This window comes from Carcharhinus amblyrhynchos, chromosome 7 (assembly GCF_965287045.1).
Source record: "Carcharhinus amblyrhynchos chromosome 7, sCarAmb.v2.hapA, whole genome shotgun sequence".
Classification (NCBI taxonomy): Eukaryota; Metazoa; Chordata; class Chondrichthyes; order Carcharhiniformes; family Carcharhinidae; genus Carcharhinus; species Carcharhinus amblyrhynchos.
Window position 1 is genome coordinate 86362138 of NC_137330.1, and position 288358 is coordinate 86650495.

The 288358-nt window shown below is 42.7% G+C and overlaps 1 protein-coding gene across 1 annotated transcript; it reads right to left on the reverse strand.

Moving 5' to 3' along the window:
- Window positions 1–22278: 22278 nt before the first annotated feature.
- LOC145345104 (3',5'-cyclic-AMP phosphodiesterase 7B-like) lies at window positions 22279–158330 on the reverse strand. Its single transcript, XM_080192717.1, has 13 exons — window positions 157919–158330; window positions 126610–126670; window positions 77351–77434; window positions 68177–68328; window positions 62505–62568; window positions 53259–53354; window positions 48012–48112; window positions 42837–42968; window positions 41354–41445; window positions 39837–39981; window positions 35708–35804; window positions 28312–28392; window positions 22279–24588 (listed from the first exon to the last, which is right to left on the reverse strand). The coding sequence occupies exons 1-13, from the start codon at window positions 157937–157939 to the stop codon at window positions 24386–24388; spliced, it is 1329 nt and encodes a 442-aa protein (XP_080048843.1). The 5' UTR covers window positions 157940–158330; the 3' UTR covers window positions 22279–24385.
- Between the last annotated feature and the right edge of the window lie 130028 nt (window positions 158331–288358).

Genomic DNA, 288358 nt, shown 5'->3' on the forward strand with positions numbered 1-288358 from the left:
TATTACTCCACAAGGGAACCCAGCAAGTGAGACTGCAAACCAGCAGGTTGTCCCTCTAACCAGGAGAACAGGACCCTGCCTAACGTCCAATCAACTCATGTAGTATAAGGAGGACTAATATAAGGGAACCAGCAAGTGAGACTGCAAACGAACAGGTTAATCCTCCAACCACAAAAATAAGACTCTGCCTAACACCCGTCAACTCAGGTAGTGTGAGGAGAACTACTTTGTTTTCACGTGGAAAGATTCACATTACAAAAACCTTGCCATAACCTCAATTGGAAATCCAGACACTTCCAATTTATATTTATTGACAAAGAAACATGAGAGAACCTATCCAGTTCTACAAGGTTGCTTCCTAAAGGAGTGTTCGCTGCGATTAACTTTTATTTCTTTGCTAATGACCTCAACACATGCTTTGTTTCTAGAATCCATTGTGTGTGCCTGTGTGCATAATGGGATGTTTTTTTTGCATCAATATTTCAGGATGTTGTGTGAATAAGCATTACTCATAAACTTACTTGAATGCCCGTTTCATGTTTATTACTGAAAATCATTCCTTCTAAAGTACATCTTGGGGCCAACTGAGAGATGAGAACGAAGGAGAGAAGTTATCTCACTATTTCTCTCCTCTTCCCTAACATGGACATAGTCTCAATGCCAGATTTCCATTGCCTTTTTGGGATGTGGACCTACCCTTGACACATGGAATAAGCTGTAAACCCATGTCCTATGCCACCTAAAATAGATGGGGGTGAAGCTTTACATATAGACTTGGTAGCGAATACTGGTACTAAGGACTGTTGCACTTGGATATATATCTATCATTCCACTATGGCTGTTTCATCTCACCCAGCAACATTTTTAAATTGCTTTGAGTTCACCTATCCTATCTTAGTTGTACCCACTGAAAATGATCTGGGCCAATCTCCATTACTGTGCATTGAACTTGAGGGATGGGATTGGCAGCTCAGCCTGCACCTTAAGCCATGTCCAACAGACTTTTAAGTACAAAACTAGAAACTCACATGAACATTCAATATAAATTGCCTTTATTCTGAAAGGTGTTTTGATTTTTTGTGTAATGTGTGCCAAACCACAACATACCATTAAATTTAGCTCTTATATTAAAGAAGCACTCAAAAATGTTGAATATATACATATGAATATAGCAAAAACAATATATTGTGCACAAGTGATAAATAATTTTAAGGAAATATCCATGCCACCTTTGTGTTCATGTTTTAAGTTTTTTCTATCACTATGTATTGGTGCAACTTCACAATCAACAACTAAGGTGGAGGCCGTCAGTTCAGTTCACTACAATATCTTTTGTCTTGGATGACCATGGCAAGTCTCCTGTGTTGGTGTAGGGACATTGCTCTTGACCTCACCTGTCTGTCTGGAACTATTGGAATCAATGGTGGAGGGGATGAGATCATCTTCACCTAAGAAGGCCCCAAGGCAGCTGGCATGGACTCCTCCTCCATCTTGGTGTGCCTGTCTCCCAGAGACGAAAGATTCCTTGCGCAAGGTCCAGGTGTGTTGTCTATCCATCTTGCCTAGCCACTTCTGTAGTGAGCCCATGGCAAAGGTGATGGTGTACGGATGGAGCTCACATGGAAGGAATGTCCAGCCTGGTTTTCCATGGATGAAGCCATGCACTCATGCCTAAGACATGACAGAACTCAGGGTTTGCATGCACTCCTCCATACTCTGTGCTAAACCCCTGAAATTTCTGCTGTATGTTCCCCTAACTTCTGCTGCATGTCCAATAACCTATCTTCAAACTCACCTTCAGGGCATCATAAAAACCAGCCAGTGAACTTAGCTTAATTTTGTTTCCTATCTTTTGTTATCCTTAGTTTAAAGGTGATGTGCTCAGGGTTGTGAATTTCCTCCATGGGCCTTGATGTGATTGAGCTGGCTGATTCTCAACCTGCAGATCTTTGGTTACAGAGGGCAGGATGTCCCACGAGATAGTGGGATCCAAAATGCAGGATTTCCTTTTCTGCCTCCACTCTAGCTCATGATTAAGGTACTGGGATGCAAAATGTGATGACAGAATTTGGTCGACAAGTTGTCACCATTCTGAACAATTGGTAGCTAACTTCTCCCAGTCATTAAGGTCAATGCTGCCAATCTTCAGGGAGAACTTTAAATAATTGTTGAAACATTTTCTGAAGCATTGGCCAGTTGAGAGTTGAGAACAGAATCTGGCAGGGAGGCAGCCTTTGGTCATCCAGACACAGTGGGCAGTCCATTGAAGTTGATTTTGCAGCAGTTTTGCTGGATTGCTCATGGACCTGCCTTTAAGAAGGACAGTAACTTGTTTGGTGGTCTACTCATTGAAATCAGAGGATGAGCCCTTTTCCTTATAATGTGCTATTGGAAGGGTGAGGTTCTACAGGTACTTCCCAGAATTGGTGGGGCAGTGAGGGGAAGGATCAAAAGGAATCAAAGGTAAAACAGGGAGATACTCCCTGTTAATTTTGAAATTGTGCTGCAATAGAATACATGCTTTAAATTGATAATTAAGCACAGCTGTCACCAATTGAGGAAGGCATTGCAAGAGTATTTAAACCAGTTCACTCTAGCTATTGGAAGAAACTGGAAGTCTTTGACTTTACATTGCTGTCTTGGAAATGAATCTGCTTTAAGATCCAGACTGGCTTCAGACTTATTTGTTTTCATGTACAATTATTGGAATTAACATGGTAGCAGAGGATGAACATTAAGCTTTGGTGATTGGCTACTAACTAAATTGTTTTGACACAATTCTTATAGAGAAAAGGAACATACTGTTGCTGATAAACTCAGTTACAGAATGAGTGAAGGATACTGCACATTTTTAGGCTTTGACTATCCACTGACTTTTTTTGAAGGTGGAACAATAGTAGAAATGGAGAAATGAAGTTGAGATGTGGACACGGGTTACTTTGTAATGTTGTCGTGGATTTCAGGAAAGGAGCCATGCTCCCTGACTGGATTGAGAGTTGTGATGTGGAGATGCCAATGTTGGACTGGGGTAAACACAGTAAGAAGTCTCAACACCAGGTTAAGTTCCAATAAATTTATGTGGTAGCACAAGCCATTAGCTTTAGGAGCCTGGTGATTGTCGAGCAGTATTCATTGTCCTAGTGTCTGCATAGTCTCCCCAATGTACTATGTCTCAGGACATCCTTTTCTGCAACATATCAGGTAGACAACGTTGACTGAGTTGCAAGTGTATATACCGTGTATCTGTTGGATGGTGTTCACAAGTGAGATGATGGCATCAATGACATAAATGGACTCCCGAGGAGAGAAGCTGACACAAAGACACAGCTGCAAGCTGATACTTCATGATGGTCTACTCATTGAAAGGGTTCATCCCCTGATTTCAATGAGTAGACCATCATGGAGCATCAGCTTCTCCTCGGGAGTCCATTTATCACAAACTTGGCTGGAGGGACATTCAGATGTTACTTTCAAGTTGTATGTTTACCATATGTATTTTAGGGTGGCATAGAGGGGCAGTGGTTAACATTATGCCTCAGAGCCTTCAACACGTCAGTAATGAAGACGAACATATCCGAGGCCATCCCCACACCCCTACTTCTTGCCTTCAAACAACTGCACAACCTTAAACACACCATTGTCTGCAGCAAACTACCCAGTCTTCAGGAGAACAGTGACTGTGACCCCATACAACCCTGCCTCAGCCCCCTCTGCAAGATGTGCCAGATCATCAACACGGATGCCATCATCTCATGTGAGAACACCATCCACCAAATACATGGTACATACACTTGCAACTCGGCTAATGTTGTCTATCTGATATGCTGCAGGAAGGGATGTCCCCAATGATACACTGGGGAGACCATGCAAACACTACGACAATGGACGAACACCACTCAACATCACCAGGCAAGAGTGTTCTCTTCCTGTTGGGGAACATTTCAGCGGTCATGGGCATTTGGCCTCTTATCTTCAGGTAAGCGTTCTCCAAGGAGGCCTTCATGACACACGACAACACAGAATCGCTGAGCAGAAACTGATAGCCAAATTCCAAACACGTGAGGTCAGCCTCAACCGGGTACTTGGGTTCATGTCATACTATCTGTAACCCCCACGAATTGCCTGGGCTTGCAAAATCTCACTATCTGTCCTGGCAGGAGACACTACACATCTCTTTAACATGTGCTTAACCCTCTCTCCACTCTGTGTACCTTTGTCTGCACTTTTAAAACTTGGTTACCTGTAAAGACTTGCATTCCAACCATTATTTTGTAAATTGAATTTGTGTCTTTATATGCCCTTGTTGAAATGTTTAAAATCTCTGATTCTTTTGACCAGTTTGCTTATTCCAATGTTTTACCCCGGTGCCCTTACTTGCAAGGTGGACAAAGGACAAACTCAAGCAAAGGTTCAACAAGTTCATTAACAATAACACTACTAATCCTTAAATTACCCACATAAAACAAGAGGATACCCCAAAATCAGATATACTACCCACAAAGATGGTTTGGTTAAAACTGCAGGCTCGATTCTGAATCCCCCTGGTCTGTCGTCACGAAGGTGTGTCTCATTGGCAGCTTCGTCCTTCCTTCCTTCCTTCTCTGGCCAGTCTTCCGAATGGTCAAGGGTCACCTCCTTCATCGAGTCTTCCCTGTTGGTGTCTGCAAGTGTGTTCCTTTATCCCCTGCCTGCTTGCCTTTCCAGAAACTTCTCTGGCTTCCGGACAGTGAGGTCCCAGGAGGGGGTTCCAATACCCAGTGGGTTTCTTGATGTCTGCCTGACAGGACACCAGGATCTGCCCCCAGGTGTCCATCTCCATGCTGCTGCTTACATATAACCTGTTATCAGATTAAGCCAACTGGAGGAGCTTGTGGTGACAGAAAGTCTGGCCCAATCTGGGCTTCTAACAATAGGCTGGTGCATTTCAATGGGGTGCAATGATCTCCTGCTAAGTATCAGTAGGGTGCAACGATCTTTGATAGGAGGTTGATGAGTCCGGCCCAGATAGGTTTGTGTATTGAACAACTACCCTGCCTGAGGTTTGACTGTGTTTCATTTTAATATGCCCAATTCTTTAATTTAGGATATCCAATTTTATCAGCCATAAAACTAGGCCCAGTTTATGTTACACCTTGTTTATGAACAGATCTCCCACTGACCTGATGAAGGGGTAGCGCTCCAAAAGCTAGTGGTTTGTGCCACCACATAAACATGTTGGGCTTTAACCTGGTGTTGTGAGACTTCTTACTGGATAGGGACTTCACAGACATAGCAGAATTAATAGGAATAAATATCTTGGTGCTGAAACCTGGGACCCCTTGCGGAGAGAGATTGAACTTGGAGGTGTTGAAACAAGGACTGAGGGTTGGACTGATTTAAAATACAACAGGCATGTAACAAGAGAAGTGAAATAAGCATCTGTGCATTTGAACACAATTAGAACTGTCTTGAAACTTGGCATGCTGAGAGGGCTGCAAAGTGTCTGGAAATCGAAAATGAATGTACATTAATCTTTAGTGATCTCATCTCTGTGCGTTAACAAGTAATTGGCAGCTATTTTGAGCTTTCTGCCCACCTAAGTGCTTTGCATGCAGGCAGGAAAGCTTTCACCAAAGTGGAGGTTTCCAAAATAATTAGAGCATTGCAATACAGATAAAACCATCTGAGGTATAATTTAGTTCATTCAGATAATCTGGTTTATTATATAAGAGAGGGCAAAGGGAATGATAAAGCTTGGGAAAGTTATAGGATGTGAAAAGGAAACTGTGATGACTCAACATGAGAGTCAAACAAGAAAAGCCCATTTTTCAAAGCTCATCAGAATGAATAATGAATTTGTAAATACTGACGGACGTGTTAAAGGATAACAAAGCACCAAGTACAGCGAATATTCATTTTGTGCAGAAGAGCCAGAGAGACAAGATATAATTGATCAGTAGAAAATTGGATTGAGACAAAAAGGAAGGGGCTATTTTGTCCAGAGGTCTGCTGCCTGAAGTAGATTCCCGAGTATTGTATCATCCAGCAGGATTGGATAACTGGAGGAATGCAACAATAGTGGAAGAAGCTGGAAAATATAAGAATTGGCTGAATGTCCAGGATGACGCGAATAATTTGCCAAGTGTTAACAATGGAAAGATGATAGGAGTGGAGGGCCTGAATGAGATCATTGTTACTAGAGAGGCAGTGCTCAACAGACTAGAGGGACTGATGGTGGACAAGTCCCTAGGACCGGATGGAATGCATCCCATGGTTCTGAAGGAAATGGCAGAGGTGATAGTGGATGCCTTGGTGATTATTTTCCAAACCTCACTGGATCCCGGGGAAGTGCCGGAAGATTGGAAAGCGGCTAATGCTACGCCACTGTTTAAAAAGGGTAGCAGGCAAAAGGCAGAGAATTATAGGCCGGTTAGTTTAACGTCTGTTGTTGGAAAAATGCTTGAATCAGTAATCAAAGAGGAAATAGCGAGGCATCTTGAGAAGAATTGTTTGATAGAGCAGACGCAGCATGGATTCATTAAGGGGAAGTCGTGTCTGACGAATTTATTGGAATTCTATGAGGATGTGTCTAGTGCGGTGGATAGAGGGGAACCGGTGGATGTGGTGTTTCTCGATTTTCAGAAGGCGTTTGGTAAGGTGCCGCACAAAAGGTTGTTACAGAAGGTTAAGGGGCATTGAGTTGGGGGTAAGGTGTTAGCGTGGATAGGGGATTGGCTGTCAAATAGGAGGTAGAGAGTGGGTGTCAATGGGTGCTATTCGGATTGGCGGTTGGTGACTAGTGGAGTGCCCCAGGGATCGGTGCTGGGGCCTTAGCTATTTACCACTTATATAGATGATCTGGAGAAGGGAGCCGAGTGTAAGGTGTCGAAATTTGCTGATGACACAAAGATTGGTGGAACGGCAAATTGTGTGGAGGGTGTGGAAAGTCTGCAGAGGGATCTAGATAGGCTGAGCGAGTGGGCGAGGACCTGGCAGATGGAAAACAATGTTGGCAAGTGTGAGGTTATCCACTTTGGCAGGAATAATAGTAGGAAGGACTACTACTTACAGGGCGAAAAGCTGCAGCATGCTACGGTGCAGAGGGACCTGGGGGTCCTTGTGCGTGAGTCGCAAAAACCCAGCCTACAGGTGCAGCAGGTGGTCAGGAAGGCAAATGGGATGCTGGCCTTCATAGCGAGGGGGATTGAATATAAAGTAGGGAGGTCTTGCTGCAACTGTACAGGGCACTGGTAAAGCCGCAGCTGGAGTACTGTGTGCAGTTTTGGTCACTGCACTTGCGCAAGGATATTTTGGCCTTGGAGGAAGTGCAGAGGAGGTTCACTAGGCTGATACCGGAGTTGAGGGGGTTGAGCTATGAGAAGAGGCTGAATAGACTGGGCTTGTACTCGTTAGAGTTTAGAAGGATGAGGGGGGATCTTATTGAGACGTATAAGATGATGAAAAGGATGGATAGGGTAGAGGTGGAGAGGTTCTTCCCGCTCAGAAAGGACAGCAGGACTAGAGGGCACAGCCTCAAGATAAGGGGGGGGCAGTTTAGAACAGAGTTGTGGAGGAACTTCTTCACTCAAAGGGTGGTGAATTCTCTGCCCATTGAAGTGGTGGAGGCTACCTCGCTAAATATATTTAAGAAGCGGATAGATAGGTTTTTGGTAGGCAAGGGGATTAAGGGTTATGGGGAGAAAGCAGGAAAGTGGAACTGAGCCACTTCAGATCAGCCATGATCTTATTGAATGGTGGGGCAGGCTCAAAGGGCTAGATGGCCTACTCCTGCTCCTATTTCTTATGTTCTTATGATGGACATGCAGTGGGGACCATGGATTGCGAAAATGGAATACAAAAGTAGAAAATAAGGAGGTGTAGCTCAAGTTGCAGCAATGAACTGGGTGATGAATCCCAGGTGATGAAGCATTTATATACATTGGATAGGGTCTCTGATGGAGGGGTTCTGACAGTAGGAGCCTGGAAAGACATATAAACAAGTAAATTGGGGTTGCAGTATGTCTAGGCAACATAGTATTTTGGAGAATAGAGGAGTCCCCACGATCAAGAATTTTTTGTAATGGCTGGCAAAGTAAGAGATAAAGCTGTATGGAGGCTAAACAGAAGACTTTGGACAGCTGGAGGTAAAGGCAGTTCTGACAGATTCATGCTATCACAATCATTGAGAACTGAGAAGGTTCTGGAAAGAAGTGTGCTATTTTATGGAAGATTGCATGGGCATAATCCCAGCTTGGGCAGAAGCTGTTGCCTACAGAGAATTTGAAGGAGCGGACTGAAATTTTGTCCAAGGAAAATGAGTTTGGAAGAACTGTGTGGCTGAAATTGGTGCCATAAAGGCAGAGTAGATTGCCTACAAGTCTGTTCTTTTGTCATATCTGCTAATGCATGTATAAATTTTAGTTTGTACTGACCATGATATGCCTGTTAAGTTTTGATTAATTTACATGGGTACTGATCCATGTTTAATTAAAAGTCACAAAAAGTGAAACTTGTTTGGTAATTTCTTCCATTTGATGGATATTTGTTTTATGGATACCTATGGGGGATTGTAACAGAACATTCTCATCACCAACTTCCCACCTTGCATCCTCCCTAAACTTAACTAATCAAAGCTTTGCTGCCATATGCCAACTTGCACCAAGTAATGTTCAGAAATAAGCCATATGACAGACCACATGCTCATTCTATTAGTATGTGGTCTGTCATGTGAAGATATATACATACAAATTAGAAGCAGAAATAGAATACTCAGCCCCCAAGCCTGCTGCACCATTCAATAAGATCATGGCTGATCTGATTGTGGCCTCAATTCCACATTCCCACTGCTCCAAAATCCTTTCACCCCTTAGTTTATCAAGAACCTATCTAGCTCTGTCTTAAAAATATTCGAGGACACTGCTTCCACTGCCTTTTGAGGGAAAGAGTTCTAAAGGCAGTGGTGGGGAAGCTACTAGAAAAGTTTTCAATGGACTGGTCATCTCATGTGAGTAGAGCAGTGGCAAATGGAATTCAACCTAGAAAAGTGATAGGCAATGCACCTGGGGAGGGTTAACAAGGCAAACAATTACATTATACCTGATAGAACCCCGGAAAGTACTGAAGATCAGAGGAACCTTGAAGTGCAAATCTACAGATCCCCAAGGGTGGCAGTACAGGTAGTTAAGATGGTTAAGAAGACATATGACTTTTAAATCCTCAAAAGTAACATTGTGTTTTTGTTATAGAAGTGTTTGCATCAAAAGTGGACATTTTTATAGTTTAACAGTAAGACTGAAGAATACCTTTTTGCATTTTCTTAAAATCAGTTTCAAGGAACAATTTAAATTCCCCGTTGTTCGTTTTGTCTGTAGGAACAAATTCTGGACAACACTACCTGTAGGGATGCACTTTCAGAGATTCATTAGAAACGAAAAAGTATTTATTAATAAGAAGAATTGTGCAGCTGCCAACAGCCGCATGGCAGCAGCAAGCCCCCTGCGCATCTCCTGGTTAAGAGGATTCCACTCCGAGCTGATTACCCACTTTGAGTTCCAATTGGTTACCCACGCCAGGTGACTCTTTCCTGCTGTGCTGCCCTTAAAGGGGCAATCACCACAAGTTCCCAGTTTGTTATCCTTCTGTGGGAACACTATTGGTACAATGAAACACCAGTTTGGTTCAAAACCTTAGCAAGTATCCTAATTTGTTATGACCACCCCCAGGTGAGGTTTCTCAATTTTGTTGATGCAGGTGAGACCCCTTTATTTATTGCTTCCAGCTAGGATGCTCCCGAAATTCAACTGCCATCTCCTTACTCTCCATTTTTAATGCTCCAGATTAACTTTCTATAGAACCAACTCTCACTTCGTTAACTCATTTCTCCTTTAAATATCAATGGAAACTCTTAGAAACATAGAAAATAGGAGTAGGAGGAGGCCATTTGGCTCTTCGAGCCTGCCCTGCCATTCATTTACAATCATGGCTGATCATCCAACTCAATAGCCGAACCTTGCTTTTTCCTCATAACCTTTGATCTGATTTGCCCCATGTGCTATATCCACTCTTGAATACATTCAATGTTTTGGCATCATCTACTTCCTGTGATAATGAATTCCACAGGCTCACCACTCTTTGGGTGAAGAAATATCTCCTCACCTCTATCCTCAATGGTCTACCCTGAATCCTCAGACTCGATGTCAGTCTTTATATTCTAATTTTTCCCACGTTAATCTTTTTGTCATTCTTTGTTGTTTTTTAAAACATGTCCAATTTTCTGACCTGTACAACTATGTAATTTCTGTAAATTTGATACCATCTTTAACCCTTTCAGTTAACCACAAATGGGAGGTCTTCATCATGCAATGCTTGGATTTTAAATTGCAATTTTTATTTCAAGTCACTCCATGGCCTTATTTCTCCCTACCCGCACTCCACCCCCCCAAATTCCTCATTAAATATCAACTAAATATTACTTTGGTTTCTTATTTACATGTCAGTGACCTTCAGAATAATTTTTACCTCTATTTATTTGAAACCAAATCTTGACAATGTAAACAATAGGATTCCTGGATGGGATAATTTAGCTTGCTGCCTGTAAATACAGCATAGCTTTTGATATTTTTCAGAAAAATATTTGGTGAAAATCAGCATCCATAAATATTTTGGTAGCCAACCTCTACGGACGTTCAATCTTGCCCTGAAACTTGCTGCCAAGGCAAAGAGGAATTGCCTGTCCTTTCCAACTTTGAACTCAGGAGACCTGAGATGATGGACTAAATTTTGGGAAAGAGGCTCTCCCTCATGAAAGTGGCAGCAGAAGTCCAAATCTTGAAATCTGGCCCCAAATGTGGCACCTATCATTCATGCATGGGATGTGGGGTGGGATAGGGGGAGAGGACGGAGACAGGCTCTATCATGCATATCCATGGTTCATGGAGACAGCTTCACATGTTCAAGTGCATCTGTCTCAGACTAATCTGATTTTTGCTCATGCCTTTGTCTAAAATGTGACTTGTGCACTTTAGATGTGGTAGGAGAGTTCTTTGGAATAGTATGGTACTCTTTTGGAAATGGACCCAGGACACCTATAAGGGAGGATAGGTGGCCTTTGGGAGAGAACAAATGTCCTTAAGGAGAGATAAAGTGCTTTTGTCAAGATAAATTGTCAAAAGTAGACATGAATGTACTTAAGCTATTGGAACAGGCAAAAGGAGCTGTCAAACTGTTGAGACTTTTAAAACTTCTGCTGTTTAAAGATTTGAGCAAAATATTGATTTGATTTATTGCCGCATGCATTAGTATACAGTGAAAAGATTGTTTTTCACATGCTAAAGTGGCAAAATATACCATAGGGAAGGAAAGGAGAGAGTGCAGAATGTACTGTTATAGGCATAGCTGGGGTACAGAGAAAGATCAACTTGATGCAAGCTAGGTCCATTCAGAAGTCTGATGGCAGTAGGGAAGAAGCTTTTTTTGAGTCAGTTGGTATGTGTTCTCAGACTTTTCTATCTTTTTCTTGAAGGAAGAAGGTGAAAGAGAGTATGTCCAAGGTGTGTGGGGTCTTTGATTATGCTGGCTGTGTAGTGTAGACAGTATTAATGGATGGGAGGCTGGTTGGAGTGATGAACTGGGCTTCATTCAAGACCCTTTGTAGTTTATTGTAATCTTGGGCAAAGCAGGAGCCATACCAAACCATGATACAACCAGAAAGAATGCTTTCTAGGGTGCATCTGTAAAAGTTGGTGAGAGTTATAGTGGACATGCCAAATTTCCTTGGTCTTCTGAGAAAATAGAAACATTGGTGGGCTTTCACAACAATAGCATCTGCATGGAGGGACCAGGACATTTGTTGGTGATCTGGACAGCTGAAGCTTGAAGCTCTCGACTGTTTCTACTTCATCCCCATTGATGTAGATGGGGGCATGGCCTGTACTATGCTTTCCGAAGTTGATGACTCCTATTATCTGTAGTGTAAAAAAAATCTGCTTGATGTTTCACTTTACTGATATAAGCTTCTTGGTTATCAAATGGGATTAGTGTCATTTGGCTGATTTAACTATCTTTCATCATCAGTTGGGTGCCTGTCATTATACAGTTTGATAGGACCAAGTGATGGTGTACTCTTTGAATTAGCGTGTTGGATCCCATTGCTTGTTTCATAAGGGATTAAAAGTTAAATTTTATGAATGGGTTTTCATCAATGAGAGTATTTTTTTAAATAGTGATTTTTTTCAACTGACACTTAAGAACTATATTTTATGTCACCTCAGCTCGGGTCTCGCGATATGCCAGTTTCTGCCGGAATGGTTGAGGACTCTGGATCTGTACTTGTTGCAGTTTAGAAGGATGAGGGGGACCTTATTGAAACTTACAGGATTCTGCAAGGCCTGGATAGAGTGGACGTGGAGAGAATGTTTCCACTAGAAAGAAAAGCTAGGACCAGAGGGCACAACCTCAGGCTAAAGGGACAATCCTTTAAAACAGAGATGAGGAAGAATTTCTTCAGCCAGAGAGTGGTGAATCTGTGGAACTCTTTGCCGCAGAAGGCTGTGGAAGCAAGGTCATTGAGTTTTTTAAGACAGAGATAGATGGGTTCTTGATTAATAAGGGGATCAGGATTATGGGGAAATGGCAGGAGAATGGGAATGAAAAAATATTAGCCATGATTGAATGGTGGAGCAGACTTGATGGGCCAAGTGGCCTAATTCTGCTCCTATGTCTTATGGTCTAATGCCAATGGTGGATACTGGGTGAGTTTCTATTGTAGATATAAGAGCAGAGGGTGGTTGGTGGGAGGACATGGGTTGGCACTAAATTGACATGGGTGCAATAATGGGCCAGAGGTGGATGGCATAGGCTAGTATGGGGGTATTAGGAACCATGGGGGCATAGATTGGCATGGGTATGAGAGGCCATATGTGGAGTGTGTGAGGATTGAGGACTGGAAGGCTGTTGTGTTCTATTGTTTTTTAAAAAAACTTTGACAAAATGCCAGTGCGTTGAGACTGACCTTTCACCCAGCCCGCTCCTACCTCTTTCCAGGGTCACCTGCCATGACTCCCATTTTCATCTGCATCACTAGTCAACCATGCAACCGACAGGAAATTTGACCTTTCATGGCATTTTCTTCTGGATCAAGTTTGTGGAGCTGAGAATTGTCCTAACATGATGTGGGAGACAAAATTCAAGCCTATCATTGTGTTGGTGAGAGGTAGGAGTATAGGATTCTGGTCCACTTCCAATTGAAGTAATTGCCTATCCACCCAGTTGAATATCTTTTCTGTGAATATATGTGATTTTTCTACTTGAATTCTTGGTATTAGGCATTCATCCTCAGATAGAAAATCATCTGTCGGCAGCATGCAAGTTTGCACCCTTTAGGATTTGTTAGGATCTTTTAATATAAATTAAAAGTTTTTATAAATATATAAAGAGGAGGAGGCTGACTACAGTGAATGTTGGACCCTTAGAGGATGAGGGGGGGGATTTAGTGGTGGGAGATGAGGAAATGGCTGAGGCCTTAAATAAGTTTTTTGCCTCGGTCTTCACGGAGGAGGACGCGAATAGTTTGTCGGATATTAAAGATAGAAGGATGGTAGGAGTTGAGGGCCTGAATGCGATTACTGTCACTAGAGAGGTAGTGCTTGATCGACTAGCAGGACTGATGGTGGACAAGTCCCCAGGACCGGATGGAATGCATCCCATGGTTCTGAAGGAAATGGCAGAGGTGATAGTAGATGCCTTAGTGATTATTTACCAAACTTCGCTGGATTCCAGGGAAGTGCCGGAAGATTGGAAAACAGCTAATGTTACGCCGCTGTTTAAAAAAGGCAGCAGGCAAAAGGCAGGGAATTATAGGCCGGTTAGTTTAACGTCTGTTGTTGGAAAAATGCTTGAATCCGTCATCAAAGAAGAAATAGCGAGGCACCTTGAGAAGAATTGTTTGATAGAGCAGACGCAGCATGGATTCGTTAAGGGGAAGTCATGTTTGACAAATTTATTGGAATTCTATGAGGATGTGACTAGTGCGGTAGACAGAGGGGAACCGGTGGATGTGGCGTTTCTCGATTTTCAAAAGGCGTTTGATAAGGTGCCGCACAAAAGGTTGCTTCAGAAGGTTAGGGGGCATGGAGTTGGGGGTAAGGTGTTAGCGTGGATAGAGGATTGGTTGTCTAATAGGAGGCAGAGAGTTGGTATCAATGGGTGCTATTCTGATTGGCTGTTGGTAACTAGTGGAGTGCTGCAGGGATCGGTGCTGGGGCCTCAGCTATTTACCATTTATATAGATGATCTGGAGGAGGGGGCTGAGTGTAGGGTGTCAAAATTTGCTGATGACACAGTGGAAAAGCAAATTGTGCAGAGGGTGTGGAAAGTCTGCAGAGGGATCTAGATAGGCTGAGTGAGTGGGCGAGGACCTGGCAGATGGAGTACAATGTTAGCAAGTGTGAGGTTATCCACTTTGGCAGAAATAATAGTAGGAGGGATTACTATTTAAAGGGCGAAAAGCTGCAACATGCTACGGTGCAGTGGGACCTGGGGGTCCTTGTGCATGAGTTGCAAAAACCCAGTCTGCAGGTGCAGCAGATGATCAAGAAGGCGAATGGGATGCTGGCCTTTATAGCGAGGCAAATAGAATATAAAAGCAGGGAGGTCTTGCTGCAACTGTAAAGGGCACTGGTGAGGCCGCAGCTGGAGTACTGTGTGCAGTTTTGGTTGCTGCACTTGCACAAGGATATTTTGGCCTTGGAGGGAGTGCAGAGGAGGTTCACTAGGCTGATACCGGAGATGAGGGGGTTGGACAATGAAGAGAGACTAAATAGACTGGGTCTGTACTCGTTGGAGTTTAGAAGGATGAGGGGGGATCTTATAGAGACGTATAAGATAATGAAGGGGATGGATAGGGTAGAGGTAGAGAGATTCTTCCCGCTCAGAAAGGACAACAGGTCTAGAGGGCAGAGCCTCAAGATAAGGGGGGTGCAGTTTAGAACGGAGTTGAGGAGGAACGTCTTCACTCAAACGATGGTGAATCTCTGCCCATTGAAGTGGTGGAGGCTACCTCGCTAAATATATTTAAGACACGGGTAGATAAGTTTTTGGTAGGCAAGGGAATTAAGGGTTATGGGGAGAAAGCGGGAAAGTGGAACTGAGCCACTTCAGATCAGCCATAATCTTATTGAATGGCGGGGCAGGCTCGAAGGGCTAGATGGCCTACTCCTGTTCCTATTTCTTATGTTCTTATGTTCTTACCTGTAATACCAATGAGTAAGAAAATTTGGTCTGTCACATTTTGGTTCCCAGCATAAAATTTGGCGAGGGTGGGGGAGGTACTCCAAGGATGTGCTGGGGAATCCCCCTTGGAGGATACCAGGTAAAAGTTTACCTGGTAATTGTCCAGAAGTGCTAACTTCTTCTGGACAATTGTGCCGCCCTGAGAACCATCTGACAAAGCAACTTAAATCGCCAACTTCAGAATGTTATGCAAATAGTTACTCTGAAAAGGTTATGTGAATTAAAATCTCTTATAATTCCTGGGTAACTGTTTTAAACACCCAGATTGATGCCTGCACAGGATAGCCCTACACCTGATTCCCCAGGGGACACCCCTACCTGATCTCCCAGGGGACACCTCCACCTCCTGACTAATCACCCCCGAAGATATTTCCCACCCCTGACCCGTCATAGGATTTTCCTCACCCCGACCCCTCAGGGTACCCCCCACTCCCCACCCTCCCCCACCCTGCCCCTCTCCTCCAACCCAAGCACCCAACTCCCATCCACTTACCTGGACACTCATCTTCTCCATGGCCTGTCAATTTCACTGGTCTCTTTAAACTTATCTGCTTTACGGCAGCAATTGCAGTGAAAAAAAGGGCTGAAGTCTCCCTAAATCCAGTGGTGCTTAACTAGGTTGGGGCTTGTGGAAACTCTTTCAATACAGGCCCCAAGCAGCTCTGGCCATTGGAGGTTTCAGCTGTTTTCCAAAACAGGCAAGTGTGCATTAAAGCTTTGTCGTTATAGCAGGCCATCTCTTTCTGTCATTAGTTGGAAGTCATGGCCCACTATCCCCCTTAAGCAAATTTCAAGTTTAAAGAAACTGTAATTTGATCTGCTACCACTAGAGTGTGCTCATTGATTGTATTAAAATAATATACTCGCGAGAGAAGGCTTGCAGAATTTTTTATCCCAACGCTTCCAAGCTTAGATGAAGTAAACCAATGTACATTTTCTGTGCCTTTCATTTTCATCTTATGGATCACAAACTACCATACTGCCTAGCACTGTTAAATGTTTAACATGATTGCCTGTTGGGTGGTGAATATATGTCAGTATGATTTATTGTGGCTCAGCTATTGGTTTGATGCTGAGATTGATATATGTTCACCATTTCTGACTGCTAAAAGCCAGCCCAGGAACTGATTTATGTTTCACAAGTCTCAGTATAGTCAATTGTGAATAAAACTGGGTATTGTTTTTGTGTATCAATGGCACTGTCCTTGTCTGCTTAAAATGGTAATTAAAGGCGTTAAATGCTCTACCACTAAATATTTTAGAAATCCTACTATCAGTGGATTTAAATTCATAATTAGTATTATAATTTAGATAGGAAGGAACTGATTAACCAATTTGTAAAGGAGTCCTTCAAGCAAAGAAATTTAAGAAATGCCGTGTTATGCAGTGATTTGTAAACTGGAGGCTGTAAAGACTTTCTAGGGAGACTGTGAAATACTGTAGTATGCACCAGAAAAAAAGTAAGGTGAATGAAAGAAAAAAAATGATGAGCTTCCCACTTTGTATCAATTAAAGATAGTTTTTGGAACAATCGATCAAAATAGAATATTCACCAGAAATCAGCTCCAACTCCACAAACCAGATATGCGAGGTTGGTAAACATATCCCTTTTTTTTACTTAGAGACAGAATGCACATCTGGTAAAAGTTTTTTTAATTGTAAAGCATTTTCAGTAAATAAGATGCAGTAATGTAGTTCTTGTAAAGAGCCCTGACCTGCTAAAAAAAAACCATTCATGAAATTTATTAAGTACTTTCAATCTATTATTGATTTATGTTTGAAAAAAAAGCAACTTATTTTTACACCAAATCTTGTTTTTAAGAGTTTGTCTCCTAATGTATGAGGCGGTGGGGTTGACATTACTGATGTCTCCAGAATTTTCATCAATCTTTTAAATTTACTGGAGGTGCTCAAAGAGCCCCAAGCAGGTTAATGTTGCAATTACACAGAATACATATCACAGAAACAAACCTTTCAGTCCAAAGAGTCTGTGCTGGTGTTTATACGTCATGGGAATCGCCTTTCATTTCAACTAACTCATCTCAGCCTTTCACTGTGTCTTTCTCTTTCCTTTCTCTCAAACACTTGTTTAGTCTTTAAAAAAAAACAAAGTTATTTACCTCAACCACTTGTTCTGGTAGCGAGTTCCACATTCCAACTTTTCTCTGAATAAAGAAACTTCCTTGTTAGAACTATCAATAATTATTGTCCAAAACATTTTTTCCACAGTTATTATTTTCTACCAATTTATTAAAGACCTCTATCAGCTCGCCTTGATGTTTTCTTCTAAAAGAAATGTATTTCATCCAGATAATTAATCTCTAAATTATGATAACATCCTTGTAAGCCTTTTTGTTTGGACTTTCTTTAATGGTTCTAAGATCTTTTTTATACAATGATGATCAGAACTAATACTCCAACTGCAGCTTGGATCAGTACAATGTAACTTTACTTCTGAATTCTGTAACTCTAGATATAAATCCCAGTACTTAACATTTTTAATTGCTTTGCTGGCTTGTGATGCTGCTTTAAATGATTTTTTCACCTGCTCCACTGATCCCTTTCTGAACCATACATTCCAGATTAATATCATCTGCAAGTTTTTATATTAATCTTGTTCCAAGTCCAAATCATTGATGTAAATTATGAAGAGGTTGCAGCACTGCTCCTTGTGGAATACAGCTTTCTACCTTCCCCAATCTGAATAACTCTTCACCTCTACTCTGCTTTTGATTTTAGCTATTTTTTAAAATCTATTCAGTCATTCTTGTTTACTAAATCAGCACATTAAATAGGCCAGTTCTACATCACTAACAATGGGCCCGATTTTACCATTTTCATGCTAAGTGCCGAATCTGGATGTAATGCAGACTTGACTTAGAAATCCACTTTCAGGTGCCCCCGTATGCTCTCAGCCATTTCCAGTCCAATTTGCGTTGTGGGATGGGCTTAGTGTTGCTAGAATGATCAGAGCTCTGAACTGCGCATGCGTAGTTAGAAAAATATTGAAAAAGTGTGCCCGTGTCAGATCGTTCCCGAGCTGCAGAAAGTGGAGAAAGCGGCCCAGGAGCGAAAGCGGGAATAAGGGTGTATCTCGGAGAGTTGGGGGGGGGGGGGGTCGGGGGGGTGGGAAGGTGGGTAAAATGTATCTCGGGGGGTGGGTGGGCAGATGGATCTCTGGGGGGGGGTGCAGATGGATCTCTGGTAGGGGAGGCAGGGGGATCTGCTGCCACTCTGTGGGCAATAAGTGGAAGGGGAGGGGTCAGGGGTGGCAATCGGTCTGGGTAGTGGGGAGGTGGATAAGGGGCACACACGTACACACATACACACACACACACACACACACACACATCACTACCCCCCTTATCCACTACCCACTAACCAGACTGATCGCCACCCCTGCCCCCTTGCCCCCCACCAATCACCCGCAGAGTGGCAGTGGACTCCTTTGACCCCCCCACCAGAGATCCATCTGACCCGCCTCCCTCCTCCCAAGACAACAAAATGGCCTCACCTCCCTCACCCCCGACAATGAACTTGCCTCACTCCCTCCCCCCACAGAGAATGGTCTGGCCTCACTCCCCCTCCCCTCCAGAAGAACATCTGACCTGCCTCCTCCCCCCCACCACCAGACTATGATCAGTCCTCCCACCCACCACCAGACAACGATCAGCCCTCCCCCCCGCCACCAGACAATGATCAGTCCTCCCACCCACCACCAGACAATGATCAGCCCCCCCATCACCAGACAACGACCAGCCCTCTCCCTCCCCCACCCCCACCCCCACCCCCACCAGAGATACATCTGACCTGCCTCCTCCTCCTACTCCCCCACCAGACAATAATCTAATCTCACTCCCCTCTTCCCCCCTCCAACAGAGAATGATCTGACCCACCTCCACCCGCACCCCCACCACTGATCTGAGTCAGAGAAACACTGAACGTGCTCTTCAGAGGCTGGAGCACCCGACTCAGACTTTTATTCAGCAGGTCCCTAAAAGTGTGGTTCTGAATTGGTAAACATGGTGGTAAAGGGGGCAATGCTGATGGAGTTGGGCGGGCAGTTCATTAATTCAATTTAAATGCATGTGATTTGGGCGCGGAACAGATCCCCGCCATTTGAGTGTCTCAGTAAACTGGCGATCTATGTGGACTCAGGTGCAGATCGCGATAAAGGCCTCACACCCGACTTTACCACAATTTCGCGCCTGAAAACGGTGCAAAATGTTGATAAAATTGGGCCCAAGCTGTCATGTCATAGACTCTTAGAGGTTCACAGCGTGGAAACAGGCCCTTTGGCCCAACTTGTCCATGTCCCTAGCTTAAACTCCTAAGCTAGTCCCAATGCCTGCACTTGGCCCGTATCCCTTTATACCCATCTTACCCATGTAATTTTCTAAATGCATTTTAAAAGACAAAATTGTATCCGCCTCTACTACTACCCCTGGCAGCTTGTTCCAGACACTCACCACCCTCTGTGTGAAAAAATTGCCCCTCTGGACTTTTTTGTATCTCTCCCCTCTCACCTTGAACCTATGTCCTCTAGTGTTTGACTCCCCCACCTTTGGGAAAAGATATTGACTATCTAGCTGATCTGTGCCCCTCATTATTTTATAGACCTCTATAAGATCATGCCTCAGCTCCAGGGAAAAAAGCCCCCATCTATCCAGCCTCTCCTTATAACTCAAACCATCAAGTCCCGGTAGCATCTTAGTAAATCTCTTCTTAGTTTAATAATATCCTTTCCATAATAGGATGACCAGAACTATACACACTATTCCAAGTGTAGCCTTACCAATGTCTTGTACAACTTTAACATGACGTCCCAACTCCTGTATTCAATGTTCTGACCAATGAAACCAAGCATGTTGAATGCCTTCTTCACCACTCTGTCCACCTGTGACTCCATTTTCAAGGAGCTAGGAACTGTATCCCTAGGTCTCTTTGTTCTGGAACTCTCCCCAACACCCTACCATTAACTGAGTAAGCCCTGGTTCAATCTACCAAAATGCATCACCTTGCAATTATCTAAATTAAACTCACATCTGACATTCGTCAGCCCACCGGCCAATTGATCAAGATGTACACAGACAGAGGTGGTTAACCCAAGCTAAGGTATTCTATAGCCAGCAACACTTCCTCACCCAGTTAACCATACTTTCCTGAATCTTGACAGGCTCAGTGGAATAATTAATTGATGATGGGAGAGACTATAATTTCATCTGTTTTTAACTCATGGTAGTAGTCACTGGATAGAAATTAGAGAGTGACCTTGGTTGTTCCTCCCCTACTTCTTCCACCCTCTTCAACTAACTTCAAATTACTAAATCTAAGTTTAGAGTTACTACGACTTTCCTGGTTAATGTTAGTTACATCAGAATTGATCAAGGGTCTATCTATCTGGCACTACCATGGTTGATCAGCTAGTGCTGCAGGAAGAAATGCACTTTTCCTCAGTGTCACATTATTGGTTCATCTCCTGCCATCTCTGCAGGCAACACATTACCATCTATTCTTCGTAGTTGACCTATCAGCAGTAATATCCCATCCATATTCTCATCCTTTAGCTTATATACCTATTTCTTTCACTTGTGTTAGTCATTCCTCTTGATAATGGGCGGAGTATGCTACCTGAATACCATGCCTGACCTGGAATGTACATTGTAAATACCAAAAGTATTGATTTTCTTTTGAGGCACTTCAGAGAGGAAGAAGAGGGAGACAAATTGAATGCTTGTGCACTTTCTGTAAGTTTTCAATTTGAAAAGTTTTTGCCCTTAGATTATATGCTTGACATGAAATGTTCACTTAGCCATGTTGCAAGTCACACTCCAAGGAAGGTGTGTTCATAACATAGCTAACAGATTGAGTATCAATCTGCAAAATCCTTCCAACACATGCAAAGGCAGGCATTAAGAATGGGAGAGATTCCTAATACTTGGCAGGGAGTGGCTATAAGCCTCTGGTGACAGGCAAGTGACCTGTTCCAGCAAACTGTAGCTATGGAAACAGATGAAAGTCTGCTCCATGCGGGAAGAAGAACAACAACCTAAGTGTGGTACATATTATATGGAGGTAAGCTGAATTTTATTATGCTTTCTATGATTTTCAGGTTGGAATGATTTATAATGTACTTTTATAAATTTTATGAATAAGGTATATTTTTGGAAAAAAACAAGGTCTTCTGAGGAACTCTAAGGAAACAACAGGACTTTTCAGAGCACTTTTACAATGCGTAACCATAAAACTGTCTTACTCAAAGTCATTCTTATCATGAAAACCTTCAAGGAACTTTTAAATTGAAATATGGCATCACTAGTTGACAAAAATGGGATGCTGATTGTTTAGCCTATTTACAATTCAAATATGACCAAATGTTAAATCAAAATGGATTTGTTAACCAGTTTTAAATGAGTTAACAAGGTTAGTAACAACTAATTCTGTGCAATACCTGTTAAAACTTCCATTAGTAACAGTAGTCACTACGTTTGCAATCTTCAATTTTCTGACTGATTTCTTTCAAATTAACCCTTTAAATTGCTGCAGGCCTTTAATTCCTGCAATAGGATACAACTCGTAAACAAAACAGGCAAGCTTCAAATCAAATGCATTTCTAATGCACACAACTCACCCAAATTATCTTAATGACCTAAAAGCTATGGCAGGTCAAGCCAGCTCTCAGTATATTCTGGCTTGAAGAGAGGCAAATTCACTGCAGCATTTGCATGAATGTTATATGTATACAGTAGGGCTCCATTGTACGTACCAAAGTAAAAACTTAGACAATCTCAAACAGCAGTGAAAAGTTTGAACAACTCCGTCATCTGATACTGCAATACCATCAACTAACTTTTTGCCTAATGCTTGAATATACCTGCATAACACAACTTTAGATGCTGCAGTGTTAAAACTAACCAATGGTGAACGATGATGATACCTTTGTGTATGTTGCCCTTCTGAAAATTGGAAATCAAAGTCAGCCAGTCCAGTTAGATTGATATACCATTTTGTTTGCATATTTATGTTTTTCATAAATGGAAAACACAAGTGACATTTACAAAAGTCTTCTAATTATGATTAGTTGCAGTCCAAAATCTTGAGAACTGAAAGTACAGCACTCTATCTTTGATTAAAATTTAGTTTTAGAAATAACAATAATAATTCTTGGCAACACTGCATAGCAGTCACAGCAAATTTCACAATATATTCATCACAAATTTTCAGCATTAGACAAAGTTTACATTAAAATGGTGCTATCATACAGATGTAAGGCTTGTTTACATAGGTTATAGGAATGTACTGTAAGAACCTAAGCTCTAAATCAAAATATTGTCTTTTGTATATTGATTAAAGTTTAGGTGTACATAAGTCTGTCAGGTAATCATTTTAAAGTTACTTACACGTAATGCAAGGGTCATTCTTGCAGTGTAAATTAAACCCAAGGCTATATAGAAACAGGAATAGGCTATTCAGTTCCTTGAATATGTTCCACCATTTAATTAGATCTTTGATGATCTATACCTCAACTTCATTTACCCACCTTTCAACAGAAAGGCAAACAAAGATGAATAAAAGTCTTTTTTGTTTTCGTTATTAGAATAACAGCCTGTATCACAAAGCATTTCTGAAGGTGTGTGTGTGTATGATTTTCTTTTGCAGTCAGTAGAATAATAAATACATTTTCAACCTCTGGAGTATAACAGCATGGCATTCAGGCTGATCTGTTCATTTATAATTTTTTAAGCAGAAAGTACATTTATTTAAAAAAAAGCTTTTACTTTTTCAGACCTTAGTTAATGATCTGGGATTTCAGTAAAATGCCAAATCTGTACAAACTCTCAGATGGTTTTAGATTTGATCGCATTGTTATGCACTAATGGCATTGAAAAGGAAATAATCTCTATAGTTGCCTCAATGAACAATTAAAAATAAATGTAAATTGTGCAAGAAAGAAATGGAATGTTTGTGAAGTTTGTATGCTCTTGTTAAATACATAACCAGAACAATAGAACTGAATCAGCTTGCTGTAATTAGTAATGACAAATAGTTTAATACAAAGGATGTTTGTGCTTATTTATCAGAACTGTGTAAGTATAGCAATGGGTGCAATGTTAAGGCTTTATAGGAACATACCAGTGTACTACAACTAAAATAGCTATTTACATTTGTTCTGTGGTTCTAATTTTTGGCTTTTTTCAATACCAATGGTATTTATTTTTCACAGTGTAGCATTTTTTCAACACAGAATTCTAAAGGTACCGATCTTTTGTTGTTTGTTATCAGTAGTAAGTGTCTGAGAGAAAGAGGGACTGAGACAGAGACAGAATGAAACATGGAACTGTGTGACATCTAATAGATCATATTTACATCTCTACATCTTAATTTTATTTATAACTATACATGAAAAAATCTATATTTGTCCTCAGTAGGTTTGCAATCCAGTTCTGAATGCCACATCTGCTTTCTGATGCAAAAGGTACAAAAATGAAAAAGGTTTGGTTGTCATTCCAAAAAAAGTATTCTCAGTGCACACTCAAAATCCAAAGGATCCTGAGCTCAGTTGAAGCTGGTTTTAGCAATGGTTTATCATGGTGCAGTCCAGCTGCAGAGCAGTCACATATTACGTTCTTCAGCATTTGTCAGTTATAGCCAAAGCCACATTGCTGAATCAGTTTTGTCACTGCACCATAATGATGTAAAGCTGTCTTTCTTTCCGTGGCTCTTCCATCCTTTTCAGCTCACACTGTTTTCTACCCAGCAGTGTAACCTTCGGTAAATGCCTTTGATCCCAATGCTTGAAAATTTGGGATTTCAATCTTGCTTCGAGTGTAACTCAAATATCACATATTTTCCTTTATTAATCAAACATAGTTGGAGGGTTGCTGAGGTAATATGCAGAACACATTTTCAAAATTTGAAGACAGATCAAAGAACTCAGGAAAGACATTTCACTTTTAATCGTATCAAATGGTTCTCTTCTCTCATCTATTCTCTGAAGAAAATTCTCCCAGTCCCTTTAAAATTTTTTCATCTCACTTAGAAAAGCAACTTTTGAAGAAGGGAGGTGTGTGTGAAGAATACATGGCATTATTTGACTGGACCATCTAACTGAATTAGATTATTGGTGTTCAACTTCCTGAGAAGTTCTTTTGTCTTCATTCATTTGGGCTGAATTGTCCTCACTGTTATGTTTGAGAAGCAGTCCTCGCCACCTTGCCTTGTTCTTTCGCAGATGACTCATCATTGTTACGGTCAAAGGAGTGTTTTCAGTAAAACGAGACCATTCCACAAATAGAGGTTCAACAATGTAACTCATAAAACCTAAAATGAGGAGTAATAAGATTAAAGTATTATTTTCTGAAATGAAAAAGTAGCTATTGAAAACTTAGATAAATATTTAAAAAGTGCTTGCAGTTTCTCCCACCATATATAATGAACCATTATAATGAACCATTGACATGGCATGCTAATTAGTGAAAAAGTTACAAAAGTCAATCAATAGCAGATCAGACCTCGAGTTGTCACTCACTGACAAAACACCAGCTCATCATTCTCCTCAAACTGCTTCTCCCTCCCAATCACCATCCTACCACATAACGCTTAATATGTACACTATGCTTCATCAAGACAGTAGCTAGCTACTGTCTTGATGAAGCATAGTGTACATATTAAGTTAGAGGCATGCAAAACTACTTAACTGCTCACATCTTCTCCATGCTCTTGAATGTTTTACAGTGAAATAATGATTTAAGTTCTCGATTTCTCTATAAGTTCCAACGTCTTGTAAACTGGTGAAACACTCAGAATCCCTTTCCGTCTTACAGAAGAGGAATGAAACAATGTTGTTCAGTCTCCAATTGCAGTTATGTTTCTTAAAAATTCTATGCTGGAAGGCGTTGTAAAAAATGTCTAATCAAGAAATTTAAGGAAGAAATATGATACCCCTTTTTGCAGATTATGTTGAGTTATTGATGGGAATTTTGTGCATCTTATTCACCAACTTGAACAAAGGATTTTGCAGTGTGATATATAAGGTAACTAAAGCAAAGTATTATTGCTTTGTATGATTAAAAAGAGTACCAAAAATATTGTTTGGAAAATACAGGAGGTATCAATTCCAATTGTTTATTGATACCAGTACCTGGATGGCTTGCTGCATATCAATTATGGCCTTGAAACAGTCCTTCAGGATTGTTATGAACAGGAAGCAGAGAAGAAGACTTCAGTCTTTCTTATCTCTCTATAGTCATGGAAAATTCTCAGGCAGATTAAGGCATAGTGCCAAATTACTCTCTTTTACGATTCATAAATCCTTACTTGCAAGATTGAGGTCCAAGTTTTGGAGTAGATTTATGCCAAAAAGGGAAAATGCTTCCAAGGAGAGGATGACCGATTGCTGAAATGCTCTCACCTCTTTGCCAAAACCAGGATCAAACATTTATTAAGCAGAATAAGCCTTTTATGTGACTTTGGACTTCGGTGTTTGAATGGAAAGCTGGCTGGCAAATTGTCCTAAATGGGTTCTTCTTTTACATTCAAGATAGATTTCTGTCATTTAAGTGATGACAAAACATGAATTTAGGATGTATTTCATTTCTACTGTCCTGGTCCCAAACCTATTTGCCACCTTGTTTAGTTTTGCTACAGAACTACATTTCACATTTCTTGTAATTGCAAAATGTTACCATCCCATGTATTTCTGTTAAGAACATAAGAACATAAGAAATAGGAGCAGGAGTAGGCCATCTAGCCCTTCGAGCCTGCCCCGCCATTCAATAAGATCATGGCTGATCTGTCGTGGCTCAGTTCCACTTTCCTGCCCTCTCCCCATAACCCTTAATCCCCTTGCCTTTCAAAAACCTATCAACCCGCGTTTTAAATATATTTAGCGAGGCAGCCTCCACCACTTCAACGGGCAGAGAATTCCAGAGATTCACCACCCTTTGAGTGAAGAAGTTCCTCCTCAACTCCGTTCTAAACTGCCCCCCACTTTATCTTGAGGCTGTGCCCCCTAGTCCTACTGTCCTTTCTGAGCGGGAAGAGCCTCTCCACCTCTATCCTATCCATCCCATTCATCATCTTATACGTCTCAATGAGATCTCCCCTCATTCTTCTAAACTCTAACGAGTACAAGCCTAGTTTATTCAGCCTCTCCTCATAGTTCAACCCCCTCAACTCCGGTATCAGCCTAGTAAACCTCCTCTGCACTCCCTCCAAGGCCAAAATATCCTTGCGTAAGTGCGGCGACCAAAACTGCACACAGTACTCCAGCTGCGGCCTCACCAGTGCCCTGTACAGTTGCAGCAAGACCTCCCTACTTTTATATTCAATCCCCCTCGCTATGAAGGCCAGCATCCCATTTGCCTCCCTGACCACCTGCTGCACCTGCAGGCTGGGTTTTTGCGACTCATGCACAAGGACCCCGAGGCCCCTCTGCACCGTTGCATGCTGCAGTTTTTCGCCATGTAAGTAATAGTCCTTCCTACCATTATTCCTACCAAAGTGGACAACTTCACACTTGCTAACATTAAATTCCATTTGCCAGTTCCTGGCCCATTCGCCCAGCCTATCTAGATCCTTCTGCAGACTCTCCACACCCTCCGCGCAATTTGCCGTTCCACCAATCTTGGTGTCATCAGCAAATTTCGACACCATACACTCGGTTCCCTCCTCCAGATCATCTGTATAAATGGTAAATAGCTGAGGCCCCAGCACCGACCCCTGGGGCACTCCACTAGTCACCAACCGCCAATCCGAATAGCACCCATTGACCCCCACTCTCTGCCTCCTATTTGACAGCCAATCCCCTATCCACGCTAACACCCAACCCCAACTCCATGCCCCCTAACCTTCTGTAATAACCTCTTGTGCGGCACCTTATCAAATGCCTTCTGAAAATCAAGAAACACCACATCCACCGGCTCTCCTGCATCCACCGCCCTAGACACATCCTCATAGAACTCCAATAAATTCATCAGACATGACTTCCCCTTAAAGAAACCATGCTGCGTCTGCTCTATCAAACAATTCTCCTCAAGATGCCTCGCTATTTTCTCCTTGATCACGGATTCTAACATTTTACCTACAACAGACGTTAAACTAACTGGCCTATAATTCCCTGCCTTTTGCCTGCCACCCTTCTTAAACAACGGTGTAACATTAGCCATTTTCCAATCTTCCGGCACTTGCCCGGAATCCAGCGAGGTTTGGAAAATAATCATCAAGGCATCCACTATCACCTCCGCCATTTCTTTCAGACCCTTGGATGCATTCCATCCGGTCCTGGGGACTTGTCCACAATCAGTCCCTCCAGTCTGTTGAGCGCTGCCTCTCTAGTAACAATAATGTCATTCAGGCCCTCCAATCCTACCATCTTTCCATCGCTAACACCCAGCAAACTATTCACGTCCTCCTCCGTGAAGACCGAAACAAAAAAGTTATTCAAGGCCTCAGCCATTTCCCCATCCCCTACCACTAAGTCCCCCCTCTCAACCTCTAAGGGTCCAACGTTCACCCTAGTCAGCCTCTTCCTTTTTATATATTTATAAAAACTCTTACTATCCTTTTTTATATTTACAGCTAGCCCAGCTTCATAGTTTAAACTATGTTCTCAACTATGTTCTCAACTAAACTCCCATTCTTCCTCTGGCTTAGACTTTAAACTTGCTTTCACAAGTATATGGCCTTCATTTACATCAAGCTAGATACCCACTGCCACCCTACAATAGATCATACTGCCTTTCCCATTTAAACAGTCATTAGTTACCCCATCTTCATTTTCAGGGTCTTAATTATCTTTGGTTTTAAAGAGTCAATAACCCATTATCAACCTAAACATTGAAATTATTTTGAATAGAAACAGAAAGTACTAAAAAAGAAAGCTCAGCAGGTCTACAGTATCTGTGAGGAGAGAAGCAGAGTTAACATATCAAGTCCAATGTGACTCTTCTTCGGAACTTGGAGCTTGTCTTCTAATCTGTCCTTCTTCTTCAAGGTCAAACACAAATAGAAATTTGTCTGCAGCATTACTGCATTTTTTTTTACCTATTTGTATGCTGGGAATGGTGTCTTTTTGTTGATTGCACAGTGGACTAACTTCAAAGTGAAACCGTTGCTCTAGGTCACCTGCAAACCAAATAAATAATAGCAGTTTTGAGAGAGACAATGAATTTTACCGACTTGAAAATTTCAAGAATGAGCACATTTTTGAAGATACAATTACAGTGACTTGGGAATGGGAATCTGGAAATGAATACCATTCTGAAATCATCCTAAGGTCCATACTTGGTTACTGAGGGAAGAGTTATTAGGGAAAATGGAGAGAAATAAAGTTTAAAGGTTGATTTCTTGACAGCATTCATCACCCATCCAATACCACCAACTGCCCAATCCCTAACAACCTGATAACTGGAATAGAGTCCATCCCCAACTGACCACCCACTTCCCCCCCCTCCCACACCCGCACCACTGCCACTCCCCCTCCGGACTGATCATGTCCTAAGTAACCACCCAATTTCATCACCCTCTGGCTGACTACCATCCACCACCCTCCTGGCCACCTACCTGACCCCAAAATGACCACACAAATTCCTCTCTCCCACCTGATTCTACCCGTACCTCACAAATTTACCTTCTCCCTAGCTTCTCAAAGTGTTTGGGACTTTTAAACTTACTGGAGGTGATCTTACCAAAAAATTGTAAGTACTGAATGAGTGAGAAAGCGGGAGTTTTTAGGCTCATTTTTTGGGTGGGTTTGAAAAAAGTAATCTTACGGCATTTGTCAAAAAAAGTGCCAGGATGTGACTCTCGCCAGTAGAGGGCAAGGTAGAGCTGGCTGTTGAGCTCTAGGGGCACCATGGTGCAGGTGCCCTGATCTCCCAGCGTGCTGGGAGATTTGTTGTCACTTCACAGGCATAAGGACATGTGATCACTCCCTGTGCTGCCAGTCCGGTCATCGCCCCTCGCTGCCCAAACTGATCAACTATCAAAGTGGCATGTAGCTATTTGAGTCTGTTAATGCTCACTTAAACCAATTGCTGGAGGCTAACTAGGATCTTCCAGTCAACCTCCAGCTCCGTGCGAGAAACGGCAAAGTGCAGTCATTTGGAGGACAATCCAGTACTCCAGGCAGGATTAGAGAACAGCACCACCACCCCCCACCCCCCCCACCACCCCTTCAGCCCTCCACCTCTATCCACATCCCATTCCCCTGGCTACCCTGTGGACTGCAAAGGCCTTTTTATTTTAAATTTGAGAAGTTAGGGAGAAGGTTCTCAGTTATCAGTAAAGGCATCCTGCTGCTGTTTTCAAGTTGGAGAGCTATCAGTCTTCCCAGCTTCAGAAGCCCACCTTCTGTCCTTAATTGGATGGTGAGCCTACCTCTGGCCATTAATTAAGCCAGTTCACAGATAAACACAGATGGGCAACTGTTTCCCACACAGTGCATGCTTTTGACCTCCATTTAGACTTGATGACGAGGTTCCGAAGTCTGCAGGAAATCCTGTCTCATGTCTTTATAATGGCAAATAGATCTAAAACATTTATCTCCTATTGTCACGAAGTCATCTATCTTGTGACGAATGCTTTGTGTATTCAGATAAGGAGTGTTTAATTTTCTATTCTTTTACTATTCTTTCAGTTCACATGCCAAAAGATTAGTGATTTTATGACCAAATGGCCTAGAAAAATAATTTGCAGTGCTTTACCGGGAATTCATAGTCAGTATGTAGATGAAACAGAAGTGACATTATCAAGATGCCTCAAATTTCACTCATCTGGCGCAAAAGTTGTGAGCCTTTTTGAGCAATAGACTGAAATACAAGGACAATTTAGTTCAATTAAACAAATAATAGGAAAGATACATTTAATTTCCCAAGGCAGTGAACCAGGCCCAGAACTCATTATTCACTATCAGGTTTTCCAGTTTTTTTGTGACTTTAAATATTTGCCACCCCAGTTCTGGTGGTACTGATGTACAAGTGGGAGATGATAAATTAATATTCCCACTGAGCTCACCCAAGTCTACATTTGCTCTCCATCTTTACTGATGATGTTCTAAATCAAAACTAAGGAGGTGCTTAACTAAGCCTGGGAAGGACCATCTACCTGTCTCTTGTAGTCTCTGATCAATATCCATACATTCCATATCACAATGGCAGAGATTCAACAACTTCTGAGTTGAGGGCGAGAGGGAAAGAAACTTGAACCTAAAATAACTAAACAACAGAATGTTCTTGGAATAATAGGCTTACAAAAGAAAAAGATATGGCAGCATTACAAGGTGATGATACCCAGAGTGTGACAGGAAGGGACAGAATGTACAAACATAAAAAAATGCAACAAATAAGGTCAGGAGGGAAAAATGATAATGAGACAAAAATGATGGCTGAATACACATGGTATTCAACACAAAATAAATGAATTAACAGCACATATTGAGGTTAATGGGTATGATATTGCCATAACAGAGACATGGTTAGGAGATCAGAACTGGGAACTAAATAGTCAGAATAAACAGGAAGGGTGGTGAGGTGATTTTGTTAGATGGAATAAGTATAATATGGCACCAGAGTGTGGCAATTTATTGCAAGCTGTGCTCAGCATACCCTCTATTTCTATATTTTACTCTCATTCAATACTTCGAAAACTCTGGGGGCAATTCTCCCTAAACAATTAGTACAGCGGACTGGGATATTCTCCCATCGGGTCTGCTGGCTTCATGCGTGTGTTCCTTCCCGATAGCATCTCCCAGTGCCGGATTTCTGGAGGCATCAGCTCTGCAACGGACATCGGCAATTCTAACAATGTTCTAATTCAACATTCTGTACTCTCTCCTTTCCTTCTCTATGTACGATATGCTTTGTTTGTATAGTGTGCAAGAAACCATACTTTTCACTGTATCCTAATATATGTGACAATAAATCAAATTTAAAAATCAATAGCAATAAATGATCTTGGATCGGAAGATGTAGAATCCAAAAAATAACAAGGGGAATCCTTTATGGAAGGAAATTTGCCATCCTTACCTGGTCTGGCCTACATGTGACCTTACCTGCTCTTCAAGGGCAACTAGGGATTGGCAATAAATGCTGACTAGCCAGTGATGCCCATGTCCCATGAATGAATAATATTGATCAATTGGGCCAGTGGGCTGATGAATGGCAAATGGAGTTCAATTTAGATAAATGCAAAGTGATGCATTTTGGTAGATTGAACCAGGGCAGGACTTACTCAGTTAATGGTAGGGTGTTGGGAAGAATTACAGAACAAAGAGATCTAGGGGCACAAGTTCATAGCTCCTTGAAAACAGAGTCACAGGTGGACAGATGGTGAAGAAGGCATTCAGCATGCTTTGTTTCACTGATCAGAACATTGAATACAGGAGTTGGGATGTCTTGTTGAAGTTGTACAAGACATTGGTAAGGCTACACTTGGAACACTGTTCAGATCACCCTATTATAGAAAGGATATTATTAAACTAGAGAGTGCAGAAGAGATTTACTTGATGATTTGAGTTATAAGGAGAGGCTGGATAGACTAGGATGTTTTTCTCTGGAGCGTAGGAGGCTGAGGAGTGATCTTATAGAGGTCTATAAAATAATGAGGGGCATAGATCAGTTAGATAGTCAACATCTATTCCCAAAGGTAGACTAAAACTGGAGGGTATAGGTTGAAGGTGAGAGGGGAGAGATACAAAACCGTTCAGAAGGGCAATTTTTTTTCACACACAGGGTGGTGAGTGTCTGGAATAAGCAGCCAGAGGTAGTAATAGAGGCAGGTATAGTTTTGTCTTTTAAAAATTGTTTAGACTGTTACATGGGTAAAATAGTTACAGAGGAATATGGGCCAAATGTGGGCAATTGAGACTACCTTAGGGGTTTAAAAAAAAGCGGCATGAACAAGTTGGGCCGAAGGGCTTGTTTCCATGCTGTGAGCCTCTATGACTCAAATAAAAAAAGACACTGGTGGGATTGTCTATAAGCTCCAAACTATAGTTGCACTGTAAGATAGAGAATAAATCAGGGGATAATAAGGGATGTCAAAAAGGCAGTACTTTAATCATGGGTGATTTCAATCTTCACATTTTGTGGTAAAATCAAATTTGCAGAGGCAGCCATGAGGAAGAATTCACAGGGAACAGTTAGGAACAATTTCCAAGAACAATGGGGGTGATTTTGAGCCTGCCCAATCAAACTTTGAGTTACAATGTTTTAATGATGAGGTAGAGCATTAGCAGAGGGGGAAAGAAAAGTAAACAAACCCTGCACTTTGAATCCCACTACATCGTAAGACATTCTGTCCCAAGTACCCAAAGATCTGTATGTGAAGAATTAGCCTGTTCAATCATGGCCGAAAGTCTTGACCCTGAGCTGATTTCATCCTCAAATCGAGGAAGTAATGATGACAACAATAGTCATCCCCAATACTATGCACTCTTATGCAGTATGTGGCACCTTATTAAATATGTTTTGGAAATCTGAACACACTACTAGTTCCACTTTATCCACTCTGCTTGTCACAATTGTCAAACATAATTTCCCTTTCACAAATCGACGTTAACTCTGCCTAATTGTGTTATGATTTTCTCAATGTCCTGCTACTAACCTCACAGATTCTAGCATTTTCCAATCACATAACTGGCCAATAGTTTCTTATTTTCTCTCCTCTTCCTTTTTTGAACAGAGATATTACATTTATGGTTTATCAATCCATTGGCACCTTTCCAGAATGTAGGGAATTTTGGAAGATTACAACCAATGCCTCCACCATCTCTGCAGCCATTTATTTTATGATATTTATCTTTTATTTAAGAAAAAGGACCCAAGGATGCTGATGATCGGGTCCAGGGGACTTGTCAGCCTTAAGTCCTATTAGTATTTCCATTCTTTTTTTCCTCAAGTGATTGTGATTGCTTTAAGTTTCTCCCTCCTTTTTGCCTCTTTATTTTCTGCTATTCTTGGGACGCATTTTCTGTCTTCTGCTGTGGAGACAGGCATCAGCCTGAGAAGGTTAGACGGAAAGGGAGACTGGGCACTTAGTAAGGGGGTGTTCTTGATGTTGCACAGGAGATAGGGAGAATGGGCATTCAGCACTAAAGCTTAGATGGGAATAGTAAAGTAGGGGCCAAGGCTGCCAGGAACAATTGGGCAGCCACTTGCCTAGAGCTGTCAATGGTAGCATGAATCATAGATTTTGGGCCAAATGACAATGAGTGGCAATACCCTTCACAGGACAGTCAGAGCTCCAGGCATCAGGAAGGAATGAGAGAGGAAAGAAGTGTAGGAAGACAACGGAGACCAAACCCTCAACACAGGATTGACTGGAGTGATTTGGAAGTGACAAACCCAATGCTGCAGGAGACAATGACTCTTTGGGCAGATGGTCACAATCACTATCTCCTCATCAAAGACCTCATAAATTTGCAGCCCTGGTCACCATACCTACTAACAGCCATCACTGTGGTATTTTAGCATCTGGATCCTTCCAAGGATCAGTTGTAGATCTTAGTAATATCTCAAAAATCATTGCACAACACTTCATCACACTGGTCATTAAGGCTGTTTGTCAGAGCTGACAGCACATTGGCTTAACAGCAGAAATGATCTCACAAGGATGGAATACATTGAACTTTGCTTCCACTGCTGAATTTCTTCAAGGTGCAGGATTTCGTTGATTGATCTATGTGACCATCAAGGCACTCAGTGACTGGTCAGTGAGATCCATCAATAGAAAGGGCTTCAATTCCCTCACTGTCCAACTAGTCTGCAATCAGAATAAACCTCAGTTTTGTGACAGCTGCATGGCTCCTTCATCCTCTGCCAGTCCTGAGAGCCTCTGAACACCAAAGTGGTGAGTAGATCCTGAGGAGCAAAGGAAATCTCTTCACAAATGAGTAAATCTTCTATGGGAGCCCCAGATAGAGGCCCAGAGGTGAGTATGGCAAATGCCATCTGATCAGCAGGGCAATCACTGAATATGCGGGTTCCTGAAGTGCCTGGACCAGTCAGGTAGTGCCATCCAATGCTCCTCTCAAAAGTCCTGGCTGCTGTACTGATCTGCTGCGCTTTCATAACATGGCCCTCCTGAGATATGAGCCAGAGGATGGAGTGATCCAAGAAAGAGACAACTCATCATGGGTGGATCAGCTGGTACGAGAGGAGGAAGTGGAGGCAGAGGGGGGATAATACCAAACAGAGAGGTACCCCTGCTTCATGACAAGGTGGTTGCCTCCTGCTGCCATCTAGGAAGTAGACCTTTTTTTCCCTCATTGCCTTCACAATTAGATAAATGTTGCCATTGATGAACTGAAGGTTGACCCTGCCCTGAGTGCCAGGCCTCTGGCTCCCTGTGACATCTCACATCTGTCTGTTGAAGTGGAGAGATCTGCACACACTGCAGATCTCTCCCTCAGGACAACCAGTAGCCTGAAATGATTGTGATGTGGGAATTCTAAATGAATCGCAGACTTCATATGGCCCATCTCTATTTCTACCATTATTGGGACTAAGTGGACAGAAAACCTGCCTCCAAAACAATTTAAACGCTCACTCCAGTGAAAACTGAACTTTATTTGGGTTCCCACCAGAGCCAGGTTTCTGACCCAATAACAGGTCCAGCTCCCACTTCCTGCTCCGTGGTGCAAATTCAGCCCAACAATACTCGAAATACAGTTCAATGCTAGGCATTCTTATTACAGAGAAGTGAGTTTTGATGAGCCAAATGGCATTTCCTGTCTCTTTGATCCACATGGTAAAAAACAGCTTGGTATACCTGGATGAATTCTCTTGACTGGATACGATAATTTTATGACTGTCACCATTGAAATAATTTGGCCAGTGCCTGGTTAGTTCCATCAAATATGAGACCAATTGTTTCATTTTTTTTCACTTCGATATGAGAGTGGAAGCAGGGCTCTGAGAAAGAAATGTGTTAAAGGTTGATCTGGTTATTCATGACAGGATAAAATATGAATGGGATATAAGAAAAATCAACTTTTGTGCTCCTTAAGGCAGGAATTGCTGATTATTATTCTTTATTTCCAAAGGACCTTGAATACTCTTTTTGATATAGTCCTGATATTTCTCTGTTCCAAGATAAATAAATCCAGGATCTATTGGCAACAAAGCTGAAAAATAAAGTACCTTTTTACCCATTTGTGCAGTTTTCCATGTGGATTTCAAAATCTTGAACTTGTTTTTGTTTCTTCTAAAAAAAATTAAACTGGTCCATCCATCATACTGGAAGTGATCATTTTCTCTCTGTTTGCTAGTTTTCCTTCCAGTTTTGAAGTGCTTTTAGTTACATCTCATTACCATTGGTTTAATTGGAATTTTAAAAAATGCAACACACCGTCTTGGACCACTTATAATGACATCTAGGCAATGGTCATTTTACTTGGAATTGGTTGAAGTCAAACAGAGTTCAGAGTGGCCCCACAAACCTTGTCTGTAGAATTCCTCACAGACTTTCTCACTCCATTGCTTGCTCATGTTCCAGACCCGACAGGGATTACAAATATCTGCGCACTTCAGTGCTATCTGAAAAAAGTCAGGAACAAAGAGAAATTCCCCAATAAAATAGCAATTAAGGTTTATTTTTAAAGCAAGCAAGTTACATAGGTAAAAATAATCTTGTAAACTGCAGATTATCTGACTTCCCAGGAATAGACAGTTAATTACAAACCAATCTAAACTCATGAAACAAATTAGTACCTGTTTCAAGAAAAGTCACAAATCATATCTGATGTCAATATACCACAATGCACCCCTGTGTTGTGAAACCTCCATGGTATGTCAATCTTGACTGTTGAACAATTTTTTTAGGTCTTTGTAGTAAATTGCAATAGTTCTGCAAAGCTATGTACAATATCCTAAATTCTATTTTGGGCAGTATAATACGGAGAGAACATCATCCTCTCTATTTCAGTTCATCAGCTTACACAGAAAAGGAATTACCATCAGCTCTCCGAGAGATCAATATCTTCCTTATTTACAAAATCTCCAAGCGACAGCTAATACTCTGTGGAGACTGCAGAAAGGAACAAGAAACTGAATTACAATCTATTTTAGAATTGAAGGGGATTTCTTTTCTTGCAGTGAGGTGGGAAATCCTTTTGAGTGATTCCTTATATTGGTATCACTTAAGTGGAGGCACTCTATTGTGGGTGCCTGAAATAGATGTTTGCAGAGCTCTGAATTAAATATAATTCTAAAACAAAAGCCAACATATTATTATGACACCAGAAGGAGTTTATGGCAAGTGTCATCAACAATGGTGGTCACCCATACAAAGATGAGACCCATACAACGATTCTGGAAAGCTAAAACAGTTAATGTTCATTTGCTGAAGAAACTTTACTTCAGAAAAGAATTCTACCATTACCAGATGCTGGTAATAGTAGAACCATTGCCTGAACCAGCTTGAACAACAGTTTACGCAAAATTACAATTTCTCAGTGGCTGCTCAGAGAAGGTTTATAAGACTAATACCTGGCATTGGAGGGTTGTCTTGTGAGGAAAGGTTGGACAGGCTAGGATTGTATCCACTGGAGTTTAGAAGAGTAAGAGTCAACTTGATTGAAACACATAAGATTCCCATTGGGCCTGATAGGGTGGATGTAGAGAGGATGTTCCCTCTTTTGGAAGAATATAGAACAGGGGTCACTGTCTAAAAATAAGTGGTGGCTCATTTAACTCAGAAATGGGATTTTTTTCTCAGAACGTCGGGAGTCTTTGGAACTCTCTTCCTCAAAAGGTAATGGAAGCAGAGTCTGAATATTTTGAAGGCAGAGCTGGAAAGAAGGGGTGAAAATTATGGGGGTAGGTTGGAATGTGGATTTAAGGTTACAGTCAGGTCAGCCTTGATCATACTGAATGAAGGAGCAGGACCGAGGGGCCGAGTGGTCCACTCCTGCTCTGAATTTGTTTGTGTCCTAGCATGACAACTTGAAGCTTTTGCATGGCTGCTGAACCCACTGAGAAACTCCTTCAAAGCAGGGGGGCATCTCATTATTGATGCCTTGGCATTTGTTGCTTCTCAGCTGTTCCTCTGCCTCAAATTAAAGTAGGCTGTGTCGCTTAAGCATAAGTGCAATAGGGTGGTCATTATATTTTCAACAGCCATTGATTTGATGGTTAAGTTAGATCTAGTAATATGGATATTTTTGGCCTTGTACTTGTCCTCCTCCACCTCTTGCCCTGTGCAACTTCAAAGCTCCATTAATGGAAAAAGCTCTGCATGCTACAGAGTGTAGTGATCTCATAAGTACTGGATCAGATCAAAGCTTTGCAGCCCTGCCACATCTAATCATGAATTGTGCTGGGCGATTAAACAACTCCCTGGAGGAGGAGCTGCTCCATGACTATCCCTAACTTGAATGATCGTAGAGCCTGGAAAAATTCAAGGTTGAGGCATTTGCAATCATCTTCAGGTAGCAGTGCCAAGTGGATGATCCACCTTGGCCTCCTCCTAAGATCTCCATCACCACAGATACTAGTTTTCAAACAATGATTCACTCTCATTATATCAAGAAATTGCTGAGTTTGCTGGATACAGAAAAAGCTATGGATCCTGACAGCATCTGGGCTGTATATGCAGCGCTGCCACTTCTGGTTCCACTGGCTGTACAGCTGAAGACTTGTGTTCCAGAATCAGCTGTGCTCCTAGAAAAACTGTTCCAGTGCAACTACAATACGAGCATCTACCAGGCAATGGGGAAAATTACTTTCTTCTTTATTCATGGGATGTGAGTGATGCTGAAGTCTAGCACTTGCTGCCTGTCCGTATTTGCTCTTGAGAAGGTGCTAGTGAGCCACATTCCTGAATCACTGCAGTCCAGTGCTGTTAGAAGGGGAGTTCCAGGATTTTGATCCAACAATAGTGAAGGTAAGACAATATATTTCCAAGTCTGTATGGTATGTGGCATGGAGGGGAACTTGCAGGTCTTCTCATGCACTTGCTTCCCTTCTCCTTCTGAGTGGTTGAAATTGTGCTGTCGATGGAGACTTGTCGTATTGATGCAATGCATTTTGTAGATCACAGAATCCTACAGTGCAGAAGAAGGCCATTTGGTTCATCGAGTCTGCACCAACCACAATCCCACCCTGACCCTATCCCCATAATCCCATGCATTTATCCCAACTAGTCCCCCTGACACTAAGGGGCAATTTGGTATGGCCAATCCAACTAACCCGTACATCTTTGAAACTGGAGCACTCAGATGAAACCCACGCAGACATGACCCAAGTCAGGAATGATCCAAGTCAGGAATTGAATCCCTAGAGATGTGAGGCAGCAGTGCTAACCACTGTGCCACCGTGCTGCCCAAAGCTGATGTACACTGTGTGGCAGGAGTGAATGTTTACTTCGGTCAATGGGATGCTAATGAAGTGGCTGCCTTGTCCTGAATGCTGCTGAGCTTCTTGAATGTTGCTGGATCTACATTTGTCCAGGCAAGTGAAGAGTGTAATCACACATCTGACTTGTGCTTTATAGACGCTGGACAAGTTTTGAGCAGTCAGGGGATGAGTTACTAACCACAGAATTTCCAGCCTCTGACCAGCTTTTGTAGCCACAGTATGTATTTGGCTAGTCCAGTTCAATTTTCCATTAATGGTAATTCTCAGGATATTGATAGTTGGAGAAAGGGCTCAGTGATGGTAATGCCATTGAATGTCATGGAGAGATTCTATCTTGTTGGAGATGGTAATTGCCTGGCACATGTGTGGTGCAAATGTTATTGATCAGCCCAAGCTTGCATGTTGTCCATGTAGCGACATAATGGCTTGGACTGCTTCAGTATTTGAGAAGTCACGAATGGTGCTGAACATTGTGCAAACATCAATGATCATCCCCACTGCTGACCTTATGATGGAGGAACATAAGAACATAAGAAATAGGAGCAGGAGTAGGCCATCTAGCCCTTCGAGCCTGCCCCGCCATTCAATAAGATCATGGCTGATCTGTCGCTGCTCAGTTCCACTTTCCCGCCCTCTCCCCATAACCCTTAATCCCCTCGCTTATCAAAAACCCATCAACCCGCGTCTTAAAAATATTTAGCGAGGCAGCCTCCACCACTTCAACAGGCAGAGAATTCCAGAGATTCACCACCCTTTGAGTGAAGAAGTTCCTCCTCAACTCTGTTCTAAACCGCCCCCCTTTTATCTTGAGGTTGTGCCCCCTAGTCCTACTGTCTTTTTTGAGCGGGAAGAGTCTCTCCACCTCTATCCTATCCATCCCATGAAGCACCTGAAGATGGTTGGGCCTGGGACACTACCCTGAGGAACTCCTACTGTGATATCCTGGAACTGTGATGACTGGTCACTTATTAACCAACATTGATGTCAGGGTGACCCATATTTGACCATGACTAACAAAGCAGAATCCTGCCCCAAGAAGAATGCAAAACTAAGAGAGAGCAAGAGTGAGGCTGAAAACAAAAATGGTTCGTTATAGCAGACATAATCACAATATAACTGCTTTGACTGTTAAAGCAACTCTTCTGCTTTGTAGACTTTCAAAACTGAACTAATATTTTAGGGATAGTTTGCACCCCTCTTCCATTAACCTACCTGAAGTATGAAGTGTTTATGATCTGCATCTTCCAATGATAAATCTCTGTTGTCTGAATGAGTTTTCATTCTTGCAAGAAACTCATTTTGTCGACTAATATCTGTGGCCAGAATGAGAGATCCTAACTGTTGTTCGATGTCTTGTCTGCAATAATACACATTACATTATTTCCTCAACATTGTTGCTTCAATTGAATATTGCAAAACAAATAAATACGCAAATAGAGAACATAAGAAATAGGAAATAGGAGCAGGAGTAGGCCATCTAGCCCTTCGAGCCTGCCCTGCCATTCAATAAGATCATGGCTGATCTGAAGTGGATCAGTTCCACTTTCCCGCTTTCTCCCCATAACCCTTAATTCCCTTGTCTGTCAAAAATCTATCTACCCGTGACTTAAATATATTTAGCAAGGTAGCCTCCACCACTTCAACGGGCAGAGAATTCCAGAGATTCACCACCCTTTGAGCGAAGAAGTTCCTCCTCAACTCCGATCTAAACTGCCCCTCCCTTATCTTGAGGCTATGCCCTCTAGTCCTGCTATCCTTTCTGAGCGGGAAGAATCTCTCTACCTCTACCCTATCCATCCCTTTCATTATCTTATACGTCTCTATAAGATCCCCCCTCATCCTTCTAAACTCCAATGAGTACAGACCCAGTCTATTTAGTCTCTCTTCATAGTCCAACCTGTTCATCTCCGGTATCAGCCTAGTGAACCTCCTCTGCACTCCCTTCAAGGCCAAAATATCCTTGCGCAAGTGCGGCAACCAAAATTGCACACAGTACTCCAGCTGCGGCCTCACCAGTGCCCTGTACAGTTGCAGCAAGACCTCCCTGCTTTTATATTCTATCCCCCTCGCTACAAAGGCCGGCATCCCATTCACCTTCTTAATCACCGGCTGCACCTGCAGACTGGGTTTTTGCGACTCATGCACAAGGAGGTGGCAAAGGACATTGTGCTTCAGAATGGATAGAATACAAGTTCAAATCTGCACCTTCAACCTGCTAAATTCTTCATCTCAGTCTTGCAGAGTGCTTCTCTATACAGAACAGGAGGAAAGACTTTTGTAACTCAACTCTTACCAACCATCCTTATTTGTTCTACATATATGACTGCATTTGGGATGAAATTATCTTTCCAAATCAAAATGATCTGAACGCTACAGTAGTGTAATGTAGAATACCAGTCGGAAAATGAATAACAAATTGGTGATTTTCTGTGTCCTTAATGATGAGTGCTCATTTATGGGGTGTAATGGAGCCAAACAAAATACCACCATGTCCCAGTACAATGTAGTGAGAACTAAAAAAAAATCAATACTAACATCCATTGTCGTTTCTAAGTCACATCTTCCATCACATATTCAACAAGTAATTGAAAATTTAGTTCACGTCCCACATCAAGTTTGATTCACAATTGAGTGCTGCTCTTAATCATTACCCTTTATTAAATATCAAGGATGCACTATTGTTTTTCTGACTAAAGTGTATTGAATTGCTAGAAATAAACTTTACTCACATCACTTCCACAGGCAGATGAGCCAGCAGACCTGATTCTCGGAGCATCCCAACTGTAGATCTCCAGTGGTGATTCTCCAGTACAGAGATATTCTTAAAAGGGAAGGAAGTAAAATAAATGAAATGTTTTCTTTATTTCCATGGTGGCCTAAGTGAGTAAGTGATTAATCCACCCTAATAAGTTACTGAGACGAGAAGACCCTTGGTAAGAACGTGCCTTATGCTGATGTAGGGGATCTCAGCTAGGGTAACAGTAGGATTGCTTTATTTGACCTCCATAATGAAGAGAGCAGGAAAAATAAATTGTGCCAGTTGTTTGTTGGGAAGCTCGACTGGAAGTTTGACCCACCTTCAGTATCCAGACAATAAAATTGTAAAGGTTCATTCATTCCACTGAAGGGGAACTGATGTTTGGCCTCCCACTAAATGAAGATTCCCCCTCCCACCAAGTTTCCCACTACTAGTAGATCTGGAGGATTTCACCCCTATGCTTAAGAGAGGATTACAGGTTTTTAAGATCTATAGGTCCTGTCCATATAAACCAATCTTACAAGAACTCATAAGAACTAAGGGCAGGAGTAGGCAATTTGGCCCTTTGAGCCTGCTCAGCCATTCAATATGATCATGGCTGAACTCATCTTGGCCTCAACTCCACTTTCCTGCCCATTCACCATAGCCCTTCGAATCCTTACGAATGAAAAATTTGTCCACCTCTTCCTCAAATTTATTCAAAGTCCCAGCATCTGCCACACTCTTGCCAATTACCACACCATCAGTCCACTCTCAATCATCAATAGATTGATGGAATATGTGATTGACAATGCTATCATGTGGCATTTATTTAGCAACAACTTGTTAAGTGATGCTCAGTTTGGGTTCAGCCAGGGCTACTTGGCTCCAGGCCTCATTAAAGTCTTGGCTCAAACTTGGAAAAAAGGCGTTGAATTCAAGAGGTCAGGTGAGAGTGATTTCCATGGACATCAAGGCAGCATTTGATCAAGTATAATACCAAGGAGTCCTAGCACAACTGATGTCAATAGGAATCAGTGGGAAAGCTCTCCACCAGTTGAAGTGATACCCAGCACATACCTAGGATTTTAGTTCTTTGAGGCCAAATATCTCAGCCGCAGGACAATGGTGCAGAGTTCCTCGGGTTAGTGTCCTAGGCCCAAACACTTTGCTTCATCAATGACCTTCCCTTCATCTTAAGAACAGTAGTGGGGATGTTCTCTAATGATTGCATGTTAATTAGTACCATACGTGGCTCCTCAGATACTGTAGCAACCATACCTGGACAATCTTTAAGCTTGGGCTGATAAGTAGCAAGTGACATTCACTTCAGATAAAAACTTTTACTCTTGGTCTATATCTTCTCACCCATAACAAAGTTGAATTATAATCATGCCCACCAAAATGCTCTTCCATTGACACCCCTTTCACCTGCTCAATATATGAAATATAAACTGGTGAAAGAAATCAGTTACCTGGTATAAACTGGCTAGGTGGTGTTTGGTTTTGATTAGAAAAGGCTGGTTGACTCCTGGATGATCAACATCATGTGCTGCAGCTGCCATCAAACCAAGCATGATATCAAGTGGTGACAAAAATCGGGAAAGCTTTAGTAAAAGTGAAATGGAAAGTCATTATATAATACTTATAAATTATTTAAATCATTGCAAATATTATGCCATGGGAGCTATTTATATTCTAACAATAAAAGCACTTGCATATAATTGCATGTACAAATATGGGGAGAGGGGGAAATTCTCTGGGTCCACACGCTCATGTTGGGAATCACGATAGCCCAGAGAATTGGATTCCAAACCCAATGTGATATTTCTGCCTCACCCACAGCCATGATTGGGTTCCCACGGGCAGCAGCCCGTTCATCAGCCCCCCACCATTCACCCTCTTCTCCAGCAGGAAATGTATCAATGGGCTTTGGTGCAGGTAATGACCAGCAGAGATTTGGCATGCTGGACCCTGAGAGTCCAATGTTTACAAAGACTCTAAGCCTGATTGACAGCTGTGGTTTCTTCAAAGGGAATAAGTGGTTTCACTTCTTCTTTTGCAGGTTACTTATTCCCTTTGGAAAACCACAGCTGTCATTGTTAATCAAGCTTAGAGTCTTTGTAAACATTGTGGCTAGGATCAATGGCAGTACTTGAGATGCATTAAAGCATGTAGGGAAAGTTTAATAAACATATGTTGACTGGAGCCTGAGTAGAAATTCATTAAGCTGTGAGCAAAAATCTATTTCGAAGCACTGTACTATGAAATTGAAAGTGATCAAAGGTTTTTAATGCCTTTCTAAAGCCTTTTCAAAGGTTCCAATGGTTTCAACTTTTTAGGAAGGCTTAGAGATTTCAGATAAAATTTGTATGAATATATTGGGGCACCCTTTAAAAAGAGCAGCTCAATCTCTGAAAAGCCGGGCTGGCTGGCAGCTGAGAGTAGAATGCCATCTCCTCTGTGCAACTGACATCTCCTTTCTGTGAGAGGACATCAAAGCTCACAGCTGCAGCTTCTGACAAGGAGAAAGGAAATTCCCTGCTACTATAATCACAGATCACAGAATCCCTACATTGCAGAAGGCAGCCATTTGGCCCATCGAGTCTGCACCTACCACAAACCCACTGAGGCCCTATTCCCGTAACCCCTCATATTTACCCTGCTAATCCCCCTGACACTAGGATTAATTTGGCATGATCAATCAACCTAATCCACACATCTTTGGACTGTGGGAGGAAACCAGAGCACCCGGAGGAAACCCATGCTGACAGAGGGAAAGCATGCAAACTCCACACAGACAGTGACCCAAGGCTAGGATTGAACCTGGGTCCCTGGTGCTGAGAGGCAACATATGCTAACCACTGTGCCACCATGCTGCCCTTAAAAGTCTGCCAGCCATCCTGGGGGCATGGAGATTAAAAGGACCAGGTCAATTCAAATATTTACAGCTGACAGGCAGGAATGAAGATGTTAATCAGAGATCTGTCTGAAATCATCATGCCAGGGTGATCTTCATGTCTGCCAGAGTTAAAAGGGACAGTCAGGTCACAAGATCCCCATCCCCAGGAAGAGTGGCGAGATCAACCCCTTTCTTTCAGCTACAGCTCACCCAAGACTCTTGGGACCCTTCTTCTGTAACCTGACAGCATCAGAGGGCAATGTCCACTGCAACTACTTTCTGAACCCCCCAAGGCCCAAGGGGGCCAAGGGCAATGCATCCTGATAAGGTGTGTGGCCTGAATGGGGAGGTGGGGGTTCTTGGGGGAGAGGTTGGATCACCCCACCCCCATGCCTGCATGGTGTAAGGAGATGTGACCCATTATTTGAGTGAGGGGGGAAGGATGCCCCTTTTTGGTGAGGGGTTGATGATGGTCTCCTAGTCAGTGGAGGGGGGATACCATCTCCATTTTTGGGGGGAGGGGTGTCTGCCTTCAAGCATGCTGATTGGGCACCCTTTAAAAAGGGCAGCTCAATCTCTGAAAAGCCAGGCTGGCTGGCAGGTTTCCCAGGATACTTATATCTGCACCTATTAGGTGGATGAATCTCACCTAATAGATATTCCTAGCATCGGTGGGAAACTCTCCCGAGCAATGTAAAATCTTAAACCTGCCATTAGATATTAGTTAAGTACTTGTGTGACTACCAAGATTCACACACCCTGAAACGTTGCTCACCGCTCCAAGGTTCACGAGTCAGGGAGATGACTGCAAATTTGTATACATCAGGTAGGCATTCATGCCACTTGAGTGCATCTTGTGAAGTGTGTGTGCAATATTTGCATCTTATACACTATTGATAAGGTCTTGTGAAATTGTGAAGCAGGACTGAGATTAAAGTTTAGATGCAAATCATTTGACATATTACTCAGATTGTAGTCTACTCTCAAGAAGTACTAATGGACTGTTGTATCCCACACATATAACCAGGAAACTTGTAGCTTATTTGCTTTTTTTTATGAACAAGTTTTGAAAGAGCTCACTTCAGTCTAATTATCTAGGCCTTTCTTCATTGCCTTTAAAATTGCTTTACAAAAATAATGCTTTTAACAGAAACGCTAAGCTTTAACATGGAGGTTTAGGCCATTAACATAAGTCTTCTAGGGCTTTATATTTTATACAATGAAAAGCCCTGATACAAATAGATCAACAAGTACCCTGTTCTGGAATCACTTCAGAGTGAACTTCAGCTTTTCTTGATCTAACTTTACTCCAGTGAATGCATATTTCACAAAATATGAATAAGACAACCTGATATGTCTTTTGGAGGCTAGGTGTCTATTTCAACAGCGGTTACCAGCTAGTGTTGCAATTTCTCTCAACTTCAGTTAAATTAAACTGCAAACCCATAAACATAGCTACATGCAAGAGTGGCCAATAACCTTTAAACAACATTATATTAACACAAGAATCAATTTTAAACATGTTTAAGGTAAACTATGAGACTGTTTGTGGAAATGGGTTTGAGTCATTATAATGATCATTACTTTGTTTACATTTTTAGCTGGAGGTAGGTCACTTTCGACTCTGCTCTGAGATTTACAGTAATAACATGACATTTAAATATCTATATAACTATGAGACAAGTACACAAATTGACACAACACTTCTATCCCCTGTAGACCAAAGAGATTGGGGAAGATTTCTTTATTGCATTCAGGTGACTATGTAAGTCCCAGAACACTGTGATTCCTGACACTGCCTAAAAGCTTTATTTGTGTACATGAAAACTGTATGCATGTACAATGAAGGTAGAGCTCATAATTGTGTCAGGAGTTTCCAGTATTCCAGACATTTTTAGTATTCTGTCTTGTTTGCAGCAGATACTTAAGGAAGCGATCAGTATGAGCTCAATCCACCATTAAATTTAATTTCCTATTGCTTCAAAGGCATCTCTCTCTAATAGCAGCTACTTAACATTGAGTTTGTCGTCAAATCTTATTGGATTTAATCAACTCATGCAGCTCATCAGCATATCTCTCAGTTTTGAATCTGCAGTCAATTCCATCTTTCACATCACAAGCCAAACAAACTCTTGTCCTCACAATTTAGCATCTCTTGTAAGGATGGGAATTTCTACCTCCTCCCCTGTAATGTTTCCCAATGGCGAAGGCAGCTCACCATCGTATGCCTTTGGGATCTATAGGCCACATTGATATCTACGGTGTTTTGCATGCCTCGTCCATCCCACTGCAGGGGAATCCTTTGGTGTGACTGAAAGATCCCGCTGGTTGGAAGGGCTAGAAAATCCCAGTCTTAAGCATTGTTTCTTCTTAAAGAAGGTTGGTTTTTATCCTTCATTACAACGATGGGCAATTTTGTACACTGCTCCTTGAATGTGACCGGAACCGACACATTTTGCATTATGAGGATTTTCTCTTCTCACAATTTCAGAATTTTATGCATAGTTTCACCAGTTGATGCTGGCTCAACTTTTGATAGTATAGTGATTCAGGAGTTATGCTGACTGGTGGCCACGGTCAACCTTCTTGTTTACCAGAGCTCCACCCAATGATACTTGGACGACAATACCATACAAATTCCCAATAGACATCCTTTTGCTTCATATTGTACAGTCTCAATTGGCCCTTCATCACCTTGGTGCTATTTGACAATTGTTTGCAGTGACTGTTGTTTCCTCCAGCCAGCATTTTCATGTTTACGTTTTTTTGATGTGCTTTGGCTGGATGACACTTCTTCTTGCAGTGGCAGTACTGTGCGTTCAGAAGTGGACACTTCTGTGCCCAATGTTGGTCTAAATACAGGACCTTTTTGTATATCGGCCACTATTAACTGCTGTCGTTTGTTTCTCCTGGTTACTCAGTGGCAGTTCAGTAGAATGGCAATTGTTAACTCTTACTTCTCTCAAGTCACATTCCACTGAGTCCATGCACAATGCTATTTGGTAAGCTATCTCCAAAGTTAACTTTGGCAATGTCAGCAATTTACTGCAAATACATTCACTTTGTAAACCACACTCAAATCTGTCCTGAAATACTCTCTCTTGAAATTCTCCAAAATTACAATGGATGGAAAGTTTTTTCAAAATCGTGATAAAGTCTCCAATGTCCTCACTGAGCAATTGGTTCCCAGTTCCAAACTGATAGCCTTCTGCAACCTCCACTCAACAATTCAGACCAGCATTCTTATTTCCCAGTTTGTACTGACATTTCATTTTGACCAGTTCAAGACCAGTTCAGACTAGTATTCTTATTGCCCCATTTTTATTACTTTATCCTTCTGGAGCGTGGCTTAGGGCTGTAGTGTTGCTCAAGCTTAAATAAAATTTCCAACAGTGATGTGTCTTCCTGTTCCCTCATTTTCTCTAAACTGAACTTGTTAACTGTGATAAGGAAATAAAAGCCTAGATTTCCACTCAGACAAGTGCCTGCCTCAGAAAAAATATTGAGGCATAGTTGTGTCCAATTACATGAAGTCTATTTCTATTGCCCTGTTCAGTGTCAGTTTCAGGGATATGCTCTCTCTAGTTTGTCGTGCCAATAGATGCAAATTAAAACACATCTGAAGCCCACATGAGCTGGAAAGAAATTTGTATACCGGCTAATGCTGCACTGTGTCTAGCCATTGTATAAGTTTCTTTATAAGCCTTTTTTTCGTTTGTAGTTAACTGTAAATAAGATTCATTCATACCTTAGGTTCTTTCAGATAGCAGTGCATTGCCTGAGTCACATCAGCAGCATGAACAGCATTGTGATATGGGTTTTGGCTGTGATAATCCTCTTGAATCATAACTGGTTGTAATAAAAATGTACAAATTTAACACTGTAAAAACTCTAAAGCAGTAGTTGCACAAGCATAAAAATAACAAAGAACAGTACAGCACAAGAACAGACACTTTGGCCAAGTCTGTGTCGACACAGATGCCTGTCTAATATTTTCTTGCCTCTACATGGTTCATATCTCTCTGTTCCCTGCCTATTCATGTATCTATCCAGTTGCCTCTTGAACGTTGTTATAGAATCGGCTTCCACCACCTCTTCCAGCAGCCTGTTCCAGGCATTCACCACCCTCTATGTGAAAAACTTGCCCTTACATCTTTTTTAAACTTTCCTCCTCTTACTTTCAACCTATGCTCCCAAGTAATTGATCCTTCGACCCTGGAAAAAAGATTGACTATCCATACTATTCAAGCGTGTCATAACCTTGTAATCAGGTCCCTCCTCATCCTCAGATGCACCAATGAAAACAATCCAAGTCTGTTCAACCTTTCTTCATAGTCCATATTCTCCAAACCAGGCAACATCCTACTAAATTTCTTCTGCACCCTTTCCAATGCACCAACATCCTTCTGGTAGTGTGGCAATCAGAATTGTACACAATACTCCAAATGCGGCCTAATCAAAGTCTTATATAACTGCAACACGATTTTCCAATTCCTATACTCAACACTCCGATCGATGAAGGCCAGCATGCCGTATGCCTTCTTGACCACCTTGTCCACTTGAATTGCCACCTTTAGATAACTGTGGATCTGCACACTTAGATCTCTCTGTATGCTACAATTTCTAAGGGCTCTACCATTTACTGTATACTTTCCTTCTGCAGTAGTCCTTCCAAATTGCATCACCTCATGGGTTAAATTCCATCTGCTCAGGTCTCTAGCTGATATATATACTCTGACAATCCTCAGTTTCCACTACTCCCCCAATTTTTGTATCCTCTGCAAATTTACTAATCAAACCACCTACATTTTCCTCCAAATCATTTATAAATGTTACAAAGAACAGATGCCCCAGCATTAAAGAACATTGCTTGTCTCGGACCTCAAGTTAGAAAAGTACCCTTCCACTGCTACTCTTTGCTTTCTATGCCCAAGCCAGTTCTGTATCCATCTTACCAACTCACCTTGGATCCCACATGACTTCACCTTCTGTATCAGCCTGCCATGAGAACCCTTATCGAAGGCTTTACTAAAGTCTATCTATACAACGTCCACTGTCCTGCCTTGGTCAATATTTCTTGTCGCTTCCTCAAAGAACTCAATCAAGTTTGCGAGACATGACTCACCTTCACAAAACCATACTGCCTATTGCTAATAAGCCTAATCTCTTCCAGATGTGAGTGCATCTTGTCCCTAAGAATCTTCTCCTATAATTTTCCCACCACTGATGTATGGCTCAGGCATGTAATTTCCCAGATTGTCTTTTCTGCCCTTCTTAAACAGAGGAACAATGTTAGCTATTCTCCAATCCTTTGGTACCTCGCCTGTGGCTAAACAGAATACAAAGATTTTGGCCAAGGCCTCAGCAATTTCTTCTTCGTCTCTCTCAGTATTCTGGCATAGACCCTATTTGGTCCTGGGGACATCTCCACCTTAATGTTTTTCAAAACCTCCAATACCACCTCTCCTTTTATCTCAACATGTCCTAGAATGTCAACATCCTCCTTTTTACATTCACCATCCACCATATCATAGAATCATAGAAACCCTACAGAACAGAAAGAGGCCATTTGGCCCATCGAGTCTGCAAGGACCACAATCCCACCCAGGCCCTACCCCCATATCCCTACATATTTTGCCCACTAATCTCTCTAACCTACGCATCTCAGGACACTAAGGCACAATTTTAGCATGGCCAATCAACCTAACCTGCATATCTTTGAACGGTAGGAGGAAACCGGAGCACCCAGAGAAAACCCACACAGATACGAGGAGAATGTGCAAACTCCAAACAGACAGTAACTCAAGCTGGGAATCGAACCCAGGTCCCTGGAGCTGTGAAGCAGCACTGCTAACCCCTGTGCTACCGTGCCACCCAAGAAAGAGGCCATTCGGCCCATTGAGTCTGCACCGATCACAATCCCATCCAGGCCCTAACCCGCTTATCCCTATATATTTTACCCACTAATCCCTCTAACCTGCGTATCTCAGGACAATAAGGGGCAATTTTAGCATGGCCAATCAACCTAACCTGCACATCTTTGGACTGTGGGAAGAAACCGGAGCACCTGGAAGAAACCCATGTGGACACGAGGAGAATGTGCAAACTCCACACAGACAGTGATGGAAGCCAGGAATCGAACTCAGGTCCCTGGAGCTGTGAAGCAGCAGCGCTAACCACTTTGCTACCATGCTGCTGCTCCTTTCATGTTTGTTTTTAATTAGTTATCTGGCAGAATCAAGATGAGTTATGAAACTAGATTGCATGATATTTTATCAGATTATAAACTAGTTCTTTTTTAAATGAGAGATTAATCTTCCTCAGCCTTTTCCCTGCAGGATTATGGAGCAAGTGTAACCATGTAAACTCCTCTCAAACTTCCACTAATGCCACTCTGAATCAGCGACTAGATCTTCAAGAGGTGTCACCAGATCTCTGATTTTGTCTTCCCTGATAGGGAACTGCCTGTTTTCAACACTGTATCCACCTGTGGCCACATGGCTGAGAAGAAAAACCAGTAGTTCAAGGGATGAACTGACTCCTATCATCAAGCTTTTGGCCATCTTTTAAAAAAAGCATGATATATTCAATCACAAATCTACTTCCTCACAAACAAAATCAACCCAATTTACTTCCATGCAACACTGAACCACTTTTAGAGGAACGTGGCCTGACCAGTGTAAATAAATATTGACCTTGGTCATGTCCAACACAAAAATAATGTCCATCCAAAATCAGCAGCACATTAATTATTTTTCTTCTCAAATGCAAATCCAATCCAAAAAGAAGCAAAAAAAGTATGTTGAATTTTTGACAAATTTATAAGTTGGTATAAAGGTTTGCGTTTGCCCTGTTTATGTTGTTATACATCGGGTGCTGGTATTCCACATTACAGGGCAGTAAAGAGTTCTAAACATGGTACACATGTGTACCATGCATTATCATGTGCCCCAAAGCCTAATACCCTCAACTGGGCTGAAGTGCCCACCAATCCAAATCTATCTGCTACAGCCTTTAATATGTCTTTCCCTAGTTTCTCTCCTATCTCCCCCTCATACCTTTTCAAAGTTCATTTTGTCATGAAACTCATCTTCCTGCTCTGTTAGTAATTCAGTAGGAGAGAACTTTGAGCACTGCTGAAAAAAGAAACATGCTGCCTTGTACTTGGGTCCTGTTTACCGATAAGGATGTTTCCTAGAACTGGGCCTAGAGGGGATCCCATGGTAACACTGTATTTTTGCAACTTTGTTGGTTTCTATGAGAAGTGCATCTTCAATAGAATGACATCTAACCTCCTATCCCTTGCATATTTTCGAGACGTAGATGATATGTTTGCTATATTTAAATTTTGCAGTTGCATGTAAGAATTTCATTCTCCACCTTATTGGTCCCCTGTGCTCAAATTCACCTTCGATATAATACAGCCAAATGAGCTCTCTTTCCTCGATGTACTAGTTGAGAAATCTGTCAGTGGCTTCTCCACTACTATCTATTAGTGCAGTGACTGTGACTAATAATCTAGAGAACATGAATTCAAATCCACCATAGAATTTGAGCATTTGAATTCAGATTAATAATCTCACAATAAAAAAAAACTGGGATCGGTAAAATTATCCACGAGGTTGTTAAATTTGTTATAAAAATCCAACTCGTTCACTAATGTATTTAAGCGAGAAAGTGTAGTTGAACCAAGTCTAGCCTACTGTGGCTCAAGAGCAGTGAGTGGGTAGCATGAGTGGCCCTCCTTCATCTCAGTGGGCAGCAAGATTGAAATCAGGCTTGTTTACCAATCATGGCCCCATGAATAGAATTAAATACTTTAATACATGCATATTTCATACTGAGTAATAGAAAATGCTGAATCAGTTACATATTAATAGAACTACCATCAACTTCAAATGATAAAGACAAAATAAATATTTATATTTTGGATGCAGAGTGTGGTTCTCGCAGGTAATGTTGCATGCAATCAGCATACATCTCACTTCACTTGCTGTATGTGTGCATTACTTCAGTCACACTGGTAGGAAAGAAACTATGCGGATGAAAATCAGTGGAATGTGGCAACCCTGCGCGTGGGCAACAGCCAACAAAATGCCTCATGACTGCACTCAGAAGGGCCACATGTGGCCCCCAGGCAGCTGGTTGCCCACCAATGCTCCAGATCCAAATCAATTTAGCTGACTATAATCACTATCTTTCTCATAATTGGAAACAAACCAAGATTAATTACTTCATAACAATGATATATAATCTTAAACATTTCTATCAAGTCACCCATTAAACATCTCAGTTTGAATGGAAAAAAGATCCAAATTCACAAGTCTGTCTTCATAACTATCGGCTGCAACATCCTAGTGAATTAAAATTGTAACATTTCCATGGATTTTACATCTTTTTTACAATGGAGTGCCCAAACTGTATGCAATTACCCAACTGCAGCTGAACAAGATCTTGTCCATTTCTACCATTCAAGCTGATCTGACAGTATACTTTACTGGCAGGCTCCCCTTAGCTCTGAAAAGATCTACCCACATCCCAAAGCACCTCCTGAAAATCCAGGACAACATCATAGATTGCTGGCATTCTGCCATTACATCTTCCTTCTGCCATTTAAGAAAGCACCAGTCAGTTCTCATTTAAAGATGACCAGTAGTCCTCTAAGAGAAACCAGAGGACAGAAATTTGTCTTGATCAGTCATGCTAAACAGGCGGTATTGGGTTGGCTATTATATGCAGTGTTTGATATTTAATTCCTTTGACTGCAATGGAAACGAATAATCACCAGTAATTTAGTTAAATGAGGTGCCCCCATTTTATAGCACATAGGTAGCAATGTAAGCACCTACAGCATTCAAGAAACAAGTGCCTTTGTGAGCACTGCATTGTCATTCTCGTGACACTTATATTAAAAAAAGTCAACAATTTTTCAGCAATAATATTAGACTTGCTACATCTAATATATTTAATATTTCCATACATTTATTTGACTTACCTAAAAATCTGTGCAATTTTACCATATCCAACTGGAAGTGGTGAATGAGACCATGGAGATTAAACAGGTGACACAACAGGGTGACAAGGCTATTCCCTGAAATAAAGGAAGAGTTCCTTATCAATTAGTTAATACAGTCCACAGTTTAGCACTGACATTTAATAAAGCAATGAATTATAGGGTCATCCTACACTATCAGGATTATACTGATGCACAGTATTATTCCCAGATAGAGAGGTGACTGGGCAAAATTCTCCAGCCTCCCAACCCCATTTTTACTGCCGGTGAGAGGTGGTGCTTTGCTAGTGGCGGGAATCTCTGGTCCTGCTGCCATCACTGGGAATTAAAGTAAAGCAGAGTTTATGTATTAGTCACAAGTAGGCTTGCATTAACACTGCAATGAAGTTACTGTGAAAATCCCTCGTCGCCACACTCCGGTGCCTGTTCGAGTACAATTTAGCACGGCCGATACACCTATCCAGTATGACTTTTGGACTGGGGAAGGAAACCAGAGCACCCGGAGGAAGCCCATGCAGACATGGGGAGAACATTCAAACACCGCACAGACAGTGACCCAAGATCGGAATCGAACCTGGGCCCCTGGAGCTGTGACGCAGCAGTGCTAACCACCGTGCCACCCCAATTGAATTCTCATTGATGCCACCCCACGCCTGCAGGAAACCCCAGGCAGGGGTGCACTGCCGGCAGGACCGGAGAACCCTGCTGGCGTGAACCGCTGAAGAATTCCAGTTTTTATGTTTCAATTTTGTTGATGATTGAAAGAGGAATAAAAACTAGAACAGCCCAGAAGTAAAGTGAGTTCTTCTTAGTCCATCTACTGGAAGATGGAGTGCTTTGACTCAAAGTACTGAAGTTGGTTTAATGTTTGAATCAGAGGAAGTTTTAGAGCAATGACAAGAAAGTGGAGTAGATGGATAAATTTTAAATTAATATAGCAGAGAGCTGGCACAGATATGAAGGACTGAATCACCTCTTCCTGGACTTGTGGTATCAGAATAAACTATCCGAACATAAATAAAGCCATGGGGGAGAAGAATAGACTTAAGCCAACTTGCAGGTGGGTGAAGTCTGAGACAGCAGAAACCTAGATTTATTATGAGGCCTGAAGGAGAACGCTTGTTGTCTTGGCCCCTAGAAAAGGTCCAAACTAAGATGGTGGGAACAGGACTTGCACGGATATCTTAACTGCCCTCTCACTCTGTTCCTGCCAGGGAAGGTGGATTACAACTTCCTCCTCCCCACTTCATTCCCCCATTAAAAACAAGTACCGCTTGTCAAATTTCATGGCGAGATCATAACTGTGAGGGAGATGGCTAGAATTCAGGGATATGGATGAATTGCATAAAAACATAGAAACATAGAAGAAAGGAACAGGAGGAGGCCATTTGGCCCTTTGAGCCTGCTCCAGCATTCATTACGATCATGGTTGATCATTCAACTCAATAGTCTAATCCTGCTTTTTCCCCATAACCTTTGATCCCACTTGCCCCAAGTGCTATATCTAGCTGCTCTTGAACACATTCAATGTTTTGGCATCAACTACTTCCTGTGGTAATGAATTCCACGGGCTCACCACTTCTTGGGTGAAGAAATGTCTCTTCACCTCCATCCTAAATGGTCTACCTTGAATCCTTAGACTGTGATCTCTGGTTCTGAACTCCCGCACCATCAGGAATATCCTTCCTGCATCTGCCTTGTCTAGACCTGTTAGAATTTTAAAAGTCTTTATGAGATTCCTGCCTCATTTGTCTGAACTCCAGCAAAAACAATCCTAACCTAGTCAATCTCTCCTCATACATCAGTCCCGCCATCCCCAGAATCAGCCTGGTAAACCTTCGCTGCACTCCCTCGAGAGCAAGAACACCCCTCCTCCAAAAAGGACATCCTTTCTCAGAAAAGGGGAGATGGGCTGGTAGATATATTTTAACACAATATGTATTGGCTCATATGGCAATCGGAAAGTTATCAATTAGCCAAGATTTTGCAGTAAAGATAACAGTGAAGCTTTCAGAGCTCACTGCTATTAATGAATAAATCAGACCACAACTTCCAGTGACCATACATGTGCAGTAAAACACAGAGATTAGGAAGCGGTTGTCCGAGATGCCCTGCTCCTCCAGAAATTTTGCTATGCTTCTATCTTGCTGAGAGATTTAGCACTCAAACACATGGACCCTAATTTCCGGGTCCTCTCAAAGCCAGGATCAGAGGCAAAGGTGGGAGGAGGACCCAAAATGCCAGTGCCAGGCAGTGTGCAATAATCATCAAGGGGGAGGCGGGGTAGGACAGGAATCCTGCTTTCTTTCCAGTTAAGACCAATCAACACCTGAAAGGCTCATTAAGAGATTGTCGGGAGTTCAAGTTCAAATTTATAAATTTGAACAGTGTAATAACCCAGGAAGCCTAACCAGAAAAGAATGATATTTATTGTCAAATACAAAATCTAGCCACTACTCCATGTTATAGATACACATGCCCCATCCATCTGGGACAATAGTTCTGCAAACCCTTCCCGGTGTCTATTTTATGAAGGATTCCAGTGATGACTTCCACGTGGGCAGGCTATTACCATGAGGACTCATATACAACAAGCCCTACAGGGAGATGTATTAGAGATTCTCCATGGCACTTGTGGAGGTTAACACAGCCCTCCCCGTCCGAATTTGAGGGTTTCCCTCCTTGTTCCTATGGTGATGAGGCGTTTTTGTCATTTGGCCCACGGCCTCATTTCTGTCATTTGCAGGGTCTGCTCAGGGGAGCGTATATTGACTGCGAGAATGTCTCTTTCCTGTGAAATGTTGAAGGGCTACTACAGGGGGCTTGTCCTTGCTGGTGATTACTGACTGCGATTCTGCTGCCTCTGTTTCCATTTCTGAGGCTGAGTCCTTGTAGACCACACTTGGGCTTTCCGAGGATGGAGTTTCTCATCTGCAGGCTGGTGTATATGGTGCCAATGGTGGTGTTCCGGTGCAGCAGTCACCCCTGCGAAATGTTCTTGACAGCGGAGGCAATCGACCTTTTTTTTCAGTCTTTTCCTAAGTCTTTACCATGTATGACATTGATCCTGTTTTTGAAAGGACAAATCCTGGGATGAACAGGGAGCCATCTTCAAAATTCTGTAAGTGCACATTGTCTTTCTGTTTGAAGGTCCTGTCAGGCTTATGTCCAATGTAGCCCCATTTTTGGGCTTCTTGCTTTTCTTTGAGCTTGCCACCCAAACTCAGGCAAGTAAGCCTAAGCCTGGTCCGAAGGCATCGGCCTATTAGTAGCTCCATCGTGAGTATTCCATTGTCATGAGTGGTGTTGTCCTATAATTGAAAAGAAAACATCCAAGCTACATTTCCAAAGAGTCCATCATTTGTTTTCTCATGTTGTTTTCGAATACTCGGACTGCTTGCTCAGTCAAACCATTTGGTGACGGATGACAGGGCTGTTCATGAATGATGCGATGTTCACAAAGGTTTGAAACTCCCCGCTGGTACATGGGCTCCAGTTGTCCAGGCCCCAGTGACCTCAGGCATACCATGAGGGGGCAATCTTACTAAAAAATTTCTAAGTGTCGAACAAGTGTGAAAATGGGAAAGTTTCATCTCTATTTTTCAGCGGGAGAATAAATCAAACTTTGTCACATTGAAAAAAGGAGGCAAAGTGTAATTATTGCCAGTAGGGGGAGTGAATGGAGCCTATTCACGCTGAGAAGCCAGCTGCTGAATGCTACTGGGCGTTAGCTGTCAAAAGTACACAGTACAGTGGGAGATTGTTACTCCCCCACGGACACTGAACCCCCACCCCACAAAAATTGCACCCCCCTGAGCCACCCGCAGCCAATCACTGCCCCCGACAACCCACCAGCCAATTGCCGCCCCTGATCCCCTCCATTGATCGCTACTTCTGTTCATCCTTCCAGTAAATGCTGCCCCCTACACACCCACCCTGTTCAATTGATACCCCTGTTTGCCCCCTTGGCCGATTGCCATCACTGACTCCCCTCACTCCAGTTGATCACTGTCCCTGTTCACCCTCCCCAGTTGACCACTGCCCCGGTGATGTCTGATGCAGACTGCGCAGCTCCCCATGCACTGCCTCCCCTTCTGGCCCCACCCTCCTCTTAGGCCCTGCCACTTGGGTCAGCCCAGTGCCCTGTGGGCAGTGCCAGGCTGGCAGTGCTAGTGTGCCCAGTGGGTAGTGCCAGTAGGGGGAGTGAATGGAGCCCACCCCTGCCCTCGAATGCCTAGGGGACCTCAATGACCTCCCACTGATGTTTGTTCCCTGTTGCCTGGGATGATATGTCATCCTCACCACAAAGGACCTCCACCAGTGAGGCCGTTAAGGCAAGTGATCCCGGATAATTATGCCCTGGGCTCACTTATCATATTAGGTAGTGATATAAATATTAAAATTAGCCTTGCAACGGGGTCCGATAAGATTGCGAGAGGGGAGAAACTGGGCATGAACCTGGTTTTTTGCCTGTCTCACGATCTTACTGGCTCACCATGCCAATCAATTACATTGGCTGTGCTGTGTGGATGACTTGCAGCTTGTTTGATGACTTTTGGTGGAACACTCCCTCTGTCGGCAAACAGTGTCTGCAGGTGGGTTCTGCTGGTTCAGAAGCAGACAATCAAAATGGTTTCTTCATTATGTGACTTCCACAAGTTCAAAGTCTTTTTTTCAAACAAAAGGGTAATGTGTCCGTTTACTCCAACCATCATGTGTTGTTGTTGTTTGACACCTCAGACAGCTAGTGTCTTTATATTGGAGTGACACACTGAATTTGAAAATACCCTCACTGATTAATTTCAAGGATGGGCATTGATGCAACAGTAGTCTGGAACGCTCCTTTTGTTCCTGCTTGAGACATGGGAGTCAGATCAATCAACAAAAAATGTCAGGTAGCCCTTGGGCAGCCAATTTTTGCAACGTTTTGTTTGGTTTTTAAAAATACAAAGTATTGACTGAAAATCCATAATGTACTGGAACTGGGCACAATGATCACTATGGATTCTCAAAGGTGGCCTCTTGTACCTCACTGGTCACCGTTGCCCTCTTTACCAAGACTGGACAGAACACCTATTTAAGAACAGACATAGCCTCACAGAAACTGTCATATTAGGTTGTGTCTCCATTGGTGCTAAAATTTACTTTTACAAGTCCAGAGTTCCATTCCTTCAGATTTTAATTATTGTAGGAAGTTTTTAAATATCCTCTCTTATTATCTTTTTCTCTCTTTTTTTTCCTGTAAACGTTATGGCATTAAATTAACCGATTTAGCATAAACATCCTGAGTGCCACATTAAGAACTCTTCAGTCTGATTGGTTAAGATGATACACAGTTGTTTTTGTTGATTTATTTATTAGTCACAAGTAAACTTACATTAACACTGCAATGAAGTTACTGTGAAAATCCCCTAGTTGCCACACTCCAGCGCCTGTTCGGGAACACTGTTTGCCATGTTTAATCAGGTTCCCGAAGAAGGCAAAGGTTTCTCACTAAAATGGATACTGAAATTAGTGCATGCTCTAGTGCAAAAGAACAAAAGAGCAAAGAACAGCACAGGAACAGGCCCTTCGGCCCTCCAAGCTTTCACCAATCATGATACCAATCATAAAACTGTATGAACTTACGGAGTCCGTACCCTTCTTGAAATGTAGATAGTCCAACTAGAGAAGGGGCCATACTGGGCCTGGTATTCAGAAATGAGCCCGGCCAGGTGGTCAATGTTTCAGTAGGGGAGCAGTTTGAACAGTGACCACAATTCAGTAAGCTTTAAGGTACTGATGGATAAAGATAAGTGTAATCCTCAAGTTAAGGTGCTAATTGGGAAAGGCTAATTACAACAATATTACACAGGAATTGAAGAATGTAGATTGGGGGCAGATGTTTGAGAGCAAATTAGTATCTGACATGTGGGGGGCTTTCAAGTGTAAGTTGATAGGGATTCAGGACCAGCACGTTCCAGTAAGGATGAAGGATAAGTATAGCAAGTTTTGGGAACCTTGGATAACGAGAGATATTGTGAACCTAGTCAAAGAGAAAAAGGAAGCATTTGTCAAGGCGAGGAAACTGGGAACACAAGAAGCAAGTGTGGAATACAAGGAAAGTAGAAAGAAATTTAAGCAAGGAGTAAGGAGGGCTAAAAGGGGTCACAAAAAATCATTGGCCAACAGAGAAGTAAGAAAAATCCCAAGGATTTTTATACATATATATAAAGAGCAAGAGGGTAGCCAGGGAGATGGTTGGCCCAGTCAAGGACAGGGGAGGAAATCAATGTGTGGAGCCAGAGGAAATGAGTGAGGTATTAAATGAGTGCTTTGCATCAGTATTCACCAAAGGTGGATGATGAGTCTGGGAAAGGGTGTATAGATAATTTGATTCATGTTGAGATCAAAAAGGAGGTATTGGGATTCTTGAGAAACATTAAGGTAGATAAGTCTCCAGGACCTGATGGGACATATCCCAAGATACTGAGAGACGTGAGAGAGAAAATTGCTGGGGCCTTAAGAGAAATCTTTGCATCCTCACAGTCTACAGGGGAGGTGCCGGCATTGGATTGGGGTAAGCTCAGTAATAGGTTTCAAAACATGAAGCCAAATAAACCTGTTGGACTTTAACCTGGTGTTGTGAGACTTCTTACTGTGCAGGGGATGTCCCAGAGGATTGGAGAATAGCTAAAGTTGTTCCTTCGTTTAAAAAGCTTAGCAAGAATAATCCAGGTAATTACAGGCCGGTGAGCCTTACGTCAGTGGAAGGGAAATTATTGGAGAGGATTCTTCGAGACAGGATTTACTTCTACTTGGAAATAAGTGGACATATTAGTGAGACACAACATGGTTTTGTGAAGTGAAGGTTGTTGTCTCACTAACTTGATTGAGTTTTATGAAGATGATCGATGAGGGTAGGGCAGTGGATGTTGTCTACATGGACTTCAGTAAGGCCTTTGACAAGGTCCCTCATAGCAGACTGGTGCAGAAGGTGAAGTCTCATGGAATCAGAGGTGAGCTGGCAAGGTGGATACAGAACTGGCTTGGTCATAGAAGACAGAGGGTAGCAGTGGAAGGGTGCTTTTCTGAATGGAGGGCTGTGACAAGTAGCGTTCCTCAGGGATCAGTGCTGGGACTTTTGCTGTTTGTAATACATATAAATGATTTGGAAGAAAATGTAACTGGTTTGATTAGTAAGTTTGCAGATGACACCAAAGTTGGTGGATTTGTGGATAGCGATAAGGACCACCAGAGGATACAGCAGGATATAGATTAGCTGGAGACTTTGGCACAGAGATGGCAGATGGAGTTTAATCTGGACAAATGTGAGGTAATGCATTTTGGAAGGTTTAACACAGATAGGAAACATACATTAAATGGCAGAACCCTTAGGAGTACAGATAGACAGAGAGATCTCGGTGTACAGGTACACAGGTCACTGAAAGTGGCAATGCAGGTAGAGAAGGTAGTCAAGAAGGCATACGCATGCTTGCCTTCATCGGTCAGGGCATTGAGTTAAAAATTGGCAAGTCATGTTGCAGCTTTATAGAAACTTAGTTAGGCTGCACTTGGAATATGGTGTTCAATTCTGGTTGCCACATTACCAGAACGATGTGGTGCTTTGAAAAGGGTACAGAAGAGGTTTACCAGGACATTGCCTGGTCTGGAGGGTATTAGCTATGAGGAGAGGTTGGATAAACTCAGTTTGTTCTTGCTGGAATGACAGTGACTCAGTGATTGGTGAACATGTATGCCCAAATCTCTCTGCTTGCCAATACTCCTAAGGATTCTACAACTTACTGTATAATTCCTACTTGTATTGGATTTTCCAAAATGTATTACCTCACATTTGTCTGGATTAAGCTCCATCTGCCATTTCTCTGCCCAAGTCTCCAAACGGTCTATAGCTTGCTGTATCCTCTGACAATCCTTTTCACTATCCCCAAGTCCAACAATTTTTGTGTCATCTGCGAACTTACTAATCAGACTAGCTACATATATTGTGAACAACAAAGGTTCCAGAACTGATCCCTGCGAAACACCACTCATTAAGCCTTCCATTCAGAAAAGCACCTCTCTGATGCTACCCTCTATCTTCCAAGGCCAAGCCAGTTCTGTATCCATCTGCCAGCTCTCCTCTAATCCTGTGTGATTTCACTTTACATACCAATCTAACATAAGTTAATGAGGCATGGCTTCCCCTTCAGAAAACCATGCTGTCTATCACTAATAAGTCCATTTGTTTTCTAATGTGAGTAAATCCTGTCCCTAAGAATCTTTTCCAATAATTTCCCTACCGCTGAGATAAGACTCACCGGCCTATAATTTCCTGGATTTTCCCTTCTGCCCTTCTTAAACAATAGAATAACACTGGCTATTCTCCAATCCTCTGGAACTTCACCTGTAGCCAACGAGGATACGAAGATTTCTATCATGCCCCAGCAATTTCCACCCTTGCCTCCCTCGGTATTCTGGGGTAGATCCCATTAGGCCCAGGGAATTATCTACTTTAATGTATTTTAAGATGCTCAACCCTCCCTCCTTTTTGATATTGACATGACTCAGAATATCTCACGCAACCTACCCTAGGTTTTTCATTCACTGAGTCATTTCTTTGGTGAATACTGATCCATTTAGTATTTCACCCATTTCCTCTGGCTCCACGTATAAATTTCCTCCGCTATCCTTGAGTGGACCAACCCTTTCCCTGGCTACCCCCTTGTTCTTTACATACGTATAAAATATTGTGTACATGTTGAAGTGTAATGAATGGTTGGCACAGTTTGTTCAACGCTGACCGAAAATTCTGGGTCATTCTCATCAAAGGCATTTGGTTATGTGCCAAACCATGTTATTGTAGATGTACACAGGTCATTGGTAAGGTCATATTTGGAATACTGTGTGCAACTTTAGACAGCCTAACCTTCAAAAAGTACACAGATGTGTTGTAGATTGTTCTGAGAAGTGCGTGAAGGATGATTCCAGAGCTTATGTTTACGTGGCCTTGGTTCAATGGTAGTTCTCTTGCCTCTGAGTCAGAAGATTGTGGGATCAGCTACCACTGCAGAGACTTCAGGGTATCTTCATTTTGATAGTAGTAATATCTTGCAACTATATGCTGTGTTATTATTTCTTAATACAGTTATGGAACAGGATAGAGAAAAGTACACTTTGATAGATACAGTATAAGTTCCCTCATCAGCAATGTACCCCAACCTACTAAAAGTTCACTGATTAACTTACCATTTGTCAGACGGTCAAATAAGAAAATGTCAAAGTTCCACCTTCCGACTTTTGATAGCATGTGCTGAAATGAAGCAAATTGGGAAAAGAAAATCAAATTTTATACAGCTGAACACAAAACTAACCTGTGATTACATTAATTTTATTTACTGTTACACCAAAAATGACTTTGCCTTAATACCTTAAGGGTGGCAGGGTAGCACTGTGGTTAGCACTGCTGCTTCACAGCTCTAGGGATTGGGTTCAATCCCGGCTTGGGTCACTGTCTGTGTGGGTTTCCTCCCACAGTCCAAACATGTGTGGTTGATTAACCATGTTAAAATTGCCTCTTAGTGTCCTGAGATGCGTAGATAGAGGGATTAGCGGATAAATATGTAGGAATATATGGGGGTAGGGCCTGGATGGCATTATGGTCGGTGCAGACTTGATGGGCCAGATGGCCTCTTTCTGCACTGTAGGGTTTCTATGATGTTTTTAAGAAACTTATCATGGTTGAGAGCAGTTGGCATGTTGAGGGAAAGAATATTGATTCATGCAGTGATCTCACTAAAATGGCTCTGCAACAAGTATGTTCAATTCCCTTTTAAAAATTCAAAGTTATCATGACTTTTTGGGCTCTTATTGAATATGTAACATAAAGGAACAAAAAAGGTGAGGAATCATTGGAGGCATTCTATATTGAATACTGAATTGGAACAAAAAGCAATCTAAATCTAAGTGAATTGCAAGAAATGGAAAGGAACTTGATTGGGGGCAATGACAAATGGATTTATGCAGGTTAAACAGAAGTTTTATTTTCATCATTACCTTTTTCCTAAAAAAAAATCGAGTAAATTCTGTCCTTTGATTTAAATTCTGTTTTCCTCACATCTCCAGTACTTTGTCCTCTTTCTCTACGGTGGAAACTGATATAAAGTAATTACTTACCTGGTCTGCCCTTCTCTTATTTTCAGTTGTTTACATTATCCTTAGCCATCCTTTTTCTCCCAATATAGCAGTAAAAATGTCCAGCTTTATTCCTTGCAAGTTTTATTTCTTTTTGCAACTCTTACTATAGGGCAATTTTCCCAGTCTGCTGTGCTGCTTTAGCCAGGTTCGGCCCGGACACGTCTGGGAGGCCAGTGATTGGGGCGTGGTGGGGGAGAGGGTTGCACGGCCAACAATGTGGGGTCACAGGGCTGGCCGGTGAATGGGAAGCTGGTAGTGCGCAGTTATTGAGCATGCGCCAATCTCTGCTATGAGTGATTAGCCCACTCATCACTATGTTGCCAGCCTCTCCAGCTGGAATAGGCCCTGCCCTCTGATGTTTTGCATGATTCACGCTCATGCAGTCTGCAGTGCACAGAGTGTGGGAGATTCATTTTGAAAATCCCGCTGAAAATTTACTATGCAAATTTTTTTGGGAGAATCCCACCCTGTGTCTTTCCAGCCCAAGTGATCGCCACAAATTTTTGTATCCCTTGTTGATCTAGGTTGTTTAATTGCAGAAATAGAGTTCTTTCTCTTTAGAGGTATATAGAAGTCTTCTATTGTACTAAATGCTTCTTTGAACACTTCCACCTGTTTATCCATCATCAGTTCCACCCAGTTTACCGTGGCCAGTTCCAGTCTCATTGCTTCAAAGCTAGCTGTAACTAAAATTAAAAACTTGGTTCGTGATTACCCTTCTCTCAAACCTAGTGATCACTATGAGCTAGGTGTTCCCTCACTATTAATTCATTGGTTAATTTTGCCCCATTGCTAAACCCTGAATCTGGAATGCCCTGTCCTCTTGTTGGTTCAAAAACACAATTCCAGAAAATGGAGTCAAAGAAATGATAGCATGCTTTGCACCATGCCAGTTGCTGTTTTCTTATCTTCACACTGCTTTGCAGACAAGTAGTGAAAGGGTATGTAGGATGGTTAACAGGCCACGATGTATAAGCTCCTTTTGTTGTCATAGCCATCTTTATATCAATGGAAGTGTGAGTATTAGGGTGGCTAAGGATAATGTAAACAACTGAAAAGAGAAGGGCAGACCAGATAAGTATTTACTTTACATTGGTCTTTCACCATAGAGGAAGGGGATAAAGTATTGGAGATATGCGGAAAATGAAATTTAAATCAAAGAACAGAATTTACTGGATTTAATATAAGCTCTGAGAACTAACACCCATCAATATGAGCATTCTACTGGATGCCAATCCAGAGTTCCTATATCCACTGGCTGGGACAGCCTGGAGCTGGGCTTGAAGCCTGTACCTCTTGGCTTAAAGGCAGGAATGCTTCCACTAAGCCAAGGATTGAACAGACTAAATGAAATCAAAACATGATTCCACAGTTAATTTGAAATTGAGATTGAAAGTTGATTAAAAGTGCATGCCTCTGGTTGATAATTTGGATTCTCCAAATATTCAATGGGTGGGATATTCCTCCCCCTCTGCTGTGGGTTTCACGATGGTGAGAGGTAGTGAGCCGTTCGCTGGTGGCGGGAACTTATAGTGCCGCCGTTGTTAATGCAGTTTCCCATTGAATGCACTCCTCGTGCTGGGAAACCCGTGGCAGGGATCGCTGTCAGTGGGACTGGAAGATCCCACTGATGTAAATGCCAGCAAGATTTTGGTGAATATTTATGAGAAATAATGTGTTGTAACCGCACAGTCCATTAAATGGTTATAGTATAAACAGCCTTTAACTATGTGTTTATATTGTTCAGGAAGTTTTGCACAACCACAAATGATAGCAAGTTGCAAAGTGTTTCTGGCAAAGTTGTAATTTTTAAAAAAGTTTTCAAGGAATGTTTGTGACTTAATTATCTTTGCAGCTGATAATGCCCAATGATGAATGTTAAGCTAAAAATATATAACCTATATTGAAAAAGCTGGAAACAGATTTAAAAAAATCATAAAATCAATTATGAACTTAGTGCCTAATTTTAGCATGTGGTTAAACACGCAACTGCAATCTAGTGTAATTGAAAAACCAAATATTGTCTCAAATAACAATTTATTCAGCTTCATGAAATGTCGTCAAATGAAAATCTGTTTCATAGCTTGATATCGTATATCAACAATCTTAGTTCAGCAACACTAGGAGGATGGTTCCAGACTTTGACATTAAAAAGATAATGGGCTAGAATTTAGTCTTTACCGTCGGTGCAACAAGCATCTTGGCTTTGCAGCCCTGACCTCAATTTCCCTACCCCTCGAAAGGCCACCCTTTTTCTCATTGATGGCACATAAAGACAGTTGTAGTGGAAATGTGCTTTGGCCCTGGCAGATTTTCCTGAAGTCTGCTTGAACCTATTACCTGCATAGTGAAGTAACCACACAAGTATGTTTCCCTGGAGCATACAATGGAGTGAAAATCCAACCATCCAGGGCCGTTTTACCTGGGATGATTTCAGCCAACTGAAAATTTCCTGACAGTGTATCTACTTCAGGGGCTACGATCTGAGCCCAAGTGTGGCCATTCATGCACCGAAATGACATTCTGCATTCAGAGGAAAATCTTTTCACCAGGTGTTCATTCACTATTTCTGAAACGCATATTTATATATATTTTAGAACACTTATAACAATTATATTAGGGATGAGATTCTCCAGCCTCCAAGCCGTGTATTTCCTGCATGTTTGCAAGTGGTGGGATTCTCTGGTCCTGCTGCTATCAATGGGAATTCCCACTGATGTCACCTCATGCCGGCGGGAAACCCACGGGCAAGGGTGCGCTGCCAGCGGGACCGGAGAATCCTGGCCCTCATCTTTAATGCCATCAGGATGTCCCCAAGAACTTCACAATGAAGCAGTAACTTTGAAGTATCACAATTTTGTAGTATAACTCAGCAGCCAGTTTGAGCACAGCAAGGTCCACAAAACGCAAATAGAAGCAGCCAGATGATTGGGTTTCATGATGTCAGCTGAGGAAGCCCAGAACGTCTCTTCAAATTGTGCCATTTGAACTTGTACAACCACATGAACACACCGGAAGTGAATGGATTCCATGTCCTGTCAATCACTAGATTACCTGTTTAACGCCTGGGGAAAAGATTCTCCTCTGAATGCAGAAAGTCATTTCGGTGCATGAATGGCCACACTTGGGCTCAGATCGTAGCTCCTGAATTAGGTACACTGTCAGGGAATTTTCAGTTGGCTGAAGTCATCCCACGTAAAATGGCCCTGGATGGTTGGATTTTCACTCCATTGTATGCTCTAGGGAAACATACTTGTGTGGTATTTCACTATGGAGGCAATGGGTTCGCAGCGAGCTGAGGGGCGTAGCAGGATTGCATGTTGCAGATGTCACACACAACTGGTGGTGAATGGATAGTTTGGAAGATATTTGAAGGAGTGGCAAACCCAAGTTTGTAGAATGTACATCATTGCAGTAATGTTAGCACAATCATATCTGAAGGTCGTGGATCTATCCACCTTATAGTGATTGACAGCCATTCTGCTTTGAAATTGAAATGGCCACATTCTGCTTTTCCCTTCCCGGAGAAGTTAATAACGGCAGTTATTAGCTTTGTTTAGTTGAGATCCATGGTGCTAATGGGTTACAGGACAACCGATGTTTTGTTAATTTGAGAATGAATGACAGTTTCAAGAAGCTGTAATAACAGATGGTCCCTTTGAAGTGATTTCTGGTTTGTTGTAACAGCTAATAGGATTACAAGTACTACAAGGATTTTTCACATGACAGGATGCATTTTCTTCTTATTTTCAGTGACATGAAGGCTCTTGTTAGATGATGTGAGTTTTATTTCCCACAAGGAAAAGGAATGTAGAATTCCATTGATATTGCATGTAATTGGAGGTTGTATGTAGTGCATACTGGATGAATGGCTCTGGAGGATAAATAAGGAACATAGAGATAGCATGGGCAATCTGAGGATGCATGGTGAGACGGGATGACAGAGGTGAGGGGTGAGGTTTAGGGAGCTTTTAATTACTGTTAGAATCATATAATCCTTTACAGTGCAGCAGGCCACCATCCAGCCCACTGAGTCTGCACAGACTCTGACGGACGATGTTACTCATGCCCTATCCCTGTATCCCCATATATTTACCCTGCTAAACCTTCTAGCTTACACATCTTTGGTCACTAAGGGGCATTTTACCACGGCTGATCAACCTAACCTACACATCTTTGGAGTATCGGAGAAAACCAAAGCACCTGGAGGAAACCCTTGCAGACAAAGGGAGAATATACGAACTCCACACAGTCACCCAAGGCCAGCTCACCAAAGGATTTGAACCTGGGTCCTTGGCGCTGTGAGGTAGCAGTCCTAACCACTGTACCACCCATTGAGCTGGGAACCTGTGCTGCAGAACTGAGGTGGCTTTCTAAGCAGCCCGCCTCCACACCCACACTCATGCATTTCAGCAAGGCATGCAAGCTACACCACGAACTCAAACCCGGTGTGAAAAGACAAAAATGGCCTGTTTAGCTTGGGATGCAGTTTGCGGATTGCAAAAGTGCAAAGATTGAGTTTTCCTGAGCCCAGTGGAAGAACTGGGCCTCTGGTCTAGAGCTTGAATTCACAACCTTCTCACTCAGAGGGAAGAACCACCATGATCCAAGACCCCTCAACCAATTTCAAATCTAATTCTAGAGTGTGTTTTAAGAGATTTTAAGCTTTGCCCCTAGTTTCAATAGCAGCTGACTGAAATCATATTAATTAAAATCTCACATACTCTGGCTTGTCCAAGGTAGTCTTCATCCAGTAAATGCAGACACGTCTGTGGTACAATGCCACGTAGCAGTCGAGAAGCATGAAAATACCTCTGAAAGCTCAATAATCTTTTCACTCTTTTCTTTGTGCCAATTTCACCCGCGTGTGCAGTTGCTAAACAGAAAGAAAGAAAAATTTGTATATAAGTAATTGCAAGTTAAAAACAAAAACCACACAAATTAAATGCATCCTAGATCAAAATGCAGCCTGAAAGTTTGGTATATTATTAAATCTGATGTGATCATTTCTGGTGCCTAAATCAGGAACAGGTTATTCACCCACTGGCAAACAGCCATAAAAGCACTCTGACTCGAAAATAGCATTGTTCTAGTTAAATTATAACAGATACATCTGTTTACACTGTGTAATTTTCCCATGGCGTTGCTTACAGTGAGTTGTAGAGTATACTGTTACACAATTAGAGAGGTACTGCACCATGATATACACATTATACTGTATAGTGTAGCTGTGTTTAACTTGTTCTGTCTCTTTAAGGTTACAGAATGCAATTACTGTAAATAGACACACTCTTGAATATGTTCAGGCCAATTCCTATTGTTGAGTAAAAGTTGGAGGTGAACAATTGTCTTACGCAGTCATGCAAAATGGGCAATAATGAATCAGTCTCATTTTGACCTACCGCCCAACTTTCCATTGCTTTGTCTCCAGACTAGTAGTTGCTTGCAAATCCTCATTTGGGAAGAGGCCAAGTGACAATGAGAAAAAACCAGCAGCAAATGGCTCACTGGCCCTTTTTAAAAACATATGCTCCACATTCTTTGGAAGGTTCCCTAACTGTTTAGTCATGGTTTGTTCAAATGGCACTGACCTTCTACCAATATGTTTTCCGAGTAATAAAGTACACATGGGACACCTTCAAGGAGGTGCAGCAGATGTAAAACTTACATGTACAGACTTTGGTTGATTTTGAAAGATGACCAACAATATGCCATGTCAGAGGGATATGCTTCTCCACCTCTTCCTTCTATCAGTATATTATAGAAACTGAGATTTCCACCCCCTCCTTTGCTTTCTCTCCTTGTTAATTTTGCCAAATTGCATCACTAACCATTTTCCATGTTTATCAATGACAACTGTCATAGAATCCTATAGTGCAGAAGAAGGCCATTCGGCCCATCAAGTCTGCACTGACTCTCTGACACAGCATCTTAATCAGGCAACCCCCTCCTATCCTATGCCCGTAACTCCACATATTTACCCTGTTAATCCTCTTAATCTGCACATCTTGGGACAATTTACAATGGTCAATCCACCTAACACATCTTTGGACTGTGGGTGCAACTTACAGCACCCAGAGGAACCTCACGCAGAATGAGGAGAATGAGCAAACTCCTCACAGACAGCTTCCAAGGCTGGAATTAAACCCAGGTCCCTGTGAGGCAGCAGTGCTAATCAGTGTGATACTCTGTCACCCAACATGCTGCTTTTTAATAAATACACAGAACTAAAGGAGGGGAAAAATTTACTTCTGAAAGCTAAAAGATCAAACTAGACCAGTGATAATAAGTGGACCAAATGTTAAAGAGTCTCTCGTGGCTTTGCATCCTATTACAGTTATTGAACTTTTTATTAGATGAAATGAAACACTAAAGATAACAAACAAACCATATAAATGTGAGCATTTGGAGTTTTGTTTTAAATGATGAATAAGATGTACTACACTTGAAACCAACATATCTTCTACAGAGCATTTACAACAATTGCTTTCTCATTTAGTAGTCTGTTAGATTACATTTTGAAGGGAACTTGGCTATCTTAAGGTAATGCCTTCTCTTTGCTCTCAACTGTACCTTCACGTCTGTCTTTGATGCCCAAAACTCCAATAAAACCATGATTCACCCTCACTACGGCAGTTCCTCTTTCCTATGGCTCTCATCTCTGCCCCCTTAAATCAAAGGATGTTGTCCTGAAAGGATATGGGGCACAATTAGCTTAGCCATTCATCAGCACATTTGGTTGGACCACAAACATTATTGGATCCTGGTATTATCGGTGAAAATGGTTCATTATTCCAGGACTATCCTGGAATGGAAAGACAGCCTCCAGCTTATTTTTTTCAACTGCAAACCAACTGCATGCCTCTTCCTGGACTATTCCATCCTCATCTCCAACTGTAAGTATGAGAAGCTCATGGATTGGCCTGGATTTTCATTCCCCAGTTAGGTAGCGGGGCTTGGGAAATTTCCTGGTTCACCATGTACCCCCCCAATCCGGAAAAATTGCTGGATGGAGTTGGCTCCCCACCCCGCACCACCTCCCCCCCCACCCCGGGTGCAGAATGGAGGTGGCCTTAGGGGCTGCCAAGTGCTGAGGAGGGCTGTTAAAGGCCCACTTTGGTTCTCTGGGAATTCATTCTGGTGGTTTCCTTAGATATTAGGCCCTCTTGTTCTCAGCCCTTAAACCCACTCATCCACTTTTCACGTCCATGCATGCCATACATGCCAACTCATGCACCTTTACATGGTCATTATATTCAGTCATTGTTTGCTGGGGATGGCAGCTGATTTCCTGGACATACTAAGTAAAGGAAAACACAGACTTGAGCTTACAAAATTGAAAAACTTGTTTTTGTTTTATGCAGGCTACTCCAAAATCATTTTCCCCGACATTACTTTTTAATGAAATAATAAACATTTTCAAATCTTGATACACTACAGAAGAAAATGGTGTGGAGTGAAACTGTAAATTTAAATGCTTTCAACTCTTCCACAATATGTAATGAACAAAAGAATTCCACCTGTAGTGGCCTTTTGACAGACAGTTAACATTTTATGCAGGGGTGAAATATAACTGTTGGAAAGAATGGAAGTTCCTATTTACTAACATAAAGGGCCTGAACCTCTGCAGAGTAGTGATCAGAATTGGATTATCACTCTGCTCCTATGTTTTTACTTTGTAATATTTTTGATCCTGTTTTGTCCAGCTCTCTGGCTTGGGCCAGGTGAGGACTGTGCAGGGTAGGACACTCCTGAAGCCTTCAGTCAAGTGCTGCTGAATTGGAGGCAAGTTAACCATGTCCTCCCCTTCTTTTACGGTACAGGCTGCTGACTGTTAGGTAGGTTTAAAGGTCCGGCCAAGGCAGAGGTTGGTTTGTCAGGTAACTGGTTTTAATTGGGGGAGAGGATATCTAGTTGGGGTGGAGTACGGGATGGGGGAGGTGAAACAACAGTGGGTGTTGGAGGTGATAGGACAACTGGAAGAGAGTCGGGGTGGGGCAGTCAGTACATAGAGTATGGGACATTATAGCGTAGTACAGGCCCTCGATGTTGCGGCAACCTGTGAAACCAATCTTAAGCCCATCTAACCTACACTATTCCAATATCATCCATATGTTTATCCAATGACCATTTAAATGCCCTTAATGTTGGCGAGTCCACTACTGCTGCAGGCAGGGCATTCCATGCCCTTACTACTCTCTGAGTAAAGAACTTACCTCTGACATCTGTCCTATATCTATCACTCCTCAATTTAAAGCTATATCCCCTTGTGCTAGCCATCTCCATCCGAGGATAAAGGCTCTTACTATCTAATCCTCTGAGCATTTTATATGCCTCTATTAAGTCACCTCTTAACTTTCTTCTCTCTAACAAAAACAGCCTGAAGTCCCTCAGCTTTTCTTCATAAGACCTTCCCACTATATCAGGCAACATCCTGGTAAATCTCCTCTGCACCCTTTCCAACACTTGCACATCCTTCCTATAATGCAGCGACCAGAACTGTACGCAATATTCCAAGTGTGGCCGCACCAGAGTTTTGTACAGCTGCAACATGACCCCATGGGTCCGAAACTCAATCCCTCTACCAATAAAAGCTAACACACCATACGCCTTCTTAACAACCCGATCAACCTGGGTGCCAACTTTCAGGGATCTATGCACATGGGGAGGAGAGGACAATTGGAGAGGGGGCAAAATGGTTGCAGGGTTGAGGGTGGGGGGGCACGATTGATTTGGCTTGGGATTTGGTTGAGGTTTGGGGTGGGCTGTCCATTGTGGTGGGCATAGTTAGTAGGATACTGGGAATCCCCTGGGGTTTCGGGGGAATCCCATGGGAAGTTGGCATGTGTCTATAGAATAGCTCCCCAGAAGCTAGAAGTTGTATTAATTCTTCTAACCTTTTACACATTCATTAACACAGTTAGAGCAATTAGAAGTTTATGATTTAAATAGCGTTTTCGGATAGCTCCCAGTGCAGGGCAATCACCCATCAGAAGTTTGCATTTCCGGGCAATTGCTGTATAAAGCTCACCAAGAGCGTTCCCAGTGTATCATTGGGATACCCCTCAGTTACTCTACACTGGAGCTCAGAGGTTACAGCCCAAAGACTTTATGTTATCAAAAATATTTGCCTATTGCTGTTTAAATAGGACATTGCAGATAGAGCAACCTAAAACAAAGCCTTTAGTGCGTCAAAAGCATTCCAGCAATTTAATAAAGTCAATGTGTGTGCTTCAATCTCTTTGAAGGTTTCCTATTTGAAGTTTACACTGCATAAAACCGGAAGCAGGTGCTACAGAGCTGTGTGCATATGAATGCTACAAAGTCAGCATAGGAAATGGTCTTTAATCATTTGAGTGCTTTAATTTTGCACTTTGCCAAAAGCAGAGATTATTTGACATGAACATTTTCCAAGAGATTTGCAAAAATCCACAATTACACTTCAAAGCATGCAGGCCAAGAATGGCATACGCTTGAAAATGGGTGAGGGTGTACAGTATTTGTCACATACAACTGATTGCTAGTATTGAGTTCATTGGTGGGGATGTCACTGTCAGGGACTATATTAATACTTTGCTGTAAAGCAGACCAACAACATTCTTACAGTTCCTGCTAATCATACAAAATGTGTGTTTATTTTAATAAGAGTTTCTGTTCAATTCACTCTTGATTTAATGAAGTATTGTGCACGACTTCCAAAAACAGCACAAGCAATTATTATTCGCTGTAAAGTGTAGGGCAGAGTTAGCACATATCAGGAGCTGATCTTCAGACGTGGAAAGTTGTCATAGGTATCCTGCTAATTTTCCATATATGGCCTTAAAAGTAGTCATTAGCATGCTTCTGCTTAAATGGGGGGCAGGGGAGCATGATTGTCTTGGGCCGATAGACCCCACTGGGATGCCTGATAGGCCACTGAATTGGACATGAGGGCCAAATCAGGATTCTCACTGGGCGTCAAGCCCGTTGTGAGTATCCCAACCCATTGCACCCGGCTAGATCGCATTCCCGTTCAGAGGGGGTGAGAACCAGAGCTTGAGGGGGTCCTCAACTGACCTGGGGGGGCCTCAAGCTGGAGGGTACGTGTTGACTATTGACCTCAGTGGTCTCCCTTGGGGTAGAGTTCTCATGGCTGGACTTCAGAAAACATGGATATCACTCTTAGGATGGTGATTTCAGTCACCTTTCTGCTAAAAATCTTTATTGCCTGTGTTTTGTAAAACTTTGAAGTGGACTGATCGAATTAAAATCCATGTCCCCCATGAACACCTGGAAGCCTTCAAAATCACAGCAGCAGTCAATTCTACAGTAGGGATTGCCCTTGGTTGATTTCAGAAACCCCAGGTACCATCAGATTTTTTTTGAAATGCTTTGAGTGACAGGAGCTGTCAATTCCATGAGGGAGATCTCCTTGCATTCTCCCATCAGCCCCTGTTGCTCTGAAACCTCTTAGAACTGCTTTGATTAACAGGAACATTCAATTTCACTCAGGAGATCCACCTTTGTAGCTTGAATGAGCTCCAGCAACTGTGAAACCTCAGAAATATTTTGATTAACAGCTCCATAGCAGATCAAAGGGGGTATTAACTTAGGTTTGTTTACACGAGGAACTGATGGTCCATTAATTGCTAAATGTTTTGGTGACTGACAGCTCCAGGGCAAATCAAACAGTTCATTGTTGATATAATCAGTTCATGCCCCATTAAGTCTGAGTTGCTTCCTCTTTTCATCACACTTGTTCTGTATGTTTAACACTACATTTTTCTTTCAAGTCTCTGACCTGTCCTGGAAAGCAGCTATGTTTTCTAATACCATTTTTTGTACCACTAGCTTTTTTTAATGGCCCGCAAAACTTCTCACTGAACGCATGAGCTTCATATTACTGTGTTTTTAGTTCCGCAAAGCTTCAAGATTGGATAGGCTGCGTTTTTATCTTTGAAAAAGAGAAGGCTGAGGGAAGATTTAATTGAAGTACATAAAATATTGAAGGGGGCCTTGATAGGGCGGAAATGGAAAGACCATTTGTTTTTTGATTTGGTTTGATTTATTATTGTCACATGTATTGGGATACAATGAAAAGTATTGTTTCTTGCGCACTGTACAGACAAAACATACTGTTCATAGAGTATATAGGAGAGAAGGAAAGGAAAGGAAGAAAGTGGAAGAGAGTATGTCCAGGGTGCTTGGTGTCCTTGAAAAAGCTGGCTGCTTTTCCGAGAAGTATAGATGGAGTTGCTGGGTGGGAGGCTGGTTTGCTTGATGGCCTGTGCTTTTTTTAAAAGCAGAGGAGGCACCAGGAGGAAGAGATTAAAAGTGATAGGCTGAAGGATAAAAGGGGAAATTATTTTAAACAGGCTGGGGGTGGGGAGTATTGGTTGCAGCAGAAAGCTTCAAAAACATGCAGTGCATGGTTATCCATTAGATGTTCCACGATCAATGGGGCTAATGAAAAAGGGTGAAAGATTTTAGCCGACAGGCTGCCTCCTCTGCTACTATTTTCTACAACTCTATCATTAATCTCCTTACTTTATCCAATGCAACCCTCAGAACGACTATTCATATTAGTTAAAGAAGACATCCAAGTAATTTTCCATTGACATTTGAGGTACTGGGCAACTGATGCCTGTAATACTATCCCTAGACTATTCATCCAGAAACTCAGCTACTGTTCTGGGGACCTGGGTTCAAATCCCACCATGACAGTTGGTGGAATCTGAATTCAATAAAAATATCTAGAATGAAGAATGTATTGATGGCCATGGACCATTGCTGATTGCTGGAAATACCCTTCTGGTTCACTAATGTTCTTCAGGGAAGGAAATCTGCCGTCCTTACCGGGTCTGGCCTACATGTGATTCCAGAGCCACAGCAATGTGGTTGACTCTCAACTGCCCTCCAAGGGCAACGAGGGCTGGGCAATAAATACTGGCCAGCTGGCAATGTCCATGTCTCATGAATGAATTTTTTAAAAAATGAAGATGCAGAATTTTGTCCATTTGAATGTTGGCTCATTGGGTGTTTCATTGGAAGTTTCACAAGTCTGATTTTTGTCATGGCTACCTTGGGATTTGAAACTGACTTTAGAGTGATGACAATACTACACTTAAAAAGATATGCCAGATCCTACATGTGAAAACTGCCAATTAAAGCACCAGACTCTTTCAATATGATTTTGCTTTTTCTGCATCAGTGTTCATCTTTTTAAGAATTATCAATAATATCTCAATGTAATCCGTTGGCACTCTGGACATAAGATGATATGCAAGAATGCAAGTCTTTTTATGATGGTTTTCTCACCATTTTCAGCATCCATAAGTGAGATGGTGGGCAGCTGGTCACTAGGAGATATGCAACGCCTGGTATTGCGGTAACTTTCTCTCCTTAGATAGGATTGGAAACTTGTGAGGCATTATACGTACTAATCTATATTTCTCTGCATTATTGTATACAGGATCAAAACCCTGCTGTACTGTGTCACCCCGATGCTCTTGCACCAGGTACAATTTCAGAGCTACACTTCAATCTGTTATCATGGGTTTGTGTGAAAGATAGAACCATGGAAATGCAATTGTCGTGGGGAAAACCACAGGTCTGATTCAGTTATATCACATATTTTAAATGGACATTACATGGAACTTCTAATTAGTTTTGTAATGAACTAAATTTTGGGGGAACAGTTCAATTAGAAGCTTCAATGCTTTTTCCTGGGTTCTTGCTGCAGTAGAGGTAAATCCACAGTTACAACTCACAAAGATTGGTATCATGAAAGATCTAACATGAAGAGATGAATTTTCCCATTCTGCCCACCATGGGAATTGTAGCAAGGTCAATGGAAAGGTCCGTTGACCTCGGACGGTATTTTACGGTTTTGGGAAAACCCACACAAAGTGTTTCCTGCATTAATGTGAGACTGGGGTTACTTTTCCTCCAGTTATTCAGAAAGAAGGGAAAGCAGGAAATGTACTTGAGTGTCAGCTGAATGGCTGACCACAGATTCAGGAACCTGACATACCTGGCATGGTGGGGCAGGTGTGATTCATGTGGGGGCATTTATTTGAGCTTTGAAGTGCAATAGTCCATAGCACTGTCAGCAGCAGCAGGAAATGCACCGATTTCTGCACTGGAGACAGTGCTTGGAATTCATTCTGGAGAATTGTGGCCATGATTTATGTTTGCATAAAATAGCCCCCGCCCTTTTCCCTTTCCCGCCCCAAAATAAAAGAAAATCATTCATGTTTGCTGTGATCAGTACTTTCAGAAGTTTACTAAATGAACTATTGTAATAAGTGATGGCACACAGGATGATGAACTGCAGTCAACCCTTTGCCAAATATACTTCTCTTCAAGAAAAAATCCTCAGTTGATGAGTTAAAAAGTTAACTTGTAAGCAATTTGGAAGATATAAACTACAGTATTGAGTCATAGGGCTGGAGGCCTTTCTTCAAAACTGTTGCCATTTGTACTTCATATAGGCTTAATCTACTTGACCTATACATCTTTGGACACTAAGTGGCAATGATAAATGCACAAGGATAGGGTGAAGGAGAGGGCTTGGGTGAGCTGTTCTTTCCAAAGACTCAATGGACTGAATGGCCTCCTTCTGCACTGCAGAGATTCTGTTCTATTCTGTATAGGATCCATCTCTTAGTTCAATTTAAATTTAAGCGCCCATGACTTAACTGCGTACATACAGTTCATGAGTGCAGTCAATTTCTAATGCAAATGCAATTTTGTTTCAAAAAGAAAATCTATGATGAATGGCCAGGCAGTAAACTTCCTAGCTTCACCGCAAATTCACAAGGTAGACTCTACATCCAGGAATTCAAGATCAGCCATATGCTGTGAATAGAAGCTCTGGGCTCTGTGGGTTTTGTCTCAGATATTTTGTCAATACTTACTGTTTAGAAGGCGGAAGTCAATGACTGGGTACGATCCTCGGCGCTCAGAGAGAAGCCCTGCTTGCCCTCTCACTCGTGCATTTCCTGGGAAAACACAAATTCAAGAGGAACATTAGAAATGATGGTTTTGTTTTTCAGTATTAGTATTCCATGCTGCTACCTTAATCCCTTTTCATTTTGCATCACATTTTTTCAATCTCCACACTTTGTCAACATAATTGGATCAATTTCCATGTTTTGATAGAAGTGAAAATGCTGAACATGATATCTACAAAACTAAAGTGGGTTCTACAGTAACTCGTTATATAAAATAACTAGCGTATACAATCAGTATTGTCAGTCATCAATTAAGATATTTTTGAAGATCCAGGCCAAGGTTTTCTCTAAGCTAACATGTTGATGATACTACACTAGATGTTCAATTCTGCTCATTGCATGCACTTCCTTTCAAGATCCAACTAAAATGTGTGGACATCCAATAGATAATACATTTGTAACTGGCCTCAGTTAGCAAAGAAAGTGGAAGTCAAAGTAGAACAAAGAACTAAGAACAAAGAAAAGTACAGCACAGGAACAGGCCATTCAGCCGTCCAAGGCTGTGCTGATCATTATGCCCTAACTAAAAAAAACCTTCTGCCCGTATCCCTCTATTCCCTCCCTATTCATGTACCCATCCAGATGCCCCTTAAATGTTGTCAATGTGCCTGCTTCCAGTACCTCCTTTGGCAGCACATTCCAGACACCCACTACTCTTTGCGTGAAAAATTTCCCCTGCACATCTCCCTTAAACTTTCCCTCTCTCACCTTGAACCTGTGCCCCCTTGTAACTGATGCTTCCACCCTGGGAAGAAACCTCTGACTATCCACCCTGATTATGCCTTTCAATATTTTGTAGACCACTATTAGGTCTCCCCTGAGCCTCCATCATTCCAGCAAAAACAATCCTAGTTTATTCAACCTCTCCTCCTAACCGACATCCTTGAGACCAGGCAAAATCCTGGTGAACCTTTTTTGCACTCCAAAGCTTCCACACCCAGATTAAACTCTATCTGCCATTTATGTGTCCAAGTCTCCAATCTAGCTATATCCTGCTGTATCCTCGGCACTATCAGCAACTCCACCAATCTTTGTGTCATCCGCAAACTTACTAATCAGACTGCCCACATTTTCCTCCAGATAGTTTATATTTACTACAAACAACAGAGGTTCCAGCAATGATCCCTGTGGAACACCATTAGCTACAGATCTCCATTTTGAAAAATACCCTTCCACCACTACTCTCTGTCTTCTATAACCGAGCCAGTTTTGTATCCATCTAGCCAGCCCACCCTGAATCCCATGTGATTTTAGTTTTTGTACCAGTCTACCATGTAGGACCTTGTCAAATGCCTTACTGAAGTCCATGTAAACTAGATCAACAGCCCTTTCCTCATCAACTACCTTTGTCACCTCTTCAGAAAACTCAATCAAGTTGGTGAGACATGAGCTTCCCCGTACACTGCCATGCTGCCTGCCACTAACTAGTCCATTTTCCTCCAAATGTGCATATATTCTGTCCCTCAGTATCTTCTCCAAAATCTCCCCCACCACTGACATCAGGCTCACCGGCCTATAATTTCCTGGATTATCCCTGCTTCCTTTCTTAAACAAGGGAACAACATTGACTATTCTTCAGTCCACTAGAACCTTGTCTGTGGCCAAAGAGGATGTGCTGGACAGTGAAATCCCTCACCCAGCGTATATTCTAAAAAATTGACTATCTGCTTCAGAGATTTCAGCTAAAGTGAATACAGGAGTTTCTAATTTGACTCCTCCTTAGAAAATGCCAACCCACCATCTTCCCATTGCAACATCTAGCGTAAATTGAAATTGCATCCTGGGTTCAACGACCCTGTTACAACTGTGAAGATGTTTATGCCTTTATTGGTTGTAATTTTGACTAGATTATTTAATAATGCAAAGGGGAAACTAAAAAACGTACTGAGGCTAGAGGTAAATGTGGGCAGTAAATTTACACCCAATTTACAGGAAAGAGACCAGATTTCATACAAAGACTGAAGGGCGGGATTTCCCAGCTGCGCTCGCCCCAAGACTGGAAAACCCCGCCCAAAGTCAACAGACCTTTGCATGGTCCTGTCCAGCCCAGTATGATTCCCATGGCAGTGGGATGGGAAAATTCCACCCTGAGGTTTCACTGATGATAACATATGATTGTAAGTAGATCACAAAGGTAGTAATTGCACAAAAAGGCACATATGAGCATAAGAACTTGTTTAATGGTACACTGGGCTAGTTATTCTTCCACTGTGACAAACTCAGTGTTAGATGCACTTGGTCTTATGCTAATTTCAATTTTTAACATTTAGAAAAACACTCCTGACTATATTCTTCTCAAGGATTCAACCAAGTGGCTATTTGTCATAAGTAGATTGCAGCAGTGGAAATGAACAAGTAAATGAACAGGAAAGTAATAAAAGACAAAATCCAAGTAGGCACCATATCAGCCACTGAAGCTTCAATAGGGATCAGAGAGGAACCAGTCTCTGAATTTCTGTGCAGCAGCATCTTGGCATCAATGGTGAAAAGACAACAGAAGTCATCGATTGCCAAAAAGAAAGCAAAGCAGAGTTTTGATTTGGAGCCTAATGCCTGCAATTGGCTCCCCACTTGTTTTTTTTAAAATGTTATAATGTAGGAAACATGGCTGCCAAACACAGCAAGATCCTGCAAAGAGCAATGGAATAAATGATCACATTGTCTCTTACAGGTGTTGGCTGATGGATAGGCTAAGTGTTAGCCAGGACTTCCCTGCTCATCTTCCATGGGATGTTAACATCTATCTAAGAGGGCCTTAGTATAACATTTTATCTGAAACTCAGCCTCTCCGACTCCCGCAGCACTGCACTAAAATGTCAGCCAAGTTTTATCCTCAAGTCTCTAGAGCAGGTCTTGAATCCACAACCTGCTGACTCAAGAGACGTGAACACCGTCACCGAGTCAATGGTGACACCTATTTCTCTGCAGACCCCTAGACAAAATGTCTGTCCATTCTAGACAAAAACGCGGTAGAATAACATTCCTGTAAACAAACATTGCTGCTTCTGCCGCTGCATAGGTCTACAGACATTAACGGAGCCTCCCAAAAGGAACATTTCCTGAGCGGATGTTTGGCTACTTGGCATATCCCAGTGGTGTCTGTATATAAACATAGTTCCTGTTTGATGACAAAAGTTCACCCTGAATCACATCTAACTGTCATTAAGGGTGGAGTACATATGGCAGATAGCTCAAAGATATAAAACATCACATTCATTATAAGCCCCGGTTAAATGGAAATTAATGTGAAGGTCAGTAAATGTGTCTGTAATATAGGAATGCTGCCTTTAAACAGAAGCTGTATTTGGAAAAAAGAAAACAGTCAAAACATTTTTTGTAAACTGTACTATTAATTGATTTTGGGATATAAGTTTTACGTCTTAAAACAAGTTTATATCTGGTTGTTTAATAAGTGGTTAGAACAAGGGACAAAATGTTTGCACTGTATTTTAAGTTACAAAGTTCTAAAATTATTAGCTAGTGAGGCCCTACAGTAGTACAAGGAACACACACACAGGCAAAATGTCCTTTTATGCAATCATTCCCTTTATCCACAATGAAATTGAACACCCACACTGAGCAGTGTTAACACAGAATATTAGCTTCTGCCAAAATGTTGTCACTGAAACCAGGTTGTAAAGGATTTTGCTAATCCACATGATAAAATTTTAATTCATCATCTAAAGCTATCTACTGTGTGTGGTATATTTTATTTGAACACTATGCTGTCAATGGAAAAGGAAATAGAAATCTGTGGTTCCCCTGTGGCAATTCTCCATTCCAAATGACTTTTAGATATTCTGCCTGAAGCACACTGCCAGTGGAGGTGGTGGAAGCAGGCATGTTGGTAACATTCAAGATGTATCTTTATAGACACATGAATGAGAGGTGAACAGAGGGATAGAAATCATGTATTGCTGCAGGTCTGATGGGCCGAAGGGCCTGTTCCTCTGCTGTACTGTTCTTACCTTCAGTACTGCAATTTCTATGGGATGAGCCTTCACTTTTAACGTTAATGAACTGACCTCTTTTGTGCCCAGTTCAGTTTTTGATTTCCATTGAAACAGCTGCTTTTCACGCAGTGGTAAATATGAAAATTTGCCCCATCTAAATGAAGCTAAACAAAATTTGGCTACTCTATTGCAGCCTTTTTGGCTACTTGACAACTATTTTGGTTCTGTTGCAAGTGAACAACCAAACCAATTTAGTTCTACGATCTAAGAATATCATCTTCTAAATAAATCTCTCCCACCTTCTATGGGTTTGCACAGGCATTCATGTGACACTGTTTCAGAAGAGCTTCCCTTTGCACCACGTTGATGACCATATTGAGCTGGCACTGCAGTTAGGCTCGCCAGTTCTGGTTGACATATTTCTGGAGGGCTGTTCACATGACGTTGGATCATACAGTATTCAATTACTTAACATGTGATCATTTATGTCCACTCTTTGCAAATATTATTCAACTTACCTCAGTTGAGTGTCTCAGTGTCACTACGGGCTGAATAACATTTTACTCCTTTTACTTTGTCGAGTACAAAGAATTCAGTGTAAATGAATTACAATGTAATTTTAAAGATTAACGCAAATCTGGGTAAACCATTCCCCAAACAGATTTTGGGTAACTACTAAACAATGTGGTCAGAAAGTGGCAGTCCTGGTGAAAAAAACCGGTGAGAATTCCGCTGGCACTGACGGCTGGGAGCCTCACGGAACACTGAACTTCTGTAACAAAAACTTTTTTTCCCACGTGTCATGCCACTGATTTGCTCGCCCCCGGGGAAACTTAATCTCTGCTATCAATGGGACACTCCTTTCAAAAGCCTCCCTAGCACCTCTTCTAGATCCGGTCGTGGGCATGGATGCCTGGGAGACAGCATCACCATCCTCTGAGGGAGCCCTCACCAAACTCCTGGATGGTGTGCAGCAGAGGTGGGAAGTCCTATACACCCGGGGGAGTGGCCGCCATAGCGACTGCCAGGTTTTTACAGAAGAGGATGGGCCAACAGTGCTACAAACAGATGAATGATTTTTTTTGTGCAGTCAGGGTAAGTCAGCCTCCTCACGTCTCCTGCGACACCACTTCACACAACCTTCACACCTTCATCGTGAACTTTCACCAGCCACCTCCTGGGTTCCCAACTCCAATCATGTGGCCCTCTCCCTCCTCGTGCTCCCCTCCTCTCCAAGTAAGTAATTTGCTCCTTGCATCCCTGCTCCAACTCAATTCCTATGCATGCCAAATGTCATAACCATCTGAAGTCTCAGGACACCCTCCTACACTCTCCCCATCTGTCTCATTGCAGGTCAGACTCAAGCACAACCGTCGTGAGTGTGCTGTAATCAGGCCTGAGCTGAGATGCCTTATGCCCGGTGAGGAGAGTGCCCTTGAGTTGGCTGGGGAGGAACAGGACTGCACCTGTACAGAAGGTGAATTGGGCAGCAGACAAAAGTGAGAACCATCAAGACACACAGTCATGGTTCAAGTCTCATGTGGGTAACTTGTTTCCTGTCAGTTATCCCCCATGAAGCACTGATGTCATCTTGCTTCCCTTACAGGTCAATCAGTTGACTGGTCCAGACCATCCTTGTGCACTACGGAGACCACAGACTTGAGCAGCTCTGAGGGAGACATCTTGAAGACAAGCATAGAAGTGGCATTATAAGTGTCACCTCTACCCTCCGCCAACACAGATACTCACGCCTCAGTGGGATTAACTAGCAGGCAGGCTTCTGGGTCACTCACTTGTGAGAACATCACAGCTGAAGATCCACAGCAGGTGCAGGCAATGACATCTCAGGGAACCGGCACTTGGAGGGATGCTGGAGCCTAGGACTCTGCTAAGCCCCGAGCTGATGAAGTGCTTCTGGGTCCCGTTGTCTCACAGCTGCAAGAACTGCAAAGGTACAGTCAGGAAGGGATGACAGCATCCCTCCTCGGAATGCAAAGCCCACTGGACGAATCCCATCACCTTCTGTCCGGAAAATCGAAATGTCACACTTCATTGCAGGAGGAAATGGCCCACAACGCGAGGGAGAGGAGGCGGGCAGGAAGTGGTGTTGCCAACTTGCTGATCCTGCTAGGGGAGGTGGTTCTGCATGATGGCGTTGAAAAACATTGTTTATTGACCAGTGGGCCCTTAGCAAGGAAACAATCTATTTGCATCCAAGACAACTGATTTGAGTTGCCTGTGGAATATTTCTCAATTTTCTCCTTTACCTTGGTCGGGTGCTACCACCTTGCATTCAGTTGCAATGGAGAGAGGCTGCTGATCCTTTCTCCCTCTTGCTCTGGCAGGTGTCCTCTATGAGGGTGAGGCTTTTTCCAAGGGATGTCTAACATGTTTCAATACTGATTTATCAGTGAGGGAGGGTAGTAGTTGGTAATCAGTAGATTTCCTTGCTGACATTGGACTTGATACCATGGAACAACATGAGGTCTGGTGTCCATGCTGTGACCTCCAGGACCACTTCATCCTCAACTATGAACCACAGTGATGGCACCTCTCATTGGGCAGTCCTGCCAATGTGTGCAAATGAGGCCCATTTGTTAACAAAGCTTGGGCTTCAAGCTGATAACGTCAAGTGGGTTCGACGGTTGTCCACAACTCTCATCCACGTGAAACCCACTCCCAATTAAAATCCCACCCCTACTTACTAGGGACTTAGGCAGGAGGATTGAACATGGAGGCCCAAAAATTTGTCCCTGGATTGGCTTTGCCAAGTCAGGAGATTTCTTGGCTCAGCAAACCTGATATTTAAAAATGTCCGCCACTGGTTGGATTTTCTGTTGGGGCGGAGGCAACTTCAAAACGAATATGTAGGCTACTGGAATGTGGAGGCAGACTGAGCACAAGGCTCTGTGCTCTGGCACTGTGTTTAGATAAACAAAAAAACCCAAAAAACATTCCTCCAGCTTTCACCCACATATATTTGAAATTTCTGCCCTTTATCACTTTGCTCTTTTATCATTAAGATGTCTCACAACACCAGGTTAAAGTCCAACAGGTTTATTTGGAATCACAAGCTTTCGAAGTGCTACTCCTTCCTCAGGTCACGTCATGACAGTGACTGAATACAAACAGCTACCATGCAATGTGAATCCAACCATAAGAGTGGGGACATAAGAACATTGCAAGCGATTTTACGTTAATATGATGCAAGACTGTCACGTTACATCAGCTGTCCAGCTGAAATGACTTAAATGCCTATGAGAGATTTTTCCTTCTCCAACCAGAAAATGTACAACTTAACATCCCCAAGGAAGCTAAAGTCAACTTGAAAAAAAATTTAGGAGAATCTACAATGGCACTGTGACTGGTACTCCACTCAGCCCTGAGAGGAGCACAATGGAGTGCCATTGCCAAAACCTCAGAAATCCCCTCAAGCCTGGTATCTTAAGTCGTTAGTAACCACATTTATAACTTTGTTGGCCTAAATCTTCAGGTCTTGTCCTTCATGGGAATTGTCATGGGAAGGACAGAGAATTTGATGGGCAAGCAAAAGGTCTATTGACCTTGGATGGAAATTTCCAGTCTCATGGCCGACAGGACCCACCCATCAATCCCAGACTAAGAAAGTTTGCACTAATTTATATTGCAGTACTACAAAAGGGAAAGAAGGAGATAATATTATAGTAACTTTTAAAAATGTTTCCAGCAATATAGCTAATTTAATTTTATTTAAATTTCAAGACATTCACGGCACAGATTTAATATGTGCTTGGATTAAAATGCTTATAAATCAATCATTTCTTTATCCTGTCATTCTTGGCCATGATTGTTTTTCCATTTGATTTTCACTCAGAACAGTTATGAGCCCTAACTTGGCCATCCAGTTTGAATTATGGTTGTGGGAAGCTTCTGGAAACAACTATTTCTCATAACTTTAATATAGGTCATGATTTTAATTATATATTAATGTATCGTGTGGCTGGGGGGAGGGAGGGGTGCACAATTTCACAGATACATATCCATTATTTGCCATTAACATGGTTTACAAAAGATGGAAACTTTGTTTTAAAACCTGACCTGGATTTTCTATGTGCATAAAACTAAATTTAAAGCAGATAATTTCATTGTTTTAAATGTTTATTTTCAATTCGACAATTGGCTACATTGGCAGACTTCTATAACAGTAGGACAGATAATTCAACTTGGTACACAAAAAATTTGAAGTAAAAATTAAGTAAATAAAAAGGTTGAGTTGTAAATAGAACAAAAATCAAGAACAACTGAATTTAGCTGGAATTTTTTAAAGGGGTGGCACAGTGACACAGTGGTTAGCACTACTGCTTCACAGGGATCTGGGTTCAATTATCTGCTCGGGTCACTGTCCGTGTGGGGTTTGCACATTCTCCCTGCATCTGCGTGGGTTTCCTCTGGGTGCTCCAGTTTCCTCCCACAGTCCGAAAGACATGCTGGTTATAGGTGCATTGGACATGCTAAATTCTCCCTCAGTGTACCCAAACAGGTGCTGGAGTGTGGTGACTAGGGGATTTTCACACTAACTTCATTGCAATGTTAATATAAGCCTAATTGTGACTAATAAATAAACATTATTTTAAATAAAACTACGTCCTTCAATAAAAATCTCCTTTTACTAAATTAAATGTGGCACTGATAGTTCGGGGTAAACTGCATTAAAGCACAAACCTTACTAAAAGGGTTACTCAAGCGCTATTATAATTTTGCAGGTGATGTTTTTGTGTCACAACAGAATATGCTGTAAATCCTTTAGCAAATATTCAATTAAATAAAAATTACAAATGCAACTGTGTAATAGAACAGAGCTCATTTGCAAAAGCATAAAGAGACCAACAATTCTCAATGGCAATTACAGCCTTTTACTCAATGCTCATTCCAGTAAACTGCTGCAGTCTGATAAATAACAGTGCCTGCTGCGCTATCTCACTATCCAAAGATATCCTGTTGCCATGGTTCAGTAACCAATGATTCCTCTTCCTGCCCTTCCTCTTTCCTCCTGATGTTAGCAACACTCTATCTCTGGTAAATAGGAGCACTGCTGTCAATCCTCCAATTGCTTCCACTTTCCTTTGGTAAAATATTGTAAAGAATAATCAATCTACCCTGACAGCATGCACTGCTGCTGCTAAAAAAATGTGAATCACTGTCACTTATCTAAACACCGACATGAAGTGAGGGGCACAATGGCAATGGGAGGCATGATGGCACAGTGCTGCCTCACAATGCCAAGGACCCGGGTTCGATTCCCAGCTTGGGTCACTGTCTGTGTGGAGTCTGCATGTTCTCCCCATGTCTGTGTGGGTTTCCTTTGGGTGCTCCGGTTTCCTCTCACAGTCCAAAGATGTGTGGGTTAGGTGGATTGGCCATGCTAAATTGCCCCTTAGTGTCAGACTAGCTAGGGTAAATGCATGGAGTTATGGAAATAGGGCATGGGTGGGATTGTGGTCGGTGCAGACTCAATGGGCTGAATGGCCTCCTTCTGCATTGTAGGATTCCATGATTCTATAAAGGGGTCAAGACGGGTTTTGGCTTAATCACTTCAGTGCACGACAAATTACTGAGAAACTTTCAGGTATTCTAAACTCATGAAATTCGCTGCGGCATTTTCGAAAATACCTGTTAATGATGTTAAGACCCCAGTGCAACAGTAATGATTGATATAATAGCCAATAAGACATAAATTTTATGTTTCACTTTCGGTGTATTTGAAAACAGGTGTGTGGGGGGAGCTCAAAAAAAAAACACATTGCCCAGCCTTGACAGCACCTTCCCACCCACTGTCAACCTATCTCATTTTACAGTGGGCAGGGATGGTGTCAGTTGAAATTATTGAGGCCATTAGGGGGCCAGTTAATGTGGAGACTTCCTTTGGAGGGTGGGGGTGGATGGGTCCTCCTGCAGCCATTGGAGGCAACTGCCCCCAAGGTCATATTTCCTCCACCCCCTCCCCAGAGGATTTTCACAGTAATTTCACGGTAGCCTACTTGTGGCACTAATAAATGAACAAACAAACTTTACACCTACACCCCTGGCCTCTCAAATCTCCTGACTGGGATCTGCCAACCAGGCCCCACCAATACCCTGAAATTAGCAATCAGTCTGGTTACACAACCACTTCTTTATTGGGACTGGCCACCACTCAAACCTTGTGCTGCTTGGACTGGAGAGTGACCAGACAATCCAGGTGGCTGCTATCAATGCTCTAGGGTGGGATTTTCTTCCATGGATGGGGCAAAACAAGTAACCTTGTGTCCAGTGTAAAATGGCTGCAGGGCAGTAGGCTTTTGAGCGGGTAAACTCCCTGCCAGGAAATATGGCGCCCCATAATTTTTTTTATTTGTCCACAATATGTCGTCCCAATTGCTTGCATTTGGTCCATATCCCTCTGTACCCATCTTATGCATGTGACTGTCTAAATGCTTTTTAAAAGACAAGATTGTACCTGACTCTACTACTACCTCTGGCAGCTTGTTCCAGGCACTCACCACCCTCTGTGAAAAAAGTGCCGCTCTGAACACTTCTGTATCTCTCTCCTCTCACTTTAAACCTATGCCCTCCAGTTTTAGACTCCCCTATCTTTGGAAAAGATATTGACTAACAGATGATCTATGCTATGATCTAGTTGTTGTTATACTCTGAGTGTCATCATTGTTGTAATGAGTGAATGAATAGAGGCCTGTAGTCAACCTGTACGCAGTGAAGTTCTGCAAATAAAAATGAAACAAATGACCTGTTAATATGTTTTTATCATGCTGGTTGAGAAGAACACTGGGACAACACCCTTGCTCTTCTCTGAAACAATGCCAGGGGATCTTTTATGCCCACCAGAAAGTAAACCTGGTTAATGTTTCATCTGAAAGCCGGTACCTGTGACAGTGTAGTACTCCCTCGGTACAATACTATAGCAGATTGCATTTCTAGTAGCCTAGATTTTTATTTGTGGTGTGAATATCAGTGGTAAGGGCCAAAATTTATTGCCCGTCTCTAATTGCCCATGAGAAGGTGAAGGTCAGCTCAGCTGTCCTGAGTGACTTGTTTGGAAGAGTCAACCACATTACTTCTCTTGTGTGGTCATTAGACCTATCCTATGCTGTAGGAGACTGAAACCTAACACTGACCTTGTCAGTCACCTATGTCCGGCCCCTCACACCCCTCACATGTATGAGTAAGACGAACAAAGGACATTTAAGGAAATTAATGAGCCAGATTTGTATGGGTGTTGATGATAATCTGATTTACTGAAACTTGGGATGAATTGCGTTCTGGGTGTGGACATTGGCTGAGTCCCAACCCCATGTGGTAAGGTGCCTGTTGGTTGGCAGGTTAAAAATGGCACAGAAACTGCTTAAAACAGCATCCGCACCGCCTCCCGCTCCCTGGTCCGCTGCTGGGAGCCAGACCACCCATCAGCTGGGATTTGGATTCATTGGGTAGTGGTGGGTGAGGGAATGGGGTGGGGGGAGGTGGGCGGGGGGGGGAGTTCCTAATTGCTGATTAGACTTTTGTCACCATCCAGAACCCCATCCCAACTCCCAAACAACCTCTTTGGAAATGGCTTGGAGGTGGGAACAGGCTGGCAAATCAGCACCGAAGCTAGCGGCAGGAGCTTGCAGTCCCATTGGCCTCCAAGTCTCTCCTCCACTGCCATTTGAAAATTCCTGACTCAGAGGTATGTCAGGACATTTTGGGTGTGTTATCCTTCATCAGAATTGAAGATTAAATTCAAATAGGCATTCCAGGAATAATGTAACATTGCACAGGCATATTGCCTTGACAGCTTTAAGAGCTGGTGCTCTATGTGAGACAAGAGTCACACGTAGAACACAGTAAGTGTGGCAGATTATTTTCGGAATGACATCTGTGAACCAGTCTATTTTGTTTTACTAATACAACAGTTTTCATTGATTTTTTTCCTCCTTGTGCTTGTCACAGATGACCACATTTATTGAATTCAATTTGACAATTTGCCATGGTAGGGTTAAAATAAGAACCTATGATTTCTAGGCCAGGACTGTAACTATGACATGATAATATCTGTTCTTCATGCCAATCCTCTATTCTCATGAGTGCTTAAGTACCCTAACCTTCAGAAACTCTCTTTTTATAGATGCCAATGTGCGCATCTCCTGCATTTACAAATAAAAACTTGTAAATTGTCAGATTTATTCCCTGATGGAACTAGAACAACGGGCGAGATTTTCCAGCCTCGTGGCGGTGTGTTTCCTACTGGCAGGAGGTGCCACGTTTTTGCTAGCAGTGGGATTCTCTGGTCCTGCCATTGTCAACGGGAATTTTCATTGACATCACCACACGCCAGCAGGAAACCTGGAGAATCCGGCCAGCATGAATGGCTGGGGAATTCCAGCCGATAAACCTGGAGCAGTGCACAGAGAAAGTCCCATATATACATCTATCCTAGGGAATAACAGAACCATTTTGCATTGCTTTTGCTAGCAATTTTTTTTGTGCACTTGAACACATGTGAACAAACTAACAATGCTAACAAAATATATCAAGAAAGAATATTTCAGAAACAGTTAAGAATTCTCATTGAAAAGCTGAGAGTAAACTATAGCCAGGTTTCTAGACATAACGCGAAAGTTCAAAATAACCTGCAGTTACTGAATTATCATCTTTCTTTGGTAATAACATTTCCGTGCTTTGAAGGTTAAATTGTGAATAGCTCGTTACCTCTTCATGTTTTTATCAGTTTCTTCTAATCTGCTGCGTTGGCTACCAACGTCAGCGGAGCAGTTACAGTAACTTTGTGTTCCCATACTCTTTTTGCTGCAACCAATACAACCTTGATAATAAGGTTATCTTTGTGGAACGGAAATTGCTGATTTTCAAATCTGTTGCATTATTTTATTCAGCGCAGCATTCTGATTTTGCGTTCAGGTTCAAGAGGTCATTAGCAACAAAAAAAAGATTCAATTTCCATAGGTAAGGAGCAAAGACTTTATTATCCCCGGGCTGCATTTTAATATGTTTGATGACAACTCACCCAAACAGACAGACTGTCCAACCTCTGCACCGTTTCTGGTGGGCCTCCCCAGCCTACTAAAGCAGAAAGGCATCTCTTAAAGAAAGGTCACATTCCTTTCAGCAATATTTCAGTCGAAAAGTCTGGAGACAATTATTTTGGCAGGGCTGCCCCAAGGTTTCCTGGTGCTTCCACGGAGGTCCAAGCAAAGGTTGAGGATGAAGGGAGGTAAATGATAGCGAGGTACTGCATTGCAACACACACAGGAGCACCCTCAATTATCTAGAAGGATGGGATAAAGATGGCTGATTGGCCCAGTGTTAGATTTCACTCCTCACACATAGCTTGAGCATGGGAAGAGATTCAATGATCTCTCAAGAGCAGCAAAGGTGCATTCAGCTCATTATTTTTCTATCTGACTCAACAACACCTAACAAAACTCCTCTCAATACTTCCACAATACTCAATAATTCCACCCTCTCCATCACACAATCACAAGGGTAATGCAACACCTCTCTTTCTTTTTCCAACACACACACATCTTCCTTTCCTCTCTTTATACAATGTTAAACCTCTCTTTGCTCACAACCTTGCATTTGAACAATCAGCAACTTCGTCCAGTGCTGCATTCATACACTTAGTTTTACATTAATCAATTCCTCATCTTGCTCCTTCACCAACTCTCAGAAAATGCTCTACATATCTTCTATATTTTCAATTCCCCTTTTCACCAGCTGCTGTTTCATCTCACCTGCTCTTCTGCAGTAGAAAATAGCACAATAATGCCAGGAAGAGGACCAAATTGGACATGGAGCTAGGAACACCGCCTAACATCTTCACCCTAAGCAGAATATGAAGCGCTGGTGATGAGAGACCCAGACAAAGCCGTGAGCATTGTGGAAGGCAGGCTGGCAGTCAGCTTACCTGAATGGGTTGTCACTTGTAACCCTTTATTCAGCAAGTCACATTCTCATTCTGTCCTCTTCTAATGTCCAGCTTCTCAGTGCCACCCTAACTCTTGCTTTTTCTCTTTCCTCTGCATGTTTCTGAGCAGTAAAAGCTTCCTGATGGACATCGTCCTCCTGAGGATGCACTGCCACATGTTCCATCCCTCCCAGACAGGAGCACTTTGTGGGATTAGATAGTGAGCCAGTGGTGTCTCTGCATGCTAAAACTTGCAGAAGCACAAGTAAACTGTAACAGGTACTGATGGCAACGAAAATTCAGGACCCAACAATGCAGTCACTGGAAATCTGAAATAAAAGAAGAAATGCTCAGCAGGTCTGAGACATCGGGGACTAGGTCATGATGAGCTATCTGGAGATGACTTCCTAAGGAGGCGGGTTGGGGGAGGGGGTGTTGCAGTCCAGGCAGGCATTGAAGCCTTCTTAAGTCCCTGGCCAGACAGCCACCACAAGTCACCCTGTGGAGGTGTTCTCCCTCCACAATGGTAGCATGGCTGCGGGTTTTTTTTTGCGAAGTGTTGGAGAGAGGATAACGCAAAGTGGATCTGCCCTCTTTCTCTTCTTTTTGCAACAGAAGACTACTCTCTTTTCTAAACTGGAAGGTCTCCACTAATTAACTAACCTCAGCGGAATCACTTCTGGGTGACTGGATTCTATGTAGTGCAGTCCATTTGACTCCAATATCAGTTCTTGACCCAAATTCCTACCCCAGAGATTTTGCAGATAAGTTATGCGCTGGGCAGATCTTCCATGATTTCACATCAAAAATACTACTGGGATCTGAACAGGACTCAATTTATCGATATACCAACGTATGAATTAGGAGCAGGAGTTGACCACTCGGCTCCTTGATCCTGCTCCATCATTCAATAACATCGTGGCAAATCTGATGGTAACCTCAACTCCACATTCCCACTTACCCCGATAACTTTTCATCCCCTTGCTTATTAATAACCTATTTAGTTCTCCTTTCAAAGTATTCAAAGACTCTGCTTCCACTGCTTTTTGAGGAGGAGAGTTCCAAAGACTCACAATCCTCCAAGAAAAATAAATTCTCCTCATCTCTGAATGAGGGAGTCCCTTACTTTTGAACAGTGACCCCAGTTCTAAATTCTCCCAGCAGAGAACATCTGCATACACCCTGTCAAGACCCCTCATTATCTGATATGTTTTACTCAAGTTGCTTCTTCCTCTTCTAAACTCCAGTGGATACAGGCCTAACTTGTACAAATTTTTCTCATAAAGCAATCTACCCATTCCAGGTATTAATCTAGTAAACCTTCTCTGAACAGCTTCCAACACACATTCACATCCTTCCTTAAAAAAGGAGACCAATACTCTACACGGTACTCCAGCTGTGGTTTCACAAATGTCCTGCAGCACTGAAGTGTAACCTCTCTTCATTTATATTTAAATCCTCTTGCAATAAATAACATTCTATTAGCTTTCCTAATTACTTGCTTATATCAACCTTTTGCGCTTTATGCACTAGGACACCCAGATCTCTTTGTACCTCCGAGCTCTGCAATCTCTCACCATTTAGATATCATGCTTCTTTTTATTCTTCCTGCCAAAATGGACATTTTCACATTTTGCCACGTAAGACTGCATTTGCCAGGTCTTTGCCATTCCTCATTGAATATTATAACCATACCTTTGGCACCTTCATTCAAGTCATTTATATGAATTTATATGAATATGAGTTTAGCCCCCAGCATTGATCCCTGTGGCACACTGCATGTTGCCAGCAACAAATTTTAGAAAATCAAAACCAACAAATTAACTATCTCACTAGCCACTTCTTTGAAGATGTTAGGATGAAGTCCATCAGGACCTGGGGATTTGTCAGCCCGCAGCTCCAACAATTTGATCAGTACCATTGCCTTGGGGGGTCATAATTTTTTAAAATTCCTTCCTATCTTCCAATTCCTAATTAACTGCTATTTCTAGGAAGTTACTTGTATCCGCCAACAAGAAGACTAATGCAGAATACCTGTTCAGTTCATCTGCCATCTCTTTATTTTCCAGAATTTTAATTCACTAGGCCTTCACTTGCCTTTGCTAGGCACTTAAACTGACTAAAAGAAAATGTGTGGGTAAATGATGACTGCTGGGATCACAGCAGGAACAAAGTGTTAAGTACTCGGCAGCAATGTTAACCATCAGCTTGCTCCATTCTTCATAGATGAGCAGGGTACAAAATTGGATCGATGTGCCAAATTATGTCCAATTTTTAAAATATTCATTCAAGGGAAGTGGGCATCGCTGACCAGGCCAGCATTTATTGCCTATCTCTAATTGCCCTCAAGAACTGCCTTCTTGAACTGCTGGAATTCATGCAATGTGGAAATACCCACTGTGCTGTTAAGAAAGGAATTCCTGGATTTTGACTGACACAGAGAAAGGAGAACGAAGACATATAATCATTTATCTGCCATGAGAAGATCTCATTTCAAACATAGAAAACACAGTGCACTGATTAAAACTAAATTTAGCAATTAAATCTTACTGAATGCAGGAAAATGTCTTTAGTACTCAATATTCCACAATTGGTACTGAAAGCAATGCAGTAACATTTAATGTGCTGTGCAGTATGAACTTCTGCCTGCTGAAACACTCTCTACTTTGAGTAATTTGATGCAATTTAACAGCATTAGCATTCACAGATATTCCTTTGCTTCAACATGTTTTCTTTTGCCATGAGAGTGACATTTGGCAGAGCCCACTACTACCATGTGTCCACTCAGATAGACAGCTCTTGAAGAAAGAAAATTACATCATAAACTTGAAAATGCCTGGTGATAAAGTTGAGCTTTTGCATCAATGGTGGTCATTTTTAATTTTGCCAGTAGCATAAACAGGGCAATGTCAAATAGAAGTGTAGAATGCGAGAGCTGTATGGCCAATTCAATAACACCCTCTTATGCTACAGCCAAAAGCTAAAGTTACACCTAATAAAACAATCATTGAAGTGCGCATTGGTTGGAGAAAGTTTACCCAGATGCACACCAAATAACAGGACACGGATAAATCAGCAGGGTTGGGTGGCGAGACACAACCTTCTAATGCAGCAGAGCACAATGTGTTCCTCCCCTAGTTTCTGAAAACAAAATAAACCATGAAATCATCACTCAGCCATCCCATCGGAATTGTATCACCTCGCCAGCAATCCACGTTCATGGCAGGACCATACTCTTAGGAACAGGAATTTTCAATGTACTCGTCAAACTGATTGTGGGAAAAAATATACGTGCAGCTTTGAAATTTTATTCAGAATGATAATTAGACAGGAAGCCTGTAAAGAATAGAAAGATTCTTGGCATTAGTGATCTGCTGCAGGGATTCTGCCTGATGTTCTTCTCTCTTGCCTAGGGATATTGAGACAAACTGGATGATGTTGGCTTAGAACAGAATTGGCAAATTAATAAATATAACAACCTATTTGAATAACTTATTTCACATTGCACAATCAAATTTAATTGCGATTATATACACACAATAGTAAAACAACAAAATATATGTATTTGTATTCAAAATTGTTCTTTCTAATTGCTCATTATGAGATTTCTATTACTGCTGTCAAGCTTGTTCCAATAGACAACAACATGCAACTAATTTCTTATCCATTATGGTTACTAGGGATTATTATGTGAGTTCTGGTCTTGATGCCTGGCCAATCATGCAGTAGGAAGGATGTGCTGGCCTTGGAGGGGGTCCACAGGAGATTCACAAGAATGATCCCAGGAATGAAGGGTTTTGGCATCTGAGGAGCAGTTGAGGAGTCTGGGTCCACACTCAATGGATTTGATTTATTATTGTCACATGTATTAACATACAGTGAGAAGTATTGTTTCTTGCGCTATACAGACAAGGCATTCCGTTCATAGAGAAGGGGGATCTAATAGAGGTTTATAAGATTATGAAGGGGATAGATAGAGTAAATGGTGGTAAGCTTTTTCCGCTACAAGAAATGGATAGAACGAGGGGTCACGGGCTTAGGGTGAGGGGGGCTAGGTATAAGACAAATATTAGAGGGCAGTTTTTCACGCAAAGGGTAGTGGGGGTGTGGAATGCACTGCCGAGTAAGGTGGTGGAAGCAGGCACGCTAGGGTTGTTTAAGAGTCACTTAGACAGCCATATGAGCGGGCTACATATAGGGGGATATAGTAGGCCTTACTGAACATTGTAGGCTTGGGAATATGTTTTGCCTCAGGAATGTTAGTCTTTGCCTGTTTAATAATGAATTTTTTTGTCTCCACAGGCATTTAAGTCCAGCAAGGGGCATGCAGGCGGCAGGTTGTAGTGGGCTGCTCTTGGATGTTGCTTCGGGAGTTGCCTATTGCTTCATGTCGTTAGTGTGCTTAAACTGGACCATCTCGAGGGCAACATGACAGCTCAGAGACTATCTCTGTTGCTGTGCGGACACATGGATTTGGGCCTGTGTCTGTGGGAGTTTGCACGTTCTCCCCGTGGTTGCGTGGGTTTCCTCCGGGTGCTCCGGTTTCCTCCCACATCCCCCAAAGATGTGCTTTTAGGCTGATTGATTGGGTACTAAAATTGTCCCTAAATTGGACCTCCCTGATCCTCGCACGTTAGGCGTAGACTAAAATCATGAATAGGTCACTGAGATAGTAGGACGGCGGCGCGGGCTCGTTGGGCCGAAGGGCCTGTTTCCCGTGCTGTGTTGTTCTTTGTTCTCTTTGTTCTTTGAAATGAATGAGTGCAGATTGTAGTGTTGCAGTTATAGCTAGTATGTGGGGAGATCTAACTGAAACAGAATACTGAGAGGCTGAGATAGAGTGAAAATGGAGAGGAGTTTCCACTCGTGGAAGAGACTGGAACTTGAGGGCACAACCTGAGTGAAAGGATGCTCCTTTAAAACTGAGATGAGGAGGAATTTCTTCAGCCAGAAGGTGGTGAATCTGTGGAATTCATTGCCACAGAAGGCTGTGGAGGCCAGGTCATTGAGTATCTTTAAGACAGAGATAGATAGGTTCTTGATCAATAAGGGGATCAAGGATTATGGGGAGAAGGCAGGAGAATGAGAATGAGAATCATATCAGTTATGATTGAATGGCGGAGCAGACTCGATGGGCCATATGACGTAATTCTGCTCCTATATCTTATAGTCTTATCTCTCAGTAAGATACCTGAACACCTGGGACTAACCCACTATCATAAACTATTGTCTAAGAATGTAGAAAACAGACACGAGCTTTTGTGTGCCAATCTAGATGCTAATTTAGATTTTAGGACCACAATCAGAACTACATGTACTTTATACTGTGCACATTTAATTTGATCATCAAAATCATCCTTAAAGAGTAAAGTTAAAGTTTATTTATTTATTAGTTACAAGTAAGGCTTACATTAACACTGCAATGAAGTTATTGTAAAATTCCCCTAGTCGCCACATTCCGACACCTGTTCGGATCAATGCACTTAGCCAGCATGTCTTTCAGATTGTGGGAGGAAACTGAGCACCTGGAGGAAACCCACGCAGACACGGGGAGAGTGTGCACACTCCATACAGACAGTGACCCAAGCCAGGAATCAAACCCAGGTCCCTGGCGCTGTGACGCAGCATTGCTAACCACTGGGCCATCTGCCGCTCAATCCTTTAATTTGGTACACCCATTCAACAATAGTATGTCACTTCTGTTTTATCTGCTTCTACCTGTCAAAGTATTAGAGTTAACTGTTAGTTCAGTTTCTGGCTTTTTCATTTCTTTGTAAGCATATATTACAATTTAAGACTAGAATGTGCTATTGATGCACTACCAATGGATAAACTGTAAATTTAATTAAATGAAATGTTTCTGTAGTATAACAGCATCTGTCATAGTAAAGGTTAATGTGGGACGGGGTAAGTGTTGTGCACAGTGTGATGTAAAGAAACCCATAACCTGGGACGAAAGAGAGTTGTGGACTGGATAGAGAACTGTGTAGAAGCAAGCATGGAGTTAGCTCATAGCTTGGACTATACCCTATGTATATGCACGTGGCTACGCATCTCCAATAAACACCTCATGGGGAATTTTGCTGGTTTTTGGTCAAGCGTCAGCTCGGGTGGGGCAACTGGAGTGTTGCCTGCTGGCTGCTCTGTCGGCTTTCCCTGCCAGCTGTTTGACAATTAAAAAAACACAACAGCATGCTGGTGGAGAGCCTGTCCTGCCAGCATCTGAGGACTCTGAAAGATCTGAAAGAAAATAATAAATATACTACCCCATGGAAATGGACCTCTCCCCTCAGGCACCCACCAATATGGAACCCACCAACCCCGTTCTTGAATTCATTCTGACCACTCCCAATAATAGAACCCCCAGCATTACCCGGACAGTGCTGGGATACTGCCCGGGCATCACTCTTCCACCGTGTTTTTACCTGTGTGTTTCGGGCAGGTTCTATTCATTAGGTGCACGTTGTGTGGGCATGCTGATGTGAATGGATAGTTTACAGCGGGTGGAGGCTGGGGAGAGAATGCAATCAGGCATAAATGCCTGATATACATATTCAATTGGATATAAATGGGGATCTCGACTTTTAAAGTTGGGATCCCCGTTAAGTCATTGGTGGGGGGTGGGCGGGCAGAAACAATCAAACAGGGAAATCCTGCTGATGTAAAAGCCATATAGGTTTCCTCCTCAATTATCCCCCTCCCCACTTCCGTCATTCCTGCCTCCCAAACATGGGGAAGGGAAGGGGGTGGGAGCCAGTGATGGGGTTGGCATGATTGGCAGGGGTGGTTGGGGGCAGGGTGGGAGGTGGGGGGAGGGAGGGGAGTAGGGGAGGTGGGGGGATGCTGGTTTAGTGGGAGATTGGCGCATGCACGATGGCACCCTAAGCACTCTTCTGCCGGCCTGTGTGGCAGGTTTAGGTTCCGTTCCCCTTACTGGTGTTAATCTCCTGATGGCCTCTGTATTATACAGTGTGCCATAAATAATCGAGACTCAGATCATCAAATAAAGGGTAGAAAAGAATCCTGTTTTTCTGCCCATTGGACACGCATTGAAAAATCGCCCCCATTACATTTACTTCCTCATCTAGCTTATTCATACGTATATAGTGAATAGCTAGGGTATCAGCACTGATCCCTGTGGTACCCCACCAGTTACTGCCTGCCATTCGGAAAAAGACCCATTTGTTCCAACTCTTTGCTTCCTGTCTGCCAATCAGTTTTCTATTCATCTCCATACATTACCCCCATACCATGCACTTTAATTTTATAGATTAATCTTTAATGTCAGACTTTGTTGAAAGCCTTCTGAAAGTCCAGGTAAACCACATCCTTGGCTCCCCCTCTTCAACTCTACTAGTTACATCTTCAAAAAATTCCAGTAGATCTGTCAAGCATGATTTCCTTTTCATAAATCCATGCTGACTCTATCCAAGTAAAAAGTCTGACAACACCAGGTTTACCCCAGTCCAACGCAGGCACATCCACATCATGACTCTATCCAATCCAGCCACTGTTTTCCAAGTGTTCTGTTGTAAAATCATTGATAATGGATTCTAAAAATTTCCCCGTTACTGATGTCAGGCTTACTGATCTGTAATTCCCTGTTTTCTCTCTAGCTCCCTTTTTAAATAGTGGGGTTACATCAGCTATCCTCCAAACTGTAGGAACTGTTCAAGAGAGTCTACAAATCTTTGCAGATGACCACTAATGCATCCACTATTTCTCGGGCCACTCCCTTAAGTACTTTGGAATGTAGATTATCAGACCCTGGGGATTTATCAGCCTTCAGTCCTATTAGTTTTCCCAACACCTTTTCCCTACTAATACAGATCGCCTTCAGTTAATGCCTCCTGGAGGAAGCTATTCTCACAACATTTAAGAAGCATCTGGACTTCAAGTCACAGTAGGCTATGGACCAAATGCTGGTAAATGGGATGAGTATAGACTGGTATTTGATGGGGGGCATCGACATGGTGGGCCGAAGGGTCTGTTTCTATGAATCTATAACCTCAGGCATCAAAAATAAGGAACTGCAAGTTCCCAAGAGGCCCACCAGTCAAGAAACTCTCAACTGGGACTTCAGCTCTGAATTATCTTCACTCTTTGCAGAGCTGGTTTGTCCAATTTCTTTGCAGGCGGCAGAAACTCCTCTTTGATCAGAGCAACCAAATCAAGTGGAAGACACACAAAAAATTGACCAGCAACAGAAAAATGAGCCCCAAACCAAAGTGTCAAAGATGGTTACCTTATTAACTGTAGGCATCATAGCATGAACATAACAACCTTCAGCCAGCGCACAAAGCTGCACAACAATGTTGGAGTGAGAAACTTGTGATCATCAACTCAGCAGAGCACACCTCAATAAGGCACAGAGACACATGTAGGAACACATTGTCACAATTAAAGCCAAGCTGCATGGTGAGCCCACTGATGGGGAACGTCCAAACAAAAGTGTTGGCCACCTTCAACTCCCACACAGATCATGGTGGACAACATGGGAAAAGGAAAACAAGGTTCCTACCATGACTGGACAGAGTTAACACTCCCTCCAGAAAGAGCAGGACAAACCAGTGGCCTCCAAGCCAATAGATGGGGAGTTTACAAAGAAAGTTTGACTCTGAGGAGTGGAAAAATTGTGCCAAGTGCCAGAAACACAAGCTCAAACACTGAATCAACAAAGTTGTCCAATTCAACAAAGTCTACCACTCCTACAAATGACCAGAACAAGATCTGGAAGAATTATCAAGCCTCTAGACCACCTGAATCTGTAAAACCAGAGATTTGAGCATGGGAGAAGAGGCAGTAACGTATTTAGATGGGTGCAACTTGTAAATTTTCCAAAAAAAAAGCCATCTGAAAATGTCGAGGAACTTTGCAAGCCTTGCATTTGCAACAAGTGAGATATTCATGAAAAAAAATGAAAGAACATTTTGTTGAATAGTAAACTGTGTTTAGTTCTAAAAACATATTATAGTGTGCATGCAGACAGTCAACCACAGGAGATCCAACTACTTTAAAGTAAACTCAAAAATATTTGCAAATCAAGGCGCTCTGTCCTATGAACAAATGTATGGGAAAAGTGAAGTATACACAGATCTTAATACTTATCAACCCAGATTAAATCATCGCAACAATCATTATGAAGCAAAAATGCCTTTTCTTTCTTAATTTATGAATTTCATTCTGCAGGGACAAAAACACAGAAATATAAACACAAACAAATACAAGGTCAAAACTACACTACTTGCAGAGTAGTAATATTATGAAAATTAAAGTACTAATTTATACCAGATACCCGAAACAAGATTTTGCAAATCAATAATAATAACAAAGTTGTAGGAAGTATACAAGATATTTAATGATGAGTGTCTTAGTAAGGATTGAAGTCAGGGGATCCAAATAGGTTCAGGTTGGTAGAAAATAAATAAGTTTTAGAGAAGCAGCTGTACTTCAGAGGTAAAATCTTTAGCTGGGGAGAACCATTGCCCTTCTTGGCACAGACCACCAACATTATTTTAGCCATAGGTAATTAGCCATAACTTATCGTATATATAACAAAAGGCAGAATTCCAGCATCAAATATAGGCTGCATGCACAATTAAGAGTTATCTAGCCAATTAAATAAACTCTTAAAAAAGTAATAATAAACATGGAGATCTCATCTCAACCTCAGCTCCATTTTCCTGCCCGTCCATCTCTTCCTTAAATTTATTCAAAGTCTTGGCATCCACCATGCTCTGAGGTAGTTAATTCCACATATCATCCTTTGAGAGAAGTTAATTCTCCTCATCTGTTTTAAATTTGCTACCCCTAATCCTAAAACTATGACTTATTGTTCTGGATTGCCCTACAGGAGGAAACTAACAGTACCAAGAGGCTATCAAAAGGATTAGCTGCCCTTTTGGGATCATGAATACAAAGTTTTTTTTTAAGGGCTTAAGTACTTGAAATGATTTAAATATCTGGAATGAACTTTTAACAATTTTTTAAATAGATACTTGGGACTTTGTTTTACCTCAGCATGACTTCTGAGGTATGCTTATGTTGGATATTAGATGAATTTGCATACAGGTTGTGAGGGCAAAGGGTGATATGTGTGGGAATGGGCTGGAATAAGTTGGCACTAAATTAGCGCGAGGCTTTAAGGAGCCAGGGGGAAGACTGTTGGGGGGTTGTGGTTTGGCATCGGATTATAAGAAGAATGAGGCATCTTGGAGCTGTGGAAAGGGGCATATGTTAGCCTGGAAGACAAGAAGAGCCAACAAGTTGACGTAGAGGGTATGAGGGCCCATGAGAGGGTAGATGAGGGCATGCATGAAGCATAGAGAGTGAATAGGCAGTGAGTGGCTGCAAGGGGTGAGGTCCAGAGTAGTTAATTACTTTTATTACAACAGAGATACAGTCCCAGAGCACTGAAAGCCCACTTCAGCACTGGGCAGTTCCTCATTCTAGAATGTCCAATGAGGGGAAACATCTACTCTACATCATCCTGTCAACTCCCTTTAGCATCTTACATACCTCAGTTAGATCTCATCTCATTCTTCTAAACTGAAACTACTATAGGTCTAAACTACTCAGTCTCACTTCAGAAGGTAACTCGTTTATCCCTGGAATCAAACTAGTGAACCTTATTTGAACCACTCAAATGCATTTATGTTCTTTCTCAAGTAAGTGGGTCAAAACTGTGCGCAGCACTCCAGATTCAGTCTCACCAATACTTTATACAGTTGTAGCAACTCTTTCCTACTTTTATACTCTATTCCATTAGCAATGAGTGCCAAAATTCCATTTGCCTTCCTTATTTCCTGCTGTATGTGCAAACTAATTTTCTGCAATTCATGCACAAGTTCACCCAGATCCCTCTGCTCAGAAGCATTTTGAAGTTTCTCTCCATTTAGATAATAGATTGCCTTTTCACCCCTCTGACCAATGCCTCCAATATTTCTGCTGCTACTTCTTTTAAGACCCTAGGATGCAGGTCATCAGGCTCTGCGGACCTGTTTGCCTTTAATCCCAATAGTCTGCTTGGTACTTTTTTGTTTTCCCTTGTGATGGCGATTGTTTTAAGTTCCTCCTTTTCAACAACCTCCGCATTACCCTCTACTATTGGGGGGATGGGAGGAAATCAAAGCAAACAAATTTGACAGGAAATAGATTAGATGAACACAACCCAGTAGTATATATAAACTCAGTCAAATATTTCACACCAAGCCTTCTTGAACTGTGTATGGATGTAGGAAATACAGTTGTCAAATAGTTTAATAGTGAGAAAGGCGCAATCGCCAATGAAAATGAGAAGGAAAACAAATTGTGTAAAAAAACAATTCAACAGTACAAACTGTTGCAATAAGCAATGAGCAAAAGACAGAAAGCACAAGTTAAATAAAAGGGAACAAGGAATGAAAAACACAAGTAATAAGTAACCAGTGAAAATAACATTTAAGGGTAAAGCAACAGGCTTATTGTGCTGGTTTCTTCAGTGGTGAAAATAGAGAAATTTAATAAATTGAGAAACATCGATTAACTGAAACACCAACTCAGTAAAGAAAGAAAACATTCTTGAGAAATTAATTCCAAAGGAGTAATGGGACATTTGGTACTGGGGGGTGCAATGATCTCAAGTTTAAGGACAGTAGAGTGTGAGAGACCAGCCAGGTGTAGTTAGGACTGCTGCCTCAAAGCACCAGGAACCCTGGTTCAATTCCAGCCTTAGGTCACAGTCTGTGCGGAGTTTGCACATTCTCCCTGTATCTGGGCGGATTTCCTCCAGGTGCTCAAACTTCCTCCCACAGTCCAAAGATGTGTGGGTTAGGTTGATTGGCCATGCTAAATTGACCCTGGCATCAGGGGGATTAGCAGGGTAAATGTGTAGGGTTATGGGAATAGGGTCTGGGTGAATTGTGGTTGGTGCAGACTCGATGGGCTGAATGGTCTCCTTCTGCACTGTAGGGATTCTATGATTCTATGATTTGATCAGGCCAATCTAGTGTGGTTGTAAGCTCAAATTGGGGACAAATATACTTTTGGATTTCTTTTGGTGATGAAGTGATTCCAAGATGATGCAAGCTCAGAACCAAGTCAACTCCCAAAATTAAGCGGGTCTGCAGCATTCTGGGGAACTACAAACGGCTGGCTAGCTGACCTGGCTCACTTTTAGATTATGGTGCACAGGACCTATTAGTTGAGGCTGAGATTTTTCTCACTCAGCTTCAAATAATCATGGTGGCACAGTGGTTAGCACTGCTGCCTCACAGTGCCAGGGACCCAGGTTCAATTCCCGGCTTGGATCACTGTCTGTGTGGAGTTTGCACATTCTCCCCATGCCTACGTGGGTTTCCTCTGGGTGCTCTGGTTTCCTCTCGCAGTCCAAAGATCTGCAGGTTAGGTGGATTGGCCATGCTAAAGTGCCCCTTAGTGTCAAGAGGACGAGAAAAGGTAAATGCATGGGGTTATGGTGATAGGGCCTGGGTGGGATTGTGGTTGGTAGCAGACTCGATGGGCCAAATGGCCTTCTTCTGCACTGTAGGGATTTTATGAAATAATCCTGATATTCCAAGTTGTGAATGAATTAGCTTTAAAGTGAGTAAATGAAATGAACTTCACTAGAACCTTTAACAGTACCAGCTTTGCTATTTCTAATTGGCACTTTTCAACAACATGAATCAGCTTCCCAATCAGATGTGTTCTTCCCATATGGTCCTAGTATTGACAACATAAAATCATTCACCGACTTGCAATGGGTTTAGTTCAGCTAGCAGACAGCAAAAATAGGCAAGCTGAAAGTGCCAGCTGAGCTTGGGGTATGGAGCATGAGGAGGTGGAAGACACAATTATGGGTGAATTACTATTTCGATAAAAAAAACTGGACAAATTTCTTTATTAGAAAAATACATGATCTCCCTGAGGCGCAAACTCTTCGCTATGAATTTTTCAGACGTTGGCCTATTTAAATCATAAATCTGCTTCATTAGAATAAATTTTCCTTTAACTTCAGCAAATTAAAAAAAACGTTATTAAATTACCACAGGTATGACCCAAATTGCTTTCACTTCGTGCTTCACCATGAAAAATCTGTCCTTGTTCAGAAAAAAAGCTTTCTTTCATTGCTTGTGAGCCATTTTTCTACTTTCCTACTTATATCTTTCTCTAAACTTTGGAAGATTCCAAAGATTGTACATCTTGTAAACAGGCAGGCACATACCAGTAACTAGGCAACAGCTCTTTGCTTGCTTTCCATTTTCAACCTAGCTTTGAATTTTAAAACCTATTCAAGACTGGTATTCTTCGTATCATCTCTGTTGTGGTTGCAGCATTTTGCAGCAGAAACTTTTGTGTTGAATGTGCAGTGACATTCAATTCCTTGGTAACCTTCTTAAATAATGCCTGTGCTTGGATTCCAGGGTCCTTGGTACAGCAAAAACACAAAGGATATGTGCCAATCTAAGATACGCACTCTCTTTCATTTGCAGCTAATGAAAAAAATACCACCAAAACTACAGCATAAAAAATGGCTCGAATTCTCTGACCTCGTCCGTGGCTGGGATTATCCAGTCCTGCTGCTGTGAATGGAGATTTTGCTGAGCGCCAAATTCTCCATTCTTGCTGGCAGCAATGACTGGATGTCGGAGAATTTCGGTTAATAATTCAAAATAAGCACCTCTTGAACGTCAATAAAATCCAATCAAGAAGGAATCTACAAAATACCACTACTCTGATGCAATTAATTATTTGCTAAAATTGCTCCTTATTTTAACCTAGAAACAGCCATCTCCAAACAACAATCAGTAAAACACATCCATTTAGAGTTACATAGAACGTGTAGCACAAAATGTCCGACGACCCAACTGGTTCAAGCCAGTGATATGCTCCACATAAACCTCCTCTGACCCGCTGAATAAATCAGCACCCAACAGGCAGTCCAACAGATCCAGCTCAGAGCTGCCTTTCACTTGAAGCTCTGGCACCAAGCCACATTTTGCTCTAACAACAGCACTGTAATGCAGATTTTTAAGAATCTTGCTTGAATTTACCCACTGCAACACAGTTAACTAAGCTTTTGGCTTTCCTTTCTATCTGTACCAAATTTGAAAGGTTTGTCCCTGTTAGTCAAATCTTTATGTAACCTCAACTGCCCCTGTGTTGTGGTGAAGGAGTGTTGAGGAAACAACATCCCTTTGACATTCCAAAAGGAACTGTGAAATGTATGAAAGAAGGATAAAGCACAATGTGCTGGAGGGAAACAAACACTTCTGTGTAATAATGCATTGAGTTGCAAAGAATTCTCTTCCCAGTCTTCTCTCCCATCAACTATTGTTCCACTGGAGGGAACAGACTTTTTGCACTTTCCTGATAATGATTAAAGGTATAAAACAAACTTCAATATGTCCACTTCGGTTTTTGAAATATTGTAGTCGATATCTTCGCTCTTTCATCAAATCCTAAGCGCTGAATAGAAGGACTTAAAGAATAGAAGGACTAAAAAATTTCTCTCATTTTTCATTAATCATGACACAGATACTGCTTTAAACATTTTTTCAGTTACACAAAGTATTCCTGCAAGAAAAATCTTGCTGGCCACTGCACATTTATTACAGAGAGTTGTGTCTTGGAGACCGGAGCAGAAATAGCAAAGCATTAATATTTAAAACTTGTAGATGAAGGAGCATTGAATGAGCAAAGATATTCGACACATGAAGTCTGCTTCTTCCACAGAATTGACTATGGACACTGCCCATTTAAAATTCTGGGGAAAAGTCTTCCATAAGTACACCGAGAAACGGCAGTGCCACTCACCTGGACAATAGAGTACAGGAGAACTACTGGCAGAGGAGAATGGTGTGGTTGATTGTCAAGGGCTGCCAAGTGGTTGAGGAGGGTGAGAAGGTACATTTCACTATACTCTTTATGGGTCGAATATTTCTTATGCTAACATATTCACTTAAGTTTTCATGCAACAGCTAGAGTGTTGACAGAAATTGTAATTCCTGCCATCATGTGAGCCAATAGCTGTTAACTCACTCAGTGGCAGAACTTTGGGTTGGGACCTTGACGATGGGATCAAATAGGGGCCAGCCCCTACTTTGTGTGGAAAACAGTCTGCTTATAATTAGTGGCCAGTGGCGGGCTTCTCACCTCATTAAAGACTGTAGGCGAAGTCTCAAAGCTGGAAGAAAACCCCCACCCACATTGCCACTCTCAGCTTGGATGGAGCAACAGCCTTCAGTTTGGGTAAAAGAGAAAGGGCCCCTCCATCTTGAGAGGCACTCTTTCTACAACTTTTAAAAAGTTTCAAGAATTTAAAAAATGGTATTAGCAGCCAGAATCCCCCGCACAGTTGCAACTGTGGCAGACAGGCAGAAGGGGTTTCGAAGCCTGCCTGTAGTCTTGGCCATTGGTCTGCATTAGGAAGCCACCTCCAGCCAGCTGGCCTGTTCCCTATTCTGCTAGGGGCCACAGACTGACTAGAATTTTCCCATTGGCCTCTGTGAAGGGCCATCAAACCTACTGCACTTGGCTACCTGCCGTTTGTGGGCTGGTAGCTCTTCCAATCTCTATCCCGCTTTTGTGAAAATTCCAAGCAGGGACGGGGCTGGCAAATCAGCAGACCAGTCAGTGGTGGGAATTTTTGTGCCCCCCACCCCTCCAGCCTCTTAACTAGCCCCTTATTTTCCTGCGTTTCTACTGAGAATTGGATCATGGCAGTGAATTAGAAGTTGCACAGACACTGTTCACTGCACTTCCTTCGTTCCACAGACAAGCCACATTCTCAGATATGTTTGGAATAAAAATCCTGAATTGGAGCTGTTTTCAATTTTTCTTTACAAACACTAATATGTCAAAAAATTAGATAATGGCAGCTGTCATTAAAAGCTTGTTCTTTTTGCTGATATAGTGGTATGATTGTAAGGAGTAATCAATAGTTCTGTTACTGTACAGCCAATTAATATATTCATTGTGTTTCCCTGGTTGAGAGACTCACGCTATTGGTTTCTTTTTTCCCGATCATTTTTGAGGATGAATGCACTGAAGCAATACGGAAAATAAATCCCCATCAGGTGCTACAAACTGTTGCCCATTGAAACAGCGAATTGCAGATTCTTTTAGATGGACCCCTGGTGCATTTCTGTACTTGTACTCTTCTCTCAGGGCTTCTGATACAGCTAGAGCTAGAGCTCTAAAGTTTGTTTTTCTTGGACTGCATATTGAGTCAAATCTTGCTCAATTTTAGAAAAAAAACTGTGGATTTTATGTAAAATTTCCTTTCAGTCTGTAGATAGGAGTGGAATGTGACACAGTGGTTAGCACTGCTGCCTCACAGCACCAGGATCCGGGCTTGATTCTGACCTTGGGTCTGACTATCTGAGTTTGCATATTCTCCCCCATGTCTGCGTGGATTTCCTCTGGGTGCTCCAGTTTCCTCCCCCACTCCAAAGGTGTGCAGATTAGATGGAATGGTCATGCTAAATTCAGAAAGAATGTTCCCAATAGTGGGGGAGTCCTGAACTAGAGTTTGAGGTTAAGGGGTAGAACTGAGGTGAGAAGAAATTTCTTCACCCAGAGAGTGGTGAATGAGTGGAATTCATTATCACAAAATGTAGTTGAGGTCAAAACGTTGTCTGATTTCAAGAAGAAATTAGATATAACTCTTGGGGCTAATAGGATCAAGGGATATGGGAGGAAAGGGGGAATCAGAATATTGAATTTGCTGATCAGACATGATCAAGATGAATGGCACAGCAGGCTCGAAGGACTAATGGCTTACTCCTGCTTCTAGTTTCCATGTAAATTGCCCATTGGTGTCCAAAGATGTGTAAGTTAGGTGGATTAGCCACGATAAATGCACGGGGTTATGTGGATAGGACAGGGATGTGGTTTTATGTATAAGATGCTCTTTTAGAGAATGGTTGCAGATTCAGTGGGCTGAATGACCTCCTTCTACACTCTATCCTATTCTAGATTTCAGTGATCTGTATTGCAGGTTGTTATCTGACCAGAACTGTGTCTGTGGGACTTATGAATTGAAGATGTTTTGGATTGCTTTATTGTGTAAGTTAAATATTTAAATGCTCCACCACTCTTACTATCAAAAAGTAAGTTTATTATGTTTCCTCTCTCCATTTCAATTGCTCTTTCCTGGTTGTTGACCATCATGTTCAATTTAAGGCTTTTTTACAGAGGCCAACAGTTGTTGGTAATGAAAATCAAACTGCAGTCTGACTTTAAAATGACAAATTAAAGGGTAATTCGATGCATTCTAAATGAATCAAATATTCATCAATTTCAGTGATCAGATCATTGCAATGACACTTGCACATCAGAAGAAATATTGGAGGAACTTTATGGAGAGATAGGGAGGGTGCAGTGAAGGCCACAAACAACAGACAAACCCTGCATAGCCGAGAAAGCAAATGCTTTGCCAAGTTTAACAGCAGGATTTCTATCACTTTTTCTTCCATTTTTCACTGGCAACCAGCCAAATGAACAGCTTAGCCAGTGAACAGGAGAGAATGCCAGTGGCATGAGATCACAGCCTTGGGAACAGTCCTCGGCAATTGAGAGAAAGTGTAAAGTTGACCACAGTGGCTTCTGCCTGCGGACAATCGGCATTACAGGGTGAGGAGAGTACATTTTGGTTGGCAAGGGATGGTTACTTATTAGTGGTCGCAGGGCGGGTAAGCGGTGGGAGATGAAGGGTTGAGGTAGGTCAAAAGCTTTCTCATGGACTCAAGGGTAGCACTCCAGCACCTCTTGGCCCACGATGAACACCAGAAAGATTATTTGTCTTGGAGATCCAGTAATGAATTTTAAATCAAATTTACAATTCCACTGCACATTCCCAATTTAAATGTTAATAATATTAGTAAATATTCATACTTAAATATTTAAATGCCTATCATATATAACATATTTTATCATACATTATAGAACCATAGAATTCCTACATACGAAGGAAGTCATTCAGCCCAAATGAGTGCACCAACTCAACTGAAAGAGCATTGTGCCTAGGCGCATAGCTGCCCTATGCCCATACCCCTGGGCATTTACCATGGCTAATCCACCTAACTCACACATCTTGGGACAGTAAGGGGCAATTTAGCACAGCCATTCCACATAACCTGTACATCTGTGGACTACGGGAGGAAACCTACGCAGACATGGAAAGAACATTAAACCCCACACAGACAGTCACCCAAGGCTAGAATCGAACCGGGGCCCCAGGTGCTATGAGGCAGTAGTGCTAACCACTGTGCCATCATGCCGCTCCATAGTATATATGTATATGTAAATATAAATTAAATATTTTATATAAACGTTAATATTAGTAAATAGTACTAGGGACATTAATGGGATTTGAAGTCGATAAATCCTCTGGACCTGATGATTTACATTTCAAAATGTTGAAAGAGGTGGCTGTAGATCACTGTGATCATCTTTCCAAATTCTATAGACCCTGGAATGGTTCCGGCAGACTGGAAGGTGGCAAATGTAACCCCACTATTTAAGAAAGAAGAGGAATGGGAAAATGACAGATGTTAGCCGGAAAATACACTTCAGGGGAACTGGAAAATCCAGATTTTTAGAAAGGTATTGATAAAGTCCCACACAAGAGGTTGGTAAACAAAAGTAGAGCACATGAAATTGGGCTGAAAATACTGACATGAATTGAGAATGGGTTAATAGGCAGATAACAGAGAGTAGAAATAAATGGGTCATTTCCAGATTGGCAAGCTGTGACTCGTTGGATACCTGAATAATCAGTGCTTGGGCTGAGAAATTCACAATACATATCAATGATTTGGAAGTGGAAATTAAAGGTAACATAAAGTATGCATATGACACAGAGCTAGGTGGAATTGTGAGTCATGAGGAGGATGTAAAGACATTTCAAGAGGATTTTGAGAGGCTGCGGGTGGGAAAAAAGTTGGCAAATGGAACGCAATGTGGAAAATGGTGAGGTTATCCACTTCGGCACGAAGGACAGAAATACAGAATATTTCACACAGATGAGAGGCTGGGAAGTGTTGACCTTCAAAGGGACTTGGGTATCCTTGTTTACGAATCACTGAAAGCTACATACAGATGCAGCCAATAATTAAGAAGGCAAATGGTATGTTGGCTTTTACTGCAAATGGATTTGAGTATAGGAATCAAGATGTCTTGACTCCTATACTCAATTATATAGAGCCTTAATAAGATTACACCTGGAGTATACTTTCCACTTGACTGGATGAGTGCACCTCCAATAACACTCAAGAAGCTCAACAAACTAACCTGCTTGATTGGTACCACATCCATCAACATTCATTCCCTCCATCATTAAAAAATAATGGTGGCAGTGCCTACCATCCACAAGATATACTGCAACAACTCACGAAGGAGTCTTCAACAGCACCTTCCAATCCCATGACTTCTACTACCACGCAGGACAAGGGCAGCAGATAGATGGAAGAGGACCACCTGGAAGTTCCCCTCCAAATCACTCATCATCCTGACTGAAATATATCGTCATTTCCTCACTGTTGCTGGGTCAAAATCCTGGAACTCTATCCCCAACAGCACTGTGGGTTTACCTACACCACACGGACTGCAGCAGTTCAAGAAGGCAGCTCACCATCAACTTCTCAAGGGCAATCAGGGATAGACAATGAATGCTGGCCGAGTCAGCAACACATACATCCCGTGAAAGAATAAATAAAATAATTTAAAACGATAGATTCACTTGACAGAATGTTTCCAACTCCTCAGTAGATTTTCTATTTTCTTCACAAATACTCAAGCTTGCATGCTTTTAGTGGGTTTCCAAAACCCACCAGACAAAAAAATGGTGTGCAGGAGGAAATCTGATTTTTATTCCCCGTTTACAATGGGAAGCTGACCTCAGCCTGGACAAGTCATTCCTGATCCACAAAAATGCCAGAGGAAAACTGCTTGGGCTCAGGGTGAGGACCAAGAAAAACTAAGCCTGGTGTAATAACACTGTGTCTTTAAGAAATGTATTTATGTCATGTTTTTGGTGAAGGGTGTGTTTATGCTTTAGCTCTGATTGTGGTGCCAATTGTCTGCAGTCAGCAGCTCACCTGCAGAAGTTAATTGCTCTTAATTATTCGACTGTTGGTTTTAATATGGGCTAATGCAGTTTTATTATGTTAGGCTTGTCCCTGGGGTTTTCTGAGTAGGGTTTGATTAAGTTGATTGACAAGAAGAAAAACATGAATGTATGGAGTTATGCTTGTAGGGAAAAAAAACAGGCAGTTGCAGTCTGAGTTTTAAAAGGAACAGCAGCTTTTCTCTGTGTGCAAGAGGTGTTTTCTCCCTCTCTCACTCACTGCAGTGTGCTATGTGAAGGTCGGTTTTCCTTTGGAGGCTGCAGTCTGAGAGTCAGAAGACTGTTGTCTCTCTGTACCTTTGTCAAGGGTGGTTAAAAGGTTGGAGGACTGGGAATTCACGTAAGCCTGTGTGTCTTGCAAACTGACTCTGAACAGGGATTTACATCTATTGATATGTTGCTTAAATTGAAACTAATAGAAATAGCTAGCAGTTCAGAATTGTACCTTGTTATGTTCAAGTATTTCAATTGGTAAGTTATGCTAATTATTTTTGTTACATGTTAACTGCGTTGTTAAATAAAGTTTATTTTAATAAAAGCTACCAAGTGGGTCATTAGAATCATAACTAGAGCAGAACATCTTATGCTCACACTAATGCCAAAATAAAAATTGGAGTCTAACCTAACTTCATAACATTCCCTGGAGTTTCCGATCTGATCACTAACAGCGACCATTAGTGCACCAAAATGTATCTCCCCACCCAGACGAATATTCATCTGAAAGGAAGGAAATGTGTTCTAAATGAAGACTCAAAAGGAACTATCAGACTCCGGGGGTTCAGGCACATTTTAAATCATTAAAAATGGAAGAATTTGATAAAGCTTTTAAAGAAACACAAAAAGTCCTGGGAAGGGCAAAACACAAAAGCAATGAAATCCTTCAACCATATGAGTCATTGGTTACATATTTTTAAATAATGCCATGACCGTGGAGAGGGTTCAGAAGAGATTCACTAAAATGGTATCTGGGATGAGAAGCTTAAAGTATGGCAACAGATTAAAGAAACTGCCCCTTTGAAAAGAGTCACAGAAAAGCAAGTGACGTTCTGTCAGAAATGCTCAAAATTATGAAGAGCTTTGGTCAGGTCAGAAAGTAATCAGCGGGCATAAATTGAAGATCATTTTTTATCATGAAGAGAATTGATTATGATGGGGTATGCTCCCCCTGTAACAGTGAAAACCTCCCACATTTCACTCTCTATAAGCCTGTAAACATCTGAAACAGCTGCCGTCTGCAGCTTATGTTAAGAAAATCAAATACTTACCTTAGTTTAAATTTCAGATGTCAGGAACTCCAGTTCCCATTAGATCTTGGCCTCCTTGTGCATGTGCCAGCTGGGAATGTTGCTCATGTTTGTATGTGCCACAGCGAGCAGGGCACAGGAGGCAGGCAGGAAGCTGGTCCCAAAGCAGCAGGGGGACACTCAGAGGTCCGAAAAGATTGTCCCCAGTAAAGCACAAACCAGGAGTCAAGACTAAGTTCCCTAAAGTGAAGTTAAGGAAAGCAGCAGAGTAAGAATTTAAGAAGGAGCTGCAAGGAGCAGACTTTTGAGTGAAGTGGGCATGAGAAGTGCCCTTAAGATCCAAAAATACAGCCAAAGGTTGGTGACACTGTGCTGCAAGTCTTTGATGCAATGATGTTCTGCTTGGCACGGCTAAACACCTGACATTGTGTGCAGAAAGTGAAGCTTGAGTGTGATCAGAAATCAGGGGAAAAGAATCTTGGAAGGCGAGATTGAAAGCCTGCCATTGTTAAAGACATCCTAGTCGGACTGATTTTTGGAGAGAATCCAAGGCAAGATCTTCAGATGTGGAGATGTGGATCTTCAGATGTGAGAAAGATAGAGTTTCAGAGGTTTGGTTGGCCCACAATGAGACAAGGGTCTGGGTGGGTTGTTGAGAAATCCATGCAATTGGGTTTGGTCTCAACTGTCATCTTTTGTGTAGTGTGATGTGTCTGACCACAGTTCACCTGTTAAATCACAGATACCTCATACTTACCCTGAATGTTAAAGTATAAGAAAGATATAGTGAATTGTTTAATCTTTCTGAACTTATATAGTAAAGCTTATTTTTATTTGTTCAAAACAAACACAAAGAACAGGACAGAGTTAGGTGGAGAAAAAAATCTTAAATGGTCTATAAGCTTTGGAAATAAATGAATATCTGATATACTCGTGAATTCCCTTGGTTCCATTCACCATGGAATTCCACTACCTATAGCAGAACTTTGAGAGGACAAGGTCTTTTAATATATCACCCCATTACACAGCATCTTCTGTCATTTGTATTTCATGTTTTTTGCCTTGGTGTACAAACCTGCAGACTGTTTATCTTGTTACCTGTGTCTGTGACATTGACACCCCAGATGGGATTTTATGACCTCACTCGGGTGAGGCTCATAAAATCCCGCCCGAGGCCAACAGAGAATTCCGATCTGCAAGCCTCGCCCGTCCTGGAATCGGGGCAGGACAGGCAGTAAAATTCCAGGCCATGTTTGCAAGACAAAGATTTGAGAATTCTCAAATATTCATGAACTTCCATTACTTATTAGGAAAAGGAGTGCAGGTCCACTCTGTTATGGCACATTTATTTTATGTGAAGATAAGAGTTGTAATGTACCATACAGATATTATTCTTTTCCTTAAAAACTGAGGATAATAGGTTAGAAATTTGCCTTGGGCAATAAAGCAAACTTGATGATAGCAACTCAGTGGCCTATTTTCTACTCTGCCTGTTTATTTTTTCCTTGATGATTTCTTATCGCACATTTTGCATGACTGCTCAAATTAAATTTATACCTAATGCACCTTTATAAAAGCAAAGTAAACCTGACAAATAGAAATAACCATGCAAATGTTTGCTGGCATTTGAGAGCAATCATTTCTGTATTGAAATCCCTGTCATTTGGATCATGGCATAGTCCTTTGAAGATGTCATTCAGCTCTCCCGCTCAAAGTTAAACTACAGATTAAAAGACCAACAGTCTGCCGTGATACCAGAAATCTGCTGTGACACCAGCAGGCTGCTGTGATAACTTTAGTTAGCTTTTATCATTATTGAGGCTGTCTCTTTAAGTAGTGTTTGATTAACCTATAACCTACCCACGCAGTCCTGGTGCTCATGATCTCACTTTCCATTCCTCCTCTCAAAGTGGAATAAGGATAAATTAGCATGTAGTCTGTCTGGCAATCTGCCTCATATCAAAGAGCAGCTGCAGTATCAGCCATCATTCACAGCTCAGCTCTGCTCCTCACCTACGCATGTGCTGACTTGTATGCAATTTTATTCAGCACGCAACATAGAATATGCAGCACTCTCCAAATTTTTTATATTTAAATGTTTTCAAGACAGTTCAGTTTTGTTTTCAACAGAAATGTACCTTTCATACAACATGATTCCTTATGCAATATATTTCTATTTTTCTGCCCTATACATTTTACATGTTAAGAGAAACCTGCTCAGAATCCTTTTTGAATGATTCTTCCACAGAAGCTTCCTTCCAAACAAGCAGATATGTTCCATTCACATCAAATAATGGTGCTTCAGGAAAAGGAGAGCGAAAGATGCATTTCCATTTATCTCAATTAATAGTAGGTGAGAGTTGTCATCTGCAAAGCTCACACAAAACAAAAAGACAAATGGATATGGTGGGAGAAATCCAATTCATTTTGCAGCCCGGAGTGGAAAAGCAGGTGAACCCCTCAATCACTCGACTCACGCTCAGTGACTGATGTCACGTTCAGGCAGACTATAAAACCAAGCAGCCCCGGTTATTTATAATCGCCAAGTTGATTTCTGTCGGGCTCTTGCCCCATGAAATGAGTGTGAAACTTATCTCTTCAGCTCCACCACCAGTAAAACTGGTCAGTGGGTGCACAGCAACGGGGATCCAATGTGGATCACAAGGATTTGCATCTTAAAAGGAGCCTAAAGATTGGATTGGCAAGCACTGTGGCTACTCAGGGCTAGGTACCTTTGAAATTACACTGAAATACAATTCTTCAGTATTTTACCCAAACAACAAAATAATGGAATGTCTCTCATCATTCAAAATAATTGTCCATGAATTTAATGCAACAAAATCACAATTGGCTGGGTCTTAGTTTGGACGCCAGGTGGGAGAGGGGTGACTGCTTCAGTTTCCCCAAGCTCCAGCCCAATTCAATAGCAGGATTGGAGTAATTTTTGTTATCTCTGTTTCCTGGTGATAGTCAGCTAGACTGTGAGGCTGTCTGATATTCAGGAGGGGCTTTTGGCATCCGCGGATTAGGGAGAAGGAAGAGAGGCTTCGCAGACCTCAGAGGAGAGATGCACATGTGGCTAGACATACCATCATGGCTGCAGATCTTGTGCACTGGCACTAACAATGAAGTCAATTATTTAAAGATATAAAAATCCCATGTTTGATTCTTGTTCTGGAGATGAACTCAACAGAAAGCAGGAATAGGGAGTGTCACAATTTGCCTCATTATCCTTGGTGACCAAATGGTACAGACGTTTCTATGCTCTCGCCAACCAGTTCACAAAACAAACCTAGTACTGGACAATACAATGATTAATGGTGCTAGTGCTGAGCTCACAGCAAACTGCCTCTTAAAGTCATCTACAATCTTTCCTTATCTTTGACAGGTGTGGTCTAATCAAGGCCGTGTACAGCTGCATTAAGACATCCTTGCTCCTGTATTCAAGTCCTTTTGCAATGAAGGCCAACATACCATTTGCCTTCCTGACTACTTGTTTTTTGCCTACCACATGCTTGTTTTCAGTGACTGGTGTACTAAGACACTCAGGTCCCTCTGTATGACAACATTTCCCAATCTATCACCATTTAAATGATACGCAGCTGTTTTGTTTCTCCATCCACTTTACTTCCTCCAAATCATTGACATGTGTTATTGTGGCCATGAAGGACATCAATAGATCTCCCCATGGGCTTACTGGCGTATGAACTCCCCTATTGGGCAAGATTATTACAATGCATGTTTGCTGTGGCCTAAGCATGGTCAATCCACCTAATTTCATATCTTTGGACTGTGGGAGGAAATCAGAGCACCCAGAAGAAATGTACGCAGAAATGGGGAGAACATGCAAACTCCACACCAACAGTCGCCTAAGGCCGGAATGGAATCCGGGTCCCTGGTGCTGTGAGGCAGCAGTGGTAATCACTGTGCCACCCATTCCGGGCAATAATATGAGCAGCTGGTGTTACACTGCCCTCATCACCGTTTTCCTCCTTATTCCATATTTGCTCTTGGTTTTTCAGCTTTCTTCTGTCCCTCATTATGTGCTTTTACTTTGGCAGCTGAAGAACATGGTTATTTTGCAACAGCACCATCTACAGTTCTGGAAGAGTGCAGGTTCCAACATTAATTTTTTAAAAAAATACTGCAAACAATTGAAATAAAAGCAGAAAGTGCTGGAAATGATACTTGGGTAATTACTTTGCTTAATGTCTTCATTCTGTGATCCTGATTCCCATATGACAGATCCTTTCCATCTTGACCTTTCTGCCTTCAGTCTCTTGCTCCAATCAAGCTCACCATAATTTTTTACAAAAAAGTATTTAATCTTTTTTCTAACATACTGCAGTCCTCTGGTCAGAATGTTAATGCCAAAGACTTTACCTGCCCTCCCATTCTCTTGCTCTCTGTCTATTTCACTCTTCAGTTTTAGCAATCTTCATGATAGATTTTGACTTCCTTAATTTGCCTGTGATTAACAGGCTGTTAATGTTCTTCAAAACAGGATCAGCACTCTTACTGGCCTGTTAACAGCATGGTGTCACCAATTCCATTTTGAATGGGATCAAACACTAGTTGACCAAATTTCTTGTCTGTTTCAGACATGATATAATGTGGCAATTAGGGTCTTGTACTATGGATTGGCCCCAGGCTGCCTATCAAGCCTATCGTAGTACAAGCGCTGCCCAGGTGATCAAACCACAGAATCCTGCTATAGCTGTGCACAGATTCACCTTTGTGAATTGCAGGACAGCTCTGCAGAGACACAGAATCACAGAATCCCTACAATGCAGAAGGAGGCCACTCAGCGCATCGAGTCAGCACTGACCACAATCCCACCCAGGTCCCATCCCCATAACCCCATGCTAGCTAGTCATGCCACCCTGGCTAGTCTGCCTAACGCTAAGGCCAATCCATCTAACCCGCATATCTTTGGACTGTGGAGGAAACCGGAGCACTCGGAGGAAACTCATGTAGACACGGGGAGAATGTGCAATCTCAAAACACACAGTGACCCAAGTCAGGGATCGAACCTGGGTCCCTGGTGCTGTGAGGTAGCAGTGCTAACCACTGTGCCACCGTGCTGTCCCAGAAGAATAACCTAAGCCAATTTTACCCTGAAGCCTCCACACTGCACAACCGCTGAGCCCCGTCTTGAGGCCTTCATCTGGCAAGCTGCGCTACCATGCCTGCTTGGGGGTCTCCTGCGCCTCACCTAGTTGTCACACTTAAAATGAGGTCAGGGCTTCAAAATTCTCAAGGTTTCTTTGCCAGTAAAATGGAAGTCCAGAACGCACAGCTGAAAGCCTAAGAAGTCTAAAATAGAAATTCCTATAATTGTATTTTCATTGTATAAATACTATTTAGTAGTTTCAAAATTAAATTTTCATGCACAGTAAGTTAAAGATGGAAAGTGGTACAGGTCAGTATTTTATTTGGGTTCAACTGCAAGTACAAACTTATGTGTACAGGTACAGCATGAGAATTGGAATAAATTCATAAATTTACATGAGCTATAGTTTTGCCTGGAGGTAGAGGTTTGTTAATGAGTGGTACTGGGTTTTGGCAGAGGTTCCACAGAACTGAAATAAAAGATTAAGAGCATTTGGACATAGTGAAAAGCAGGTGAAAGTCACTGTTTTTGCATCAAAATCAGTATTCTGACAGAGGGAGGAACATAGAACGGGATCTTGAGCCCACTCTCTCCATGCGATGGGAACTCAAGAACTGGCCAAATCCAGAAATCTCACATGGCTAGAGCATGATATCGGACCTTTATCGTCCCTCACCAGGTTCACATTTTAGAACATAGAACATTACAGCGCAGAACAGGCCCTTCGGCCCACGATGTTGCGCCGCCCAATTAAAAAAGCGATGACCCTCTAACCTAAACCAATCCCTTTCCATTCATAAACCTATCCACGGATCTCTAAAACGCCCCCAAACTAGGCGCATCTACAACTGCAGCCGGCAGGGCATTCCAATCCCTCACCACCCTCTGGGTAAAGAACCTACCCCTGACATCTGTCCTATAACTACCACCCCTTAATTTAAAGCTACGCCCCCTCGTGCTAGCTTTCTCCATCCGAGGAAAAAGGCTATCACTGTCCACCCTATCTAAACCTCTAATCATCTTGTATGTTTCAATAAGGTCCCCTCTTAGCCACCTTCTTTCTAACGAAAACAACCTCAAATCTCTCAGTCTCTCCTCATGGGACCTTCCCTCCATACCAGGCAACATCCTGGTAAACCTCCTCTGCACCCTCTCCAATGCCTCCACAATAGGGGACCAGAACTGCACACAATACTCCAAGTGCGGACGCACCAGAGTTTTGTACAGTTGCAACATGATGTTGCGGCTCCTAAATTCAACCCCCCTACCAATAAACACCAAGACACCGTATGCCTTCCTAACAACCTTATCTACTTGATTCCCAACTTTCAGGGATCTATGTACACATACACCTAGATCCCTCTGTTCGTCAACACTATTCAGGGTCCTACCGTTAGCCCTATACTCTACACATCTGTTATTCCTGCCAAAGTGAATTATCTCACACTTTTCCGCATTTTTAATACATTAACATACATTTGAATATAATTAACACTCCTATTGTTAGAATGTAACTGCTGACAGCTTTGTATTGGATGTAATATGACCAATGGGAACAAGATGTAAGAGTCAGCTGACCCAGTAAACCATGAAACCAATTACAGAGTGCTGTAATAGTCAGCTGACCAGCTGATTCACTATAAATAAGGAACTATGTACAATTGTAGGGAACTTGGAGTGGCCCATGGTGAGGTCCCAAGTTTGAAGTAATGATGTTTCTTTATTAAACCCTTCCTTTGATTTATAAGTTGGAATAAGTTTTGTTGTATTTTCATTAGCTGCATTTTGAAGAGTTCCTTCTAAAGAAACACCTATCACCATACATTCCTCCTAGGTTCTTTTCAAACCTCACTGATATGATGTTGCATTGGCAGGGTTTACAACAGGTTTATCCAGAGGTGAACCTATTGTGGGGATCCTGCTCGGGACATAAAGGTGAGTAAATCCCCCTGGGGAGATAGACATGGCCAGGCAGTGAAAATAAATACCAACCTGGTATTGACTGTTTATTGTCTGTTTTTGGGATGGGGGGGTGGTGGGTGGGAATATTGGCCCTGATCAAGTAGGGGCACAGGGAGAGATGCTTGCTCTGATCATATTGGAGTGGAAAGGGTGGGGGGAATGGTGGAGGTGTATGTTTTTTTTTCTCTGATCAGAGCACCCATTAAGAATGGCAACCCAATTTCAGTGCAGCCGGGCTTTACCAGCATGTTTAGGCCCTGTCCCTCTACAGTGTGAAACACATCCCCCTGCGTTTTTTGACAAAGTGTCAGAAGAGCTGGAGAGAAAATCAGCCTGTTTCTCTGGAGTAGACTGTTTGGCCTGTTGAACCTGCTCTGCCATTCAATATGATCATGGCTGACCCTCAATTTCAATGCCACACTCCTGTTTTCTCCTGATTACCCTTGTTGCCATTAAAATCTAAAAAAATGATCTGTCTCTTGAATATATTCAGTGATTTGGTCTCCACAGCCTTCTGTGGTGGAGAATGCTACAGGTTCATGTGGAATGAAGAAACTTTTCCCCCATCTGAGTCATAAATGGTCTATCTGTGATCGGTCTGAATGGCGGGGGGGGGGGTGGATGGGTGGGTGGGGGGTGGGTGCATGTTGGCAGGAGCTATATTTCAGTCTATGGCCCCTGTGATTGCAGGGGGGGTGGGAGCTGCTTCAGAGATGCAGTAGCAGCTTTTCTGTTGGACCCCTGCTACTGCTAATGCGCATGTGCAGCATCAGAGGCCTGCACATGCACACTACCTCCCTCTACAGGCTTTCAGATGTGTTAAGTCCCATCCACAGGCTTTTGCAGTGAGCACCAAGCTTGCTAATATTTTTGCAAGCAAAGTGTGTATGGGGTCGGGGTGGGGGTGGGTGGGGGTGGCGTAGGCGTAAGCTGAAAACACACTCAAAAGATGGATCTAAATCCTGTCCACCCAGCACTTAGAAAAACAAATGGTAAAGTCGCCTCCTAAGAGTTTGGTTAACAACATGAGAGCAATTGTGTTTGGGTATTATGTATTGTTTTGTTTATTTTTGGCTTCTATATAAGTTGCAAGTCTAACTTTATGTTAAGCATTGGGGCTGAAAATCATGAGTTAATTGTGAATTCATCTCCCAAGAGATATTTAAATGGGAAAACTTGCTTCAATATAAGTAGTTTTGATTTATGTAGTGTTTTCCAGGAATAGGACCATTCCTCTCTAGGTGAATGTAGCACATAATTCAAAACCAAATAAATCCTCTTTGTGGCTGGAATAACTGAGGTTATGTGTCAAGCGTTTATCAACAATTGTTCCTGTGCAAATGCCTGGTTGACAGGTCCAAGTAAACACACTGCATCTCTTGCTGCTTTTGCTCCACTGCACTAAGTTTCTGCAGCTCCAGCCCGACACATTTGATGTGATGTATTATTGTCACATATTTTAGGATACATTGAAAAGTATTGTTTTTTGTGCTCTATACAGATAAAGCATACTCTTCATAGAGAAGAAGAGTGCAGAATGTAGCATTAGTCAGTCAGGGTGTAGGGAAAGATGAATTTAATGCAAGTAAATACATTCAAAAGTCTGGCAGCACAGAAGAAGCTGTTCTTCAGTTGATTGGTACGTGTCCTCAGACATATGTATGTTTGCCTGATGGAAGAAAGTGGAAGACAATGTCTGGCTGTTTTTCTGAGGCAGCGGGAAGTGTAGACAGTGTCAATGGGTGGGAGGCTGGTTTGAGTAATGGACTGGACTTTATTCACAATCCTTTTGTAGTTTCTTGGAGTCTTGGAAAAAGCAGGAGCCATACCAAGCTGTGATACAACCAGAAAGGATGCTTTCTATGGTGCACCTGTAAAGGTTGGTGAGAGTCATAAACAACATGTCAAATTTCTTTGGTCTTCTGAGAAAGTAGAGACATTGGTGGGCCAGGACAGATTGTCGGTGATCTGGACACTTAAAAACATGAAGGTCTCATCCATTTCTACTTCTTCCCTGTTGATGTAGACAGGGGCATGTTGTCATCGACTTCAGGAAGCATCGAGAACTATCTCCTTTTTGTTGACATTGTGGGAGAGATTATTGTCACCGCACCAGTTCACCAGATTCTCTATCTCATTCCTGTACACCGTCTTATTATTTGACCCACAAAACCCCCATAAACCCCACTACAAAACAGAATAAACAAGATCTAAACATCAATCATTTGCCTAAACATTAGTACAACGATTTGGGATTGTCCTACTTCATTTCTTGATGCACTTTCAGTATTGACATTCATAATAGAAACATCGGGAGACAGCATATGAGCCTGCATCATTACGCTCAATCATAGAATAGCACTCAATCCATCCAACCTGCATCGGTTCTTTCAAACAGCACTCCGATTAGCCCCATTCCATTTCTAAATGTCTGCAATTTCTTCTCCTTCAAGCATTTATCAAATTCTCATCTGAATCTATACCATCCTACATAGCAGTGTATTTCAAATCCTAATTCATTCTAAAAAAGTTTCACCTCATGGCCAATCTGGTTGCTTTGCTGATCACTTTAAATCTGTGTCCTTTGGTCATTTACCCTTCAGCCATTGGAAACAGTTTTGCTATATTTACTCCACATAAACCCTTCATGATATTATGAACCCCTATCACATCTCCTCAGCCTTATCTGCTCTAAGTTCACTGGCAGAGGTCCACATAAACATTTAAAAAGAGGTTTTTTAATCAATCTAAGAACATCCAGAAACATAATGACTGCTGTCACTTTCAGAGCCATGGGCTCTAACTTATTTTTGTCAGAGTTTGGTAGGAAATAGTGATAATGTTGTAAGTTATGCAAAATATTACATATGACTTGCTCACCTTTTTGAACATGGGATCTAACACCACAAGCTACATGGGATCTAACACCACAAGCCACTCAGCCACAAGCTGAGTTAAAGGTTTGATGGTATAATCTTCACTCTGTTACTGGAGTACTAACTAATCTCCTGTGGTGAATAGTACACATTTGTAATTAGAAAACTATTGTTTTTATTTGCTTTATTTCTGAGAATATTTAATTCAATGAATCTCAACAAGCATCTAGTGTCTTACCCAACTTGTCTCTTGATGATTGGGCGCAGTCAGTAGTCATTGCCTATTCCAGCATGGCACAACACATTTTTATCTTTTATTCTTGGAATGTGGTCGACACAGACAAGGCAGCCTTTATTGTTTATCCCTGTACTTCCTGAGGACATAAAGTCACCAATATGTTGAGGAAATATGTTGGGACTTTAACTTTACGAATATTGATGGGACTTTAACTTTACGAATTTACGAATATTGATTGGAGTTGCTATAGTTCTAGCTCGCTAGAGGGGTCAGTGTTTGTACAAAGCGTGCAGGAAGGTTTTTTGTCTCAGTATGTAGACAGGCCAACTAGAGGTGAGGCTATATTGGATTTGGTGCTGGGAAATGAGCCAGACCAGGTGCTAGACTTGGAAGTTGGTGTGCATTTTGGTGATAGTGACCACAATTCGGTTACGTTCACCTTAGTGATGGGAAGAGATAGGCGTGAACCTCGGGTCAGCAATTTTAGCTGGGGTAAGGGCGATTATGAGGCTATCAGGAGTGAATTAGGAAGCATGGATTGGATTAGGGGATTACAGGGACTGGGAACATCTGAAATGTGGAATTTTTTCAAGGAGCAGCTACTGCGAGTCCTTGATAGGTATGTCCCTGTCAGGCATGGTGGATTTGGTAGATCTAGGGAACCGTGGTGCACTAAAAGAGTTGAGTCGATGGTTAAAAAGAAAAAGGAGGCTTATGTTCGGATGAGATTGGAGGGCTCAGATAGTGCACTAGAAAGCTTTAGATTGGCTAGGAGGGAGTTGAAGAGTGAGTTGAGAAGGGCTAAAAGAGGACATGAGAAGACTTTGGCTGATAGGATTAAGGAGAATCCTAAGGCGTTCTATAAGTATGTCAAGAACAGAAGGTTGGTCAGGGCAAGATTAGGGCCAGTTACAGACAGCAGGGGGAAGTTGTGTGTGGAACCGGAGGAGATTGGAGAAGTATTGAACCAATATTTCTCTTCGGTGTTCACGCAGGGGGACATGAATATAGCTGAGGAGGACATTGGGTTGCAGGGGTGTAAAATAGACAGTATTACGGTTGATAAAGAGGATGTGCTGGAAATTCTTGAGGGGCTGAAAATAGATAAGTCCCCTGGTCCGGATGGGATCTACCCTAGGATTCTCTGGGAGGCTAGAGAGGTGATTGCAGAGCCTCTGGCTCAGATCTTCAGGTCGTCATTGGTCTCTGGTGTAGTCCCGGAGGATTGGAGGATAGCGAATGTTGTCCCATTGTTTAAGAAGGGGAACAGAGACTTTGCCGGGAATTATAGACCGGTGAGCCTTACTTCTGTTGTGGGCAAGGTCTTAGAAAAAATTATTAGGGATAGGATTTATAGTTATTTGGAGTGTAATGAATTGATTAGAAATAGTCAGCATGGTTTTGTAGCAGGTAGGTCGTGCCTTACTAACCTTATTGAGTTTTTTGAGAAGGTGACCAAAGAGGTGGATGGGGGTAAGGCAATTGACGTGGTATACATGGATTTTAGTAAGGCGTTCGATAAGGTTCACCATGGTAGGCTTCTGCAGAAAATGCAGATGTATGGGATTGTGGGTAATCTAGGAAGTTGGATCAGGAATTGGCTATCAGATAGGAGACAGAGGGTGGTGGTGGATGGTAAATATTCATCATGGAGTGCAGTTACGAGTGGTGTGCCTCAGGGATCTGTTTTGGGGCCACTGTTGTTTGTAATTTTTATTAATGATCTGGATGAGGGTATAGTTGGGTGGATTAGTAAATTTGCTGATGACACCAAAGTTGGAGGTGTGGTAGATTGTGAGGAAGGGTGTCATAGTCTGCAGGGAGACTTAGATAGGTTGCAGAGCTGGGCCGAGAGGTGGCGGATGGAATTTAATGCGGAGAAGTGTGAGGTAATTCACTTTGGTAGGAGCAACAGATGTGTCGAGTATAGGGCTAACGGGAGGACTTTGAATAGTGTGGATGAACAGAGGGATCTAGGTGTGTGTGTACATAGATCCCTGAAAGTTGGGAATCAAGTAGATAAGGTTGTCAAGAAGGCGTACGGTGTCTTGGCGTTTATTGGTAGGGGGATTGAATTTAGGAGTCGCAGTGTAATGTTGCAACTGTACACTACTCTAGTGCGGCCGCACTTGGAGTACTGTGTGCAGTTCTGGTCCCCGCATTACAAGAAGGATGTGGAGGCGTTGGAGAGGGTGCAGAGGAGGTTTACTAGGATGTTGCCTGGTATGGTGGGGAGGTCCTATGAGGAGAGACTGAGGGATCTAGGGTTGTTTTCGTTGGGAAGAAGGCGGCTAAGAGGGGATCTTATTGAAACATATAAGATGATTAGAGGTTTAGATAGGGTGGATAGTGATAGCCTTTTTCCTCGGATGGAGAAAGCTAGCACGAGGGGGCATGACTTTAAATTAAGGGGGGGTAGCTACAGGACGGATGTCAGGGGTAGGTTCTTTACCCAGCGGGTGGTGAGGGATTGGAATGCCCTGCCTGCTGCAGTTGTAGATGCGTCTAGTTTGGGGGCGTTTAAGAGATCTCTGGATAGGTTTATGGACGAAAAGGGATTGGTATAGGCTAGTGGGTCATTGTTTTTGTAACTGGTCGGCGCAACATCGTGGGCCGAAGGGCCTGTTCTGCGCTGTAATGTTCTATGTTCTATGTTCTATGAAATGGAGCTAAACACAGGCCAATGCCAGACAAGGGTGGCAAGCTTTATTCCCTGAAGGATATTAGTGAATTGGTATTATGATGATCCGACAGAATGTCACTGGACTAGAATCTTTAGAATGGAGGAGTAGGTGGTAAACACATACCCGCCAATACTGCCTTCCCCATAGCTATTTAATGATTTTGTGGGTGTTAATTGGCTGGAGGCAGGGCATCTGCCCGTCACGCAGGAGACCAGCCCACCTTACAGAGCTGCCAGCCAATCTGATAGGCCGGCAGCTCTCTAATTCTAGCAGTGTTAAATGTTGCAGTGGACAGAACTGGGACTAGGAGCAGCTCCCAAAAATCTCAGGAATTCAGTAAAGGTAAGTGTGGAGGCCTCAGGGAGGGGTGAGAAGACCCAGCGGTTGGGCAGAATAGACAGGGGTATTTGTGAAGAGGGCCAGGTTGGGAGGGAACATCTGCAGGGGCCAGACCTTTTGGGGTAGTGCCCAATGTTAAAAGGAGGCTGCTGGAGAAGGCAATCTGAAACTTGAGGCTGCATGGCAAATATCCCTGAAGTGATCAACAGTTGGCCAGGCTAGGAAGGAACCAGCAAGAAGGCCATCCAAAAAGTTTTACAGCCACCTTGCATCTATAAACCAGCTGGCCAGGGAACATGTAATTTACCCATATTAATTTTTCTGGAGCAAGCACGAGATTTAGTTTCATGGTGAACCATGGAGGTTTCTGACCTGATGATTAAGCTAAATGTATCTTTATCAGACACATACCGATGGGCGCACACAGACTTTCCAAGATGAGTACTGGGTAACTATCTGGAGCAGGAAGGCTGGCTAGTTTGCTCCTTTGATGTGCACAGCTGCAGTGACCAATAATGGAACACTGAGCTGGAACAGAAATTGGAACCAATGACAGTCTTGAGTTCATCAGTAAACCCACGCAGACATTGGTGGCAAGATAGGAAAAGTTATATGTATACAAAAGAAAAATGAACCAAATTCAGATGAAACATTATCATTTCTACACATTGGGCTTGTAAATACCTTTCAAAAAGGATGAGTCTTACCTAGCATGCGAACACATAGGGCATTCTGATCAGCACCATCAAATGAGATAGCTCCACACCTCTGTAAAGAGAAAAATCTTTTAGTTTAGCTCAATAATGTAGATCTTTAAGGACAAGGTCCTCTTTGGATTTTTACAAAGCACAAGGTTAATTTTCTCAAGCACTGAATATAGAGAACTCTAATTACGAAAGATTTGTAAGGAAAAACCCTAAAGGCTCTGTAGGTAGAGATGTGATGGAATATGTACTTTATAGTTTTTGAAATTGCAAGGATGAACTGAGGCTGGAATTTTCCCGCTCAAGTCAATGACCATTTGGCTGCCTCCCTGAACTTTCTGTGCCACCCACGACAGGTCTGCCACAAAAGTCCAGCCTGGGAAAGGACACTAACCCTTGCAATTTCTAAGGAAGTGAAGATTGAAACTGAGATTGGAAACCAAAACTTCTGGGGAGACAAACTGGTAAAACTTAAACATGATGTTAATAACTTTTGGATGATTCAATATTAAGCCAGAATAACTTTTGGCTGATGCAATAGGATGCAGTCACACCCTGTAGACTAGGTACTTCAACTTTGATCTATGGCCAGAGAAAGAATGTTGTGGCAAGTAAGGCAGGTATGAAAATCCAGAAGGGCACAATGGAGGAGCTTCCCTTGCAAATGTTTAACAGATTCAAGCTTCTGGCAATTTTTTGAAATGAGAGCAGGGACTGCCGGGAAGATGAGCAAACTGGTAAAGGCATTGTGGTGCACTGAGGCATTCAATGAAGAGGAATAAAATGTAAATATATTGATAACCAGCATTTATAGATAACGAGGGGCTGGAGATCAATGGAGCCTCAGATTGCCTAACCATCAGTAGTAGGGAAAGATGAGCCTCTCAGTCACCTGGCAACAATTAAATGTCACATAACCACATGACATGCACCATACAGTCATATCTTTGATGTCAACAGTGAGTAAAAATGAACGTAATTGTATTGTAGTAGGAGACAGTATAGTTTGGGGGATAGATGTTCTCTGCAGCCCAGAGTGAGAGTCCCGAAGGCTGTGTGGCCTGCCTGGTGCCAGGATTAAGAATATCTCCTCAGGGCTGGAGTGGGAGGGAAAGATCCAGTTGTCACTGTCCATTTGGGGACATAGGTAGGAATAAGAAAGAGATTACACTGAGGGACTATGAGCAGCTAGGGATTAAATTAAAAAGCGGAACCATGAAACGTCTGGATTAGTAGTGAAGCTACCAACAAATTGCAGAGGGTAAACAGGATCAGGGATTGGATATCCAGATCAAAGGTTGATATGGAAGAAATGAGGTACAAGGGCCAGTACTAGGGGAAGAGGGAGCTGTTCCATTGGGATGGTCATTGTCTGAACCATATAGGGACCAATGTGCCATTTGCCATCGGCTGTAGTCAGAGGCAGTGATGAAGGGAGGGAGGGAGGGAGATGGATGCCTCTAAGGAACATAACTGGTGGGGGGGACTCCAAACTTCCATCCTCCGGGGTGAATGGTCCTGGCTGACAAGGGTTCATGCAGTTAGTCTTTCAATGCTGCCAAGGCAATGGTCTCTCTATAGAATTGAGGGTTGTGGAGATGAATGTCTGAGTGCAGCTTTCTCTACAAGGCTCTCATCACCCTGGACAAAGAGCAATGTGTCTCCATATGCAGTCATGTACGAATAGCAGGAGCACCAATCTCTGATTCTCCAGAATACAGAGGTCAAGTGAAGAGAATACTAATTGCCTGCTGGTTTGGAGATGGTGGGAAATCTGTAAAGGACATGCTCACTTCATGTATCACTTCAATTCTTTCATGCATACAGCGAGGCGTCTGATGTTAGATATAGGCAACACTGCCTTAGTAATGGCTCTCACCTAGATATGGAGGAGGGGGACCAGTTGCTGGTTGTAACAGGGACATGAGGATTCAGGCCTGAGCAGTAAATGCAGTGGTTCTTCTATAAGGTCAAGAGGCTGGTGAACATTGATCTCTAGAACTGGGAGCATTGACTCGATCATGGGTGGATTGCCGATGGTGCTCTGATCAAGAGATGGGTGCAGGGCAATGCTGCAGGTACCCTCTTATAGCCTGGCATTTGCTTGCACACAGATGCAAGCTTCTCCAGTATGAGCTGTGGCTGTAAGGACTCTGGAGGAATAGTGTGAAATTCCTGGCCGGCAATGAGTGAATGTCTGTTCAGGTGCACTTTAAATATGGAGCCACGACCTTTGGCCCCATGAGATAATGGTGGGCAAATGACACAAGATTTGCAGAGCTCCCCACTGATGCTGAAAAGCAGAAGATTATGCGTGTTCATCCCATTGCCCAGCCTGAATCACACTCATTCACTTTCCTGCCCATCACCAGACTCTGTATCCAGAATGGGAAACTTCACCCAATGTCATCTTTTATTTATGCAGTCTGTGAAATTTCATGGTCCTTTATCATAACTTTGGTGGTAAACTGGCTAAACCTCTAGCGAGTCAAATATTGGGAATCCATGTAGGTCCAGATTGTGCATGGCCTCATACTGATGCAACTTTATATGAGTAGGCCTCATAACTGACCACCTTCATGTTTGCCATCCAATTATAGCCTGCAGGCAGATGAGACAAACAGGAAGCCTAATTGGTCTGCAGCAATGTATAGAAAGAAGTCCTACCAGGAGAAGTGAGTGCTGCTTGAGAAGGAGGTGCAGAGGGTGTGGCCCAAAATGATGATGAAAAAGTGACCAAGTCCTGTGAGGGGTGCCAGTTCAGGATAACTGCTTGAAAGCAGGGGCGCCTCAGAGTTTGAGATATCAGCATCACTGGCAACGCCAGGCTAATTGTTCTTTACAAAGTTGTGCTTAGCCACCTTCTTGAACTGCTGAAGCCTGTGTGCTGTGGGCTCACCCACAGTGTTGTTAGGGAGGGAGTTTTAGGATGTTAACCACGTGACAGTGGATGCGCAGCGATCTATTTCCAAGTCAGGATGGTGTGTGGCTTGGAGGGGAACTTACAAGTGTGGTGCTCCCATGTATCAGCTGCCCATGTCCTTCTAAGTGGTAGAGATCACAGTTTTGGAAGGTGTTGTCAAAGCAGCCTTAGCCAGTTTAGACAAGGTTTCCCTCTACTTTCCCAAACCGCGAAGTCTGGAGAATTCAGCCCAATGCCAACAGCTGTCATAGTTACGGTGGGCGTGCAAGAGGGATCCATGGAATTTCAGGGCCATAACTTCCAGCCAAGATTTTCTGACCAGCACTTTTTATTATTATAACAATGACAGCAACATTTGTGTTTTAAATCACTTAAACATTGCACTGAAACATCAAACAGAAAATCCAGGCTATTGAATCAAAGAAATCTATTTGTTATCACAGTTGTAAGTTTAATGAGATAGTGCTACTAAATCACTGCAAACAGATGTTGCTGGTTACCAACGGCCATTATTTTATTAGACCCAAAGCAGGAAGAGAGCTCAACCCACCCAAGGATGCTTTTTCCACAGCTAATGAGAAAAGTTCATTGCCAGAATCTGAAAAATCCCATTTAACACACTTTCAACAGTTGCACAATTGCTTGTCGGTTGCCATTGATACTATGAAATCCAGCCCTCTCCCACAAGTGAGACCGATTTCATAACCAGGACAATAACATACTGATTCTACATAAAAGTTGCTCTGTACAATGTCAATGTGACAAAGTTGGAGTTCAACATTTTGGCTTTTTGCCAGCCTCATCATATTTACATTGTACAGAGCCACAGCATCAACTTTAATTCACTTCAGGGGTCATAGATTTCAGCTACAGGAGTAACCAGGTAGAGGCCAGGATTAGAACATAGAACAGGCCAGCACAGGAACAGGCCCTTTGTGCTGAATATGATGCCTAATTAAACTAATCCCTTCTGCTTGCCCTTGGTCCATATCCCTGTATTCCTTGCATTATCAAAAAGCCCCTTTTGTATCTGCCCCTATCATCATCCCTAGCATCATGTTCCAGACACCTGTGTAAAAGACTTGCCCCTCACATCCAGTTTGAACTTTCACCTTAAGTGTATGACCCCTAATGTTAGACATTTCAACTCTGGATTCAGACTGTCAGCCCTGTGTATGCCTCTCGTAATTTTATAGACTTCTATCAGTTCTCCCCTTAGCCTCCTATCGAAATAAAGAATGAACGTTAAAGGGATATGATGTCAGGAGGTTCTTCTGGCAACCTTCTGGTGATGGTGAACAACCGAGAAGCAGATTTTTGGACCACTTTTTCACCTGCAGATTATGTAAGGTGAAGTTGTGGAAATAGAAAAAAAGAAAATAAATTAGCTTCAGGGAAAAAGAAGATGCTGCAAATAATGAAATAAAATTTAGCGCAAGTTCAACCATTAATACATGAGAACGCCATCCAGCCCTTCGAGCCTGCCCCACCATTCAATAAGATCATGGCTGATCTGTCGCGGCTCAGTTCCACATTCCCGCCCTCTCCCCATAACCCTTAATCCCCTCGCTTATCAAAAACCCATCAACCCGCGTCTTAAAAATATTTAGCGAGGTAGCCTCCACCACCTCAACAGGCAGAGAATTCCAGAGATTCACCACCCTTTGAGTGAAGAAGTTCCTCCTCAACTCCGTTCTAAACCACCCCCCCTTTATCTTGAGGCTGTGCCCCCTAGTCCTACTGTCCTTTCTGAGCGGGAAGAGTCTCTCCACCTCTATCCTATCCATCCCATTCATCATCTTATACGTCTCAATGAGATCTCCCCTCATTCTTCTAAACTCTAACGAGTACAAGCCTAGTTTATTCAGCCTGTCCTCATAGCTCAACCCCCTCAACTCCGGTATCAGCCTAGTAAACCTCCTCTGCACTCCCTCCAAGGCCAAAATATCCTTGCATAAGTACGGCGCCCAAAACTGCACACAGTACTCCAGCTGCAGCCTCACCAATGCCCTATACAGCTGCAGCAAGACCTCCCTACTTTTATATTCAATCCCCCTCGCTATGAAGGCCAGCATCCCATTCGCCTTCCTGACCACCTGCTGCACCTGCAAGCTGGGTTTTTGCGACTCATGCACAAGGACCCCGAGGTCCCTCTGCACAGTCGCCTGCTGCAGTTTTTTGCCACGTAAGTAATAGTCCTTCCTACCATTATTCCTACCAAAGTGGACCACCTCGCACTTGCCAACATTAAATTCCATTTGCCAGTTCCTGGCCCATTCGCCCAGCCTATCTAGATCCTTCTGCAGACTCTCCACACCCTCCGCGCAATTTGCCGTTCCACCAATCTTGGTGTCATCGGCACCAATTGCACAAATAAAAAACTTGTTAACGATTAAAATGTACACATTTTCTTAACTGATGACCCAGCTGAAGACACTGTGACGACATTTTCCTCCTTTCACAGACCTTAGTAAAAATATGCAAATACGTGTAAGCTGAAGGTTGCATATAGTTTCAATGGTGGCAGAAGGAAGATAAGGTAATGTCTTAATTACATACGACAAAAAGATTATCTTTGCACTCAAATGTTTGAAATATCCAGTAATTTGAATTAAACAATTTGAGTAACAGAGGAGACAGGATATATACATGAAACTATACAAAATATTGATTCTCAAATAAAAATTAGGGCAAATCCAGGGGAGGCAGTGGCATGGTGGTAGTATCACTGGACTATTATTGCAGATGCCCAGGAAAATACCCTGGGGTCTGGGTTCAAATCCTGTCTTGATGGAATTTAAATTTAGTTAATAATTTTGGAATTAAAAAGCTGAGCTCTGTAATAGTGATTATGAAACCATTGTCAGTTATAAAAATTCATCTGGTTCACTTAATGTCTTTTAGGGGAGGAAGTCTACCATCCTGAGCTGATCTGGCCTACATGTGATTCCAGACCTTTCTGTGGAAAAAGCCATCTCACAGATATGTGGAACCAAAGTAGGCCTTTGCCTTGAGTGCATAAGATGTCAGAGGGGTACTTTTCTCTGCTTACAAGATCCCAAAGATCTTTATCCCTTGACCTAGCTTTCAGCTCTGTTATTGATTAATTCCACGTCAAGTTCACTGTTTTGTTCAAACACCCAGCATGTCCATGAGACATGGTGGCAGTGGTGGTGACACCAGTGTAAGAGTCAGTGCCATTGACAGACATGCATGGCCCCAACCAGTAATGATCCCTGATTAGACAGACATCCTGTAAGTGTGTCTATGCAGGAGGCTAACAGAAAAGGGTAGTGATGGTGGCATTGAACAAGCAGTCACTGCCCCTTCCTGCCCATTTGGAAGTACTGAAGGCTCATGGAGAGGCTGGCATTGGAAGACATGGTGTGATAACTTTTTGAAGTACCGAGAGCCTCAGGTCTCCTTACCAAAGAGTAGACACTCCAGCTCAGTTCCTTCTCAGCCAAGTGGTTGATAAGATTCCCACAGACTTTGACTCTGTATGAAAAGCCTTTGACGTGTTTTTCACTTCATCTTGGAATGCCACTGCTGGCCAAAGACATTTCCAGAACAGATCATCCATACCAAATGAATCTAATGAATTGCTCCTTACAGCTTCATGTGCCTTAGCCAGTCCTCACGAACAGAAATCCATGACAGATGGTTGCAATCTCACTTAAACAGGTCAATCCAAGAATGTGTATTTGGTCTATCAACCTCCGACACAACAAGGCATTGGCAGGGACCACTCATCATTTAAGCCCAAGCGCAGTAACTCCATCTAGGCAGGAGCCCACCAAACTGACTGAAAAAGTGGAAAACCATGCAGCAGCCATCTTGAAATGTTTCTGCTGTGGTGCAAAGAGACAATACAAGACTGCCCAGCAAGGGGTGCAGAGTGCCTCTCATGTTGGAGAACAGGGCATTTGAAGTGGTTCTTTTTATTTGTAATCTCCAACAAACAGCAAAAGCAACAGAAGAATTGCAGCTTATGGTGCACTCAGGACACAGACATGACAAGTGCCACTTCAGACTTCCTGGGAGAAGTACACACCTTATCAAGACTTCTAGGGGTGACTTTAGCAGTCAAAGGATTTCAAACCCACCAGAAGTTTGATTTGGGCACTGGGTATCCATAATGGCTGATCATTTAGCATGGCTCCACAGGCTTCCTGTCCAGACATCAAAATATTAAACTCCAAAATCCGGGTGGAACTAATCTACAAGTGAAAAGTCAGTTCAAGGCCATTCTATACCAGAAGGGCCAAAATAGCACAGATCTTCTATATTCTGTATAATCCAACTATCTCTTTGCACAGCAGGAATGCATGGATGCAACTGTGCGTCCTACATAAAGTAAAAGAGATTCTTCCACCGGACAACATGACTGAATATCACCAGGAATTTCTACTATTCTTCCAAAGAAAGATTGAGTTGAAAAACAAATATCACATTTCACTGCTCCCAGATGCCGTGCCAGTCTGTTTGTTCGTGCCCAGGAGGATAGCACATCCTCTACTACCCAATGTCAAAGAGGAACTTGACCAGATGTTGCATTGACCACTCATTTCACCAGTCACATAACCAACTTGGTGGTTCTCGGGCTGATAACAATTTCCAAACCAAGTGGTCAGCTCAGGCTGAGTGGACCTTAGTCAATTCAACACAGCAATCCGGGGGGAAATTCAGCCAATAGCGTCTGTGGATGACAGCCTGGTGATGCTTGCCAACAATGTCCAGTTGACCAAACATGAAACTTCTTCAGATATTTAAATTCTCAACTATCAACTGAAAAATGTACATAAAATTTCACATTTTAAACAAAATATTTTACTGTACAAAAGCTAAAGCAAGTACTTATTATATTTTGTATATACTTGTACTTAAAAACTTGAAAATTTTAATAGCACAGTCCTCGATCTACTTTTATTTCCACTCAAGAATTCCCCAATACTTTGCAGGATCTTATGAATTTCTTCATTTCTTCTGGGAACCAAATCAAGGTGTGCCACAGCTCTCAGGAATTCACTTTGATTCTATTCTAGTTTCCCACTATGCTCCAAGCTATCAGATTTTTTGAGGTCCTTCCATTAGCACTCAGCTAGCTAAACATTCCAACTCTACTTCAAAACTTCACGACTGTAGATATCCCAGCTCAAGCATGGGCCTCAATGTATTCTTGCATAGTGATTCCAAATCAGAAAATCCCTGGTTTCTGACAACCTGCTGCAGCTGGTTCCAGATGTTTTATAACTCCTGACCCAATCTTCAACTAATTCTGTGAGAAATCACTCAGGTAAAACTCAAAGTCAAAATACACCTCCCTGCAAACTATCCTAACAGCAACATGGCCTTGGAGGGAGTGCAGAGGAGGTTTACTAGGCTGATACCGGAGTTGAGGGGGTTGAGCTATGAGGACAGGCTGAATAAACTAGGCTTGTACTCGTTAGAGTTTAGAAGAATGAGGGGAGATCTCATTGAGACATATAAGCTGATGAATGGGATGGATAGGATAGAGGTGGAGAGACTCTTCCTGCTCAGAAAGGACAGTAGGACTAGGGGGCACAGCCTCAAGATAAAGGGGGGGCGGTTTAGAACGGAGTTGAGGAGGAACTTCTTCACTTAAAGTGTGGTGAATCTCTGGAATTCTCTGCCCGTTGAAGTGGTGGAGGCTGCCTCGCTAAATATTTTTAAGACGCGGGTTGATGGGTTTTTGATAAGCGAGGGGATTAAGGGTTATGGGGAGAGGGCGGGAATGTGGAACTGAGCCACGACAGATCAGCCATGATCTTATTGAATGGTGGGGCAGGCTTGAAGGGCTGGATGGCGTACTCCTGCTCCTATTTCTTATGTTCTTATGTTAACATGGCAGACCTGGGATCCCCAGATAGAGATTTAAATGAATTACCTCTAATTCTCATACCTTCACTTTATTATGGGAAATCATAGGAATAGTTTAAATTACTGAATGAAACAGCTGTACACATCCCATCTCTATCAAGAATTTCACAGAGGCAGTCCATTATTTGGTTTCCATTACTACGGACATTGACATGCTAAACTGCCATATGTTAACTTTTCATTTGGGATCACATTAGGTTTGTTTACCTACTTCTCATATCAGGTGTTTTAATTTATTTTGCATATAAAGCTTCCAATTTCCAAACTAAAAGCTATACCCCTCAAGGATATGAATCATAAAATTAAACATTCGTAAAAACCTTGAGGAAATACTCTTGCTCCTTCTACCCCATAATTAGTGCTGCAAAAGCACTGATCATATGGATTCAGGCATCCTTTCCCCCACTGAGCTGCCGCTTTTGTCAAGGTTAGGAAAACTGCCACCCATAGTTCTAAATAAAACTGAAATTAAGGAAAGCAGCTTCAATGGCCAACCGATCTCCCAAGAAGGGATTGGTTGCATCTGTCCCCTGCACCACCAAAAGCGAAACAGTGTGTTTGGGGTAGACCAGACTCCTTCCTGTTCCAGCTTCTTTACATTTCAACACCTGACACGAGTCCGATCCATCAGTTTTACAGAGCTGCGATTCTCTGGGTTAATCTAGATCTCTCATCCAGTGAAAACCATGACACAACCAACCCAATTTAGTTGGCATAATCCTTGCAGTAAGATTGCTGTTATTTGAGTTGGTGGTGAATGGGATTGTTAGACAGTGAACATTACCTACTTCTGCATTTAATATCCTGTTGCAAATTCTACATCAGTGATTTGCAAATCTGACTGTGAGCACTGCCAATCTTTGTTGGTGTCTAATTCCAATGATTAATACTGAGCTGTGTTTTCTCATCAAGTCTTTGGTTGCCTTTCTCTTTTTACAGAATGATCATCTTTATTAAAAATTATTGAAAATGCAGAAGGATTGCATGTTAATTTGTCTACAAAATGACAGAGATTATACTGAAAAACAACCAATTAGTTACTTTTAATTAAATTTTAAAGTTAAAATTTATTTATTAGTGTCATAAGTAGGCTTCCATTAACACTGCAATGAAGTTGCTGTGAAAATCCCCCAGTCGCCACATTCTGGCACCTGTTCCGGTACACTGAGGGAGAACTTAGCATGGCCAAATGCACCTAACCAGCATGATTTTCTGGAATGTTGTGCCACTATGCAATTTAGAAAATTATAAAGTTCTTTCTTTTTTAAAAAAACTCAGCTTGGTTGTCATACAAACAGGGAAAAAAAATGAGAAAATTGAAATAGTAAGAGATTTTCATTGTATTGTATAGTAGCAGAAAGCCATTATGGAAAGTGTATGGAAACTCAGTAATTCCAGCCGAGTAATTTAAGATGGTCTACAATTGAAGATCAAGGTCTTCAATTCAAGGTCTCCATTTCATTATTGCAGTATTTTCTGTTGTTTAGTCTGTTTTGGTGAACATAAAATGTGATACGTAGAAGTAAGGATGGAATTAAACTATTTTACACGAGTGAAAAGAGAAAATAATAATTCTTGTAGGTGGTAAATCGTTGTGGTTTAGCAGGTGCAATTTTCAGAACCAAGTACTAGTTTAGGGATAAAGTGCACTCCAGGGACTCCAGCATTTTCTGACTGGCCCTCCTTGACTATGTGGAGGTTACTTATCCCCCATCTGTCTGCAGAGCCTTAAGCTGTGGGGTGACACATTTATGGATGTGCTACCCATGAAACTCAGAATTTCAATGGTGCCCCACCGTAATGCAGCCTGCCACTCAATCTCTGAAACCCAGAAGTTAAGCTTGTGAAGGAAAGTGTTAAATTAAAAGCGGAGGTGTTTAGAGTAACTAAGAGTAGTGGGCGAGAAGAGGATTGGGAGAGGTTTAAATGTCAACAAAGATTGACAAAGAAGTTGATAAAGAAGGGTAGGAGAAACTATGAAGCTGGGCTAGCGCTTAATATAAAAAAGGATAGCAAGAGTTTTCATAAATATATAAAAAGGAAGAGGCTGGCTAGGGTGAACGTTGGACCCTTAGAGGATGAGAGGGGGGACTTAGTGGTAGGGGATGGGGAAATGGCTGAGGTCTTGAATAACTTTTTTGTTTCGGTCTTCACGGAGGAGGATGTGAATAATTTGCCGGGTGTTAGCGATGGAAAGGTGGTAGGACTGGAGGGTCTCAATGACATTATTGTTACTAGAGAGGTGGTGCTCGACAGACTGGAGGGACTGATTGTGGACAAGTCCCCAGGACCGGATGGAATGCATCCGAGGGTTCTGAAAGAAATGGCGGAGGTGATAGTGGATGCCTTGGTGGTTATTTTCCAAACGTCGCTGGATTCCGGGGAAGTGCCGGAAGATTGGAAAACGGCTAATGTTATGCCGTTGTTTAAGAAGGGCGGCAGGCAAAAGGCAGGGAATTATAGGCCGGTTAGTTTAACGTCTGTTGTAGGTAAAATGTTAGAATCCGTCATCAAGGAGGAAATAGCGAGGCATCTTGAGGGGAATTGCTTGATAGAGCAGACGCAGCACGGTTTTGTTAGGGGGAAGTCGTGTCTGACAAATTTATTGGAGTTCTATGAGGATGTGTCTAGGGCGGTGGATAGAGGAGAGCCGGTGGATGTGGTCTTTCTTGATTTTCAGAAGGCGTTTGACAAGGTACTTCACGAGAGGTTATTGCAGAAGGTAAGGGGGCATGGAGTTGGGGGTACGGTGTTAGCGTGGATAGAAGATTGGTTGTCAAATAGGAGGCAGAGAGTGGGGGTTAATGGGTGCTATTCGGATTGGCGGTTGGTGACTAGTGGAGTGCCCCAGGGGTTGGTGCTGGGGCCTCAGCTATTTACCATTTATATAGATGATCTGGAGGAGGGAACCGAGTGTATGGTGTCGAAATTTGCTGATGACACCAAGATTGGTGGAACGGCAAATTGCGCGGAGGGTGTGGAGAGTCTGCAGAAGGATCTAGATAGGCTGGGCGAATGGGCCAGGAACTGGCAAATGGAATTTAATGTTGGCAAGTGCGAGGTGGTCCACTTTGGTAGGAATAATGGTAGGAAGGACTATTACTTACGTGGCGAAAAACTGCGGCAGGCGACGGTGCAGAGGGACCTCGGGGTCTTTGTGCATGAGTCGCAAAAACCCAGCCTGCAGGTGCAGCAGGTGGTCAGGAAGGCTAATGGGATGCTGGCCTTCATAGTGAGGGGGATTGAATATAAAAGTAGGGAAGTCTTGCTGCAGCTGTTTAGGGCACTGGTGAGGCCGCAGCTGGAGTACTGTGTGCAGTTTTGGTCTTATGCAAGGATATTTTGGCCTTGGAGGGAGTGCAGAGGAGGTTTACTAGGCTGATACCGGGGTTGAGCTATGAGGAGAGGCTGAATAAACTAGGCTTGTACTCGTTAGAGTTTAGAAGAATGAGGGGAGATCTCATTGAGACATATAAGATGATGAATGGGATGGATAGGATAGAGGTGGAGAGACTCTTCCCGCTCAGAAAGGACAATAGGACTAGGGGGCACAGCCTCAAGATAAAGGGGGAGCGGTTTAGAACGGAGTTGAGGAGGAACTTCTTCACTCATAGGGTGGTGAATGTCTGGAATTCTCTGCCCGTTGGTGGTGGAGGCTGCCTCGCTAAATATTTTTAAGATGTGGGTTGATGGGTTTTTGATAAGCGAGGGGATTAAGGGTTATGGGGAGAGGGCGGGAATGTGGAACTGAGCCACGACAGATCAGCCATGATCTTATTGAATGGCGGGGCAGGCTCGAAGGGCTGGATGGCCTACTCCTGCTCCTATTTCTTATGTTCTTATGTTGTCTAGCTGATGACACTACCGGCACATGTAGTTGCCCAATAAACAAAAATCATTGCCTTTCAGATTGTACATGTGATTTATCCCATCAGGACAAAGAACAAACTCTAATGACTGTTAAACTTTAAATCCTGATAATATAAAGATCCTAATCTGAAGGTTAGCATGTGCAGGATTCTCTGACCTTGTCCATTCGCATCCCGCTGTCAATGAGAATGGAGAATTTGGCGCTCAGCCAAAACTCCATTCACTGCAGCGGCATCAGAGATTCCTAGCAGTGGACATTATTCTACTGCTGTTTCTATCAATTTTTTGTATTTTATATTTTACTTGGAATGATTGATTGTAAAACCGACCTCAAATTTTGGTCACAGCAGAAGTTGACTTTTAAATAAATAAACCTTAAAGTTATTGACCTCTACCAGGCTTGTAACTAGACCCAATGAAGTGGTCAGCAAACATTTCCGCAATCCACCCCATCTCCCACCACTACTTCCCCACCCAAAGACTACCATCACTCTGCACCTTTTCCCTGGAAAATGGTTAAATTTCCCCACTCCAATGGGAAGCCTCTCCTCCAAGATCAGAATCCCCGCATCGCCTCTCTCATTCTCTTAACTCATCTACCAGCTTTTGGCTTCAGTCTTGTGGAGCAGATTTTCTGCCTTAAATGCCTCAAGCCTGTCAGTCAGACTGCTTGTGCATGGAAAATCCACAGAAAAACATTAAAGCAGTAGAAAGCAGTTGTAAATTCTACAGGACATTCAGGAAACCCATTCTTCTGGTTTCATGACCTTCCAGCAGCCTCCTTCCACAAGTAACTTAGCGCTAAAATTCAGACCCATCAGTCTAAATGCCATCTTTTCAAAATTTAAAATCCGTTTTTAATAAGAAACATATAAATTCAGAAGAGAACCTGCAATGTTTACTTGGCTTGGCCTTAGTGACTGCAGTCACACAGCAATATGGTTGACTCTTAAATACATAGAAATATAGAAGATAGGAGCAGAAGGAGGCCATTTGGCCCTTCGAAACTGCTCCATCACTCATTACGATCATGGTTGATCATCCAACTCAATAGCCTAATCCTGCTTTTTTTCCCACAATCTTTGATCCTATTCATCCCAAGCACTATATCTAGTTGCCCCTTGAATACATTTAATGTTTTGGCACCAACTGCTTCCTATGGTAATGATTTCCACAAGCTCACCGCTCTTTGGGTGAAGAAATGTCTCCTTATCTCTGTCCCACACTCTGAAGTGGCTTCAGTTTTTGGAATGCCTTCAATACCAATGGGCATAGCATGCATATTTTGTAGTAGGGCCTACCTGTGGTTCTTAAAGGAACTTTTGCAGAGACCATTTAAAATCATAGGTACATTTTCAGGTGTAAAAATTGCATCAATGCTGAAAAGCTAGCCTCCAAATGTCAAAACTCCATATGGCCTCCTATGAATTAACCTCCATTTCCCTCACCTTCTTATACTGAATGGGCTTCTTAGTGCAGCCAGTAAATTTTCAACACTCAGTTTGAATAAGTAGCTTGCTGATGGCATGGAAATAAGGCCCAACCATGAAATTGGTCAAGCCTCAGCTGGCAACCTTTGACTGGGTTGCTGCTGGAGAGCAAGTCAATCCTCTTCAAATTATGGTTAGATTATTCATTGAAGTGGGGGGAGAGTTGGAGAGGGGAGGGGTCATTGATTTGGTGCAACTTCACTGCTAGTACCTTTCTCTATTTAACCTCATTAATATCATGGCAAACTTCTTATTCAGCAAAATATTTGACACAGCACTCAGAATGAGAGTAATTTTAACTTAATTCATTGGTGGGAATAAAAAAGTTGACATGCTAGTTTGATACCCAGCTCCACAAGTATCACACTCTGTCTGCTGACTTCAAATAAAAGTGAGATTAGGCAGGGTTTAACAACAGCATTCAACACAACCTCGTCAGTTTCCTGATGGGTATGTTAGGTTAAATTTACCCCCATTTGTAATCTCACCTATATCAAAGCTTTTGCCATATTGCAACCATAGTATTATGTTTCTTTTCTCTTTCTCTCAGTTCATAGATGGGAGTTTGTCTCTGAAATGTTCCCACTGAAGCTGTTAAGTCTATGTGGTCCAATCTACGGGAATCTTTCAGGGAGAGATTCAAATAGGTGTGAGATCTCTCCCTAGATATCATTGTTTGTAGACTTCAACCTTTATGGTGGTGACATCTCTTTCCATGCACACAGCTTTACATTCAACTAGGCTACAACAGAATGGAAAACATATAAAGCCAATGGCTTTCAGAGTGTTACTATATCTGTCCAACCAAGTCTGCCCACTATGGCCTGAAGTGACAAATCAGAGGAACAAAGCCGGTAGCCAGCATACAATGATACGCAGCTTATGAACAACACTGGAAGCAACATGCCATGAAGTTCTAGTTGGCAATAAGAAGTCTGGCATCACATTAGTGCTCAGGGAAGGACATCACTTAAAAGAAGCAATGGATTGGATATGATAAGACACACACTATACACCATCACCAAACATTTGGTGCATTTATACACTTGAGAGAGAATGGAAGTCCTGGGAATGTAATTGAAAATTGCTAATTGAACAAAGGGCATCCATGACAGTTGAAACAGACTGTAAAATATAGGTCATGACATTCACCCATTGCTTTCTGCACAGCAGGACTGAACTATTTATGTCGGAGACGACTTAGTAAGTAAGGCAAATGTCAACTAGCAACACATGCCCACTCTTTCAAGTTGCAAATCTCCTTTATCTATTGCATCCTCCACTGCCAACGTTATAACTGGACTACCAGCTGCATGATATCTCCTTGCCAGATGGTACAGGTCTTAGAATTTTTGGCAGGGTTCAAATGCAAGACCATGCCAATCCCAGAATGTGTGCACCCAATCCAGGAGCCCCCCTCCCCCATCTCTCCTATCCCTCCCTCATTACTGCCCCATGCTTCAAACTAAGGATATGTTCCACAGATCACAGAACCAAACTTTCTAATCAACAAGATAAAGTAAGTGTAACACAGCTTTTAAGAAACCAAGTCGAAGGTCTGATCATTAAAACAGTCAAATGCTTTAGATATGGGGGTGCATTGCTACAGAACTTGAAGATCTTGGAAATTCATGCAGCATCCAGCAAAATGGTTAGTATTTTTCATGAAATTGGGGGATAAGACAATGCTTTTCCAATGCTATCAGGGAAGCCTTATAAAACATTTTAAATTTATGCACTCCAATATTAGGAGTACATCAAAGCAGTTGAGACCACCTATTCATTTTATTTTGCAATTCATGCTTTAGTCCCTTTTTTGGAGGTTTCAATCAAAAATTATTAAAATATTTTAAGTGTTTACAGTCAGAGGAAAATACTTCCAGCACAACATCAACCTCCCATATCTCCCATTTTAACATCACCATAATGGGATTTATTTACATAGCATGTGTATGAAACTATTGATAAAGAGTTCTGTTTAGCAGGAGGGGAAAGTAGCACGGAATTTCTGGTTGCAATAATTCTACAAAATAAATATTAAACTCAGTTCATGCTCCTTCTAAGAGTATGTTTCAGAGTGGCTTCCGCCCATCAAGAAGCACAATGTATTTGTGTACAACAAGTCCAGGAAAAGTTGAGGGAGCAGCATCAACCTCTATACATGGCCTTCTTGGATCTTGCAAAGGCTTTTGACTCTGTCAAACACGAAGAATTGTGGAACATCCTCCCCAAATTCGGCTTCAGTAGAAATTTGTAATCAATCTCTGCCTGTTTCACGATGACACGCAAGCTGTGATCCTCACCAACAGAACCACCACAGACCCAATGTGGGTGCAAACTGGGGTCAAGCAGGGCTGCGTCATTGCACCAACACTCTTCTCCATCTTTCTCATTGTAACAATCCACCCCATCACCCTGGAACTCTCCACTGGAGTGAAGCTAACCTACCAGACAAACGGAAAATTGTTCAACTGCCAGAAACAAGACCATCCCAATCTCTGTCATTAAGTTGCAGTATGCAGAAGATGCCAGTGTGTGTGCGCACATTCAGAGACTGAGCTACAAACCATCAATGTACTCACCAAGACATATTGGAGAATGGGCTGTAGACTAAATATCCAGAAAACAACGGTTCTCTACCAGCCTGCTCCTGCCACCAAAAACTACCCCCCAAACCATCAAGATCTATGGTGCACTCCTGGACAAGTGGATCTTTTCCCATAATTCCAGAGCCTCCTCTTGATGCAAGCAGACATCGACAATAAAATCCAGGATCGACTCCAATCTGCCAGTGCATTTTTCCAACGTCTGAGGAATAATATTTGAAGACTGAGACCTTAAATCCAGCACCAAGCTCACGGTCTACAGAGCAGCTATCGTCCCTGCCCACCGGTATGCATCAGGAACATGGTCAATGTACAGCAGACACCTCAAATCCCTGGAGAGATATCACCAATAATGCCTCCACAAAATCCTGCAAATCCACTGGCAGGACAGGTGAACCAATGTGAGCATCCTCTCCCAGGCCAATGTCCCCAGTATCAAGGCACTGGTCATGCTCGACTATCTCCGATGGTCAGGCCACATTGCCTGACACAAGACTCCCGAAACAAGTGTTCTACTCCGAGCTCTGCAATGGCAAGTGATTACTAGAAGGGCAGAGGAAATGCAACGAGGACATTCTGAAAGCCTTCCTAAATAAATGCAACATTCCCATTCACTTATGGGAATTGCTTGCCTGAGAACTTACAAACCGGAGAAGGAGCATCTACAAAGGTGCCAAGCACCTTGAATGTCACCGGGTGGAGCACACAGAGGCCAAAGTACAAAGAGCAGAAAGAGAGTGCAGAATCCAGAACGACCCACCCAACTCATCAAACACTACCTGCCAAACCTGTGATTGAATCTGCAGCTCCAGGATTAGACTATTCAGCCGCCTCCCTGGAGTGGAAATAAGTCACCCTTGACCCCAAGGGACTGCCTTGGGGTCAAGGAGAAGAACTTGAACTTACTTAAGTGCCTAGCTATAACCTTTTCAATGATCGATTTTAACACCTTCCCCAAGACAGACATGTTTCCTCCCAATGCTCCAGTTTCTTCCCACAGTCTGAAAGACGTACTGGTTAGGTGCATTGGCCATGCTAAATTCTCCCTCAGTGTACCTGAACATGTGTCAGACTGTCACGACTAGGGGATTTTCACAGTAACTTCATTGCAGTGTTAATGTAAGCCTACTTGTGACAATAATAAATAAACTTTACAACGTCCAGCTAATTGACCTATACTTTCCTATTTTCTGCCTCCCTCCCTCCTTGAATAGAGAGGTCATATTTGCTACTTTACAATCTGATGAAACCTTTCCAGAATCTCACCAATTTTGGAAAATTAATATCAACACATCTATTATCTCATTAGCCACCTCTTTTAAGACCTTGGATTAAATCCATCATGACCCAGAGACATGTCAGCCTGCAGCACCATCAGTTTGCTCAGTATAGTTTCCTTAGTGATTATAATTTCACCAAGTTCCTCTCTCCCTTCCATCTTCTGACTTACAGTTATTACCGGAATGTTTCCTGTATTCTCTTGACCAACACTCACTTTTCTTGCTCTTTTCCTATTTAAACAGACGTAGAAACTCTTGCTGTCTGTTTTTACACTCCTAGCTGGCTTTCTCGAGTGCTCTCATTTCTTTCTCCTGATTCAGCTTTTAGTCATTCTCTGCTATTCTTTATACTCTGATCAGTCACCAGACCTGCCACTCATCTTTGCACGTGCTTTTCTCTTGTTTGATTCTACCCTTAACTTCTTTAGCTAACCATGGCTGGTTGCTCCTTCCTTTAGAATTTTCTTTACAGCAGGAATATACTTTTCAGAATATTCTGAAATATCTGTGCTTCTCTATTGTTCTATCTCCTAACCTAGTATCCCATTTCATTTCACCCAAGTCAGTTTTGATGCCCGCTTGGTTGCCCTTTTTCAAAGTTTAAAATACGAGTCTTAGACCCATTTTTCTCTCTTTCAAACTGGATGTAAAATTCAATCATATCGTCGTCACTACTACTTAGGGGTGCCTTTACTTGGAGGTCGTTAATCTTGTCACATTACACTAACTTTAAAATAAACTGCTCTCTGGTTGGTTCCAGAATATCCTGTGCTAAGAAACTATCTAGAAAGCATTCTACAAACTCTCCATCCAGGTTACTATTACCAACCTAATTTTTGCAGTTTAAGGGGATGATTCTCCCATCTTGCTGCACTGCTTTTTTAGTGCCATGAGCTGGGAAACTCTAGTGGGGGCTGTTTCACCTTCAGCTCCATGCCAGAAATTGATGTGGAGCTGCATAATGCATGCAGCACCTAATTTGCACACAATTTAAATGCCATTACTCATCCTGGGATGGAAATCTCCGGGCCCCCTAGCCTCTCCCCCAGGCTGTCAGGTGTGCTTCACGCCAGCGGGGTTTACAGTAGCTCCCCACTTGTGGGGAACTGGCAGCCTGAACCCACTGGAGTGAAGGGGGAGGGGGGCAATTGAGGCCCCCTACAGGGTTGGGTGCCAGAAATGCCCCCAGGCATTGCCACCCCTGGCAGTGCCCTAGGGACAGTGCCAATGTCCAGCATGGGGCAGTGCTAAGGGACAGGGCCTAGTCGGGGGGTGGGGCATGATGGGGCTGGGCCTCTGGGAGGGCACAATCGGTGGGGGGATCCGCTGTCACTCTGCAGTCAGGATTGGTGGGGGAGGCCAGCGATTGGGGTTAGCTATCCGAATGGGGGTTGGCAGCCTGCTGGGAGAGTCAGGACTGTGACAAGGGTGGGGGGGGTAGTTTGTGGAATTGGTGGGGTCGAGGCTGGACCGGACATTTCCGGGAGACCAGCGATCTGACCATGGGTGTGGTTGGGGGGCAGTGGGGCCGGGAGCGGTGGTGTTACATGGCCGATATTGTGGGGGTCATGGAGCTGGCCAGCAATCAGGAGGCCGGCATTCAGGCAAACTTGGCGCTGACAGAGCGATGCATACGCCATGGCCCACTCAGTGCTCTGCCGTTGGCCTCTCCAGCGGAGATAGGCCCTGCCCACTGATTTTTAACGTGATTCATGCTGAGATACTCTGCAGTACACAGAGTGTGGGAGATTCATTTAAAATATTTTTGGGAGAATTCCACCCTGTTGATTTTAGCCACCCCATATCGTCGCCATTCCTTTATCACAAGAACGCAGTATTTCTTCTTGTATACTATGCCCGTGAGGTCATGTTACAACTGTACAAAACTCTGGTGCGGCAGCACTTGGAGTATTGCGTACAGTTCTGGTTGCCGCATTATAAGAAAGATGTGGAGGCATTGGAAAGGGTGCAGAGGAGGTTTACCAGGATGTTGCCTGGTATGGTGGGAAGGTCTTATGAGGAAAGGCTGAGGGACTTGAGGTTATTTTCATTGGAGAGAAAGTTACAAGGTGACCTGATTGAGGCATACAAGATGATCAAAGGATTGGATAGGGTGGACAGTGAGAGCCTTTTACTTCGGATGGTGATGGCTGACACAAGGGGACATAGCTTTAAATTAAGGGGTGGTAATTATAGGACGGATGTCAGAGGTAGGTTCTTTACTCAGAGGGTAGTAAGGTCGAGGAATTCCCTGCCTGCAGCAGTTGTGGACTCGCCAACTTTAAGGACGTTCAAATGGTCAGTGGATAGGCATATGGATAACATTGAAATAGTTTAGGTTAGAGGGTCATTAGATTGGTTCCACTGGTTGGCACAACATCAAGGGCCGAAGAGCCTGTACTGCGCTGTAATGTTCTATGTTCTATGCCTCACATTGTGGTTACTGGTAGGGAGTCTTTAAATCCCTTTATTGATTTCTTTCCCCTACTGTTCCTCATCTCTACCCAAACCGATCCCAATATCCTGATCTCCTTAATCAACGTCATCTCTAACGATTGCAGCAATATCATCATTGATCAACAGTGCTACCCTGAACAATGTTAAAGAATGTGGTTTCATATCTGAAGGAACATTTTATTAGGAAAGTCTTTTTGTTTTGTTCATAGTGAATCAATGCAAGGAAAATGATATTGAAGACATCACAGTGTGGACCTTTCATGAATTTTCTGCCAAAATGGCAATAATGGTCTATTTAGAAAAGATGCACTTTAACCTTAATAACTTAGGTTTTAGCCCTGAGCATTTTAATCAGATGAAAGCCATGGCTGGAATTTTCTCATCCTGCCCGCTGGGGAATTGAAGTGGGCGAAGGGCTGACCATGGAAAGATCCGTTGACTTCAGGTGGGATTTTAGTTTTGGGACAAGTGAAGCTATAAAATCCCAATGCCCTCTATCTTAAATAGATGTAATGGCCTCAAGACAAAATCAGTTTGAGTTGCAATTAAGTTAATTTCTAACAAATTATCGTTCCACTCAGAGAGCACAAGTGTGATTGTGGTCGGAATCAAAATAACATGGCTGAAACAGAAGAGCTTTGGGCTGGCAGTGCTGCTGACAGCAACTCTTCTAGTTGCTGGGAGGCAAAGGGAAGTTTTGCAAGACAGGGCCAGCAGATCAAGGCTCAGAATAGTGTGAGAGAAGTGGAAAAGCAGCCAGCATAATTAAGGACCCCACACAGCCTGGACATTCTCTTGTCCACCTTCTGTCAGAAAATAGATACAAAAATCTGAGATCACATACCAACTGACTCAAGAACAGCTTCTTCCCTGCTGCCATCAGATTTTTGAATGGACCTACCTTGTATTCAGTTGATCTTTTCCTACACCCTAGCTATGACTGTAACGCTATATTCTGCACCTTCGCCTTTCCTTCTCTCCCGGTATACTTTGTGTAGCGCAAGGATCAATACTTTTCACTGTATACCAATAAATGTGCCAATAATAAATCAAATCAAAATGCAGAGTTTGAAATTCGGAATTCTATGGCTAAGGTTGCGCCAATATTATCAGTTGCTCCTTAATTGATGCAGATTGGGTAAACCACTGCCCATGCTGCTTCTGAAGCCCCTAAGTCACCACTATGCTTACACTTCCAAGAAATCTTGCAGCGAGCGTACTTCTGGGAGAAAAGGCTACAAAACACAACAAATTAAAGTGACAGATTAAGCTGTTCCAGGAAATTGTGGGTCACTACAGGTGTAAAATATAAGTTGTGAAGATTAGATTTTTATTTACATTTCAATGAATATTTTAGTGAAATATATTCTCAAGGTCAGGCATATTGACGTGGGCAGAAGGAAAATATTGGCATTTCTGGCACTTGGGGTCAGCCGCAACAAATGCTTTCTGTTCAGAAATTGTATGTCAAATAGCTGATCAATCTCGGACTACTCTGCCTCAACAAATATACCTTAACCCTGAACTTAGAATACTCCTGCAATAACAATGTAACCTCTTCCCAACTCACATGCAGCTTGGAACTACAGAGGAAAACTATTAATTTTATTCCAATTAATGATAAATTAGGGTTGATTTTATGAAACTGACCTACAATTAGATTCAGATTACACCAATCCAATTTAATATCCAAATAGCTAACAGAGAAAGGGAATATATAATTCCAATCAGTTGTACTGTTTTCGAAATCAGGTTCCTGGGTCAAAGAATAACATTCAAGGTCATTATGCTATTCAGTCCTCCTTTTACATTTAAAAGGTATCTACTTTATTCAAAAGGACAATATCCTTTCTTTGGGCTTTGTAGTTGAAAAACAGTATTTAAAACCTAAAAAAAACTTGATCTCTATCTGTTGCTGAGCATTAGCTGCAAAACAAAAGACACATGTTTCATATTGTTCTGAATTATTTTAATGGTATCTAATATTCTGCATTTTGAATGACCAGTTTTACGACTAAAAATCTGATTTTTTTCACATTTATGAAACAATTAGAACCAGTATCCCAGATGCACAAAACCAATATTAAAATAAATCCCACTTTTTGCTGTAAAAGCTGTTTCTCCATTTATCAAGAGAATTTGAGGCAAGCAGATGGTCAGAAATGCATGCAGATTAAGTAGCAAACAATGCTGCAAATTTCCCTTGTAAATCAGCAGACAAGACTGAGGAAGAATGATCAGAAGTGATTTGCATGTTTGATATAACAGCTTTTTTTTAAAGAAGTGGCTGGAATACTTATGACAATATATTTTAAAATGTGTAAAGCAATATCCATTTTTACATGTGCATACAATGCTGTAACATTGTGAGGAAACATGCCTCTGCTCAAGGGAACGAAAAAGCAATTGTTTCTGTGTTGGACAATGGAAGACACTTAAACATAAGGAAATACACTTTTCTCTTCATTCTTTCATGGGACATGGCCCCCACTGGCAAGGCTAGCATTTGTTTCCCAACCCTAATTACTTACTCGGCCATTTTGGAGGGCAGTTAAGAGTGAATCACGTTGCTGCGAGTCTGCAGTCACATGTAGGCCAGACCAGGTGAGGATGACAGATTCCCTTCCCTGAGGGACATTAGTGATGATGTGGATGTGCTGGCGTTGGACTGGGGTAAACACAGTAAGAAGTCTGACAACACCAGGTTTAAGTCCAACCGATTTATTTGATAGTACGCTCACTAGCTTTCGGGTTAGCCCCTTCGTCAGGTGAATGGAGAGTTCTGGCCTCAGACAGAGCATATAAAGCACAGACAGTTTACAGATTACTGATTAGAATGCGAATCTTTACACCTAACCTACTGTTCAAGTCTTAAAGTGGCTGACAATGTGAGCGGAAGGAGCACTGATCACAGGTTAAAGAGATGTGTATTGTCTCCAGACAGTACAGTAAATGAGGTTTTGCAAACCCAGGCAAGTCACGGGGGTTACAGATAGTGCAACATGAACCCAAGATCCTTGTTGAGACCGTCCTCATGTGTGCGGAACTTGGCTATCACAGTCTCTGCTCAGCAACTCTGCGCTGTCGTGTGTCATGAAGGCCGCCTTGGAGAATGCTTACCCGAAGGTCAGAGGCTGAATGCCCGTGACCACTGAAGTGTTTGCCAACAGGAAGGGAACAGTCTTGCCTGGTGATTGTCGAGCGATGTTCATTCATCCGTTGTCGTAGCGTCTGCATGGTCTCCCCAATGTACCATGCTTCGGGACATCCTTTCTTGCAATGTATCAGGTAGACAACTTTGGCCGAGTTGCAAGAGTATTTACCGTGTACCTGGTGGATGGTATTCTCACGTGTGATGATGTCATCCGTGTCGATGATCTGGCATGTCTTGCAGAGGTTGCTGTGGCAGGGTTGTGTGGTATTGTGGTCACTGTTCTCCTGAAGGCTGGGTAGTTTGCTGCAAACAATGGTCTGTTTGAGGTTGAGTGGTTGTCTGAAAGCAAGAAGTGGGGGTGTGGGGATGGCCCTGGCGAGGTGTTCATCTTCATCAATGATATGTTGAAGACTCCGGAGAAGATGTCGTAGCTTCTCCGCTCCGGGGAAGTACTGGACGACGAAGGGTACTCTGTCCACCGTGTCCCGTGTTTGTCTTCTGAGGAGATTGGTGTGGTTTTTTGCTGTGGTGCATCGGAACTGTCGATCTATGAGTTGAGCGCCATATCCTGTTCTTATGAGGACAGGATATGGCACTCATAAGAACAGGATATGGCGCTCGACACATAGATCGACTGTTCCGATGCACCACAGCAAAAAACCACACCGATCTCCTCAGAAGACAAACACGGGACACGGTGGACAGAGTACCCTTCATCGTCCAGTACTTCCCCGGAGCGGAGAAGCTACGACATCTTCTCCGGAGTCTTCAACATATCATTGATGAAGGTGAACATCTCGCCAGGGCCATCCCCACACCCCCACTTCTTGCTTTCAGACAACCACTCAACCTCAAACAGACCATTGTTTGCAGCAAACTACCCAGCCTTCAGGAGAACAGTGACCACAATACCACACAACCCTGCCACAGCAACCTCTGTAAGACATGCCAGATCATCAACACGGATGACATCATCACACGTGAGAATACCATCCACCAGGTACATGGTAAATACTCTTGCAACTCGGCCAACGTTGCCTACCTGATACGTTGCAAGAAAGGATGTCGCGAAGCATGGTACATTGGGGAGATCATGCAGATGCTACGACAGCGGATGAATGGACATCGCTCGACAATCACCAGGCAAGACTGTTCCCTTCCTGTTGGCAAACACTTCAGTGGTCACGGGCGTTCAGCCTCTGACCTTCGGGTAAGCATTCTCCAAGGCGGCCTTCATGACACACGACAGCGCAGAGTCGCTGAGCAGAGACTGTGATAGCCAAGTTCCGCACACATGGGGACGGTCTCAACAAGGATCTTGGGTTCATGTTGCACTATCTGTAACCCCCGTGACTTGCCTGGGTTTGCAAAACCTCACTTACTGTACTGTCTGGAGACAATACACATCTTTTTAACCTGTGATCAGTGCTCCTTCCGCTCACATTGTCAGCCACTTTAAGACTTGAACAGCAGGTTAGGTAAAGATTCGCATTCTAATCAGTAATCTGTAAACTGTCTGTACTTTATATGCTCTGTCTGAGGCCAGAACTCTCCATTCACCTGATGAAGGGGCTAACCCGAAAGCTAGTGAGTGTACTATCAAATAAATCGGTTGGACTTAAACCTGGTGTTGTCAGACGTTTTACAGATATTAGTGAACCAGATGGGTTTTTATTGCAACAAACCAATGTTAGTTGTCATATTCATCATCACCAGATTTATTAAATGCACTTAAATTGCACCAGTTGTCATGGTAGGGTTTAAACTCCGTCCCTAGGGCATTAGCCTGAGATTACAATTCAGTGATATTACCACTACACCACCATCTTCCCCACATATATTTCAGCATGCTTTTTTGTTAGACCAGAAAATGTTAATAGAATACGGTACATGAACATATGCACCACAGTGCTTGAATAGCACCATTCCAGCATTTTTTTCTCCAGCTGTTAATTTTAAAAACAAGCAGTCTTACTTCCTATGACCTGATGTATTGTTTTTTGTGATGGCACAGTTGGGCTGCCAATGGCTGCCTATAGATTTCCTTTCCTTTGATCACAGTAACTTATCATCCTTTGAAGTCTGTCATTTTATAGGGCCATCTTCATTTGTGCTTTTTTTATTGTTTGATATTTGGCTTTCAAGGATTTCATCGCCCAATGAATAGTCTGAAATTATTTTGGCAGTCAGTGGCTTACCTTTCAATAATGTAGACAGTAAATGGAAATAGGGCAGTTCAAAGGTTTTGGGATTGCTAGAGGGACAGCAGACATCTTCAAAAAGTATTGCTATTTTATTGAAACTTACGTGGAATAATAATTATAATCTTACAAAATAGGTTTTTAAAGAACAGAAGTAACTGCATAGGCAGCAATTCCTTTAACAAAGCCGAGATTATTTCTGTAACAATTCATTGGCATAACTTTATGTCAGCAAATTGATATTTTAAATCAATTTTCTCATTGTCTGACTCTTAATATTGGTTCGTTGATCAGCTCTTAAATTATTAAATCTGTTTATTTTTCAGTGCCAATGGTACAAGCTCCATTTTTATGCTTGGACAACACTACTACATTGCCATGTACAATAATAACAAGTTTGCCTTTGATCTGCCTTCATGAGTTATAACAAAATCTGAATTTATTTCCCACAAAATAGCCACATTATTTGTGTCAAATCTCAAGTGCTTCTTTTTATGCACATATTAAATCAGCCATGCCTTTACATTGTCCCGTTTGGGAAAAAGAACCATGTGGACACGTACACTCTTGTTTCTGTGCCAACAACCACCTGCTGTGGCCTTTGTATTGTGCAGTTCCATAAGGTTTCTTACTCTGAATATCCCTAGCCTAGGTTTTGTTTATTATTGGTCCAGACCAACATTACTGACATACTGTGCAAAATAATCTGATAATTTGAAGATTCCTCTGTTAGGCTGAAAATATAGTTGATTAATTAGTAGAAACCAATTCAGATGCGAATGATATATATCTAGTTAACAAAAGGATGAAATGGTAATTTCTGACCTACAACATTTTGTTAGACTACATAAAGGTTCAAAGAATAACACCACAGTGTCAAACTAATGTGTTTTGTGTGTGTCCCAATACATTTTTGGACTGCAAGGCAGTTGCCAAAACAGTACGTCATAATGTCAGGAAGTACGCATGTGAAGGGGGAGGGAAAGGAAGTAGCTGTAGCTTCCTTTTATATATAAACAAGCTTTGTAGTCTTTTAAACTTGTAATCTGAAAACTTATCTGAATGCATTGCAGAAATCCATCTGAGGCAGATAATGATACAATTTTTTGGAAAGAAATTTAGTCAGAATAGCAAAATTAATGGTCTGGAAGATTATTCCACATCGTGGCTATTAAACTTATTAGTCACAAAATTTACATGCAAAAGTCTGTGACATTTAAAAAAAACTGATTATTCACACATTCGGGAAAACTTAAACAAAATACTTCAAATTGGCGGATAGCTATTATGGGAAATAACTCTCCCAAAGCTCTGATTTTTGCCTTGGGAATTTTAAAAACAAATCATATCAACACCAAATTCCATTAAGGAACTGGAGGCAGAACGTATCTTGATTTGGAATCAAATTCTACCCAAACTATCAGGAAAAAGGCTTCCTCTTTGTCATGACTGTTAGAGGACCAATGTGAAATGAGTTTGTTCCGTCTTGGTCCGGCTCCCATTGGGTTCAGATGCATAGAACAGAATTACACATAATTCAATACAAATTGACACTTTCACTCAAGGGTCACAGAAATGGCCAGTTTGGGAAATTATAAAATAAATCACACAGGTGCAATGGGAGGTGTTCTGAATTTGGAACTGTAGCATTCTATTGAAGCATGGGTTTCAGGAATTTTACTCTCCCTCTGTTTATGATGGTGGAGGAGTCCAGGACACGGGGTCATAGTTTGAGGATAAGGGGTAAACCTTTTAGAACTGAGGTGAGGAGAAATTTCTTTACCCAGAGGGTGGCGAATGTGTAGAATTCATTACCATGGAAAGAAGTTGAGGCCAAAATGTTGTCTGATTTCAAGAAGAAATTAGATATAGCTCTTGGGGCTAAAGGAGTCAAAAGGGGGAAAGGGAGGATCAGGACATTGAATTTGATTATCAATCATGATGAAAAATGAATGGCGGAGGTGTCAAAGGGCTGAATGGCCTACTCCTGGTTCATATAATCAGTCTGGATGGGCTGACATTGAGTATCAAAATATATTTATTTATTTCTTTGGTATGTCTCTTACAAAATCAGCATGTATTGCCCATCCTTAACTAATGCTCAGCCACCTCTGAGGCCAAAGAAGAGTCAACTACACAGGCTGGGTAAAGTAGTTTTTTTTTCTGAAAGGACATTCGTGAACCAGTTGAGAGTTTACAACATACCAATAGCTAGCTAGTCACTTTCATGGTTGCCTGCTTTTTAGTTCCTTTATTTATCAATTGATTTGGAATTTTCAAACTACCAGGATGGAAATCAAATTCACAATATTTATTATGAGTGTGAGGGTTTGGGTTACTAGTTCAGTAACATAATCATTATATTGCTATTCCCTTAGCAAACTTCCACAATCAATGGCAAACAGTCTGAGAATTACTGGTTTGTTATTAACATGACTGGTTTCCTCAAGAGAATTCAAAATTTTCTACCTGTGCAATGCATTATTATCGAACAATAGCTGCGGAGTGATGTAAGAAATTTAATTCTGACACCAATTTCACAGTGATCTCACCTCCAGAATTTGTCAGCAGTAATTAATATTCTTTTTTTACAGGTATTTCTTAAAACTATTGACAGCAATAACTAAACGAGTATTTGACTGTTTAATGGTGAACTTTCTTATTGAATAAATGTGAATCACAACCACCTCTCTTTTTGGTAACTAATATGTTTGGAGCAACTATACGAAGGAGAAAATAAAGATTCTTTAAATAAACTGCAGCTAGATTAAGATTGTAATTTTGAAGTGCTGCCATGGTTAGGCAGAGCTTACAAAATATGTAAAAAGATGGCTGCAAAAATCTTGTTTGAAACTGTACTTGAAAGATACACAACCCACAAGTACTGCAGGCACAAGTTAAACAAGATTTTCTCGCAAGCAAAGGAGCAGTAGATCATTGTGTTAGATGGTGCAGTATTGAATGGGCATCGGCAGACTGGGATTTAAGTCCATTCTAACAGAAAGCACATGACACAAGCAGATTTTTGAGATTTTAACATTCTTCTTTCTTCCCCTAAACCCCAAGTCAGTCAGCTACCATTTCTAGCCAGACTATCTATACTCAGTGGGTTGCTATCAGTTGCACTCTGAGTAAGCCCTGAAAATACAAAAGATTAGCCCAATGGACAACTATCCCATCCAGTGTTCCTGGTTCTTCTTGGAGTTGTGTTTGGGCTAGACTTGGCACCTTCCCACAGCAATGTGGCTGACATTGCTAACAACAAGAAGGCAGCAGCAAATCTGCATTCAGATTTGTGATTCGAGGCTAATCTGTACCATTTCAGTATTTGATTTTGCTTCCCAATCACCTATAATGCACCACCTCTACTAAATGTTGACATAGATGTTCAGGTTTTTAAAAAAGTAAATTATATCTATTAGTAATAACATTATATGCACATAAAATGCTACCGCACCGAACAACCTGGAGAGATAATGTAAACCACTGAAACAGTTCAAAAGTGACACCAGTGTCCCAGAGTTCTGTTCACAAGCAGCTCTGGACTGAGTGAGAGTGCAGAAAAGTCCGCACTCTCACATCACCAGGGTTAGAGACCCCCATAGCATAGACCACTGCAATACAGCGCAAAAACTTGTTTTAAAAGTACACCTTGGCATCATAAATGTATCAAGAGCTTCCTAAATGCTTAGGAAGTGCCGAGCACTCTGCATGTAGGAATAAAACCAGCCTGTGCGGAGCTCTCTGTCGGAGAGAATTAGAATTGGAGTCAGGTAATTAGTATAAACTGTACTGCCTAGCCCGGACCCCACGCAGTGGTCTCATCTCAGTAGATACAGGAGAAGCACGCCCTTCATTTAACTCTGCCTCATCCACAAAACCGACTGGTACTGGACACCTCCCGACAGAGAAAAATTGCAAGAGTTGGTATTGTTTCTAAACCGTTAACGTTTATAAATGTGGCAGAGATACCTCGCTATGTTTATGTCACTGTTCTCGTAATTCACACTCCTGTAATATAAATTCAGGTCGGTGCATCACACACAAAATATATTCCACAGTTAGCAAAGAAAAAGCACATTAATTTTAGCGTGAATCACTGTTAGGTATGCTTTTTTTTGTCTGAGAGACTAAACCTACGTTAAATCACACAGCGCCCTAAGTAAGTACTTAGTGCACTAACAGAGCAACCGAAACACGTTAAAAATTTCGCACAGTGGTGCGGAGGAGAAAAGCAGAGAGACGGTTCTCGTTGATGTGTGGCCTGTAGCTGCTCTGTGCTTTGCCTGGCTGGGCGCTAGCAGAAACTAGCAGCTGGGGGTGGGGGCAGTCGGGGCAATTGCCAAGCACGACCGTGACTTTAAAACTACTGGCGCCAAGGCAAAGCTCCAGAGCCAGTGCCTGGGTCAGCTCACTGCTCTGTACAGAGTGCTCATCTGTTGATCTTGTTAGTGGGCAGATGCGTTCCCTGGAAACCTGGGCCGATCCACACATTTCAACAGCAACCTATTCACATGTCCCTTCAAAAAAACCACCAGCAACAACATCATCCTCTCTCCTCCCCCACTCCCCAAACCTAGGCAGATACAACCCCCACCCCCAAATCTAGGCAGATACAACCCCCACCCCCAAACCTAGGCAGATACAACACCTCCAACTCTCCTTCCCCCCCAAACCCAGGCAGATACAACCCCCACCCCCAAACCCAGGCAGATGCAACCCCCCATCCCCAAACCCAGGCAGATGCAACCCCCCATCCCCAAACCCAGGCAGATGCAACCCCCCATCCCCAAACCCAGGCAAATGCACCCCCCATCCCCAAACCCAGGCAGATGCAACCCCCCATCGCCAAACCCAGGCAGATGTAACCCCCCATCCCCAAACCCAGGCAGATACAACCACCCATCCCCAGACCCAGGCAGATACAACCCCCACCCCACTCCAAACCCACGGAGATGCAACCCCCAACCCCCCCCAAACCTAGGCAGATGCAACACCCCATCTCCCAAATCCAGGCAGATACAAACCCCCACCCCCACCCCTAGGCAATACAACCCCCCACCTCCCAAACCCAGGCAGATACAACCCCCCCATACCCAAGCAGATACAACCCCCCCATACCCAGGCTGATACGAACCCCACCCCTCACTCCAGGCAGATACAACACCCCCCCCAACTCAGGTAGATACAACCCCCACTCCCCACACCCAGGCAAATACAATCCCCTCCCACAACCTCCCCAACCCAGGCAGATATAACCTCCACTCCCCAAACCCAGGCAGAAACAACCCCCCCAACCCATGAAGATACAACCCTTGACCCCTCAATTCAGGCAAACACAACACCCCCACCCCCCCCCCCCAAAAAAACACAACGGCAAATTTATATTTACTCGTCTATTGCTCACCTTGAAGCTTCCACAATACGTACCTCAACCATTAAACAAGACATTTAACCATAGTGGCAGTCTGGTGACCCTGGAATGCCTTGGAATCTCCAATTGGTGCGGGTTGCTCATGAAGCTTGGCGCTGCACAATCCAGCAGCTGCATCCAGGATGGCAAAGCTCTCACACACGCATACACACCTCCCCAAATAATTTAAAAACCAAAAAAAAAATCGGAGGCAAGCCCCCGAGTGACTCCAGGAAAACACAGTCTCCGCCAGTTGCTTCTATTTTCTTTCTCTCACTGTTTGTAGCTTCCTTTTTCAGTTAGGAGATTTATACAATAATGCGAGCGGGGAGGTGGGGATTTGGCGGGGGGGCGGGGGCGGTATGCTGAAATAACGAAGCCCTGCCTGGGAGAACAGGACACACACATACACACACACACCATGTGAGGTAGGTGTGGATGAGCAGGGGCAGAGAGAGAGAGAGGCAGAAGCAGCTCCAGCTCCTCTGTTCACTGCTGCTTACTCGGGGAGGAGCGAGTGACGCTCAGCCAGCGGGGCTGGACCATGGATGGCGGAGCCGCTCAGAGCCTCATGTCCCCCTTTCCCAGCAGTGACCTTAAAGCCTCCACCACCAGCCCTGCTGGCTCTCAGGATCTCCCCTCGAGCAGAACGACTCTTTTTTTAAAGTCAGGCATTTCCAGCTTCCCACCCTAGCTCTTTATAAACGCCAATTTATATTATTATTCCTAGTCTGTCTCCATTTCATTTGTTTTCTTTATCAATTGGTGTCGTTCACTCGACAGACTTTTCTGGGTCCTCTTCAACTACTTGCCAAAAGATCTATTTTTCGCTTTCTCTCTGTGACCAAATGAAGCAGGTCCCTGGAGATGGAAAGGCATTTCAGTTCTTCTGACCTTCCATCAGAGCCCAGCAGCTGAAACGTTAACTCTTGTTTTTTTTTCCCTCCTCTCATTCCATTTCGTTAACTGATAATATTCCTCACCTTAAAAGTAATCGATTCGAGTACTAAAAAGGTCATTTTTACTCCAAAACATTTTTCATTCCTGTTTTGAGACTTTTCCCCCAGTTTCACTCATCCTTCATTTGCTGTCTCCACTTCTTGGAACTTCTGCTGTTCAGAAAGAAGAAAAGGCAGACTTCTTCCTTGCCAAACCACTGGCAATGGACATTTAGCTGGTAACACACCAGCAATGCATTTTCAGACCCTCTCCTGAGAGATATCGAATTCCACAAAACACACCTGTGCAAATGTGACCTTTGCTGTAGTGTCCGAAAAAAGAGATTGCATTCTATGGACATTGTTCTTCACGAGATGGTTACGAAATAAATGTTAAAGAAAAACATTAATTTTCCTTATTGTGTTACTACAACACAATATCCCAGTAGCACAGTGGTTAGCACTGCTGCTTCACAGCTCCAGTGACCTGTATTTGATTCCCAGCTCGGTCACTGTGTGGAGTTTGCACATTCTCCTCATGTCTACGTGGGTTTCCTCTGGGTGCTCCGGTTTCCTCCCACAGTTCAAAGATGTGCAGGTTAGGTCGATTGGCCATGCTAAAATTGCCCCTTAGTGTCCTGAAATGCGTAGGTTAGAGGGATTAGTGTGTAAAATATGTAGGGATATGGGGGTAGGGCCTGGGTGGGATTGTGGTTGGTGCAGACTCGATGGGCCGAATGGCCTCTTTCTGCACTGTAGAGTTCTATGATTCTATGACATTAGGAAAAAGGAAAGGAAAGATTGAGATTCATTTAACCCCATGGAAACTTATTTGACACAAGTTTCAAGAACAGAATCGAGAGCCACAGCTCAATCAGTGACATGTTTGTGTTGTTAACTTATGTTGCATGTTTGTTGTTTTATATTAATAGTAGGTGAGTCATGCTGTTGTGGAAATTGAGTCAGATATATGGAGGGTATTTTTCACCTTCATCTTCTGGGCAGTAATGCGTCAGAGTGGATCGCCCACTTGATTTGGAACCAGCTTCGTTTTCATTTAGTTGATTCCAATGGCATGAAAACTAGGCAAGCGACCCACTGGACCAGATAAATGCCCAGGCGGTGAAGGTGAAAATTTAACCCATGCTGCTTTGTAACAACGGTGGTATTATGACAGGTAACAGACATTATATTATCAGGGTCATTGGTTAACCGCAATTGAATAAGTCGAATTTTCTGGTCCTTTTGTGACCTGGCGTTCTGAGAAAATAACCATTATTTTGGGGATTGGATTTTCTGACCATCAATTTTTCTGTAATTCAGAGGTCTTGACTATTTCATATCCCTTCACCTAGGTAATCCATTTTTATCTTTTACCTTTTATAAAGCTAGGGTATGCAGCAAGGTTTAGCATGTTGTTACTGTTTGGCAGGACTGGGTTGGGGTTGTGGAATTTTGGACTCTGTGGATTGGATCAGGAGATGATAGCACTAGGGATAGAGGTGCAGAAAGTTTGGGAGCACTGAAAGGGAGGAATTATCAGTTTTGGGAAATCTAAAGGAATAAGGTCATATATTGTGGAGGTACTGGAAGGCATTACAATGCATTAGCAGTGGGGAAAGAAGGTTGTGGATCTGGCATGGCACTGTTGTCTAGGAAGACAAGGAGATTCTTAGAAAATTGAGGACTCCTGGAATATAGGACTCCAGCTTGGAATTTAAGGAATGTGGTGACATTGGTAAGAAGTTTCCCAGGATTTGGAAATTGGGAGTCTGGCAGGGATGGGAATCCATGAATCTTTGAGAAGTGCATCCGGCACACTGAAGAAGTGAAGAGGACCGCAGGAATGTTGGAACTGATAGCTAATGTACCAGGATATTTTTGCAGTGGAATATGGGTTCAATGTTTTGAGAGAATTCAAAATTGGTTTCTATGATCTGGGTGCAGCAGACAGATGTTCTAGAGTCAGACAACATCAGAGCAATTGGGTTCCTGAATGTCTGACAAAGAGGCAACTGAAACTGCAAGATACCTAGGATCTAGAGACATTGCAAGAGGCACTAGTCCACTGGACATCATGTCCAGAGGCCTTTAAGATGAAGGCAGATGCAAGTTCCCCTCCTGACCCACACCATCTTGACTTGGAACAATATCGTCGTTCCTTCACTGTTGCAGGATTAGATTCCTGGAACAGCACTGTGGGAATACTTACACCACATGGACTGCAATGGTTCAAAAAGATGGCTTCCCACCACCATATCAAGGGCAATTAGGGATGGATGATAAAAATGCTGACCCTAGTTAGTGAAGCCCACAGCCTGTGAAAAGATTAATTTAAAAAAAAGACAGCTTTGGAGTGACATGTTCTGAGATCATTGGAAACAGGGGAAATTCTGTCCATATATAGGCAATTTGGTTCCATTTTTCTTTAGTATGCCTGATGGCTTTGGGAGATGAGAATTAGATGGATGGATGATGGGTGAATGATGTCCTTGCCTGATTTACTTCTTCAAGTCCTACTTGTGTAGCAATAAATGCCAAAGTGCAAAAGATGAAAAGCTGCAAAAAAAAATTTCCTTGGGAAAATCCTATTTGAATTCATATGTAAAAGCTGAGACACCAGTACAGTCATATTTGAATTCTGTGTGCTGAATCTTTCGCTTTCTCTCTCTCTCACTCATGCCCAGTCTTACTGTCACTCTGTATTGCTAAAAACCTAAAACCCCTGTTGTGACTTAGCACGCATTGTCTACTAATCAGGCTGAAAATCAAATTGTTTCTAAATCAGACATCCCACTCAAACCTGTTCTGTTCTCACTGGGCATAAACGTTTGCTAAGTAAAACTTTTGAAATGAGCCCTCTAGCTTTTTCCAATAAATTTGTTAAACAGCCAGACATATATAGACTTAAATGCTGACTGAATGCTGCTGAAACATCCTGAGAAGTTTTGCACATTGTTTAAGTTCAAACTGCAGAATCTGTCATCAGATAACAGTCATAGCTTTGGACAAAAACAGCGAGTCCAAACCCAGGGTCTCAGAAAAGCCTCAAACCTTCAAATTAGAACATTAATGGAGGTATTCACAAAATGTTAGGAAAACAAAGGTAGTTTTAAGGGAATAATCTGCATGACTGCAGATAAATCCCTTATCCTTTGGGTACTCCGGTTACTTCCTAAAGTCGAAAGATGTGCAATTGAGGTGGATTGGCCATGTTAAGTTGCCCCTTAGTGTCCCAAGGTTGGATGGATTAGCCATGGAAAATGTGTGGGGCTATGGGGATAGAGTGAGGGAAAGAGTAAAATATTATGTCAGAGAGTCAGTGTAGACTTGATGGACTGAATGGCCTCTATGTATTGTCGGGATTCAATGATTCTATGATACTATTCTATGATTCTATGTTTGCATTGGGGTGTAAAACCTTTAGTTATATTCATGCTGGACAAAAGTGTTTGTATATGTGATTCTATTGTGCTTAGAAAGGGTTACAGTGTGAAAAATAAATAGAAGTAGCAGTGATTGCTTAGCAACTGGAGGCCCTTGTAAGGTTGGAAATAGAATCATAGAATTATTGAATCTCAACACAGCAGAAGGAGGCCATTCAGCCCACCGAGTCTGCAGCGATAACAATCCCACTCAAGCTCTATCCCTGTAACCCCACATATTTACCTCACTAATTCCCCTAACACTAACAGGCAATTTAGCATGGCCAATCCACCTAACCTGCACATATTTAGACTGTGGGAGGAAACTGGAGTACCCAGGGAAAACCCAGGCAGACACAGGGAGAATGTGCAAACTCCATACAAACAGTCACCTGACACTGGAATTGAACCCAGGTCCACGATGCTGTGAGGTATCAGTGCTAACTGCTGTACCACCATGCTCTCCCTAAATCTTTTAAGTTTTAGTTTTAGCTGGATATATGGTAGTCGAAGACAGGGTACTGGGGAGTGAACATCTCTCAACTCTGTCAGAAGAAAGGCTGGACAGGACAGGAGCTGCAAAGGGGTAGCCTTCCTAAAGAACCAGTTACTTCCAGATAAACAGGGATTCGGGACAGAAAAAATGTCTTAAGACGATTGAAGCAATGAGAACAGAAACCAAGATATTGTTTAGAAGAATTCAAGGAAGAGTAAACAAAGTGTTCTGAGTTGAAGACACTTTTGCAGTTAGTAGATTTAAAGTGGGATAGCAGACTTCAGAGGTAAATCAAAGCTTTGATGCCTTTTTAAAACAGTCTGGGAATTGAGAGTTAAAGCAATTGTGAACAGTTTGTACAGCATTCAAAACAAAGAAATCCTAAAGGGGCTGGTGTAAAAGCTGTATTGAATACACTGTTAAAAGTGGAGTGGAAGCTTTAACCATAGCTAATTTGTGTGTTTAAAGGGACTTTGTGTTAATTAAACCATTGTATCTTAAATTGTACTTTGTAATCCATGTTAATCTTAAAATCTGTGCGTAATTGTTAAAATAAGCTTTTGGGGGGTAAAGGAGCATTATATCTATGGTGTCTGGCCCCTTTAAAAGGCAATATTCTAAAAAGGTCACATGACCTGAACTGACTAAGCTGGAAAATAATTGAAGCTTCACTCCACCTTCTTGGCCTTGTCCGCACAGTTAGATCCTAGAATCATGTCTGGAAGTATTGAACCTACATTGTCCTATAAAGTTGTTGTTCATTAATAAATGTCTATAGATTGTTATTAACTGGTGGAGCCAAACTACTACATCTAGCGATGGGGTAAAGAGCAGCAAATGCGACTACAAGATCATCAGCACAGAATCTGGTCCAGTCAAAGTCAAGCTTGCAAATTTGAAACGAGCTGCAGAGATGCCTGTCATTAGTAGAGCCTTTGACAACTCTCCTGAAGATTTGTTACAGGATATTGAGTAATTAGAATATTTCTTCAAAGCAAACAGAACTGAGGAGGGAAAGAAGAAACAATTTTGTTAAGTATGTGTGGGCCCAAACTTATAAATTGATCCATAGTCAAATGAGCCTGATGCAAACCCATTTGCAGACATCATTGACTTTGTGAAAGGTCAGTACCACCAAAAGCCCTCCATGATTTTGCAATGATTTAAATTCAGTTCAATGGGGAGAGGCTTAGGGGAGACCATCGCAATCTACATAGCAAGGCTCGGGTAAATGGAGGAGCACTGTGACTTTAGCACATCATAAAATGATACGCCGAGAGATCGAATCGTCTGTGGAGTAAATCGTCAGGTCAAACAGAGGAGGTTACTGGCAGAAACTGAAACTAATTTTAAAAAGCGTTGGAAATAGCATTAGCAATGAGGAGTTCTGAGAGCACAGAATGGCATGGTCCACCAGTTAGAGCAGGAAACTGCAGGTAGCAGTGGCACGAAAAGTGAAGGTACCAGTTTAAACTGAGAAGCAAATACAGAAGCTGGTAAAGTCATAGATAACACAGAGTTATACATCTGTATAGTGCAGAAAAAGCCTTTCAGCCCATCTAGTCTGCATTAACAATAACTACCCCTCCTTCCCCTCACTCTAAAATTATGTCCCCTTGTGATTGACCCCTCAACCAAGGGGAATAGCTGCTTCCAATTCATCTCTTCCCAACCCCTCATAATCTTATACATCTTAATCATGCTCCCCCTCTGCCTACTCTACTCCAAAGAAAAGAATACAAGCATATCCAACCTCTCCTTATAGCTCAAATGCTCCATCAAACAACCTTCTACCATTACCCTTTGTGTCTTATTATTAAGCCTGTTTCTGATCCATCTTGCCAAGTTTCCCTGTATTCCACGTGCTTCAACCTTCTCAATCAGTCTCCTATGTAGGACCTTGTCAAAGACTTTGCTAAAATCCATATAAATTATATCAACTGCACTCTCCTCATCCACATATTCAATCAATTTTTTGGAATATTTTACAGTATGGGCGGCACAGTAGCTCAGTGGTTAGCACTGCTGCCTCACAATGCCAGGGACCTGGGTTCAATTCTAGCCGTGGGTCACTGTCTGTGTGGAGTTTGCACATTCTCTCCATGTCTGCACGGGTTTCCTCCGGGTGCTCTGTCTTCCTCCGACAGTCCAAAGATGTGCAGGTTAGGTGAATTGGCCATGCTAAACTGCCCATTAGTGTCAGGGGATTAGCGGGATAAATACGTGGGGTTACAGGGATCGAACCTGGGTGGGATTGTTACCGGTACAGGCTGGGTGGGCCAAACGCCTCATTCTGCACTATAGGGATTCTATGAAATCTGATAAGCATGACCTCCCTCTGAGAAAGCCACGCTGACTAAGCCTAATCAACCCATGGCTTTCCAAGTGGAAATTAATTCTCTGCTTCAGAATTTTCCCCAGGTTTTCCTACCACTGACCTGAGACTCACTGGTCTGTAGTTCCCTGGCTCATCTCTACCACCCTTCTTAAAAAGTGGAACTACATTAGGCATCCTCCAGCCCTCTAGCAGAGGAGAATAAATCAACAGTATAGGATCATTAGAGAGTGTGAAAGGTGGGGGGGATATCACTCCCCAGAGATTTGCAGATTCAAGGAGGCAGAGTGCTTTGTATGCCATTGGAAAGTTCATTTGTGACTCAGATGCAAGAGTAAGCAGAGCCTGCCTCGTAGCAATAGAATGAACAACTCGGCACCAGTACATAATGTGAACAGAAGGGTGAACAGAATGGCCTGTCATTACGTAATATAAAAGCAGGCACAGAAGCCCATCATGGTGATGTTCTTAGTCAATGGTAGATTATTGCGAATGAAAGTCAACAAAAAGCCTCTGCTTCCGTGGAAGGGGAACTGACCTACAAATATCTGCGAGAAGGGTTCCAGCCTATGAAATTAAAAAACACCTCAACAACCCCTTGAGGAGTACAGTGAGAGTAGGGAGGAACTTAAATAGGAGGGCTAAAAGGGGCCATGAAATGTCTTTAGCAAACAGGGTCAAGGAGAATCCCAAGGTTTTTATGCATATATTAGGAACAAGAAGGTAGCAAGAGAAAGAGTAGGCCAACTCAAGGAAATTGGAGGGAAGTTATGCATGGATTTTGATTTGATTTGATTCATTATTATTACATATATTAGCATACAGTGAAAAGTATTACCTTTGCGTGCTATACAGACAAAGCATACCATTCATAGAGAAGGAAACATGAGAGTGCAGAATGTAGTGTTACAGTCTCAGCTAGGGTGTAGTGAAAGATCAACTCAATGCAAGGTAAGTCCACTCAAAAGTCTGACAGCAGCAGGGAAGAAGCTGTTCTTGAGTTGGTCAGAATGTGACGTCAGACTTTGTGCCTTTTTCCCGACAGGAGAAGGTGGAAGGGACAACGTCCGGGGCACGTGAGGTCCTTAATTATACTGGCCGCTTTGCCGTGGTTGCGGGAAGTGTAGACAAAGTCAATGGATGGGAGGCTGGTTTGCGTGATGGATTGGGCTATGTTCACAATCTTTTGTAGTTTCTTGCGGTCTTGGGCAGAGCAGAAGTCACACCAAGCTGTGATACAACCAGAAAGAATGCTTTCTATGGTGCATCTGTAAAGTTGGTGCGAGTCTTGGCTGACATGCCAAATTTCTTTGTCATCTGAGAAAGTAAAGGCATTGGTGGGCTTTCTCAACTATAGTGTCGGCATGGGGGGGTGCCAGGACAGGTTGTCGGTGATCAGGACACCTAAAAACTTGAAGCTCTCGACCCTTTCTACTTTGTCCCCATTGATGTAGACAGGGGCATGTTCACCTCTACGCTTCCTGAAGAAGAAGAAGACAATCTCCTTTGATTTGCTGACATCGAGGGAGAAATTATTGTCACCATATCAGTTCACCGGATTCTCTATCTCATTCCTGTACTCTGTCTCGTTATTGTTTGAGATCTGTCCCACTACGGTGGTGTCATCAGCACACTTGAAAATTGAGTTGGAGGGGAATTTGGCCACACAGTCATAGGTGTATAAGGAGGGGGCTGAGAACAGGGCCTTGTGGGGCACTGGTGTTGAGGATGATCGTGGAGAAGGTGTTGTTGCCTATCTTTACTGATCCTTACTATCCTGAAGCACAGGAAGTGGGTGAAATTTTTAATGAGTACTTTGTGTTGGTATTCACCAAGGACAAGTGCAGACCTCCTGGAAGACTGACCGCCCCCCTCCCCCTGCCACCCCCAACCCCACCCCACCCGCCCTGGCCCCGGTTGCACTCCACGGCCCCTGACACACACACAGTGGCAGACACTCCCCAGCCCACCCCGATCACTGGTCTCTCTCCTTCCCCCACCGATCTCAAATGCAGAGTGGCAACAGGAGCCCCCTAGGCCCTGCCCCCATCAGGCTCCACTCTGAGGCCCCACCCCTTTGGCACTGCTCCATGCCTGGTGGGCAGTGCCAAAGTTCCCCCTCGGCATTGACACTTTGCCCCTTGGGCAGTGCCGGGGCCACAGGATGGCACCACCATGGTACCTATGCTCAGGGTGCACCCCCCCACCATCCAACCCCTGGAAACCCCCCCCAATTGCCCCCTTTCACTCCAGTGGGGTGGTCCCGATAGTTCCCCGAAAGTGGGGACCGACAATAAATCTCACAGGAGTGTTTCACTCTGGCAGAGTGGGAGAGGCGAGCAGACCCGGAGAATTCATTCCCGGGCCAGCTAATTACATTAAAATTAGATTTAAAATATATTTAAATTACTTACCTAGTCTTGCCACCGGTTTTGAGTGCAGACCTGACGGCGCCAGAGATCCAGTGTTGGGAGATGCGCTCGTGGCAGGAACACATGCACGAATCCTGCACATGCCCAGCCGCAAGATTCTCTCACCTCGCTGCGCTAGAAAATTAGCGCGACGAGGTGGGAGAATCGCCCCCAGAGTATTTATAGGCAAGAGTAGCTGGAGGACAGTCACATATGAAATTAGATATGAGCCATGCATAGCAACAGTTGGAGTTGGATGATGCTTCCAGAGGCTACGTGACTATTAACACCCATACAGGATTATATCTGTATACACGCTTGCCTCTCTGTGTCTCATCAGCTTGCAGTATGTTTCAAAGAACCGTGGAAAGTTTATTACAGGGCTCGCTGCATGTCATTTGAATTTGGATGACGTATTGATTACTGGTGTAACCAAAGGGGAACACTTGGCGAATCTAAAAGAAAAGGATGCAAACGTCTGAAAATATGTACTAACTGACTCAAGAACAGCTTCTTCCCTGTTGCCATTAGATTTTTGAATGGACTTACCTTATATTAACTTGATCTTTCTCTGCACCCTAGAGATGACTGTAACACTGCATTCTCCACTCTCTCCTTTCCTTCCCTATGAATGGTATGTTTTGTTTGCTTAGTGCGCACAAAACAATACTTTTCACTATATGCTAATGCACGTGACAATAATAAATCAAATCAAATAAAAGAAGTACAGAGAAGATTTCAGGAGACGGGAGTTTGTCTAAAAAGGGAAAAGTACACTTTTCCAGGCCAGTGAAGTAGCTTACCTCGGCCACCGTGTGAATGCTCAGGTATTGCATCCTATTGATGATGAAGTAAGGGCAATAAAGGAAACATTTTCCCCTAGAAATGCCTCAGAGATTAAATCATATCTGAGGCTGCTTAAAAATTATGGGCATTTTCTTCCAAATCTGTCAACATTATTTGCTCTGTTACACGTCCGGCCTCCCACCCACTGACTCTGTCTACACTTCCTGCTGCCTCGGAAAAGCAGCTAGCATAACCAAGGACCCCACGCATCCTGGATATACTCCCTTCCATCTTCTTCCATTGGGAAAAAGATACAAAAGTCTGAGATCATGTACCAACCCAGTCAAGAACAGTTTCTTCCCTGTGTTTTTGTCTCACAGGATGGGTGATGGGTCTCAGAGGCCAATTGCATACATGTCGAGAGTCCTTTCAAAAGTCGAGAAGCTTTTCCAGTGCTTCACGTTCCATGAAGTACTTGTGTCAGATAATGGAACAGCTTTTACAAATGCTGGATTTCAAGGTTTCATGCCTTTTAATGGGATGAAACACATAAGGACTTCACCGTTTCATCCCTCATCTAATGGATTGGTTGATTGGGCAGTCCAGGCTTTCAAGGTTGGCCTAAAGAAACAATCAGCTTCACCTTTGGAAACAAAAATAGCTCAGTTCTTTTTAGTTTCAGGATCACCCTACATTCAACCACCTATATATCTCCAGCAAAATTATTGATATGTTGTCTCCAAAGACCAGACTCAACCTAATATTCCCCAACTTAGTAGTTCAGGCAGAGGCAAGACAGTACAACTTAAAGAGGGTTCATGATTTGTCTAAAGATGCAAGATCATTTTAAATAGATGACCCAGGTATGTAAAAAACTTTGTAAGTGGCCCAAGCTGGCTTCCAGAAATTGTTGTAATCAAGACAGGGCTTACAAAATATCTTACAAAATGAATATACAAAACAGGATTTTAAGGAAACATGTGGACCATTTGTATGGATGCAAGTTTTCCTCAGAGCCAATGTTACAGCCTGATTTGTTATTGCCAGCTGGAAGTGTTGTTGGCTGCCCAAGAAGTGAAATGCCCAAACTATGACAGGCGAGGGTATTGTTCCGACTGAAACAGGAGAGATTGAAGTTTCAGTAGCAGAAGAAAGACCAAGTGTGACAGTTTCTACAGAAAGTATCCCAACGGAAGCACCCCAGTCCATGGAGTTGTGCAGTTCTACGAGGAAGTGAAAGCCACCAGAGAGACTGAGTTTTTGATGAATTGATTAAAAGTGTCTATTGTAGTGAATGATGAATGACTGTATATGTTAACTATTATTCTGTGAATTAAGGAACTTAGAGGGGGAGGGATGCGGTGACTAGCCTCTTTAAGGGGTGATCTTCTGAAACAGTCAAATGACCCAGGCTGACCAATCGGAAACTGAGTTGGGTCTTCACTCCAACTGGTCTGACCTTGTCCCAGCAGTTAGATCCCAGAGTCATGTCTGGAAGAATTAAATTTGCATCACCCTGTAAATAGCTGTAGTTTCAATTCCCAGCTTGGTCTTGTCTGCATGGCGTCTGCACATTTTCCCTGTGTCTGCATGGATGTGCTCTAGTTTTCTCTCACAGTCTGAAAGATGTGCTGGTTAGGTCATGCTAAATTCTCCCTCAGTGTACAGGTGCCAGAGTGTGGCGACTAGAGGATTTTCACAGTAACTTCTTTGCAGTGTTAATGAAAACCGACTTGTGATGAATAAATAAACTTTAAAAATGTATATAATTTTACCTTAATTGGTGGAGCTAAATTATTACAGAACCATAATCCAATTTATTCATGTTTAATAAATGCTTTTTTTTCTTATTGTTAAAACTAATTAGTGTTCCTTTGACTTTGTTTCTCAATGTTTTGTCAAAAAAAGTAAAGTTGCAGTCTTCTGCGCCTAGGTTCCATCCTGGGATCTTCCCGTCCAGTTACATCAATTGGGATTGTAACAAAAGACAAGATGAAATATAATCCAGTGGGGTCCTTAACCATGTTATTGTGAAATCTTTAATTTTGTGATGTTTTTATTTTGTTTAAAGCCATAATTGATAGCTTACTGGCTATAGAAATTTCAATTACTGAGAAAAGAGTGCAGTGGATAAAGAAAGAACTTGTGTTTATATTGCACCTTTCTTGACTCCAGGACATTCCAAAACATGTCACAACCACTTAAAGGACAATTCTTGACATTAATCTAATTCATCAGACATAAAAAATTCAGGTCAAGTACCTGTTTAATACCTGTCCAATTTTTATCTACATTGACTGTCACTGCCAAAAAGCAGGGTTGTGGTCTGCTCTGATGCCTGTTTATGTTCTTGGTTTTGGTTGTAGATCTTCAGTGAAACTATCCACAGATTTTACTGACCCTGTGGTCAAGCTTCATTATTTATTGTAATGTAGATTCTATAATATAACTTGTACCAAATGAGTACAAAATATCTAGATATTTTATCAATAAGCACATAGTATAATATTCATGCAATATTACAGTTGTGCTCTAAAGCTATTGATCTAATAAACTGTATTCATGAACAAATATATTTCCAAGTCTGGAGGGCACTATATATGCAAAACAGTTCATAAATATGAGAAAATATAAATGCAGTGCAGAGGAAAACAATGATGAATGTCTGGTCTTCCATCTACAAAGTGGGAATTGCGAGTTGGACCATTTCTCAATGTTGTGATCCTACTTCCTGCCTGGCAGTGCTCACCCATGCTATTTTCATTATGTCAGTCAGGGGTGGGTTGGAGTGAGGGTTGCTCTCTCCTGAAACAGGATGGAGGTGAAAATGGAGACAGGCAGATGCTGAAGCAGGTTTGAAGGCCCATGTCTCTGAGACATGGCACAGTTCTGTACCTGAGTGTAAGGCATCCTATCTCTCACCCTCTCACCTGGCCCATCCCCACGCTCCATGCATCTTGCCATGCCTCCCATGCCCATCCATAGCTCCTGCCATTTCTGCATGCCTCCTCCATATTTCTCACGCCTTCATATACCTAATGTTTCTTCCATGCTCCCATGTTCCCTACAAACTTTTATATTCCCTGCATTTGCATATCACATGCCCTCTCCATAAACCTCACATGCCTACACCTCTCCCCCCCACCCCCGTCGAATCCATATTCTCTCTTACTGCCCATAGCCATTCACCCAGTATCCACTATATAAAGAACTCATGACCTTTATATTAATGTTGGGAAGTCTGGGAGATACTTGTGAACTGTCAAACTATTCAAAACCATACAAAAAAAAAACATAATCCTGAAGTGATCATGAAACAGTCAAAATGAACAAACAAGTATTTGAAAGCCTCATCAAACAACTACAAACCTTGCAGACGTTCATAACACTATCAATGAAAATGAAGCTCACAGTTTTCTTGACAGCTTTATTAACAACTGTACTGAGTTGAATCCATTAGTGAGGGTTAGAGCTCAGCTACGCATTCAGAATTAGAATCCATTGCACAACCATTGTCAACAAAGCTTCAGAGCTGGATAAATTAAAGTCTCTGAACAAGTGGAATAGATGGTCATCTGTTGTACTGTTTCAAAGGCTAACCAAGAAGTTGACCTATCAATCAACTAACTGAGCCATCTGTTTCACTGCTACAAAGGCTGAACAGATGGTTTACTTGTCAATCAACATAAAGATCAAAGCACATGGTGCAATTGAACAGTAAAATGCGAGTGTCAACATTTTTTAATGCTGAAAAACATTTTATCCACTGGATAATGTACTCTAATGAATCTGAAGGCTTTTCCATTTTCTGGTCAAATTCTGGCCAGTTTAATGGTCACATAATTTTTTTAAACAAAACCTAATTAAGCCTCACTGTGCAGTATTAAAGACATATTTAACTTATACGTCATTATATTATGATGTGTGAAGTTGGCAACATCTTCTGAACTTACATGTCAAAAGATTCTTGCCTCCAGACTAGGGCTCCCCCATGTTCACAACTCCTCTGAGTGAACCATGTTGTCTTCTAAAATGGGCCCAACTCCATGAAAACAGTGGCAGGTCTGAAATGCAAACTTCCACAATGAGCAGGCAAGGTTGGGAGCGCTGCATGTGGGCTCACTACCCATACCCTTATCCAGCATCAGTAAATGTAGCCAGCAATGTGAATGGGCTCAGAAAACATAGAATTGGATCCAACATGCCTTTTGTTTTAAAGCCCGTCGTCTCTGTTTCAATACAGGCATGAAAATCTAGCCCAAGTATTTATATTATGATGCATATCTAGTTTATGTGAAAATTTTCGAGATAATGTTTAGCTCTGGGAAGATCATTGTTGTGAAGATAATGTAACTGAGCTGAAAATTGCCAGCACACCTAAAGGAAAATGGCACTTCAGAAGTTACCCGTATTAACCTATTAGAGTCAGAATAGAAGAGACAGAGTCATCAACCAACAGGTAGGCTTACTTAATTGGAGGACTAAAGAAACAATGTCTAACTGCAAGCAAAGATAAGTTTTGTTTTGGGAGTGAGAGCTGAATTAGTTTAAAAGCATTCTGTGAACCTTGAAAAGCTGTATCATTGTAGAGACTGGTAGAGCTTCAGAATGTTGGCTGGTTTCAGTTCAACTGAATATTCCACACTAGGGAAAGAGGCTCCATGTAGAAAAGGTGCAGCTGGTAGCAAGTTCCAGGTAAATTGGGCTCAGCAAAACCATGGGAGCCAGTGGTGCTGCTGTTAATTTGACTTGATTTGATTTGATTTATTATCACATGTATTAGCATATAGTGAAAAGTATTGTTTCTTGCACACAACAAAATATTGTTGTCTTGCAAACAAAACATACCATTCATGGAGAAGGAAACGAGAGAGTGCAGAATGTACTATGTACAGTTATAGCTAGTGTGTAGAGAAAGATCAAATTAATGCAAGATAGGTCCATTCAAAAGCCTGATAGCAGCAGGGAAGAAGCTGTTCTTGGATCGGTTGGTATGTGACCTCAGACTTTTGTATATTTTTCCCGACGGAAGAAGGTGGAAGAGAGGATGTCCAAAGTGTGTGGGGTCATTCATTATGCTGGCTGCTTTGCCGAGGCAGAGGGAAGCGTAGACAGAGTCAATGGATGGGAGGCTGGTTTGTGTGATGGGCTGTATTCATGATCTTTTGTAGTTTTTTGCATTCTTGGGCAGAGCAGGAGCCATACCAACCTGTGATACAACCAGAAAGAATGCTTTCTATGGTGCATCTGTAAAAGTTGGTGAGGGTCATTGCTGACATGCCAAATTTCCTTAGTCTTCTGAGAATGTAGAGGCATTGGTGGGCTTTCTTAACTATAGTGTCGGCATGGGGGGACCAGGGCAGCTTGTTGGTGATCTGGACACCTAAAAACTTGAAGCTCTTGACCTTTTCTACTTCATTCAGACAGGGGCATGTTAACCTCTACTTTTCCTGAAGTCGATGACAATCTCCTTTACCTTGTTGACATTGAGGGAAAGATTATTGTCGCCGCACAAGTTCACCAGATTCTCTATCTCATTCCTTTACTCCCTCTCTCTCATTATTTGAGATTCAACCCACTACGGTGGTTTCATTGGTAAAATTGAAAATTGAGTTGGAGGGGAATTTGGCCACACAGTCATACATGTAAAAGGAATATGGTAGGGGGCTAGGAATACAGCCTTGTGGGGCACCAGTATTGAGGATGACCAAGGAGGAGATGTTGTTGTCTATCCTTACTGATTGTGATCTGTGAGTTAGGAAGTTCAGGATCCAGTCATAGAGGGAGGAGCCGAGCCCCAGGCCACGGAGTTTGGACATGAGTTTCACAAGAATAATGATGTTAAAGACTGAGCTGTAGTCAATAAATAGGAGCCTGACCTAGGTGTCTTTGTTGTCTAGGTGTTCCAGGGTTGAGTGCAGAGCCAGGGAAATGGCGTCTGGTGTGGACCTATTGTGGTGATAGACGAACTGTAGTGGATCCAGGTAGTCTGGAGACTGGAATTGATTTGTGCCATGACTAATCTTTCAAAGTGCTTCATTTGAATACCATATGATTTGCAGCTCACAGAGAAGCCCTGTGCAGTTAGGGCTCAGTAGAGGTCCTGAGGAGCTGAAAATGTGGCAGAAGGTGACAGATTCCATGCTGGAGACAGTAGGGGCTTAGGGAAGCCATTTGTAGCTCAGTGCAGCTGGGAAATACGAGTCTGGAGAAACCAAGGAATAGTGCAAGCTTACCCAGCCTGCAGGTGCAGCAGGTGGTCAGGAAGGCAAATGGGATGCTGGCCTTCATAGCGAGGGGGATTGAATACAAAAGTAGGGAGGTCTTGCTGCAACTGTACAGGGCACTGGTGAGGCCGCAGCTGGAGTACTGTGTGCAGTTTTGGTCGCCGCACTTACGCAAGGATATTTTGGCCTTGGAGGGAATGCAGAGGAGATTTACTAGGCTGATACCGGAGTTGAGGGGGTTGAGCTATGAGGAGAGGCTGAATAAACTAGGCTTGTACTCGTTAGAGTTTAGAAGAATGAGGGGAGATCTCATTGAGACATATAAGATGATGAATGGGATGAATAGGATAGAGGTGGAGAGGCTCTTCCCGCTCAGAAAGGACAGTAGGACTAGAGGGCACAGCCTCAAGATAAAGGGGGGGCGGTTTAGAAGAGAGTTGAGGAGGAACTTCTTCACTCAAAGGGTGGTGAATCTCTGGAATTCTCTGCCTGTTGAAGTGGTGGAGGCTGCCTCGCTAAATATATTTAAGACGCGGGTTGATAGGTTTTTCACTGGCAAGAGGATTAAGGGTTATGGGGAGAGGGCGGGAATGTGGAACTGAGACATGACAGATCAGCCATGATCTTATTGAATGGCGGGGCAGGCTCGAGGGGCTAGATGGCCTACTCCTGCTCCTATTTCTTATGTTCTTATGTTCTTATTACTGAAGCTAAGGGTTTGTGAAACAGTTGAAGAATGCCAGTAATTAGAGATGGAAAAGCAGCTTTGTAAATCCCTTGGAACACAGTCTTAGGAGAAGAGATTGAATGACTGAGAGGTAAGCTGTTGTTGAGGCAATCTGAATTATGGTGGAATTTGCAGGAATTCAGAGGGTAGATCTTCAAAATTGAAGAGCTGACATCCTTTGTGGGAGAGAATGAGTTTTAATGAGATTTTGTGACTCATAGTGGTCCATGACATTTGAGTGTGTTGCTAAGAAATCTGTGGGATCTATCTTGGTCACATCTGCCATTTAATTTGTAGTATGGTGTGTTTAACCGTAGCTTGTCTGTCAGTATTTCTGTGACGCTAATTCTGAATGTTAGGGTATGAAATAGATATTATAAATTATTTTTAAAATAACCGGATCATAATATAGTTTATTCTTAATATTGGCAAGCTCAAAGTTATCACATTCAATTTATTCAAAAAAGTTTGTTCCTCACACATTGAACCTTTTCTTCTCTCCGGCTTCACTGAGATTGAACTGAATGATATGCAACCTTAATGTTCTAGTTGAATCAGAGACAAACTTCAGTGCCACCATATCTTGTCAATAACATACCCAAAATTTCCCACCTTTTTATACCTCTTATTTTTCTCATTACTACAGAAATCCGCATTTACAAGTCCTAAGATTAACGCTACAATATTTTTTCCATTCACTTGCTAATTTCCACTCAACATAAGTTCCAACATATCAGAAACTTCAGCGTACCCTACTCTGCCTTTTACATTGCCCCATGTCCTCACAACCTCCACTGTTTCCACATGGCCTCTGACAACATACTGGATTGGATTTCATGCAGTCTTTTGCAATGGGTATCAATGCTTTTGGGATATGTCCTATGTCCATTTTCTGGTAGTTGGATACCTCCACTGATTAAGCCGGACAGCCAAAGGAACTGAAGTGGGAGAAGCAGGATGTTAATTAGGCTTATTTACCATTTATATAGATGATCTGGAGGAGGGAACCGAGTGTAGGGTGTCGAAATTTGCTGATGACACCAAGATTGGGGGAAAGGCAAATTGTGCGGAGGGTGTGGAGAGTCTGCAGAAGGATCTAGATAGGCTGGGCGAATGGGCCAGGAAATGGCAAATGGAATTTAATGTTGGCAAGTGTGAGGTGGTCCACTTTGGTAGGAAGAATGGTAGGAAGGACTATCACTTACGTGGCGAAAAACTGCAGCAGGCGACGGTGCAGAGGGACCTCGGGGTCCTTGTGCATGAGTCGCAAAAACCCAGCCTGCACATGCAGCAGGTGGTCAGGAAGGCGAATGGGATGCTGGCCTTCATAGCGAGGGAGATTGAATATAAAAGTAGGGAGGTCTTGCTGCAGCTGTATAGGGCATTGGTGAGGCCGCAGCTGGAGTACTGTGTGCAGTTTTGGGCGCCGCACCTGCGCAAGGATATTTTGGCCTTGGAGGGAGTGCAGAGGAGGTTTACTAGGCTGATACCGGAGTTGAGGGGGTTGAGCTATGAGGAGAGGCTGAATAAACTAGGCTTGTACTCGTTAGAGTTTAGAAGAATGAGGGGAGATCTCATTGAGACGTATAAGATGATGAATGGGATGGATAGGATAGAGGTGGAGAGACTCTTCCCGCTCAAAAAAGACAGTAGGACTAGGGGGCACAGCCTCAAGATAAAGGGGGGGGCGGTTTAGAACGGAGTTGAGGAGGAACTTCTTCTCTCAAAGGGTGGTGAATATCTGGAATTCTCTGCCCGTTGAAGTGGTGGAGGCTGCCTCGCTAAATATTTTTAAGAAGCGGGTTGATGGGTTTTTGATAAGAGAGGGGATTAAGGGTTATGGGGAGAGGGCGGGAAAGTGGAACTGAGCCACGACAGATCAGCCATGATCTTATTGAATGGCGGGGCAGGCTCGAAGGGCCAGATGGCCTACTCCTGCTCCTATTTCTTATGTTCTTATGTTCTTATTAATGAACCCATTGACACCCATTATCCCTGAGTGCATTTTAAATTGATGGTGATTAAATCTCCCGCCTCCTTGGAGGGTTTGCCAGTGGCTTCCTTGGTTGAGAGAAGGAGTTGCCAGTTCAAAGCTAACTCCTGTCTCCAACCTTCCCACCAATGACCCAGTGCTCCCCTGTTTCACCTTCATTCACCTGTGGCCATGGAACCCATAATGATCCTAGGCCTCTGATTGGTGCATTGTTGCCAGGAGTCATTTCTCCTGGTGGCATTGACAACAAGCACAAGCTGCCAGTTTCCGATTGGCCAACAGTTCTGTCAGGGAGGACTTCTGCTGCTGGGGACCTCAATGATAGGGCTGCTTTCATTAAAAAGTGAAACTTTCATTAACCAGACAAAATTCCAGCCATTGAATTTTTAAAAAATTCTCCTGTCTGCATATTGCTCCAAACCTGTGGCATAGGTTTGACCCAGCCAGCCGTGTAAGGTGAGCGTGAGAGTTTAACCTACATTTGGCCTTATGTCAAGATTAAAACCTGTTGGTGCGAAGTTCATAAAAAGCTTGAAAGGATCCTTGATACAGACTTAGAGTGCGATTCCTTGTATCTGATACTGGATCTCCCAAACATAAAGATTAATTATGTGAATGGGAAAAGGCTGCACAATATCTAAACATTCGCAGCATGGAAGAATATCCTTTGCTAATGGGTTAGTGATGTGCCTCCTTCAATTCAGAGTTAGCATAAAATCATTCTGCAACATATGTCAATGGATTCCTTGACTCATTTACTTCGAGCTGAAAAGGATAGATTCCATAAAGTTTGGAACCCTTATTTTAAATTTCTGAGTTTGGCATTATTCAGTTTACTCCTAAATGATTTTCCATAAGTTCTGTAGCTCTGTCACCATCATCCTATGAGATTGGTAGTGCACCGCTGAGCCAATTGTGACTGTATTCTTGTTATACCCCCCATCCTCCGATATATCCTTTAATTATTTGTGTGGTGGGAGGCACTGGATGCAATGAATAATCCAAAACAACTGTGTTTGTAATTTCCTTTTTCCTTTCTCTTCCTACATGCACTTATTTGAAAATTATCTTGTACTCTACCAGTCTTTGAGAGTTTCTTGCATTATTTGAATAAAATGAAAAAATCTTCAATGAAAATATATTACAAATATATTTTAATATGATATTAAAAAAAGCAGAATCTTAACAGTCTCTGGTCAACAGTAACAATAAACACAACTTCTTAACAGAAAGCAGCTGAGCATTTTTTCTTAATCAATTAAAAGTTACCTTCTGTGTCATGTGTGGCACTGGGATCAAGTTCACAAACAGATAGGGTATTGAACTGTTGCGGCTGTGTCTCCAAAACAACATCAGCTAAATAGTTTTGGAATACTGAAATCAAAGTGGGAACAGAAACACAGGTCCACATTTTTTTTCATTCATGGGCATGAATGTCTCTGGCCGGCCAGCATTTATTCCCCATCCCTAGTTGAGAGTCAACCACATTTCTGTGACTCTGGAGTTACATGTAGGTCAAACCAGGTAAGGATGGTGAATTTCCTTCCTGAAAGTACATTAGTGAACCAGATGGGTTTTTTGAACAATCATCAAAGGTTTCATGGTCATCAGTAGATTTTTAATTCAAGATGTTTTTTAATTGAATTCAAATTCCACGCTCCGCCGTTGTGGGATTTGAACCCGGGTCTCTAGAACATTAGCTGAGATTCTGGATTAATAGCTGAGTGACAATACCAGTAGGCCATCACCTTACATATTGATTGAGATAAAGAAACCTGATGGAACAGAACAACTCTTTCTTTTATTTCATGTGAGAGTTTAAGGAATAGATATTGGGTGGAATAATCCATTCTTTTTTCTAGCCAAATTTTCTAACACTTTGAGAAAAAATGTGGGCCCTTGCCATCTACAATGTCTATTGTGTTGTCTGGGCTGCTATGTCATTATACTTGTGATTATGTCACTGGTGCACTAGCTATTTGGGAACACTGCTTGATGGCAAGCAGGCAAGGGCAACTGAGATAATGTATCTGTGCTGACATGGCTTTCTGACTGCTGATGGTTTTTGTCATATGAATGGGCTGACAAGGTGAGGGACCATTGTTGCAATCTACTAGCAGTGAATGAAATAGTTTATTTATGCGGCCAAATCAATCAACGATCAATGATCTGTGAATCGGGTGAAATGTCAGCCCTACAGTTACTGATGGAATTTCTGACTCCAAAAATTATACTCAGTGTTTCCTCCTCCAGTTCAGCATAGTTAGATCGGCACTCATCAGTGTGCGGGAGGTGAAAGCTATTGGTCTGTCCTCTCCCCAAGGTAAAACATGTGAGACGACTGCCTCTACTCTGTAGGGTGGAGCATCATAAGTGAGTTGCAATGGCAGTTTTGGATTAAAGTGAACCAAGACTTTGGACTTCTGCAACGTGTCCTTCATTGCTTTGTATGTTTCCCTGCATTTGGATGTCCAACGCCAAGACTGTTTAATGCACAATAAATTGTGCAGTGGTTTCAACAAGGTAGCTAAATTGGAGGCAAGTTTCCCATAATAGTTGAGTAGACCTAGAAATGAACTTAATTGCGTCACATTCCTTTGAAGTGGAATTTCTATGACAGGTTCCTTCTTCTTTGTTGCTTCATGTAGCCTATGTTATTGATAACATGGCCCAAGTATTGTATCAACATTCAGAAAAAGTCATATTTCTCTCTCTTGACACGCAGGCCATTACAGGGGGCATTGCCATTATATGGGGAGCAATTTTCCGGAATTTAGTAGATAGGGCCTGAACATGGAGGCCGTGGTGTCCAGCAGAGAAATAGGAGCAGAAGTAGGCCATCTAGCCCCTTCAGCCTGCCCCGCCATTCAATAAGATCATGGCTGATCTGAAAGTGTCCAGTTCCACTTACCCGCCTGCTCCCCATGACCCTTAGTTCCCTTATTGATCAGAAATCTATCTAACTGTGACTTAAACATATTCAACGAGGTAGCCTCCACTGCTTCAATGGGCAGATAATTCCAGAGATTCTCTACCCTCTGAGAGAAAAAGTTCCTCCTCAACTTTGTTCTAAACTGACTCCCCCTTATTTTGAGGTTGTGTCCTCTAGTTCTTGTTTCCTTTCTAAGTGGAAAGAATCTCTCTGCCTCTACCCTACCTAGCCCTTTCATTATCTTATATGTCTCTATAAGATCCCCCCACAGCCTTCTAAACTCCAACGAATTCAGGCCCAATCTACTTAATCTCTCCTCATAATCTAACCCCCTCATCTCCGGTGTCAAGCTGGGGAACCTTCTCTGCACTCCCTCCAAGGCCAATGTATCCTTTCGCAAATAAGGGGACCAAAATTGCACACAGTATCCTAGTTGCAGCCTCGCCAGTACAATGTACAACTGTAGCAAGACCTCCCTGCTTTTATATTCCATCCCTTTGCACTAAAGGCCAACATTCCATTTGCCTTCTTGATCACCTGCTGCACCTGCAGACTGAGTTTTTGCGATTCATGCACAAGGACCCCCAGGTCCGTTTGCACAGCAGCATGTTGTAATTTTTCACAGTTTAAATAATAGTCCATTTTATTATTATTCCTTCCAAAGTGGATAACCTCACACTTGCCAATGTTTTACTCCCTCTGCCAGATCCTCGCCCACTCACTCAGCCTATCCAGATCTCCCTGCAGACTTTCCGGGCCCTCCACGCAATTTGCTTTTCCACTCATCTTCGTGTCATCAGCAAATTTTGTTACCCTACATTCAGCCCCCTCCTCCAGGTTGTCTATGTAAATGGTAAACAGTTGAGGCCCCAGCACCGATCCCTGCAGCATGCCACTAGTCACCAACTGCCAACCAGAAAAGCACCCATTTATTCCGACTCTCTGCTTCCTGTTAGATAGCCAATCCTCAATCCACGCTAATACTTTATCCCCAATTCTGTGTACCTTAATCTTCTGCAGCAACCTTTTGTGAGGCACCTTATTGAACGCCTTCTGGAAATCTAAAAACACCACATCCACTGGTTCCCCTCTGTCAACCGCACTCATTACATCTTCGTAAAAATCCAGTAAGTTCGTCAAACACTACTTTCCCTTCACGAATCCATGCTGCATCTGCTTGATCAAACCATTCTTTTCCAGGTGTCCTGCTATTTCTTCTTTAATGATCCCAACTTTTTCCAGGTCTATTGGAAGTAAAGCCTTTGACTTATTCTGTAGTTTGGTCCAGCCAGAGATGCCCGGTACCAAAACCTTCAAGCAATTGGTGAAAGCCCTGAAGAAATATTTGCCGAAGCAAATGGTTATTGCGGAACAGTTCTGGTTTCTTCAAAGAAATGAATTAGTGGACGAGAATATTTCACAGTTTGAGCCACCTTTAAGCATCTCACTGAATATTGTGAGTTCGGTGAATCATTGGACAATGCTCTGTGAGATCGTTTGGCTTATGTGTTAATAAAAGAGGCAACCCAGTGACGCTTGTTCTCTGAGAGTATTTGAACCTTCCGAACAGCTCTGGAAATTGCAATCTCGATGGAGCTCACAGCTAATTTTGATTTAATCTATTTGTGTCACAAGTAGGCTTACGTTAACACTGCAGTGAAGTTACTGTGAAAAACCCCTAATCACCACGCTCTGACACCTGTTTGGGAACACTGAGGGAGAATTTGCCATGGCCATTGCACCTAACCATCACGTCTTTTGGACTGTGGGAGGAAACTGCAGCACCCGGAGGAAACTCATGCAGACACAGAGAGAACGCGGAGACTCCGCACAGACAGTGACCCAAGCTGGGAGTCAAACCCAGGTCCCTGGCGCTGTGAGGTAGCAGTGATAATCACTGTGCCACTGTACCGTCCTAGACAGGCTTCATAGTTGGGTTCCTTTGCATGGCACAAGAGTCCATAGGATAGGTGCTATGCAGAGGAACCCGACCATAGGCCTGCCACCAATGTACCAGTATAGGCCAGTCCAGTTGGAGCAAGGGCAACCAGTGTAAAATGTGTGGCAAGGTAGGCCACTGTGATGACCTGAGCCAGGCTAATAAGGTTGGCTTGCTAAAGTATGATCTACCTGATGAGTCCTCCTGGTGAGACACACCATCAATAGGTCCAGGCAGTGGGCGTTCGACGGGTTCATCCATCCTGACTGTCTGCCCCTCTACCGCGCTACATTCGCGGCCAGGTGTCCCTGGGGAGGAGCATGTGGTGTCCACGGGTGCAGTTGACGCCTTCCGTGCCCACTGGGCACCGCAGGGGCTGGGGTGGCAATCACCTTTTGATTTGATGTTTTAAATTTTCTTTCAACTTTTTTTTGGTTCAGGCTGTTCACCCTTCCTTTTTGGGGGGCTGCCCCTTTTAATTTGTCCCTAAGTTAATTTGAGTTCCTTCAATTGTTTGGGTGCAAAAGGACTACTTGATGAGTCCTAATTGGTGGTTAAATCAGGGAGTCCCATGCTTCCTATTTAAAGCAGGTATGTCAGCCTCCCTGCCTGCATTCAGCAGGGAGCAACTGGAGATCTGGCTGCGTACAGATGTATGGTGTAAATGAAGTAACTTGGTGATGGGACTTTCACCTCCGTGGAGTTATTACAGAAATGTTGCAAGAGCTTGTTGGAAGGGATCAGGGTTCCCTGAACACAGCAGACGCAAAAATAACCTGGACACACATCAAAAGAGGAATAAGAGAAATTCAGCAAAAGGAATTTATAACATGGTTGACAAAAAAGACAACAGTCAATAAGCGATGTTTCAGCAGTCTGATGAAGAGTTCAGATTGAATATGTTATTGGTTCAATGGGAATCACATTGATTTTGGGTAATTCCTACACTTTTAATTCTGCAGTTACATCGTGTCTTTACTCCAAAGAGGAGAAGTACAAGATCTATTGAAGAGCACTTGGTGGATTGTCAGACTGTTTTTAAAAGTTTTTGGGAAATCAGTTGGTCCTTCTGAGCTCTTTATACATTCATCCAAAATGTATTAAGATGTATTGGCAGTGCAGACTGCACTGTCTGCATTGTAAAAATATTTAGAATTTAATGATGGGGAATGGAGCCATGTTCCACGCATGCACAAAACTCTCCCCTAGCCAGGAGATATTGAATTTTAACAGGCAGAAACCAAGCATAATAAATCATACATTGCCTGGTTAGAAACTAAACTAGAACTTGGTGGTCTCCACTCTAACCTGCAAATAGAAGCAAACTGCTGTAATAGTGACCTTAGTGCAAATAAGCTTGAACACAATGAATGAGCTGCTTTAAGGAAATTGCACAATCTCTATCCTTAAGTTGAAAGTTTGCTTTGTAAGAAATTTATATAAATCTGTTCTTCATATGCTCATTAGGCTGGAAATGTAAGCCTTTCTCATTTCAGTGATCCATTGTTGAGTATTGCCAGATGAGGATAGTAGTTAAATGCAGAATGAAGCCGTATCTACAATGCCTAAACAATATCCAGTGATTAACATTGTTGCCTCACAGTGCCAGGACCCAGGTTCAATTCCGGCCTTGGGTGACTGTCTACATGGAGTTTGCACCTTCTTCTCTTGACTGGGTGGCTTTCCTTTGGGTGTTTCCATTTCCTCTAATGATCCAAAGATGTGTGGGTTAGGCTGATTGACCATGGTAATTTGCCCCTTAGTGTCAAGGGGATTATCAGGATAAATGGATGGGGTTACAGAGATAGGGCTTGGGTGGATTGTGGTCGATACAGGTTAATGGGCCAAATGGCCTCTTTCTGCATTGTAGGTATTGTACCCCGAGAAGAGACACCATCACTGCATTAACATACATCCAGTTATACTGTGTCACCGTTTTTGTAATGAGAATGTCATGCATCACTAACTGCACAATGAGTTTTGATGCAATTTATATGATCATGTTGTGTCTTTATAAATAAATCTTTTAAAAAAATACAAACATTTCTTATGAAATGATGCCCCTTTAAAATCTATGATTCTACTTGAGACTCAAACACTTGGTCTTTAATATTTGCTCAGTCTATAGGTGTAATACAGGGGGAAAGGAATTTTTTGGAAGGACTTTAGGCACTTGGCAAAATGGTTAGCACTGCTGCCTCACAGTGCCAGGGACCTGGGTTCAGTTCCTGGTTTGGGTTTAAGCGGCATCTTGACAAATACATGAATAGGATGGGAATAAAGGGAAATGGTCCGCAGAAGGGTAGGGGGTTTTAGCTCAGTCGGGCAGCATGGTCGGTGCAGGCTTGAAGGGCCTGTTCCTGTGCTGTAATTTTCTTTGTTCTGTTCTTTGTTCTTTGACAGTAAAAGAGGACAGCTCGCAAAAAGGGCAATAATACTGGCCTTGTCATGAATGCTCATATTCTATGAATGAATCAAGGAAACACGTATACACAAGATTATCTGTGCGGAGTTTGCACGTTGTTCTCTTGTCTGCGTGGTTATCCTCCGGTTTCCTCCCACAGTCTGAAAGATGTGCTGATTAAGTGCATTAACCTGAACAGATGCTAGAGTGTGGCGACTAGGGGAATTTCACAGTAACTTCACTGCAGTGTTAATGTAAGCCTTACTTGTGACACGAATAAATAAACTTTAACTTTTACTTTTGAATTATTCACAATCATTTTAATCAAGAATTGGACAGATTGTTCACCATAACTAGAACTCTCTGTCAAGTGTAGAATTTAGGCATATTCAAGCCCATATACAGATAATCTTCTGCATACATGTGTCTTGATTCATTCATTGGATATGAGCATTGGTGACAAGGCCAGCATTATTGCCCTTTTTGTGAGCTGTCCCCAGTCTATCCTCTTTTACTGTCAAAGAACAAAGAACAGAACAAAGAAAATTACAGCACAGGAACAGGCCCTTCGGACCTCCAAGTCTGCACCGACCACGCTGTCCAACTGAGCTAAACTCCCTTACCCTTCCGGGGACAGTATCCCTCTATTCCCATCCTATTCATGCATTTGTCAAGAAGCCATTTAAAACTCACTACTATATCCGCTTCCACTACCTCCTCTGGCAGCGAGTTTTAGGCACCCGCCACCCTCTGTGTAAAAGAATGTCGTAATCTCTTTTAAACCTTGCCCCTTGCACCTTAAACCTATACCCCCTAACAATTGACTCTCCTACCCTGGGAAAAAGCTTCTGACTATCCACTCTGTCCATACCCCACATAATCTTGTAAACTTCTATCAGGTCACCCCTCAACCGCCATCATTCCAGAAAGAACAAACCAAGTTTCTCCAACCTCTCCTCAAAGCTAAAGGCTTCCATACCAGGCAACATCCTGGTAAATCTTTTCTGTACCCTCTCCAAAGCCGCCACATCTTTCTGGCAGTGTGGCGACCAGAATTGAACACTATATTCCAAGTGTGGCCTGACTAAGCTTCAATAAAGCTGCAACATGATTTGCCAATTTTTAAACTCAGTGCCCCGGCCGATGAAGGCAAGCATGCCATATGCTTTCTTGACTACCTTCTCCACCTGCATTGCCACTTTCAGTGACCTGTGTACCTGTACGCCCAGATCCCTCTGCCCATCAATACTCTTAAGGGTTCTGCCATTTACTATATACTTTCTATCTTTATTAGACCTTCCAAAATAGATTACCTCACATCATCGTTCAATGCTTTTAAAACTGTACTCTAACTCCTTTAAACTTTCTAATAACACTCTTTTTAAACCTCTTTTCTTCATCCTCTCAATAACTGTAACACTATATTCTGCACCCTCTTCCTTCCTCCTCCCCTATGTAATCTATGAATGGTACGTTTTCCCTCTTTAGCGCACAAGAAGCAATACTTTTCATTTCATCCCAATATATGTGACAATAATAAATCAATTCAATTGAATTCTGAAGATGATAGTGAGGCGTCTTCTTGAGCCAGTGCAGTCCTTTTGGTGTAGGTACATTCACAGTTCTACTAGGTAAAGAGTTTCAGGATTTTGAGCAGCAGTGATATATTTTCAAAACAGGATAGTGTGTGACTTGGAGGGAAACTTGAAGGTAGTGTTGTTTCACCGCACCTGCTGCCTTTGCTATTCCAGGCAGTAGAGGTCATGGATTTGGAAGATGCTGTCAAAGATGCTGGAGAATCATAGAATCCCTACAATGCAGAAGGAGGCCTTTCAGCCCATTGAGTCTGCACTGATGATAATCCCACCCAGGCCGTATCCTCATAGCCCCACATATCTACCCTGCTAATCCCGCTAACCTACACATTCCAGGATACTAAAGGACAATTTAAGCATAACCAATGAACCTAATCCACACGTCTTTGGACTGCGGAAGGAAACTCATGCAGACACAGGGAGAACGTGCAAACTCCACACTGACAGTGATCCAAGTCAGGAATCGAACACAGGTCCCTGGAGCTGTAAGGCAGTAGTGCTAACCACTGTGCCACCATGTCGCCCTGCTGCAATTAACCTTGTAGATGGTGTGCACTGTAACTATGGTGTGCCAATAGTGGAGAAAGTGAATATTTAAGGATAGTGCAGTTATAACTTTTGATGGTATCTTTAGGTCAAAACCATTGTTAAGATTTCAAACGAACTTTTGTAGAGGGAGTTCCCTCTGTCAACAGTGGCTGTCATGATAATATACCTGTCCAGTAGATGATAGAGGCAGCTCTTGTAGTCATCTCCCAACAGTTTGGATTTTAAAATTTTTACCTGTGGAACATTTTCATCAGTTCTTTCAAGTTTCCTGTCAGTTGTCAGCCTTTGGGAACCTTTCTGAACTTCCTGTGACTTATTTTAAGATTGTATCTACATTTATGACCATTGATATTTTTCCTTCATTTTCACCCTGAAAGCTGACCTTCACCCAACTGCCACTCTTCAAGTTCCAAGAGCAAAGCCATGAGCAATTTATGATTACTTGAAATGCATGTACAATATACTCTCATTTTATGTTAAATAAAACAAATTGACCAGTTCTCTCAATGATTCGTTGGATCTATGGAGTAAGTGGCAGTCATACAAACCAAAACAACTTCCGGGTTTGATGCCATTTAATTGATGTTAGTATTCCCTGGATTCAGAAGGGGGAAACTATCCAGAAACCCTGCTGTTAATCAGTATCCTGAAAACCCTGGCACAAGTGTGCATACAGGGATCTCATGTAGCAGCAGTGCTGGTGTGGGTAGTGTAATTCCTCTGGGAAAATAGTCTTTCCATACTTGTTAAATTTCAAACATGCACAAATGGACGTGGTCATTAGGCCTGTGGAATTGTAACTTCAACTGGGAGTCAATGTCTTCTGAACAGGAATGAAGGGAAACATTGATGGAACAAGCAAAGAGGGCACTCAGTGGTACCCGTACTTCTGCCGCAATTGCACAGCTCTTCCTTGCAAGAGGGTGGAGACAATATTTTCATCCCAGTTTCTTAGCTTGTTGGCCATATATCTCAAAAACTAATGGATGCATTTCAACAAAACTTGGCAACAGACAGAGTATGGCACAAGGGAGAACTGAATAATCTTTGGCCAAGATTTCATTTATTATTTATTTATTAATGTCACAAGTAGGCTTATATTAACAGTGCAATGAAATTACTGTGAAAATCCCCTAGTTGCCACACTCTGGCACCTGTTCGGGTACACTGAGGAAAAATTTAGCATGGCCAATGCATCTAATCAGCACATCTTTCAGACTGTGGGAGGAAACCAGAGCATCCTGAGGAAACTCACACAGACATGGGGTGAATGTGCAGACTTTGCACAGACAGTGACCCAGCCAAATCTGCAAACATGTTAAACAACAACATTCTAAATAAGTAAGTAACAGCAGAGTGTACTATCTACAAGATGCACTGCAGCAATTCAACAAAGGTGATTAGACAGCACTTTCCAAACCCATGGCTACTTCCATCTAGAAGGATAAGGACAGCAGATAAATGGGAACACCACCACTTGCAACTTCCTCTCCAAGCCACTCACCGTCTTGACTTGGAAATATATCGCCGTTCCTTTACAGTCACTGGGTCAAAATCCTGGAATTCCCTCCGTAACAGCATTGTGGGTTAACCCACAGAATATGGACTTGGGCGATTCAAGAAGGCAGCTCACCAGCACCTTCTCAAGGGCAACGAGGGATGGGCAATAAATGCTGGCCAGGTATCAATGCCCATGTCCTACGAATGGATAAATCAACCCACAAGATCCTAGAAAAACAAATTCAATTTGCTCCATCTCTCAAGGTTAACAGAATTTATTTAAAATATTTTCAAATGGGGAACTTCCTGCCTGATTGATGCTTTGCAACAACAAAGTTGAAAGAGTTAATCCTATTCGTCAGGGCTGTGTCCTTTCACTTGCTCCATCGATGTTGCCCTTCGCTACTGTTAAGAAGAGATTGAATCCTGTTTGAGGATTTAACTTCACAGACCAAATACCCAGATGCCATTGTGCATGTTGGAAATGTAATAATAGGTATAGTTTTGAAATAGATATGTTTTTAATGAAGTTATATTTGTATTTGTTAGTGTTAGGAATAAAATGTTGCTTCAGTTTTAGTTTCACTTTAAAATATGTCTGCATTTAATTATGTTACTATGAATTTAGAGCAAACACAGGGTATAAAAAACTGGGCTGTTCCTCAGCAATCAGGTGCTGTACAGAAGCAGTAAAAATACTTTGTGTTCAGTTAGAAGAGGGAAACTTTAGTTCATAGAAACAGCTGGAACAAGCAGGGGCATAATGGGAGACTGAAAAGAGCACATCCCAAGCTACAGTACGTCCTCAAAGCCAGGGAGAGGACCAAAAGGCAGTCCTAGAGGGCCTTCTGATCAAAGGAAAAGAACAGGAATCTGGAAAATATTATGTTTAATAAAATTAAGAATGAGGAGCTGTGAGCCTCCAAGTTAGAAAGACAAGTCTGCAATGTGAGAAGCCAGAGATCCAAGATTCCCAGAAGGTTGGTGACTTCTTACTTTGAGTTTGTTGAGCAGTAATATTCTGCTGGTATAGCTGAGTAACAGAGAGGTACTGTGAATACACGTGGCCATCCAAGGAAAGGAACATGGGGAGGAGAGGACAAAACCTTGGAGTTGGATCCTTACTGAACACATCTGAGAAAAAGTGTCATTTGGGAAAAGATTCCAAGATGTTTCTTCAAGAGTGGAGATTGAAAACCCTCGTGTGGAACCAGGTGGCTCATAGTATAACAAATATCTGGGCAGAACTGATGAGAAATTCATAGAAGTTGTTCTGGGTGGCACCTGTAACTTGGTTTCAGAGTGTGGAGTGTCTGGCCACATTTCACTTATTGGTTTATATGAACTGTGTGCTTACTGTGGACATCAGAGTATAAGATAGACTTTATAACTTGCATTATCCTTACAAATCTATCTATATCCTCTGTAAAGGTATAGTGGGGTGAAGGAGTAATGTAAAATACTTCATCTTTTCTTATTTAATAAATATTTATTATTTTGTTATAAATTAATCATCTGACTCCTGTAATTCTGTTCAGGAACTATCTTCCATGTATCTAAACAAAAAATAAAAAAATTAGACCTATCAAGCCAGATTCTATCCCAGGATCTGACTTGCCCAGTAGTAACGTCAGTTGGGATCGTAACAGTATCAAATGGCTATGCTCCCAGAAGGATTATATAATTGTTTAAAAAATCCAGAATCCAAATCCAGATCCACATCTTTGTTAAAAAGGAATCAGTTCTTCCTTGAGATATACACTATCATAGTACCGAATTTCATTGAAATATGTCCATGAGGTTTTGAGTTACATTGTTTACAGAAATGCAGTCTAATGAGGCAAAACATACCCCATCCACCTTCAGTGGCGGAGGTGATAAAATGCAACAAATGTAGTAATACAATAATATAAGTAAACATATAATGTTGTTCAAGTCTGTTTTAATATCACTATCTTAAATGTATAGGACACTTTTGGAAAATGTGCTTTTTTAGTACTAACTCATCAATTATTACATGCATTGCAATGTAATGTAACCTTTAACTATGTCAAAATGAAGTTGAAGGCTACAAATTTGGCAAGTACATTTGGACCCTTAATTATTCTAAATGAAATCAGATTGTGATGGCTAAGGAAAATAGAACACAGAAATGATTAATTACAAAACTTCTTTTTAATTCCAAATAAATAAAATATTTGAGACTAGAATTTCTATCTATTGACTCTGCGTTGTCAGAAAATCTAGGAGCATTAGCGTAAATGAAACAAAATCCAAAATATAAACTTGATGAAAATTAAATGGAGTTGTCATCAATATACGACCATTAATCTCAAAATACACTTCAACATGGAAATACCTGAATGCACTGAAAGTACCACGATACTATTAAATAACTAGTATCAAAATTAAAGGTAAAAATAGGAGCTACACATAAGCAACTATATTGCATAAATTGTGAAGTCGGGTAGATGATTTTAAAAAATTCATTCATGGGATTTGATTGGTACTGGCTAGACTAACAATTATTGCTAATTTCTAATTGATTTTGAGAAGGTGATGATAGTGAACTGTTTCTTTGGGTCATTGCAATCCATATGGTGTAGGTACACCTACAGTGTTGTGGGATAGGCAATTCCAGAACTTTGGGTCAGTAACAAGAAGTGGAATCCAGTTCCAACTCAAGATGGTGTGTCTCTTCCAGATGGTGGTGTTCCCTTGCATCTGCCTTGTCTTTCGAGGCGGTAGATCAAAGAACAAAGAACAGTACAGCACAGGAAACAGGCCCTTCGGCCCTCTAAGCCTGTGCCGCTCATTGGTCCAACTAGACCATTCATTTGTATCCCTCCATCCCAGTCTGCTAATGTGACTATCCAAGTAAGTCTTAAACGATCCCAGCGTGTCCACCTCCACCACCCTACTTGGCAGTGCATTCCAGGCCCCCACCACCCTCTGTGTAAAAAATGTCCCTCTGATATCTGAGTTATACCTCGCCCCTCTCACTTTGAACCTGTGACCCCTTGTGATCGTCACCTCCGGCCTGGGGAAAAATCTTCCCACTGTTCACCCTATCTATACCCTTCATAATTTTGTACGCTTCTATTTGGTCTCCCCTCATTCTCCGTCTTTTCAGAGAGAAGAACCCCAGTTTACCCAATCTCTCCTCATAGCTAAGACCCTTCATACCAGGCAACATCATGGGTTTGTAATGTGCTTTTGAAGGAGACATGGAAGGTTAGAATTGTTGCATATTTGTGTATTTATACATCACTGTCAAATAAGTTTTGAGAGGAATTCACAATTAAATGACTCTTGCCAGGATAAGTGACACATCAGGCTGGAATTAGTGGACCCTACCAGAAAGGGCTAAGTGACGGATGGGCCTGTGTAAGGTAGGACAATCACCCGTTCCTTTCAGTGGGAAAATGTTCTCCCATTAAGCCAGAGGTGGAATACCTGCCAGTTGGTTAATTAATGAGCCAATCAGTAGTCATTATTTCTGAGACCATCAGATTTTAATGGTGACTCAGGCATTTGCCTGAACCCATGAGGGTTCCTGTACCTCCTGAAAGCTGTCCCATGGGGTTTGATTTTTCAAAGGCAATTCGTGCGCAATTGAGGGACCCAACATAGGAAAGAGTGGTACCTGCTGAGCGTCACTTCCCTGCTCTTAACCCAGTACCTTTGTTGCTGTTGACACCCTGCCCATAACCTCCAACCTGCCCCATTAATCTGCCCCCACTAAATCTTCTCTTCTTTGATGTGAATATACTGATCATAAGACTGGTGAAATTATAATATGGCATAAATGTTCAGTTCAAACAATGTTGTCTAGGCTGTTGGCTGATAATCTGCATTGCAAAGTATGTGATTTTCTCCAGGAATTTCTGATTGCGTTGTTGTAATTTCTGGACTTTGTTATTGACTTGACAATACGATGAATGGTGACCAAAGACAGGTCCTGTTAGACCTCTAATCACTGTACTGTTCACAATATAAACATCTGGGGAACTAGGGTAACTCCTGGTATCGAAACATAGAAAATAGAAGCAGGAATAGGCCATTTGGCCCTTTGAGCCTGCTCTACTATTCAGTATGATTATGGCTGTTCTTCCAACTAAGTAACCTATTCCTGTTTCCACCCCAAACCCCGTGATCCCTACTGGTTGGAGTGAGGTGCAATTCCAGAGTGGAGGTATGTGTGTTGAAGCTCTTTGAACCCTCACACATGGTGAGTTTTGACAGTGTTTCATTTCAGACCAGTTATTTTCTTCTGCTACATGTGAAGGATTGAAGCTTCAGTTCTGCTCAGTCAAATCTTCAAAAACCATGTTGCCACATTGCCACCATGTTACAATCTTCTTCACCTTAAACATACCAATCATACACAAGGATTGGCGAAACAGTAGTGTGGGTTCTTTATCTGAAGATAAAACTATATACATAGAATGCTTATATTCTACAGATAACCCATTAACTGATTCTATATATGTTGCTGTTTATGGCTTTGATAATCTGGGGTTTAAAAATGTCATACACTATTGGTTTTCACAACCATTAGACAAGCCACATTGTCTACAGAGCTGGTAAACTTCAAGGAGATGATGGCACTCTCCTTTCTGAAGTGGAGATAGCAAAGAATGGTCTTTAATGTCAAGGCAGTACACTATTCATCCTAGATGATGTTGTGGGATTAGAATGCATGCATAAACAATAGTTTCCTTGTCCTCTTATGAACTGATCTTCTTCCTTCAAATCTGGCTATACCATTATATCCCCCAAAGGCATTCCAGTCCTGTTCGATTTGTTTACTGGCAGCGCAAAAGCAGCTGGAAGCAATTCTCTGGGAGGGAAGGGGAATAGGAAAATGAACTGTAAATAAAAGTCTTTCAATGGAAGAAAAGAACAGGCCCAAACAACCTCAAAAATAATGCACCAATGATAAATGTAGATGAAACATGGTAAAGGGACAAAAGTTCTTTCAAGAAATGATAATACTGAAAACTGTAATGGACTTTTAAGAAGCTAATTCCATGTGGCTGGGCCATTCAAGCAGCCAGTTCATTGCTTCCTATAGGTGGATAAATTTAAAGTTTTAAATTCTTATTTATTAGTCACACATAGGATCAGTGAAGTCACTGTGAAAATCTCCTAGTCACTACACTGTGGTGCCTATTAGGGTCAATGCACCTAACCAGCACGTCTTAGCTGTGGGAGTGGAGACGTCTTCCAAATAATAAGATCTGACACAGAAATACTCACTAATATGTGACATTTGAAGGTATGTAATGAGGCTTATGCTTCTTGGAAGCAAGACCCCAGAAAAAAGAATTAAGGACATTTTCATTACAGAATTTGGTTCATTGTGAATCAGACACTCAGGTTCCTGCGCCCAATTTTACAACTTGTACCATTGACTTGCAAAATAATTCCTTGACAACGTTATTCATACAACAGCTGTGATGCCTTGACAAATAGCAATTTTCCACAGTACTGTACTGTGCTAGGAATTAATTGCAACACTGTATGATTTAATTTTACACTGGCACAAGCACTCTATATAGGGGAACAAAATAAACATTACAACTTAACTGCAAAGAAATAAAAAAAGACAAATTCTATTTTCCCCTATCAAACTTAACAAAAATTAGAGTCATAGATATTTACAGGATGGAAACAGGCCCTTCAGCCCAACTTGTCCATGCCACCCAGTGTTTGCCACTAAGCTAGTCTCAATTGCCCGCATTTGGCCCATATCCCTCTATCTCCATCTTACTCATTTAACTGTCTAAATGCTTCTTAAAAGATAAAATTGTACCCGCCTCTACTACTGCCTCTGGCAGCTTGTTCCAGACATTCACCACCCTCTGAGTGAAAGAAATTGCCCCTCTGGACACTTTTGTATCTCTCTCCTCTTACCTTAAATCTTTGTCCTTTAGTTTTAGGCTCCCCTACCTTTGGAAAAAGATATTGACTATCTAGCTGATCTATGCCCCTCATTATCTATGCCCCTCAGTATTTTATAGACTTCTATTAGATCACCCCTGAGCCTCCTATGCTCCAGGGAAAAAAATCCCACTCTATCCAGCCTCTTTTTATAACTCAAGCTAACAATTTCTGAAAGCATCCTAGTAAATCTTTTATGTACTTCTTCCAGCTTAATAATATCCTTTCAATAATAGGGTGGCCAGAACTGTATACTTACATTAAGATGCCATACTAAATGGTAAAGATGCATTGTAAACTTTCAGCATTAGATGTTTCATATATGTACCTGCAGTTTTCATTGCTTTAGCTTGAAAACGTTCCATGGTTGGTATTTTATGATCTCGCTCGGGCGAGGCACGTAAAATCCATCCTGAGGACAATGGAGAATATTGTTCTGTGAGCCCTACCCGCCCTGATTCTGGGGCAGGCGTGCCAGTAAAATTCTGGCTCATGTATCCAAAAGATTTGGATTCACTCACCCTTTAAGGCAACATTTCTACATTTTACAATTTAAAAAGTGCAATCTATTTTAATATTGTTGTGTGGAGAAGTGCCTTCTGTTCTTTACATTAGGTATTAATTTTCTTCAGTGTACATACATTCACCAGTTCCTGGAGTAGATCAATAATTTGTCAGAAATGTGAGGAGAAACATACAGCACATGTGATGAGAAGCCCTATATGTCAGCAATAAGGAAAATCTTTGTCCCTGTCATTTACAAGAGTCCAGTTCCTGATCTTAACTTGGACCCTGATCTTAACAGTGAGCCCTGACTAAACTCTGGAATGTAGGAGCTCTGACATTTGAAGTCACTGCCCCTGACCCTGCTCATTCTTTGTCACTATCCATCCAAGGGATAGGTGAAGGTTCCACCACTCAGTTGGAAAGGCGGTCATGATCCCGCATGATGTGGATATGCCGGCATTGGACTGGGGTAAACACAGTAAGAAGTCTGACAACACCAGATTTAAGTCCAACCGATTTATTTGATAGTAAACTCACTAGCTTTCGAGGGGTTTCCCTCTTCTTCAGGTGAATGGAGAGTTCTGGCCTCAGACAGAGCACATAAAGCACAGACAGTTTACAGATTACTGATTAGAATGCGAATCTTTACACCTAACCTGCCGTTCAAGTCCTAAAGTGGCCGACAATGTGTGTGGAAGGAGCACTGATCACAGGTTAAAGAGATGTGTATTGTCTCCAGACAGTACTGTAAGTGAGGTTTTGCAAACCCAGGCAAGTCATGGGGGTTACAGATAGTGCGACATGAACCAAGATCCCTGTTGAGACCGTCCTCATGTGTGCGGAACTTGGCTATCAGTCTCTGCTCAGTGACTCTGCGCTGTCGTGTGTCTTGAAGGCGGCCTTGGAGAATGCTTACCCGAAGGTCAGAGGCTGAATGCCCGTGACCACTGAAGTGTTCGCCAACAGGAAGGGAACAGTCTTGCCTGGTGATTGTCGAGCGATGTTCATTCATCCGTTGTCGTAGAGTCTGCATGGTCTCCCCAATGTACCATGCTTCGGGACATCCTTTCTTGCAATGTATCAGGTAGACAATGTTGGCCGAGTTGCAAGAGTATTTACCGTGCACCTGGTGGATGGTATTCTCACGTGTGGTGATGGTATCCATGTCGTTGATCCGGAAGGCCGCTGCCCTCGACTGGACTTGTATGCCCAAACCATCAGGAGGTGCGTTAACACCAGATTCATCAGCCGCACTCACAAGACAGCCCCGAACATCACCCGAGCACAACTCAACGCCATACATGCTCTCAAGACAAACCGCAACATTGTCACCAAACCAGCCGACAAAGGAGGGGCCATCGTCATACTGAACAGAACGGATTACTGTAAAGAAGTGTACCGACAACTAAACAATGAGGAACACTACAGACAGTTACCTACAGATCTGACCAAAGAACACACTCGTCAACTCAACAATCTGATCAAGACCTTTGATCCGGACCTTCAGAGCACCCTCCGTGCTCTCATTCCACGTACTCCCGCATTGGAGATTTCTACTGCCTCCCAAAGATACACAAAGCAAACACACCTGGCCGTCCCATCGTATCGGGCAATGGGACTCTGTGTGAGAACCTCTCCGGCTACGTCGAGGGCATCCTGAAACCCATTGTACAAAGAACCCCCAGCTTTTGTCGTGACACTACGGACCTCCTGCAGAAACTCAGCACACATGGAGCAGTTGAACCAGGGACACTCCTTGTCACAATGGATGTCTCGGCGCTCTACACCAACATCCCCCACAACGATGGCATTACTGCGACTGCCTCAGTACTCAATGCTGACAACTGCCAGTTTCCAGGTGCAATTTTACAACTCATCTGCTTTATCCTGGACCACAATGTCTTCACCTTCAACAACCAGTTTTTCACCCAGACACATGGAACAGCCATGGGGACCAAATTTGCACCTCAATATGCCAACATCTTCATGCACAGGTTCGAACAAGACTTCTTCACTGCACAGAATCTTCAACCGATGCTATACACTAGATACATCAATGACATTTTCTTCCTTTGGCCTCATGGTGAACAATCACTGAAACAACTATATGATGATATCAACAAATTCCACCCCACCATCAGACTCACCATGTACTATTCGCCAGAATCAGTTGCATTCTTGGACACACGCACCTCCATTAAGGACGGTCACCTCAGCACCTCACTGTACCACAAGCCCACAGACAATCTCACAATGCTCCACTTCTCCAGCTTCCACCCTAAACATGTTAAAGAAGCCATCCCCTATGGACAAGCTCTCCGTATACACAGGATTTGCTCAGGTGAGGAGGATCGTGACAGATACCTCCAGATGCTGAAAGGTGCCCTCATAAGAACAGGATATGGCGCTCGACTCATAGATCGACAGTTCCGATGCGCCACAGCGAAAAACCGCACCGATCTCCTCAGAAGACAAACACGGGACACAGTGGACAGAATACCCTTCGTCGTCCAGTACTTCCCCAGAGCGGAGAAGCTATGACATCTTCTACGGAGTCTTCAACCTATCATTGATGAAGACGAACATCTCGTCAGGGCCATCCCCACACCCCCACTTCTTGCTTTCAGACAACCACGCAACCTCAAACAGACCATTGTTCGCAGCAAACTATGATGTGGATATGCCAGCGTTGGACTGGGGTAAACACAGTAAAAAGTCTGACAACACCAGGTTTTAGTCCAACCGATTTATTTGATAGTAAACTCACTAGCTTTCGAGGGGATTCCCTCTTCTTCAGGTGAATGGAGAGTTCTGGCTCTCCATTCACCTGAAGAAGAGGGAATCCCTTCGAAAGCTAGTGAGTTTACTATCAAATAAATCGGTTGGACTAAAACCTGGTGTTGTCAGACTTTTTACCGTAGCAAACTACCCAGCCTTCAGGAGAACAGTGACCACAATACCACACACCCTTGCCACAGCAACCTCTGCAAGACATGCCGGATCATCGACATGGATATCATCATCACACATGAGAATACCATCCACCAGGTACATGGTAAATACTCTTGCAACTCAGCCAACATTGCCTACCTGATACATTGGCCTTCATAGCGAGGGGGATTGAATATAAAAGTAGGGAGGTCTTGCTGCAGCTGTATAGGGCATTGGTGAGGCCGCAGCTGGAGTACTGTGTGCAGTTTTGGGCACCGCACCTGCGCAAAGATATTTTGGCCTTGGAGGGAGTGCAGAGGAGGTTTACTAGGCTGATACCGGAGTTGAGGGGGTTGAGCTATGAGGAGAGGCTGAATAAACTAGGCTTGTACTCGTTAGAGTTTAGAAGAATGAGGGGAGATCTCATTGAGACTTATAAGATGATGAATGGGATGGATAGGATAGAGGTGGAGAGACTCTTCCCACTCAAAAAAGACAGTAGGACTAGGGGGCACAGCCTCAAGATAAAAGGGGGGTGGTTTAGAACGGAGTTGAGGAGGAACTTCTTCACTCAAAGGGTGGTGAATCTCTGGAATTCTCTGCCCGTTGAAGTGGTGGAGTCTACCTCGCTAAATATTTTTAAGACGCGGGTTGATGGGTTTTTGATAAGAGAGGGGATTAAGGGTTATGGGGAGAAAGCGGTAAAGTGGAACTGAGCAGCGACAGATCAGCCATGATCTTATTGAATGGCGGGGCAGGCTCGAGGGGCTAGATGGCCTACTCCTGCTCCTATTTCTTATGTTCTTATTATGTTCTTATTGCAAGAAAGGATGTCCTGAAGCATGGTACATTGGGGAGACCATGCAGACTCCACGACAACGGATGAATGAACATCGCTCGAGACTCACCAAGCAAGACTGTTCCCTTCCTGTTGGCGAACACTTCAGTGGTCACGGGCATTCAGCCTCTGACCTTCGGGTAAGCATTCTCCAAGGCCGCCTTCAAGACACACGACAGCGCAGAGTCACTGAGCAGAGACTGATAGCCAAGTTCCACACACATGAGGACGGTCTCAACAAGGATCTTGGGTTCATGTCGCACTATCTGTAACCCCCGTGACTTGCCTGGGTTTGCAAAACCTCACTTACAGTACTGTCTGGAGACAATACACATCTCTTTAACCTGTGATCAGTGCTCCTTCCACACACATTGTCGGCCACTTTAGGACTTGAATAGCAGGTTAGGTGTAAAGATTCGTATTCTAATCAGTAATCTGTAAACTGTCTGTGCTCTTTATGCTCTGCCTGAGGCCAGAACTCTCCATTCACCTGAAGAAGGGAGAAACCCCCTTGAAAGCTAGTGAGTTTACTATCAAATAAATCGGTTGGACTAAAACCTGGTGTTGTCAGACTTTTTACTATGATCCCGCATGCCAGGGATGTGGCCAAATTTGCAACAATTCAGGCAGATTTCTACTGAGGTTATTGTGGGAGTCAATTGAGACGGCTGCTGATTTTTGTGATCTGACATTATTTTGCACAGTAATTAGTGGAAAGTAAGTGATGATTCACAACTGTAACTGAATGGAATGTAGTGAAAATTGTCTATTTATGGACAGGCTTTAAAATCTCTATGAAATAGAAAATTACTACAAAGCAAGTTTTTTTCAGTTTGCAATTGGATGATGTATCTTGTACATCTTTTAAAAAGTACCTGAATGGGCACTTGGCACATTCAAAGCTATGGGCCAAGTGCTGGTAGATGGGATTAGGTAGCAGTTCGGGTGTTTCTCACTTGTCGGAGCAGACTCGATGGGTTGAAGGGCCTCGTCTGCACTGTATGATTCTATATATTCTTGCACAGCGGTAGGCCGTACGGGCAAGCCCATGGGAGAGATGATGTCTGTGAGGGTGGAGAGTGCCTCCAAAACTGCGGTGGTGGGAGAAGAGGGAGTGGGATGTAAGAGGAGAAAGAGTGTCCCTGAGATAGTGGTGGTTGGCTGGAGTGTCGTGTCTGATGCCTGTGAGTGGTGGGTGGGTGGGATGGGGTGGAGGGGGAAGAGAGTCCAGAGATTGGTGTGGGGGTGTAGCGGAGAACCCCGCTGTTTGTCTTATGGTGGTGTTGGGTGGGAACGCCTGATGTTTGTGAGGTGGGAGGTCGTCCATGCCTGTGGGAGGGGTGGCGGGTGGTGCTATATTTACAGTGCTGATCAGGGCACCCTTTAAAGATGGTAACCCAATCCCTGTGGAGCCTGCTTTGCTGGCTCTAACTGGCTGTGTCCCACCAAGCTGATGGCATGAACCCTGCCCATTCATTTTCTTTCCTGAGTGCCTGAAAATCTGGATCAAACCTTGGGCTGTGCAGTCAGAGGACAACACACCAGTTTTCAGCCAGAGCCTGACACTCTGAAAAAATATGGGAGGATTGCCCAATCTGTGTGGGCTGTGTGGGTTTCCTCCGGGTGCTCCACTTTCTTTCCACAGTCCAAAGATGTGCGGATTAGGTTGACTGGCCATGCTAAATTGCCCCTTAATGTTAGGGGGGTGCTAGCTAGGATAGATGCATGGGTTATCAGGATAGGGCTTGGGTGGGATTGTGATCAGTGCAGATTCGATGGGCCGAATGGCCTCCTTCTGCATTGCAGTCCTTCTCCACACAACAATATTAAAATAGATTGCACTTTTTAAATTGTAAAATGTAGAAATGCTCTCTTAAAAAGATGAGTGAATCCAAATCTTCTTGGATACATGAGCCAGAATTTTACTGGCACACCTGTCCCAGAGTTGGGGCGGGTAGGGCTCGCAGAACAGAATTCTTCATTGTCCTCAGGATGTATTTTACCTGCCTCACCCGAGCGAGGTCATAAAATACCAGACATGGAATGCTTTCAATCTGAACCAATGAAAACTGCAGGGATTCTATGATTCTAAGACTCTACAAATGGCCAACTCCTGCTGCTTTATTAACTAATTGCTAAATTATCCTGTCTTTGTACAGACACTGCCCTTCTAGCACCTTCTACTTTTATTGCAAATTTTCAACATTACCGGACATTTCATTCTTTTTACTGATAATGCTGAATATTATATATTATAAATAGGATACACAAAGAACAACAGTATGATACTAAAAGGCAGCATGGTGGTATAGTGGTTAGCACTTTTGCCTCACAGCACCAGGGACCTGGGTTCAATTCTAGCCTCGGGTCACTGTGGGTGTGGAATCTGCACATTCTCCCCATGTCTGCGTGGGTTTCCTCCGGGAGCTCCAGTTTCCTCCCACAGTCCAAAGACATGTGGTCTGGTTGATTGGCCGTGCTAAATTGTCCCTTAGTGTCAGGAGGATTAGTAGGGTAATATGTGGGGTTAAGGGGATAAGGCCGGGTGGGATTGTTGTCAGAGCAGGCTCGATGGACTGAATGGTCTCTTTCTGCACTGTAGCGATTCTAGATGTAAACAGGGCTCTCTCTCAGCAATACACCAACCCTTTCAATTAACAGTGGCAGCATCCAGAGTAATTTTTGATCATAGAATATGAAAAGCTTAAAATATTAAATGACTTCCATACCTGTTACACAGTGTTCTTAATATATAGACTTCTTTCTTCTTATTACTGAGGAACTTAGCAAATCAGTCATCTCAGAAATGATAGGGCCCAAAAACCTTCATGAGCCATTGTACAAACTGGATGAGTAAATATTTCTCCAATGTCATTTGGTGAATAGTATTTTGGTATTGTCTGTTGAATAAAAATGTAATAAAAACTTTTTGTAAACATGATTTTCTTTGATGTAGTTTGCTATCTTTAAGCTGAACTGCAATTTTGCGTGGAACTGATGCAATTTTATTGGGTGTTACATATCCTGCCTGTTGTAACTTGGATTCACAACTCCATGCTAGGGAGGGGGGCGGTCAGGCCATAACATGATTGTTTGAGACTTCCTGATCACACTCAGTTTGGTAGGTTTGACCAGGACTTGGGGAGAGGGGGGGCGGGTGGGTGGTGGCTCTCTAGCTGCCCTTTCTTCAGTTGATTATGTTGTGACTCTTGTTTGTTGCCAGTGAGAATAGTGCTGATAAAGCCCATCTATTTTCACATTCAGAAATTATACGGCACAATGGTGCCCACAGCACCAGGGTGGTTATCTGTGGAGCTTGCACATTCTGCCCATGTCTGTGCGTGTTTCCTCTGAGTGCTCTGGTTTCCTCCCACAGTCCAAAGATGTATGGGTTAGGTGGATTGGCCATGTTAAATTGACCCTAGTGTCAGGGTATTAGCAGGGTAAATATGTGGGGTTATAGGATATGGCCTGGGTGGGATTACATAAGAAATAGGAGCATGAGTAGGCCATCTAGCCCTTCGAGCCTGCCCTGCCATTCAATAAGATCATGGCTGATCTGAAGTGGAACAGTTCCACTTACCCGCCTGCTCCCCATGACCTTTAATTCCCTTATTGATCAGAAATCCATCTACCTGTGACTTAAACATATTCAACGAAGTAGCCTCCACCACTTCAACGGGCAGAGAATTCCAGAGATTCACCACCCTCTGAGAGAAGAAGTTCCTCCTCAACTCTGTTCTAAACTGCACCCACCCCTTATTTTGAGGCTGTGCCGTCTAGTTCTTGTTTCCTTTCTAAGTGGAAAGAGTCTCTCTACCTCTACCCTATCTATCCCCTTCATTATCTTGTAAGTCTCTATAGATCCCCCCTCAGCCTTCTAAACTCCAACGAGTACAGGCCCAGTCTATTCAATCTCTCTTCATAAACTAACCCCCTCATCTCCGGTATCAGCCTTGTGAACCTTCTCTGTACTCCCTCCAAGGCCAATATATCCTTTCGCAAATAAGGAGGCTAAAGCTGCTCACATACTCCAGTTGCTGCCTCACCAGTGCCCTGTACAGTTGCAGCAAGACCTCCCTGCTTTTATATTCTATCCCCCTCGCTATAAAGGCCAACATTCCATTTGCCTTCTTGATCACCTGCTGCACCTGCAGACTGAGCTTTTTCGATTCATGCACAAGGACTCCCAGGTCCCTCTGCACAGTAGCATGCTGCAACTTTTCACCATTTAAATAATATTCCATCCTACTATTATTTCTCCCAAAGTGGATAGTCTCACATTTGCTAACGTTATACTCCATCTGCCAGGTTCTCGCCCACTCACTCAGCCTACCTCTCTGCAGACTTTCTGCGTCCTCACGCATATCGCTTTTCCACTCATCTTCGGGTTATCAGCAAACTTCGTTACCCTACACTCAGCCCCCTCCTTCAGATCATCTATGTATATAGTAAACAGTTGAGGCCCTAGCACCAATCCCTGCGGCACTCCACTAGTCACCAATTGCCAACCAGAAAAGCACCCATTTGTTCCAACTCTCAGCTTCCTGTTAGCTAGCCAATCCTCAATCCACGCTAGCACTTTACCCCCAACTCCGTGTACCCTAACCTTCTGCAGCAACCTTTTGTGAAGCAACTTATCAGGCATCTTCTGGAAACCTGAAAACACCCCATTCACCGGTTCCCCTCTGTCTACCACATATATACATTAGCAAATGTGAGACTATTCACTTTGGAAGAAATAATAGTAGGATGGAATATTATTTAAATGGTGAAAAGTTGCAGCATGCTACTGTGCAGAGGGACCTGGGGGTCCTTGTGCATGAATCGAAAAAACTCAGTCTGCAGGTGCAGCAGGTGATCAAGAAGGCGAATGGAATGTTGGCCCTTATCACGAGGGGGATAGAATATAAAAGCAGGTAGGTCTTGCTGCAACTGTGAGGCCGCAACTGGAGTATGTGAGCAGTTTTGGTCCCCTTGTTTGCAAAAGGATATATTGGCCTTGGAGGGAGTACAAAGAAGGTTCACAAGGCTGATACTGGAGATGAGGGGGTTAGCTTATAAAAATCCAATAAATTCGTCAAACACGACTTCCCCTTCATGAACCCATGCTGCATCTACTTGATAAAACCGTTCTTTCTTAGGTGTCCTGCTATTTCTTCTTTAATGATGGATTCTAGCATTTTCCCAACTACGGATGTTAAGCTAACCGGCCTGTAGTTACCCGCCTTTTGTCTGCTACCTTTTTTAAACAGCTGCGTAACAGTAGTTGTTTTCCAATCCGTCTGCACTTCCCCAGAGCCCAGCAAATTTTGATAAATAGCTGCTAATGCATCTGCTATTACTTCTGCCATTTCTTTTAGAACCCTGGGATGCATTCCATCCAGTCCTGGGGACTTGTCTACCTTCAGTCCCATTAGTCTACCAAGCACTACCTCTCTAGTAACAGTAATTGTATTAAGGACCTCATCTCCTACCATCTCTCTATCTTTAATATTCGGTAAGCTATCTGTGTCCTCCACCATGAAGACCGACACAAAAAACTTATTTAAAGTCTCAGCCATTTCCTCGTTACTCACCGCTAAATCCCCTCTCTCGTCCTCCAAGGGTCCAACATTCACTCTAGCCACTCTCTTCTTCTTTATATATTTGTAAAAACTTTTTCTATCATTTTTTATATTTAGAGCTAGTTTAGCTTCATACTCTATCTTTCCTTTCTTTATCGCTTACTTAGTCATTCTTTGTTTTTTTTTAAATCTTTCCCAATCTTCTAGTTCCCCACTATTTTTAGCCTCTCTGTACGCATCGTTTTTTAATTTTATACTCTCCTTTATTTCCTTTGATATCCACGGCTGGTTATCCCTTTTCTTACATTCCTTCTTTTTCACTGGAATATATTTTTGCTGAGTGCTGAAAAAGATCTCCTTAAAAATCCTCCACTGTTGCTCAGCTGTCCTACCAACCAGTCTGTGCTCCCAGTCTACATTAGCTAATTCCGCCCTCATCTTATCATACTCCCCTCTGTTCAAACAGAGGACACTGGTTTGGGACCCTACTTTCTCACCCTCCATCTATATCAGAAATTCAACCATATTGTGATCACTCATCCCAAGAGGATCCCTCAGAAGAAGATCCCTAATTCTACCTGCCCCGTTACACAGTACCAGATCTAAGATAACTCACTTCCTCGTAGGTTCTGTAACATACTGTTCAAGGAAACTATCCTGACAGCATTCTAAGAACTCTTCCTCAAGTCCACCGCGTCCGACTTGAGTCAACCAATCAATATGCAGGTTAAAATCCCCCATGGTTATTGCTGTTCCGTTTTTGCATGCATCAATTATTTGCTTGTTTATAGCTCGCCCCACCTCAAAGTTATTATTTGGGGGCCTATAGACCACACCCACCAGTGTCTTTCTCCCCTTACTATTCCTTATCTCCACCCACAACGATTCCATGTTTTGCTCTTTGGAGCCTATATCATCTCTCAGTACCGCTCTGATATTATCCTTTATTAACAGAGCTACCCCACCTCCTTTTCCTTCTTGTCTATACTTCCTAAATATCTGATACCCCTGGATATTCAGTCCCCAGTCCCGTCCACCCTGCAACCACGTTTCTGTAATGGCCACTAGATCATACCCATTTATGCTGACTTGTGCCATCAACTCATTCACTTTGTTTCAAATGCTTCATGCATTCAGGTAAAGTGTCTTTATGCCAGCCTTTATCTGGCACGATTTGTAAAAGCACTACTAATCTCTCCTGTGCCCTCTACTCCTTTAACTAGTGGAACTTCCTCAACATTAACCTGCACTCGTACCCTCTCTTTTATTTCTGATTTTGTAATTCCCCATACTCCTGCACCCTTGTGGTCGGTGCTGACTCAATGGGCTGAATGGCTTCCTTCTGCACTGTAAGGATTCTATGATACTGACAGCGAACTATAGAATAGGTTATTGCCTCAGTTTCAGGGATAATGAGCTCTTCTGCTATCCTGCTTTGTGGCATACTGAATTGCTACCAATGATGCACTGTTTGGAGTTAACACAACCACTAACTCCAAACTGACTAAAAAGCCAAGCTTAGCTGTACTGTGTTTCACTGAACCTCCGGGCAGTCATTTAACTCATTGACTCATTAACTCAGGCCTGGTTAACATTTTAATGACAATCGTAAAACTGATAAATGTTACAGGTCACCTCCAAGCACAAAACAAATAACTAATCAAATAATGTTTGATTAATCAGATGTCATCAAAAAAACAAAGAACACACAAATTCCATTTTGGTCAACATCAGGGCATGTAGGGCATGTAAGCCTACATGCTGGAAGCACTCGCCTGCATGTTGGGTTGAATTCCTGTTGATCTAGATTCCAGTTCACCACCTAAGTCTCGCATGCCTGACTGTATATCAGTGTGCAAAATATTGTGCAAGTCCTGAGACAATGCAATTTCCCCAGGGCTGGTGATTACTGTGGTGATGCTAATGCAGTTGATGTTTTTATTAGTTACCTCAGATCTAGATAGTTATCAATGAATTGGTTGTAAAGAAATAAATTGAAGAATCCTTGTGAATGTACGCATACATATTTAGGTAAAGGATATTTTTATATATAGCTTTATAGGTATAGGGTGAGATTTTCCAGCCATGCTAGCCCAAAGCAGGAAGATCCCACCTGAGGTCAATGGGCCTGTGCATGATCTGTGTCCCTCCTGCTACAATTCCTGTGACGACGGGACACGGGTAAATTCCAGCCCATTGAGTAGAACATTAAGCCCCCTGAACACCCAGGAGTTGGCTGCAAAACTGGCTCAGGGGGAGAAGGGGTGGGGGTGGGGGGGGGGATGTGGGGATGACGGTGTCCCGGACTGGAGAGCCCATTGTCTTCTAAGTCCAGAGCTGATGGCTCAAGGATGGCCTTCTGGACCCGAAGGCCTATTGAGGCTATTAATTGTTTTCAACTTCTTTGACAAAGAAAACAGTTCCGACCCTGTCCCTTTAATACATGCCAGTTCCCTATAGCTCTGAGATGCGAGATAGTTAAGCCTGTTAACAAAGCACAACCTCCTGTGTTCTGCAATTCAGCAACTTGTTTCTGTGATTTCTTTTTGGTTTAAGCTGAGGCTGGTGATATCATATTACTCACCGAATTGTAGGGTTATCTCTTTAGAAATTCAACCTCTGGCTAATTTCAGCTCTTCATGATTTTTTAAAATCTTTCGCATAATTACACAATTTGTAGCAAATGCAGAATCAGAGAGTGGGTACAAAACAGCAGGAGCACAGTCAGCCCATAGAATGTGTGCCGCTCCTCTGAAAGGGCAATTAAGCTAGTCCCATTCCCGTACCCTCTTCCTGTGACTTGCAAACATTTTCCCTTCAGATGACTATCCAATCTGAAAGTGACACTTAAATTTGCCTTCACCATTCTTTCAGGCAATGCATTCCCAATCCTAACCAAAAACTGCATTAAAACATCTTTCCCAATGTTGCATTTGGTTCTTTTGCCAACCGTTTTAAATCTTTATTCTTTGGTTCTCAACTTTTCTGACTATTCCAGATAGGTCACTTGATTCAGAAACATTTCATTAGTATCAGATTGCACTTGATAGGGATTCCATTTTTGGCTCATTAAAGCATCTAAGAATTAGAATAACTGTGAATGTTTTGGTTAAAGGCTTATTTTCTGTTGGCAGTAAATTACTAAGTTTTGTGACAAATGTCATTCTTATGCCCTGGCAGTAAGAGTCTGTGATTGCAAAGTATTTATCAGCAAGCTACACAGCCAATGCACGATGGTAAACCCAAACTTCTCATCATACCATAACTGCAGGAACATGGAATCATGCGCAGTGTTCTGGTGCTTCTCTAATTACTCTGTTTTATTATTGCCATTTATTGTTTTCATTTTAGAACTGAAGTATTACATTTGTCTATATTTTCACATCAATAAAGGGTTATTCCATTAATCCTTGCATACCCTTGCACGACTCTATATTCCTCATGGAACACAACTGGGAATGAAATCATTTAACCTTTCAATCAATATTATTCTTAGGATGCTTAGCAATAAAATAGCAACACACAAGAAATAGTGAAGGATTAGTTTGGCTGTTGAACTCAAATGTTGGCACTATCCATGTCACTGAATTAGGAACAAACAAACTAAATTAATGCATTTATGCCACACAACAGAAGCATTTATGAATGATCAAATGCAGAAATGTTTGTTTCAGTAGTAGATTTCACTCCAGGGCTTTTTCTCACATGATCCACTGCTGGGACTATTTTAAGTCTCTCCCCTCTACTTTGTTTGCACTACTACGTAATTTCTTTGCTTTCTCTATTCTGTATTTTTCCTTGTCCAGCCTTAGAATCATAGGATCCCTACAATGCAGAAGGAGGCCATTTGGCCCATTGAGTCTGCACCAACCACAATCCCATCCAAGCCCTATCTCCATAGCCCCATGCATTTACTCTAGCTAGTCCCCCTGACACTAAGGGGCAATTTGATACGGCCGATCCACCTAACCCGCACATCTTTGGACTGTGGGAGGAAACCAGAGCACCCAGAGGAAACCCATGCAGACGTAGGGAGAATGTGGAAGCTCCACACAGACAGCGACCCAAGCTGGGAATTGAACCGGGTCCCTAGCGGTATGAGGCAGCAGTGCTAACCACTGTGCCATTTTGCTGCCCAAACTTCCCCTGTCCTGACTTGCTTTTTTTCAACGTTTGCCTTTCATAGTATCAACTTATTGCCCTTTGCTAGGAGTAAGCAATGCCAAAAGCTAAGGGCAGAATTTTCTGCTCCCCCCACCCTGCTCCCCACTGGTACCACCACAGCGTGTTTTATGGAGGCAGAGACAGTTTGCCATTGGCTGGCTGTGGTGTCTCCCAGTCTCGCCGCTGACAGCAGGTTTTCCCATTGTCCACATCCTCTACTGCTGGAGAACCTGCGGTGGGGTGGGGTGGGGGGGGGGGGAGGTGGGGGGGCGTTGTTGCTGGGGAGGCGAGGGTCACCATTAGTGGGGTCAGAAGATTCCCCTGGGTGGAAAATTTTGGCCATTAGTTAGATTGATCATTTCACCCATATTGCCCTGTACATTTTCACCAAATAGTTTTTCTTTTGATCAACAAAGAATACAATTCATACATCAAAATACAGCAGGGATTTTTCTGAACCTACACTCAGTTCCATTGCATTTTCTGAGTTCATTGGCTATTTGGATGTACATCTGCAGAAGAACTGGATATATTTTCTTTCTATAGAGAGTGCAGAACAAGAACAATTTCCCCTTATATACATTTCTATATTGTTTAAATTTGAATACTGTAATGCTATGATACCCAATAAATTATTTTAAACCACTGCTCTACATAACCCAAATTATTTCATGGGCTGAGGAAGCCATTCAGCTGTCTTAGTTCATCCAATGACACAGATCCTACGCTTCAGCTATTGAAGCATTTATCTTTCCTTCATTAAATTGTTTCAGGCTCTGCACTCTATGACTACACACTGAAACAATTTATTGTTCAGTGTTTGCATTAAGAACTTCCTGATATCAGACAATGAGTTACTCACCTCCTGACTCTGCAAAGCCCTGTCCACCATGTACAAAGCACAAGACAGGAGTGTAATGGAATACTCTCCTGGATGAGTGCAGCTCCAACAACACTGAAGAAACTCAACACCATCCAGGACAAAGCAGCCCACTTGAACAGCAACCCATCCACCACACTAAATATTCACTCCCTTCAAACCAATGCACAGTGGAAGCAGCATGTGCTGTACACAAAATGCACTGTAGAATCTCACCAAGGCTCCTTTGGCAATACCTTCCTTTGATCTCTACCTCCTAGAAGGATGAGGAGAGCAGATGCCTGGGAACACACCACCTTCAAGTTTCTCTCCAAGCCACATACCATTCTGGCTTGGAACTATATTGCTGTCACTGTCCACCACTGCCACTGAATTTATCTCCGGGAACTCCTTTCCTAACCACACTTCAGGTGTACCTATACCAGGTGGACTGCATTAGTTCAAACAAGTTGCTCACCATCTTCCAAAGGGCAATTAGGGATTGGCAATGAATTCTGGCCTTAGCAGTGATGCTTCAATCCCATGAAAGAAAAAAAGTGCACAATGGGTAAACCTACACTAGATGGACTGTAATGGTTTGAGAAGATAAATCAACACCACCTTCTCAAGGACAATTAGGGATCAGCAGCAAATGTTGGCCTGGGCAACACTGTTCACATCCCATAAAAAATAAAAATATTCCCGAAAATGTATTTGAGTGCTAATTCAACTTTGCTGTTGAAATAGATGCTATGAACTTGAGCTTAATGTAGGGTGACACTTCAGTGCAATACTGAGGGAATGCAGTATTGGAACACGTAGGAAATAGGAGCATGAGAAGGCCATTTGACCCTTGAGCCTGGTCAACCATTCAGTACAATTATGACTGATCTGTTTGTGGCACTAACTCCACTTTCCTGCCTGCCCCCATCACCCGTGACTCTCTGGTTGGTCAAAAATCATTCTAACTCAGCCTTGAACATATTCAAGGATCAGACCTTCACTACTCACTGGGGAAGATAATTCCAAACACTAACAGCTCTCTGAGATAAGAAATTCCTTCATGTGGGCGGCATGGTGACACAGTGGTTAGCACTGCTGTCTCACAGTGCCAGGGACCTGGATTTGATTCCCAACTTGGATAATTGTCTGTGTAGAGTTTGCATGTTCTCCTTGTGTCTGTGTGGGTTTCCTGTGTACTTCCTCCCACAATACAAAGATGTGCAGGTTAGGTGGAATGGCCATACTAAATTGCCCCTTAGTGTTAAGGGGACTAGCTCAGGTAAATGCATGGGATTATGGGGAAATGACCTCTAAATGGCCTCCTTCTGCACTGTAGGATTCTATGATTCTATGATCTATGATATCTCTGTCTTAAATGGGAGTGCTCTTAATTTTGAACTGTACCCCCTCGCTCTAGATTCCCCCATAAGAGGAAACATCTGGTCAGCATCTATCCAGTTAAGCCTTGTCAGAGTCTTGCATGTTTCAACAAGATCACTTCTCGTTCTTTTAAACTCGAATGAATATAGATCCAATCTGCTTAGCCTTTCTTCACAATACAAACCTTTCACCCCAGGAATCAGCCTAGTGAACTTTTTCCAAGTGTAAGTATATCCCTCCTTAGGCAATGATTCCTGCTGGATTCTATTAGTTAATTTCCCATCCTGAAAATGACCCATTTATCCTGACTCTTTGCTTCCAGTTAGTTAGCCAATCCTTTATCTTTGCTAATATATCACCCCAAAGCCATAAGCTCCTATCTTGTGGAGTAACATTTTATGAGGCACCTTATTGGACCACACAATGGGGGATTTGGGAACAGACATATCAGTCTTTCCAAAAGATAAACTACTCTGATTATGGATGGATGGGAAGGAGGATTGGTGGGTGGTGTAGGTTTACCCCCCTCCTTCGTCCGTAACAGTATGTAATGGTGATATTTTATTCAATAAAATATCGGAATTGCTAAAGCTGTTAAAATCTTTCCTTTCATAAGAACATAAGAACATAAGAAATAGGAGCAGGAGTAGGCCATCTAGCCCTTCGAGCCTGCCCCGCCATTCAATAAGATCATGGCTGATCTGTCGTGGCTCAGTTCCACATTCCCGCCCTCTCCCCATAACCCTTAATCCCCTCTCTTATCAAAAACCCATCAGTCCGCGTCTTAAAAATATTTAGCGAGGCAGCCTCCACCACTTCAACGGGCAGAGAATTCCAGAGATTCACCACCCTTTGAGAGAAGAAGTTCCTCCTCAACTCCGTTCTAAACCGCCCCCCCCTTTATCTTGAGGCTGTGCCCCCTAGTCCTACTGTCTTTTTTGAGCAGGAAGAGTCTCTCCACCTCTATCCTATCCATCCCATTCATCATCTTATACGTCTCAATGAGATCTCCCCTCATTCTTCTAAACTCTAACGAGTACAAGCCTAGTTTATTCAGCCTCTCCTCATAGCTCAACCCCCTCAACTCCGGTATCAGCCTAGTAAACCTCCTCTGCACTCCCTCCAAGGCCAAAATATCTTTGCACAGGTGCAGCGCCCAAAACTGCACACAGTACTCCAGCTGCGGCCTCACCAATGCCCTATACAGCTGCAGCAAGACCTCCCTACTTTTATATTCAATCCCCCTCGCTATGAAGGCCAGCATCCCATTTGCCTTCCTGACCACCTGCTGCACCTGCAAGCTGGGTTCTTGCGACTCATGCACAAGGACCCCGAGGTCCCTCTGCACCGTCGCCTGCTGCAGTTTTTCGCCACGTAAGTAATAGCCCTTCCTACCATTCTTCCTACCAAAGTGGACCACCTCACACTTGCCAACATTAAATTCCATTTGCCATTTCCTGGCCCATTCGCCCAGCCTATCTAGATCCTTCTGCAGACTCTCCACACCCTCCGCACAATTTGCCTTTCCACCAATCTTGGGGTCATCAGCAAATTTTGACACCCTACACTCGGTTCCCTCCTCCAGATCATCTATATAAATGGTAAAAAGCTGAGGCCCCAGCACCGACCCCTGGGGCACTCCACTAGTCACCATCCGCCAATCCGAATAGCACCCGTTGACCCCCACTCTCTGCTTCCTATTTGACAACCAATCCTCTATTCATGCTAACACCCTACCCCCAACTCCATGTCCCTCGACCTTCTGCAATAACCTCTTGTGAGGTACTTTGTCAAACGCCTTCTGAAAATCCAGAAAGACCACATCCACCGGCTCTCCTCTATCCACCGCCCTAGACACATCCTCATAGAACTCCAGTAAATTTGTCAAACACGACTTCCCTTTAATGAAACCGTGCTGCGTCTGCTCTATCAAGCAATTCCCTTCAAGATGCCTCGCAATTTCCTCCTTAATGACGGATTCTAACATTTTACCTACCACAGACGTTAAACTAACCGGCCTATAATTCCCCGCCTTTTGCCTGGCACCCTTCTTAAACAACGGCGTAACATTAGCCGTTTTCCAATCTTCCAGCACTTCCCCGGAATCCAGCGACGTCTGGAAAATAACCACCAAGGCATCCAACTATAACCTCCGCCATTTCTTTCAGAACCCTCGGATGCATTTCATCCGGTCCTGGGGACTTGTCCACAATCAGCCCCTCCAGTCTGTCGAGCACCACCTCTCTAGTAACAGTAATGTCATTAAGACCCTCCAGTCCTACCACCTTTCCATCACTAACACCCGGCAAATTATTCACGTCCTCCTCCGTGAAGACAGAAACAAAAAAGTTATTCAATACCTTAGCCATATCCCCATCCCCTACCACTAGGTCCCCTTTCTCATCCTCTAAAGGACCAACGTTCACCCTAGCCAGCCTCTTCCTTTTTATAGGAAGAGGCTTTCCTACATATATCTAACAATTTGAGTAGCAGTGACTATTACTTGAGCCTCTCAACATGTGATGAATTTTTCCAGTTGTCAGACAGGCCAATAAGGAGAACACTAGTATTGGTGTTGGAATTTATTTTATGACTCCTCAGTCTATGAGGTAAAAGAACATTTATGCAGATAGTCCAGCATAACTAGCATAAACAAGCATCTACAGACTAGAGAAAAGACAAGAATTAAATTTTTATATTGAATCAAAACTATTCTATCAATCTATCTTTTGAATTTTGTTTAAAATGTGAATGAATCAATCCTTGACTAAACAGTATATCAGTGGGAGGCCGTTATATAATTGACAACGTATCAATTGTCTGTTTTACAAGAGGCTGTTCTGGTCATTCCTGTAGGTAGGTTCATACTAGTGCTGCTGTGGCAAAGGAATCCCAGGCTGGGCTCCCGTCCAGCCACTGAATAGAGATCCTCTTTCAGTGTGACCCTCAACATAATCCAATATGTCACTACTGTATGACTTATATCATAACATGCCTACTCTGTTTCAACTTTATCATCAGACATCAAAGTTAAGAAAAAAATGAAGCCTGTTTGTTGGAGAATGCTTTTAGGATTTGCCTGAGGGCTATGAACTGGATAGGATGAGCTAAACTGGCTTAGTAAAGCTATTACTAACATAAATATCAATGTTTGCAATTCATATTGCCTGGTGAACCTCAATATGATTGCTTTGAGAGTCAGGATAGAAGTTCTAATACGTTTGACATGGGTTGGTTTATTTTATAATGAAAATTAGAACTATTAGACTGTTCACAGCTTCATTGTAATTAAAGGAAAAATACTGCGGATGCCGGAATCAGAAACAAACACAGGAAATGCTGGAACTCTGACAAAGGATCATCCAGACTCGAAACCTTAGCTCTACTTTCTCTCCACAGATGCTGTCAGATTTGATGTGATTTTTCCAGCATTTTGTGTTTTTGTTTATTGTAAGTATTTTGTTCTTAGGGGATTCTAACATGATAATGCACTGGTGATTTTCAGACCTTTTTTCTTCAATTATGCATTATGGATCTGATGCTGCATCTTGTCAATTAACTGCAGTTTAACAAGGGTGGGGGATTTTCCAGCCCTGTCGTGGTAGGATCCACCGTGGGAAATTCGGTAACAACAGGCCAGCCACAGGTCATTGACTTTCAGTGGGGTTGGTTGGCGGGTGGGGATGGAAAAACCCACCCAAGACTTTTTTAAAAAGCCTTGCAGGAGTAAGTGTTTCAACTAAACCAATTTGCATTACCTGGTCCATATCTGAAGCAGATGTTTGTGATCATCAATAGATTATGTGTTCATTAAAAAGAAGAAATCCTGAGAGTCAATGTCAGTAACACTTTAGCACAAATAACAGCACATGCACAGACACGCTCACTTGCCTGCATACTTCTATGTAAATAAATTTGTCTTTCAGGATGTTGTTTGTGGATAAAATGAGAATGAATGTAATTGTCTATTCTTGATCCTGCCTGTCTCTCGCTCTGGTTCTGGCTTTTTTGCTCTGTGCTTCTATGTATTTTTCATTCTTTAATTCTCGCATATTTTCTTTTATCTCCATATCTTGTTTGTCATGTCTCATTTTCCTGCCCTTTCTCTAAGACAGTGGTCTCCAAACTTTTCAGTATGAGGGCCACGCATCATTTACTCTACACATTTTCATGGGCCAAAGAAAAAAAATTAGTTTCATAAATGAAGAAGTAATATTTAAATGAATTAATAATTTTTAATTTTTATAAATATTTCAAGTTGCTGCGAGCCGGATGTGGCCTGCGTGCCATAGTTTGGAGGCCCCTGCTCTAAGAAAATGACCTGGTTGTGATCAATTTGGAACAACTATGCTGTTATTCATGCAGTAGGGACACTTCAGTTGCAAGCAATAAAAGAACTAACTTCAAAAAGTAAATCAAAGAAGAAGGTTTAATAAAAAAACTTCATTACTCTAGCAGTTGAATCCGTCATCAAAGAAGAAATAGTGAGGCACCTGGAAAGGAATGGTTTGATAGAGCAGACGCAGCACGGATTCGTTAAGGGGAAGTTTGACGAATTTATAGGATTTCTATGAGGATGTGACTAGTGCGGTAGACAGAGGGGAACCGCTGGATGTGGTGTTTCTCGATTTTCAAAAGGCGTTTGATAAGGTGCCTCACAAAAGGTTGCTTCAGAAGGTTAGGGTGCATGGAGTTGGGGGCAAGGTGTTAATGTGGATAGAGGATTGGTTGTCTCATAGGAGGCAGAGAGTTGGTATCAATGGGTGCTATTCTGATTGGCGGTTGGTGAATAGCGGAGTGCCGCAGGGATCGGTGCTGGGGCCTCAGCTATTTACCATTTATATAGATGATCTGGAGGAGGGGGCTGAGCGTAGGGTAACGAAATTTGCTGATGACACAAAGATGAGTGGAAAAGCAAATTGTGCAGAGGGTGTGGAAAGTCTGCAGAGGGATCTGGATAGGCTGAGCGAGTGGGCGAGGACCTGGCAGATGGAGTACAATGTGAGCAAATGTGAGGTTATCCACTTTGGCAGAAATAATAGAGGGAGGGATTACTATTTAAAAGGCAAAAAGCTGCAGCATGCTACGATGCAGAGGGACCTGGGGGTCCTTGTGCATGAGTCGCAAAAACCCAGTCTGCAGGTTCAGCAGGTGATCAAGAAGGCGAATGGGATGCTGGCCTTGATAGCGAGGGGGATAGAATATAAAAGCAGGGAGGTCTTGCTGCAACTGTACAGGGCATTGGTGAGGCCGCAGTTGGAGTACTGTGTGCAGTTTTGGTCGCCGCACTTGTGCAAGGATATTTTAGCCTTGGAGGGAGTGCAGAGGAGGTTCACTAGGCTGATACCGGAGATGAGGGGGTTGGACTATGAAGAAAGACTAAATAGACTGGGTCTGTACTCGTTGGAGTTTAGAAGGATGAGGGGGATTCTTATAGAGATGTACAAGATAATGAAAGGGATGGATAGGGTAGAGGTAGAGAGATTCTTCCCGCTCAGAAAGGATAGCAGGACTAGAGGGCACAGCCTCAAGATAAGGGGGGTGCAGTTTAGAACGGAGTTGAGGAGGAACTTCTTCACTCAAAGGGTGGTGAATCTCTGGAATTCTCTGCCCGTTGAAGTGGTGGAGGCTACCTCGCTAAATATATTTAAGTCACGGGTAGATAGGTTTTTGACAGGCAAGGGAATTAAGGGTTATGGGGAGAAAGCGGGAAAGTGGAACTGATCCACTTCAGATCAGCCATGATCTTATTGAATGGCGGGGCAGGCTCAAAGGGCTAAATGGCCTACTCCTGCTCCTATTTCTTATGTTCTTATTTCTTATGTAATTGGAGCCACACTCTGGGCCATAGAAGCTCTCTACAATTCCCATCTGATTTTTATTTATACTGGGTCAGCTGACCACCACTTCATTTTGCCATTGGTTACATTGTCGACCAGGTCAGCTGGTCAGCTGAGCCCCATAACAGTTACCATTGGTTACTTTACAACAATTGTATTCATTTTGGAAGTGGCCACAAATCATACATACAAATCCACAAAAGTTATCAAACTCAATTTTAATTTTTAGATATTTTCCTCCACATGTGCTAAGGAATTTCATGCCAATTGAATCATCAAATGGACTTTCAGATTTTTTTTGTATTTTCATAGTAACTTCACTGCAGTGTTAATGTAAGCCTACTTGTGGCTAATAAGTAAACTTTAAAACTTGTATTTGTTTTTAGTGTTAAAATAAACTTCCTGATTCTGGGGGTAAAGGCCTCTGTTTAAATATTTTCATTTCTCTGATATGATGATTCTTTAGAGCGTTATTTGCTTTTATCAGGAAGTGATAGTTTTTAATAAACCATGAATGAAAATTCAGAGTGAACTATCCTCTACAGTGTAGCATATGCATTATCTTTTAGATTGTTTAAGTAAGTGACACTCACTAGTTTGTGACTTAAGGAAGTTTGCCACTTTTCTGAAATGGAATGGAAAACAAAGGCTCACTATAAAGTTTACTGAATTTTCATTCAGTAAACTTTATAGTGAGCTTTTGTTTTAGAAAAGAAATTACAGTAGCCTTGAATTATTTCTTAGCTTTTAATGTAGGAAGTGGCATTTTTATCTTCACCAAATTGTTCTAATAAATTAATACTCTTAAAATACTTTCATTACATCAACACAATAATATAGTATTCAGAGATTCCATACAATCTGAAGAAGTTGCCTGAAAGGTTAGTGTGTAAAACATCATAGAAACTGAAAGTTAAGCAGAGAGAAGGCCACTTCAGCACCTTTTTCCTACGTAACACCAGAGCTAGTCTGCTCTTTGCTATGACCTTTAATAGTTTTCTTCTTTCAAATGTTTAACTTCTTTCTGATCTCTGTGGCAGAATTGGCATCAATAGCAAAGATACTATAAGGAAAGAATTTCTGTTCACTATTGCAGACGTGTCTTCAAAACATGCTTAGGTGTTGGGGGCAAGATGATATTGTCAGAGTAGGAGGGAGCTATGATTCACTTGTGGGAGTTGTCTGAAATTTAGAAGTGTAAGAATAATAGTAAGACTGGCAAAAAACCTTCAACGTTGAGGGAATAATGTCAACACTTGTGGATGATACTGAATTAAGAGCCAAAGTGAACTTCACAAAAGAACAGAATAAATAACAGGGACACAGTTGTTAGCACTGCTGCCTCACAGTACCAGGGACCCGGGTTCAATTCTGGCCTCAAGTCACTGTCTGTATGGAGTTTGCACATTCTCCTGGTGTCTGTGTGGGTTTCCTCTGGGTGCTCCGGTTTCTTCCCACACTCCAAAGATATGAAGGTTAGGTTGATTGGCCATCCTAAATTAACTCTAGTGTCAGGGAATTGGCAGGGTAAATACATGGGGTTATGGGAACAGGGCCTGGTTGGGATTGTGGTCGGTACAGACCCAATGGACCGAATGGCTTCTGTACTGTCAGGATTCCCTGATTCTATAATAGAAGGTTATAATGTAAAGCAAGTATGGCTGAGAGAAGATACATATGAAGTAATACATTTCAAACCTCTTTTCACAAAATGTACCCAAATTGCAAAACATAAGGTCAAAAAGGGCCTCAAACCTTGAACTTCATTAAACAAATTATAATACATATTTTTGTTTGAATAGTGTGACTTGGCTCTTCCATCATGTCAATAGCCTGTAAGTCAACCAGATAGAGATTTGTGCACTATCTTTGTTATATTAGGCTGCAAGCATGGACTGAATTTTACAGACATTGCAGTGCCTGTGCTAGGTGGGGGCAAAAGTGGATGTAAAATCTGCCTATGCCTGACGTTCCTGAAAAAACACAACGTCACACTGGAGGACCAGTTAAGGCGCACCCAGAGTAGGATAAGTCTGTTGGTTGGGTCAGTGTTGCAGAGGTGGGGGATGAGGCATTGTGGGGGAGGGGGAGATGTCAGGTGCCTGGTCCAATGGTATGCCCCAGGATTTCAGTAACTTCAATCAAACCTCTTGTGGAAAAACAGAGAGCTCCTACAGCATGGCTAATACTGCAGCTTTTTGGCTATGAACTGACCCTGATGAGGAGTGCTGGGGCCGCAGACAAAGTGCGATTTTCTTTTGTGGAAGAATACTTTTTTAAAAACAGTTTTGAATTATTCAGGGATCTGATCACATTCTACCTCCACGGCTGGGTCAGTTGGAGCATCTTTGACGACAAGCCTGCAAAATCTGTATGTTGGGTCATAATGAAGGCTTGGATAATGGAGAACATGCAATTCGGAAAGCCCCTACCCTCAGATCAACACCCCCTCCCATAAAATTACAGTGACAAATGCCAAATGGCCATGGATTGGCAAAGCCAATATCTTTTTTAAACGTCAATGTTTCCATGATTGGTACAAGATGATTTTTTTTTAGAACTTTGGCTCAGATTTGTAGGTGAGTCAACTTAGAAAGCTAATGCAAAGGCAAATCTGGCAAAACTCAGCAATATGACAGCAGTGAAATCACAAATAAAATGAATGTATTGTGTGCTCTGGGGGCATTTCATCCTGACTTTGGATAACAAATTAATAAAAAAGTAAAGTCTGCCTACCCTTTTTGGCTGTGTGACAGGTGCAACATCACACGTCAGCCCAAAAATCTGTGTTAATAGGCTTTCTAATGGTTTTAATTGGCCCTTTGCTGGTGGGTGTGACTTCGACTCCTTCCTGCTGACCTCAACATTGTGTGTGTGATGATGTCAGGACACATGGCTGACATCAGGTCACTCAATCTTCTTCGGATCTGGTGTGTGGCCTGCCGAGCGTCGTAAAATTCTGGCTGGTTTTACCTTCACCAGCTAAATCCGGTCAATCCAAAAAATGTCACATACCTAATTTAAACTTACTCTGGGGGGATTCATTGGCCTTGTTTGCTGATGGCGGAAATTCTGATCGCCTGCTGCACGGGGCTGAACTGAAGATTCACATCAAGTGTGAGGGCTGCTGGAATTCACCTGATCTGGAATGCCTGCCCCAATCAGATTCTATCCAGAGAAGGATAAAGAACAAAGAACATACAGCACAGGAACAGGCACACCAGCCCACCAAGTTTGTGCCGACGCAGATGATTCTCTGTTCTAATATTTTCTTGTCTCCACATAGTCCATATCCCTCTTTTCCCTCCCTATTCATGTGTCTGTCTAGATGCCTCTTGAACATTGTCATAGAATTTGCTTCTACCACCACCTCCAGCAACACGTTCACCACCCGCTGTGCAAAAATCTTGCCCCTTATGTCTCTTTTAAACTTTCCCCCTCTCACTTTTCACCTATGCCCGAGTAATTGACCCTTTGACCCTGGGGTAATATCTCTGATTAGCTACTCTATCCAAGCCTGTAAACCTCTATCAGGAACCACTGCGCCCCCACCCCACCCCCCCACCCCCCCACCCCCCACCCCACCACCTCCCCCATCCCCTACAACACCTCCATCCTCCGATGCTCCAATAAAGATAATCCAAGTTTGTTCAGCCTTTCTTCACAGTCCATATCCTGCAAACCAGGCAACATCCTGGTAAATCTCCTCTGCATCCTTTCCAATGCATCGACATCCTTCTGGTACATGTATGAGGCAGATTTTTTACACAGAGTAGTAGGTGCCTGGAATCCATTGCTAGGGGAGGTAGTGGAAGCGGATTACGATAGTGACTTTTAAGGGGCATCTTGACAAATACACGAATAGGATGGGAATAGAGGGGTATGGTCTCCAGAAGGTGGGGGGGTTTTAGTTCAGTCAGGCAGCATGGTCGGTGCAGGCTTGGAAGGCTGAAGGGCCTGTTCCCGTGCTGTAATTTTCTTTATTCTTTAATGTGGCAACCAGAGTTGTACACAATACAATACTCCAACATAGGGCGGCAGCCCGATCAAGGTGCAAACCTGCTAATGTCAGCTGCTCAGATGGCAGCCTGGCAACAGCAGGGAGGAAATAAAGATTGCAGGAGGCAGGAAGAAAATGAACAATATTCTGTTGAAGTTTTCCTCCTCCGATGTGTACAGAAAGCATGATATGAAGATGCTGGCGTTGGACTGGGATAAACACAATAAGAAGTCTCAAAACACCAAGTTAAAGTCCAACAGGTTTATTTGGTAGCACAAGCCACAAGCTTTTGGAGCGCTGCCCCTCCATCAGGTGAGTGGGATTTCAGTTAGCAAACAGGACATATACAGACACAAACTCAATTTACAAAATAATGGTTGGAATGCAAATCTTTACATGTAATCATATCTTAAAGGTACAGACAATGTGAGTGGAGAGAGGGTTAAGCACAGATTGTAGAAATGTGTATTGTCTCCAGCCAGGACAGTTAGTGAGATTTTGCAGTACCAGGCAAGCCGTGGATGTTACAGATAGTGTGACATGAACCCAAGATCCCGGTTGAGGCCATCCTCACATGTGCAGAACTTGGCTATCAATCTCTGCTTAGTGATTCTGTGTTGTCGTGTGTCATAAAAGTCGCCTTGGAGAACGCTTACCTGGAGATCAGAGGCCGAATGCCCATGACCACTGAAGGGGCTCGACTCATCGATCGACAGTTCCGACACGCCACAGCAAACAACTGCACCAACCTTCTCAGGACACGGCGGACAGAGCACCTTTCGTCGTCCAATATTTCCCCGAAGCGAAGAAGCTACAACATCTTCTGCGGGGCCTTCAACATGTCATTGATGAAGGTGAACATCTCTCCACGGCCATCCCCACAACCCCACTTCTTGCCTTCAAACAACCGCACAACCTCAAACAGACCATTGTCCGCAGCAAACTACCCAGCCTTCAGGAGAACAGTGACCACAATACCACACAACCCTGCCACAACAACCTCTGCAAGAAGTGCCGGATCATCGACTCGAATGCCATCATCTCACATGAGAACACCATCCACCAGGTACGTGGTACATACACTTGCAACTCAGCCAACATTGTCTACCTGATATGCTGCAGGAAATGATGTCCCGAGGCATGGTACATTGAGGCGACCATGCAGAAACTACGACAACAGATGAATGAACACTGCTCAACAATCACGAGGCAAGACTGTTCTCTTCCTGTAGGGGGACACTTCAGTGGTCATGGGAACCAGGGCTACCTGGTGTTGTGAGACTTCTTGCTACAGAACGAATGCCAGAATAGAATTATGCATTTTCTTCAGCTTTTATTGTAAATTAGATTATGCCTGTGCTCCATAGTGAAGTATTTGATGGAAATTACTGCTGGATTTATTTAGTTCTGACCAGGATCACAGATGTTAATTGATTGGTGATAATGTACATTTTATATATACATTGCTGGATTGTAAGAATACTATTTTTCACATGTGCGTGCGGTAATTTACCAACAAAGCAAATATAGTCATCTAGTGTAATACAACCAAACAAATTTAACAGCTCAGCAACCACTTAAAGAACCACTTAACCTTTGACAATAAGTATGACTGAAATTTCCATGTTATCAGCCTTGGCTCAGTGGCGGAACTCTAGCCTGAGTCACAAGGTTGCGGGCTCAAGTTCCACTCCAGGGACTTGAATACATAATCCAGGCTGAGTTCAACACTGGGGTATGCCACCACTCTAGTAATAACGGAGTACTGTACTTTTGGAGGTGCTGGGCAGGATCTTGAGCCCACGCTCACTATCTGTGGGATCAGCAGCGAGGGCTCAGTATCCGGCAAAAGCTGGAAGTCGCAAATCTCTGGCAAGTTTTCCAATTTTCATTGCTCCCCGCTGGTCACGATGGGCGTGATCTTGAGTTATGTACATTTTAGTGGATTTAATTATTATTAACATGTCCCCGGCCATATATTTATATACCCTGCTGTATATTCCGTTAGATTGAACCTGTCGTGAGGAGACCCCCCCGCTGTGTAAAGGTGAGAATAGCCCAGGAGGAGAGAGACATGACCAGGAAATGCCTCCTGGCACTGCTCTGGCACAGGTTAGCACTGCCAGATTGGCACTATCAGGTTGGCACTGCCAGGTTGGCACTGTGCTAAGGGACTTTTAAAATTCTAACAGGGTTAGGCAGGGTAGGTTCAGAAAGAATATTGCCAATGGTGGGGAGTCCAGCACTAGAGGCCATAGTTTGAGGATAAGCTGAGGAGAAACATTTTCATCCAGAGAATGGTGAATCTGTGGAATTCACTACCACAGGAAGTAGTTGAGTGTGATTTCAAGAAGAAATTAGATATAGCTCTGGGGCTAAAGGAATCAAGGGATATGGGAGGAAGGGTAATCAGGATATTGAATTCAATGATCAGCCATGATCAAGATGAATGGCGGAGCAGGCTCAAAGGTTTGAATGTGTCTACTCCTGCTTCTGGTTTCTATGTTTTATGTGCCCAGTGCCAGCCTCATGGGGGGCTGGGGTGGCAGGAGGTGGATTCACTTGTATGTGGTGAGAACTCGGGATGCTAGTTAGTGCAGATAGTTAAAAAAATTTTTTTATATTCATTTGTGGGACATGGGCATCGCTGTCTGGCCAGCATTTATTGCCCATCCCTAGTTGTCCTTGGAGGGCAATTGGGAGTCAACCACATTGCTATGGCTCTGCAATCACATGCGGCCAGACCAGGTAAGGACAGCAGATTTTCTTCCCTAAAGGACACTCGGGAACCAGATGGGTTTTTTCCAACAATTGACAATGGTTCATGGTCATCAGTAGATTGTTAATTTCAGATATTTTTATTGAATTCAAATTCCACCATCTGTTGTGGCGGGATTTGAATTTGGGTCCCCAGAACGTTAGCTGAATTTCTGGATTAATAGGTCTAGCCATAATACCACTAGGCTGTCACCCTTCCCCACATTTTAAAGACTGCTGCAGCCTTTTAAATAGTTTGACTGTTTGTGGTGGTGAGGGGTTGGGGGTGGGGAGTTGGGGGAGTAAGTGCTAGCATTGACTGTGTGGGTGGGGGGGCAGATTTGGTAGGGGGAGAGTCAGATGTTAGTGAGGAAGGTGTGAGGGCATCAGCACTGGCTGTGGGGGTGGGTGGTCAGGGAGGGGGAAGGGCCCAAATTTCAATGGGGGGAAGCAGTGACTGCTGGGGGGGTGGTGGGAGCGGTGCTGCTGCTGAGTGAGGGGGAGCAGTGCTGGCTCTGATGGGGGGAGAATTGTTTGTCCTGATTGGGAGAGGCTGGGGGCTTGGAGGTGCTGCTTCTGACTCCAATCAGGGGTGTGAGGTGATGCGGCGGGAGGTGGGGGCGGGGGGGGTGCTGCTCCTGAGACCTCCATGGTAGGCCGGGATGAGGTAGGGGGAGGATCATTCAAGTTCTGACTGGGACACCCTTTTAACATGGCTCCCCGACTTCAGTACTGGTGTGTTTAGGCCTCGTCCCTGCATGATGCCGTGAAATATGCCCAGCTGTTTTGTTTGACAGAGCATAGTAAGACCTGGAGAAAAAAACACATCGTTTTTCTCACTAGAACCAACACTATGCCAGATTCTGGTCAGATTGTCACCACTGTCTTCTGATGAGCTATTAAACCAAATGTGCATCTTCCTTCTGAGGTGGAGGTCAAAGATCCTCAAGAGATAGAAAAATATAATTCCTGTTAGAACGTGATTCAGGATATCCCATCAGGTTTCCTGCAAAAGTTGTTCTTGATTAAAACATTTTATTGGCATAATTTCCTCATACATAGCAAGCTACGGCCTTTCCCAATAAAAAAAGTGTGAGCGCATACACTTTTTTTTAAGTGCTGTTATAACTATTTAATCTTTATTTGCTTCATTCTGAAATTTACAAAGCCAATGCTCAGAGTGGACTGGGCAAACCCAAATCCATTCTACGCTTGCTCCTAAATCCAAATTCAAATTGAATCCAATTCATGGGTCCCACAAGAAGCAGAAAAACAAGATTCAATCTGACAAGATAAGGCATTGGACCCCTTCCTGGACTGAACTGATAATATTTGATCCCAGTCAAAAGGCTGCAGCGGCCATTGAAATATCTGCATTCTGGAGTGAACAGGAAACGTAAGCCACTGAATATAAAGGCAAATAAAGTGGCGGATTCCAGTGAGCATAATCTCAAAATTTCCCTCAAATTCCTTATTGGTTTGAATGAGCTGCCAGAGGAAGTGGTTGAGACAGGGATATTGACAACATTTAAAAGGCATTTGGACAGATACAAGGGTAGGAAAGATTTAGAGCGACTTGGACCAAATGCAGGCAAATGGAGTTAGCTTAGATGGGCATTTTGGTCAGCATGGACCAGTTTGGGCTGAAAGTCCTATCTCCGTGCCATAGATTCTATGATTTGATATCTCAATGCTGTAGATTCTATGATCCTATGAAATATGCTGGCAGCACAAATTAAAGCTGAAAGTTATAAAATAACCTCTTGGTACGCTAGCCTCTTGAAGACAATTTAAAAGGCAAACTTTTCTAACACAATTTTAGCTGTGTGATGCACTCTAATTTGCTGATATTCAAAATAGGATGCAGGATGAACATATGAATCCAGCAACATTTTAAAACTGTATCTCTGTTTGAAGGGCAGGATGGACTCACGGGAGAAACAATGGCAGCATCAAAGCCTTGACTCTATTTGAGCCATTCAAAAACATGTAAGTACAGAGGAAGGATGAAACTGATAAGCTGATGGGTAGTAATATCCTTCTTCTGTTATGTCTTCTCCCCTACTCAGGGATTAAACTGACACAGACTCCACTGTACACTATATAAATACTGTTTGAAGGCAATTATTGTGACCAGCGTTGGAACATAAGTCGTTATCCTGTTTCTGAAAGCCAAGAAACCAGCACTGTGATTCCGGCTGGAATGAATCAACACCTCACAGCAATTTGAGTCAATTCCACCAACTGGCAAGCACTGGTACAACCATAACTACACTCGCCGCAGGGAATTTGGATGTTGAGCTTGAGGAAGTAACATTAGATGAATCATAGTGACCATTAAACTGTATTTCACAGATTTCCTGGACATGTAGAATGTGGCATTGTGCCTACGGGTGTGGATGGCTGTGTAAGCACCATCACTGACCTTAAAACTTTGGGAAATCCAGTTGTGTTAATCGTCACAATGCTGTTTGTTCCTTAGTGGGAAAGGGGATAAAAATCTTGATCCTGTTGGCTGGTACATCTCTCACCTGTTTGATTTATCTGTACACAGCAAATTGACTAATATTGCTGATATTCTCTACGATGGCCTGAATGAATTGGAGACAATAAAGGACAATGATGACCTTAACTTGACCCGATAGTGCCTTCCTGTAGAGGAAGTGGTGTATAAAGTTTTTAAAAATTTACCTTCTCAAAGGGTGTGGACATGCCTAGCCAGGTTAGCATTTAATGCCCATCCCCGATTGCCGTTGAGAAGGTGGTGGTGAATTGCCTTCTCAAACTGTTGCAGTCAGTGTGTTATAGGTACACCCACTATACTGTTGGGGGGGAATTTCCAAGAATTTGACCCAGTGACAATGAATGAATGGTGATCCTGACCACGATTCTCCATCCTAACCCATTAATCTTTTGGCAGGTTTGGTCGGGAGAATTGCGCACGCACCGATTCGCAGGATTCACGTGTGCATTCCTGACGCGCACGCATTTCCCGGTGACGGATATCCGGCACAGTTGGGAACACACTGGAAACCAGCAGGAACAGTAGGTAAGTTATTTTAATTTTATTTGAATGTAATTTTAATGTGATTACTGGGACTGACGTCTCTGGGCCCGATAGCATTTCCCACTCTGTCAGTACAATTTCACTCTTGTGGGGTTTAGAGTAGCTTCCCACTTTCGGGCAATTAGCAGGAAATCCTGTTGGAATGAAGGGAGGGCAATCAGGGCCCCCCAGAAGTTCAGGCAGCGGGCTGTGGTGCCCCCTTGGCATGGGCACCCTGGCAGTGCCAGCCAGTTCCACCTGGCACTGTCCAAGGGGCAAAGTGCCCATGTCCAGGGGCACTTTGGCACTGCCCACCAGGCATCAGGCAGTGCCAAGGGTGGGACCTGGGGGGTTGGGCCTAAGGGGTAGGGCATAGGGGTGATCGGTGAGGGTGGGGATCCCACTGCCACTCTGCATGAGGATCAGTTGGGACTGGAGGGAAACCAGTGATTGAGGCAGGCTGGGGGAGGATCTGCTTAGGGGGAGATCTACGAGGGTGACAGATTGAGGCTACCGTGCATGCGCAGAGTTCTGGAACTATCAGACTTTGGCGCGAATAGGCCCCGCCTCCCCCAGCATTTAATGATATTCACGATTGTGACCTCTGCATTGCACAGTGTTTTTTCAGTCTCACTGACAATACAACCATGATTTACACCAGTTTTCCTGCAAATTCAGCACTTAGAGTATTTTGGGAGAATTGCTCCCCCTGTGTTTGGTAGTTGGTGTCGAAGGAGCCTTGCTAAATTGCCATGGTGCATCTTGATGCTGGTACACAATGTTGCCACTATGGGCGAAATTTTACTGGCATGTCCGCCCACGGTTCATATGATCCCGCCTGAGGCTAATGGAGAATGCCATTTTCCGAGCCTCACCCACCCCTGGAATCGGGGCAAGCGTGCCGGTAAAATTCCGGCCTATGTGTTGGTAGTGGAGAGAATGAAAGTTTAAGGTGGTGGATGTATTGGCCATCAAGTGGGCTGCTTTCACCTTTCATTTGAGTGGTGTTGGAGCTGCACTCATCCAGGCAATTGAAAATGGTTGGGTCTAAGACTTTACTCTAAAGAATTCCTGCAGTGGTGTTCTGGAGTGGAGATGATTGGTCCCCAACAATAAAACCATCCTTCTTTGTGTTAGGCATGACCCCAACCAGTGGAAGGTCTTCAGTTGCCACAATATTGTCAGGATCAATGGCCTTTGTAGAATCCAATGCCTTTAACCATTTCTTGATATCACACAGAGTGAATCAAATTGGCTAAAGACTGGCATTTGTGATGCTGGGGACCCCAGAAGAAGACCGAGATGGATTATCCACCTGGCACTTATGGCTGAAGCTGTTTGCAAATACCATTTGGAGTATATTGAATTGGAGTGAATCTTGGTGCACTATTAGTTCTGCTAGGCTGGAACAGGAAATTGAGGAAATCAGGACATCATACATTGATTTTGAGCGCATTTTTCTGTGTGGAGTGCATGTGAAAGAGAACACCACAGTGAATAACCAGGTCTGGAATCTTGCAGAAAAATGTGTGGGGAACCAACTAGTTCGTAAATTCTCTATTTTATCACACATATTTAGCCTGGCAAAAAGATTTAGGGTTCTATCCCAAGGACTAGCCTTAAATCACCAGGCATAAATATATTTTGGAAGCTTTTAAGACTGACTCTATTTGCATTGTGACATGTATAATCCTTGGATTAGGGACTAAAGGTGGCTGGATGTTGTAAGTGAATGTTTTAACTTGCTATTTATACCAGCACAATTGAGATAGGGATGGCACAGTGTTCAGCACTGCTGCCTCATAATGTCAGGGACCCAGGTTTGATTCCTGATTTGGATCGCTGTCTGTGCCGAGTCTGCACATTCTCCCCATGTCTACATGGGTTTCTTCCGGGTGCTGTAATTTTTCTCTCACAGTCCGAAAGATGTGCTGCTTAGGTGATTTGGCCATGTTAAATTCTCCCTCAATGTACTTGGATAGGTGTTGGAGTGTGGCGACTAAGGGATTTTCACAGTAACTTCATTGCAGTTTTAATGTAAGCCTATTTGTGATTAATAATTAGCTTACTTATTTTGGTAGCTTCCAATGTTCTATTCAAAGGCCATCTTAGTCAAGAATTTTTAAAATCCTCTTGCAATTAAAATGGTGGGATTTTTGGGGAATGCTTGAGCAAGAAATCTATTAGCCTCTCATTCTTGTCTCTTGAACAGCACCGATTTTAATCACTCCACCATTGGTGTCCGCGACTTCAGCTGCGAATGCCCTAGTTCTGGAAATCTCTCCCTCAATCTTTCAACCTCTTTAACTCTCTTTAAACTGCTCCTAAAAAAAAACCTTCCTTTTAGATCAGGCTTTCAATCATTTACCCCAGTTTCTCTTTATGTGGGTTCTGCATCAAGTTTTGTTTGGTAATGCTTCTGTGAAGTACCTATTGGAACATGTTACGAAATGAAAGGCACTATATATACAAAAGTTGTTGTTGCTGACAAATTACTCTTTCATAGATTCTTACAAAATATCCTTTTGTCCAAAATTGTACACAAAGTAGTTTTAGGGTTTAGAAATAGAGAACATTGCTAGTAAGTTCAATGACTTATTTTCCTTTTGGTAGGTAAGTAAAATAATCTTCATTTCCCACCTGGAGGTAAACTCTTGAAGCACTATGATCCCTGCATTTCACTCCCCCCACTCCCCACCCCCTGGCCTAAAATGTCAGGGAGAGTACACCCACCATCAGGATGGTGGCCCCAAAACCATTTAACACTGAGAATAGCTTTAATTGTTTGAAAGCAGGAGGGGTGAGCATTGCTGGGGCTATAGTCAATCCTATCATATGAAAGAGCCCAGCTAATATACTAAGGTGGTTGCAGCAATGGGGGATAGGGGCTTAGGTTCAAGAGGCTGGGAGTGTGAATTACCTTGGGAGTGGATGCCTTGCACTCTTTGCCCGATACCGTCTCGGATTTCCCACATGGCATGGGAATTCCCCACCTTACAAACAATTGATGTTTTATAACTGGAGGAAAAAACAGATAAGGTCAATTTCTTTCTCAATAATTGCCCAGCAACCAATAAGGGAATAACCCATCCTATTGACCCCAAGGTCAGTCTTGTGAAAGCATCAACTGAGAATTGTGCACATAGCTCTCAGATGCTGCTCATCTTTTCTCCCATCCCTACACAAATTGGGCATGGATCAGAACTCTGGCTTATAATCAGAATGAATCTGCTCTATGGACAGGAAAAATTCGAACAGAGAGCACAGATTTCAGGAAACAGTTGTCAAACGTTAAATCAAGCAAGTTGTGTAACATGACAACTTTGTAAAAGTCAAGATTTGTGGAAACACAAATTAATTCATTAGTATTAGCTCTTAAATGTTAATGCTCTGGCTACAGGGGCTACATTGCTTACACAAGTTACTACCACAGGAGACAAAATGCTAATGTTAACTTTTCAATTCTGTGGCACCATATTGTTCAATTGCAGAACATTTTTTGTAGTCAATTTATTGCAGAAATAAAAAGCAGCAGTTTAAAATGGAAGGGCAATTCTAGATGTATGACTACATAACCAGGGTGTTGGATAGCAATGTTTAAACTGTGCTTCAAGTTTTACTAGCATTGCACTTCTTGGCCAGCATTGTGTGTCCCAGATATTTTCCACTTCACCTGCAGTGATTTATATCTTAACGAAAACCTTACCCATTATTATATCAAAGTAAGCCCTCCATAGATCATTTTTATAATTTGTTGCTAGACTCTTTCTTGACATTTGTTTCTTAGAACAGGAGACTCTACATGTAGCGATTTATTAAAAAAGTGTTTGTAATTTGACCTTAGTTTCTCTGACATACAGTCGACCCATGAAGTGAACCTTCCCAATAGAAAAAGACATTTATACATTAAGGAAATTCGAGATGGAGTTCTCTCCCTCTAAAATACTCCTGTCTCCACCTTTTTTTGCTTAAGGATGTAGTGGCCTTCACTGTACTAAAAATGTCTGTGGGTGAGGGTGGGGAGAGATGGTGTAAAATTAACCTCCACCGTATTCACTACTTGACTTTTGGCCGTCCCAAAGAAACTATGCACTTGATTTTAATGTCAGTGATCTGCCCGTGCACAACATTGTTATCCTGGGCCTGACTATGGCTCAAACAGCTCCAGCCATCCAGCTAAAGCTTTTTCCTAAAAGAATCCTTGTTGTGCAGTAGAAGAAGGAGTGCTCTACCCTGTCCTCACAATGATTCTTGGGGCATTTCTTGCTCTGGGCTCCTTCTCCCCCCCAGTTGTGGACTACTGACCCCAGCAGCCCCATCCCCCACCAGGAACAATGTATACAAGAGGACCATCCCCCATGATTTGCTAATCCTCATATTTGACTCCATTCATGCTGGCTTCAGTCATGAGTCAGAATCTGGGCATGAAAATGCCAAATGGTTTCAGGGCAATGGGAGAACTGAACAGACCATGACCATCCTGGTCCTCATATCCCCAATTTCCCACTGCATGTGAAAATCCACCCTTTGATTTCTCATGTTAAAGGCAAAAGTTTCTCTCTATTTTTTACTGTTGATTTGTTTTCTGCTGTCTTATTAACTCTCCAGCTCTGTTCTTTACCATCTCATTCTTCTATCCTTTTGATCGTCAAGCCCTCTAAGCTCATACCAGCTTACTGACTCAGCTCAATGCTTTGCTGCTTTTGCATTATAACAACAAGCCTTTTGCAGCTTCAATTTCTAAATTGTGGCTTTACGTAAATTTTAAACATTACTCTTATCTACATCTCAGCTGGCTAAAAATCAATATTTTCTTTTGCAATTTCTGCATTGAGGTAATTTTGCTAGCTGGTTCATTGTTTGTATGCAACATTTTGAAGATATTCCAGATACAGCTAAACAGACAGGTGGATAGGACCACAATAGTAATGAGTATGGCTCATTTTGGCAACATTAAAATATTGCATAATTTGGACAAGTTAAATGGGATAATTTGTGTTTGTTGAGGTAAATACCTGCTGTGGATTCAATCACCAACTCTGGCACAAATTGCAGTCAAATTTGCTTCCGCTTTGAAAAGTACCTTTGTCTTTAAGTTTCCCCTCAAACCTTTTGCAGATCACCGACAGAAATATTATGACGAGATAGAAAACTGGCTGGAATTCCCCTATTTTGAGAGTAAGTACTGAGCTTCCTGCTGTGGAGGCGGGGGGTGGGGGGGCAGTGGGAAATATGCCAAAACATCTGGCCCTGACCTCATTAATTATGCACTCAGGTGTTTCATGCTGGATTCAGTGGCAGGATAGGCCTGTAGGCAGCTTGTAATCCGCTGTCATATCCAAGTGCCATATTGAAAGGGCCTCCAACATCACTTACCCTCCACTGAAGAAAAAGATGAACGACCCAAAAATGAAGATAGATTTCCCAGAGCACTCAGACTGGAGATAGATCTCCTGCGATCTCTTTGATTATGCTGAGGCTGGGGAGCACCAGTGGAATATCCGACTCTAAATTCACGCCGGTGTGAAACTGATTTCTGGGCATCCTGTCATACTCTCCCTCTGATGCCTGCCATCAAACACGCCAACAGGGACCTGGGAGCATTCCACCCATAATCAGGAAAAACTGGCTTCAACAAAATTCCTTACCTTATTTAAGAGTGATAATTTGGTAAAGTTTGACGAATGGAGCTAAAATAGGTTTATCGCAAACAATAAGCCTTTTAAAGCGCAGTGTCAATGCGCCAGCTGCTGATAACCCATTTTAAGTGACTAAAAATGGCGTTATAACAATGCACAAACTATTTTTTAATTAGATTGAGGTCAGTTCTTTGGCTTAACTTTTAAAAATTCACTCAAACATTTTAAAACATACTCTTTAGTGTTTTTGTGCCTGAACGATCCAGCTTAATTTTTGGAGATTCCTCTAAGGCCTACAAATGAGCTCAATTAGTGGAAACTCCCCAAGGTGATGAATTGGGATATGGGCAGGGCCTACTTTTAGCACGATTGTTTAAAAAACTAGTGCAGAAGATCACAGAAACCTGAACTGTGCTAAATGCAATTTGCATTTAAAATTCTGCTAAGCCTGGAGTGCTGGGTAGTGTTGATCACCTTATTAATGAAAGGATGCAAATGCATTGCTAAGTGGTTCAGAGAATTTTTACTGGACGAATACCCAGAATAGATGGGTTGTTTTATGAGGAAAGATTGGACAGGCTAGGATTGTATCCACTGGAGTTTAGAAGGGTAAGAGACGACTTGATTGAAACAAATATGAATCCTGAGATGGGACTTGACAGTGTCAACGCGGAGAGGATGTTTCCCCTTGTGGCCACTGTTTAAAAATTTGGCGTCACCGATTTAAGTTGGAGATGAGGTCATTTTTTTTTCTCAGAGGGTCTGAATGTTTGAAACGCTCTTCCTGAAAAGATGGTGGGAGCAGGGTCTTTGAGTATTTTTAAGACAGAGGTAGATAATTATTATCCAGGGTGAAAACTCCAAAGTGTTTTATGGAGTCAGCTTAGGTCATGCATTTTGCACTTTGAAGTTTGGCATGGGTAAGCATAATGGGGGCAATTCTCCCAAAAAATTCTAAGTGCCAAATTTGCAGGAAAACTGGCATAATTCATGCTGGATTTTTCAGTGCGAGTAGTTCAGACTAGAATCTCCCACACTCTGTGCAATGTAAAAGCCACCTGCATGAATATCATTAAACTTCAGGGGGTGAGGCCTATTGCTGCTGGAGAACTGAAAACAGTGGGCCTCTGCACATGTGCAGTGGCCCCGCACTATCAGGCAGTTTGTGGCCAGTACGATCGCCAGCTAGCCTGGGACCCCCGCAGTGCTGCTCCCCAACCCCTGAGCATTCTTGGACCATCTTGCCCTTTTTTCTGCACCCCCCCCTTCCCAAAACAGATTCACTAGCAGTCCTGACCCACCCCCTCGCTCCAAGCAGTGCTGACCCCCGCAGCCGGCAGACCCCCCCGCCAGCCCACTCGAATTCCAGCGCCCGCTTCTCACCGTAGGTAGAGCTCCCAGCTGATTCCCCCCACCAATCGCTGGCCTCCCTCTGCCCCCATTGATCCCCATGCAAAGTGGCAGCAGGATCCCCCCAGCCCCACTGGTTGCCCCCTAAGCCCCACCCCTACCAGGTCTTCCCCTATAAGTCCTGACCCTTTGGCACTGCCTGATGCCTGATGGGCAGTGCCAAGGTACCCTTGGGCATGGGCACTTTGCCCCTTGGGCTGTGATGGGGCACAGGCTGGCACTGCCATGGTGCCCATGCCGAGTGGGCACTATCTCCCACTACCGACCCTTAAGGGTGCCCCGATTTTCCGCCTTCACTCCAGTAGGGTCAGGCTGCTTGTTCCTCAAAACTGGGGAGCTACTAAATCCCACTTGAATGAAATACTCTGGTGGAGTGGAAGAAGCTAGCGGGCCCTGAGAATTCTGTCCTGGGCCTGCTAATCACATTAAGATATCATTAAAAGTAGATGCAAGTAATGTACCTGGTGTTCCCACCAGTTTTCAGCATGGGTCTGACAGCACCAGAAATCCGGTGCTGGAAGATGCACATGTGGCGGGAACATATGTGTGAATCCCACGCATGCCCGGATGCGAGATTCTCCCACCACACTGTGCTAGAAAACTACCGGGGCGGCGGGGGGAGAATAACCCCCAAGATGTTTCACTCCAAATGAGCCACAAGGGGCTTTTATCAAACAAAATTTATTTAAGAACAAAGTTAACATATAACATATAGTAAGACAATTAGTAATAACTTTTATCAATTACAAACAAGATAAAAACCCATGATATTGTATAACCCTTAACAGCTATGAATACTATTCGAACACAAGCACCCTTACAAACAAACATCCCCTTTCCAGGTGTAACACAGAAAATACGTATGCTCACGTGATGCTGGATCTTGCAGCTTTGTAACATCTGCTGTGAATTAGTCCATGAGCTCTCAGCACATCTTAAGGTAGAGATAGAGCCACTGCTGGCCTCTAGCTTTTAGGCAATAAACTACTTCAAGAGACAGAGGCACTGCTTGCCTCTAGTTACTAGCTAACCAGCCACCAAGCGCTAAATTTCCAATATCAGGGAGAGACACAGTAATACAGCTTGCAGTTGCAGTCCCAACAGCTTCTAACTACAACTGAAAGTGAATCCTTGGATTCCTCTGTGAAGGAGCCACCTAACCATTACCTGTCAATCAGTCTTCTCCCAACAATTCAAAAGGGTCGTAAAACTCATAAAATTGCAGGACATTGCATTCGGCCCAAATTAAAAATAAATTAAGAAGGCCCATTATATGCCTTCAACAGACATCATGGCAATGATATAAAAAAGGATTGCTTTAAAAAAACTGCAGAAAAACACGATTAAAATACATTTCTAAAAGTCACCGTATTGTCACAATAGATTCTTGGTAAACGAGGGGTGTGATAGGCGATATGCAGAATTGAAGTTACTATCAGATCAACCATGATCTTACAAAATAGTGGAACAGGCTTGAGAGGTAGAATGGCCTTTTCCTGCTCCTTGGTTGTATGCTGTTATGTTCAAACTTATGCGCCAACTACTGATATCAGGGCAATTAGTCTAACGAACCAACACAATCGTGCAGAACCTTTCTTTATAACCATTTTCATCTTCTCATCAAAGAATTTCTTGCAAACTATTGGCTGGATCAACAACTGAACAGTTTTTAATTTTCAACAGATGCAAACATTGTTCCAATTACAAAACTAATCTAATGGGAAGAAATATGGTTTGCAACCAAAATGCATCCGTTGAGCATCAAATTTTTTTTTTATTTTTTATGGTCAGATTTTAATGTCCACCGAATATTGTTTGTAATGCTGACCCTTAACTGTCACTTAAAAATTATCCAAAGGGCATTATGCACAGGAAGGTAAATAAATGACATAGATGACTATGTAGGGGGTAGGATCAGTAAGTTTGCCAATGGCACGAAGATTGGCCGGGTGTTTAACAGTGAGATTGAGTTACAGAAAGATATAGACGAGAAGGTTAAATGGGCGGATAAGTGATATACTTTGATAAGGAAGTATTCTATTAAAAATCTGACATTGGAACATTCTGAAAAACAAAGGGACCTAAGTGTGTTTCTCCATAGGTCCCTGAAGACGAAAGGGCAGGTTAACAGGGTGGTGAAAAAGTCATATGACATACTCTCCTTTATCAATCGACGTATAAATTACAAAAGCAGAGAGGTCATGATGGAATTGTATACAAGTTTGGTGAGGCCACAGCTGGAGTAATGTGTGCGGTCCTGGTTGCCACATTGTACGAAGGTTGTGATAGCACTTGAAGAGGGCACAGAGGAGATTCACCAGGATGCTGCCTGGGATGGAACATTTAAGTTATAAAGAGATTGGATAGGCTTGGGTTGCTTTCTCTGGAGCAGAGCAGGCTGAGGACCGACCTGATTGAGGTGTCCAAGACTAGAGGGGCATGGACAGGGTGGATAGTGAACAGCCGTTGCCCTTTGTTGAAAGATCAGTTACTAGAGAACACAAGTTAAAAGTGAGGGGTAGGAGGTTTAGGGGGGATTTGAGGAAAAATGTTTTTATCCAGAGGGTGGTGATGGTCTGGAATGTGCTGCCTGGGTGGGTGGTGGAGGCAGGATGCCTCACATCCTTTAGAAAGTGTCTGGATGAGTACTTGGTGCAACATAATATTCAAGGCTATGGGCCAAGTGCTGGCAAGTATGATTAAGTGGGCAGGTCAGGACATTTCATCTGTTGGTGCAGACTCTATGGGCCAAAGGGCCTCTTTTGCACTATGGTATTCTGTGATTCTGTGAAGATATAACTATACATAGAAAGATATATTGTAGGCTTATGGCCATCTTCATACATAGTTACCATTATCAGACTTTAGCCACTTTCATGCATAGCTATCACCATGTTATCATGCAGAATGAACAGATCTAGTGAGAATGTCGACAGATGCAAATTCTTCCTCGAAGAGAGCAGCATTTCAGAATGTCAACCCTTGATAATGATGAACTTTAATAAGACAGACTGTCATGGCAGCAATGGTCTAGGACAGAGGAACAATTAAAGATGGGAACATCTCAGGAAATATTAGATTCGTAGCTGACAGGAAACACAAAGCCAACAATAGAAGATATGAAGCCTTTTTTCTCCCAGAAAATCTTATGCAAAATCTGCCCTACTCACAGTTCGTTAAAACAGAGATCTGCCAGAAACAGTGGGCGGAAGAAAAATAAACAACTTGAAAACCAGTCTGAGCAGATGGTGGCACAGCAACACAATTATTCAATCTTCATCCACCCATATAAGAGAGATAAGAAGATACCCAAGAGCAAGACACCTAGGGGCCCTGATGGTGCAGCAGTTTGACCCGTTAAAACGGAACTAAAATCTGGTCTGAATATTCCTAGTCTCAGTTGACCTGTCTAAAGGAGATGATAAGTGCAGTGAAATGCTTCATCTCCTAGTTACTGATTACAAAGTGAAATTGATCCTGGTTTTCTTCTTGCGGAAATGTCGATTGATGCAGATCATGTAAACAGAGTTAGAAAATAACTTGCGCAAAAGAATGGGAAAGAGTGTGCTTATTATCTTCTGCTGAAAATCTTTCAGAAAACATGTGCTTGATAATGTCAGCGACACGCCTACAATATTTTTCTCCTTTATGCTGAAGGGTGATTTTTAGTGAAATCGGAGCTCTCAGTTTGGATTTGATGAACTCGCTCGAAATGGGTTGGGAGACTGGAAGGACGGAATGATTTGGGGGGGAGGGGAGGCAGGCGCAGGTGTTGTAAGCTGGTGGGGGAAGGTCAGAGAGGGGGGGGGGTGCTCATTGCCTTCCTGCTGCTCTGGCATTCTGCCAGTGATGAGAAAGGTGGAGGAAGGTCCACCTGCCCTGAAGTCAACTGTGCCACTTAAGTGACCAATTCTTGCTGGCATTTTACCGGCAGCCGTGGGCCCTCTGCCACCAAGTGAATGTGGTGACTTCTCCTGCCTGGTGGGAGGAGAGTGTTGGGGTGTACAAGAAGCTACATATAATACCCAAGGCGCACGCGCGCGCACACACACACACACACACACACACACGTGCGCAGACAGACACACGCCAGTTCAGTTAAAAACCAGGCAGCCCATTTGGCTGGAACTCAGATTCAGCCCTGAATTCCAATGGAAATGTGGATCAGAGAGCATCTAAAAGTGCAAGCTAACATGAATTGGTGAAAACATTCATCGACTTTGGTGCACAGAACTTTAACTTTTCTTTCTCAGATATTAAGTCACCAATATTTCTGTTTTACTTCAGACTTACACAGATTAACTTCTTATCAATTATACCAATACTAACACACCATACTATTTTCAGTTTCGCTTCCACTTTTTTACAGACAGAAAAGAATATGTACACTCATTGTACCTGCTTCAGCTGTGTCAACTTATTCATTCATTGCTGACTCATTCCCCAAGACAATGCCTTGAGTAATCAGGGTCAAGCTGCCTGGTTTAAATTTCAAACATGATTGAGGTGTGTAAGATTATGAGGGGTATGGACAGAACGAGTAAGGAGCAGCTGTTCCCCTTGGTGGAGGGGTCAATCATGAAGGGGCATAGTTTTAGAGTAAGCCGCGAGATTCAGAAGAGATTTGAGAAAAATAAAATTCACTCAGAGGATGGTGGGAATTTGAAGTGCACTGCCCAGGAACGTAGTGGAGACTGGTAACCTTACAACCATTAAAAAAGATTTGGATGAGCACTCAAAATGCCACAACTTTCAAGGATATGGTACAAATGCAGGAAAATGGGATTAGCGTGCCTTTAGTGGTAGTTTTTGTCGGTGCAGACTCAAGAGGCTGAAGGCCCTTTTCTGCACTACGTGACTCTGTGGGTGGGAGTTTCTGGCCGTGCTCGCCGCAAGGCCACAAAACCCCATCTGAGGTCAATGGACCTTTGCTTGGCCTGCCCCCATCTGTCATGATTCCCGTGGATGGCAGGATGGGAAAATTATGGTGTATGACTCTGTGAAGGAATTTAGATGTATTAAGAGCTTATTAATAAGCTCATGTAACTACACACGTGTTTTAGGTTCTCTTGACTTCCCAGTTTATTTCTGGGTTGCATCAGCTTTTTCTTTAAGCCGTTGGGCAGCTTATGCTTGTTCTTTTAGTCTGGTGTATGTTGAATGTCTGATGTAGGTACCCTTTCAGGTCCAGTAATGTTAGTTGCTCCAGTAGGTACACTAAGCATGTGGAGTGAGGCATGTTTTTCCATTACTCAATGAAGGTAATAACTTGCTTATTAGGAATGTGACCTTTAAGATATTAACCACTCCCGCTTCCCCGGGGCCTTTTTATTAAACATGTGGGAATAAAAATAACATTGGAGTAATTCATATTTAGAAATTCTTTCTTTGGCAACAAGGCCAAAATATCTCTGAAACTTAACAGGGTATGTTGTATATCCTCTATAATATTTAAAATTTTGTGAGAAACTCTTAGGAAACACTCTTTTAAGCAAGCATATGAATTAGGAATGGAGTAGGCCACTCAGCCCCTCCAACTTGCTCTGCCATTCAATAAGATCATGGTTAATCTGATTGGAACCTCAACTTCACGTTCCAACATGTGCCAAATATCTAATACTTTAGACGTAATATTTAGTTCCTAGAAGATTGTTGTCGTGAAGCTAAGGTAATTAAAATGTTGGGCTCTTTTCAAGAACGGTTAAAAGAAAATGGCAGTTCAGGAAGTTATGCATGTTGATTTAATAGAGTCAGAATTGAATAGATGGAACCATAAAACAGCAAGTGGACCTACTTAGTTGGGGAACTAGAGATGCATTGTCAACACTGCTGACAAAGACTTACAGCACAGAGGGCTGTTTTCTTTTGGGAGTTAGAACTACAAAGACCCGGAAAGGCTACATCATCATGGAGATGGGTGGAGCTTAAGAAGGTTTCTCTGGTTTCAATTTATCTGATTAATCTGCTGTGGGAAAAAGGAGCCCAAAAAAGTGCTGCTGTTAGCAAACTTCAGGCAGTTAGGGCTCAGAGAAGTCCTTGGAGCCATTAGTGTGCTGGAGCTGAGGGTTACAGTTTGGACCTCATGTGGTTTGTAGTTCACGGAGAATCTGAGGGAACTGTTTACAGGCTCCAGGCAGTTAGGGGTCAGTGAGGTCTGGAGGGCTGAGAAGATGGCGGTAGGTCATTCATTCCATGCCAGGGGACAATGGCTCAGAAAAGACCAGGGACCCATTTATAGCTTGGCACAGCCTGGAGACTAGAGAAAAAAATCAATGGCAGCATCAGCTTAGTGAAGCTAAAGGTTTTCAAAATAGTTGGAATTGGCTTGATAATAAGAAATGGATTTCAGATGCGTGAGTCTCATGGAATGTAGTCTCAGGAGAACAGATTGAGCCATCGGAAGGTGAATAGTCATTGAGGTAATCTGAGTCAGAGTGGCTTCTAAGGGAATTCAAAAGTTGAACTTCAAAAGTAAAAACTTAAAATCCCTTGAGAGAGCGACAGAGTTTAAATGAAATTTTGTCCACCAAGGGGAAAAGTTTCTTCCTGTCTATTCTATCTACGCCCCTCATAATTTTATACATCTCAATCACTACTCCCTCAGTCTCCTCTGCTTCAAGGAAAACGCCAGTCTATCCAACCTCTCTTCATAACTGAAACTCTCCAGCCCAGCAACGTGCTGGTAAAGCTCTGTTGTACCATTTCCAGTGCTATGCAAAGTAGTTACTGATGTCTGGGCAGGTGGCTGATAAATCTGTGATCTGTTCTGGATTGCATCTATCATTTAATGTGCAACGTGGAGCGCTCGACCACAGCTTATCTGTTAATTCAAAGTTACCTCAAGTTGAAGTATAAGATAGGTATTGTAAATTGTTTTACTTTTCCGACTTTGTCTAGTAAAGTTTATTTTGTTTGTTTTAAACATGGAAACTTGGGCTTTATTCTCCTAATCTTGGGGCATTATTCTCCCAGTTGGTAACTGAAAGTACAAATTTTGACTACTTAAGACACAAGGTTACTGGTCTCGAACTGAATTGGAACAAGCAATCTACACTTACAACAAGTCCATTGTCTTACAACAAATGAGTAAATCTGAATTTAGTTTGGTGTTTTAGATCTGAATCTGAAGTTAGGTAAGGAGGCAATAATCTTCCATTAGTCCTCCATGAATCCATAAGACAATACCAGGTAGGCAGAAAATTCAAAACATATCATTTGCTTTGGCAACCCAGACTTACTTTAACTTTTTGTGCTAACGGAATCTAAATATTATCGCAAGGTTATGGTCAGCACTGGCTTAGGTTTAAAATTGTTACCTTTCTGGAAGTTCCTGCATCATAACACATTCTTGTCCTCTTGACAAATGTGTAAATGCCTTTAATGGAATATAGAAACATGGAATCATAGGCGATTGAACTCCAAGACTTACATCCTTTAATTAGACCATGGCTAATTTGTACCTTATGGAGGTCAACAGCACAGAAAAGGCCCTTTGGCCCATTGGAACTGCACCAGTTAAAAACAACCATCTAACATAATCCCATTCTCCAGCACTTGGCCCATTGCCTTGTACGCCCTGGCATCACAAGCGCACATCTATATACTTCTTAAATGTTATTAGGCTCTCTGCTTCCACCACACGTTCAGGCAATGAGATTCAGACTCCCACCACCCTCTGGGTGAAAAAAATTTCTTCACATTCTCTCTAAATCTCCTACCCACTACTTTAAATCTATGTAACCCCTACCCCATCATTAATCCCTCCATCAAGGGGAAAAGTTCCTTCCTATCTACTCCATCTATGCCCCTTGAATTTTATATATCTCAATTATGTTTCCCTCAATCTCCTCTGCTTCAAGGAATACCCCAGTCTATCCAACCCCTCTTCATAAATGAAATTCTCCAGCCCAGCGACATCCTGGTAAATCTCCGCTGCACCCTTTCCAATGCCATCACATCCCTCCTATAATGTGGATTATGAGCTGCACACAATGCTCTAGCTGTGGCCTAACCAACATTTCATACAGTTCCAGCATAACCTCCCTGCTCTTAAACTCTATACCTTGGCCAATAAAGACAGATATACCATACTTCTTAACTGCTTTATCCACCTGTCTTGCTATTTTAAGGGACAGATGTCATCACATCAAGGTCCTCTGATCCTTGGTGCTTCCCAGGGTCTTGCCGTTCATCACGTATTCCCTTGCATTGTTTGTCCTGCCCAAGTGCATCACCTCAAACTTATCTGAATTGAATTCCATTTTCCACTGATCAGCCCATCTGACCAACCCGTCTATATCTTCCTGTAATCTAACGCTTCCCTCCTTGCTGTTTACCACCCCACCAATTTCTATATCATCCATGGACTTATTGAGCAACTCTTCTACATTCAAGTCTAAACCATGTATATAAATCACAAACAGCAAAGGCCCCAACACTGATCCCTGTGGGACCCACTGGACGCAGGTTTCCACTCAGAAAATACCTATGGACCATCATCTTCTGTTTCCTGCTGCTCGGCCAATTCTGGATCCAATATTAACTGTATTAATATTTTTCTGCCTAGGTTCTGTATCCCTAGGTTATTTGATAAAAGCCCAAAGAAATAGGAGGTGGATTAGGCCCTTTGACTTTTTGAGCCCACTTCAACATTGAATACGATAATTACTGAATTTCTAACGCAACTCCAATTTCCTCTATTATCCCATATCACCTGGTTCCCTAAGTAACCTTGGGTCTATCAATCAATGCATTATATACACTAAATTGCAGATCTTTAGGATAGATAATTCCAAAGATTCACAACTCTTTGAGTGGAGAAATTTCTGTTTATCTCAGTCCTAAATGGCTAATCGTTTATTTGGAGATTGTGACACTGTGTTCTAGATTCCCCAGCCAGGGTAAACATCTTTCCCCATCCACCGTGTCAGCCATCTTAAGAAATTTATGTTCTTCAATGCAACTGCCTCTCTTCCTTCTAATCCAGCAAATATATATATATGCAGTCTACTAAATGCATCACAATTCTCTCAATGTGGTCTTACTAAGGTCCTAACTAATTTCAGTAAGACTTCTCTTTATTCTCCAATCACTTACCTAGCAAAGTTAACTAAATACAGATGAATAGAATCATTGAATCCTGACAGTGCAGGAGGCACAATTTGTCCCATTGACAACAATCCCACCCAGGCCCTATCCCCTTAACCCCATGCATTTAACCTGCTAGTTCTCCTGACACTAATGGGCAATTTAGTATGACCAATCAACCTAACCCGCACATCTTTGGACTGTGGGAGGAACCCAGAGGCAACCCATGCAGACACGGGGAGAATGTGCAAACTCCACACAGACAGTGACCCGATGCCAGAATTGAACCTTGGTCCCTGGTGCTGTGAGACACAATCACTGTGCCACAGTGCTGCCCATGCAGAGCTGAAGACCATGATATTCAAAATATTTAACAGACACTCTAATTATAGCATTTACTTCAGTCTGTATTTCACAGAGTCAGACTAATGCACTTACGATGTTCCTGCAAACTGTTTTTAACTTATACTTCACAAGGTCAAGCAAATACACTGAGCGAATCAGAGGAGAACAGCTGTGTTTCAGAGTCTGGCCATCAGCATGGAGTCAATTTAACATACTTGGTAATCTTAGGGTTCTTTTCCAAAAAAAGAAAAACATCCTAATTAGATGGTGTTAAACATATTGTAAAATATCCCACTGCGACTGAAATATGACCCCTATGATTTAATGGATTTCACTGGGAACTCCAAGTTTCTGGCTGGAAAAGAGCAAACTCCACTCCGCTCAGTATATTAGAGGAAAATAAAGAGCACAGTTTTTTTGCCGAATCAAACCATCCCAATGCTTAGATTTCTGGCTGTGGTTTATATTCGACTCAAGTTGTTCATAAACAATGAATCATTAAGGAAATTTTCCTTGTAGGAAATTGCACACTCATAAATAACACATTCACCCTTTTATGTTTATCTGTTTAACGCTATCTCATGGGTTCATTGTACAGTGTTTTGGTTAGTGCCACTTTTTTATTTTGCACGCACAGCATTAAGAGTCCAATAAGAATAATAATGAAAGATGGATGCACTCCAGGACAGCTGTTATAAATCAATGCGCAATCACTGTGTGAAAAATAAGAGGTGCAAAATTGATATGGTGCTATTGAATGTGGCTAGCAACTTTTGAATGTAAATTTGCTGTGCAGAAATTAGATGCTGCATTTTGTTACATTACAACACAGACTACCCTCCAGAAATACTTTATTGGTTGTAAAGAACTGTAGGACAGTGATGGGCAATTCAAGCTAGCAAATGGGCCACACAAGTGGCCTTCCTTCATTCCATGGGCTGCAGGATTGAAGTCAAACTTGTTCTCTAACCTTGACCTCATGAGTAAATATTAAATACATTTAATACATGCCAAATGTTTCATAACGATTATAGAAAGTGCTTAATCATTTATATATTAATAGAGCCATCATCATCAATATCAAATGGTAAAAACAAAATAAATATTTACACCTTGGATGCAGAGGGAGTGTACGGCTCTCACATTCAATGTTGTGTGCAATCAGCATGCACCTCACTTCACTTGCCCTTTCTCGATGTGCGTCTCCCTTCAGTGATACCAATAGAAAAAAAACTACACAGATGGAAATCAACAGAATGTGGCAACCCTGCGTGAGGGTAACAGCTAACATCATGGCTGGAATTTTACTGCCCCGCCTGCCAAGGGAATCAGAGCAGGTGAGGGGCGGAACATGGAAAGGCCTGTTGACCTCAGGCAGGATTTTACATTTTTGGGACGAGCGAAGCCATAAAGTCCTGCCGCATTCAGAACCCAGATGGCCCCATGTGGCCTCCAGTCTGCACGCTGCCCATCATTGCTGCAGGGTGTCATGAGATTGTGAAAGGCACTCTGCAAATTTTCCTTTCCTTGAAAGTTAACAAATAATTTGCATTAATTTATCAATTATGAACAATTTAATTCAATACTATGGAGAATTTTACAATAGAATCCTAAATATGGCATTTTCCAATGGTGTCTGTACTGTGCTTAGTCATACACCGTTAACTCTGAACGACTGCTTAAAGCAGCATGTAAGAATTTGTTCTCTGCAATTTTAGCTACTTAATGACAGATGCAGGAAGCTTTGATGAATGCTTTAAGTATTAATAAGGAAGTATGAAGTGAAATTTCAGACACAATACGACCTGCATTCAAGGGCGTTATTTTGTTCACTGATTCTCAGGCTGCTCCATGCAATCATTTGCAACAATTGACCCTAGTTAAATGTTAATAAATTAGGCATCTTGCTCTTCGGGAAATAGCACTCATCTGAGTTCTTATTCCTTTCCTGAAATGATACCAATTTAAAATGAGTTAATCTCCAACTACTGCTAGAGAGAGAGAAAAAAAACAATTGGCATCATGTCAGTACTCATGGCTGGTTATTGAGGCAGTAACTCAATTTATCTTTGCACCTGGTTCTTTTGAACTCAGGTTTTGGAATCGTCGGTTTCTGTGCCATGAAAAGAAAATGTAGAATGATAACAGCCACTGATTTTGAAAACGGTTGTCTATTGTGGCTCAGAGCTGTGATCTCTAATTGAATAATTCCCACTAAAATCATTACTTTGTCAATGATCAGTTTATTGTCAATATCAGTACAGGCAGATTCTCTCCTGCAGAACAAACAACAGGTTTGCCGTTGATGCCATTCAAAAAAAATTGAACAAGGGTTATGACAGACGGATTCTTTTAGATTTAGATATTCTAAAATATCTAATTCTTCAAATACAAATGAAAAAAGATTCAAAAGTATTTTATCATTTATCTATTATTTGATTTTTGTCTGGTAAATTTCTTACATTTCTGTCACCCTGTGAGCTTTCGGTTGACACCAGGGTTAATGTGGACCCTCCAGAAATTGAAGATGAATTTCCAGGACATTTCAGGAGCATTCAAAATACTGGAGGCTAAATCATTCAGCCCTCAAAGAGGGCACAGGGATCATGATCAATTTCCACCTGTTCAATGTAAGGAGGCAGCATGCTAACCTTGTTCTGTTTGTTCATTTGAGTGATTTCTGTGCAGATAGCACTAACTGTACTATTAATTAGCTGCACTTGTCAGCACAGGGACCAGAATTGTAACTCACTAACGATTCTTGTGCCTGAAATTTCAAGCTGCCCTCCAGAGACATCACCCATGTCGTCAGCTGCTAAGCATTGTCACCAAGTATCCATGTGCAGGTTTGTTGCTATGGCTCATATGTAGATGCCACAAGTGGACTGCCATAGAATGAAGGCATCATGGCAGCTGCCAGGGTATTGCACATAAGCTTGCATTCTTTGCTGCCTACGGTCACATATGCAAACCAGCTGGACATTGAGGGGTGGAATCCCTTTTGGTTTCAGCATATCTCAAGGTTGGCATTCAGCACCCACAATGCGAGGTTGAGTGCATTCAACGGGCCTTGCATCTTGGGGAAAGCCATCATCATAGATCTGTGTGCTAGCTCTGCCTGCTGCTCTCTAGCAAGCGAGAATGAAATGTGGTTAGCTGTCAATGAATAGCGAGTCTTAATAACCACCCTTATGCAACAATAGGCAGCAAACTGCAGGATGTTACAAATATCTCCCAGCCATACCCTGAAGCCAGATTCATGAAAGTCCATCGTCACAGCCAACGTCATAGCCACTGGCATCCTCTTCTTACATTGGTGTTAGTCATGACTTCGGCAGGTGACAGATTTTAGTGAGGTTAGTCCTTTCCAAAGTGCAAACATCTCAAACGTTGTTCCTTGCTGAGGTTGAAGAAGATTATTTGTGGGGCAGATGACCTCTGCTGAGAGCCCTTCTCACCCTCTTCCTCTTGTTTTCGGCAACTTATCCTAATCTGCATATCCTGCCTTCATTGGGGCAGCACGGTAACACAGTGGTTAGCACTGCTGCCTCACTGTGCCAGGGACCTGGGTTCGATTCCCGGCTTGGGTCATTGTCTGTGTGGAGTTTGCACCTTCTTCTAGTGTCTGCATGGGTTTCCTCCAGGTGCTCCGGTTTCCTCCCACAGTCCAAAGATGTGCAGGTTAGGTGCATTGGCCATGTTAAATTCTCCTTCAGTGTACCCAAACAGGCGCCAGAGTGTGGCAACTAGGGGATTTTCACAGTAACTTCATTACTATGTGAATGTAAGCCTACTTGTGATTAATAAATAAACTTTCACTTTACTTTTCATTTTTCGACTCATACTGTATTCTAGGGGAATAATTCCTGGCGCACATACATCTAAAAGAAACTGGTTTGTGCAGAAGCATTGAAAACAGCAAAAAAACTTCCGATATATGATCTCCTGGTTGCTCTTTCCAGCAGCCTCTGTTCCTCCTCTTTGATACTCTGAATCACCTTGTGCACCTCTCTCTAGCTCACCAACAGTTTCAGTCAGGGAGCTGAGGGGATAAGAGGTGCTGACTTCAAAGCCTCAACCCACAAAATGTATGATAGGCACTAACAATTTATACTCAAGTTCCTTTCATGTATCGGTTCCTGACCCAGAGATGAGCTTCATATTCATTCCATCTTTAGCCTTTTCCACCTCCATAACATCGCTCAACATCACTCCCGTCTCATCTCAGCCACTACAGAAACCCTTATCCATGCCTTTATTCCCCTCGAGATGCAAATATTCCAATGCGGCCCTGATTGATCTCCTACACTCAGCCCTCTGTAAACATGAGATTATCCAAATCTTTGCTGTCCGAGTCTCACTTCACAGCAAGTTTCATTCCCCTATCAAGCACTGATTTGATTTTGGTTTAGTTTGATTTATTATTGTCACATGTATTAGTACACAGTGAAAAGTATTGTTTCTTGTGAGCTATACAGATAAAGTATACTGTTCACAGAGAAAGAAAGGAGAGAGTGCAGAATGTATATCACAATCAAAGCTAGGGTGTAGAGAAAGATCAACTTAATGTGAGGTAGGTTCATTCAAAAGTCTGATTTTAGCAAGAAAGACGCTGCCCTTGAGTTGGTGGGTATGTGTCTTCAGAGTTTTGTATCTTTTTTCTTGACCCGAAGAAAATGGAAGAGAGTATGTGTGGAGTGCGTGGGGTCCTTAATTATGCCGGCTGGCTGTTTTTCTAAGGCAGCGGGAAGTATAGGCAGTGTCAATGGGTGTGAGGCTGGTTTAAGTGATGGACTGGCCTTCGTTCATGACCCTTTGTAGTTTCTTGCAGTCTTTGACAGAGCAGGAGTCATACCAAGCTGTGATACAACCAGAAAGAATGCTTTCCATGGTGCATCTGTGAAAGTTGGTGACAGTCAGAGCAGACATACCAAATTTGCTTAGTCTTCTGAGAAAGTAGAGGCGTTAGTGGGCTTTCTTAACAATAGTGTCAGCATGGGGGAACCAGGACGGGTTGTTGATGATCTGAACTTGAAGATCTCGACCATTTCTACTTTGTCCCCATTGATATAGACAGGGGCAAGTTCTCCACTATGCTTCCTGGAATTGATGACTATCTCCTTCATTTTATTGACATTAAGGAAGAGATTATTGTCAGCGCACCAGTTCGCTAGATGCTCTATATCTTTCCTATACCCTGTCTCATCATTGTTTGTGCTCACTGACCCAAGTTGGTTCCAGGCCTTGATTTTAAAATTCTCACCCTAGTTTTCGAATTTCTCTATGACCTTGCTGCTCCGCATTTCAGAAATCTCTTCTAACACTACAACCCTTAGAAATACCTGCACTCATCTCATTCTGCTATCCACTCCCAGTTAGAAATTCTCCACTATTGATAACCATGCCTTCAGCTGTCCAGGCCACAAGCTCTGGAACTCCCCCCATAAATCCCTCCTCTCTTATTCACTTTTTAAAATGACTAAGCTTTTAGCCACCTGACCTTACTAGCTTGTCACGCCGGTCAATCAGTGTGATGAGCCGGTAAGATTGTGAGAGAGGTGAGAAACTGGGCACGATCTTACCGGTCCTGAATTGCTAACATTATCAACCACAGACCCGGGGAAGGCACGAGGCTGATTCAAATATTTAAAAGCTCATTTCCATATTATTAGTGAGTTCCAGACACGATCAGGCTCACTTGCCTTAACAGCCTTGCCGTTGGGGGTTCTCACCAGTGAGGATCACATAAGGTTCCCATCAACAGGGACTTGATGTAATGGCCTTGCCAGTGAATCCAGAGATCATTGAGACCCCCTAGGTGGTTGGGGGCAGAGGGCACTGTGTCTTGAGCAGTACTAGCCCGGCACCCTGTCACTGCCCAGAGGAAACCTTTGCACTGTCCCCTGAGTACTGAGCCTAAGGAGAGGGCAGGGTATGTTCTAAAGGGGTTGGAGCCAAGAGAAGGTGGGCATTGGGGAGCTGCAGACTCTGCAATTAGAGATCAGCTAGAGCAGGAGGGATATCAAGATGATATCCTTGGATGGGTGAGGGGGGGTGGGGTGATTGGCTGGGGAAGTCAGTAATGGAGGTGATATCCAGGGGGATGGACAAGTGTGATTGGCCAGAAAGGCCAGTGATGGGGCGCTGATATCCTGGGATACGGAGTACTGAAAGATCTGTGCATACACAATAGTACACTCTAGCTATGGGCAGTCAGCTTTCGGGCGAGAACAGATTTTGTTCAGCCCCCCTACTGGCGTGAATCACACTTTGCCTCTCTCTTTTGCACTAAGTGGCATAAGATTATGTCTGAAAGCTCATTGAAAAAATGGGCATGATTTTCTCCTGTTTTCATGCTCGTTCAGCACTTAGAATATTTTTGGTCAGAGCGTCCCCAATATCTTTTTTGTGCTTTCATAATGATCATGTGGAACACTTAGGGACTTTTGAACATGTTAAGGATGCTATATAAGTTGTCATGGTTGCTTTTCTTCTGAATTCACCCCTTTATAGTTCGTCTGACTCAAACTGCATACCCTTGTCTCTACAGAATTATATCAAACCTATACCACAAAAATCCCATCATTCATCCAAACTGGCCTATGGTGATGTTTATACTCTAAACAAGCTTCCTCTCACTCTGCCAAACCCTTCCCACCCTGCAGCTATTCTGACATTACTACAGTGGCAACATTTGAGAAGTACTTTACTAGTCTAAAAGTGCTTTGGGATGTCCTGAGGTCATGAAACATGCTGTAGAAATGCAAGTGTTTTTTTTTCTCTTTCAAGGAACTTGTTAAACCTGGCTGTGCTATCTGCCTCAATCACATTGCATAGCAGCAGGTTCCACATTCTTATGTGGTCTTTAAAAAATACTCATCTTTCCTTGATCTGTGTTACAGACAGTAGAGAGAAGCATGACTGAACTCTTTATGATCTACTGCACTGTAAGGATACATTATCCCCTTGCCATCTGTTTGGAAGCAGAGGTGTTTGTCTTAAAATCAGTCGTGGCGCTTCTTCAAATTTAAAGAAATCCATTTGTTTGTGTAGTCAATTTTTAAAGTAACTCACAACAAATGGTTAGGGTTAAATCATAAATTAAATTTACTCATATATTCAAACCTGGGGATAATCACGACTTCAAAGACACACAATATATAATAAGGGGGGGGGATAGGAATGAGGAGGTTTTGCAACTATAAATAACCTAACAGTTAAAATAGCCACAGAAATATATATCAGTTCACATGACTTCCAGAGTCCAAATCCAGAGGGGGTTCACTCGTGGAGAAATTCCTGTTCAGGTGGGCTCCTGGCTAAAGAGTGAAGTGCAGAATTCCTTTACAGGTGATGGTAAAGCAGTGAGATGAGGTTGGTATTCAGAGACTTGATCTGCTTGGCAGGTCGTGACTGGTGGCTTCTAGAGAAGCAGACTTCAAAGTGGCTTCGGCTGTCAGTCTGGAGCCTTGCTTTTTGATGTGTACAGTTTGGAGTTAAATCAGCAGGCTGCCTTGAGGGGCTAAAAAAAAGTATTATTAAAAGCAGTCCAAAGATTAGCAGCTTGAGCCATGAGATGTTGCCCATTAAGAGCTAATTGCAGATTAACAGTTTCTGTGCTTCTGGCCAAAATTTGTTGTTTACTTTAGGAGTGAGATGGGCATAACAAATCTCACTGTGTCTCCCTTTGTTATATTCCAGGTTGGGTGACACATATCACGTGCTACTCCCTTGGTTTTGTGGATTATGTGTCCTTACAATGAGGTGGGTAATTCCACAAGGATAAGGGTGGACACTTTTGTCCTGGTAGTTACTTTTAAAAATTTCCAGAAATGGTGGCTGATCTAACAGATGTGACCCGTAGAAGCTCTCTTTTGGGTCAGCAAAGTCCATCTTTAAATGAGCATAAAGATAAAGTTTGATTAACAGAGTTTATGATCTCTATCATGTCTTAGGGGCATGTCACCAGTAATCTGAGCTTGTCTGAGTGCTCCAGTAGTGCTCCTGCAATCTCTTGCCTTCTTCTATGCCATTTTCCATGTCCCCTAATTTGGTTAAAATGAGAAAATCTTCTTTGAGTGCCTATGTTGACATCAGTTATGGAAACAGAACCGAAAGAGGACCTGGCATGGTTTCTTGGTACACACCACTACTCAAGCATTGCTACTCCAACCTGTCACTATTCTTTATTTTCTGTCATCTAGCTATCCGTCTATCCACATATCTCCATAACTCAACAAATAAACACTAACCCTGCGACATTTTGAAGACTTTTCCCTCATTAGAAATTGCACTCAAGTTCTGTGTTCACTCCAACCTCAATGTTACTGGAAATTGAAACATAGAAATAGGCCATTTGGCCCAAATGGATTAATCTGTCGTTTATGCTCTGTTTGAAGCTTCTTTCTACTTTCATCCCTACCAGCATATCCTTCTATTACTTTCTCTCTCATGTGCATATCTAGAAGGTCCTTCAATTCATCTGATATATATGATGAGCTTTCAGCTGGAGTTGTAGAACAGCTTGCCATGCATTAATAAATGCCTAATAGAAGGTGGATCTGAAACAGGTCATTAAGCATCATTCAGCACTAACATTCATTCTTTACTGAATTAGAATTAGACCAGACATAAACTGACACTTTGAAAAAATAAATAATGGGTGTGGAGTTGGGATTTGACAGCATTTCATTTTCCAAACACTGCCATTGCATTCTAATTCTAAATGAGCATTTATCAGGTCATCCCGGCCAGTTACACATGACATGGTTTAAGGAAAAACAGTGGTGTGTTATGTTACACTTCTTAAAGGGTTAGTGGCTGATTTTTGTCCTCATTCTTTGGTATAAAAGGAACCCAACCAGTTCCCTACTTCAGATTAAATCACGGATTTCAAAAGAAGGCCAGGCCTTGAATAGGTCAGATCTCAGAGTAGTAACAATAATATGGGGGTGCGGTGGATGGATCCACCATGCCCAATAACCACTGTTATATTGCTTTTTGGGTCTTCAGATACTTCCAACTATCTGAAAATCTTAGGCCTTACTTTCACAGCGCTCATGTGGGCACACCCAATACTCTGGGAAATAGAGTATGAGAATCTTGGGGGCTGTTTGTTTTCTCCTGTTCCTCATCTTATGAAGGGCAGCATGGTGGCACAGTGGTTGACACTGCTGCCTCAGAGCACCAGGGACCCAGTTCAATTCCGGCCTTGGATCACTGTCTGTGTGGAGTTTATACATTCTCCCCGTGTCTGTGCGGAGTTTGCACATTCTCTCTGTGTCTGCGTGGGTTTCCTCCGGGTGCTCTGGTTTCCTCCCACAGTCTAAAGATGTGCAGGTTAGATGGAATTAACAGGGTAAATGCATGGGGTTACGGGAATAGGGCCTGCGTGGGATTGGGGTCGGTGCAGACTTGATGGGCCCTCTTCTGCACTGTAGGGATTCCATGATTTTATGAAAAGCTGTTAATGTTCAATCACTCCCATTTTAATGACACTCATCGCACAAGAAGGACATGACGAGATTTTAATAAAGTGATGTGGGACAATTAAACAACAATACACAAGTTACAAAGATAAAGCTGTGACCTGTGATAACCCTTATACGTTTACAATGATTTCTTGTGAGTGCTTTGTCTTGGTGCTTCCCCATCACTGGCAGCTGCTTTGGAAGCAAGCTGCTGACTCAGATGTCCCTGGATGATCTGGGGTGGGAGGTATCCTTTCTAGTTGCCAGAGTCTGTGAGATCTCCAGCTGGGAAAATCAATCAATGGCAGGATAATCCTCAGTTGTGATGGTTTCTTCAGACAAAAATGGTCACTAGCTGAGGAGGTTCTGGAATCAGCCACACTGTCAGTGGAAAAAGTATCTGGAGGCAGCCACTCGACTGCCAAGGCAGGCTATTTAAAAAGCCCACCTTAGTACATTGGGAGTGTGTCCTGGTTACAAAAAAAAAGGCCTCTAGCCCTCACATTCCCTCACCCGCCAGCCACTTCCCATGCCACTTCAAGCCGTCAACTCTTCTCCTCATTCACAATACCACTCCGTCCAGCCCATAGTTACAGAGCCATGGAGTTGTCCAGTACAGAAGAGGCTCTTTGGCTCATCAAGTCTACATCAACAGTAGTTGTCACTAAAGGTATGCTAATCCCAGTTCTCTGTACTAAATTCTACCTGGCACTTGTCTGTCCATTCTTTAGAATCATAGCTTATTTACGTCCTGTTGCAGTAGATTGGTATCATCCTCACTGGTAGCCACAACTCCAAGTTTGGAGTTATTGGAAAAATTTGAAATTTTACTCAAGCAATGATGTCAATGCTGAACCTTGGAGAACATCACTGTCCGCAGGCATCCAGTCTGAAAACCAAGCATTTACATCAACTTGCAGGTTTTTGTCCTTAAGCTAATTTTTTGTTTAGCTGTCACTGACCCTCCTGTACCTTGTCAAACACTTTCTTTATTGTTACTATGTCAAGATGGCAGGTGATGCACCTGTGGTACTGAATGCACAAATTAATGTTAACTGCTGTATTTTAGACATTGAATCTCGGTCAGTCAATGGAGTAGCTTCTTCAATAAGAATAAATCTAAAGAGGTAATCCCAGCAGGCGCACCTGGAGATATTTGAACACTTCGTTGCAGCTACAAAAGGAATTTTTCCCACCAAGTTTCACCAAAAGATAAACTGACTCCACATTTAAAATAGCAGCCCCAGTTTAAAATATTTTAAAGGAAGCTGGAGGAATATTAATGGCCCTTATTGAATTCTGTGGGCTTTGACATGGCACTGTTCCAAAGTCTGTACATACATGAACCTGAAAGTTCATGTGCATAGATCTTTGAAGGTGGCAGGATATATTGAGAAATTAGTAGGAAAAACGTATGGGTTCTTGGGCTTCTTGAGTACAAAGGGAATGAAATTATGCTGAATCTGTATAAAGCTCCATTAGGCCACATTAGAGTATTACCTCCAGTTCTGGTCATGGCACTTTAGGATGTTGTAGAGTGGTAATTTCATTGGTTTCTGTGCTAAATTTACTGTAGGGATGGAAAGCAGTGGTCTAGGTGCTAGAGATGAAATTAGGTTTGCTTGGGGTCAACAAAACAGCCAACTTGACCAAGGTGAGATACATTATTCTGTCACAGTACAAAATGTTTCAGAGCTCAGACATTGCTGTGAAAACAACAGACCAGTGAAAAAAATCAAAAAGGCAGAGTAATAGCAATTCTAATAAATTTATGACAAAATAATGCACAAGGCACTTGTCATATTAACAAAGCACAATGAAGAGCCAGTTGATGTGTGGGTCGGAACATAAAGAGCTTCACAATCTCAGCAGAAATGTTCTTCCTACGTTGGTGGCTTTCAGAACTTACTGTACACTACAATGTGGTTTAACAAAACTTTTTTTTCCCAAGTAAAATGCTATTGTTTTATCCTGTACATGTGATCAGTTGTTGGGATGATGTTAATTGGGATTTGGTGTGCCTGTCATTTGTTGGATAGTTGAGCTCATGACGTGATTTTTCAGTGGCCTGTGGAGGTGAGTCTGGAGGTAGGGCCTCCAAAGTGTTTCTATCTCCATGAGATTATGTAAGAGTCAGGGTGAGGGCATGAATGGTTACCTGTATGAATGCACTGGGTTAACCAATTATGCCCTTGAGGGCTTGGACACTTTCCCAATGTCAATTGGATTTCAATCCACTGCATAGGAGATCTGATATCAGCAGACCATTCATGAAATGATGGTGGTCTTTCAGCAGCAGTCTGGTAAACATCTGACCAGGAAGCTTCATTCACTGTCTAAAACACCACTCCAAGCCTTGGCTGCAATCACGACAGTGCCAGTTACTGTGGAGGGCTTTCTCCTTCATGTCCGATGTTCAGAACCCATTTTGGTACTCTTACTCACCACAGGTGGTGACCAGGAATGGACACACACACACACACACACACACACACACACACACACACACACACACACACACACACACAGATGGTAGAATATGAGGACAGACTTAAACATATTTTCACAGTTCGTGAAGAAAATTAATCGAACAAATATACAGTAAACTGTCCTTTGGCTGGTCTCGATGTGGTGATTCCCTGTTGTGACTCTTTTGTTCAGTTGTTTGTTTTCTAGCTATCACTGTATGGAGCACATTTCCATGTTTTAACCCCAAAAGATCTCAGTTTGCAGTTGATTCTTCTCTTCAGGGTGGTTACTCTGCAATATCAATGCTCAGTACCTCTGAGAGACCTGGTTCTTGGGAACCTTTCAATGTATCCTTCCAATTCCTGCATTTACTTGATAAAGACAGTTCTTAAAAAGCCTTGATCATTGTATATTCCAAAGGAATATGATTACCTTGTCTGCTGTAGTCATATGTTGTAGAACACATGAGTACACTTCTTAATCCTTCATCTCAGAGATCATTTGGCTGGCTAGCAGTCTTTCTATTGTTTTATAGATTTATTAAAAACACAGCCAACAAAAAAAAGCATTAGAAATTGCATTTTTTTCTTTAAGAAAACACATCCTTGTAACAAGGTGCACTTGAACCCTTCCAGCATACTTCAGGAACACCTAGCACGGCACAGATGGTACCCATGATGGGTGCCTGGAACACACTGCTAGTGGAGGTGATAGAAGTAGGCATGTCAGCAACATTCAAGGCATGTATAGATAGGCATATGAACAGGAGGTGAACAGAGGGATAGAAACATGTATCAGTGCAGGCTTGGTGGGTTGAAGTGTTTCCTCAGAAGGAACTCTTCAAAAATGCAGTTATGAAAATACAACAAAACTTACTCCAACTTATAAATCAAAGAAAGGTTTTAATAAGAAAATATCATTACTCCAAACTTGGGGCCTTGCCCTGGGCCACTCCAAGCTCCCCACAATTCTGCACAGGTTTTTATTTATAGTGAATCAGTTGGTCAGCAAACTATTACATCACTCTGTAATTGGTTTACTAGGTCAGCTGACCCTTACATCTTGTTCCCATTGGTCACATTGCTCCAATATAAAATTGTCACCAGTTACATCCTAACATGAAGGGTCTATTCCTGTGCTGTATTGTTCTTTGCTCTTTGTTTTAGATCCTGCAGCAAGCTTTGTCTTTATCGTCTCCACCTTCAGTTCATGGTAATTCATTACTCACGCCTTTCATGCATCCTGAATTAATCTATTGTATGATATTTTAAGGAGATCAGTTTTTAAGTTTTAAATGGGCTAACTCGATACAATAACATGTTTCAACATTTTGGAGTTGGTAGGAGAGTGGTCTAAACCTATAAGTGTTTGATCAAAGCTAAATGCAGCAGAAGCTGGAGTGCCGCTCTAAGAAGCACCAGGCAAAGGAAGCAAATAGGTCTGAAAGGAGGATTAAGGGGAGAAGAATGTCCCAAGATGTGTAGGTTAAATGGAAGGCAAATGACTCTTAGAAGTTAGCTCAAGAACATGGTTATCCGAAGTCTAGCAGCATTTTTAGTCCAGGGGTTGTGTGCGACGGAGAGACCTAACTGAGAGAACAATTAAATACAAAGAAACAAACTGAAAGATCAAAAAATTACAACCAACCTTAAAAAAGATGTGATAATTTTCAAACTACTCAGAAACAGAAACCGTAGCTTGTGCTAATTATCACCGAGCCATATATTTTTGGAACTGAAGGATTGCACGATTCCTGTCTTTGGAAGAAGAGTAAATTGAAGTGTGTAAGGACAGACTTTGGAAATGTTGTGACCTTGTACAGTCAAGGGTAACCATTACAATTCGAGATCACAAACCCGATTAAGTTTGCCTCAAGAAATGCCTCAAGAATCGAATAAGTTCTAAGTTAAATGCAATTCAGCATAAACAGCCCTGATAGCATTTAGATTGAATTAAGTGATGATGTGCTTCAGTCCCCATTATGTGTTAAATAGTTTACATGATAATGTTATTTGAGATACCAATTTGAGAGCTATTCCTGTTCAGATGCAGCATTTTCTTTATAAAATAATGGAAACAATCCAAATAATTCAGTGAGCTACCATATGATGCACTAAGCCATAGCATAATGAAGTTAAACATATAAATTAGTGTTACTAATGAGTTTTTGATCATATTCAATAAACAGAGCAAATTGCAGCTATGATTGTCTCTTTGTGTAGTTGACAAGCAAGGCAGACTCTATTCTGGGTCAGGTATATACCAGAGGGCCAAGGCGTGGGTGGAGAAGTTCAGTACTCTTCATTGTTATGCTATTATCCAATGTCACACAATGGAGCATAACTTTATTCAGGTGTGAAGAGGGATGATTTTTTTTTAAAGGATGCTTTTTCAGAATTACAGAATTTGGAGGATAAAAGTTGCATTAGTTACAAATTAGTTACTAAGGCCCAATTCTTTCAATTGGAACTGTTACATCCAATGCTGGGCAAACAATAAGCTATCCACTTAGCTTGATATGATTTTCCTGGCCAAACCTCTGATATAGAGGAACTCCCTCAGCACAGAAATCGAGATAGAGAGAGAGAGATAGAGAGCAGTGAAGACAATTAGTGCAGATATCACACCTCCTTTCATCAATCACTTCAGCTGCCATATCAGGTAATTGTTTAAAGGTCTCAAAGCTTTTCAGTGCCTTAGTGAATGAGTGAGTGAGTGAGTAAATGGGTGAGTAGGTAGTTGAGGTGGGTAGGTGGATGACTGGGTTGCTGGGTTATTGTGCAGGTGAGTGGGTGGTTGATGGATGATTGGGTAGGTAGGTGGATAGATGGGTGAGGTAGGTATGTGGGTATGAAGCTGAGGTGGGTCGGTGGCTGGCTGGCAGAGGTGGGTAGATGGTTAGGTGGGTGAGGTAGGTGAGCAGAAAGTCAGGTTGGTGAGTAGTCAAAGGGATGGTCAGCCCTTAGACTTAGAATCATAGAGCAATGCAGCACAGAAACTGGCCCTTCAGGTCAACTGACCCATGCCAATCATGGCGCTCTCCCAGCTAGTCCTGGTTGCCTGCGTTTGGCCCATGTCCCTATAATCCTTTCCCATCCATGTACTTATTCAACTGCTTTTTAAATGCTGCTATTGAACCGGCCTCAACAACTTCCTCTGGCAGCTCATTCCATGGACGCAGTAGCCTCTGCGTGAAGAAATTGCCCCTTAGGTCTCTTTTAAATCTTTCTCCTCTCACCTTAAACCTATGTCCTCTAGTTTTTAATTCCCATACTGGGAAAAAGACAACGTGCGTTCATCCTATCTACGTGCCTCATGATTTTATACATCTCAGTGATGTCATCCCCCATTCTCCTATATTTTAAGGAATAAAGTCCTGGCCTGGCCAACATCTCCCTATAACTCAGGCCCGGCAACATCGTCATAAATCTTCTTTGCACTCTTTCCAGTGTCCTTTCTTGACGGGAGATGGTCATGTCTGGGTAGGAGGGGGTTAGTTAGGGGATAGCCAGACAGTTGGCAGTAGTCTGATGGTTGGGGATTAGTTAGATGATTGGTGGGGCAGTGGGATGGTCATAGATAGGCGGCTCAGGTCAGGGGGGTAGTCAACAGTCAGAGGGGGAGCCGGCTGCTGGATGAGTTGTTGGAGTGTCAGGTGTAGGCAGGTCAGGCTGGGTGGTAATCAAGTAATCAAATGGATGGTCAGATGTTTGGGAGGTAGTCATGTGATTGGGGAAAAGGTGACTGGGGAGACTGGCTGTGTGGGCTGAATGGCCTGTTCAAGAAAATCAATGTAAATTCTCTGATTTGAGAAGAGCAGATTGTAATGCTAGACATTATGCAAAGGAATATGAATTGGAAGCTTAACAATGAGAAAATAACAAATGAAAAAATGATTTTTTTTACAATTCAAAAAAAGGAGTTATGAGGGAGTTACAAATCTTAAAAAGCATCTGAAACCCTTCCCCACACAAATAACAACTTTATTCTTTGAGGAGGCTGGAATTGAATTAGACTTGGCCCTTTCTCATACCTAGTAATACATTAGGAACACAAAGTGTTTACATCTGTTTCTGTTGATAGCTTTTCCTGGAACAGGCTGGTGGCCTGTTGCAGAAGGCTTTAGCTTGAGGGGCATCACTTTGCATTAAGCAAAGCTGACCAGGAGACTCCTCTACTTTTATCACCCACCATTCGTATCAAGGAGCCCAAGGAGTCAGTGGGAATCAGAGGGAACACTCACCACTGGCTGGAGTCATACTTGGCACCAAGGAAGATGGTTGTGGTTGTTGAAGGACAATCATTTCAGTTCCAGGATAACACTGCAGGAGCTCCTCTGGGTAGTGTCCTAGGCCCAGCCATTTTCAGCTGCTTCATTAATGATTGTCCTTCCAAAATAAGGTCAGAAGTGGGGATGTTTGCTGATGATTGCACAATGTTTAGCACCATTCAAGACTCCTCAGATACTGAAGCAGCCCCTGTCCAAATGCAGCAAGATCTGAACAATATCCAGGCTTTGTGCCACACAAGTGTCTGATGGTGACCATCTCCAAAAAGAGAGAATCTAATCATCAGCCCTTTACTTCATAGCGAGGGGGATTGAATATAAAAGTAGGGAGGTCTTGCTGCAGCTGTATAGGGCATTGGTGAGGCCGCAGCTGGAGTACTGTGTGCAGTTTTGGGCGCCGCACCTGCGCAAGGATATTTTGGCCTTGGAGGGAGTGCAGAGGAGGTTTACTAGGCTGATACCGGAGTTGAGGGGGTTGAGCTATGAGGAGAGGCTGAATAAACTAGGCTTGTACTCGTTAGAGTTTAGAAGAATGAGGGGAGATCTCATTGAGACGTATAAGATGATGAATGGGATGGATAGGATAGAGGTGGAAAGACTCTTCCCGCTCAAAAAAGACAGTAGGACTAGGGGGCACAGCCTCAAGATAAAGGGGGGGCGGTTCAGAACGGAGTTGAGGAGGAACTTCTTCACTCAAAGGGTGGTGAATCTCTGGAATTCTCTGCCCGTTGAAGTGGTGGAGGCTGCCTCGCTAAGTATTTTTAAGAAGCGGGTTGATGGGTTTTTGATAAGAGAGGGGATTAAGGGTTATGGGGAGAGGGCGGGAAAGTGGAACTGAGCCACGACAGATCAGCCATGATCTTATTGAATGGCGGGGCAGGCTCGAAGGGCCAGATGGCCTACTCCTGCTCCTATTTCTTATGTTCTTATGTTCTTACTTGTATTGACATCACCATCAATGAACCTCCACTATCAACATCCTGGGGTACCCCTGAGCAAAAAATGAATTGGATTGGCTATACGAATACTGTGGCTACCAGAGCAGGTCAGAGGCTAGGAATCCTGAATCCTGCAATGAGCAACTCACCTCCTGACTCCCCAAAGACTGTCCATTCTCTAAAAAGCAAAAGTCAGGAGTGTGATGGAATACTCTCCACTTGACTGGATGAGTGCAGCTCTAATAACATTAAAGAAGCTTGACAACGCAGCCCTCATGTTTGGCACCTCATCCACAAATACTCACTTCCTCTACCAGTGCACAGTGGCAGCATTGTACACCATCTACAAGATGCACTATGCAGATTCATCATGGCTCCTTAGACAGCATTTTTCAAACCCACAATTACCACCATCAAGAAGGCCAAGGGCAGCAGTTACCTGGGGACACTACCATCTGGAAATTCCCTTCCAAGTCATACACCAATTTAACTTGGAACTACATTGGCATTCCTTTACTGTTGTTAGGTAAAAACCCTGGAGCTCCCTCCCTAAGAGCACTGTGGGTGTTCCTGCATCATCCAGACTGCAGCAGTTCAAGGATGCAACTCATCATCATCTTCTCAGGGGTTTGATTTACAGAGAGAGATTGGGCAGTTTCGGTCTATACTCCCTGGAGTTTAGCTGAATGAGAGGAGATCTAATTGAGATGTACAAGATGATAAAAGGGATCGACAAAGTAGACGTGGAGAGGATGTTTCCTCTCATTGGACAATCCAGAACAAGAGGTCATAGGTTTTGGATGAGGGGTAATAGATTTAAAATAGGGATAAGGAGAAATTACTTCTCTCAAAGGGCTGTGAATCTGTGGAATACATTATCCCAGAATGTGGTGGATGACAGAACTTTGAGTAAATTTGAGGAATAGGTGGACAGATTTTTACTTAGTAAGGGTTTGAAGAGCTACAGTGAATGGACAGTAAAGCGGATTTGAGGCCAAAATGAGGACTTAAGTAAGGCCTTTGAATAGGTCCCACATGGCAGATTGGTGCAGAAGGTGAAGTCACATGGGATCAGAGGTAAGCTGGCAAGATGGATACAGTACTGGCTTGGTCATAGAAGACAGAGGGTAGCAGTGGAAGGATGCATTTCTGAATGGAGGGCTGTGACAAGTGGCATTCCTCAGGGATCAGTGCTGCGACCCTGCTGTTTGTAACATATATAAATGATTTGGAGGAAAATGTAGTTGGTTTGATTAGTAAATTTGCGGACGACACAAAGGTTGGTGGATTTGTGGATAGCGATGAGGACCATCAGAGGATACAGCAGGATACAGATTGGTTGGAAACTTGGGCAGGAGAGATGGCAATTGGAGTTTAATCCAGACAAATGTGAGGTAATGCATTTTAGAAGATCTAATACAGATAGGAAATATACAGTAAATGGCAGAGTCCTTAAGAGTATTGATAGGCAGAGAGATCTGAGTGTATATGTTCTCAGATCACTGAAAGTGGCAACGCAGGTGGACAAGGCAGTCAAGAAGGCATACAGCATGCTTACCTTCATTGCCTGGGGCATTGAGTTTAAAAACTGGTAAGTTATGATTCAGTTTTATAAAACTTTAATTAGGCCACACTTGGAATATAGTGTTCAATTCTGGTTGCCACACTACCAGAAGGATGTGGAGGCTTTGGAGAGGGTACAGCAAAAGATTTACCAGGATGTTGTCTGGTATGGAGGGCATTAGCTATGAGGAGAGGTTGGAGAAACTTGGTTTGTTCTCAATGGAGTGACAGACATTGAGGGGGCTACCTGATAGAAGTCTACATGATTATGAGGACAGAGTGGATAGTCAGAAGCTTTTTCCCAGGGTGTGTCAATTACTCGGGGGCATAGGTTTAAGGTGCAAGGGGCTAGGTGCACTATACCCAGCACCACATGACTTCCTGCCATTGAATTGCAAACTGAAGAAATACTCTGAAGTAGGAATTTTACCTGAAGATTGAAAACAAATAAATGTGACCTTTATTAGGACTTGAAGCTCATGGGACTCATGACAAATTAGCTAGTGTGATTCAGCATTGGATTGCCAATAGAAAACAGATGGTGATGATAAATTACAAATGCTGATATTCCAAGCCTATATCCCAGATTCTCTGCAGTCTGCACGACTTAGAAATTACATGGAGGACACTTCTTACCTGTTAAAATGTATTGAAATATTGGACTTGAAATTCCATTGGAATGCAAGGAATGAGGGAAGCTTGCCTGATGGGAATGACACTTTGGGTAACATGGAGATTTGGCTTGTTTCTTCTTCACGTAGCAAATGGCTCAATTTCTAGTTAAGAGGGAGAAAACGAGTGTCTTGGCTATGCTGCCAACCTGAGAGTGCATGGCTAGGACTGTTTCTGGGAATCTAATCCAGAGTCTCCTCTTCAGGCCAAGTGGAAATTGGGAATTAGTTCTACAATAGAGCAACCAAACATTCTCTGATAAAAGTAATTGACCCTGGAGAGACTTATTGCCTTTGGATGAAGACTCCCATTTCCTTTTGAGAAAATCCTCGAGATTCTTAGCTTTTTGCTTTGGTGCTTCAGTCTCCAACACTGGAGAAACATTTTTTAATCAGCAGTTGGGAGTATGGGCACCTCTGATGCACTCATAGATGTGCAAGCTAACACCTCCAGCCACCAATTATTTAAAGTAACAAACCCGAAGTGACCAGCAGGGAGATCAGAATATCAGAGTCGATATGTCTGGCATGTGTTTCCTCTATGGCAGACTTGAAAAACTCTTTGGAAATACCTTAATTCACTCAGGAGCCTGAATGGCCATAACCCTTGGCTGACCTTACCAATCGCGCTTAGAAATGGGAAGGCCAGTTTTTTGACTTGTAACCTCAAGAATAATTAAACTCTGACTTCGTCCAATATTCAGTTGTAAGCAATTAATCAAAATGGCCTTCAAATAATAATGCTTAATGTTAGCCGCAGAATAACACATTGTACAAATATTAAATGGTGTGAAAACCTTACCATTGTCAAACACCTTGTCATCCTAATTAATGTGGAGGAAGGACATAGGAGATAAAAGCAAAATACTGCAGATGCTGGATTCTGAAACAAAAGCAGAAAATGCTGGAAAAACTCAGCAGGTCTGACAGCTCTGATGAAGGGTCATCCAGACTTGAAACGTTGGCTCTATTCTCTCCTCACAGGTGCTGTCAGACCTGTTGAGATTTTCCAGCGTTTTCTGTTTTTGTTGTGAAGGACATAGAAGATTTGCCAATATGTAAGAAAGGTGACCATTTAGCCTGCATTCATAATCCTACACATTTCACCATTTGTTATACGTGTAAAGCAATCTTAAAACAAAATACAATGGTTAATCTAGGACCTTTAATATTGTAACTTTTAATTGTCCATGTAACGTGCGATTCAAGCACATGCACTGCACAAAGATTATAAAACAAGATACCTTTATTCCACTGGCATCAGATCTGTATAAAAACCCAAGGGAAAGCTTAACATAAAGGAATGAACTACCTACAATGGATATTAATGGCCAATGCTCCAGACCTATCGAGAACTTAACTCCTGATCTCTGACCAACTGAATAGCAGTGTTCAGTTGGTAGAGTTCCTACTGCTAACTTTCCTTAATCACGTGAACTAGATGACTTGTCTCCTGGACACACAGTGTGTCTTCCTTTCCTCAGGGCCTCTCAAACTCAGATGTTGATACCAGGCAGTCTGCCTAGTTCTCCAGCAGCTGAGTACCTGCTCCACTGCTACTCTTCCAGCCCTATAGCTACTGTCAGATGCTTCACTCTGTCCTATTTAGTCTAACCTCGGTGGTGGGGAAGGGAAGTTATTAGGAAGAATTCTGAGGGACAGAATACATCTGAACTTGGATAGATTGGTCAAGAAAAATAAGGGCCCATGGGATCTGAGGCAAAGTAGCACATTGGCTCCAAAAGTGGCAAAGAAGCAGAAAGCAGAATGTGATGGTAGAGGAATGTTTCAATGACTGGAAGTCTGTTTCCAATGGGTTCTGCAGCGTTCAGTGTGAAGCCTTTGTCATTTGTGGCGATCATTAATGATTTGGACTCAAATGTAGGGAGTATGATCAAGCAGTTTGCAGATGACATAAAAGTTGGTATGGTGACAAATAGTGAGAAATACAGCAGTAGACTTAAGGAGGTTAACAGTGGACTGGTCAGGTGGGCAGAGAAGTATCACATTGAATTCAACCCAGTAAAGAGTGAAGCAATGCATTTGGGGAGGAATAACAAGGAAAAGGATTATAGTATGAATGGTAGAACTCTGGAAAGTAATGATGATCAGGGGGACCTTGGAGTGCATATCTACAGATCCCCGAAGGAGGCAGGGCAGGTGGATAAAATGATTAGGAAGGCATATGGGATACTTGCCTTTATTAGCTGAGGAATAGGATATAAGAGCAAGGAGGTCTTGTCGGAAATGTATAAAACACTGGTTAAGCCACAACTGGAGTACTGTGTGCAGTTCTGGTCACCACATTACAGGAAGGATGTGATTGCACTGGAGAGGGTGCAGAGGAGATTTATTAGGATGCTGCCTGGGCTGGAAAGTCTGAGCTATGAGGGAAGATTGGATAGGCTGGGATAAAAGCAAATTACTACAGATGCTGGTATCTGAAACAAAAACAGAAAATGCTGGAAAATCTCAGCAGATCTGACAACATCTGTGGGGAGAGAATAGAACCAACATTTCGAGCCTGAATGACCTTTTGTCAGAACTAACAGCAAAGAACATCAGAAGAGATTTATACAATGGGGGTGGGTGGTTGTAATATAACAAATGGAATGTAAATGAAGATGAAGAAATTTGAGAAAGGTGCTAAAAGTGTCCACTAAGTGATCAGAATGTGTGAACAGCACAAAAGATAGAGAGGGGACCTGATAGGGGTGTACTAGATAATGAGGGGCTTAGATAGGATGGATAGGAAGACCCTTTTCCGTTAGTAAACGGTCAATAATCAAGGGGCATAGATTCATGGTAAGAGGTAGAAGGCCAAGAGGGGAATTGAGGGGAAACTTTTTCACTCAGAGGGCAATGGAATTCTGTAACTCATTGCCTGAAAAGGTGGTAGAGTCAGAAATCTTGTAACATTTAAGAAGTATTTAGATATTCCCTTCCACTGCCATAATCTCAAGGGCTGTGGGCCAAGTGCTGGAAAATGGGATTAGTGTAGTCAGATTTTAGTTGGCCGGTGTGGACGTGTTAGGCCAAATGATCTCCTTTTGTACTGTAAACATCTATAAATCTATGAATATTCGTGGCCTCAACACCTTAACATAATAACTCACTAGCCTTGATTTGCTGCCTAAACCTGTGGCTGCAGCCCTGCTATTTCTCTGTTGCCCTCTCCATGAGGCTCCTAATCCCACCTTTTCCCCCAGCCCATACACCAGGTTCAGATCCCAGCCCCAGCATGCAGAGGGCTTCAGCTCTTGTCCAGAGGAAATCCCCATGAGATGACTGAATCGCCTGCCCGACCTCCACCCAGGCCAATAACCTCTGCTGGTAGGGACCAAGTGCCCTGCAGAGAATGTCTTGAAGTGAGCGGGGCGAGGCCTCCAAGCCCAGGACAAGTTCACCTTCCCTGCTATACACACGTGACTACAATTGCTTGGATTTGCCTATTTAGATCGATGACCTTGAAGGCAGAAAGCCAGGTGAATTAAATGTGATGACTGTGTTCCAGACCTGCTCGTGATAAACATAATGGAGTTTGAGGTTATAAATTTCACTGATGCTACTTAGCGACATGGTTACATGATCAGTATGAAAGAAATAAACAGTATCCAAAGGCACATGAACAAATTAAATGGGTTATCTTAGGAACTATTGTTAAATTATACCCACAATTAAAATCTTTATATCTTTAAAATGATAAAACAACATTATCATGAGTTAATGCTTTTGTCTTGATGATACAAGTATCTTATGATTTACTGAGGAACTGCAGTATCTTAATGTGGTTAACCATAAAATAATACACATTATTTCTTGAAATATAAAGTATGTGCGTACAATGAAGATGAATTCACCATCAAAAGTGAAAAGGCTAATACACTGAATGTGAAAGTATACGGTCAGTGTGAAGCTCTTATTGAAAAGGCAAATCATATTGGGGGGTGCATCTCAAGGACATGCTAAAATATGTTGCTTTTACCTCATAATTTAATGGGAAGGCTATTCAATGTATTGTGTGCAATTTTGGGCAGTGATGCATTGGAGACAGTTCTGAAGATAGTAACAACAATGGTTGTGGAATTAATTTAATTTAAATTATGATGATAGAATCTGAGAACTGAATTAATCTTCACTGAAGGAAATAGATTAGAAAGAGATATGATCCAGATCTTTATAATATGAAGGGGCATAGATTGCTAAATGCAAGGCATTCTTCAATTTGAAGTATAATTGTTGATCATAAGATACAGAACTGGGGAAATAATTCTCATATGGGTCCTTCCAAACCTGAATCACAACCGAGGTGATAAATTGGCAGAAACCCTTGAGAAACTGTGTAAAGTATGTTTACAATCCTTCACTGAGGTGGAATTTTCAGGGGAATCTCACAGAAACTCCTATCTATTTCTATCTAAAATCAGAATAAAAATCAGCACCGCTGAAGTGTGTGGACAGATTAACTATTTCTCCCCAGAAGATTTGTGACAATGTAGAACAAGCTACTCATAAAATTAGCTGTTCCTTGTTGATTAACTTTTCAGGTCAGACTGATCTTTTATTGCCCAATCTTAGATGTCCCCGGAAATTGCTTAAAGAACTGAATGGCTTGCCACAGCAGAGAGCAGTTGTTTTGGGGCTGGAGACATACATTGCCCGGAAGTCAGGTTTACTTCCTGAAAAGATATTAGTTTGACTTTTTACAACAACCAGGCAGCTTTGAAACTCATTTCTTTTACCAATAGCACATTTTTAGTTCCAGGTGTTTCCAGCTGAAATCAAATTCTCAAGCTTGCGATTTCAGCAGACCTCTAGATCCCGAGTCCAATAATGCACCGTCAGAGCAATCAGACTGATCTCATTCCTCCGGAACTGAAAATTGCTCTGAAAATACAATTTTAGCTGCACATAAAGCTGTGAGCGCACATTCAGCAGGAGGTATAGGAATATTTATCTGTCAGGAGATATAGAATGGTCAGATTTGATTCCAAAGAGTTTATAAAACAGAGAAGAAGCAAGAGAGGGAGACAAAAACAGAAAGCAAGCACAAGAGTTCTGATTTTGAGTTTTACAATCCTATTCTTTGCTAACTATTTGAATAAAGGGAGTGATTATTCTAAAGTCTGGGGGAAAGAATCAGGACTATTTTGATATTGATATAACACAGGGGCAGCAAATAAACATCCGTGGATTCACTTACTCATGGGCAATCAGAGACATTCAGTTGAGTCCAGACTGGATCTATTGCTGGGATTGAGGTTGGGATTCCAGGAGAAGTTGGGGAGGGTATGGTTGTAGTGTGCTGAGGAAGAGCATTCAAAGCTCTCTGGATGATATGGGGAAAATGATTACAGACTTCTGCTGCCAGGTTTGCGGGAAGGGGAACCTGTAAAATTCCCTGGGCGCTTTTCCCCCTGACCTGGCCACAATTTAACAGTTGGCTCTGCTGCCCATCTGCCAATTGATGAGCTTAAGAGGCCAATTAATGACCACTTTCCATCCAGCTGCAGCTTCTTCCCCAGTAGGAGGAGATTAGCGAAGAATGGGAATTTTTTTCTTCATTCGTGGGACATGGGCGTCAATAGTTAGCTAATATTTATTGCCCATTCCTAGTTGCCCTTGCAACTAAGTGCCTTGCTAGGCTATTTCAGAGGGCAGTTAAGAGTAAACCATATTGCTGTGGCTCTGGAATCACTGGGTAAGTACGGCAAATATTCTTTCCTAAAGGACATTAGTGAATCAAATGGGTTTTTCCGACAATCAGCAATGGTTTCATGGTCATCAGTAGGTTCTTAATTCCAGATATTTTTTATTGAATTCAAATGTCACCATCTGCCATAGTGAGATTTGAATCGGTTCCCAGAACATTAGCTGAATTTCTGGATTAACAGTCTAGCGATAATACCACTAGGCTATTGTCTCCTCAAGTTGACTTGGGTCTTAGCATGGGAGAGAAGGTTCCTCCGTCACAGGCTATCTTTTCCAATTGGAGGGCCTCTCAACTCTGTCCAAACCTTTCTCACCCCCATGAGTGCCCTACACCACCCCCATGGCCTCTGCACCCTGGCCCACATACCCCTCAACCCTCTTCCCCCAGGGGCCTCCTCTCCTGGCTGGAATCTCTCCCACAACCATCTGTTATATGGCCCCTGGCTCTCCTTCGCTGAGACTGTAAGTAGTCTCACAACACCAGGTTAAAGTCCAACAGGTTTATTTGATAGCATGAGCTTTTGGAGCATTGCCCCTTCATCAGATGAGTGAAGAGTTCAGTTCACAAACAGGGCATATGTAGACACAAACTCAATTACAAGATGACTGTTGGAATGCAAGTCTTTACAGGTAATCAAGTCTTTATAGATACAGACAATGTGCGTGGAGAGAGGGTTAAGCACAGGTTAAAGAGATGTGAATTTTCTGCAGTCAGGATAGTCAGTGAGATTTTGCAAGCCCAAGTAGATTGTGGGGGTTATAGATAGTGTGACATGAACCCAAGATCCTTGTTGAGGCCGTTCTCATGTGTGCGGAATTTGGCTATCAGTTTCTGCTCAGCGATTCTGCGTTATCGTGTGTTGTGAAGGCCGTCTTGGAGAATGCTTACTCAAAGATCAGAGGCTGAATACCCTTGACTGCTGAAGTGTTCTTTGACAGGAAGGGAATATTCCTGCCTGGTGAGTGTCCATTCATCTGTTGTCGTAGCGTCTGCATGGTCTCGCCATGCCTTGGGACATCCTCGCATTTCAACCATTATCTTGTAATTGAGTTTGTGTCTATGTATGCCCTATTTGTGAACTGAACTCTTCATTCACCTGATGAAAGGGCAAAGCTCCAAAAGCTTGTGCTATCAAATAAACTGTTGGACTTTAACCTGGTGTTGTGAGGCTACTTACTGTGCCCATCCCAGTCCAACGCCGGCATCTCCACATCATCACTGAGACTGGATATAGTTCCAGTGTTGGCAGCCAAACAGATTGAGACAAAGACGGCGTTTGAAATGAAATCAGCAGATAACACAAAAGCAAATCCAAAAAGTTGCTTATAAGAATGAAAAGGTCATCAGGAGAAAGTTGGGCTGAAATACAAACCACAAAAGGAGAGCTTTCGTGGAGCACAGGACGTGGCTGAGGCAGTATATCAGAACTTTTCATCTGTCTGAAGAGGATGCTGCTATTGTCACTGTGCAGGAGGAGGTTGGCAAGGATTGAAGAGATATTTGAAAGGTTGACAGCACTTCAAATAGAAGAATTACCAGCTCTTATTGGGATGCATCCCAGGTTGTTGAGCAAAGTACGAGATAAATGATTAAATCTGATCCCGACTTGGAACTACATTGCCATTCCTCCCTGCCGCAAAATCTGGCAGTACTGTGAGTGTACCAGTAGTTCAAGATGGCAGTCTCTCATGGATAATTAGGGATGGACAATAAATGCTGAACTTGCCAGTGATGCTCACTGTGTGCTACATGTAGCACACCACATGTAGGAATAAATTAAAGAAGCAATTTTGTCATACCAGTTTATCTCCTTTTACAGGTAGTTTTCAAAATCTATCAAAATAATTATTTAATTTTTCAAATATTGCCTTTAAATTATCATAGTAACTTTAAGAACAGGAAAGTGAATAGGGCCTCTTTGTTAACTGCACATTGAACATTGGAATTCATATTTTTCAATCTAATTTATTACTTTAGAAAATTGCTTGGTCCTGCCAGTTAGTTCTATCTCCTTCCTCCCGGCAACTGGAGTGACATTCATCATAATGAACCAATTAATTACAAGATATGGAAGAAAATGTATTAGAAAATACATTTTTTAACAGAGCAATATTTAAAATAATTTACCAGACAGCGAGCAGAATCTTGTGGAGTTGATGGTGGTCTTGGCCATCAGCCAGAGAGATTTTTGGTAAGGCCAACTGCACCCTGTACCACTCAGGCACTTAACAGGCCAGTGGCATTCCTTTCCCCAGGATCCAGAGTTGCCAGGTGGAAGCCCCACCTGCTGAGAGCTACTGGTCAATCAGAGGCTAGCAGCTCCTCCATACTTAGCAGCACCACATGGAAGCCTCAGATTGAGGAGGATCCCTTTCACAGGTGAGTGATGGCAGGAAGAGGGTCAGAGGGTGGGGGTTACAGGAAGGGAGGGGTATCAGCAATAAGGGCAGGCAGGTTGGCTCACAGCATGCCCCCACTTTTCAATGCTAGGTACCTTGACTGGGCACCCCACTTCCACTGGGATCCTGCAAGAAAACACGGTTAGCTTGTTGTGCTCCATGCATAATGAACCATGCCCTGCTCATCCACCTCATGCTAATGCCAGCAACAGCAAAATGAGGCTTTTAGTGGGCATTAATTGCCCACTGAAGGGACTCAATTGGCAGAGGGACAGGAAGTTGGTTCATGGGCCATCCAGCCTGCAATGATGTAATGATATACTTTCAGAGACTTCATTAGTGGACAATAAAGAATTTATTTACAAGGATCGACAAGAGCAACAGCAGGCCACAGCTAGTTCTGGAATGCCTCTGTTTAAGAGAACGCCTTCCCCTGGGGTGATTCCCCACTCTGAGTCCTGATTGGTCACCCAGGCCAGGAGACCCTCACCCTGCTGTGTTGCTCTTAAAGGGACAATCACCACACTGTCATGGACTTAAATTGGACAGAGGTAGGAATGTGGCAGGGTTCCCACATTTTACCCTTTCACCTGACTAAATGCCTCTCCTACCCTCAAATTTGCTAAGAGCTTGGGCATTCAATGTTTCTAATGCAGTGACAAAATATTAATATTAAGTTTTATATTATTGAAGGACTTAACATCATGGCAAAAGATTTTTCTGTATTTGAGAAAGATAAATCGAAGTATTTTCTAAACAGTGAGGCACAGGAGGGGAGAAGGTGACTGGGGACGCTTACCCCGGATACTTTAGGTGCTAAAGAGCCTCCAAACTAGCCAAGATGGGGTCTTAAGTTACAATATCGGTGTTTAATGCAATATACCATCCTTGTAAAGGAATCGGAATGTGCAGTAGGAATGTCTGAGAGTTTAATTGACATTTAAATTGCCTACTAGTGTTTGTAAAAGAGATAGCGCTGTGTTTTGGTGACATACTGTTCAACTCTAACACCCTCTGCTGCCTAGTTGAGCAGGAATATACAAATCATTACTCAAGATTTCATGGTGCCTATTTGAAGGTATTCACAACTTTCACGGTTTGCTTGCTGCTGGAAGTTTGAAGAGGACTTTTGAGAGACATCAGGAAACTTTCTGAGATAGTTTGTGAAGATTCACCAACACCCTATTTATTCTGGAACTTCTTTAAGACTTCACCTAAGGAGATCTAAGCCCTAAGTGTTCCACTATTCCGTATAGTGTAGGGTAGTGTAGGGTGTCGAAATTTGCTGATGACACCAAGATTGGGGGAACGGCAAATTGTGCGGAGGGTGTGGAGAGTCTGCAGAAGGATCTAGATAGGCTGGGCGAATGGGCCAGGAAATGGCAAATGGAATTTAATGTTGGCAAGTGCGAGGTGGTCCACTTTGGTAGGAAGAATGGTAGGAAGGACTATTACTTACGTGGCGAAAAACTGCAGCAGGCGACGGTGCAGAGGGACCTCGGGGTCCTTGTGCATGAGTAGCAAAAACCCAGCTTGCAGGTGCAGCAGGTGGTCAGGAAGGCGAATGGGATGCTGGCCTTCATAGCGAGGGGGATTGAATATAAAAGTAGGGAGGTCTTGCTGCAGCTGTATAGGGCATTGGTGAGGCCGCAGCTGGAGTACTGTGTGCAGTTTTGGGTGCCGCACCTGCGCAAAGATATTTTGGCCTTGGAGGGAGTGCAGAGGAGGTTTACTAGGCTGATACCAGAGTTGAGGGGGTTGAGCTATGAGGAGAGGCTGAATAAACTAGGCTTGTACTCGTTAGAGTTTAGAAGAATGAGGGGAGATCTCATTGAGACGTATAAGATGATGAATGGGATGGATAGGATCGAGGTGGAGAGACTCTTCCTGCTCAAAAAAGACAGTAGGACTAGGGGGCACAGCCTCAAGATAAAAGGGGGGCGGTTTAGAACGGAGTTGAGGAGGAACTTCTTCACTCAAAGGGTGGTGAATCTCTGGAATTCTCTGCCCGTTGAAGTGGTGGAGGCTGCCTCGCTAAATATTTTTAAGAAGCGGGTTGATGGGTTTTTGATAAGAGAGGGGATTAAGGGTTATGGGGAGAGGGCGGGAAAGTGGAACTGAGCCACGACAGATCAGCCATGATCTTATTGAATGGCGGGGCAGGCTCGAAGGGCTGGATGGCCTACTCCTGCTCCTATTTCTTATGTTCTTATGTTCTAATGTATTATTGGACATCAACCAGGAGAAGGCGAATGCTTCATAGCGGGCATCTTGCTGAGGTTTCTCTTGCTCTGCAAGAGGAATGTGAGGAGGACATGATGCCAGGCAGGATAATAGCAGCTGCTGCAGAAGGGAGGGGCAGGAGAGACAGGAGACTGAGTTGGCATACTACCCATGTGTGCATAACAACCCTTCCCCTCTCAACCTCTTCCATCAGTGACACACAGGGGTGTAAAATAGACAGTATTACGGTTGATAAAGAGGATGTGCTGGAAATTCTTGAGGGGCTGAAAATAGATAAGTCCCCTGGTCCGGATGGGATCTACCCTAGGATTCTCTGGGAGGCTAGAGAGGTGATTGCAGAGCCTCTGGCTCAGATCTTCAGGTCGTCATTGGTCTCTGGTGTAGTCCCGGAGGATTGGAGGATAGCGAATGTTGTCCCATTGTTTAAGAAGGGGAACAGAGACTTTGCCGGGAATTATAGACCGGTGAGTCTTACTTCTGTTGTGGGCAAGGTTTTAGAAAAAATTATTAGGGATAGGATTTATAGTTATTTGGAGTGTAATGAATTGATTAGAAATAGTCAGCATGGTTTTGTAGCAGGTAGGTCGTGCCTTACTAACCTTATTGAGTTTTTTGAGAAGGTGACCAAAGAGGTGGATGGGGGTAAGGCAGTTGACGTGGTATACATGGATTTTAGTAAGGCGTTCGATAAGGTTCACCATGGTAGGCTTCTGCAGAAAATGCAGATGTATGGGATTGTGGGTAATCTAGGAAGTTGGATCAGGAATTGGCTATCAGATAGGAGACAGAGGGTGGTGGTGGATGGTAAATATTCATCATGGAGTGCAGTTACGAGTGGTGTGCCTCAGGGATCTGTTTTGGGGCCACTGTTGTTTGTAATTTTTATTAATGATCTGGATGAGGGTATAGTTGGGTGGATTAGTAAATTTGCTGATGACACCAAAGTTGGAGGTGTGGTAGATTGTGAGGAAGGGTGTCATAGTCTGCAGGGAGACTTAGATAGGTTGCAGAGCTGGGCCGAGAGGTGGCGGATGGAATTTAATGCGGAGAAGTGTGAGGTAGTTCACTTTGGTAGGAGCAACAGATGTGTCGAGTATAGGGCTAACGGGAGGACTTTGAATAGTGTGGATGAACAGAGGGATCTAGGTGTGTGTGTACATAGATCCCTGAAAGTTGGGAATCAAGTAGATAAGGTTGTCAAGAAGGCGTACGGTGTCTTGGCGTTTATTGGTAGGGGGATTGAATTTAGGAGTCGCAGTGTAATGTTGCAACTGTACACTACTCTAGTGCGGCCGCACTTGGAGTACTGTGTGCAGTTCTGGTCCCCGCATTACAAGAAGGATGTGGAGGCGTTGGAGAGGGTGCAGAGGAGGTTTACTAGGATGTTGCCTGGTATGGTGGGGAGGTCCTATGAGGAGAGACTGAGGGATCTAGGGTTGTTTTCGTTGGAAAGAAGGCGGCTAAGAGGGGATCTTATTGAAACATATAAGATGATTAGAGGTTTAGATAGGGTGGATAGTGATAGCCTTTTTCCTCGGATGGAGAAAGCTAGCACGAGGGGGCATGGCTTTAAATTAAGGGGGGGTAGCTACAGGACGGATGTCAGGGGTAGGTTCTTTACCCAGCGGGTGGTGAGGGATTGGAATGCCCTGCCTGCTGCAGTTGTAAATGCGTCTAGTTTGGGGGCGTTTAAGAGATCTCTGGATAGGTTTATGGACGAAAAGGGATTGGTATAGGCTAGTGGGTCATTGTTTTTGTAACTGGTCGGCGCAACATCGTGGGCCGAAGGGCCTGTTCTGCGCTGTAATGTTCTATGTTCTATGTTCTATTAGATAGTCAACATCTCTTCTTAGACAGTCAACATCTTTTCCCAAAAATAGGGGAGTCTAAAACTAGGTTTAAGGTGACAGGGGAGAGCTACAAGGGTCCAGAGGGACAACTTTTTCACTCAGAGGTCTGGTGAGTATTTGGAATGAGCTGCCAGAGGTAGTAGTAGAGACCGGTACAATTTTGTCTTTTAAAAAGCATTTAGACAATTACATAGATAAGATTGGTATTGAGGGATATGGGCTAAATGCGGGCAATTGGGACTAGCTTAGTGGAAAAATCTAGACAGATTGGACAATTTGGGCTGACAGGCCTGTTTCCATGCTGTAAACCTTATGTCTAAGAATCTATGCACCCTTTCCTTTGGTCCCTGAGCCATCTTGAAATACGTATTTGCATATCAGCCAGTGTACTGTATATCCCCAGTGATGTGATGAATCCATGTCTACTGCTCCAGGAAAATTGCTTCTAATAAGTGTTTGAGAGCCAAACCTGCAGGTGTCTGTTTTAGCACCTTTAAGCAAATTCAAATTATGATAATTAGCAATTAGTGGCAAAATTGTGTGCTAAATTCAGACTTTCAGATTAGCACAACACCCACCCCAAGCCTGTTTTTACTCTTTCACCAAAATAACTCCGTCAGAGCTGTGGAGGAGAAAAAGGATTTGTAGATGATACCAAACAGACAAATAGTCAATACTGAGAAGGGCAGCAACAGGTTACAAGAAGATAATAACAAACTTGCAGAATAGACATATAATGGGCAAATTAATATCAACATAGATAAACGTGAGGTTTTACAATTTGGCAAGATAAATGACGTGTTTGCATATTATTTAGAAAATAATGTAAGTGGTTGCAAAGGGAGCACAAGTGCGTAAATCACTCAGGATTGGATCGTCACAACAATGGAGAGTCTCTCTGTCATTGTGAAAATGGCAGAGGAGACCAAAATCCAGAAGTCCCATTCCTAAATATGGCAGCTACCATGCTCAGAGGGGCAGGAATGGAGCATGTTAGAGTTCGCAGATGTGCGATTCACAGAGACAGCTGCCTATATGAAACAACATCTGCCTCATGTCACGTCTGATTTTTATTAGCCAGGATTGGGAAACATACCATGCGCAGATTAGGCCTGATCGGAGAAGATGTAAACCTTGTGGCACTCTTTTTGGAGATATATGATACCCATTTGGATATGGTTTGCTCTTTCTACTTTCACAGGATGTGGTCATTGCTGGCTAGGCCAGCATTAATTTCCCATTCTTAACTGGCCTTGAGAAAGTGATGGTGAGCCACCTTCTTGAACCAGTTCATCTGTTGAAGGTTCACCACAGTGCTGTTAGGAAGGGAATTTCAGAATTTTAACCTAGCAGCAATGAAGGAATGGAGATGTAGTTCCAAGTCAGGATGGTCATGACTTGGAAGGAAACTTGCAGCTGGTGGTATTCCCATGCCCTATTTCTTGTTAGGGTTATAGGTTGTAGTCGTAGAAGGTGCTATTGAAGAAGTCTTGGTGAATTGCTGCAGTGTTTCTTGAAGACCATACAGAGTAATGCCACTGTGCATTTGTGATGGAGGTAGAGTGTGTTTAACGTTTAAGGGATAGCAATCAAGCAGGCTACTTTGTCCTGGATAATGTCAATCATTTTGCGTGTTACTGGAGCTGCGCTCATGCAGGCAAGTGGAGAGTATTCCATCACACTCCTGACTTGTGAGTTGTAGACAGTGGAAAGGCTTTGGGGAGTCAGGAGGTGACTTACTTATCAAAGAAGTACCAACCTTGGACCTGCTGTTGTAGCCACAGGAATTATATGGGGGTCAAGATTACCCTCTGGTCAGTGGTAACCCCAGGATATTGATAGTGGGGTATTCAGTGTTGGTAATGTCATTGAACGTCAAAGGGATTTGGTTTGACTCCTTCTTGTTGAGGATGATCATTGCCTAGTAGATTAGGATGACAAATGTAATTTGCCACTTATCAAGCCAAGCCTGAATGTTGTCTAGGTCTTTCTGCATATGGATGTGGATTGTTTCAGTACCTGAGGAATTGCAAAAGGTCCTGGGATACATTTGGGAGCAGTAGTTGCTCTTTGGGATTATTAAAAGTGGACATGTAAAAAGTGTGTAAACTCACTGAAATGGCATGAGAAATATCAAAGGGAACTGTCAAAAGGAACTGTTAAAAGCAAATGTCAAACATATAAAAAGGAATTGTTAAAACTGTCAACAGGAACTGTCAAATGCAATTGTCAAAAGGAATTATCAAGAGCAACTGTTAAAAACAACTGTCAAACCATCAAGACATTTAAAACTCCTATCTTTTAAAGATTTGAAAAACTGTGTGGAGTGTTAAAAAATATTGTTTGCTATTTCACTCCAGCTGTTGACATAAGCCTTAGGGTTATCAATGCTGGATTAGTGCTGCATACCTGATTATACAACCTTCCATTATTATAGTGAGATGCCTCCCATTTCAGAGTTTGATTGACAGTCAGAAATGATTACAGATTCTTTGAAGCGCAACTATGAATTTCAATGTTTGTTTTTATAAGAAATTATGCGTTTCAATGAAATGTTTATTTTTTCAAGGCATTAGCCAAGATTTTTTGGATGGTGGAATTTCCTTTCCCATCATCCAGAGTTGGTGGGGAACACATCCCATCAACATTGCCTACCTTAGTGAAGGGTACCAAAAAAAACCTCCTCAGCGTAAATGCAAAGATTACAGCACATAATAAAACAGGTAAATACCATACAACCCTCATGTCAAGCAGCCAATTCACCGTGCTCCCAAATAGAAGGAGGACTACAAACATTCCCCAATCAAGGACATATCTCTGTATTGCAAACACTGTAACCCAAGAATTAGAATTTGACCCAGGGCCAAAGGCAGGGTGAGAAGAACCCCCTACACACCCTGCTCCCCTGGTACTACACATCAAAACCAAGATTGAAAGCCAAAGGTAATGCACATTAAACCAAGGCCTCCCTCAGTTCACCGTCAGAGCACGCCAGTAGATGAATACCAGCAAAAAGAAAAGAATCGACAATCCTGATTTGCGCAATATAGCAGGATAAAAGGCGACAAACACCTCTGTGCTCATATATCCTTGTCAAGATAAAAGCCAACATCACAAAACAATCACAAGGGAACAAAGTTCGGGATTGAAAATGGACTGCAGGAAAAAATAACCATCTGCAGAGCTTGAAAAGGACAAAGCCATAACATCAAGCAACATTTGGGATCCATCCAGAGTTTCGACTTTGCACCTCAGCCACGATGTTGTCCTGAAGCCTGATAAAGAAAAACCTAGGCCCCAAGGGGTTGTGAAGACCTGTTGCATCCATCCGCCATCAGTCCTTCTCGACAAACACGAAGGACAAAACAATATAAGACCAGCGTTTGGAGTCTTCAACTGACCCTAGACCTCGACAACTGGATGCAATGTGCCCCATCGAGCTCAAAATGCCTAGCCCTCAAATCGATTTTGTGAGAACATAGCAGCTAATCCTCAAATCCAACCAGGAATATATCCCCAGCTCCCCTCAGGAGACCGAATGCACTGATATTCCTTCTCTAGCCCCATCTCCCCAAATCAAGAGGACATATCTGGAGAAATCTGGAGGGTTGTGTGGCTGATGGAGATCACAGAAATGAGGAGGCACAAAGCTGTGGAAAGATTTGGGAACAAGGATGAGAATTTTAAAATCAAGGTACTGTTCAACTGGAACCCAATAGCAGGTCAAAGAGCAGAGGGGTAGTGGGAAAACAGCACTAGCTGCAAGGTTGGACACAGGCAGCAGAATTTTCAGATGGAATTGTTTACAGAAAGCAGACGTGAAATGCTGGGAATTGGAAAGCAACAAAGCAACTAATGAACTGAGCCTGCAGTGAAGTCAGACAATGTTATAGAGGTGAAGTAACAGTTTTAAGATGACATGGATATGTAGGGGGAAGCATATCATTAGGCCATATATGACACCAAGTTTCAGAATAATCTGGTTCAACCTCACATAGGGAGAAACATAGAGCCAGTGACTAGGGAACAGGGCTTCTGGTGAGGACTGTAGACAATTTGTCCAGAGTTTCTGATCTCCAGAGGGTTGGGGGAGTGAGAGGGGGTGGGCGGGATGCAGGGTGAGCATAGGTAGTGGTGTGTAGTGTTGCTGTCCAATCCAACTGGAAGATGATGGAGAGGTCTTGTAAAAAGATAATGTCACGTGTGTCAAAAGCTCTTCCACTTACATCACTTGCCCATGAAGCCCTGTTTCACTGCCTTTCCCCATACAGTTGTGCAGATGATACGAGTTTCCCCCTTTAAAGCAATGTAATATCAATGTGTCAATTTGATGTAACAGAGTAGTTTGAGTGCAGACAAGCTCCTGAAACCTCTGCATGCAATAATCTTTCACAAGTTCCTGGCTGTCTTCTACTGCGGACAAGCAGCCACTTGCACAGAACAAATTGCAGGTGTTATGTTAGAGAAGTTTGGAGTTTGTGAGAATGTGTGAATTGAACCTAGCAGAGGAGAATATTGGACATGGGTGGGGATAAAACAGGTGCCAATTTTCGCACACGCATTTGCACAACTGCCAAAGGCTAACTTTACGACCCAATGTCGAGAAAAGATAGCAGAGAGTAAGCTGGAGAAAAGTAAAGAAAATCTCCCAGCAATAGGAACATTTTATGGTATATGTACATAAAAATACTGATCTAAAAGAGCAGTCTGAAAATAAAGGAAAATATGTATAACCGTACCAGGAGAAGCAAATAACCAAACAAGCTACTTGGTAAAAGCATAAAATGTGTTGCTAAGGTGAAAATGAGAAAAACACAAAGCAGGAATACAGGTATGCCCACAGAATTCATCAACAAGTGAGTCATAATTGTACATAGTAGGATAAACTAGATGAGTGAATTACTTCCCTCATCTACACTTATCTCAAAATCTTTGTTTGCAACGTGCTACAAGCATGAGATAAGGCCTCTGAAATATGTGGAGTCCTGATCGTGAAAAAAACAAAAACAGCTGAAGCTGCCGCTCAGTGCACTGTGCGCTGTCAGCAACAACCAGGACCAGCTCAGACCAAGATATGAAATGTAAATTTCTGCAGCAATCAGGGACAAGCGTAGACCAGGAAATTCCATATTCCAACACTATTCCTATTAGCATCAATACAATGCTATGCTGCAATGTCAGATGACTAAATCAAAATAAACTAAGAGAGGAACAGAAGTTTTGCTTCTAAAATAATTTTTGAATCATTTTAATGACTCATCATTTTTGATGTACGTTACATATAAAATGGAAATTTCTCAGACAAATGGAAAGGTAAAATTGATGAGTGATGATCTGCATTTTTCCCTAGGGCTTACAAACAAATCAACTTCTCTTGAACATAGGGGAAGTGGTGGCCCCAGGGGTGTTGTCACTGGACTAATAATCCAGAGACCCAGGGAATGCTCTGAGGATCTGGGTTTGAATCCATCATGGCAGATGGTGAAAGTTAAACTCAAGAAAACACCAGGAATTAAAAGCCTGATGATGACCATGAACCCAACTGGTTCACTAATGTCCTTTAATGGAAGGAAACCTGCCATCTTTAGCTAGTCTGGCATGTGACACAGACTTTACATGTCCTCTGAAATAGCCTAGCCAGCCAATCAGTTGTACTTAATCGCTACAAAGGAAACAAAAAGGGAAATTGGACTGACCATCCAGCATCTTCCTAGCACAGGAAATGACAATGGCAAACCTCGCCTTATTGTCTCTGCAAGTCCTGTCTACTAATATCTGGCTTCTGCTGAAATTGGGAGAGTTGCCCCCACAGCCTAGTCAAACCTGACATAGTCATAGTCACAGAATCATACTTTACAATGTCCACCACCATCACCATTCCTGGGTATATCTTGTCATTACAGATGCAGTGGCACATGGTATACTGTTGGAAGGGAGACAATAGGAATCAGGAGTCAATGGGAATCAGGGGTAAAACATTCCATTGGTTGAAATCATACCTGGCACAAAGGTTGTAGTTGTTGAAGGTCAATAATTTCAGCTCTAGGACATCACTGCAGGAGTTCCTGAAGGTAGTATCCAAGGCCCAATCAACTTCAGCTACTTCATCAATGACCTTCCTTCCATCATAAGGCCAGAAGTGGGGATGTTCACTGATTTTTGCACAATATCTAGCACCATTTGGATTTCCCAGATACTGAAGCAGTTCATGTCCAAATGCAGCAAGACATGGACAATATCCAGACTTGGGCTGACAAGTGGCAAGTAACATTTGTGTCATACAAGTGTGAGGCAATGACCAACTCCAACAAGAGAGGATCCACCCATTGCCTCAATTGCCTCAACCCACTGCATTTCCACCTCTGAACCCCCCCAATATCAACATCCCTGGGGGTTACCATTGACCAAGTTGAACTGGATTTGTTGTATAAATATTGTAGCTACCACAGCAGTTTGAAGGTTAGAAATCCTGCGGTGAGTAACTCACTTCCTGAGTCCTTACAATGAAATAGAAATGTATTGAAATGATGTTGATGGTGTGTTGCAATGGGAAACATACCTGTCATTGACAGGTGGAGCACACAATCACTACCTTGTATCATAATGACGTGACACTGAGTTTGATCTCTTCATGATATTCTCCACTTCCACGTGATGCCCCCACGAATGAGTATGGAAATTCCTGACCTTTCATCAAATACATGTTTTAAACAGCTTGGCTGAATGGTACAGAAAAAAATGATCATTCTAAAATGTAAAGTAACATTTAAAGCAGGAGGCGTTTGGAATTTTGAATGGGGGGAGTGAGTAAATTGTGTGTCCACATGCTTTGGAAGGAGCAATGTGATTAAATGTTTACACTGCAAATCATGTCCTTATGTCATGTGTTTACAAACACCAGTCACCAGTGGAGTGCCCCAGGGATCTGTTCTTGGACCCTTGCTGTTTGTCATTTTCATAAATGACCTAGATGAGGAAGTGGAGGGATGGGTTAGTAAGTTCGCCGATGACACGAAGGTCAGTGGTGTTGTGGATGGTCTGGAAGGATGTCAGAAGTTGCAGCAGGACATAAATAGGATGCAGGACTGGGCGGAGAAGTGGCAGATGGACTTCAGCGCGGATAAATGTGTAGTCGTCCATTTTGGCAGGACCAACGGGATGAACGAGTACACTATCAAGGGCAGGAGTCTTAGTAGTGTTGAAGAGCAGAAGGATCTTGGGGTCCGTGTCCACAGGACTCTTAAATTGGCCTCGCAGGTGGAGGATGTGGTCAAGAAGGCGTATGGTGTACTGGCCTTCATTAATCGAGGGATTGAGTTTAGGAGTCAGGAGGTAATGCTGCAACTTTATAAGACCCTTGTCAGGCCTCACTTGGAGTACTGTGCGCAGTTCTGGTCACCTCACTATAGGAAGGACGTAGAAGCTATTGAAAGGGTACAGAGGAGATTTACAAGGATGTTGCCTGGATTGGGAGGCATGTCTTATGAAGATAGGTTGAGGGAGCTGGGACTCTTCTCCCTGGAGAGACGAAGGTTGAGAGGCGACCTGATAGAGGTTTATAAAATGTTGAGAGGAATAGATAGGGTGGATTCTCAGAGGCTATTTCCCCAGGTTGAAATGGTCGCTACGAGAGGACACAGATTTAAGGTGCGAGGAGGCAAGTACAGAAGTGATGTTAGGGGTAAGTTTTTCACTCAGAGGGTGGTGAGTGAATGGAATCGGCTGCCGTCAGTGGTGGTGGAGGCGAACTCACTGGGGTCTTTTAAAAGACTTCTGGATGAGTATATGGGATTTAGTGGGATTGGGGGTTATAGATAGGTCTATGGATTGGTAGGTGTTGATGTGATCGGCGCAACTCGTGGGCCGAAGGACCTGTTTGTGCTGTAGTGTTCTATGTTCTATGTTCTAAACCCACATTCAGACTGCTTAATATGTCAAGGGCTACCTGGTATTGGAATCAGAACGTTTCACTGGCGCAGGTGATCTATATTAAATTTGTGAATTTGTGAAGCATATATCAAATGTGTCAGGAAGAAATGGTTACCAGAATCAAAATAAGAAGATACCAACACCAGTGCTGGAAGAACTTACTTCCTCCTTCAGAAATATCCCACTTTCTTTGCTCCTGATATTGTCATGCAGGAACTCCTGGCTGTCATTTTACATCCATCGAGTTGCCCTGAAGAGTAGTGAGACTAATGACCAGTAAATCTGCTTTTGGTGATGGTGGTTGAAGGAGGAATGTTAGCAGGGATGTTTGAGCTTACAAGCTTTGAACTGAGAGACAAAGTTTGTCTCTCAGTTCTTGAACTGAGAGATTAAGCTGAGTTGACATATCGTGCACTGCACAGATTCATACATCAGTTACACATCCATACAGATTGATTAAATTGGATGTGCAATTATTTTAGTTTTTAAGTTTACTTACTATTGTCACAAGTTTAACATTGCAAAGAAGTTACTGTGAAAATCTCCAAGTCATCACACTCTGGTGCCTGTTCAGGTACACTGAGGGAGAAATTAGCATGGCCAACGCACCTAACCAGCACGTCTTTCGGACTGTAGGAGGAAACCGGAGCACCAGGAGGAAACCCACGCGGACACCAGGAGAACACGCAGACTCTGCACAGACAGTGATCCAAGCCAGGAATCGAACCCAGGTCCCAGACGCTGTGAGGCAGCAGTGCTAACCACCGTGCTGCTCTGTTATAAGATTACCAGCGAAGTATTCAAATTAAAGCTTTTACATAAATAGCCTCTTACTGCTTAAGATGTTTGTTTAATTTGAACTTGGTGTTTTCATTTCAGAAATTAACATGTGCTTCTGAAAATAACTGTTAATTTTTAAGTCTTGATTTATTGATAAGAACAAGCGATTAACAGTTTCACTGGCACAATCTAAAGTACAGTCCAGATGGTTTCAATCCAAAGTCCTATTTGCTCAAGTTATTTTTGTTTAATTAATTATTTTTTTTTACAGCTGTGCAGCATTTTGTGCGTGACATGAGAGTAATTAAATAAGAACTGAGCCAAAATAAAAAAAGTCATGTACAGCCATTAACAGGTAGAAGTAATCATGCCAAATCATGTAGCACTTTGAATCTTAGGGCGGAATTTTCCATTTTTGACGTTAAATATTATGGCTGGCAGATTCCAAGGCACGTCCTGATGGTTGGAATGGTGGAAAATTGTGCAAGATTTTACACTCAGATGCTCATTAATTATGCAGAGACAGATAGTTCTACAGATAGTTAGGGAGGCACAGTGGCACAGTGGTTAGCATTGGTACCTTGCAGCGTCAGGGACCCAGGTTTAATTCCAGCCTCGGGTCACTGTCTGTGTAGAGTTTGCACTTTCTCCTTATGTCTGAGTGGGCTTCTTCTGGTTTTCTCCCTCAGTCCAAAGATGTGCAGGGCAGGTTTATTGCCATGCCAAATTGACCCTTATGTCAGGGGGATTAGCAGAGTAAATGAGGGTTACGGGAATAGGGCCTAGGTGGGATTGTAGTTGGTTCAGACTCAATGGGCCTGGTGGCCTCCTTCTGTTACTGTAGTGATTCAATGAATCACATGGTGGCTTGGAAGCTGTTTTGTCCACCTTGACATTACCTAATTTGTGTGCCATATTTAAATGCCATCTGAGTGAACACATTTCACTCTCTTCAATCCAGCTGTCTTTCATACAGTCCCTACTGTGCAGAAGGAAGTCAATTGACCCACTGAGCATGCACCAACCACAATTCTAGGCCCTATCCCATAACCCCACGTATTTACCTTGCTAGTCTCTCTGACACAAGGGCAATTTAACATGGCCAATCCACCTAATCCGCACATCTTTGAAGTGTGGGAGGAAACTGGAGCACCTGAGGAAACCCATGCTGACCTGAAGAGAACATGTAAACTCCACACAGACACCTGAGGGTGGAATTGAACCCAGGTCCCTGGCACTGTGAGGCAGCCGCGCTAACCACTGTGCCACTGTGCCACCCACTGGTCTTTCAGGAGACCTGTGGAGGTGTCTGTGCAGCAATAGGAGAAGACTTAGCCTTGACTCCCATGAGGCATTGATAAGAGGAGCAGGCCAGCACTGGGATGTGCTTTACCTGAATGATGGCTCCAGGAAGAACAGCAGCCTCACATCGTGATGTCTTTTTTCACATCCACGGGTGATTCGGTCCGCCTTGTTGACCAACAAGGGGCACACACGCGGTGGGCAGTACGAGGCCTGCTCTTGGATGTTGCTTTGAGAGTTGCCTAGTGCTTCATGTCGTTCATGTATGCTTAAACTAGACCAACTGGTGGGCAACACCACAGCTCAGTGACTATCATTGTTTGCTGTGCAGATACATGGACTTGGGCCGGTGTCTGTGGGAGTTTGCACATTGTCCCCATGCTTGTGTGGATTTTCTCCGGGTGCACCGGTTTCATCCCACACCTCAAAAACGTGCTTTTAGGCTGATTGGTGTTAACAAATTGCCCCTAAATTAGACCTCCCTTAATCTGGTGCACATAAAGTCTCTAAATTTGCACACCTTTATTGTGGAATCCAAGAGGCGTAGACAAAGGTCATAGGTAGAAGAAGGATTGGAATGAGGCACTGACTGAATGTTAAAATGGCAGCATGGGCTTGTAGGGCTGAAGGGCCTGTTTCCTTTGCTGTGTTGTTCTTTGTTCTTTGTTCTATCGTTGGCCTGAGAGGCAATAGCAAGTTGGGTCAGTGCAGCTCGTGACCGCCCCCACAACTCTATCCAGTACAGGAAGGGAATGATCTCATTCACTCCGCCAGGATAAGAGAACTTTCCGCTCACTCCAATCTCACAATCTCATCAAGGCATTATACACTCCAGGGGTCACACTCAACATTAAGGGGGTGATACATATCAGCAATGATTGTCTCACGATACTTTCATATTACCACATCTCATCTATCAAGCTGTCCAAACTCTATCCTTTCTGTGGAGGGCTCACGCCACACACAGGAGGCTGGCAAGTTTCCCAACATCTGCTCCATCCCTTCTCATCATATTCCTTCCTTTTGTCTTCATGCTTCAAGCTTGCCCACAATAAAATGGAAAGATCCCAGACCAGAGCAGGAACAACCAACATAATGGGCCTCACCAAAGTCGAGGAGGATGTCGCCGGGATGGCTGGGAGGACAGGAATCACTCCTATGGGTGAACCTAGATTGGCTTCTCCCAGCAACCTCGTATGGATGAGACCTCAATGAGTTCATACTTCCTGACATTCACAGTGAGTGATATTCAGTTTTGTGTTCTGCCCCTCTTCTCTCTCTCCTCTTGCTTACAGGCACCAGCAGGTTCAGGTAGAGGAGATGGACCAATGTCAGTCCCAGGCCATAGCCCACCTCAGAGGGGGCAACCATCCGATGAAGATCTGACAAAGCGCGCACCCACGCCCTCCACCAGCGCAGACACTCACCTCGGTGGATCATAGTTCTAGATCAGGTTTAGAGTCACATTCTGAGGAACACCTCACTGAAATATCTCCACAGCAGTCAGAGGCAGTAACAGTTCAGATCTCTGGCACTCAGGGACATCCACTGAGTCTGAGTCAGATAATTACCTCTGCAAGCAGCTCTTGCATTTTTGTAAATACATTTGATGTCAATGAGAATGGCATTTGAAAGCATAACATGTATATACCCATTTATAGTGAGGGTGAGGCATCCTCCCACTCCGTCATCACATAAGAACATAAGAAATAGGAGCAGGAGTAGGCCATCTGGCCCCTCGAGCCTGCCCCGCCATTCAATAAGATCATGGCTGATCTGTCGTGGCTCAGTTCCACATTCCCGCCCTCTCCCCATAACCCTTAATCCCCTCTCTTACCAAAAACCCATCAACCTGCTTCTTAAAAATATTTAGCGAGGCAGCCTCCACCACTTCAACGGGCAGAGAATTCCAGAGATTCACCACCCTTTGAGTGAAGAAGTTCCTCCTCAACTCCGTTCTAAACCGCCTCCCCTTTATCTTGAGGCTGTGCCCCCTAGTCCTACTGTCTTTTTTGAGTGGGAAGAGTCTCTCCACCTCTATCCTATCCATCCCATTCATCATCTTATACATCTCAATGAGATCTCCCCTCATTCTTCTAAACTCTAATGAGTACAAGCCTAGTTTATTCAGCCTCTCCTCATAGCTCAACCCCCTCAACTCCGGTATCAGCCTAGTAAACCTCCTCTGCACTCCCTCCAAGGCCAAAATATCTTTGTGCAGGTGCGGCGCCCAAAACTGCACACAGTACTCCAGCTGCGGCCTCACCAATGCCCTATACAGCTGCAGCAAGACCTCCCTACTTTTATATTCAATCCCCCTCGCTATGAAGGCCAGCATCCCATTCGCCTTCCTGACCACCTGCTGCACCTGCAAGCTGGGTTTTTGCTACTCATGCACAAGGACCCCGAGGTCCCTCTGCACCGTCGCCTGCTGCAGTTTTTCGCCATGTAAGTAATAGTCCTTCCTACCATTCTTCCTACCAAAGTGGACCACCTCACACTTGCCAACATTAAATTCCATTTGCCATTTCCTGGCCCATTCGCCCAGCCTATCTAGATCCTTCTGCAGACTCTCCACACCCTCTGCACAATTTGCCGTTCCCCCAATTTTGGTGTCATCAGCAAATTTTGACACCCTACACTCGGTTCCCTCCTCCAGATCATCTATATAAATGGTAAAAAGCTGAGGCCCCAGCACCGACCCCTGGGGCACTCCACTAGTCACCATCCGCCAATCCGAATAGCACCCGTTGACCCCCACTCTCTGCCTCCTATTTGACAACCAATCCTCTATCCACGCTAACACCCTACCCCCAACTCCATGTCCCCTTACCTTCTGCAATAACCTCTTATGAGGTACTTTTCAAACGCCTTCTGAAAATCCAGAAAGACCACATCCACCGGCTCTCCTCTATCCACCGCCCTAGACACATCCTCATAGAACGCCAGTAAATTTGTCAGACACGACTTCCCTTTAGTGAAACCGTGCTGCGTCTGCTCTATCAAGCAATTCCCTTCAAGATGCCTCGCAATTTCCTCCTTAATGACGGATTCTAACATTTTACCTACCACAGACGTTAAACTAACCAGCCTATAATTCCCCGCCTTTTGCCTGGCACCCTTCTTAAACAACGGCGTAACATTAGCCGTTTTCCAATCTTCCGGCACTTCCCCGGAATCCAGCGACGTCTAGAAAATAACCACCAAGGCATCCACTATAACCTCCGCCATTTCTTTCAGAACCCTCGGATGCATTCCATCCGGTCCTGGGGACTTGTCCACAAACAGCCCCTCCAGTCGTGAATTGAAGCCCACTCAAGATAGTTACTGGACTCTTGTGTGATGTCAGAGAGATATGTCCAAATCTTCAGTGGAAGTGTGAGTTAGATTAATTTTTATCTGTTATTGCCTGTGAGACAGCAGTGTTCGAGGGCCACTCAGTGATCATTGTGTCTCCTCAGTGACAAAGCCCAAGAAAGCCCAAAGCCTGAGGAGCTCTGGCAAAGGATCCCCACTTTGAAGAATCAGCTTGTGAAGGGCACAACAGGCCACGATGATGTGTGGGATCCTCTGTGGGAAATATTGCAGAGCCCCACCTGAATGGTCCAAACATCAAACGTGTATCTTCAAGATGCCAACTTTCTGCTCAATTTTGGAGTGTACAGACCACTGTCCGTGCCAATTAGAGAAAGCCCACCAAAGGCTTTTATTGATTATCTGGCATACACGCAATACCGTGCCTCCTCAACAGTGGCCTCCTTCCCATTTTCCACATTCCAGTGTGTTAATGCTGAAATGGTGCGAACATATTGTGAAGCCCCTTGTTCCTGCTGTCTGAAGTGCTAGAAATGGCCATGGCTCCAATGGAACCTTCTCAAGGCGACCTTCCACTTTTCTCTCATCTCTGACTCCATTTTAATGCTTTGAGTATAAGCAGTTTGAGGCTGTCCCATGAAATTAGCCCCTAATGCAGCTCTGGGCTCATCTCACACTGCTTCTGACTCGTCCCATCTACACTCTTTCCTACTTTCAATTCCTGCCTAGACATTTAAATCAATTTCACAAGATGGTGGCGCCCAGGTTTTACTCTGAGACCAGCTTTGACCCTCCCTCCATGCATTACTGTGCCTCCAATCTTCTTGAAACTCCAGTATGAAGGTAGAGATACCTCCTAATATTTTCTAGCCTCTGATAGTTGAATCCAACTGTCGTTGTTTCAACCTTGCTCCCTGAGCCCATAATTGTTGAAGCCCCGTGCCTACTGT

Bases quoted from the DNA above. Each gene is read 5' to 3' on its own strand.
- LOC145345104 (XM_080192717.1), bottom strand. From the start codon at position 157,939: ATGTCTTGTTTAATGGTTGAG. The intron at 48,113-53,258 runs GTAAGTCAAATA...TATTACAACCAG, and splicing joins AAAATTGCACAGATTTTTAG to TTATGATTCAAGAGGATTAT. The intron at 39,982-41,353 runs GTGAGTAAAGTT...GTATTATTGCAG, and splicing joins CATCTGCCTGTGGAAGTGAT to ACAAGACATCGAACAACAGT.